Source organism: Prinia subflava, chromosome 11 (assembly GCF_021018805.1).
Source record: "Prinia subflava isolate CZ2003 ecotype Zambia chromosome 11, Cam_Psub_1.2, whole genome shotgun sequence".
NCBI classification, from domain to species: Eukaryota; Metazoa; Chordata; class Aves; order Passeriformes; family Cisticolidae; genus Prinia; species Prinia subflava.
This window is the reverse complement of record NC_086257.1, coordinates 6,882,423-7,165,919: the sequence shown is the minus strand read 5'-3', so window position 1 is coordinate 7,165,919 and position 283,497 is coordinate 6,882,423. Positions and strand designations below refer to the sequence as shown.

The window sequence follows — 283,497 nt, the reverse complement described above, 5'->3', positions numbered from 1 at the left end:
TCTGAGAAAAGCTGTGCCTGAGACACTTCAGCAGAATGAGCAGTTAAAATTGTACCTGTTTGAGAAATACCTCTATCAGGCACTTGCTTCCCCTTACTGCTGTCCATTTTTGGGACCTTTTCTGCTTTTTGCTGCTGTAAAGACCTTAATGTTATCTTCATCCTTTCCTGGCTGCTTGTTCAGATATGGAAACACCTGTTTCAGAATTGGTTGCTACTGGACAGCACATTCCAACATGAGGCTCCTTTTTCATTGTATGAAAAGGTTGAAATAAATATTCTGGGATATGCCTGAGAAATTATATTTATGTATTGAAGCTGTTTCTATGCAACCAATAAGGCAAGAACTACCAAACTCAAAGATACAAAACATAAATGCCTGATAAAATGATTACAAAACTGGAAAGAAAGCTTAAGAAAGAGCATCTCCTTACTAGAAAGAATGTGGTCTTAACCGGTGTTGAAGGGTTTATTTCTGACTCTCAGAGCTCAGAACTTCTTGGGTTTTTTGGAAAAAATCTTGCTCTATTCACAGACTCTTTCCCCCCCATTACATGTCTCTGCTCATTATTTAACATCAAGTTCCTACTAACCCTTTGTTTAGCTGCCCTGATCTGCTGCTGCTGGGAGAGTTAAGCTCTAAGGTAGGTTGAGAAATCCTGTTTTAAACTTTTGAATGGGGAAAACCAGTGCAGTGGTAGTGGAAAAGGGACAGGAGGTGACGAAACTGAGTGATGTTTACAACTCTCAAGTTTGGTTGTTTGCAATGTATGCCTGACAACTTAACTGGTCCAGTAAAAACAAACAAAAAAACTTCCAATCAGTGAATTCTGCAGCAGCCACACCAAACCAAGTATCCAAACAAACAAAAAAAATGACCAGCTGAAAACAAACCCACATTTCTTAGTGCTCCTTTGACCCAGAGCAGCTGCAGTGGTAGTGGAAAGCTGGGTACAGGCTCTGACTTGCACAAATGTCAGGCTGCACAGGGAGTAATGTTGGAGGAAACCTGTCCTCCCTCCCATCTCACCAATCCCTTGTTTAGCTTTACAGTTACTTATGTAGATATATATATATATATATATATATATATAAGTCAAATTTCATCCCAAAGTAAGAAATCTAGTTTCAGGTTGCACCATTGGGATTCCCAGGTAGAGCCACATCTGTAAGCTTTGATTTGTTTATTCTCATATCAAGTAAACCTTTAATTTATACTGATTAAGAAAATCTGGCCCCTCCTGCAATGCACATGTGTAAGGGTATTCTGAATTCTCTGTAATGGCTGAGCAGATTCACACCCACATGGCTCAGGTTCAGTTGTGTTGCTTAAATCCAGAATAGAAAAATCTTGCTAGCCAGCAAGAAAACAAATATTCAGAGGTCTTGGAGCTCTATAGAGAAGATTGACCATAACACACTGTAAATAAATTTTAAATCATGTAATATCAAAAGTATGGAAAGATAATGTATACACAAGTTATTACTCATCTCTAACCATATTTGACATTTTTCCCTTTTGGTGCTTGATTCTTATTCATTCTTATTTTGCAAAGATGTGAAGGTCTCACTAGTATAGAATTCATAGAAGTCCAGAATCCTAATCTGTCCCTGGGAAGAATAGAAGCAGTTCCTTCAAAGTCCTCTTGTTATCTGTGTTTACCTGAGCATGGCAGGTGCAGTGCCCTGTGCTCAGTTGTGGCTTTCAGGGCTGAGAACTGAGTGCCTTCAGCTCCCAGTTGTGAGGCTTCTCTCCATCCTTTTCTTTTGCACCCATTCTTTTTTCCCTTTCTTATGCTAAAAAGATTTACTTTTTAAAGCTTTTAACTTAAAAGAACATACTTCATAGAGAAATGGTAATTTGAAGGCCAGCTGAAAAGGCAGACAAAAGTCCTACGACTGCCACACGGCCTTGCCTTCCTTTGTACAGGGCTGCAATTTGGCCTGTAGGGAAGGACCAGCATTTGAAAAGCACCCGTGGGTCCTACCTGTGCCTGGGAGCCCTGAGTGATTCTGGGTGAGGGCTGCTTGTACCACACTCCTGTGCCCAGTGGGGAGATGGATGAGCAGTGTCTGTGCCTCTGAACATCCTCTGTGCTCACAGCAGCATCAGACACCTCGTGGGATCTGAACCCCACCTTCCACGTTCGTGTCACTGCTGGGAATGTAACTGCATAAAAGTGTAAAGGAAAAAAAATCTTGTGATGTTTGATTTGAGGATGGTTTGAAGAAAACTGATTAAAACACAGCCGATGCCGAGGTTTTGTTATAAACTTGTGTGAAGTGCTCATGATGTTATTTGGGAAATAGAAAGCAATGCTGGGTATGCCTGAAAAAAAAGCCCCACAAAAAGGAAATAAGCTATTAATCCTAGAAAACAAAGAGAAAAGGACACAAAAGAGATACTTTTCTTCCATGCCACTTCTTCAAAGTGATTCTTTATGCCATCTGATGTAATTTTGTCACTGGCCGAGGCGATGTTTCTAGCAAACCACTTCACTCTGTGTTTTGTTGTCCTCTTTTTCATCTCTGATTGACAGTCCCACCAAGAAATAACAATGAAAAGGACTTTCATGGGATTAGATGGAGGCAGTTAAATTTCCTGGGGCACAAGTGTGTTTTGAGGAAAGGGATAAAAGTGTATTATTCTCTGGGTAATCCTGGCTGAAATATAAAGGACTGCTTTGGTGTATAATTAGAGAAAATGTCCCAAAACTACCTTTAATTGGTATAACATAAAAACATTTATTAACAGAGATTAAAGATAATTTAGCTTTGGCTCCAGATAAGTGAATAAGCCGTTGTACTTTACTTGCATTGTGTTGTAACTTTTATTATTGGTTCACTTTAGTGACAATAGTGACTCAGTAATTCTGACTAAATCAGAAGAGTACAAAATTATTAAATGAGGATTAAGGTGAATCTTTATTTTATGGCATGATTTGTATTCTTGTATTTTCCTTCATTTTCTTCCTCCATAGGTAAGGGCATTTTGTTTTATTTGTTTTTTTAACTCTCACAAGAAAATATAAAAAGGATATGTATGAGTGACATTAATTTGTGATCTGAATTGCTAGGAGATAAGAAGCTCTTTGTTCCTATCTATTGGAGAGTGTGCAGAAGAATAGCTGCAGAATTAAGCTGTGCAGCATTCACCTCCCCCATGTAACAGTCTGCTGTGTGCTGGGAATCAGCCTCAGGGCTCGGACAGGAGGAGGTAAAGCCAGCTCAGGAAACCACACATTTTCTGTGCTGACCTGCTGGTGCTACAGAAGGACCTTCTGAGGATGGCTGAGGCAGAGGAAGTTCAGGTCTTGCAATGACCTGTAGCCAGAGAACAGCCAGTTCATGAGCTCTGGGAATAGCCAGTGTTTATCACGGTGTGTGGGGCAGCCAGAGTGTTTGCAGCCTCTCGGGGCTACTGGGAGAAGACCAGCACCAAATCAACTGTGCTGAGGGGGCTGGCCAGGGGCTTGAGTGCATCCACAGGACAAGGGCTGCATGCTGAGTCCTCACTGTATCTGTGGGGTTTTGCTTGGATTGTCATGTTGAGCTGAGTTTGGACAGGTGCTTTTGACCTTTGTGGAATGAGACCTGCCTTGGTCTTGCTGACTTTATCCTGTGTGCATCTGAAGCTGCCCGTTTCCTTTGTTTCTGTGGCTCATGGTAGCTGCACTGTAACCTTCTGTTGGGGAAAGAGGGAGAGAAATTACTGATTTCTGCCTGATCTTGAGGGAAGCAACCTGCTTTGGTGCTTGCCAGTTTGAATGGTGTCAGCCAGGTCATCAGCACATATCAGAACCATCATCCTTGGATAATTCATTACCATGATAGCTGCAAGCTTTCACACACTGCTCTGCCAAAAGGCAAAATGTAACATTTATAAAGTCAAGTCATATGGAAAATTGGTACTTATACGAAAAAATATCTGTATTTTTTTATGACAGTGTTTAAAGTATTTTGGGACAGTATAGATATTTTGTGACAAAGTGTTTACCTCAAGGTTACTTCTTTCTTTGTGTGATGTGTAGTCATGCGTTTACCTGTGTGCTGAAATAGGTTCTGTGTCATTAAAGTTTTACTTTTTATTAAAGAAAAATGTGCCCCTTTAAAAAAATATAAACATGCTCCCTTTGTCTGATATCTTGGCAATGCACATTCTCTGTCCACCTCATTCTCACTGAGAATTGTCCCTGCTCTTCAGTGTGACTATTTTGGTTCTGCTGAGACTGCCTTATACCAACGAATGATTTATAAAGACCACAGAACAAGTTAGAGAGGATTTCTTTGAGTTGGGAAAATTTGGGGATTGTATTGAAAGAAAAAGTTACAAAGTAACTTTCCTATTACAACTCATGGTACTTAGTTTCCATTTCTGCCCTGTTTAATTAGATCTACAGATAACGTACAAAATTAATCTATTTCTGATGAGATCATGGTTCCTTAGTGCTCTCAGAATACTTGGGCTGCCTGTTGCAGTTTTACCCAAACTCATTTTCAGCCTTCCAGCTTGTGCTTGTGCTGTTTTTCCAGGGAAGAACTGAATCCATTTGCCTCTCTGTAAGAGCAGAGGAAGCTGAGGGCATGAGCACGGTGCTGGTGTGAGCATTGCCTGAGCTATTTCACAGAAAGCCTCTGGAGAGGTGTTGGAAGGACTGAGGTCTGCGAGCTTCCACAGTTGGGTGGTCTGTGAAACAGCCCACCAAGAGGTGGGAAAGGAAAGAATGCAATTACAGCCTAATTAGAAATCCAGATTCTCTTCTGCAAAATGTGTAGTTTCCTTTTCTGCCACAAAAGTGACCTTTAAGGCACTCAAAAACAAATGCTCCAGCAAAGAAATTACATAGTTCAGAGTAGCCAGTAACCACTGGTTAGGTTTTTTGTTTGATTCATCTCTGCAATCTCCAAACTCTTGCCTAGTGGCTACTGTGATGGGAAAATAGAGCCCAGTCATTACAAATCTCTCCCATAAAACCTCTTTGACATGGGTATGTTCCAAGGAAAGAGTTCTTTTTTCCTATTCTTCCTGCAACCCTGAAATGAGCATATTCTGACTACAATTTTTTTTTTTTTAGAATATCCCTAACACTTCTAACTAGCAGCTGCTGAGTACTTCTTTTGTTGAGGAGTGAAGCAGTGTGCTCTAAGCAATGTGGGAACTGGCCCTTCTGGAGGAGAGGCAGTCACTCTGTGAACATGATTAATGACAAATCCATGCTGTGGTGCTGATTGGGTACTTGCTTTGGGTGCTGTCTAAGGAATTTATTAGTGGGTGAAAACAGTTTGCAGAAAGATCAGTTTACTAAATGGGTCTAGCAGAGATTTTTCCTCAAATTTACTACACATTTTAGGATTGCAGGAAAGCATCTCTCCTCAAATGTGTTGTTAGATTCCTAGAGGAAATACTTGTCAAATGTTCACAGTCAGATTTCACACCAGATTTAATCTCTGCATGACTGCTAACTAGACTTTATTGATTATCTATGTTAATTATATATTTTAAAATGTCAATTCCCTTACTGCAGAGTTCTCAGATCATTTGGAAGCTTTATTTTCCCCTTGACTGAGTCATGTCTCTTGAATATAACCAAGGAAAGCAGGAAGCAGCATGGAGCTGTGTTAATCGCTCACACCAAGCAATATTTGACCTTGGGGTATCTTTTCTTCCCTTGCAGTGACTATTTCACTGTCAAGGGATGAATTGTTCCTGAGTCCTGTTAGCACCAAGCTGTGGATAATGAATGTCCACAGCAGAGAATGACTCAATACTTCCCAATGGGTGATACAGGAAAGAGCAAAACAAATGAAGAAGATGTGCTGCAAGGTCCAGGCTCTCCAGTCTGAGTCAGCTGCACCTGCACTGGGCTTCTATTTCAGTATCCTTTTAAATCATCTGTTCCTCTGCTGAGATCCTTTACAGTAATGCAAACAGACTTTGTGAGCTGGGCCCTCTAAACTGACCTGAGATGAGGAAAAGTTGCTGCCTAAACTGGGACTAAACTGGGGTCCCACTTTTGTGATTGGAAGAGATAGTGTTGAAGGAATCCAGTTAAAATTTTTTTTAACATAAACATGAGTATTTTGTCACCATGTCGATAAGTGATATACTCCATATTGGTAACTGACTTTTATGGGGACAAAAAAAAAGGAACTTATTAAAATATTTCAAGGAAAGATAAACACATCATCTGAATGCCACTGGGGCAGGTTGGGAACAGAGATAGCAGCAATCCCAGGCAGTAGCAGAATCACAGAAACAGGAATCTACTGTATTTGTGAAGTCCTTTAGCCTACTTCCCTGCTCCAGGGCAGGATTAAGTTCATCTGGTGGAGTTTCAGACAAAGTGGTACATGAAAAGTTCATTTACACCACTAGGCAGAATTTCATTTTGCTTGGGTTACAGAATATAGTGAATCTAGTAACATAGCCTGGAGGGGGGGAACCTCTGCTCAGAGTACTAGTCTGGGGTTTGATACCAGTCAAGCTGTGATCCATCAAATCACTCTGGTCATTCTTTCTCCATTGTACTGTGTGCAGTGTACAAAAAAGGACTGAGCTGGCTGCAAACACCTCTCGGGGCACTCAGATCAATGGGGCCATACAAAGACACCAGTTTGTTCTTTGAAAACCAGCACAGCCCCGGGCAATGTACATGATTTACCAAGCCCTGCTGGTGGGACTGTGCTGCTTTGTTTTACCTGGCACTGGGAGCTCAGGTGTCATTTCACTGTTCTTTATTACACCATGCGGGTGTGCTCTGTGCAGTACCAGGAATCCCAGGAGAACAAGGTTTGTAAAGCAGCTCACATTGTGCTCTGTGCAGTACCAGAAATCTCGGGAGAACAAGGTTTGTAAAGCAGCTCACATCAGCTCACACATAGAGGCACCTACGTGCACACCCACAGCAGCACTTGTTCATCACAGGTGCCTACCTACGTTCTGCTTGTCTCTGCCTCCCTGAACGTGGGCAGTCACCAGAGCATTTGTCCCCGTGCTGCTGGTTTTCTACTATTCCAGGAGATGTCCCATCTTTCTCCTATGTCGCTGTGGTGATTGCAAGGTACATGGTGACAGGGAGTGTAAAATACCCACAGGAGACGGAGGTTCAGAAAATCTCTACCGGTGTAAGAAGTCTCTTGGGTCGTTTGTCCCTCTGCTTGTCTGAAGTTATTCCCGATTATTTCATCCTGATGGAACCATCGGGTCTGGGTTGGAAATAACAGACGAATGTAGCATGGCTAAAAGGAGTCTTGAAGCTCGAAGCTGTGCCCACAAACTCTCCCCCGGTTCAGTCCCAGGCACAGTGACCCCAGTCCCTCACAATGCCAGGGTCACTTCTGGTGTCGCCTCCTCTCATCCTGGCACTGGGTTTAGATTTTGTCAGGCTCACGGGCAGCTTGGAGGAGTGTTTGATCTCTGGTTTTCCAATGTGTGACACTTTTCCTAAGGCTATCACAAGGAGCACAGAAAGGCGTCTGCTCATCCGTAACACATCTGAGCTAGTGAGGACAGTGCTCATCTGCCTTTCTAAGGGTCAATGTGGGGAGCTGTGTTGGAGTTTGCATGGTTTGGGGTGTTTTGCTTGGAATTCTCTGCTTATACTAGCCCAGTTTAGCTTCTTTATGTTGCTTTTTCAGCAAAGAAAGTAAAACAATATTGACTAGGGTACTTAAACTACTAAGTAGCTTTGAATCTGTTTATTGAAGTCTGCTCAGTTTGACCTGAATCTGAGGCTCCTCTGTGCTAATTCAAGTTACTTTTAATTGGTGTATTTTATATCTTCTGTCCACATTTGTTTTAGCTTCTTGCTGTTACAGTGTGTTTATATATGTACTGTGTCGGACCCTATAAAAATCCCTTTTTTGAGAGCTTTAAAGATGACAGTACTGTATGAAACTGTAGTATACTTTAATCACATTTTTCTCTTTTCTTCTTAATCAGCCGTTATGGGTTCTGCCAGACAGTCAGATTACTGTCACCATTCATCAAGAAACCTGCCTGTGTTCTTTATCCTCTCTTCCTCAATCAGGGTACCCTCTTCTATTCCATATTTATGTAACACTCACCTTTCAGAGACCTTCCCTTTTCCAGCACTATTTTGTCTCTTAAAACCAAACAGAAACACACACCCACACACACAGCACCCCGTGTTGGTGGTGGCCCATTAAACACCACCAGTAAATTCAGCGTATGCCAGCAGTTTGCTGCAGTTATTCCTCAGTCTGACGAGAGCAGAGCTTGCCAGCCTGGCCCATGCATCACAGAAATTCCTCCTGTTACTCACTAGAGCTGCAGCCTTCCTCTCAGGCTGAATTTAGGTTCGGGTGTCTTCTTTCCTCTCAGCCTTTTTAATCAGACATCATAAAGTACATTAGTAAATGACTTGCTTTACCACTTCCACGACTAATGAGCCCAGGGCAGAGCAGTGAGTCCCCTAAAAGCTCACTGGTGAAGGGATTGATTTCAGTCCCCTTGGAAAGAGATGATTTTGTAACGGTGCCAAGTGAGGCACCCCATTCTGACAAATGCCTTTTAGCACAGGCAGTTCATGCAGGAGCCACATCCTCAGCTGACACTCTGGTACAGACTGGAAATGGCAGCAGTTTTGGGAGGTGCTTGCAAGGAGCTTAGACCCTGATCCTATCTACAACTCCCTGTGAGAGAACAAATTCGGCAGCGGACAGACAAGGATTATGTGTTGCATCAGGAATTAATGTGGTCCCTTGGGTTTTAAGAATGTATCCATGGACAATTGGTATTCTGCTCTATTTTTTTTTTTTACCAAAGCCATATGAACAACATATTTAGATATTTTTGATATGCCTCCAGTCTCAAAAAAACTTCCCAAACAAGAAAACACAAACTCCACCAAACCAACGCACAATAGCAACAAAACATCACCAGAAACCTTTAAGAGAAATAATAGAGTTTTGAGATAATTTGTAAGCCTACAAAAGATGGGAAAGCAGGATTGTGGTGAGGGATTTTGTTTGTATTTTTTTAATTTTTGGTTGTTTATTTACATTTATATAAAAACTAGGATGATTAATTTTCTTAAAAAAAATTTAACCATACACTAAAAGCAAATCTTGTAACTTGAAATCAAAGACAGAATTCCCCCACTTTTGCTAGTTGCCATTGTATTCTAGGCTAGTTGGAGCAAGGTAGGAAAACCTCTGGAGAGCATTGTGCAAATCCCAGTTCTCAATGTGTCTGAGTGAGATGTAAAATAATAAACCTGATTTTTTTGTGTCTTGTTGATAAGTAAGATTTCAAGACTACTTTATAATGGATAAAAATTTAGGGTTTTTTCTATGCTTATAATATCTTTATTTCCTATATGGGCACAATCTTGAGTTTCAGTTCTTTCTCCCTGACTCAGTGCAGACAATTCATGTCTCATATCTTCCCTTGCAAGCCTCAAGGATTTGCATACTTTAAAGGGAAACACAAACCAGCTCTAGGCTAATAAGTGTTTGTGGACCTTAACACTACTTAAAGAACAGATGATAAATATAATAATAGGCTCAGTTCAGCTGGGTTCAGCTGAAGGTGATGAAAGTTGAGGTACCTTGTAAAGCACCTCCTTAATGGCTGTTTTATATATATATGAAGTACATTCTTTCAATTATTTAAGAATTCCATTTGAAATGTTTCTTTAAAAAATTGAGAATTATATACTGTGGGACTGATTGTTTAATCTGGGATGTTATTGATTATACCCTGATGCTGACAGAACTGTTTTTCTTCCTTTTGTGGCTTGTTCACCTTCAGAACTTGCACAAGGTGACTCAGATTCAGTGATATGTAAAATTATTAAATTATAAATCTCCAGACAGAGTCTGAAGTTATAATTAAAAGGAAATGTAGTGGTTTTTTTCACCAAAGTTTGTAGATATTGTTAGGTAGTCAAACATGTAGACATTAAGTTCCCTGAGGTTTGCTAGCCAAGATCTGTCTGTGCTACAGTTCAGAGTGGGATCTCTTCTTTTATTACTACAATATAAATGAATATATTAAGAAAATATAGTCTCAATTGCACATGATTACTGTATACCATATTCACACAGAATTAGTACAGACTGCAAACTTCTTTTATTACTAAGACAAAAATATATTTTAAAAATATAGTCTCAATTGCACATTATTACTGTATGACATAAATATTCACACTGTTATTAGTACAGATTGCAAATACACCAGTGAAAATCCCTTATCTAGTTGTAATTTTGTGCTTGGGTAGAATTAATCTAAATTTAAAGTCAACAAGAAATGGAAGAAATAAATAAGAAAATGATCCAGACTGCCCCAGCCATGTGCTTGAAAAACTATATTTGAAATCTATGTAAGGGGTGTTATCACTATTTGGTTTTCAGGCCAAATGTCATTGTAACTCAGCAAATAAATTAGTAGTTGTGAATTAGTGAATTAATTGTGGATTTTTTATCTTTCTATTTCCCCATTGTCCTCAGGCAGACTGTGGACAAGTTCTTGTCTATTTTGGTTTGTTTGTAATTCACAGGTTATTTCACCAAATCACTGCTGGTTGCCAAATCATTTGAGTTCCTCACTGTGAAAATTTGCTCTTTGTTTTCTGATGGTTTGGGCTTCTGTTCCGCAGTGAGCTTCATATGTACAGGATCTTCTTTAGTCTGATGCTCTTAAATGAAATTTTAGAAAGAGTAATTTAGTGCAATGAGAGAAACCAAAAATTAGCATCTCAAACCTGTCAGAATTGACGTACATTTCAGTTAAGGTTACGGGCCCTTGTATACCTACATATAGTTCCTGAAAGAACTGTTGGTTCATGGAGCCTGCACAAAGTCAAAGAATTTGTCAGAGGAAAGGAAATTATGCAGTATATTTTCCTCTGTTCCCTTACATGCTCTGAACTACTCTGGAATCACAGGTAATTTTTAAACTGCAGAAACAAATTATACAAGTGAAAATGCAAAACTCCTGTTACACAGCTTTTCTCTGATCATTTTTTATTTAGAAATAGCAAGGGAAACTTCTCTATGGATCTTTCCCAGCACGTCTGTGGGAAGAAAATTGTGCGCTAATGTCTTTACAAGCAATTCGATGGGTGAAGGTACGGGGTTAAAACAGCCACGGGTCTGCACAAGGCTGAGCTTCTGAACTTGGGGGTAAAATGACAGGTTCAGGGGGAACATGTGGAAGGCGTTAGGGAAGGCTGTGCGTTCCTAGCAGCTCACTGATGGGGAAAGGAAGAGGGCAACCTGCAGCCGGGGGTTTAGGATAAAAGGAGGCTGCACCCTCGGAAATCTCCAGAGAGAAAAGCCCGCGGGTGTGTGGCCCGGTGGACTCTCTCCCTTTCTTCGAATAAAGTTGAAGGACTCCTCTGTCTCCTTTTTGGACATAAACCTCTGGCATTTGTGGATTTTCCTGACATCTGCCAAAGTGGGGCAGTTGGTATACAGGTGCTGTATCATACTGCTTCTTACGTCATAGTTAAACTGCTGCATACTTGGGGGTTTGGAGTGTGAAGAAAAGAGTTTCAAGGGGCCTTAATAAACATTACAGTGTTTATGTTTTGTACTGAGAAACAATAGATTACTCTTTTTACTGTAGCAGATGGGGCAGATGATCAATCTTTACCTCTTTCCGGAATCTGTGGTTATGTTTTGCATTCTGGTTGCATGGAGCAGAGGAATTTCTTTCCTTTGGTGTTTAGATAGAAAAATATTTATTATAATTTGAATATTGTATAGGCATTTTTTTCTTCTTTGCAAAAGGCGCTTTTAAGACACAGCTTCTTTGGGCTGCCCTTTCATCAGATGCCCTTTGCTTGATGTGTACTCTTGCACAGCTACTCTCACGTCTTAGCTGGGGTGTAGCTGGTGGCAGAGCTTACAGCAAACTAGGAGAAGGTTTACCCTCCTGAGGAGTGAAAGAGCTGCTAAGACTAAGTGTCAGAAAAAGAAACTCAATGCCTCTGCACAGAGTAGTAGCTTTCCAAACATTTGAGAAATGGTGATAGTCAGCACTCACCCAGCACAGATGTGAGAGAAGGGGGATGATTCACTGGCGGATCTGTCGGAGGCACAGCCCAACTCAGCTGCTCAGCCAGGATTTGTTCTGCCCTTTACACTCATCCTTTTGGATGGGGCAGCGACCAAATCCTTCAGCTCTGATAACCCATACTTGTTTACAACCATGAAATCTATTTCCTTATGATGAAGTATCATGGTAGTGTTTTAGAATATTATATTGTTGCATAGAGTCTTAGTGGTCAGTAGTTAAAAAGTAGTACTATGACTTATTGTATTTAGTCTTACTGTATGGACGGTGTGGGTCCAGAAGTAATATTTATTAAATTACTTTACACTGCAAGTAGCTTCTCTGGAGAGTAACAGTCACTGATTTTCCATTCCACATAGAAAGTAGCATCAGGTTATAAAAATACCTTTGGAGTAAAAGTAATCCCATTTTTGTATCTGCCTGATACTGTGGAAATTAGCTTCCTTGGGGCTTGCTTTGCATTAAAAAAATAATTTTAAAAATCGGTATGCCAGAAGTGTCCATTATTTGCATATATTATTGATTTAAAAATCTTGAGTAGAATAACATAGATAAATTCTCAAGGAAACACAAATACTTGCCTGTGACAACTTAACAAAATCATGGTGGTGAAGGTGAAACATTTGTCAATAATATGGGCAAATGCCTTCCCTCCCCTGCAGGTTGTCACTGTCACCATCACCCATTTGGGTGTGGCCAAATAAGGTGGCAGTGCCACTGTCCTCTCGCAGCCCTGTCAGCAGTGAGTGTGGCACCCCGTTCACTTCTCGAGTGCACCAGATTGCCTGGTGTAACCTACTTGTGACTTTTATTGGATATGTCAGGGGTACATGCTGCACTCTCAAAAACTCCTGTGTGATGATGTTCTCTTGAGCCCAGGGTTAGATGGAGATTAGGGGGAACATCAAAGCTGCAGTTAAAATGAAAAAAGATGAGATAAAGCCAAGTCATTAGAGATCACTTTGAAGTGTTTACAGATTAAGCCCTGTCTCTTTTAAGTGGAATACTTATCTGCCTTTCAATATTTAAATAACAAGACAGGACAGGCAGTGCTTTTCTGAAGGGTTATTGTATGGCTGTGCTGGGCTGAACGGCATTAGGCCAGAGGCAAGTGCCTTCAGTCATGGAACACCTGTAATAATCCTTTAAACATCTCTCTATACCCATGTTAAACAAACCTTTTGAAAGTGAGAAGACCACACAGTAACACACTTCTACATAAGTGTTCTAGATGAAGATGTGACACTGGCATTGGCCAGACGTGAGGATGGATTTGAATGTGATGCTTGTGTTTTAGACAGATAATAGATCTTCCTGTAGGATATTTTAATGACCTTTTAAGGTAACAAATTTATTACTCTTGATCAATTTGAAATGCCTCCTGTTCGTGCTACCTGTGCTAAACCCTTTTGGCCTGCCAATCTTATTACAATTGTTAAAACAAGCACAGGAGACCTGGTGGACTGTTGCCGTGCACATGTTAATGCAAATAAGGGCAAACTGAGTCTCAGAATGTTTTTCTGCACAGAAATGGACAGCTGGCTTTTCATATGTGGATATAGTGGATATATATTTTGAGAAAACTCATGACATTCCACAAATAATTCTAAATATTCATGGCCATACCCAGAATTACTACTTCTATGGTGTGAAATAAAAAATTGGGTTTTGGTTGGGTCTCTGTTCAAAGTGCTTTTCCCCTGGAGAACCTGCAGTACAAGGGTTAATGGAATCATAAAGTAATTTATTTTGGAAGAGATGTCTGCAGGTCGTCTGGTCTGGCTTCCTAAGATGAAATATAACAAGAGAGATAGATGGGAGGCAGGAAGAGAATAATCAATACAAGTATAAAATGTGTGCAATTCTCATCCACATCAAATCATGGCCACTGGATGCAGATTTCTGTGTTTTAACAAGTAGTGGTGAGTTGTGACAAGTCCTTTGAGGGACAGCTTGATGAGTAAGTGCACTGAGAAATGAGTAACGCTGAGCAGGAAGGGGAGAGAAAGGCAAGTCTGTTTCTGCTTTTCATTGTTAAAAAATACTCACCATTTTCTAACGTTCAATTTGTATTCCATGGAAGGGTTTCTGTGCTTGGATATAAAAGCAAGAAACTACCTATAGGTAGTGGAATGAAACTCACTGTCCTGCCAAGTAACAGCATTTACTGGGAAAAAATAATCATAATAATGGCTTTGGATAATTGCAACTACATTTCATGGAAACGTGGTGCCCTAAACAAATATCTTGTGTGCAGTTTTACTGCAGCCTGTGTATTTACCCCTTCCCTTGAGAGCTGTTTCCTGTAATTTCTGTCGGGGCACCTCCCAGGCTGCTGTAGGAGGGAGTGTGTTCCTGGCTGGTAGCAGCTGGTCTGCCAGTAGGAGACTGGAATTAGATTGGGTGTTACCTTAATCTGAGGTGGGGGAACACATTTCAAAGGCAGCTGTAAAGTAAAGCCTTCTGCGTTTGAATGAACCTTGAACACATACACATTCCTGTGTGGGCATGAATTCGTCCTGGCTGCTTGTCAGTGATTCCATGAGAATCAGCTTTGCTGAGGTTCAAACCCTCTTTTCTTGATGATATGGAGATGCAAGCCTGATAACTGAGATGCTGTAAGCAGCTGGAGTGTGCCTTTGGTTCCAGAAGTCTTTTTTCAAGAGGATGAATACTGCAAAACAATTACCTGCAGGTCTTCAGGACTCATTGTTCAGTCCCATGTTGATTAATGCCAGCTTCATATGCATCATGGAGTTTGTGGGTCACTTTCTATAAGAAACCTCTGCATTCCACACCCACATTTTCCTCTTTATTTTTTTTACTGCCATTTACAGTACAAAAAAGGAATTCTGTTTTTTCATGGAAGGAAAATATTTCTTTTTGACATGGTGCCTTTCAATTCATATTTGATGGCTTTTTAGTGTTTAAAATGTTACCATTAGAGTTACAGGTCATTCATCATTGTCATTGCTGGAGCTGAAAGTATCCAATTGTAGTGCTTTCAGTATGAGAAAGACTGACTACCCCCTTCCATGCTACATCACTGCCATTCTCTGCCAAGAGACCTGTGCAGTTTTTGTCAGGGCTTGCTGAAGCAGCTGATGAAGTGCTGAGAAGCTGAATATTTTTTGTGTTTGCCATCTGGTTCTGATATAAAGAAAAACTACAGAGCAAGCTGACCAGCAAATTTCATTGCATTTAATATGTATTTCTGATAATTTGAGGTTTCTAGGAAATAGTGATTTCCCAAACTTCACGGTCCAGTCAGAGCAACAGCCCCTGTGGCCCAAAGCAGCAGATGGAATGTGCAGGCAGTGCCCACTGCCCGGGCACAGGCTGGGCCAGTTGTGCTGCAGCTGAATGTGACAGCAGTGCCAGCCTGGGAACCTCTCCTCAGGGATGTGTCCTTGTCCCTGTGCTCCCTGGAAGCTGCTACATGTGCTGGAGCTCTGAGCCTGTGTGGCTGTAGCCATGGCAGTGTGGGTAGTTTTCCTTTCTGGGGGTGTTTCAATTTTGCTTAGCAGTAGTATTTTCGGTTTGGCAAATACTCTTTGCTGAAAGGTTCTAGTGAAATTCCAAACAAAATTGCTGTATCACAATGAAATCCCCTTGGGTTTGTCCTGGCATGACACTACCTGTGCAACTGGCAAGTGCTTCTTCCTCTCAGTGGAAGGGAATTTTTTGGTAATGTGCACATGGCACATAATTTTCACATTAATGCTGTTTTCTGCTTGCAGCAGCTAAAGGCACAACATTTGGCAGTATTCCAGCTAAAAAATATTCTTTAAAAGATTGCTTTTTCATTATTTTTTCCCTTAAATTCAAAAATTTATTTGGATTATAAATGAAACAAAATTATACCTTTATAAAGTACATTTGGAAACTATACCCAGACACAAACTTCCAGCTTCTCCCTGTCAAACACAGAGCGCCAGAAAAGACATCCTGTTAGGTGAGGGAAATAAATACAAGGAAATCACAGAATCCTTGCAGCTGGTTAAAGAGGTATTGAAAGGTCTCTGCTGTTTCAGAGCCTTATGGGTATCAGATGTATTGTATCCTGTGTGAAATGTTGTCCCTTAACATGGGGATAACCATCAGTATCACATAATAGGAAAGCTTATTAATCATTCATGAATCTTGTATCGACTATTGCTAAATGTACCTTAGTACATAATCCAGAAGACACAGGCAAAAGAATTCTGAAGAAAGCAGTAATTTATGGTGAGAATTCCTATTTTTGTCTGCTGCAGGTTTCCACATTGCTTGAGCTTTTCTTGCACAGTGCACAGCTGAAGGGCTCTCAAGCAGTTTCCTTACAAGCATCATTTTCATTTTCTATTCTTCTTGCCATTTTCTCCAAAATTTTCAATATGTTAATCTATTATGGTTTGTTTTGGGTTTTTTCCCCCAGTGGAAAACTGTGGAGTGTTTGTGTTTTTTGCTAGGTGAGGAGGATTGGTAGATGAGTTGCTTATTATGTGTCAGGTGAAAGAAAGCTCAGGCTGAGAAGAGCTGGAAATAATGGTTTGATGAGAGTAGCTGCCTGCATGGTGGGACATGACGGGCTTCAGGTTGTTCTGCCAGAGGTGTTTGGGTGGGAGCACTTTCTTGGAATGGTAATTAAAAGCTGCTGGATTGATCACAGAGTTTCTATTTTAACTTGCTGTTTTACTGTTCAGCTCTCTAACAGCATGTAAGTGAGGAATGCTGTCTATCTGTATTCCAGGTCCCAATCTGTTTGGGATTTAGCTGTTTGGGGAATGCATAATAGATGATGTTATTGAAACAGAAAGTTTTCCTCTCTGGGTGCCTTATGTTACTCTCATCGTTTAGGAACTAATGGAGGATGCCATTTACCCATCTGGAGCCTTCTCTTCCGATCAGATTTCTAAAAAGGAGTTTCACAAACACGTCAGTACACAGTAAAACTGTTCTCTCAAATTATAACTCATACTGCTAAAATACGTGACTCCCTCAGATACATTTCGTCTACCTGCCCTTTTTGTTTCACTTGGCAAATAGAAGGTGGCAAGAAAAGTCTTTAGGATAAACCTTTAGATTGGAGTTGTCAGAATGGCCTAAGGGAATTCATGTGTCAAAATCCCTGCCCCAGTCAGAGGCTTTAAAACAGAATTTTATTCCTGCCTATCAGCTCATCAGCAACGATGGGGCCAGATTAAGTCTTTCCATTCAGTCAGGATTTGTGGGCTAATGTTAACTAAGTGTTTTAGCTGAGCCACTGGCTTTTTTCTACAGCATCTGCTGATACACCCCAGGGGTTTCTCTCTCAATCCAAGGTCAGGCCCACCTTGGTTTCGCTGTGAGGTCAGGTACATCCAGCCCATTGTGATTGTGAAAAGCATCACTTGCCAAAAATCCTCTTTTTTGGGTGTAAGATTAATTTTTCCACTATTGGTTTTTATTGTAATAAGAAATTATAGTACTAAACAAAAACTGGTAGTGGTTATAATAAATTAATTTTCCTCTTGTTTATATCGTCAAGGATTGTGCCTATAAAAATTTTTATTGACTACAGCACTGTGCATGTCTCATTAAAAACATTCATCATTGTATGCTGGCATCTTTTATTATGTCATAAAACTGCAATGCTACATAGTGCCTGATTTTTTACCCCGCTCTGGTAAAAAGCTTAAATCCTGCTTTCCTTTTGAAAGGTAGATAGGAAGTTTCATACAGGCAAGATTAGAGCTAAATGTTACCAGCCTCAGACATATTCCTCAGGGAAAGATGAAACAAAATCCAGTGAGATAGTTTGGAGATGGATTTCTTCATTTTAGTCATACCCCTTACCATCGATAGGTAGTGTAAGACAGGAAGTCTGTTAACTGACTTAAAGAGAAGGAGCTGCCTGATTTAAATTTAAATTGTATTGTTCAACAATGTTGTGTAATTAGATGGAAAAGCAGCAAAGTCCTTTTATTAGAGATGTCTTTGTAGACAGTAGCCATGAAAGCAGTGGTTGATGCTAATTACCATATTTTGTTTAAACTTCCATCTAAATGAAAGGATCATTCAATTCCGAAGCTGCAGCCATACAAAAACCACAAGTGCAGTTGAATTGCTGCTGCCAAGCAGATGGGGCTTTGATCAAAGTTATTTGCAGCTTTATTGTCTGGCTGCCAGGGAGGGGCTTGTATTGAACCACCTCGCTCAGAAGAAGGGGAAGGGGAGAAATGAATCTTGCTGATCTAAGTTCATGGGAGAATGAATTTTCCCATTCTTAGATTATTTTTGCAGATGAAAATCCAGTGTTGAAAAGAACAGCAGTAAGGCACTCGATATTGGGCTGCTGTAACGTGTCAGATGGGTTTGGTAGGAAGGGATTGGAATGTTTATTTTAGAGGAATAGAGGGGGAACACAGAATGTTGGGCACAGCTACTGCGTATTTCTCCAAGGTCAATTCTGCCTAGAGCATACGAGCTAAAACTTGCACTACTCTGCTTTTTCATTATGTGTTTCACACTCTGTGGGATGGACAAAAACGGAGCAGTCTGACACGTCAGGGATGCTGCCTGCAAAGACAGTGGTAGAGATGGCCATTTACAAAGCCATCGAGAGAAGAGGACTGGGGTAAGTGAGAAGGAATGCAGGAGAAGGGGCTGAGAGTTTAGGGGGTTTGGGGGATTGGGGGGTTTTTCCAGTTATATAGTATTCCATGTGCAAGGGGATCTTTATTTACAGCAATTCACTGATACAGAAACTGATTTCCAACGAAGAGTGGAGAAGGAAGGAAACATTACCTGGCAGTGTGTGAATATGAGGTAGATCAGTCTAAAAGTAGAAATGACAACTGTAGAACAGGACTATCCTGGGAAATGCAGAGCAAACTTATTTTCTGTTTTTAAATTATATTGTTTATTGTCAATCCTGTCTCCCAGTGAAAGTCTAAAAGTGGGAATTAACAATTGCTTCTGTGATTTTGTTAGTCAAAAAGTCTGGCCATGAACATGGTCTTATTCTGACCTGTGCCATAACCATCTAGATTCAGGCATTCAAGCTCTCTCAAGCATAGAAATGCAAAGACAGAAAGGAGGGGAGTGCATGGTAGGGGAAAAGCCAAACCCAAACCTGGCAACTCTGAATTTCTTCAATGTTACACTTACAAATACTGTGGCAGAGCTGTATTATTCCCTGGCAATTACAGTTGGGGATGTTCTGAAGCCACTTTAGAATTTCATGTTTTTCCTTTTTTCTGAGATGCTGGTCCTGTTCATGTCCATGTTTGTACAAGCTGGTGCTCAGAGCTTGGGACTTGGCCATGCACATGGAGCTTGATAATGGTTTATCCCCCAAAAACAGTGTGTGTGTGTCCTCAGATCAGTTTAGATCTTGAGATCTGTGTGACTGGTGCAGTTGAAGTGGACTCAAGATAAAGCTGTAGACTTGCTGAGACTGCCCTCCTTTTTCATTTACTCAATACAAAACCAAGCCAAATCAAAACAAATAATTTAGATATATTTTACTTTATTTTTCCCCTTCAAGTTCATTCTTTTCTTTTTACAGTTGCATTTCTTGTCATCTCTCTGATAACATCTCCATGGTGCTTTACACATTAGAGGGGTTTCAAAAGAAAATATTAAAACAATATAGACCTTGTGTCAGACTATCTTTAAAGAAAAGCATGAAAGTTTAACTGAAAAGGTATTTCTTAGCACTTAGAAATTTTAATCAATTTATAAGTCCAGCTTTGTTTTAGAAGCACAGTAACGCAGATGTCTTTAAGGAAAGACAGAAGGTGTCAGTGGTGATAGAGAGAGAAGATATTGGTGGCAGGCAGAAACTTTGAGGTTTCCAGTTGATTTTTGGTTTCTTTTTTCATGATAATGGAGCAGTTCTGATTTCTATCAGCAGGTTTAATGAGAAGATAAAATGTTTTGATCACACACATCTCAAATTCAGTGTGTCTCCAGCCTAATGAAATTCTGCTGTCCTGCTGCTGAGAGTGGTGCAGTGCCCGGCTGAGCAGAGCTGGGGGTCAGGGGAACACTCACGCTCAGGGCTGGACAGTGGGACACAATGGAATTGCTCCCAGGCATTGGCCTGCTGCTTCTCTCTCTTACTGCCCCATGCCAGGGAACTACCTTGTGGAGACAGGGATGTGTGCAGACAATCGTGGCTGTTGGCTCTTGGGGATTCCACCACAACATTTCTTTGATCAGTAGAACCTTTTCCTCAGTGAAATGTTCAGATCAATCCTCAAGCTGAATTTTCAGGTGACATATCGTGGTATCACTGAAATACATTTTGCTATTATACTAGTCCTTGACACACAGTTAGATGCAGTTCCCAACTTTTCAAAACCGGGATTGAAAATCTTTCCACGTTGAACTTGCTGTGGTAAAGAATAACACATCTGCACACTCAGTATTTCTTAAAGACCTGTGCAGGTGGCCACTCCTTCCACTGATCCGGAGCACCAAGCCAAGGGCTTACATTGCAATTTGTTATCTTGACAGTACAATGGGTGTTGCAGTCTAATTTGCAGTTTTAAGAACTAATGGTGAAGTGATAAGAGGGGATAAAGATCATAATCTGTGTGAAGTAACAAGGAGTAGGACAGAGTTGTGTCATTTACTTTGATGCAAATAAGGCATTTGTTACACATTGCTCTGGTAGTTCAAACGAGGTGAAGCACATGCAGAAAATCTGAGAAAGTGTATTTGTGAATACTTACTGTTATAAATGTCAGGACAATTTATTACCAAATTCAATAATTTGGTTTATTAAAAATTCAAATCACAAAATTTGGAATCAAATTACAGAATTTTAAGCAATAAACCTCCCCCCCGCCCACAAACAGCGACACTTACTTGACAGAGTTTCTCCCAGGAAAAAGAGAGCCAAGGGTGACCCATAGACATAGACCCTGGCCGTCTGTGTCTCTAGCTGGGTACACGAATTTGCCATGTTCGAGGCTTGGTTTTTATGCTCTTTATTCTGCCTCTGGCAATATTTCCCCATACTTCCCTTTGTTTTTTGGTTAGCTATTCAAACCCAAATCCATCTCCGGTCGGATTGAAAAGAGCTCCCCTCCCAAGTCCATGTGTTAATATTCAGTTTTTATGGATCCTTATAGTTGATGAATGTCCGAGATATGGGTGATATTGCTTGATGGTCTGTGAAGGTGGCTCCCGAGGTGTGAGTTGCTGATACCGGCTCATCTCAACAGGTCCCCTCCCAATACTTGAGAAGGCTGCAAAGTCTTTTGTTCCCTTCTGAATGGAGAAACCTCCTAAAACATAGACTTTTACCTGATATAAATTTATACAGCTTTATAATTTTCCAATTTACCATAAGAACATGAATTAATCATCTCACGTTTTTCACACTTACCATACCTATTTATTTACTACCAAGCTTATTAGAGACAATATGTCTTTATTGGCTGGTTCATATCTTTATATTTGGACATCTTTACCAGGACAAAATAGAACTGGTTAGCTGAAAAGCACTGTACTCACGTAGCTTGTTTTCTTTTTGCTTTTTTTGTTGGAACTTCAAGGTATTTCATGAACCATTATCATAACAACCTCTCAATTCACAGATTTCTGATCTTCTTATTGTTTAATTTAAAAACACAAGGTGACAGCTCTGTGACTGCTGTAGTGACAGTTTGAAAATAAGACATGCAGTATTTTTTTTAAACAGGAATGAGGAAAAAGCAAACCAAATGCCTGATCATGTGTAACTAATCTAAAACTGGTAGCAATTCGGAGATCTTCCCAAATTGTTAAGGGTGGATTACAGCCATTTGGCATATTTACCTTGGCTGTGCCAATGCAGTAGCTAGATGATGTGACCATATTTTGGGGGGACTACATAAATTCTTAAAAGGTTTCATGTAGTGAGTTCAGTTATTTCAGCCTTTCAGGAAATAGTTCTATTTTTGATACTCAAAAGATACTTAAAGACCTGTGCAGATGGCCACTCCTTCCACTGATCTGGAAGGAAACTTTAGGAAGTTTCTATGAAAAGCACTAAGGATTACTAAAGCAAAAGGCTCTGTGGGTTATGGATTTGTGTTGCTCAGTTTCTACAAAGCAGGCGGTGCATATACAGCTGTTTCCTGATCTATGTGCGAAATGAGTGTTCCCCAGGCTGAGGGTGAAATCACACTGTATTCCCGCTGTTGTACAGAGCTTCTACCTTTAGACTCTCACCTGAGGCTCAGGATTCCCACACAGCTTAAAGGAACACACAGGTACCCCCAGCAGGTGATTCATAAGTGTTATAAACATAGATGGTTAATTCATGTTCTTATGATAAATTAGAAATTTATAAAGTTGTATAATGTGATATCAGGTAGAAGTTTATGTTTTAAAGAGACTTTGCAGCAGACGGCGGAACTGACAGCCCCGAGACCGCTGACACCTCCATTCATAAGAGAACAAAGGGGTTTTCCGGGAAAGCCCGCAGTTGTCCCAAGCACCAGGGAGGGGACCCCGGAGATAATCTGGCACCAGCAACTCACACCTTGGGTGCCACCTTCACAGACCATCAAGCCACATCCTCGATATCTCGACCACTCAATCAACTATAAGGACCTATTGAAATTGGACATTAACATTTGAACTGGGAAAAGGACTCTTTTCTGCTTGGTCGGGGAGCCTCCCGAATTTTGTTTAGTTAGTGGGGAAACAATGGTGAATCTGGGGAAATATTGCCACGGGCTAAATAAAGTGTATAAAATCCAAGCCCCAAACAGGGCGAATTTGTGAACCGTTGGGGGAGACAGCAGGCTGCCAGACCCTGTATCTCACGGTTCACCCTTGACATTTCCTGGGAAAACTCTGTCAAGTTTCTCTGCTGTTGGTGGGTTATCGAAATTCTGTGATTTGATTTGTTATTAATAAACCAAATTATTATTTAAAATTGGAATATCTGATTGGCATTTATAACAATAAGGCAATAATAATTGTCACATAAACTAATCTAGGAAAGCATGCCCAGATCCATGTAGAACCCCGGTGCTGCCCTCCCAGGTGAGTGCCCAGTGAGAGGACAGCAGCTCTGAACACCCAGACTCTGCGGGCTCTCAGCCACCTCCGCAGCTAGGCTTGGTCAGCCTTCCACAGCTTTGGATGACCTCATTTTATAAACATACCTGTTAACACCTCTGAATCACAGCAAGCTGAGAACCTGTTGATGTGGAAAGGTTGCTCCATGCAAGATTTTAATCTCCATGATGAGCTTTAATGTACATTTTGTCTACTCAGCGGCCATCGGTGTCTGCATGTGCAGGGAGTTACGATTGACTTCTGTTTTCTGCACAGTAGAATTTTCCTCACACTTTGCTCAAAGAGAAATATTTGTGCAAACAAATATTCTTCATACACATGGCCAATCTGCCACTCATTCCAAAGTGAGTCTACTTACACACCAGGTGTAATTAAGGAAATATTTAAAAAATACCTGTCCTGATAGTTTTGTAAACTTTTACTAGAACATGACAATTTCACAGGGAAAGCTTTAGTAGGGTATCAGCAGCATATTTAATCTAAATTTACGGTTCTGTGATAGATGCACAAAAATGCAAGTAAATCTAATTTCCTAAAAATAAGAAACAAAGCTTAAAATAACAGCTCCTAGTCTAAGAAGGCTTTCTTCCACCTTATTAAAACCAATCTCTTTCAGAGTAGGTTCACTAGAACACTGATTAGTTTCACTAAATTGATCCTTTTTGTTCTGCTCTAAGAAAATCTGCATGGTGAATTGCTTAAAGAATTGTTGTTAACTCATACATTGAGAATTACTTTTTTCCAGAAAGAATGTAATTGTTCATTTAACCAATTTCAGGATGGTGGTTTTTTATTTTTTTATTTAGAGAGAACTTTTGCAGAAGAGCCCTGGAGGGACAGACTGCAAAGGAAACAGGGAGAGTTTCCTCCAGGTTGTTTTGCTAAGGAGAATTTTTCCCTTACAAGCCTTTCCCCTCCCTGTTGGCTCAAGGTCAGCAGTGACTTTCCTGGCTTGCTTGAAGCACAGCAGTAATGCGAACACACTTCTGGAAATGTCTTTGTTGCCTGTTGCCCTTGGAACTTGTCCTTAAGGAGGGGGTTGTCCTTAAAAGCGTGGAGGAGAAACATTCAGCCTTAGCTCAATTCCTTTTCCTTAGATTCCCAGATTGTGGAATGGGAGGCTGCACATGTTCCTTGGGCGTTCTGCAGGTTTGTGCCTCTGTCCCCTCGCTGGCTGACCCTGCGGGGATGTGACAGGGAGGGGGACAGGGGACAGGGGACAGGGGACAGGGGACAGCCGAGCTGAGCTGCAGCAGCCCTCGTGCTGCTCCTCAGGGTTTGCCCGCCCCGACTCCTCCAGAGCTTGACGTTAATTAGGACTTTGGTACACTGCCTTGAAGATTAGTTAATCCTGTCATTGTTTTAGAGCTGACTGCTAATGCAATTAACAGATATTAATTCCTGTCCTCTTTAAGAAATGAACAATAATAGATTTCCATATCAGCTTGGTTTTTGCAAGCATCTTTCCTCTGCTATATGGCTGATGGTTCTTGCTGGAGCTATCTGCAGTTCTACTCGGTTTTAAATGTCCACCATTTAATTGGAAATGGCTTAAAACGCCTTAAAATTACATTTCAGTTGTAGTCACCTTCAGATACCTGTACCAAGTAGTGAGGGGTTTTTTTTTTAAATTTCCATATTCTCAAAGCAACATTACTTCAATTTACAAGGTCTGTTGTCAGCAGCATGAATTAATGTTATCAATCTATATTCCTCCATAACATAATTTTCAAAAGCCTGCATTTTGGCATGTTGCAGTGAAAATTTTAATTTTTTAAATTGTCTAGATTCACTTTATCAGGAAAAAAACCTGAGAATGTTCTCAAGAGTTCCTTATTCAAAGTCAAATATAACTATCTCCAAGCCCAGAGAGAGAAATACACTCACAGGGAACCATGTCTCAAAAGCAAGGTTTCAAACGTTTCAATGGCAAACAAGCAATTATTTAAATAATAAAACAAACACCTGCTCCTTAAAAGCCAAAGGCAAAGAGAATGCGACGCCCCCTGCAAGCCCCCAAGGCGAGCACACACTCCTGGGCAGACTGAGTCATGAAAAAAGGCTCCCCAGCTGAACAATATACCCAAGCTTACAGAATTCTCTTTAAATAGCTGGGCTTTGGCGAGTGTCTCTTTACTGAACGTGCTCTTTATTGGTTTGGGGTTTTCTGTAGCATCCTCCTCCTTTCATCTCTAAGATTTTGAAAACATTTTTGACAGTGTGATGCATTTAAAGAAAAAAGAAAAGAAAAATATTTCTGCATCCTGTGTAGGTTGTTTTTTTTTAAATCTAAGAAAATTGTAAAGGATCTTGTCAAGGTTGAGTTCTTTGTGTTGATCTAAAGAACTTGAGTTAAAAGCTTTTTGAAGTGTGTGGCAACTGCATCAGCAATTTATATGGATGGGAGATCAGCTATATAATAAATAACTCACTGCATATTTCTAACTTCTGAAAGCCTACTATCTTGTCCATTAAATAACTTTCTTTTAATTAAAAAGGCCTCTAATTAAGCATGTGGTAATGTTATGGTATGATTAAGGGAAGTTTCATTTGAGCTAGAATTAATTTATTTGCCAACATTTTGACAGTACAGAATTTAACTCTGTCTCTGACTCGAGCTTTCTGCATGGCAGTAACATTATTAGTTTAATGACAGAGCTGCTGAGTTACAATTCAGTGCATGTGCAATTACAGAGCCTCCTGAGCAGCCTGTCCTCCTCTCTGCTCCACTGACAGAGACTCCTGGAATGATGCCCCAGAGATGACTCACATTCCATGATTGTGGTCCACTTCAGCATCCCATGGTGAAACATTTTGGGGAAGAGAGGCCTGTGCTCTCAAATTATTTCTGGAGGGAAGGATTGACCACTCCCCCCTACTCCAGGATTAACAGGGAATGCTCAAGTCCTAAGACTAAGAGGCAACAGTGAAATCTGCCTCCAAACCCTCAGCCATCACCTCCTGTGACTGTGCCTCAAGCTTTGCTTTGCTTTCTTCCTGCAGAGTGAGGGAAAGGGTACACATGGAGGGTCATGCTCCATCCATCTCAGGACAGGTGGGGGGTGGATGCATTTTCGTGCTCCTCTGAGCTGCCTCAGGGGCTCCCTGGAGTGCCCAGCACCCAGTGAGGTCCCTGCAGGGGTGGCAGGGCTGCCTTTCCTCCCTGCTCCACTTTCCAGTCTGACTGTGCAGGGTCCTGCTGGAGGCACCCGCATGCTCCTGAGAGCTCACGGCCAGCCACTGCCAAAACCATAGAGGATGTGCTGCTCAGACGATCCTGCAAACTGTCTCTGCTATCTGGTGAATGTGATTGTTTCAAATCATGTTGAAACAAACCCTCATTTTGTGGTAAAGTATCTGTGTAGTAGAACTCTGTGCATCATCTCAAATTTAGAAGCAACAAAAATTCTCTTACCATGTGTTTTGGGATTGGACTGATTTCTGCAGGATATGAGAAGAAAAACAAATTAATTTGACCCTCCCTCCAGAGGGTTTAATGTGAAACTTTGGTTTTCTAGCCCATGATTGAAATAGTCGCCTTTAATGCTTCCTCGTGTGAAAACTCTGTGGCAAAAGCAGTTAAGCACAGGATCTCCAGTAATACATGAAACACATAATTTCGACTTGGTTTGTGCTGATGCTGTTCTGTCTGTTGTGTGAAAACAAGGAGAGGTGACAAGATGACAATATTTTTTCCCTTTTTCTGAACAAAGAGGACAGTTTCTCCATATGCATTTAAACTTAGAATTTTAGGTCTCATGTCTTTTCTCATCAAATGTTCAGTCCTCCTTTTTTGGTACACCTGAAATAGACTGCAGCTTTGGTTGGCAAGGAAGGCACCTGACTGTTCAGAAGGGGTAAAGAAATGTCTTTCTGACAAAAGTGTCATGGAAATTTGTTTAAAATCAGGAGAGTCCAGTTTTTATATGTATATATACATACATGTATATATATATATTTAAATGTTTTTATTTTTAGGTATCATCATTGATGTATATGTGTGCTTTGGCAAGTCTGCTGTTTTGTTTTGCAAGTGGTGGGCAGCTAATGCAAGAGATGAACACGGCCTTGCTGGCTGAGAGGATCTGCTGGTTTGGGCTGGGATAAAGTTAATTCTCTTCCCTGCACAAGGTCAAGGCCCTTTCTATGTCTCATCCCAGCAGTGAGGAGACTTGGGGGTGCACAAGGTTTGGGAGGAGACAGCCAGGACAGCAACCCCAGCTGACCCAAGTGGATTTCCATGGCATCATGCTCAGCATGTGAAGCTGGGGGAAGAAGGAAGGGGGAACCTTTGGAGTGAAGGCGTTGTCTTCCCAAGTGACTGCCACACGTGATGGAGCCCTGCTGTCCTCGGGGTGGCTGAACACCTGCCTGCCTATGGGAATGATGAATGAATTCTTTGTTCTGCTTTGCTTGAATGTGTAGGTTTTGCTTCACCTTTTAAACTCTCTTTATCTCAGCCCACACATTCACTTCTACTCTTCCGATTGTCTCTCTCATCTGACAGGAAAGTGAGAGAGGGGCTGTGTGAGGCTGAGTTGCTGCCAAGGGTTAAGCCACGACTGAGGGCATCTCAGATGATGGCAGGACAGGGCAGAACCACATAAGTCACATAAATCTTCTGTGGCACTGAACTGTATCCTGCTCTGCTTAGATAAAAACTCAGCAAATGCATTTTGGGAGTGTATTACCATTATTGGTACTGGAGCTTTTTAAATGGTATTTTGTAGGCTTATAAAAACAAAGGCAGTCTGTAAATAGTATCAGTTTTCCCCAAAGATCTTGCCGAGTGAGTGGGTTTGCCTTTCTGGAAGGCAATTCTGATGAGGTTTAGTATTTTACATGTATGCAAGATGGGGTTTATTGTTCTGGCACTACAGGCACATCTGACTGCGGGAACATGGTGTAAGTAGCAGTTAAACTCTGAACTTGGGCACTGAACAACACAAGATTGCTGTTACATGTCCTCTTTCTTGCTTGTCAAATAGCCCTTCTGTCATATAACAGGATTGGGAAGAATTTGCTTTTTGAACATATTTCCTTTTCTGGACAGAACAATCAGCAACTGCAGACATTAAACATTCCATTACATACTATGCATATAGAATCCTCAAAGTATTTCATATTATATTTTGGACTATATCCTGAGAGTATAGTTCATTATTAGAGCTAAACAATGGCTTTGTTTCCCTTAAGGACGTATTTTGATAAGTCTGATTAAAAGAAAGAAAATGAAAAGTTTTCTCTAAAAAAGTGAAAACAGTTGAAGTACTTAGAGTTCAGCATAGTAAAATCCATAGTACCATACAATTATTAATTTAGATATAAACCAGTCAATCTTTCAAAGGAAAGGAGCTCTTGGCATATCCTGTTTCATGTACTGACTGCACTTCCTGGTGTCACCAAGTGAGGTATGTGACAGTATTCCTTCCCAACAGGCTGTTCTGCTAAAATTCTTGGATCATGGCATGTAGGAAGATATTAATTACAAGTTAATAGCTTGTAGGTAGGAATGCTGTGTTGCAGTCTATGTGTTGATCCAAGTAACTGGAGGGAGGAAAAAAATTAGAGTTTATGAAATCCTTGTTTAACTTCTAGCACAGAAAATTCTTAATTTTTCCAGTCCTGCTCTCCACAGTTTCCATTAAATATCCTTTTCTCCCAGTGAATTCAAGGAAACTCAAGCTGTTAATTGGCTTGTAGGATGGTCTTTGTAGCATAGAGTTGGTCTCAAGCTAAATGCAGGCTAAAATTTGGAAAGCAGGCTCAACTTAGAGACAAAATATACAGCAGCATTAACTCCTAAGGAAACCAGGTTGTTATAGTGGAAATTCTGCCTGACTCAGCTACATTGATATGAACAGGACTATTTGATTGATGACAATGTATAACGCTAAAGGTGAAAAAACAAAGATATCTCCAGCTGCATACACACTTCATTTTCATCTTTTGAAGGTTGGAGCTCTGCTGTGATAGAAATACAAAAGAAATCCTGGCTCTCAAGGTTTAGGGGCCTTTACACCAAAACTGCAGATAACAGAGGGGACTCTGTATTCGTCCTGAATAGGTTTTTTCTTCTTTCTCTAAACAAATTAACATAGTCCTGTTTGATTTCTTTTTTTAACGTTGCGTTGTGTTTTCTCTGTGGTGATATGGTAGTGGCACATTTCTGTGGCAGTGGCACATAAATTAGCTCATCTTGATCCCATTCAAAATTCACAGGCTTCCTGAATAAAAGCTCTCCTCCACGTGTTCCTCATCCTTGTTCTTTCATGTCCTGCTGTCCTGGTGTCATAAGTGAGCCCCAGCTGGTGCCTGAGCCCCACACAGCCCTCACTCACCCCCTTGTCAGATGGGGGAGACAACGGGAAGAGTAAAAGTGGCAAAATTCATGAGCTGAGATCAAGACAGGTAAAGCAAGGCAGAACAAGGAATGCATTCATCCCCTGCCCTGGGTGAAGTGCTCAGCCATCCCCAGGACAGCAGGGCTCCAGCACTGTAAGGGTGACACCACCACCATCACTCCAGTGTTCCCTCCTTCCCTCTTCCCCCAGATTTCCCGGGATCAGCTGTCCCGGCTGTGCCTCCCCCAGTCCTTCTGCACCCCCACCCCACTCACTGCGGGGCTGAGGAGCAGAAAAGCCCTGACTGTAGTCACGAACACCCTGCATTCTCTGCACTGCTCCCAGCACAAATCCAAACTATAGCCCTGAGCAAGCTACTCTGAAGAAAATTAACTCTGTCCCAGCCAAAACCAGCACAACTTGTGGGAGCAGCTGTTACTACAATACCACCTTCTCCCCCAGCTGGCAGGCAGATGGGCTAATCCACAAAGAGCCACTATTTGTTCATGGATCAATTTTCAGAGTCTAAAGTGAACAACTGACAACCTTTCCAAAGATGCTGAACATGTCCATGCCTGGGCAATGTTTCACAAAACAAGAAAAGTCTTTCAAGGCTTTTAAATATTCCTCTTTCTTTCAGAATAGGAAGAAAGACAGACCACAGTAATTTCTTTTTTTTTTTTTAATTAGTAGGTTGTTTTGTGTACCAAAATATGCAAGCGCTCTACCTTTTTTAATTTCATTCTATTTTTCAAGAGAGAAAATATTGCAAAAGGAAAAAGGAAGGACTTTTCTTTCCTAGACAGCAGCAACTGCAGTAGTTTAAGTATTTTACAAATTTGGCAAGGATTGTGCCTGATCAGAAGACTGATATGTTTTCTTGTATTGAACTATAATCTCTTTGATTTTTTTGTTTTCTTGCTGACATTCCTGCTCTTTATTTAAATATTTGGGCTTTATTGCCTGTTTAGACACTACATCCTTGCTGTTTAAATAAGATATAAAACATTTTATCCTCTCTTTTTTTTTCTTTTTCAGTTTTTAGAGTAGCACAAGATGGGCTAGAAGTACCCTTGTTCTTTCAGAGTTTAGTTAGCAGTGGGATGTATCCCAGAGTATATCTGACACTGTGTCAACTGCACATAAACCACCATAAGAAAAAGCTCTATTGGAGGGCAGCTTGTAACTTCTCAATCCTATTTTTAAATTAATCATAAAAGACTGGAAGACAAGTGAATTATGGCTGAGTGTGTCAAATGATATAATTGTTTTCTTTCTCTGCTCAGACCTTGAGTTTCGCTTGCAGAAGCCAGCCAGTGAGCTGTGTCTCCCCTGACAAACAATAAGCCAGAGCAGTAACTGGCTGCAGCCCGTGTTGTTTTCCTTCACAGAGGTGGTGCCGCTCTGTGCACCGTCCCAGGCAGGGCTGGCAATACTTCAGAGACAACACTAACAGTGGCTTGCTGCTGTAGGGCCACACTTTTCACAGCCCACGATGTCACAGGAATTGTACCAGGACTGAAGGGAGAGGTGGAAGTGCTCTCCTGGCCCCCGCGCATTGTGTGCTTTTCACCTTTGTTCACCATCTGTCCTTGCTGGAGCTGATGTCTGCCATCTGAGGGCTCAGATGCTGTGATCAGACGCTTATGGCACCCTCAAAAAAGCCCCTCAGTAACCCAGAGACAAACGGGTGTCTTTGCAAGGCGCACACCTCCCCATGCCCGCGGCGCCTTTGTGCGCACACCCTTCCCAAGAGCCCTTTGTGTGCTCAGACCCCAGATGGCTGCCTGCAGCCACAGCCTTCAGCAGAAGAATCACATTCTAATTGTCTAATGGATAATAAAAAGCACTGACTTTGCTTCTGAAGTGAATTGGATGTCTTCAAGTTGAAGAAACAAGATCTCCTGGGGAAAATTGCTGAAGATGTGTCTCATTGTAAATCTCGAACTGGGGAGGGAGGGAAGCCGAATAAATTAAACCTCCTTATTGGGTTTGCTGAAGAAACAAGCACTGCAGAAGTTGAAGATTAAACCCCAGAAAATATCGTAGAATTAGTAGAGTGTCTCTTATATTCTGCTTTCTAGATCACTGCAGCTAAGCAACTAACACAGCCTTTTTACTATGTTCTGAATTCACATGGGCCATATTTGATACCTGGAATGTTTAGCAGTTTGTTTTTACTGAAACAAAATGCTTTTGAGAAGACTTTACAGTTGTCAGAGTATTCCCAGAAATTTCCAGTGGCAATTACTGAAAAACCTTTGAGGTTCTCTTCCCTCTCTTCTGCCCTTCAAATAAGGGAACAGCCAAAGGTGACACATTCTGAGAGTTTCAGATGGAGTTTCCTGGAGTTTCAGATGTTGGTAGTCAGTCTGAGCAAAAAAAAGAGTCCACACTGGTATTAGTCAGGCCTAAGTGTTAACTCTGAGTAATTATTTCAGGGCTGGAAAACAAAGTTGTAGGGGTTTTTTGTTTAGTTGTTGTTTAATGGGATAAAAAAAAGTGTTAAGATTTTTTAGCTCTCTAAAAAATGAGCTAGCATGTTGCTAAGACATGTTTTTCTAATATTTAAACAGATTAGATAAAAATCTCTAAAGAGATTTTTAATCTTTTTAGAAGTAGTAATTATCATCAGGCTTTTTAACATAGAAAGTGAGATTATGAAATAGTAAAAGACTTGGGTGTACTAATGGTTCCAGAATATTATATATACATATATATTAAAAAAAACCCTCTAAATCAAAGGTGAATGTCTGAAATGTGCTGAGTAACAGCAGAAGTGTATTTTTATAGGAAGGATTTGAATAAATCACCTTTGATACAGCTTCCATAAGTTTTGGGAAAAGCAGGATTTTTCTTTCAGATGCAAGGCAGAATGCAGGATAAACCATGACATTTAAAAAAAAAATTACCTACCTCTTCATTTGTCTGATAGTTATATGTTGAAATCTCATGGAAGTTACCCACTAAGCAGTTTAGGAAAGCAGTTTTGAAACAAAAGCAGTCTGTTTCAGTTAAAAAAATTCTAAACACTGTGTACAAGAAATAGATTATTATTACATACATTTCCAGAAATATATTGTGGGGAAATCTGAGTGACAGACCTACCCACATGAGCTCATGACAGGATTTCAAAGAACAGCTAATGTGCTATGGTTCTGCACGCCCAAATGGCCTGTAATCCAAAGTATGCACCTTGTGGATTTCCACAACTAATTATTCTGGGATGTTGTATTCATATTAAAAGAAAAAATGAGAGAAAGATCATTGCAAATGCTTCTTGCTAACTTTAGAGTCAAGACTTTCCTGTGAGAGGCCATAAAGACCTGTTCTCTCTCTGGCTCAATGGACAAGAACCAATATTATCAAAAGTATCAACAACATCTGAGTTTCCTTCACATGTGTAGTAGCTGAGGTAACAGAATGAATGCATAGGGAGCAAATGCAGCCAGGGAGGTTGGATCAGTCATGATTTAGTCTAAATCAAGGTGAGATGCTATTTTTGCATCAAAAAAGATTTAAGTGAGCTAAATGAGAATCCACTTGCACCCCAAACTTGTGTCACTATCCCGTCCTTTAGCAAAACAACCACATTATGTACAGTGTCAGCAATCTTTTATACTGCCTTAGGTTTGGGTGGTGTTGTTTTATCAGCCACTGTCCCAGAATCTATAGCCATCTCTTCTAACTGAAAAATCTGTGTTGAATTCTTCTCTTGACATCCACCTTCCTACAGCTGCATGTGATTCCTGCAATGTACTGAAGGCAGCATGATGTAGTAATACCACTTGAAATTAAAGCTAGTGCAAGAGATTATTACAGTTATTATTAGAGTTCAAAGCAGAGCCCACAGAATTTGGGATGTGAATTAACCACCAGTCAGGTTCTGATGGGCTTTGTGGCACTGTAAAGACTTCAAGGGTCTGATGTAGTTTCAAAGCAAGCTTTAAGCAAATGCTGGAGGAGCCAGCAGGAGGCACAGGCTCTCTGGGCTTCCCAAACAGGAACTGCCACTTCAGAGACCATTCCCAGACAGAGCTTTCTGGGTTTGGAATTTGCTCCTTAGGTTACGCAGAACCTAAAATAAGTAAGTAGAATGGGGTTTGGGTTGTTTTCAGTACTGTAATAACAATTTCCATTGTTTATCAATTGACTGTTGGATCCTCTGAGATGTCCCTCTCCTGTTTAATGCTAGCCCAGGCCAAGGAGTTGTTACAGTGTTTAAGGGAAAACCATTCCCTAAAAACCTTGTACTTTCTTATTTCTGTGTTGGTGGAAACTCATGGTTGTCGTTGTCCAATGAAATTTGGCCTGAGAGAAAAACTTGAATACCAGCTCCACAGAGAAATCAGCTCCTTCAGACAGTGCTTGAGACCATGAGCTCTGATGGAGATAACACAAGGAAAATGGAGGGGAAGTTGAGCTGCTTTCTTCTTACCTGGAAGTATTATGTATGTATAGTCTGATTTTTTTTGGCATTATCTTGTGTGTTTGGGAAAGGGACTTGACTGTGTTACAGGACTTGAAGTACACAATAAGCTTTGGAAGTATATCTAAGAGTGCAAGTAACTCTGCTTTTAAATAGATGGACTCTTGACATTTTAAAATACTCTACTTTAGAATTGTTAAGTATTTCTGAATGCCATCCTTATTTGTCAAATGTGGTGTCCAGGATCTTTATCCTGAGTTAAGACTCTTTGAACTAAGGAAACATTTATGCAAGTGCTGATTTCCTAATCTCTGTGGGGTTTTGTCATTTGCTTGCAAGGGGATGAACTCTAACAAAGTAAATTCTAACTTCTGCCCAATGACCTAGGAAAGCAGATCTCAGTTTCAGCAGCAATTTGTCAGTTCATTAAGAGATGCAGTCTCCTGGCTTCTTGGGTAATGGTTTTGCTAGGCTCCAAGGAGCAGTGGTAAAGTCTGATTTCATGGCTACCAGGATATGGCCAGGTCAGGATGGAAACACCCATGGGCAGAAGCTCTGTCCAGGGTTTTGAAGGTCTGGAGCAAGGCAGAGGCTTCTGTGCTTCTCTGGGGACTTTCATACAAATGTCCAGCATTCATGGAAGCAGAGCTTTAGGACTGGAATACTCTTCAAGTTTAAACATCTTGAGTGGGAATTTTGTGGACTTTAAAGTACTATAGTTATGTGGATATCTAAAACGTATGGAAATACACATTTTTATAATAATTTTCATTTTTGGCTCCTCTCTAGGAATGATGACTGTAGTACTGCTGTATTTAAGAGGGCTGTTAGAAATAATATGCAATACTTAAGCACCATAAATGGAAATTATACTGCAATGAAACACAGTTCTTTACAATCCATAAATCTCAGATGTGTATTTGTTTTGTCTAATGGATTTCCAGGTGGGCTTTGTCCACACTGTCCATCAACTTATAACCTTTTCTCTGTGGCCTCACTCAACTCTCCCCTCTGCCTTTTTCTGGAGCTCACCCAAAACTCCAGTTTGGAAGTAGGAAGAATTCCAGGGATGTAAATGCACAAGATGCAGCAGTGCCTAAATGTCCTTTTGTTGCAGTTCCCTCTGCCTGTGCTGGGACACAGCTCTGTGTGGCCAGCCAGGCAGCAGCAGGGCAGCCTGGAATGTCAGCAGAGCACTCAGCCCTCTACAAAACACCAGAGCAGATGGAGCCACTCCAAGTATAGGAGTGCCCAGAAACCAGGTGGGTAAATATCTGATGTGATGAGTTATTTAAATGGATCACAGAATCAGGACTCAGTACTTTTGTGAGTGTGGGTAAGAAATGTTTCCTAATTGCTTCCAAGTGGAGTTGAGGGTGTAGGAAGGTTCACCATGCAATAATGTGGAACTTACCTTGGAAGTGAGTGTGTAGGGAAAGAACAAATTTGGGCAGTTACATCTTTTTGGCCTGTTTGCTGTCAGATGCCAGGATACAACTTCAAATGATGAGTCTCATGTGAGACACAAGTAGACAGCAGATTACCATCTTCTTTAACTAAAGAAGATCTAAATTTTCATTTTCCTCACTTTTTCTTAACTGCACTTAGTGTTTCATGGGCAACAGTGAATGACTTTTACTCTCAGCTCTCTGCCCAACAATTCCAAGCAACTGGAGAGGCAGAAGATTTCTCACCTGGCCTTCACCATCTATCCATGGTGTTTCTCAGTCAAGCATAAAGTGTGTAATTCTCAAGATTTCCTCTCTGACTCTGATTCTTATTTTGTGAGGTAATTTCAAAGTAGTGGAAGACTTTGGGGAATGTGAGTAATGCACAGTGCTTATGACACAGCCTAGGTTCTGCTTTTTGTGATGCACAGCTCCAGGAACTATACCAAATGGTTGTTTTTGTTGACTTTATGTCACAGAGTTTATCTTGAAAGGTTTGTAATGTTACACAAACATGTGCCTCTTCCTCCCCTCCCCAGGTATTTTACAGGATCAGCTCAAAAGAATGGGCTGTATCTGTACCACGCTCAAGCGTATTTTAAAATCACGTTAATATTTTAACAGGTGATTGTTTCCTATTCTTTTATATTCTCATCTATATACAAATGGCATGTTGTAGCCCTCATTAATCAAAATGACACCTTCTACACCCTCAAGTGTTTTCACATTTGCACATGAAGTGTGTTCCCAAAACTCTGTGCTGCCTGATTGATCTCTGCATTGTGCACTTTTCAGATCTATGTGTCTAAAGCTGGCTGAAAAGATACAAAGCTTGACTTGTAATGTGATTTCTTTAATCTCCTTTTATAGAATTAGTATTACAAACTATGTAGAAAGTCTTTCCAAATTCGCTTTTTGCATCAAGCTGGGCACAGGCAGGAAGGACCACATCCCATCCTACACTGGAAAACACACTGCTGGATGCCAAAATAAGTGTTAGGAGACTCTGCTGTTTTGGGAAAAGCTTTAAGAGAAACAAGGCTGTTTAAAACTGAGGAAAGCAAAACATCCTCCAAGGCACAGACTTGCCCACTGATTGTTCAGACATGGCTCATTCTAAGGCTCCTCTTCCCAGTGAGTGCCACAGAACAGACATTAGCTGGTGGTCACATCCAAGGAGAGGATTTACATTCAGTAATGTAATGTCTTGTCTGCTGGTAAGAGCACAGATGACTACTCATGGCAAGACTTCCAAGCATGTACATATAAACCAGACAAAGACTGCCTGAGGGAATGGGAAGTGGCAGAAAGCCTTTCCTAGGCATAAAGAACTGTGGAGTAGATAGAAAACTCCCATTCATGCTGTGCTTTCTATCTACCGTACATCTCAAAGGCTGTGGGGACAGGTGTGCATGCAGGGTCTGGAGAGGCACTGGAGTTTAATACTCTTTAGAATATTTCATTTGGGTTCAGGAGTGTCTGACCCCTTGAGGCACCACTAGGTCCTCACAGAAGGGGTGCTGCCATTATCTGACACTTTTTTCTGCTCACATGGCATGTGTGAAACACAGCCAGTTTTACTGCAGTTCATATGGAGGATTTATTGACTGAAGACTCTCAAAGAATTTGCAGAATTTCCTTTCCATTTTTTAATGGTCTGAGCATGGATATTTCTCTTGTCTGGCTCAGTTCTTTGCTAAAAGCCTGTCTGAACATTTTAGTAAAACAAATAAAAATACTGTAGAAATAAGTATCAGCATGAAAGTGGAGGGGGGAAAAATTGTCGTCTCTCCATCACTAAAAGTACAATGCATAGGTAGAAAAGCAGAATTTGAGGAAAAATACTTACTAATCAGTAAGGTTTTCTTCACCTTTCTCAATTTTTATTTTCTTGTCCTACAAGAGACAGTTATTTTATGTCACCTTTCTGGTCTGGGGTCTCTAAGAGAAGATAGTTTTGGGGTGAGAAGTGCACAGCCTGAGCAGAAGCAGCGTGTAACATTTCTTGAGTGTGGACAAGCACTGCATGCATGAGCGAGAAGAAATGTGTGTCAACCTGTGCTGGTGTTCCTAGGGAGCAGAGGGGAGGGAGGGCGATTTAGGGCCGAGCTTATTAGGGTTAGAAACCACTGTTCTTCAGGTTGTTATTTACTGATATTAACGAGTTGTGATCGAAGCACTTACCTTTATGACTGTTTTGTAACTTGCACTGGTCTGACAGGGCTTGCCTTGCCCGTAGCCTTCTAGAAGACGCGAAGCTCGCCTAAGAGTGTGGGGTTGGTTTTGGCAGCCAAAAGTATAATTAGAGTTCCACCCGCATGTATCTGGCTCGCAGAGCCCGGACAATGCCAACCTCCCGTCGGGTCCCGGCAGCGCCGAGGACGCGGGTGCCGCGTTTGCACGGCACTGTCCGGTCCCGCCCGGCTCGGCTCTGCCCGCACACCGTGAGCCGCCCGCAGGGACCCGCCAGCGGGACTTCGGGCACCTCCCGGTCGCTCCCCGTTGTGAGCGGCACGCCGGAAGATGCCGCGGTGCTTTGCCGGAGGTGCGAAGCCGCCGCTGTGGCCCGCGGGGCGGTGGCGATGCGGGCGGCAGGCGGCGGCCAGCGCGCCGCTGGCAAAGTTTGCCGTGCCCGAGGCGAGTTCCGCCGTGAGCGGCGGGCCCGGCCGCGCTGCGCTCTGCGGGCGCCGAGCCGCGCCGCGCTCGCAGGGGCCGGGCCGGGCCGGGCCGGGGGGAAGGGGCGTTGCCATCTGCTGTTAATTCCGCGGTCATTGGATTAGTAACCAGCGGTGATGAGATCAGCGGGATCGACTTTCGCGAGGGGGCACGGCGCTCGCCGCGCTCCCCAGCTGTGCCGGCTCTCGCATGAGGCGGCGGCGGGCGGCCCAGGGGGAGGCAGCGCGCACAAAGCCCGGTAGCCGCCGCAGGCCGCCGCCCCCGGGCAGGGCTCCCGGGCGGCCCGGCCGCCCCGAGCCCGCAGCCGCCCGCGGTCCCCCGGGCGCGGCGCCCGCCTCGCTCCGAGCCGCGGCTCCCCCGGCCGCCCCCGGCCCCTGTCGCCTCCCCGGGGCAGCCGCAGGCAGCCGGCGGCGGGAGCAGCCTCTGCTGGGCGGGGAGCGCGGGCTCCGAGCGCGGCGAGCTCGGCCACGGCGGCTCCCGAGTTTGTTTACTTGTGCTCCGCGCCTCGTCCCCGGGGTCCGCTCTCTGCCGGCATAGCGGATCGGCGGCGGTGCCGTGCTGGGCGTTTATGGTAAGTTTGCGATGGGCGAATCCCTTAGTTCGTGGGAATTCGGTGTTTTGTTGCACAGTATGTAAAGACGCGTTTGTGGGGGGGGTGGTTCTTGTTTGATTTTTTTTTTTTTAGTAGTGCTGGGTTTCAAGCTGGTGTTGGAAGAAATACACTTGCGAGCCGTTTTCTGCTTTATAATGAAGTGGTTTACAGTAGAAATTAGTTTCCTGAGCTGAGTAAGAGAATTATTTCTAGATGTTGGATAACTAGAGATCTACGTTTCTTGTAAACTAAATGTATTTGGCTTTGCGCTGCCGGACGCAAACCCTCTTGCCTAATGATTGCCACAAGCTAATGTTTTACAGTGGTTACTTGGTGCTTTTTCAGGCTGTAAAAGCCAAACCTCAGTTCAGGTGTTTAGACAAATCTGAAATACTAAACTATCTTCTCCGTAAGCGGGAAGTTGAACCTCCGTCAAGACAAACCTGAATTTGTATGCGAGACTGGAGTTTCAACAAAGGAAGGTATTGACTGAATTTGCCCTCGCGTTGCTCGTAAGAGCCCGGAGCCGGGCCGTGGGTTTGCTGCCGCTGTAAAGGAGCTGTTCCTGCCGGGGACCGAGGGCAGGGGACCGAGCGCTGCCCTCGCAGCCCCGCTCGTTCCTGGAGGGGCTCCGGCGTTGATGTGGCAGCGTCCGTGCTGGCAGCGAGTTTATTTCTTTGTGCCTAGGACGCGAGTGGAGACTGCTACAGGGTGGAAAGTGTCCTATATAGAGAGAGATGGCCAGACACCACTTCAGCTGCGGGTTTGATGCTGGCTACAGCCCTTCGGTGCTTAAGTCATACCTGATATTTTCACAGTGCTCTGTTTGCCTTCCGGTGACAGAAGCAATCCCTGATAAGATATCTCCACGCTGCAAAAGAGCTTATCAGGAGAAAAAAAAAAACAGTGCCGGAGAGTTGATGCTTGTGGCTGAAAGTGGCCTGACTTGTGCAGTGTATCTCGAAGGATGCTACATTTTTAATGTTGTTTCTGTAACTAAAGCAGCCCGTCAGGGACATGAATATCGAATTGCTGGTAGATTATTTGGTGCTGCTGACAGAGAAATGCCAGATACTGTACATTCTCCTAACAACAAGCGGAAGTTTTATAACTGGCCTTAGTCATGTAAGTCTGGTTTCCTTGGTAGCTAATGTGCCTCGGTGTCTTGCTGCTGACTCCGGATGTCCTTGGATGACCGTCCTGTGCTTCTGCCAGGGCTGAAGGGAGACTCGGTACTTCCCTACAGCGCCAGGATGAGAGAACTTCCCAGCTCCGTGCCTTCCTGAGGCCCTCGTGTGGGTGTTGCTCTGGAAGTACACGCTGGTGCTGTTGGGCTCCCTGTGCTCACTCCCAGCCCTTCGGCCTGTTTGTCTTTGCAAATGTCACTGCAGCCGGCTCTGGAGCTCCGGGCTTCCTGCTCAACAGGCTCTGGGGCTCGCCACTGAGGACGCAGTGCCACCTTTTAGCAAGGAGCTTTTCTGAGTTGTGAGACTTCTGGGGTTTGGTTTTGTGTTTTGGGGGGTTGTTTGGGATTTTTGTTTGGTTGGTTGTTTTGGGGGGTGTTGTTCATGGTGGGCTTTTTGTTTGTTTGCTGTCGTTTGGGTTTTTGGGTTTTTTAAGAGAAGCATAAACCCCTCCCATGAGAAGTATTAATTGGATATCTTATTTCTTGAAAGAACCAAAACTTCTGATTTTTGGTTTGATCAAATGACAGTCATCTTTATGACTCGTGTTTGTGCAGCATAGGAATTTCTGAATGATGGGACATCTCTCCTGTGACTCCACAAGCAACAAGTCATTAACTTGTCAGGCTTCATTGTTGCTGTGCAAACTTTTGTAATGGATTTTCCATGTACCAAGAAAATTCAAGGCAGCTATTTTTGTCTCATTTTCCTTCATAATCACTGTTTTCCCCTCTTCTGTGTATAGGACATTGACCTCTTTTCATGGAGAAGGAAAGTTATTTTCACAGTGGTACTCAATACCATGTCACAGGACTCCATGTGATGTTTGCTTTGCGTTGGCTTCTTTTGAGACAGCTGGGGAGTTTTCCTATGAGGAGCTGTTTTGTTACGCATTTGAGACATAGTGACAGCATTGAGGAAGAAGGCATTACATGATTTTCTGAGATATCATTATTAAAAATCCTTGGCTGAAGTGATTAGCAAGATCATACTAGATACTCAGCTGTCCCATCCTGGTAATTCTTCATGGCCAAGAAGAGGAAGGTAGAAAGAGGGATGCCTTAAGTTCTGTAAGCCATGCTGTGTTTTAGCTGTCTGTTCTTCTCAGTCTGCCGGGCTGTTCACTACTGCACTGACATCCTCTGCTCCATTCCTTTTGTGCTGGGGCAATTTTACTTCAGTGTAAACTTGATTCTCTCGCAGTGGTAAATCCCAGGTTGAATAATGGTAATGCAGAGTGGCCTTGATACATCTATTTCCTGCATCAGTTAATGAGGATGAATGCTCTGTTCTTAATAGAATATCCATGTAAAGGAAATCTAGATGCATTTTCTTCTCAGCAGGTTTCCCAGGACAGAGGATGGATGTAAATGTTGCTGGGCTTCATAAATTGTCTCTGAAGGCTGAGGTGAGACTGATGGTAGAGAGCAGGGGAGGCTGGTCCTGCTGGGTGCCCACCTTGCTGGCGCCGTCCAGGAAGCAGAGCTGGGCTGGTGGCTCAGGGATGCAGGGCTCCGTGCTGGCAGAGCTCTGCATGGATGGATGGATGGATGGATGCAGTCCATCTGAGCTCTGTCAGTGCAGTATGCACCTTGAGGCTAGTGGAGATGCAAGCCATGTTTGTTGTCCTGGGAATTTTAAGTATTTATTAAGCCAGAATAGATCCATTTTCTGTGATGAAGGCGTTGGTTGAACCTGCCCACTGAACAGTTAACCAGTTTTTGAAATCAAAACTCTCTGTGAAGTTTCTACATATGGATAAATATTTGCTTATAATTCTGGAAGCTGGTGTTGTTGGACTGACTGAAAATCAACAAGTGCTGTGGATTGAAACTTGCCAGACCAGACAGCTACCTCACCCACTGTATTTTTAATGGGGTTGTGTATATGTTGGTGAATCTGTGTCACTCTGCAGCATGCGCAGCCTTCGGGGGTGGCTTGGGGCTGTCTTTGCAACATGCTCTGTTAGCTGACGTAGGTTGTGCTGTAGGGTAAGATATTAATGCATCATGTGCTTCCTGGAAGAGCAGTTCGTGTCTTCTGACTTCTTTAACTTAGTCAGCTCAGGCTCAGGTTGTTTGTGGGGGTTGGTTGGTTGCTTTTTGCCTTGAAAAGGCGTGTGTGCATCCCTACCACTGGTGCTAGACTGTGCTGCTGGTACACTGGAGAGTGCTGCTCCAGAAGGGCTGAATGCAACTTCACTGATAGCTAACTTTCCCAAAGAACAAGAGATGTCTGTTATTTTGTTACGTGTCCAAGCTGCTGTTGCCTGAAGCCAGCAGTGTTGTGTGCTTGACCTGTGCTCCCTCAAGAGTTAAAGTATCTGAAATGGTGGATGCTGTCTGAATCCTGCTTTCAGGTGATGTTCTGCAGTGATGTCAGGAAATGCCTTCTCCTCAGCTGCTTGTACAGCTCTACAGCCCACAAACCTTTAGACTGGATGGTGATAAAATTAAAAGTTCATTTTGGTGTGTTTTTTCGTGTTTGGGAAGTGTATGGGAATCAGTATACTCAGCAGCATTCACAGCCTGTCAGGGAAAAATCCTTGCCCAGAAGAGATTTAACAGTGTGCTCCAGTGGCCTTGGTGGTAAATGCATAAAGGAGAGCTAGAAAATGTGGGTTATGTTTTTTGGTAGCAGTGGTGGTTAAGGGATCAGTGCTCACAGGGTGCTGTGACTTTGGGCTAAGAGCTGCCATTTGACTGGCAGTAATTGATGAAAACTTGATGGCTCTGTTTTGGCTGCTTCTGCTCTGTTAAAGAGCTCCCCACTTTCCTTCCTTTGGCTCCTTTTCCACCAGGAATGGAGTAGTGTCAGGTACTACTAATTAAATGCACATATGTGCATGTTTATATTTTTTGGAGAGTGTCGTTTTTAAGTGGATGTCACTGTTGCCTCAGAGGCCAATGTGGTGCAGCATTTAATTTCTGTAGCAGTTGAAATGCAGAAATTTTACATAATTTGCTGTGATTTGGTCATAGCTAAGAAGCATGTGAGGAGAATTTATATCTATTTCCGTTCTTAGTAAGCGGTGAGGTGCCTGGACTTAAACATGGGTGCTTGTGTGACCTGAATCTGTTCATGCTGACGTCATTTGAACGTAGACCAATGCTGAGCAGTATTCTGTATAATTTTTTGCTTCCCTGTGCTTATTTTGCATATCTTTGGATTGAACGTTGTGGGGTAATCCTGCTCATGACAAGTGTCAGATGACAAGTTTTATTGTGTTGCATTGCAGAGTGTGGTGACTTAGCAACTTTATCTTTGACGATTTGTCAGCAGCTGAAGGGACAAGTGAGCTTTGGTGTGCAGCAGTGTAGGAAATCCATCTTGGAGCTGATTGCAAGCTAATTCTTTCAGAGCTGTGTACAGCAGATGAGTTTGCTTGCTTGATTTAAACATGAATTTCCAAAAGCTTGTTCCTGTACTGCCTTTCTCACCGTAACCTATTGTTGAGGTCTGGTGTGCACTTGTCTGCTGTTGTGCCTTTCTGCAGTAACAGCTCCTAAGGGAAATCTTGCCAAGAGATTTTGAGGAAGAGAAAAGATTGGTTGCATTTACAGTGTCTCATGAGAAGAATGAGGATTTGCTTCCTACAGAAATGGGTCCATACCCTGAGAATTAACCACGGTCCAGACTGCAGGAGCGCATCTCCTGAAGCCTCCCCTTGCTGGGATAGGGAGCTGCTGAGGGAATTCCCTGTGGAGAGGTTGGACAGCCTGGGACTCCTTTGTGCTGAGGCAGCAGAGGCACTGCTGACAGCTGGCTTTGCTGTTTTATTTCTTCTGTAGTTTTTCTGCTTGGCACCTGAGTATGGCCCAGCTCTTTGTGAGAGGGGCAGGCAAAGCCAGTACCAAGAGACCAAGGCCAGTGCCAAGAGACTGTTCAAGCTCCATCTACACCTCACAGCAGCAGCCTCATGTAGCCCTTGTTAAAAAGGGCGTTCCTTGAATGTTTAAAAATCAACATATTTAGAATTGCTTTTTTAAGGAGCGTTAATCACGCAAGAGCACTTGTATAGCTTTAGGCATGGAAAAAGGTGTGATTTTTCATATCTGATGAAAGGTTTAGGTACTTAATTATCATTTAATTTTAACTGCTTCTCCTCTATCTCTTCTTCAAATGAATGCAGAAACAAATTGCCTCCAGCAGAAGGATGCCTTTTCCCATTAGATATTGGAGGTCATAATTTTAAAAAAGAGCCACGCTGCACAAAGTATTTACATCAGTGCTACATTTCATACTGAGAGTGTGCTGTCCACAGAAATCCCTGAGGGATAGTGCATAGTCATGAGTTGTGTGTTAGTTCTTTGTTTTTCTATAAGAATATTCTAAGCAATAGTTTTGCTCTGGAAGGATGAAAATGGCTTGGAAGAAAGTTGGCTGTTGTCTTTAAACACTGGACTAATTCTCAAAAATATTGAGCTTATTTCCTAATTAAACTGTTTCATGATAGAAACCACACAAAATTAAGCAATAAATTAACAGTATTGTCAACAAGGATTGTACTACTTCACATGAGAAAATTCCATGACAGCCAAATCTATATGTATAGCCAAAGAAATAGTTGGTTTAAGTGGTAAATGGAATTTTGAGGTTTAACTACTTTTGAGTTAAATTATGGTGAAATTACAAACAGTTTCTTGTTTTGAGAATGACTTTAAGGTAGCTTGGCACACTCTGTAATCTGGAGGCCAGTACCATTACTTCTGAAATTTGTTTTCACAGTGTTTTAGACCCCGTTTCCAGAATAAGCTCTGCTGTCATTTGCTTTTGACAACAGAATTGTTGCAGTGGTGTGAAGTGAATGGTTGCTTTAAAATAAAGTTTACATGTTAATTTGTTTGTACTTTTATTCCTTGCTCAGTGATGTAATTGCATATAATTTTGTAGTGTGTCCTGTATTTTACTCCATTTATGTGAATTGTCGGCTCAAGATATAAATAATCTCAAAATTCAGTGTAGCTGACCTGGCGATTTAAGAGTTAAAACTGAAACCTGGTCCTTATGGTGCTGTTTGTGGTATTTTCTGGCTGAGACGCTTTCTTGAGTTTAAAAAAAAAAAAGCCCATTAAAGTTAAAATTTACTACTTCATTTGTTTGATTATCTTGAAAGTTAATCCTAATTTATCGTGTAAAAAGGTGTACTTGGAGATACTTCAAATTTGTGTAACATCTGCATGGGGAATTAAGTATCTGTTCCTCATGGCTTATCACTAGTCTGCTTGGATTTAATTTGAGAATCTGAGAGTGTGATAGGAGCACATGCTGAACTCTTTCAGAGACTTAGGGTAATTTGAGGCTCCAACTAGTTCACTTGGGCAGGGCCATTACTTTGTTCTTTGCCTAGGAAAGGAGCAGCAGCAGTGCACCTCTGGGCATGTGCTAAACCTGAGAATAATAAATTAAATTCTGACCTTTGATATTTTTATCCCATGCTTCAGTAAAGTCTGTGGAGCACATTTTGCGTGTCTGACCCTGCAAGGAGGTTCAGGTGCATTGTCATCCTGCTTTCAAAAATTATGATGCAGCATAAAGAAATCAAAATACTGTGTTCCTTGTTGTTGAGAAGTGTTGTCAAGCATGTCAGATGACAGAAGTTGTTTGAACTAAAGATGGTGGCACATCGAAGTCTATAAAAGACAGAAACATTGTCATCCCAACCTCATTTTATTGTGTTGCTGCATATTAGTGTTACATCTGGTTTGTTCCAGCACCTAACTATCCTTGCACTTCAGCATCATCAGCCTCTGATGCTGTTAACATCTGGGCAACATTTGCTGTGATATTCTCACTTCTAAGTGTGCTGGTCATTCACTAAATATTTATGGAGTCCTTTGGTTTTGATGTTGCAAGATAAAAAGGGTGGATTTTCTATCATCTTTTGTATTCAAAGGCAAATGATACATTGAAGCCGGTGATTATTTAACATATTATCACATCAAGAAGTTCCTTTGTACTTTGTCAGTGCTGACGTAACTGTTTCAGTAGTCTAGAAAACCTTGCACATAGTTCACTGCTGACTTGTTTAGACTAAGATGCAGTTGCGAGTGCAATGATCATCTACCAAAGATGTGAGAATGTGCTCAGGAAGGATTTGTTACAACACGTGCAGTATCTTATCCTTTGAGTTCAAATAAAACAAGATGTATTAAACAAGCATGAGCATGAGACCTGGAATATGTCCTCGTTGTTTTTAAATTTTTTAGCATTCCTGTTAGTGTTATTTGAAACGAAGTGTGTGGGTGGAGAGAAGGCAGAGAGGCTCACCTGTGAGATCTCTTGGTAGCAATGTGCTGAAGTGTGGACAGGGAAAGAGACGAGCATTCAACAGCAGTTTTTGAAGCTGATGGAGAAAAAAGTCATTAATTTGTCAAAGGGACTAAGGCTAAGTATTTGTCAGGATTTAAAAAATGAAACGGGGTTAAAGTAGACCTCACAGGCAGGGTGCATGAAGGGAACCATCAGGAACTGGTGCAAGGTCCTCCTCCTGTGGTGCTCAGCTCCTGTGAGGAGTCAGCAGTGATGTGGCAGCAGAACCTCCCTCACCTCCATAAGCTGCAGTGGGATGGGAGGGAGTGCATGAGGCTGCTGCCTTGAGTCCATGTCTAGGGATACAGTGGGCTTTCAGTTTATTATAATTGGGGCTTTTTAAGTGAGTCACCTTTAGCATTGATCATTGGCTTGCATTCCTTGCTCATAGACCCAGTAACAAGAATCAAATAGTTTTTCACTTGAATACACCTCTGTCTAGCAATGGTGAATAATAGTGCAAGGGAAGAAAAAATGCATATGTTTTAGTTCATGGCAGTTTAACTGCTGGAAAAAGACACCAAAGGGAAATTCAGAGTGAAATGTCTCAACACTCAGGGGACGTGAGAGTGACTGATGAGCTTGCTTTTACTGCTTTACTCCATCCACATCCTGCTAATAGAGGACATGGCAGCAGGAGGTCTTTGGGAATGCAGAATCCAACCTACCCCCTTTGCCCCCCTCCTTTGCTCCCCCCCCCTTTGCCCCCCTTTACTTTTAGATTTTGTTTTCCCTGTGGTAAAATCTTGGGAGCCTGGGTGGGCAGTGCCCAGGGTTAGACAGAAATGTGACTCAGTGCTGCCTGGTGTGCAGTCATTCAGGAGAAGAGCAGAAACTGTTTCTCTCACCCTGTAGCTAGAGGCTGGGGATGTAATTCCTGTGTGTGTAATTCTGACATCATGTTTTCTTCTGCACATGGGTGAAGATAATTAATTGATGCAGAACTGTTCTCCTTTTTGTTTTAACTATTGGAAGAAGTGGAAAAACCATTGGCTAAACCTGGCATCTAAATTTAGACGTCTGAATTAGCAATGCAGGAAGCAGTAGCGTAGCAAACAGCTCAGTTCCTCCGGAGCACTGCTGGCTGGCAGAATAGAAAATCTGGGCACTTAACAAATGCAGGCATCTCTTTACACCTCCTGGGAAAAATGTGTGTGGGATGCTTCCTCTGGATAATCCTTAAGCCAAGGCTAAACTGGCAGTTTAGCTTTTGTCAGAATTCCCAGTGAAGGGGTTTTCATGAGGGACTTTTTACTTTTAATTTTTTTTTTGGTTTGAACATTTGCTTACAGGGGGGTTTGCTTCCACAGCTGTTCTGCATTTGGTTTCCATAGTGGTCAGGAATGTGGTGTGCTGAAATCAAAGCTGAGCCTAATAGTCTATTGTAGAAATAGGATTGTAAGGAAAAATTCAAGCAGTTACTTTATCACAGCAACGATGTGTAGGTTGATGGTCTTGGTAGAATTCAGTTCAGTCTCATGGTACAAGAAGAAATTTCATTACATGTAATAATTAGCTTTTGAAATAAAGAGGATCATCTTTCATTTTAATCACCCTGCCTTAATAGCAGGGAAGAAAAACCATTGTTTTGTAAGAGTCCCAACTCTGTTCTCAGTGTTTGCTAAAATGACATTTTAATTGAATTTTATATTTATGGGACTGATACTTAAAACTTGTCATTCTTGTGGGTTCTTACCTGTTTCCCCTGTATATTAACCAGTTGTATTTTTAAAGGCTGTAAGCTTCTGTCCTGCTTGTTTTGCCAAAAAAAATTCCACAAACAATTCCTTGTGAGGAGAGTTATTACTTCTACTGGTCATTTTTAACGTGCAACTCTTTAATATTCAGCCACATTTCTCTTGTTAACACAAAGCCTGATATATATGTGCTTCATAACCCAGTATGTGCATAGCTTGTAAATAAATTACAAAAATAGGTTTGAATTCATTAGTACTTAGCCAAACTAATGGATGGTAATCAGTGTAATGGCTGATGATAGATTGTGCTGTGCCAGCAGGGGAACTGGCTCCCAGAATGGTAACACCAGCTCAGGAGTGACTCGGGACTGGCTGGTGAACGTGTTCTTCTCCAGATGCTTTTTTAATTCCTTCAATTAACTTGATTAAGCAGCTTAGCTTAAGTAAGCAGAATTTGTGACTTGGAAGTTCTCCCATGTAGTATTTTCCCACTGCCTTAGGAATTAATTCCTTTAATGTTGTGTCTGTGAAGCAGGCAGCCATGGTCTCTCCACAGACACGAGATGGGGTGTGCTTAGTATGAGGGGCACACACAGGGGTGGTGTTTTCCCTCTCTGCAGCTGGGGCTTGGCAGAAGTCATAAATCACACAGTGATTTCTGCACAGTGCAGCTGAATGGAGCCTGACTATCTTATTTTTTTATTGGTGTTGGAAGTTCCCTCCTGCTTGGATCACTCTGAATCCTCCATCAAGAGAGGAGCACACTGTCTTCTCTGTGCCCTGTGGTTCCCCTGTGGTTCCCAAGCAAGGGAATTGCATTTCCCAGTGGTACCACCGCTGTCCCTCCACCAGGACCTGGTGCATTCTCTTTCCTACCCAATGTTTTATCTTCACAGCATGTGTCACTAGGGGACAGGGAAAGGGATGTTAAATAGGGAGTCAGGTGGCAGCACGGAGTTTGTGTCCATCTGTCTGCTTTCCTTGAAGACATCCCTTCCCTTCCCAGCAAGGATGGGGGTTATGTTACAGTATCCTGTATTTTTCAGAGCACAGGAGAGTGGCCTCAGCTGGAACCAATTTCTTCAATCCTGCAGATCCTTGTGGTACTGGGGAGCCCACCCATCAGAAACCACTGCAGCACAAGCAGGATTGACTGCTGGGTATTGGGACAGCCTGGAGCTCTGCAAGGCTCAGCTCTTGTGTTTACAACTACTGGCTCAACAAATTGTTTTCCAACTTTTAAGTCATTCATTCTGGTCCTGGCCTGCAGTTTTTTGTATAGATATAAGTTATTTCTGCAGTATCAGAAGTTGCAGTGTCTTATACAGATTGGCATTAAAACCATGCAGTAATTTCAGAAATTTAGATCTGTGTTTACGGGTGGGTTTTTTCCCTTAGGAGAATTTCAGAGAGGAGCCTGACACTACATCTACTTTTTCTGCTCCCCTTGATTATCCCATGTTAATGAGATGATAATGTATTCTGATAATTGCTCATGAGTCTGCTACCTAATGAAAGGTGAGGGTTGAGTGTGCTTCCATATGCTTCTCTTTGTAGTAGTGCCAGGTGGGGAGGTAAATATCTTAAAAGGATGCTAAAAATGGGTAAAATCTTAAGCCAAATGGGGCTTCCCAGTATTCAGGAAACTGACAGTGGGATGTACAGGAAAAGAAGGGAAAGGGATGAAAAGGAAAGGGAAACTAGAAAGACGGATTGTAACAAAAAGCCATTTGCTCTAGATGTGATGAAGATGATATGTGGGGCAATTGAAAATACTTTTGTTTTCCATTCCTGCCTTCACTGTGGAGGAATACCTTTGTTCATGAGAGAGATTCTTCAGGTGGTTAGGGGTGTTAATGGGTTTTAATGCTCCATTAAAATTTCATACTGTATAAATTAACTTTCTTCAAACTTGCCTCTATTTTTGATCTCTTCACTGTGAATTGTGACAGAGTTCATGCTAAATGTGAAAATGCACTACTGCTCTTGATCCCATGATTCTTGCAGCAATTTCTGTGTCCAGAAAGCACTTCAGGGAACAGTTTATCTGTTCAAAGTATGGTTGGAATTTAAACCCCCTCAGATTTCCAGTATCCTTAGATTTTCTTTTTCCTTAACCTGTTGGCCAAAAGATTTGCTTTCCTCCTCTGAAACTATTTGTAGTGTTTGTGCAGTGTCCCACATGGTTTTACATTCAACAATGGTGTGGATTGTACATGTCTTACAAGTCTTTTGCAGCAGTAAATGATAGTTTATTTGAGAAATGCGAGTTTGCATTTAGGCTTGAGTGAACATCTTGGTTAGTTCAAATGGTTCTGGAAGGATCTTTGTATAAATCTACTTCATGTTATGCTACTTGTGTTGCTTTTGAGGATGTAGTAAACAAAAACAAGTTTAGCTCTGATGACGTTGAAGAAGGAGTAATTTTCCCAGTATTTGTTCAGGAGTGCAAGCCATACTGAGGTCAGTGTGTTGTAGTTTTTATAACTTGGTGGGAAGATGACTTGTTTTCCTGGAGGTAGTCCTTTACTTTTAAAGATATTTCTAAGTGTTACTTTTATTCTTTGTCATGCTGGAAATCAAGATGGTCTGTATATCCCAATACAATCTAGGGTTTTGTTTTTCCAGAACTAAAAACTCTGAGCACTGTGTTTTCAATATATTCCACCTGTTGCTGAAGCTTAACTTGTAATTACTGATGTGCTTTCTCTTTGTCTGAGGTACTGTTGATCCAAATTTAGACTGAACACATTTTTCTCCAGGGCAGAACAGCTCCCTGCCTGAGTTATTGGAGAATCAGAGTCTGGCAGATTTAGATCAGGTCCAGAAGGTTGTCTGCAATCATATCAAATATGGGAGGGTTGTGCAAAGATTAATTGGAATATGCTATTTTTTTAAATATAGCTTTTGCAAGGTTTCCAGAACATGTTACTCATTTCATTTCAGCAGCAGTACACCTAAAGATTAAGTGCTAGTATATTTTTATTCCTATCAAAACTTGCATCTTGGTACAGTTTTCTTCTAAATAACTTTCAATCTTTTTTTTGTCCCTTTTCATCCAATGCATTAAAGAAGGAAATAAAGTTAGTAATTAATTGTTACAAGTAAAATGCTGCTTAAAAGAAAATTCCCTGCAGAAGACTGCTTAGTAGGGGGAACTACAGTGTAAAGTTATTTTTAGAAATACAGGCCTTGTGTTTGAGCTTACAGATCACAGTTTGTATTGAGAGTTGTCCTGTAAGCAGGCACAAAGCTGATTTATTTTTATCCATAACTCTATTAGGAAGTCTGGTGTGGGTTTTTTAAAGTACTTTCCTGTGGTCAGAAATACCTGGAATTGTTGGCACTTGCAGCATGAATTTCTTTGCGGATGTATGTTGTTAGGTCAGTTACAGAGAGATCTAAATGCTACTCCAAGTAGCAACTTCTTTCACCGTGGCTTTTCCTAGTTGGAGGCCCTGTCTGATTTTAACACTGCCAAGTCTGTTACAGTTTTTCTCCACAGAACAGTATTGATTTGAAAAAGCAGCCTTTCTGCTTAATCTGGCTCTAAGATAATGAAAGAGCCAAAAAGAAAATTGCCTTGCACACAGCCAGCAGGGCTTCACTGATGCCAGACTGTACCTGGCAAATCTCATGGCCTTTTATGGGGAGATTATGACATTGGTGGGTCAGGGAAAAGCAACTGATATAATCTACCTGCATTTATGCAAAGTATCTAACACTGTCCCACAGGACATCTTTGTTTTTAAACTGGAGAGACATGGATTTGATGAAAGAATCACCCCATGGATAAGGAGTTGGCTAGAGCAGGCTGCCCAGGGACTGGTGGATGCCCTGTCCCTGGAAGTGTTCAAGGCCAGGTTGAACAACCCGGTCTAAGGACAGGTGTCCCTGACCATGGCATGGAGATTGGAACTAAATCTTAACACCACAAAATCTCCTCAGTTGGAAGGGACCCTACAGGATCGTTAAGCCCAACTCCTGGCCCTGCACAGGACACTCCAAGAGTCACACCACGTGTCTGAGAGCGTTGGCCAAACGCTTCTCGAGCAGGCTTGGTGCTGTGACCTTCCCTGGGGAGCCTGTTCCAGTGCCCAGCCACCCCCTGGGTGAAAACACTTTCCTGATATCTAACCTGAACCTCCCCTTACTCAGCTTCATGCTGTTAACCCAAGTCCTGATCATCTTTAAAGTCCCTTCCAAACCAAACCATTCTATGATTCACCACTGTGAGACCCATTCTGGGTTCTCACCAAGGTGTTCTTTTTGTCTTCAGGAGTCAGATTTTTGACATTTTTGACATTCACTGTCTGTGAATCTTTAACTCCTTGAAGCCCTTGCACAGCCTCCTGCATTACCAAGTGCTCTATTTCCTAAATTAATAAAAAACAGACACAGAAATACTACTTGGTTAAATGGGATAGCTTTTATAAGTGTGAGGAAAATCAGGTTTGTTGCTTAGAGCTTAGGCAGTTTGTTTTTATGATATTACTTTCTCCATCATCCGCACTTGTCTGTGCAATTGTTCTCTAGTGACAGATGGGCTTTAGCAGTGGCTGGTGTTTGAAACAGATGAAATTCATTGCTGTTGTTTAAGAAATGTGGGATTTTGCAAAAGCATTTATTTGTTTAACAGGAAGTTTTGTCATTTTGTCTTTTTGTCAGCACTCCAAAGAAATTCGATTTGTTAGCTCACCTGGGAAATACAGAATCAGCTGTGCAATCTGATTTTGTCATGATGTTTCCTTAACATATGTGAAGCGTGTTTACTTAATTTCTGTTGTTTAAAAGGGAACTGTGGGACTGATGAAGCATTGCTTCCTGGTTTTGTGTCTTGTGGCTGACTTGACATGAAATCTTCAGGACACTTTGCCTGCAGTTACAGTTGTGATGGGAGCCCGTTCTCATCAGGGTTTCTTGGCAAGATGTGGCCTCGCAGCCCAGCCTGATGTTCCATGTGCTCACTTCCAGGATGTGTGTCCTGTCCTGTAGGAACTTACTCTGGAGCCTGCTGCTGCTCTGTCAGATTTGGCTGAGGGTGGCTATTGACTGAAGTAGCTGAGGGGGAAGGATTAGGAGGGATACAGATGGTGTGATTGTGTAAGTCTATTTTCCTATTAAACAAAATACGCTTTTGTTCAGCATCAAACTCGTTCTCATGCATTCATCTCCTGCATGTTTGTGCAAGAACAATGGCTGGGTTCCCTCCAGCCTTGCCCTCCCCCTCTCACTGTGCAGCCCTGAGTGGGGGGACTTGGCCTGACCCCTGTGTGCGTTTTGTCCACATGTGGTTTGTCCAAGGCAGCCTTTGAGGCATCTCTTCTACATCAGTGTGTTCAGTTCACAGGGGGAAGAATATCTTCAGCTCTTGTCTGTTGTGTTTGGCCGGAGGCACGGTATCTTTGTGTCACTGGACTTTTGCAGCACTGCTGGAAGCATTAAAGTCATCCAGGTCACATCAGGAACAGCCTCTGATGGGCTGCCTCAGCTGAGCACATCTCACTGGTATTGTCTGTACACTGCTGCTTCAATCCAAATGGGAATTAAACAAAGTAAGACTTCGATGGAAAAGAAGATGACAAAAGTATCCTGGTCATTCCAGAAGCATTGCAAATGTTAAGCTGTTAGTGAATGCCTTTTTATAAATGATACTGAGGCAAGGCCCTAGGATCATCCACTGCAAAATGTACAGACAGGCCCAGGGAGAGTGGAGGCATCTCTTGTGGAGTGGGGCAAATCTCCAGCAGCCTGGGGATGTTGTAGATGCCCACAGAGGTGCCACTAGTGAGTGCTCCTCCTTATCCCCATCGTTACCATGAATTGCCCCTGGAGAACCAGTTGCAGACCGAGGCTCCCTCATGATCTACAAAGGCCTGCCAAGTTTGGGAAACACTGACACAATCAAAGAATGAAGCTTGAGCTGAGGGGCCAAATTTTCAGTCCCATGTGCTATTACAGTTTCTGCAGTTGCAGTAAAGTTCTGGTGAACAATTCTGTCAAGCCAGAGGAGCTCTCATCTCTCTGATTGCCCCTTTCTACCTTCTGCAGGCCTTCCCTCAGTCTGCTCAGGGATCATCTCTGGCACATTCCCTGGGATTTGCAACTGGCCAGACTGAGGAATGATGCTTTCCAGGAGTATTTCTCATTTATGGCTTTTTAACTTGTTTCATTTTAAAGGCCAACTGGCTCCAGTACACATTACAGCAAAAGGAACTGCAGTAAAAGGAAGGCAGTGGGAATGCATTCAGCAACATTTCGAAGCCATCACTTAATGGATGTTCTGATTTTGAAACTGAAGCTGTAGGGCTATTGATCCTCTCCAAAGCTGTAGAGGTAAAATGTAAAATGAATTGCCTAAAAAAAAAGGATTAGTAACGACTGGTGAGAAATTGCAATATCAAAAATTAATTATTCCTTGGGCTTTAAATCTCACATGTGTGACACCTATTGGTATTACTTACCTGGTGAAGCATGGTGAGTGGAAATGTAAAATGGCAGTGATCCTGTAAAATGCAAGTGGAGCTGAAAACATAATTTTCAATTTAGTGATAAGCCTTTTTTGTGTGTTAATTTGCCCTTTTAATATAACCCTGACACTTGAATATTAAAAATTGTCACATCAGCTGTTTGGGAAAAACAGGAAGGTATTCACTGTGACAGAAGGGTGGCTGAAGGGTGAAAGATGAATGATTTTGAAGAGAAAGGAAGATGTAAGTACAAGCTCATGCCTGTGCTGAATTCAGACATGAAGTTCAGCTGTGCCCCTTAGGGCAGCTTGAAGTGACTGTGGAAATTTGCTCCATGGTTTGGACTGCTGCCTAAATAGATGGCTCTGCCTCTGGGATTTTAATTTTTTTCCTCTCTTTCCTTTTGCCAGAGCAAGTATTAACATAACTGTCTGATATTCTAGGTCAGAGGGCTTTTTCATTTGAACACAACCTGACAAAATAAAACACTGGATTTTTACTCACTTTAGTTTTCTGAGGCAGACCTATTTCAAGGCCATTTGAATGCAGGTGGCTGAAGACAAAAGGGAAGAATGACTAGGAAAGGATGGTAGAAAGGATGTAGCAGCTTGAATATCTGTACCCTTATGGTAATTGCATGGGTATTCCTGTTTTATACCCTGGAAAGAAAAGTGCTGTTTCCTTTCAGGAGCTTTAGAACTGAAATATTGCTAGTTTTAAAAGCACTTGCATAGTAAAAAAAAGTAATGTTTGTTGTATTGTGTTACTATGTTTGTTTTTCGAATTGCATTGCTGTGTTCTGAGAAGTGATTACACAGAAAAACTGTTTACAGACTTTAAGTATTTTCAGTTCATGTTTCTTCAGAATAGAAATGTCTTCATCTAAAACCAACTTTCAGCATGAAAGGGGAGAATTACAGAAACACATGCAGAGAGAGGAAGGCATAAAACCAACCCAAAACCTCAAGTCAGCTCTGTTCCAAAACACGGTAGATGGAAGTATTTAAAAATATACATTCCTCTGTATTCATTACTACTCAGGATTCTTTCTGCATTCTTCATCATATGACTAAACTGCTTTTAAGTCAGATGGTACAGATGGTATGGTATTTCAGATTATTCTAATTCCAAGCAGCTAAATGCACAGTCTTTTTTAATAACAAGCTTATCCTGAATTTTGAAACAATTACATTTTTGTAACATTACAAAACAAGTTACTCTTTATGGAGGAATGCCCTTGGGATTTTCAGGATTTGCGTTCCTTTCAGGAATGGAAGAAGTCATGACTTACTGCTGCATTGTTCATCCCACATATTAAATGTCACTTGCTAAGTGTGCACGCAGTATCGACTTTTGTCTGTAGCTCAGGATAGCTTAGAATAGCCAAGCATTTTTGTCTGGTTGCGTTGTTATTGCATATTCCCAGTTTGACAAAGGAAGCCAACATTGTTGATTTATTGCCCATTTTGAACAATGTTGGATACCAAGATCTGTAGTTGAATCCCAGCTACCTAGTCTTTTTAAGTGCCAAAAATGTGCTTAATTCATTATCACCCTCAAAACAGTGTTGTCATGGTTATGTAGCTGTTTGCACACTGGGAACAAAGTCGACAGACACTGGGCCTTGTGCCTTCACATTGTCTGGGTGGGGTAAAAGTCCTTGTCCTTGAACATCTATAAACCCTTTTCATCGATTTGCCCAGCACAGCATATCATGTGTTTTTCTTCTTCCTATTCCTTCTGTAGGGACTTTGGGACTGGAGTTACATTCCGAGTGTTCAGACACTGTATCTGCTCTGTTCAGGCATCCCGGGAAGGAGCAGTTTTGGTGCCCACGGAGGAGTGGCCGTGGCTCAGAGCCTCCTGCTGCCTCTCTTGGCATTCAGGAGTCCCTGCTGGCTGGTGACAAAGCCCACGTTGGCAGGGGAGGTGGCACTGAGGTCTGGCTGCAGGAAGAAAAAAAGAATGAGGGCCAATAGCAGAAAGAGTGAAAACTGCTCTGTAGACATTGGCAATGCTGTTGGATAGAGGAATCTCCTTCCCTGCTGCTTTTTCTGATAGCCACTTTCACTGGTCACTGTCATTAGCTGGGACTCACCTTCTGCTTCTCACTCTTTGGGTAAGCGTTATTTCAGGAGGATTAACCTGAGCCTTAGCATGTTCCTAATGTAGTTTTGAACTGGGTTTGTGTTGTCGTTTCTTATGCATGTTTGTCAAGCTTCCTGCGTGTCTAGTTTGTGATCCAGAGGGAAATACAGCCTGAATGCTGAAAGCTGACTTTGCCGAAAGCGTGTTTCTTTTATCAGTTATGTTCTACTGATGGCAACATACCAAACTTAAGACATGCACTCTATTTAATTACAGCAAAGTGATGTCCCAGCAAGCCTTTCTGTAGTAATTGTAATTTGTGGTTTTATTGTGAATAATTTCCCTAAATATTTTAACAGTCTGAATGAAGATGCTGCTAAGTGACATTGACACACTTTTCCTGTTTGGAGTTGTGTTGTTCCTGTACAGTACATTTACTCTAATCATTGTAGCTTGACAAAGCTCAGCATGAATGGGAAACTGTGAGACAGAAATTATTTAGGCTGCAAAAACTAACAGTCTTCTCACACAGGGATAAGTGGTGAAATTTAGTGTTGGTCACTAAACCAGTGTAATGGAGAGGTCCTATACTAAGCCAGTTTGAAATATTTTATTGTCTTTTAACTCCTGTAGTGGTTTGAAATTACTGGAAGAGCAAAGTTTTGGGAAAACCTTTAAAGCAAAGCTATACAGTGAAAATTAATGTTCTTTCTATTTCTGAATATTTATGTATCTGGTGAGAAGATTTTGGCAAGGAAATCTAAGTTTCTTTATGAGGTGTAAGATTGCAAAAAAGCAATCGAATGACACTGTGCTTTGACAAGTTTTTATTAAGTCAGGAGATGGTAGGAAGGTTTTACAACCAAATATTTCTGTAAATGGGTTGAACACTAACGAGTTTGACAGGGACAGTCTTTGGTCCCCAACCCAAGGTTTTGGTAATGCTGTGCAGTGCGTTCGCCCAGTGCTGCAGACAGGAGGCCGGTCTGGGGTCCCTGTGCCAGATGAATTGTTTGTCACTCCCCTTCACAGGAACGTGCATGACTTTCCCATGGCTGCTGGTGTGAGAAGCTGCCTGCAGATCCCGTAGTAGAAGTGGGACAAGGAGGACTTTGCTGAGGCTTCTGTCTGCGCGTGTGTGAGCTGTGGCAGTAGGGAGGGTTTTGTTGGTGGAGACAGGCTGGGCCCTGGTGAGCTGTGTCCCTCCAAGAGCAGCTCCTGGTAGCCTGGAGGGCAGAGTGGTGCTTCCCTGCTGTTCTGTGCCTCTGCTGGGTCTCTGCCATTGCTTGGTGTGAAAGGGCAGGACACAGGCAAGGCAATAGATGGTCTGGCCTTTGAGACATGTTGCTCCTGCAGGCACCAAGGGGGCTGTTGTGACTGCCAGCAGGATTTCATGGATGAGTTGCTCGTCATGGAGCTCACAGTGCTGCTGCCTGGGTTGGGAGGCAAGGCTGCTCCTCATGTAAATTCTTCATGTCACCTGCTACTCAGCTCCAGCAATCAGAGCTGCCTAACTGTAAGATTTTTCCACTGTTGTTCCATGCTATGTCCATACAAGGCTATTTGGTAAAATATTCCAGTATATAATGAATTGATGTGGTAGTGTTCATCTGTGATGAAAGACTTAATATTGTAAGATACAGCCTCAAATCCTAGCACTTACTGAGGGAATCCCAGCTTGATATACACTCAACTGCAGGCACAGTTGTGTGTATGTCAAGGTACTCATAATGGTGCATTTTACTCCTCTGAATTACTGATCTATCTATTAGCAGCCTATTTATGTTACAGTTTGGGGCACATGAGGAAGAATGTCTGTGGCTTGCCAAGTGAGTCAATTCGGTGTTTATAATTTCTTGGTGATTTGCCAGGCAAACATCTGTGCCAAGTTGAGTTTCTCATGTGATCAGGAAGTGATACAGCAGGATGCACTGAGGACTTCCCCAGCTGTCTCCCCTCAGCACGCTGACAGGAATGTGGCAATTGTCTTGTGCTTTAAAGCAGAAAATTTCAAAGGCATATAGAGCTAAATCTCAAACAGAAATCACTGAAGTTCCCTTTGAAAGTCTGATGTTTTTCCTTTTCATTTCCTTTCAAGCTCAGATAATCACTTTTTAAAAGGAACTACGCAATCCCTGAGCATGTGTCCTCCAATGAAAGTTTGCTTACAACATTTACTCCTGTTGTTTCCCTGTGTGTGTATTAGTGTTACTATTTAATTTCTCCTGGGGTTACAGGTATGGAATAAAGTACCGAACTTGCTTTGCTGGGTCAGACTGGTGTCATAGCTTTGAAACAACCCATGAGCGCTTCTGCACTACTGGAAATGGGAAGCATCAACTTAAATGTAATTGCTGTTTAAAGTTTTGGATTCCTCTTACATGGTTTGGAAATGAGTAAGGGGAATATTCAAGTTGACCTCACATGGAGAGCTCCTGTGAATTGTGAGTCTTCCTGCAAATGTGATATGAGGGGGTTGGATACTTAGGTATATTGTTTTATTTTCAAACATTAAAAGCAGTTGGAATGAGTTGGTTCTTTTTGCACTGATATATTTACATATGTCCTTGTGGGAACCAGCCACCAGAAAATATTTTCCTGTAGTAACTTAACTTCACGTGGTTTTGAAAAATCACCTTTGTACTTATTTCTTCTTTTTTTTTTTAAGGAAGACTTTCATATAACATAGATGTGGTTTCATTTTCTGTTTTTAATACATGCAGAAAATACTTTACCGTTATTTGCCATTGGAAGTAATAAGAGGACTTCATTCACTTCTCAAACTTGGTTGGATGGTAAATTTCACAGGGTTTTTTCCTAAACTTTTTGTTCCTTTTTACTGTGCATACATATTTTGTGCATACATGTTTCTTCTCCTCTCCCAGAAATTGTCTTTGGAATGGGACTGTGTGTTTGGAATAGAAGTTCTTTAAAAGGAAGAACATGGGCTTGACTTACCAAGTGAAATCTTGCAGGATATTTTTTGCAAGAACGTTTCTGCCCATCTGCTGTTTAGCATTTTATGTCAACCAACTGTCACCTGGGCTCTTCAGCCTCTTGGGAGTGTTGAGATTTTTTGTTTCTTGAAGCACGTCATCACTCTGTCAATAAATCAACAGTGTGGGTCTACTCTGCTATATATGAGCATTCCTGGATTTGGCACTGATTTTGCTAGAGGACAGAAGGATGTCTGCTGCTGCAGATACTGTTTGATCCCATGCCAATCACCTATTTGAGTTTATAGGACTTTGTCTTCATTTTTATGCCTTTAGTAGTTTTAGAAGTTCTTGATTTATCTCTACACTCTACCTGAGTTCTGAAATGTGAACAAAAATCTAACTTATCCAGGCTTCAGAGAAGTTTTCCTGGTGCTTTTTTGCCCTGTTTGTCTGTGGAAGGAGAGAAATAATACATCTGAAAATTATGTATTCCCCATAATGTGTCTCACTGTGTTCCAGGTCAGCTGAATACTGAAATACAGGAACTATGGATTAGCCTGCTGTCCATTAGCATCAGGAACATCCCCAGTTGCAGTAGCTGCCCATTAGAAATGTCTGCCAAAGAACTGAAACTGCCATTCTTCATTTGTCCTTCTATGGCTCCTTCTCCTGATTACTTCCTTTCTTTCTTCTTTTTTTTTTTTTTTTAAGCTCCTTTTTTTAAAAAACCTCACTATCTTGATAAAATTTTGATATTTTTCTCCTTTAATTTAATGCCAGGGTAAGTTAAAAAGAAACACTTAAATTTTGCTGCCATTTGCTGTTGGCTGCATTTGTTTTAATGAGGGCAGAGAAGCTGAAGTCTCTGTCAGCAGGGTCCAAGACAAAGCATGTCTGGAAACAAAAGATTCTGACCGTGTGTGTGTCTGAGAGTGAACTAAAAGCACAAGTGAAAGTGAAGCTACCGCTACACATAAAATTTATCACTGTTGTGGGGAACAGCATCTGCCTGCTTTGGCCCGCTGTGGACTTGGCCAGACAAAATAGGTGGAAGGGCAGAAGGTGGGGAGTGTCTGCATCCTATCATGAATTGGAGGAAATGACTGTCTGCGCCCCGTGCACTGGTGGGCTCCGCATCCTGCTGGCAGCCTGGACAGCGCTGCAGGACACTGCGCAGGGAGGAGTGAGCTCGGCTCTGTGTTTAAAATAGCTCCCAGGGATGAGAAGAAGCGCTTCAAAAACACGCTGTGGGTTTTCTGTTGGCTTTCTTAAACTAACTGGAAACTTTCTGCTTTCTTTCAGGAGCCTTTTTTACTCTGAAAACATTGCTGCTAAAAAACTCCAAAGGGGAGGAGTAAATCCAGTCAGCTTGTCAGGCCACTGGCTCAGTGTAACGGTGCTTTCATGAGGTGACGTCGGGCCAAAGTCAACTTCTCTTTCTCCTTTGTAAACCTGCAGCCAAGCAATGGGCCAGAAAATCTCAGGGAGCATAAAGTCTGTGGATGTGAGGGAGCCCCCTTATAGACCCGTGAAACGAGAGCTGAGAGGCCCGGATTTCTGCAAGCCTGCACGCCTGGACATGCTGTTGGACATGCCCCCCGCCAAGCTGGAGGTGCAGTACAAACACGCCTGGAATAACGAAGATCGCTCGTTAAATATATTTGTAAAGGAGGATGACAAACTGACTTTCCACAGGCACCCGGTGGCCCAAAGCACAGATTGCATCCGGGGCAAGGTGGGCTACACGCGGGGCCTGCACGTGTGGCAGATCCACTGGCCCACGAGGCAGCGGGGGACTCACGCCGTGGTGGGCGTCTCCACGGCCGACGCGCCGCTGCACTCGGTGGGCTACACATCCTTGGTTGGTAGCAATAGTGAATCCTGGGGCTGGGATCTGGGGCGCAACAAACTCTACCACAACTGTAAAAACCAGCCTGGGGTCACGTACCCCGTGTTTTTGGAACCAGATGAGTCTTTTGTACTCCCGGACTCCTTACTGGTGGTTTTGGACATGGATGAAGGGACGCTTAGCTTCATGGTCGACGGACAGTATCTTGGAGTGGCCTTCAGGGGACTGAAAGGGAAAAAACTTTACCCCATAGTCAGTGCAGTTTGGGGGCACTGTGAAATTACAATGAGATACATCAATGGACTTGACCGTAAGTGTTACTGCATTTCTTTATTACCCTCTCGGTTTTTCTCATGTAGGGTTTTTTCTTTCTGCTCTTGCTGTGGACAGTGTGCTGACGGGAGCAGATGGTTCATCTGTGAGGAGACTGCACCCCATAGTTACTGGCACAATGAATATATCCCTGTGTCTTGTGATGATGGTATGGATTGTATCGAAATACCTTCCTTTTTGACAGGCAGGGTGGCAAGAATGCTGCATCCAAAGAAACCGAACAGGCTGAGAAAAAGATATTGAGAAACTTCCTGGGTATATTTAACAGTAAAACTTTTGTTTACTGGAGGATATGTTTTAAATCTGTGGTTTCCAAATAGGATTTGTGGATCCTGTAAAAATTTCCTGTAGTAGTGGAAACTCTTACATGGTGTGCATAAACATACTTGAACACTGGCCAGACAACTCTCTTTCTGTAGTTGTCGTCTGAGGACCCTTAGAAGCAGCTGTGGATCCCCAAGAATCTGGAAACTCAAGTCAAATACTGCTTTCAGCAGTTTCTCTGAAAGAGAACTCTGTTCTGTAGTTCATTTCAGGAGGTACTCTCTCAGGGTATTGTCCAGAAACTCAGGTTTTTAGGTAAGCATGAGCTTTTTCAGATCTGACTGGGTAATATCTAATGAAATTGTTGCATAACAAGAAGCGTGCTGCTGCTGTGACCTCCAGGCAGTGGCCCAGCAGAAGGTGAGCTGCAGCAGTGGGTCCTGCCCAGTTCTCCATGCCCAGGAACGTGTGGGCTCTGCCAGCTCTGCCCAGTTCACAGACAGGAGCATGTACTGGCTCATAACTCCCTGAACTGAGCCAGTTTGCAGGAAGAGCAACCAGGCTACTGGCACACAAAAACAGCAGCCAAAATTTTCTGTTTCAATGATCTTTAGTCTATTTATTCCCTCATGGTAGGTAAATTCAGAGATTATACTTTGAACAATACTTCTGTGTTCTTTGGGGATGTCAATAGAGATGTTAAAAGCAGGGGATCTGTTGCATGGCACTGCTCAGTAACTGCTGACAGAGCCCAGGGACCCTCACTGGTGAGGGCCAGATCCTGTTAGAAGGGCTTCTATTTGCTGAATGGACAAGGTAGCAAGTGGAACTTGGGTCTTCTTTAAAATTGTATTATCTGAGGTGTAGTGGGAGCTACAAATATACATATATAGAAAAAATATAGATGACTGGGCAACATCTTCATCTTACTTTGGGCTCTTTGAATGGAACATGGTCTTTTAAGAGGCAGTAAGAGCAAGTGTTGAACACCTGCCTTTCAGTTAGTAATTTCTAAGAGTTTACTATTCTTTTTCATTAGGATGGAGCGGTCTAATTTTTTTTTCTGTCAAAAATTAATTCTCTGCTCATTAACCTTATATCTGACATAGCAAGTAGAAACAAAATTAAATAATTGGACCGTGCTTAAGGTTACCTTTTCCAAACATCTGTATGATGTTTGATCTGATGTTCCCCCAAGCCCTGGGGGAAAGACTCTCTGTCCACAGAAGCCCTGCAGGTTTTACAGTAAATGCTAAAAAGCAGCCTCCCAAGTGCTTTCATACAGGGGAATATCCAAGGATCTTAAATATTTTGCAATTACTCAGTCACTGCAGAATGATGTGCTGACAGTCTTTTTCTTGGATTGTGGGGGAAAGAGACTTTGCAAACCGAGTATTTGTTTGTGAAAGCAGTTTTTACAATACTGTGAATATCTTCCAAATGAAGCAAAGTGCAGCTCAGATTAGTCCATCATGTCCACACGAGGAATTGTTCTGCATTCCTTTTGTAACTTTCACAGGGTTGCTCAAAGGAGCTCTAGAAAGATGAAAACACAGGAGGAGGATGTGAATGAGTTTGGTAGAAATTACAAAATAAAGGGACTAAGTGGAGAAGGATAGCTGTGGTCTGTGAGATGGAAGAGAGAAAAATTCCCATCTGGTTTCTCGTGGGATAATTTTGCTGGAAGAGGCAGGATAGCTTCCTAAAGTATCCCTGAGAAAGTCAAAGTCTCTATTTTTTTAAACACATGAACTTGTGGATAAAAGAACTTGTGAACTAAACTTTTATGTAGGCCTGAGTGTTAATCAGATCATGTGAAGAGGAAGTTTAAAGCCACTTTGCCGTGGGGCAGTTTGACATCCTGGAATCACATCATTTGTTATCACATATTCACTGATCCATTACTGTCCTGCAACAAAAACAGCATTCAAGAAACCAAATGAGCTTATTTGGCTGATGCTCCAAAGCAAACACTGTCTCTAAAGGTGTTTTTATCCAGCCAGCCCTTGTGCAACATTGAAAGTTTGGCTGTGGCAGTCTTCATGTTTGCTCTTACTGCACTTTTGATTGCAGGCTTTTATAATTGCTTGTTCTTGAGAAAATCAGAGCAGGTATTGAAGAACAGCTGTGTTCACAAATTTAAATTCATTTGAATATATATGTACATGGGGTGTTGTTACTCTGATTCCTCTCTAACCTTACCAATTAGACCTTTTTTATTCCCCTAATCTTTTTCCCCCTCCTATTCCCTGGAAGTATCTGCTGCTCCTGAGTGCAGCTTTTAGTAGGTCTGGCCATAGTAACTTAGCTGGGTTTGAAGCTGCTGTCAAGCAGTGCCTCGTAACTTGCTATTCAGTGATGGATTGTTGCTGCTCAGAATGCAAACCACAGCTTGTGATGGTTGTTTGTGTGGTGTCCTACAGAGCAAGTGGAGACCTCCACGGCAGGGATTTCCAGTGTTTTCAGTTCTTGCTGCTTAAATTGAAGACCTCTGAATACTTTAAAGGCCTGTGTCTTTCAGTTGCTTGGCAAACAGTGAAAGGCTTGCAGGAATGGAAGAGTGAAAGGCTCAGATGATGGGCTTTCGTGCAGCTGCAATGAACTTAAACACACGTCACAGATGATGCAGACTTCCAAGTGTGTTAATTACTGCAGGGATGGCAGATTCACAGGAGGATAAGGCTGCAGGTCAAAGATCAGGGACCTGTGTGCCCTCTGGACTCTGGATATTGCTCCTAGAATAATGCTGTAATTAAAATCAGTTGAACTTCTTCCAGCTGCATCTGATACCCACAGTATTCTGCTTCAGAAACTACTTTGAGCATCACATGATGATGATCTGTGACTTTTCACAAGACTTTTTTTGAGAGAGACTTGGAGTTGCAAATGTTTTCAGGGTTTGGGAGGAAAGGCAGAGGGACAGGACGGAGAGTGCTCAATAAGTACATTGAGTTCTTCCCAGCACAAACTCCTTTGATCAAATGCTATCAGTACTTACCACACTGGTGTTTGCCCAGTTCCTAAGCTGGACAGAAGACAGAATTTTACATCAGCCTTCTGACTTACTGCCTATTGCAATAATTAGAAACCTCAAATAACATAAAAGCAGTAAATGTTACTTTTCAGATCAGGGTATGTGCTTGTTTACAGAAAGCTGGTCTATTTATATCTGGTGTCTGATGAGGAGTTCTGGAGGTTATTTATAGATTGGAACAGCGAAATAGCAAAATACTTCTGTGTAAATGTACATTGCAGATCATGACTGAGCCATTAGTGTTTAAACAAAGCATTGGGAGGACAATCAATATAACAGTGCTGTGATGGAAAACTTGGTCATTAAGAAGGTAAACTGAACTCATTGCATTTCTTGCACTAAACCTCCCAGAGTTCTTACTCAATTCTGAAATTAATTGTTGAGCTCAGGAAGCTGGAAACATTTGTCTCAGGAGAGAAGATTTTACTTACGAGTATAATTTATGAAAAAGATTTGTCTGTACCTATTTGTATTTTATTGTTCTTGCAGGATCTGGCCCTCACCAGTGAGGGTCCCTGGGCTCTGTCAGCAGTTACTGAGCAGTGCCATGCAACAGATCCCCTGCTTTTAACATCTCTATTGGCATCCCCAAAGAATACAGAAGTATTGTTCAAAGTATATTCTCTGAATTTACCTACCATGAGGGAATAAGTAGACTAAAGATCATTGAAACAGAAATTTTGGCTGCTGTTTTTGTGTGCCAGTAGCCTGGTTGCTCTGCCTGCAAGTTGGCTCAGTTCAGGGAGTTATGAGCCAGTACATGCTCCTGTGTGGAGGCCCAGGAACAGTAAATCATGTTCCTGGATCCTGGGTTGCCTGGGGAAAGGGTGATGATCCCTGTGGCTCCTGCCTCTCTTGGCTGCTGGGGCACTTGCAGCCCACCAGGGCTGTTCTGTATCGGGGTGAAGGGAGGGGGGTCAGTGCCCATCCTCCCTGCTGCCTGATCCAGCTGCAGAAGTTCTGGAGTGTGGGGTCTGTTCACAACTTCTGCTCTCAGCTGTGCAAAGATCACAGTGTAACCCCTGAAACTCTTTCAGACCTGAGGCTGTGTGTGTTTAGCATTTTGAATTAAGGGTGATGCTTCTAAGCTAAAAGACCAATTTTGGAGCTATGCACAACTTCTTTCCTCTTTCCTACTATTCTCAGTTTATTTTAATTCACATTGGTCTGTGTCTACGTACCTCAATTGCTAGTTATAAACATATACTCTTCCCCTTGGAGGCCTTTTTGCCATAAAGAAATCTAAGTCAAAATTACAACATTATTAACTGCCAGGAGAAATCCATAATCTCTCATCAGACTCTGGGTTTTTCCCCCTAATGGGTTTCAATTAAATTTTTTTATGTATTTGAGTTTTTGTTTATCTAGACTTGTTTTGTGCTATTTATAAAATACATGACTCTGGAGGCTGCAATGGAAATAACATACTCTGAAAATCCAGTATTGCTAAACCTTAGAAAGGATTTTCCCTACAGCCATGCAGTCAGAGGATGAAGCAGCAGCAATTAAGCAGCCAGTGCTGTGAAGAAACAATCTTTAACTTTTGAGATAATTTAACAGGAAACAGCATTTTCAGTGCCTGCTTCAGGAATCAGATAGCTTTTGTTAGGGGGTTTTTGTCTTCTAAATGCATTGCCCTTCCCTGGATTAAGTGGACTTTTTTGTCCTTTAATCCTAATTTGTTGACACTTTCAAATTCTCACCCTTTTCCCAGCAGGTTGAAACCACTGTATTGTCATTAGAATATGCCACTCTGCTAAGTGTCTTTTCACCCCAGCCACCCCTGCCCCTTCTTGGTGGTCTCTGCATTACATCTCTCTCCCACATACTTTTCATTTATTCAGTCCCTTGTTCTTTCCTTTCCCAGCTGAATTTCTCTTCTTTTCTGTTACCACACAAAGCAATAATAAATTCTTAACTACTTATTTGGTTTTTTTCTTGTCCCCAACTTCAGGTAGTGCATTTTTGTTACTGATAACTGTAGAAGATAAGGTGCAGTGTTGCTCTTCCAGAGAAGGACATTTCAGATTTAAATGTGTGACTTTAGCTGTAATGATGAAGGGTTTGTTTTACATAACTTTTTCACTGACCTCCAGTGACAGAGCCTCCTCTGACAGTCTAAGGTGCAGATCAGCTTTACAGATAGCAAGTTTTATTTTTTATTTGGGATTTTTTTGTGAGTTTGGTCTCTTTTTTCCTTACAGTCTTGTCTAATTTGTTTATTAGCAAGGAATCCAGTTACCACTGGCCTAGCACATAAGAAGGTGCTGGGGTACTTTCTTAGAAGCTCAGTAGTTCCCAAGACCAAGAACAACTTCAGTAGTCCAGAGCTGGGGTGTGGAGTCTTTGCAGCCTGACACACCTCATGTTTTCCCTTCCCTCTCTGGTTCATAGAGGTGCCATGGCAACTGCCAAATCCACAGTTTCAAGGAAAAAATGCTTGATAATGTGTTCTGATCATGTTTCCACTGATTTCCCATGTATCCTGTTTTTAAGAAATAAGAACCTTGAAGAGCAGTGACTACAAGTCTGTTCTCAAGACTGAAGTGAACAAGTTACACTGTGAATATTGTACTTACCACACTAGAATAGCAACTTGATAGCTTTGCTTAATTCTTTTATGAATTTGCTCAAGCTATGATGATGGAATTGCTCAGCAATGTAAATTAATTCTCACAGGTTTGTATTAGAAGTGGAAATTTATAAAGGACTATTATTTTTGGATTTGTTCTATCTATATTGCTTTTAGGAATTGTAGACTGCAAATCCACGTTTCAGGGCAAACAGGGGTGCTTCTGCCATTGAGTGAAATATTTCTTTTGTTGCCAAAAATGCATTTGCTTTTTTAATTTTGACTGTTTTCATACATGTTTCCTAATAAGTTGTATTTCTCCTTAAGATGCTCCTTTGTTTATTTCTCTAGCCATGGAAGTTTCTACCCTTCTGTAATTACAAGTTCTTTTCACAGATGGCCTCTTTCTCCTAAATCCAATGTAGCTTCTCTACTAGAGAAGCAGTTAAACAACCTGATTTCTAGTTTGAGCTCAGAGAAAATTCCACTCTGCAAAAGAGTATGTTGTGGTGACTGCCAATTCCTACACCAGTCTTCATATTATGGCAAAATTCATATTTTTATGGTAACTTGACAGGCAGTGGGCCTGGAAAGGAGCATGTCCAGAGATGCAGCTGTGTTCTGCAGGTGGTTCTGCTGGAAGTAGTGCTGGTGCTCCCTGTGTCCAGGAGAATAAAGCTGCCAATGCAGTAACTCTGTGTGAAAATAATGCTGAGGCTGTGAAGTCAAGTACTTGGAAGCTGGCAAACAGCAGAAGGGGATTTGGGTTTTTTTGCTGCTGTAATTCTGAGCTGTGCAGCCTTATCCCACTTTCTGGAGATAGTGTTTCACACTGCTAAAAGGTGGTAGGTTCAGCTGCAAGTCATCTTTTGTATTCACTTGTTCCTTGACTCTTTTCTCTGCAGTCCTGTGTGTCCATGAGTTGGTGCATTCTTTAGTTTTCCCCAGACAGCCAGTGTGGAAACCCCCAGAGCATGACAGTCCCTGTGTTCTCAGGTTCAGGGTTGTGTTGCCCTTTGAAGATAAGAGCAGAAAAGCCCTGCTAGCAGGACAGCACCGGATCAAAGCTCCCCCTCATCTGCTTTGATTTGGCAATATACCTTCAGTCTTTCACTTTAAACTGTTGTGGATTGGCACTGATGATCAAATCTGTCTTCTGGTCTGTTACCAAACCTGATTTTTGCTGAAAACCCTCCAATACTACAAGTGTGAGATGGGGCATTTCAGTCTTCAGTGCTGGAACTCATTCTGAGGGCTGAGGCAGAGGAGATTCTAGAAGTTATTGACAGAATGGAACTTCATGCACAAGTACTGAGAGGCTGTTTTCAGCTGATTAAATGTTAGTTGGCGGTGAAATACAGAAGATAAAATGATGACACTACAGAGAGAACTTCTGTTGGTAATTTCCAGTGGAACCTCAGATCAGTTAGTCAAACCTATATCTGTATTTTCCATGGTGATGCTTGAGACAACACAAATTTCATTTTCATACATGTGTCAAAATTGTATCATGAATAGCAATATAAGAGTATATCCCTGCCTTCTGTGAACATTTCTTTCTGAAAGTAATGAGCTTCCAGACATGGGATGTCTTTGGGCTGGATTGGCTTCCCCTTTCCCTTCCCCTCCCTAACCCCAGTTTGTTTGGGTTTTTTTTAAGAGACTGTTCATATTAGCTCTGTGTCTTCCAATTTCTTATCATTGGTTGGCCAAAAAAAAAAGCATTTTTCCAGAGAAGGGATTTTTATGAAACCAAAATGTATTATGAGCATATTAGGTAACATTCAAAAAGGATAACTTTTGTTTGAGAGTTCTATTTCTCACATCAGACACTTGAATTTTTACAGCATGCTGTCCCCCCATTGGAAATGGGAATTCCATTTTTGCATGTGTTGGTTCAGACATGACATTTAAAGTCATGGTACTTCTGCTTTTTAGTAAAAAGTAACTAGAAAAGTTAATAATATTCCTGTGTGTGCCACATCTCTGCATGTCTATTTGCTGTGTAACTGAATGGACCACAAAGCTTTGAGACAGCATCTTGAAGCTAAAAAATCTGCTTCCTCCTCCCTCTGGTTTCAGCAAGCTTGACAGCTACAGTTTATCTGAGCAAGACAAAGTGATTAATTTCTTTTAGATCCTGGTGCATTCCTTTATTTCTTGTAGTGTTTACCTTTCGTATTTTTCCATTCTCTTAAGCATAGGGCTGGTAATTGCTCTCAAAAATACATTCCTCCGTCCATCAAAACAAAACAGAATGTGGGGTTATACTAATGCCCTGTTCACATGTTCAAAACTGAAATGCTTTTGAAAACACCTAATTTTCAAGTGAGTTGTATCATATAAAATATAATATTTTGAAGAGGCTTTAAAAAAGATCTTTAGGAATGAAAAGTAATTTTTAAAGGCCTAGGAATTTGGTTTGTTTAGAACCTGGTTCTCAAACAAGCAGGCAGTGTGGGCTTTGTGTACTGTCAATGACTGCTTCTCTTCCAGATTTGCTTTTTGAGCTTTTCTATTCTTTGCAGTATTAACTGCCACCTTGATGAATTAGCTCATGCCCTTAGAATTTTGTAATATTTTGACACTGGTGATGTCAAAGGCTCCCACTTCTCATGAAACAAGTGATGTGGGGTGAGTGACTTGGGTAAGGTTGGCGTGGAATGTGTGCTTTGGCTCCAGGAGAAATACCAGTTAATTTCTTGGTTCATACTGAGTTTCACTGCTCTGAAAGGCCTCCTCATCACGTGTGTGGACTCACTCTGTCTTTGTTGTTTTAATTACAGCAGTTGCTTTAATGTGCTGTGTTGTAGCCATGACTCCAGCCCTGCTGCATGCATGCTTGCCATATGTGTAAACAATTTGCTGATTTTAGTGGTATGACCTGCTGGCCTCTGCCTGTATAAACAAATGAAGGCCAAAGTTCAGAGAGATCAGAGGGGAAACTTTAAACATCCTGCAAAATCTGCAGTCCATTAAGTGTACGTTAGTATTTGGTTACAGCCAATCCTTTTGTACTTCTGAGTAATTTGTTCATGGCATGTTTGGGAAAGGAGGGATGGCTTCACCTGGGGCTTGGGCTTACTCTGAGAAATTCAGTGATATTTTCTTGGCTTGGGAAGAGAATGCTCCAGGTGCTTCACTTTTCATTTAGATTGAGATTTGAAAGTTAAAGTTGTGAGGACGTTGGCCAAAGGGCTGTAGTGTGCGAAGAATGAATGATGTGAGAGACTTAACACACACAGGGGACAGAATGAAATGTGTGGCAAAGAAGGGGGGAAAGCAAGAAGTAAAGCAAGAAGTTTACTAGCTAGATCTAGAAAGATACACTTGAAAGAGCAAATGTGAAGAAGGCACTAGTGCTTAGAAGGAAGAGAGAAGGCAGACAAGTCTGGAAAGAGGGTTAAGAAAAACCAATGCTGAGATTTTGACAGGAAATTAGCCTTGATGTAGTAAGCCAAGTAGCACATGGAAAAGAAAGGCCAGGACTATGAAGCTCCTGAATGGCCAAACATCCCTCCTGTCCTTTCTTTACTTTCATCAGCAGTTTTTCTGGTGGGAGCTCTGATTCCAGCCCCCAGCTGTGTGGTATTAAGCACAGCCATGCTGAGCTTTCCTGGCCACTGCTTGTAACTGCTTGTTTTTGTAAAGCAGGCTAAGAGCCTGTAAAAGTCAAAGAAACTGGCAGATGTTCCCTGTGTTTTTAGTGTGAACTTTGCAGGAATCATTGTGATGCTATTGGCATCTCCCAGGATTTTTTGTCATTCATGACTTTACGACTGGAATTTTCAATTTGAGTAGAAATGAGTGAACTGTTAATATTTCTGGATCCAAGAGGCTAAATTAACCCTGCATATTTTTGAGTGACATATTCTTAATTTCTGGTGGACTTTGATAAGTTTTTAAATTTTTTTAAAATCAGTTTTCTGAACTTAATGTAAACTTAAATCTGTTACTTCTAAGTAATAGATCTTGTGTCCTGTAAAATAATTTGCTAAACTTCCAGGTATAGCTGATCATCAGGAAGATGTTCAAGGTATTTTCTAATTCCATTTCAAGAATAAAGCAGAATCTAAATAATCTGTGATGCAAATGTTTTCAGAATCCTGCCTGTAACTTGATGTACTTGAAATACTGGAGTTCCAGCCTTTCAGCATCATCCCCAGCAGCATTTCTGATATGAAGCTCTGGTAACATTTCTGAAATGCAGCTCTGTTAACTGGGCAGCATCTGTATGCAAGCAGCAGCTTTCTGAGAAAGCAATTTTTTACCTAAATCACTTATGCAGAGGAAGTTCCAGACTTCCTCTAGCCCATTTTTTCCAAACACCTTTAATACATAATGCATGCATAGGCTGGAATCTTAAAATGTTCATGAAAATAAGTTTTTCTTTAAAACAGAACAGGGCAGGAGCAAACCGGGATGGTTTGGGCTTGGTACCAAAGGGGGGGTGATGCTTCCAGCAGCTTCCCTGGGCACAGAGCAGCAGTTCTGCTCTTCTGCTTGTTCCCCACGTGCTGCTGTGGCTCTCGGTGTCTCAGCTCCTGGCTGGGGCATGAGAGGTGCTGCCCCCATGAGCAATTAGTGGTGACAGCTCTGCAGAGAAGGAGCTGCAGGAGGGATTGGCCAGGAATTGAGTACTTCCAGAAAAAGGAGTTTGGAGAGGGGTGTGTGGCAGTGTTTTCTGCTGTCATTAGAGGTTCTCTGTTAGAGGGGGAAGCAGACCCTCCTTCCGTGCTGCTCTTGGAGCAAGAGGAGCCATCACACTCCTGTGGTGGATGGGTTTGTCAGCAGCCCACAGAAGAGTCCTGGTCAACAAATCCCACAGCTCCAAGGAACTTCTCATCAATTTTGTCAGCTGGAACCACCATCTGCTTGCTGTTCCTCAGATTACTGGGCTGATAGAAACTTCCTTAAAATGGCAACACCAAGAAACATTTTGCATATAAAATGTGAACATAAAATCCAAGGGTCACTTTTACCATGGTGCACTAAACCAGTTACTCCCCATCGGGAATTACTGCAATTTTAACAGAAATTCACCCTAAAGTTACTTGTTTGCTTTACAAGACAACTAATTGTTGCAGTAGGCTTCTTATGTGAAATAGGAAGAACATTTTCTTCCCTAGGTAGAAAATAACTAAATATTTTATGGAATTATTTGTGTTCCCATTGCTGACAATTCCTTGCAATAACAAATGGCATTGTTTGCTATTTTCCACTATTGAATATTTAGCTACCCCTATAAGCAGGATAAGCTGTAGACCCAAAACCCTATCAATTTTAGCATCTTCTCATTTTGTTCTCAGTACACAATTGCCTTTGCAGTGGTGATTTTTTAAAAAGAGATTAGGCTTTTAGACTAGAGCTTTTGGCTGACTCTGCAGTATCAGTTTATGAAGTAATGCATTAAAGATGTTTGGTAGGTGCTGCTCTTGGAGCAGGTGAAAATGAAAACCCAGTGTTCTCTCTGCTTGGGAAGTTGCTCAGTACTAAGAAAAGGAGAAAACTACATTTATATAATCAATATAAGAACACACACTAAGTGTAAAAAAACTTTGTTTTTCAGGCTTTTAGGATTAAGATTTTGAGCCCAAAAGGCAGATGGTAAATCCATTTCCCAATGCTAATCTGACAGTAATGTTCTGATCCTCTGTGGAGCTCAGTAATGCTGTGTGCTTCTCTGAAATCCACTGACTGCTGGGAAATGATATCTCCTTGTGCAAGAAAGTCTTCTCTGCTTAGGCTGGAGATGGAGGAGTGTCTCCTCTTAGTGAGCAGGTGGGCAATACTGTGTCTCTAGTTTCTCTGCAGGAAGTATGATAAAATGTTTTTTCAGGAGCTGGGGAAGAAGAGTGCTTTGGTGTCCTTCTCTTGAATGTACAGCTGTAAGCTGTCTTTTACTCATCCTCTCCTTTCTTTAATCTGCAAATGATACTGTCTCTATTCGCACAGATTTGAAAAATGAGCTCTGTTCAGCTGATTCTGCCAGTTGTTTTGCAAAACCAGTATTTTAAAATAGTCTTTTGAGATAAAATGTGAGAAATGACCTTTGAAGAAATTGGCATAAACCAAGTGAGTTATACAAATGCAGTTGTGCAAAGCTGTCTAGGTGTGTCTTGAACACAACCAGATTTTACTTGATCCCCTGAATAAACTCTAAAATTTTTGTGGTTTTAAAAAAGAGCTAATTTTTTGACTGTCAAGAAGTCACTAGTTTTGTTTAATGTGGAAAATCATGCTAAAGCTGATTCAATTGTAGAGCACTCCTTTAGCCTTGCAGAATGAGAAGCAGCCAGAGGAGGATTTTCAGGTGGTAGATGGGGGAGGTACTGACTAAAGGCCCTTCTGGATCTTCTTGCTGCCAATGCTTAGAAAGACATTTTACTTCTGTTTCTCTATCCAAGCTAGTGGCAGTCACAGGAGTTTTTAGGGGCTCTCTGGCTTCATTTGACAGCTTTTACTCGGTTCTACCTAGACTGCAGTAAATAGGTAAGCAAAGGGAGCCTTTTCACAGAAGGGCTGATGTTCTGTATTACACAACACAACACATCCAAAGAATGAAGTGTTCTGGATTAAGCATGATTATATCTGTAATTTTTCAGATCTTTATCTGGATTTTTTTAGGTAATAACTTCCACGTTTGACCACATTAAAATTTTACAAGTGAGCTTCTGCAGACAGAGCCAAACTATCCATGTCCCAAATGGGCCATCCAAGATGAATGATACATATATTTCAGAGATATATAGATAGAGACGTGTATGTGTGTGCACGTATATAACTCTTATCCATTTTAGGACCTTTCTTCAAATTCTCACAGAACACATTCAGCTATTTTTGGAAAAGTGAAACCAAATCCTTTATTAAACACGTAATTGTGCAGTGCAGACAGCAGTCTCCGAAGATGTTACTGCTCTTTTTGCCAGGTAATTGTAGCAGGGAATTCAGAGCCCCCTGGGACACTCCTGCCAGCAGTCTCCAGTCGTTTCCCGCCTCAAAGGGAAAACAACGAGCAGTAAATGATTTCTGGTTTTAATTAGGCTGACAACGATTCGTGCCCTGAAGTATGTTTGAGGAGACAATCATTAAGTGCAGTGTCCCTGGAGGCATTTCCTGCCGGGTACTGGGATTTGCTGGTGTTCACATCTCTTCTGGCTTGGTTTTGTGTGACTGCAGCCTTATCTGGCCTTCTGTGTTCAGGCTACAGCAATTCCCACATCTCTCCTGTTGACACCTCAGACCTACTTGGGCAGTGCTCTTTTATTTATCTTAGATGTTCCAGTCGAGAAAACACGTATATTTTCAATTATCTAGTCAACACTATGTACAATAGAGTCCATTACAGAGGGCACAGCATCCAGTTTGTGCTTCCCATTGATCCAGGCTGGAGATCTAGTGTACAGATAAAGATTAAGTTAGGAACCTAACAAGAATTTGGGCTTTTGATATTAGAAACTGTAACAAAGGATAGGGTGATTAGGCAGGTGAATATATATCATGATTATTTCCTGGAAGGGAGTATAATGCTTTTTAGTTGTCTGAAGGGAGGAATGTGTGGGAGTGAGAGCACTCCAATAGGTTTTGAAATTTCAGATACTTCAGAGAACCTGATGAAAGAATCTCTTCTGAAAAACTTGTATGTTGGTGAAGTTGAGCAGTTCTTTTGGGAACGTTTTTTAAAAACAGGCAAGAAAAGATGGAAGCAAATGGTCAAGTTCTAAGTTGGGAGGAGAATATTAGTATTAGAGTCTGCTCAGTATGGTAACAGTGAACTGGAAAATAAAGTGAATTTAGACACAATCTTTCAAGGCAGTTAAATCTAAATAGGACTCTGAGCAGAGTCTTGTAATTAACTCAGCCGTAAAAAAGTAGTTTAAAAGAAGTTTGGTGATGTTATGTGCCCAGTAATGTTACAGAATGGGGAGAGGGGAGCAAATCCACTTCTGTGTGATGTGTGAGAAGTTCTGTGCAGGATGAGCTGTTGCCACCTGGAAGGAGATCCTGGAGACATTGTGTGTCATATGATGAAGATGTCACTAATGAGTGACCCACAGGGTGAGTGTGATGATGTGGATTGGGGCAGAGCAGGGAACTGATGATGGTATTGTGGCCAGCTTGTGTCTTGATTGCTGTGTGCTCTTGTTATCCATACCTGCCCTCTCCTACCCCTTCTCCCCAGATGTTAAAACATGTAAATAAATACTAAACTAAATAATACTAAAAATTAATAGGCTGAATAGGAAGAAAAGTATGGCTTCTGCACAAGGAAAGAATAAATGAACCTGGATCTGACCAATAGTCCACCTCCATCTGTATCCAGTCCTCAACATCAACAATTACTAGCTGGCCAAGGGGCGGTGTGGAAACTGGGTAAGCTTAGAGACAGAGTGAGCCCTTTATTTCCCTGATTCCTCTGAAGCTTTATTTCATCTGGGTGATCCCTTAGCCTCAAATCATCTGGATTTCATACTTCACCAGATGGATATGTGTTTAGTAACCCTTAATAGTTGCTTTCCTAAACGCTCTGGTCTTCTTCTGTGGAGCTATGTAAGCTTTTTGCATCCAGAGCACGTTATGGCAGCTTACATATGTGTTATGTGACAAAACACCTCTCCTGATTTGTTTTGGCTTAATTCCTCAGCCTGAAAAAGAAATAACTGCAGAGAATATTAAAAAAATGTCTGTGCATTCATAAATGGCACAAAAAACGTTGACTGTGGAAGGTCCTATGTCAAAATCTGATGACGGAGGTGTTTCAGTGAAATACCAGGTGCCTTTTTTAAAGAAAAACTAAAATTATACCCTGAAAAAATTAGTCCTATAAATTATTAGAGTGAGATTGTGAAAATCAAAAGTATAAATAGGCTTGAAAAGGAATGAAATATATTCTTAAAGAATCTACTGATATTTGTTGGATATGCAGTCCAGTTACATCCTTCAGCACAGGAAATGTAATAAAGTGAAAAACAAAAGAGCACCAGGCAAGCTCATAAAATTATCTGCTCATAAAAAAAAAGTTGAAATTTTATATGGTGCTTCCTCATATGTTAAAATAAGTACAGGATTTAGCCATGTTTTTTGAAACACCAAAAGGTAACAGAAGTGAATCTGTGATATGCACATTCTGTGGTCTCTGACAGGAGAGACAGGATAATGTGATATTTAGTAAAATGTCAAGTATTTCTGAAGAGCTCTAAAGCTGCTACAGGAGTTGCAGAGGGGATTACAGGTTTCTCTGGTCATGTAAGGTGAATTTAATTTCCATTTCTACCTCTAGGAATAAGGTGAAAATAAAATATGGAAATACTACTGCTAGAATTATTTTATATTTGTCACATGTGTTTTCCATTACCAAGTAAATGCTTAAAATAGTTCCAGGAGTCTGAAAACAAGTTTTTGTCAGACACAGTTTATAAAATAGTTTCAACCACTTAAAATGGAAACAGCTTAAAATGGATTATTACAGGTAAGGCTAAAAACTGCCCTCAGTAAAGATTAGACCATGGCAGAATTCCTGCTGTTGCTTGGTAGTGAAGTTAATTCTTTTTTCTTGAGCTGAATATGGCAATCTGTTCATATTTAGGTAACTTTTAGACCTAAAAGGAGCTGTGTATGTTGCTTGCAGGTATCCTTATGGCTGCTCAGCAGCTCTTCATTCAGAACTGGCCATCACAAACCCACTGTAAATGTAAAACCTCCCCTGGTGAAGAATGGACACAGGTCCCTTGCCTTCTCTCTCACTGCAGAAGGCAGATGCAGCCTAACCTGTGAAGAGGGAAAATGTTCTGTTTAGAATGAAATGCCTTATTAAGCCTGAGCTAAAAATCAGCTGCTAATTCCATCCCAGCACCAGTGCTTCAGCAGAGCAAGGGAAGGGAATGCTGCTTCCTGACTGATTTTAGGCTGACTTCATTACACACCACTTTATAAGAGTTATGTTGGCACTGATCAACTAACTGGTACAGTATCTGAAATAGGAGTTGTATTCAAAAATACGGAAAAACAGCTATTGCTAAAATTGCTGCTATGTATCCTTGAAATGGCTCGCTCACATTTTCTCTGACTTGGGGCAGACTTTCTCTGACTTTCTGCTCTGCTTACACTGTGTGTATGTGGATTGATTCCTTTTAAAGATGATGTATTTATATCCAAAATGTTTGGTGGCTGACACCAGTCTGCCCTGCCTTGTTTCTGCATGCAGTTGGAGACCAATGTTCCATGCTGCATCCTTGAAGCATCATTTAGCATGGGACAAAAGCTGCCTTTTCCTCATGTCCTTGCAATGCTGTCAGTCCAAGCCTTGGTGTGAGCTGGCTTTTAGTGAGCTGGTTGTGGAACATAATTGCTGCTGAATCTGAGGGCAAGCAGTGAAGCATCAGGACACCCTTCTGGCAGTCAGTGAGGGTAGTGTGACTCTTTGTTGGAAGTCCTCACCTCCACCAAAGCAGTGCTAAAAATACATCACTGAAATAGTGTCCCAGTGGAGGTGTCTATTAGCCACACTTTGTTATCTAAAAAAGATGGATTATAAAAAAAAAGGCAACCAACAACATTAATTTTTAACTTCTCTCTTTTTTAACCTGAGAAATTTTTAGGAAAAGATATTGAGTTTTCAGGAAAATTAGTTACGGATACCTTGGATCCCTGAACCAGCTGGGAGCAGTTCATTTGCAGATTGATTTATCTGCCAGCAGCCTTAATCTATTTGACATCCATTGATCCAGTCTATTAAAGAAGGTCACTGTCTTGTTATTGCCTGAATTTGGAGCTTAAGATTCCAAACTGCCCAACTTTGGCAAGGTCTTTCATGAGGTAACAAAGTCTTCTCCCAGCTCAGAATGACACCACCAACCCCTGCCTTGTTTCTTCCAGGTTGTATCCTTCAGTAGCACCAGATGTTTCACAAGCTTATGTTTTCAGCAAACCTCCTGGGCCTGTTTATTGTCAGACTGTTGCACTGCAGTGTCAGGGAGGTCAGCAGTTGACCTATTAAAAAAAAAAGTAGTTGATTTCAGAGGAAAATAAAATGCCTGAGGTGACATGTGAAAGCAGTGTGCATTTTTGATGTTTAATTCTGCATGAGAGAGTGAGTCAATGAGGGGATGTTTTGTTGTTGGCACCTAGTGATAAGGTCGTGAAATTAAAAAAAAAAAATCAAACTGTGAGATTTAATTAATTTAGCAGGAGAAATTGCAGCAGCTTCTACACGACAGTTTGAAACCATGCCATTTGGGGTTTTAAAATTTGTTTGGTTGCTTTAAATTCAGTGCTGTTTCAATTCACTTTCCCTGAGGAGGTTGTGTGTTCCTGAGGTCAGCCCTCAGCTGGGGTTGTGCTGCTGCAGCCTGAGCACTGGGCCAGCCTGTGTTAGATAAGAAGTGGAGCAGCTCCTCTGGCCTCCTGGCCACCTTCCCTTCCTGCTGAGGTTTGCAGGGTGTCACACTGGCCACTGTGGCAAGGCAAATCCACCTTGGTACTGGTCCACCCTTCTGGCTTCTTCATTCTTTGCTTAAGCCCATAATTTCAGCATTAAGATCTCTTTCAGAGTTGAGTGTGTGTCCTTCTAAAGGAGTTCCTTGAGCTCTGTATCTTTTCTACTTTATTTTTTTGTGTGTGTGTCTCTAAAATGCTCTTTTTTCCCAGGTGTTGTTTATTCTGCCCTGTGACTTCACAGTGTGGTCTGTGCCATTCTCCTCTACACTCCCTGCTGCTGTTTTATTGAGTGGAAATGACCTCTTCAGAGACAATAATGTAACAGTGCTGTGATGATGTCAGGGCTTTGAAACACTTCATGTTCTTTCTTGATGTTCAGGTCCTAATAAAGTGCCAAAAATACCCAGGAAGGGAACTGATAATTGTGCACATTGCACAAAGGCCTTGACTGTGAAAAACATTGCTTTCCTTTTAATGTTGATATTTTGGGTTTATTGTCTGGGTGCAATTGAAAAAATCACCATCTACCCCCCTTTTTAAAAAAATCCCTTCCCCCCCTCACCCCCTCCCCAGCACAGTACTTGGGATCACTTTTGATGTTCTGTTCACAGTTTGATTTTTCATCCTTTGCATTGAAATTGCTTTCTCTTGGGAAAGTGAAAATACTGGAAGTAAGCAAACTTGGACTGCAGTCTCAAGATAAGAGGGGACTTTGAGGGTCAGTGTTGTCCAATGACATTTAATACTTGACTAGATTGCTCCCAGAGCATAGGAGCTAAGTTTAGATACTGGGGCTGTGTTGAACATACTGAGTTTAGCTTCAAGGGGGAAGAAAAGTGTATGAAATCACACAGGATAACTCTGTGTCATTTATAAGGCTTATGTTCTCAAGTATCTGAGAGAGTAACATATAATTTTAATGAAACTGTAATAAATCCTGGACTGAGAAGAAAGGAAGGTAACTTTGTTACAAGTAGTTACTACCTGTAATAAATAGTATGGTCACTTTAGGCCTATAGGGTGATTTTGAAGATAGATTTATTAAATATGTTTGCATTAAGGAAATTATTTGAGATTCCTATTGGGATTGACTCCCATTTAAATAAACATCAGCATACTTAAAAAATAAGAAACATGAAAAATGGACAGAAGAGGCTTTTGTATAAGAAACAGTTTTATCAGATACATTTTCTTGTTACCCTCTATTTTTGAAGCTTTTTTTTTTTGCTGCATTAGCTCTCTGTGCAAATTTTTATTTGCTGTTGAATTCTATTGCAAAGCCCTTTTGACTGGAGTACTACTGTATAGAAACACAGACTCTTATTATTAAGACACGTCCTGCTTGACATTGCTTTATTACAAAGGGACTTTTTGTGGAGAAAATGGTTGTCTGTCTTGCTTTAGGTAGCTGAGATTGCTGCAGCGTTAACGTGGCTGTGTGCTCCTAGAACGTTCATAAGGCAAGGAAAAAAGCTTGGCACTTCTTGAGCTAAAGAGCTTGTGTTGGGATGAGGCCAAGCTAAACACCTCCACATTTATGATTTGCATCTCTCCTCAGCTCTTGGGGTTCCCTGGCATTTCTGCCATTCTCAGGGGCTGCCTGCAGGCCTGTGGATCCCATAGAACAAATATACGGAGAGCATCTGGGGAGAAATAAAATTCCAGTTCTTTGAGCTTTTTAAGAAAAAACTTCACTACATCTGCCTTGACAAACAGACAGTTTCCATGAGAGGAAGTGTTGAGAAATGTGCGGGTGAATCCACGCATTTTTCCATTGCTGTTTAAATGTGTACTTCAATGTCAGATTTTTAAATATGTGCAAACCAACCAGCAAACCATAAATACTTATTAAAACTTACAGAAACTGTTGAAAAGTGTTTTCTTTTGAAATCGCACTCAGGCCTTGTTTGTTTCTTTGGGTTTTGATTTAAAATGTTCAGAAAAGTTTGTTTTTCAGAAAACTGTACATCAAGTCCTATATATTATATAAGATTTTTCTCTCCTTCTCCATACACCTACATATTTTTATAGGTATAAATAATAACCATGTGGTTCTTGAGCTTGAATAATCCCCTTCTGTCTTAGTCCATCAGAGGCGAGGTTGCCCTCTGTACTCAGCTGTCAGCTGCCTTGCTCTGCTCCCTGCATGGTTCAGTGCTCCTCGCTGAATGCTCCTCCAGCCAGAACCCACACCATGCTCTAGGAGTTGGTATTCAAGGAAAAAATGATGAGAAAGAGCCCTTTGAAGTTTGTGTGTGCAGGGCCCAGCAGGATCTGCTGGTTAGAAGGAAAATATGAACTAAAAGTTGTATGTTTTAATAGTTAGGGTAATTTATTATCCTTTGGTAGGCATTATCGGGATATGCAGTAAATTGCCCAGTTGTGTGGCTTTTTTAATTTAAGTTCAGCTACCTTGATGCAGCTGCTGATTCTGCTTACTGGGTCAGATCAGGGAGCTGCAGGGTGATTTTGTGGCTGTTGCTGTGCAAGGTTAAAGCTGGGTGATTTTGGATGTCCTGGATGAAGAGGAGCTGCTGAGATTCGGTCACAGGAGAGGCAAATTCTGCCTTGGCTTTGTTCTGCCACAGCCAGGGCAGCTCCACTCCTGATTTTTCCATGGGCACACAACTGAGCACGTCTGGAAATGTCCCCCCGTTGCCACTGGAGTTGTTTGCAGCTATGGCAGCGAAGGTGACTCTCCTGTTGCTGCTCAGAACACGTTTCTGAGGCACATAACGTGGCCATTGTGTTCTCCATTCAGAAATGGAAAACCAGCCCGGGCTGGGCACCTGCTCAGTTCCTGGGCACAGCGAGGCAGCCTCTCCTCTCCTCTCCCTCTGTATCAGATCTGGAAGCTGGAGGTTTTCAGGTACACATGCTGTGAAGTAACCCTTAGTACTGGGTCATTGCCATGGCCAGCTGGATAAAGCACAAAGCCTGGGACAGATTTTTGGTGTGCAAAGCTGTGATGCCCTTGGGTAATGCCTGGCTGGCAGCTGCTTCCATGGATCCCTGGGCAGGATGAGGGGCTGGTTTGAGAGATCTGTGCCATGGGGTTCTTGCCTCTTCATCATTAAATATCATGTACTTACTAACATTTCTTTCAGACAGCAGCTAATGGAGTTAGGGATATTTTATATCATCTCTACATCAATAATGCAATATGGGCCACATCAAGAATTGATTTTTTTGGTGTGTATTTGGGGAAGGAAGCAGAAAGAGAATTTAACTCTTGACAGTGAGAGATTTCTTTCTGTAACTTCAGTTTGATGTAGATTCTTGTTGTGACCTTGGAGTCACATCTAGAAGCAACGAGGCTCATTAGTAGAATTCCGTAATTACTTTGGTTGACCCCCTCAATTACAGCCATGCAATAAAATCAATACCCCTGGAGCAAAGCAAGTTGTACTGCAGACAGGTTAGTGTGTAGGATCATTCAGGGTGTACTGCTGTGCTGCATAGGATGTAATATTATCAATATTTTATTGTGTTTGCGAACTGGGTTTTGGTTGGTTGAGTTTGTTTGGTTTTGTTGGGGTTTTTTTTTTTCCTCTGGTTTTTTTTTTTCTTCTGTGGGAAGAATTGTTAATTCTTCCATGTGCTATTTCCAGGCCTGTTCTCCTTCAGTCAGAGAAAATCAGCACTTCTGTTTGCTCGTGCCAGGTTTGCTGTGTCCTTTCAGAGGATCAGTGGCATCCTCTAAGCTGCCTCCAAAAAGGAGCAATAATTTGAGCTTGCCTGTGCCTTTGCAGATGGTGAGGGAATGCCATGACTTAGCAGAAATAATCCAAGGCAGGGGCATATCCAAAAGGAGATGGCAATTCCATGGGGCCGTAGAGAACATTATTGGCCACTTCTAGATAAGCAAGGAATGGACTTTCATAAGCTGCAGGTTCGCTTGACAAAATCTCCCCTGAAGGCTGACAGGAAGCTTTTAATTCAGCATGGAACATTGCAGAAGTCTGGAGTTTGTATGCATGAGCTGACATACACCTGCTTGAGTTTGTTTACCCTGCATATTAAGTATTGAAAAATCAATATTTATGTGCTTATTTCTACAATTTGATTTTTTTGTTGTTTGTTTTGCACATTGTAAATATATATTCAAACATTTGTAGCAAACATGTATTTGGAACAAGATGTGCAAGAACTGGTATTTTTAGCATACAATTGTTTGTTTGTTTTTGAAAGCGAAAAAATATTTCAGTTGAAGCTTTTGCTTATCTCTGTGGTACTGAAAACTTTCTGTCTGAGATGCAGAATTTCTGTGTAGTAAATACTTCAAAAGTCTTAGGGCCATTACTGTTAACTTACAGTTCTAATGGAGATTATTTATATGTTGATGGAAGGGTACAATTTCCAGATTAATGTCTTGCTTTTTTCTTTGTTTTATAGGGTGACAAAGATAAGTGGGATTTCTCTTTCATGGTGTTTTCTAGTGGTTTTGAGTAATTCCTTGAATTTGCAAATGGAGTGCTGAAATATGAGGACAGGCATTTTGGTTCTGAAAATCCCCCCACATATATCTTTCATTTCAAGAGAAAACTTTCTGGTAGCTCGTGTCTTGACAGAGAAGCTCCAAAGGTCCATTTTGATTTCAGACAAGTGCTTCAACTTGCAGCTGAAGAGACATGTGATTAATATGAACATGTTGGATGCCTGTTGCATAGCACAGAATATTGTCTTTTATGAAATATTAAAGATTCTAACTCCATGCTGTGCTACAAAGAGCTCCAGGGTTTCCTGGTATTTCTCCAGAAGTTCATACAGGAACTGGTTTTGTGCTAGGCCACTCAATGTTTCTGGGCACTGGTGTAGTACAGAAGTCGAACTTCAGTGTCTCCAGGTTCAGTTTAACAAAGGCATTTTGGCTTTTCCCATTATCCAAAGTGCTAAAGCCATGGCCGTGTACTGAGTGCCATTCCCAGCTCACAGCATTGTCTCTATTTGCCAAATTCTTCCAGTGTATGCTTTGGTGAAGTCAGGAGGAACATCAATAAGATTTTTACACTGGACTGCAGGAGGGCAGACTTGGGCCTGTTTAGGAGACTTAATCAGAGAGTTCCTTGAGAAGAAGCCCTTAAAAACAAAGGAGTTCAGGAAAGATGGGCATGCTTCAAAATGGAGATCTTGAGGGCACAGGAACAGACTGGCCCTGTGTGCCAAAAGACGAGTCAGCAAGGCAAACATCCAGCCTGGATGGGCAAAGAGGTTTCGGAGGAACTTGGGATTAAAAAGAGAATGTACCATCTTTGAAAGGAGTGTCAGGTCTGTCAGGGACTATTTAAGGGGGTTGCTAGGGCATGTAGGAAAAAAAATTAGAGGCCAAAGCTGTTAGAACTTAATTTGGCAGCTTTTGTAAAGGATAATAAAAATGTTTTTACAGATATAATAATGGCACAAGGAAGGGTAAGACCAACCTTTGTTCCTTATTGGAGGAGGGAGGGAACTTGGTAACTGCAGATGAGGAGAAGGTGGAAGTCCTTAACACCCTCTTTGCCTCAGTCTTTAGTGGGAAGATGCTTTGTCTTCAAGACAATTGTTCTCCTGGGTTGGTAGATGACAGGGAGCAGAATGGTCCCCCTGTTATCCAGGAGGAGGCAGTCACAGAAGTGTTGAGCTGCTTGAATATCCATAAATCTCTGGGCCCAGATGGGATCCACCCCAGGGTGATGAGGGAGCTGGCAGATGAGCTTGCCAAGCCTCTCTCCATCGTTTACCAACATCCTGGCTCACTGGTGAGGTTCCAGAGGACTGGAAGCTGGCCAAAGTGACATCCATTCACAAAAAGGGTGGGAAGGAGGATCCTGGTAATTATAGGCCAGTCAGCCTGACCTCAGTACTTGGTAAGATAATGGAGCAGTTTATATTGAGTGTCATCATGCAGCACTTACAGAATGGCCAGGGTATGAGCCCCAGCTAGCGTGGGTTTAGGAGGGGCAGGTCCTGTTTGACCAACCTGCTCTCCTTTAATGACCAGGTGACCCACCTGGTGGATGCAGGAAAGGCTGTGGGTGTTCTCTGTTTGGACTTCAGCAAGGCCTTGGACACTGTCTCCCTCAGCACACTCCTGGAAAAGCTGGCAGCTCACAGCTTGGACAGGAGCACTCTGTGCTGGGCTAGGAACTGCCTGCATGGCCAGGCCCAGAGAGTGGTGCTGAAGGTTCTGCATCCAGCTGGGGGCCAGGCACCAGTGGTGTCCCTCAGGGGTCTGTGCTGGGGCCAGTTCTGTTCAATATTTTTATTGATGACACGGATGAGGGGATTGAGTCTTTCATTAGTAAATCTGCAGATGACACTGAGCTGGGAGCGTGTGTCAATCTGTTGGAAGGGAGGAGGGCTCTGCAGGGAGACCTGGAACAGTTGGATGGATGGGCAGAGTCCAGTGGTATGAAGTTTAATGAGTCCAAGTGCCCAGTCCTGCATTTTGGCCACAGTAACCCCCTGCAGTGCTACAGGCTGGGGATGGTGTGGCTGGACAGTGCCCAGGCAGAAAGGGACCTGGAGGTGCTGGTGACAGCAGCTGGACATGAGCCAGCAGTGTGCCCTGGTGGGCAGGGAGGCCAAGGGCACCTGGCCTGGATCAGGAATGGTGTGGCCAGAAGGAGCAGGGGGGTCATTCTTTATTCTCCTGTCCTGGGCACTGGTGAGGCCACACCTCGAGTGCTGTGTCCAGCTGTGTCCCCTCAGTTTAGGAAGGACATTGAGTGCTGTGTCCAGCTGTGTCCCCTCAGTTTAGGAAGGACATTGAGTGCTGTGTCCAGCTGTGTCCCTCAGTTTAGGAAGGACATTGAGTGCTGTGTCCAGCTGTGTCCCTCAGTTTAGGAAGGACATTGAGTGCTGTGTCCAGCTGTGTCCCTCAGTTTAGGAAGGACATTGAGACGCTTGAGTGTATCCAGAGGGTGCAGTGAGGCTGGTGAGGGGCTTGGAACAGAAACCCTGTGAGGAAGGGCTGAGGGAGGTGGGGTTGTTTAGCCTGGAGAAAAGGAGACTCAGGGCTGACCTTATCACTCTCCACAACTTCTGAAAGGTGATTGTATCAGGTGGAGTCGGTCTCTTTCTCCAGGCAGCAACCGACAGAATGAGAGGACACAGTCTTAAGTTGTGCCAACATAGGTTGAATATTAGGAGAAAGTTTTTTACAGAAAGAGTGATAAAGTACTGGAATCATCTGCCCAGGGGAGGTGATAGAGTCACCATTCCTGGATGTGTTTAAAGAAGGATTGGATGTGGCACTTGGTGCCATGGTTTAGTTGAGGTGTTGGAGCATGGGTTGGACTCGATGTTCTTGAAAGTCTCTTCCAACCCAGTGATTCTTGTAAATTCATTGAAATTCAACAACATGTAGGCACATGCTTGACTGTCCTTGAGGACCTCCTGGTGCCTGGTCAAAATCTGTAGAAAGAGCCCAACCCACTGTGGCAGGAGCTGGTGCTGAGCACATCCTGCTGAGCCAGCTGATCCATCATTACCAGTGGAGCTTAGGGATCCTGCCTCTCCTCTTGTACACCCTGCATTAAGGTAATAGGCTGTGATTACAGACTGACTTAGCCAGTGTAAAAAAACCAAACAAACCACAGGCTCTTTCTAGCCTTTTATCAAGTATTCTTTTGCTGATGCTGTCAGAATTGAGAGCAGGCAGGCTGTGAATACACTTAACCCTCTTTTAAATTTGTCTGTGGCGATGCAGACTCACATCCTTGCCCGTTGACACTTGGAGCAGACATGCTCCTTGCCTGCAGCCTTGCTGAGTTGACTGTTCTGTCACCAGTCTGTGCTAGCAGCCCATCATCTGGTCATATTTTAATTCTGCTGGCAAATCTGCCCCATCGAGATCATTGATGGAAAACATCGGGGTTTTGTTTCTTCTGATGCTTCATCTTCCTGTGATGTATTACATTTATGATAATTGATTTTTAATTTATTGCATGCTGTTTAATGTACACGGCAAGGAGACATGCACTCAGCACTGGGATATCAGACTTTGCAAGCACACAGGTTCTGGAACTCTGCAGTAAGTGCTTTTTTATAGGTGGGTTTACAAGTACCAAAATATTAAAAATTATATATATACTAGGATTATTTTTGTCATTGCATACACAAGTAAAAACATATCCTAATGTGTTTTAAACACAGAGCAAGATCTTTGCAATTCACCTCTCCCTGCTTCCCAAGGGCTGTCATTCTGTCTCTGTCTTCCTTTGTGTGATTTCAGCTGAAAGGGGAAGAAGGATGAATCATCCATCAGCTTATTGTAAGACAGTGTAGACAGCTGTAAATATATCCTGTCTGGAGATTGGATTTCAGTAATCAGCACAAAATAACCATTGACATCACACAGGGTAACTCTGAGCTCGTCTCGCTCAAAGAAAGGGGGTGGGGAAAGGAATTAATGGTGCCAAAATAGCAAAGGGCAGTGTTCTTGTGTACATCGTGTGTGTCCCTGTGGTGTTTGTGGCCTCCACAAACTGCATGGGAACAATTATCTTGCACATTGTCGCCGTGGCCTAGTACCTTAATATGGCTTTCTTTTAAAAAATACTACTAATAAAAATCTGGACATGAAGACACAGCAGTTTCTGTGCCTAGGGCTAAACTCGTGGCATGGGGAACAGGTACGTCATGGTACCTTCCCTAATTGTAGGCAGCTTGAGTTGAAATCTTAACTTTTGCTTGCAGAAATATTTGAGGAAGATATGTCTAAAATGGGATGTGTATTTATTTTTATGAGCATGGCTTTTGTATGCCTGTGGTTCAAGGCTTACGGCTTGCATGTCTCCACTTGAAGTCTGAAAGAAGTGGAAGTGAGTGAAGTGAACCAGTTTCCCCTGCACATTTTGTGTTTGTTTATTTGGAGTGCTCAAAGCTACCAAGGCATTAAGGCAAACTAACTGCTTCCAAAGGCAAATGAGAAACATGGCCAAGAGCTAGGAATAAAATGAGGTTTGACATTATTTTCTGTTTGGCTGAGCAACAGCCAGAGAGACACAAATATCCAGGAGAGACTGAGGAAGAGATTGCACTCTAACATCACTATAGCCAGCTGCTGTTTCCTTCAGCAATAGCATTTTAGCAGCATGGGTCTTTATTAAAGCCCCTCTTTCTTTCTGGAGTTACTAGAGTGGTTAGGATCACTCCATAATAACCCTGTCCAAACCAGCAGTTACAGCTGATATGTTTTATTTTACCCAAGATTATGAGTTTCATAATATGTTGAATATGTGCACAGTGCAAATTAGGGATTTTGCATTCATTTGAAAAAGGCTAATTTGTAGTGCCTCATGCAAATCAACCCTTTATCAAAAAGCTCCAGGGAGCGTGTGTGTATTTTGTTTTCATGCCCTTCTCAGATGGATCTGTAGGTTGGAAGCTTCCACGGTACAGACCAGAAGAAGCAGGTCTCCACCTGGCATGTGGAAATGAGATTTAAGAAATGATTCAACCAGTGATGCCTAGATTTGCTGTTCTGATGGAAATTCATTGCAAAATAAAAATGTTGCTTTAATATAGGTTTGGATAGCCTTGCTAGTGCTGCTACAGGAGGCAGGAATGAAGTGAAAGTTTATTTTAATAACGAAACCACCAAATCCTCTATTTTCCTTTCACTGTAGCTGTATGTAGTCCGTGTTCAAAGAGTTGTTGCTTCTGTTGGAAACTTCTCAGATTAACATAAAGTCTGTAATTCTGTTAAACCAATGTTTGAAATGTTCACATCAAATGTAGGTGCAGTAGGGTCTACATACATAGGTCTGGAAGCAGGTCTGGAAGCCTGAAAATCCAGCTGGGCTGGTGGCTCCCCAGGATCCTTCAGGAGGCCCCAAATTTGGTGTACAAGTGCTGGCAGCCCTGGGCCCCACACACCGTGTGTGGCTCAAACCCAGCAGGAAATGGAGGTCCTAGACTGGGATTTAAGATGCTTAGTCCTGGAAATAGTGTCTCTGTGGAAACATGTATGAGTTAATCACTATTAACTATTACATTGTTTGGGTTTTGTTTTTCCTCTCCTTGTTTTCCTCCAAGTTTTTAGAACCTAATATTATTAATAGTCATTTTAGTTCTTTTGGTGAGAGTCTCCTCCTTGAGGCAACAGCAGGTCTGCTGTCCCTGCTGGTGCTGGGCACAGAGGACAGGTGACAATGCTGCTAATGAAGGGCAAGACTCAAACCAGCCAGAGCAGCAGCCCTCTCTCATTCATAGAGTACAAATAATGAAAAGATTCCTCTTCTGATTCAGAACTACTTTTCATGCATTAAAAATTTCAAAAGAAGGGGAAGATGGTGACTGTGTGTGGTCCGAGGAAAGAGATTCACCCGTTTAATCCTGAAAGATGTGCCTTAAATGCTGAATCATCCTCTTGGGGATCCTTTGAACTTTAATGTGGCTGGAAATAACTGAACATACTGTTTCTGTGCAGTATAGCATAAACGTGGTGTCTTCCTCCAAGGACTTAGTATTTAATATGAAATTCGTTATTTGCATTTAAAAATATATTCAGAAGTTTGGAAATAAGCACCTCGGGTTAATTGTTGGAATTAGCATGTGCAAAATACGTGGTCTTTCCCAGAGGGAATTCTGGATGAGCACTTTGAAGTTTATTCCTTGTGCAGCTACCTCCTCTTTTTCGCATGACTTGAAAGGCTGCCAGCATCTCTGCTGATTCAGAACAAGCTGATAGTGTTCTCTGCAGAGCTGGCTGTGTCTTCAGGGGCTGACCTGAATGAATTAACACAACGTTTACGGGGGACAGTCTGGGAAACCAGGGCAGAATCAGTTTTAGAGAGCCTCTCTTTTCATGTAAAATCAAGCAAACCAAAATAGCAGCATATTTCATAAATGTGTAATTAGGAAATTTCAGTGAGGTGTCTGGTGAACACTATGCTAAGGAAGGTCCTAACTCAGTGAGATCAGGACCCTGTATTTCTCTTTGTTTTCTAGGAATTCGTACAGCAGCTCAAGCTGCTGGCACAAATGGTGTGGTGATATGTGCTTTTTATGGGTATTGGAATTGGTATTACAGGAATTGGTGTTCCTCTATCAGTGTCTCATTTTAATTTGGAAAAAATCTTGACTTAAATGCTACATATTATTGAAGATAATGGAGAATATGCAGAAAGTTGTCATATACAGTTGTATACAATGGAACATGAAATTCTCTTTTATTCTTTATTCTTTTCCTTTTCTGTGATGAAGTGATTGTTTTACTGTATTGTGGTCTGCTTTCTGTTTTAAAAACCTGGGAATGAGTTGCTGCCAACAGCACAGGAAATTTTTTGTGGCTTTGCTTGCTAGTGGTGTAATGCAGGAGGAAACCCTGCACTCCCTGCTGTCAGTAGGGTTTGCAGTAAGTGCTATGGACTTGCTTAAAGTTCCTTCCCACAGTAACTTCACCAGCTCTGGGCCTGACATCTCCTCTTCCTTGAGGTGGTCTTGCCCTTTTTCTTACTGTTTCCAACCCCTCAGCCTTTTGGTTTCAGCTGATGTGCTGTAGTTCTGTGTATTTGGAATTGTGTTCATATTCTGGCTCTTCAGGTGTGTTGCTATAATCGAGGGCAATTTTTATCCTTTTGTTAACCAAGAAAACAAGATCAGAAATAGTAACTGTATCACACTGCAATTTATAAAAGAGAAATTACCAGATTAGGACTTACAGGATGGTTTTTTGAAACATATTTCCTCCCACTTTCTTTCTCCTGTATTAGAAATCTGAAAATTATACTTTTATAGGAACTTTAAGCATAGAAATAAAGTCAGTGAGATGCAGGAGCTGATGAAGCAGGAGCAGCCTGTGTGGAGAAGCTGTGCTGGCTCCCAGGTGTTCCTGGTTCTACCCTGGCTAGTTGTGATCCAAGGTGATGGGAGCCCATTGGCATACTGCTGTAGGCTGTAGGATTTTTTTCTTAAAATCTTTGAATAAGAGTATGAGGAGAAGAAATCCAATCCAAGCCACATGTGTATCTGTGGATAATGATCCTCAGCAAGACAGTCTCGGGGAATAAATCTGTTTTTTATGAACAAGCACCTGTTGCTCTTCATGGAAGTGATAATCCTGGAGCAGCTGCTGGTCAGGACCAGTGGTATCAGCTCTTGGCCCTGCTTTAGCACAGTGTGTTTCAGCCCCATGTGTGCACCCCCTGATCTGCTTTATGGTAAACACAGGCAGCCCTTGGATCATGAGGACTGACAAATGGAAAGTCACAGAAGGCTCCTTGTTGCAGCCCCACATAAGTTCCTTTGCCCACTCGAAGAGGCGTCACTGCAGGGCTCAGCCACCCACCACACTGCCCTGGGCACTGCCTGCTCCTGTCCCTCCAGCCTCCCAGGGCACAGAAACCCCCACAGCATTTTAAAGTGAATAATGTTTCTGTTTCCTGAACCTCATTTTTGAATGCTACAGCATAGAAAATTGCTGAACTGTGGTTGTGCTGCTTCTCTTGTGTGCTGCACTGGCACTGATGGAGACAGGACTCCAGGAGGTTCTGATTTAACAGGAGCTCAGAAGCCTGGTGGCACTGATGAGCCCTTTAAAACCTATTTTTAGGCTGGGAATACTGAAGACTGACAATGTAGCCTTTGGGGATCAGTCTTTTCCCATCTTTCTCTGTAATGCCAGCTCAATGGCTGTTTTGTGTGCAGAATGTTTGCATAAAATGAGGGGAAAAAACCCAAACTCACAACATTTTAAGCTCTTACAAAATTTAATGCAAGCACAGAGATTTCTGTGTAATTACAGGGGCTGGCTTCTGAAACAAATCATGTTTTTTCCTGTATCTTTCTTTTTTTTTCTTCCTCTTAAAGTGCCTGCAGATGACTTTGTGAAGATGCAATTGCCCTTACAAGGGCTGTGCATCTTCTTGGTGATGTCATTTATGTAGAGCCAGGTGGCTGCTGTATTTCAGTGATTTCATTTGAAAGACTTGGACTGATAAGCTTAAGGTCAGATCCACCATTCCTATACCTGTGCAGAGTACCTGAAATTGTATGGCTTATGTAAGCAGACATGGGTATTTATAAGCAGAAAATCAGAGGATGCTGCTTCATTGACCACTGCTTCTTATAATTTGCCTTTTGTAGAAAGCACCATGTACACATGTATGTGTGCACATGCTCAGAGAGTATATGTACCTGTGGATGCACATGCACACCCTCTCAGCACGGGTATCATAAAACTTGAGTTGCAGCACCAGGCAAGCAGAGTTATCCTGAGCACTCCCAGAAGAAACTCTTGGTTCCCAAAAAAGTCTTTCCAGCCCCTGGGCAGCTCACATGGAAGCAGTGCTTATTAGTAAGAGCTGTGGCTTTCTCAGTTATCTAAAAGTCATAAAGCACGTCATAATTATCTGAAAGAAGAGATTAAAAATTCCTTTCCCGTTTTCCTTCTCTCCCTACTATCTCAACTTCTCTTTTTCATCTGTTTTGGGGTGTGTCTATGTGTTTAAAATTTTTGAGGGGCAGGGAAATTTGTGGGGGGTTGCTTTCATCAAACAGCATACTCCTTAAATGCATTAGAAATCACCATTTTTATCTGCATTTATTGCAGTGTTTTCTGGAAGCTGGGAGGAGGAAAAGGCAAGTGGAACAGCAGTTGCCTCTTAGCTGCATTAGATGGCTGCAGCCTAGAGCACACCACTAGCTCTTGAGATGACCAGACATTTATTCATGCTTCTGTTTAAAATACAGAAGACAAAAAAAGAGATATTTTTGTTCTGGCTTTTGCTGTTGCTCAAGTATAATTTGTCAGGTTCAAGCAAGCGTGGTAAATCCATTGGCAGAGGCTTATCTGGGCCCGCAGTGCAGCACCAGCAGCACACTGAGCCTGAGCCCAGGCCAGGTGAGCTGATAAATGCTGATAACCCAGTGGACAGTGGGACAACTTTCCACATTTGTCAAGGTATTAAATAAGTTTATGGCAAAAAATGTACTTACAGTATTTTTAGGTGTGCAGTACATGCTACCAGCTGTATTATTTTTCTTTCCTCATCACCGCAGGTTTTCCATTATTGCTCCTTTCACAAGTCCTGGTGAACTTCAGTGTTTCCATGACTCGGGATATAACATTTGTTGATTTTTCAAAACATTTCTCATACAATCATGAGCCCCAGTGATTAAGACAGTACACTTTGGAATGTTCACAGACAGATAATTGTAAGCAATGCTCAGTTTATATCAGCAGAAAATACAATCAGATTCCAAGCTGAGGCAATGGAGAACCCCTTACACAGAGCACAGCCTCTCAGGAGCCATCTGTGTGTCCTGTGCTGCCCAGCCTGGGAACACCTGGCCTTGGCAGGGAGGGCATCTCCTGCTGGACACAGCAAGACAAATCGGTGGATGCATTTCCTGAGCCTGAGAAGTGATGGGAAGATGAGGCCATATTTCACAGAGCTTTTTTTGGGTAATTGTGGCTGTTTTCCTGCAGAGGATAAGCCTTTGTCAGTCAGCACTGGTGCCATGAAGCACAGTGACATTCTTCTGCTGACTCCAACGGCAGCAGATCAAGCCCTGTCATGTTTGTAACAGCTGAAGCTCCTTTTTCCACCTCACTTCCCACTCTGGCAGCATCTGGTGAGCATCTGCACGCTCTGTGTTGAAGCCACAACAATGAGACTTCTGTTACATGCAGTATTTTGGGAGAGGAGGAGGCTGTGTGAAAATTATCCTGGGGGGTAGCAGCTCATCCCAGAGTGTTCCCCATCACCCCTGGGTTGGTGCTGCTGGTGCAGTGGTCTGTTGCCTGGTAAGGAAACTTGAGCAACTTTATTACACCAGAAGTTAAACCTTGTAGAGGAAATGATTCTCTAGAGCTGTTTGTGGCCTCCTTAAGAAGTGGGAGCTGGGATTTGGGCAAACTACAGAAGTAGGGTTGATGATGTGGAATTTTTGCTGCCTTTCATCTCTCATAGCTTCTGATTCAACAATGGCTTTTGCATTCAGTTATTTCATTTGGTCTCCTGCTGCAGCCAGCTTTGGAGACACATGCTGATTAAATTATTTAGTAGTAATAGATCTGAAGCACTCACATATAAATTTACAGGAATATTAAAGAAGCCAAGTGCTATTCCAGGTGGGAAATAATATTTGAGTAGATGATTCATAATAACATGAGTTCCTAAAACTTTCTCAGAATTGAGGGAGGGAAGGCAGTTTGTAAAAACAAACTCTAAAAATCAAGTTTATTGCTTTTGTTGTTAAAATTTATATATTATTGATAGTAATGTATGCCATAACAGTGCTATGCAACCAAGTTACTTTTTTCCAGTTAAGCAAAAGAGTTTATAGTGTCTGATCAAAAGGCAGACCCCAAAGGAAACCATTACAGGTCTGTGTTAATGTTTGCTCTCATCTTCCTCCTTAATAACAGAAGTGGCTCAAAGCTGTTTAGGTGAGCAAATTGGGAGTGGTTTTTTTGTTGTTGGTTTTCCCCAGATCTTTCAGCAGAAATGCTTTAAGATTGATAGTGAGGACTCCTGTCCCTGGACTGCCAGAGGGCCTTTCTGCTGGTCACACTGCTGTCCCCCACCCTCTCAGTGTCCTCATACTCAACACAGGAGTGGGCACAGCCTGTGCCCACCCAACCTCTTCCTAGTCCAGTGCTTAAGTTACAGATTTCTTTTTTCATACACATCAAAACTTTCTCTAATTCAGCTTTTAAGCAGTCAGTAAGATTTCTGCAGATGGATGTTTATAACAAACTCAGAACCAGAACAGAAAAATACTGGTTTTACAGTGAAGGCTGAGCAATCCTACCAAAAGTTAAGAAGGTATGACTGGTGATAAACCTGCTTAATGCCTTCATTCCCCATTTACTGACTGTTAGTAGATGTTGTGTTTTTAAAAGGGGAGGGAGTGGGCAGCTTGGACGAGGACTGATGTGTTTGATCCTGGGGTTACACCCTGCTGGCATGTGGGACCCAGCAGAGAAAGGAGTGAGGGTTCCTTCCTCGAAAGCAGCCCTGTCCATGCAGCCAAGGGCTGGGAACAGCCAGACACAGGCCCAGAGGTGACCTGGAGCTCAGCAGGGCTCGAGGGGCTGCCAGAAGGAGCAGGAAGCTGATGCATGGCCAAGGTCTGTGTCTCTGAGGCAATGGAAGAAACAGCTTCTCTGTGGATGTGCTGGAGGAGTTCATTGCAGCCTGGAAGACAGCCGAGTGGATTAGCAAAAGGCAAGCCAGACAACAGGACCTCACTGCCAAACCATGGCAGGTTTCTTTACAAGCCTTCTAAAGTTGTACTACCTATGTGAGACAAATTATTAATTCCTGTTCTAGTTTGTTCTGATGAATTGAGGCTTTGAAAATAAGTGTTTCTGGAGTGCTAACTTTAGGTTAAAGTTTCCAGATGATCTTTCCCAAAATATTTGCAGACTTGCACATCCTTTTCTATTGCTCTCCAAATATTAAGGAGCGAGTAAATTTTTTAAACTCTTATTTCTGTGAATAAAATAACAGGCTGGAGAGAATGTATTTGCTGTAAATACTTGAGCTATGCAGAACTGGTGTGTGTATGTGATGAAGCAGTTGGATTCAGCTGGTTGTGGTGAATATTACACAAGGTGCAGCAAGGAAGGTGTTTGACTGAGGTAACACTTGCTAATGAGTTTATAGCTGAGCTTTGTCATGGGATTTAATGTCTGTATGCTCTGGAGAGGAGGGTGGGATTTGAGAAAGGAAAGTAGGCTGCACGGAGCAATGGAAAGGTCTGTGGTGGTGCTGTAATGAAGTAATAATTCCTCACTCTGGTGACTTGCAAAGAGAGGGTGTGAGGGGAAAACTCTTGGCTGAAATGATGTTTGACAGATAAGTAAGTGCTTTCACCATTTCTACAGAATAATATAAAAAATTTACTTGAAAACCTCCTTACTTTTATAGTCTTAGTTAAATTTGGATTATGGGAGATCTGTCTGGAGCAGTCAAGCACATTGCTCTTCTCAGTCCACATCTCTGGGCTGTGTGAGGCTGGGGGTATGCTCTCCTCATCTGCCCTGCCTGCAGAGAAGCTGACAACAGTAAAGAGAAGGATTCAGTGGGAGAAAGTACAGCTAAATCTCTTGTAAACAGTGAAACTACCAATGCCTGCCTGTCACAAGGTCCTGGAGTTTGGAGACGGGTGGGGCAGCAGGAGCTGGTGCTGGTGGCTGCCTGTGCTGGGGTGGCTGTTTTGGGGTGGCTGTTCTGGCAGGGACAGTGTGGTGGCTGTGCTGGCAGGGAGTGGAGCTGGGGGCAGCTCATAGCACGCAGGCAACCTTTGGAGCAGGGGAGGAAGGCAGCTGTTAGGAATAGAAAGATAAACAAGCAAAGAGATTTGAAGCATTAAATATTTCCCTTGCAGTAAGGCATTGAGCTCATAATTTTCGCTTGTAAAGGAGTTCAAAACACCCACTTGGAGTTTATTTGCAGAGCACAGTAAGCACCCTAATTGACTTACAGAACAATGAAAAACTGAAGCCTCTTCAGTGGCACTTTGCCACTTCAGTGGCAGTGGCATCCCAGCACGGTGGTTCTCATGGCTGTGGGATCAGGCCATGGGGAGGGCAGGAGGTGGCAGGTTTTGTCCTACACTGTCCTTCATGTGTAGCTGGAAAGGGACAGGGTGTGGAGTGAGAGCCAGCTCCTTTCCAGTGCCCTTCATTGCTAGAGACAGCTCAACGTGCAATTGTATTTCTGTATTTCTAACTCAAGATCTTTGCTCTCACACTCCCACCACAGGCCAGACCAGCAGTGCCTCAGACACAGACAGAACGGGCAAGGATGAGCCTAGGGCTGCACAGAAAAGGAGATTTAGACAGTGGAGGAGGGGCATGCGTAGCCAAAGCAGAAAATGGAGAAAGGAGGAAAGAATCAATAGTTCATTAGATTTATAGAGTGGAAGAAGGAGAAGAGGGATCGATAGTTCATCTGCTCTGGAGACTCTGCTTGTGAAATGTGGGTGGTGAAGGACATTATGCAACAGCTCATATCATCATACGGGAAAGAATGAAGGAGTAGAAATTAAGGGTAGCCAAATTGTAAAGCCTGGTTTAAGGGAGGGGACCCCTTCTAAAGAGCTTGTTGACAAATATGAAATAATTATTTGACGTTCTTCAGCCTTCCTTCATCAACACTGTCTGTGGCATGAATATCATTGCTCAAAATTCTGCAGTTTTCAATTAGGATTTCAGTGAATGTGAGTTTTGTCTGCAGATTTTGGCGTTGTGGTTTTAATAGCTTACAGTCCAAGTGAAAAGTAAATACTGTATTGTAACAGATTTCAGACATGGGTGTGAAATTTTCTACAAAATTAGCTCACTTATTTAACACATATGGACTAGAAGTAATGCAGTCGTGCAGTTTCCATGATTATACTGTAGAGAAATAATAGCTCCTGTACTATGAGGGTGTATTTTTAGAAAGAAGGTTTCAAACATGCAATGTTAGTTTGGACTGGCACTTCATAGTGGGTGTAAATAACTTAACTGTAAAGGGCTGCTTTTAGTACAAAGTAGCTATTTTCTTCGGGGTTATTAATTTAAAGGATTGTTATTGGCCAGCTTTAAGTGCTGATGGTCTCATTAGGGCCCACAAAAGCACCTGTATAACAGCCACATCTGCTATTAGCACTGACATCTTCTAGTAACCCAAGAATTCTTTCTTGCCCTTAGGAATATCAGTTGGCTTAAATATTCCTTCATGTTTCCTTGCTGTGCCTGAGGGAGAACAGTCAAGTTCTCCTGTGAGCTGCACATCAGAAGTTCCTGCAGTGTTTTAGAGAACCAGAAGCAATCCCTCTGTCTCCATGTGGCTCTGTAGGGGATGCAGCAGTTAACAATCATTTCCTTTCAGATAAAGTAATGCAGCTCGTCCTTTTAATGGCTACAAATCATGGGAGCTTCAGAGTTCCCTGTAGCCCTCTTAGCTGAGTGTACTCCTGTCCATGCATGAATAATGCAGGACCTCGCTGGCTTTAGTAAGATACAGTTAATTCTCTTGGCCTTTATGTTTTTTTCCTCCCCCTGTTATTACTTAGCTGCCATCCTCTTGGAAGGGAATGAATTAACCACGAGACTACAAATGCTGGTGAATGTAGGAAACAATAACATTGTATGGATAAAGCAGCTCCAGAGTTCAAATTCTTCAGTAGTTTTGTCTCTCTAGACTTACTGAACATCTCTCTTGTGCTGTGGACACAGTTGGTTTACCGATATTCAGATAGTTTTGTGTGTAAAGCTTTATTAGGTGCAGTGAAAGCCCCCGAGGCGTTGCCATGGGGTGAGGTGGGCAGGGCAGAGCAGGGAGCTGCACACATCAGGCAGGATCTGCAGCTGGCCCCACCTGTTCTCCTGGCCCTGTCAGTGAGCGTGGCACTGAGGTGCTGGCAGGGTGCCCTTTGCAGTCCTTTTTCTACGTTTGATACCGTATCTGATGGTCAGACAGCTGCAGAACACAGATGCACCCTTCCTAGGATGGCTAGGGAACAGAAACCTGCCTTTCTGTATTATCCAGATAGAATATCCTTTTGAAAGTCTTAGTTGAAGCTTAAATCATTTTCTCCTGTTTACCCAGCACAGCTGTGGGGAGAATTTTGGCGTGGTCAGTTCATTTTAGTGACATGTTCTCTCCATGTTGAGTAGGTAAGGCTAAACTTGAAAAGGCAGGGAATGACAAAGCACCTGCTAAAACAGACTGCTCTTTATAATCTGTAATTCAAATGTTTACTTTAAAAGGAAATACTTTGGTTGGCAGGGGGTAACAGAAGGTAGAACCACGTTGTGCATTTTCTCAAGGCACAGTTTTTCATCTGGTTAACTTGATGTGCTGACCCCTGTAAAGAATAACTGAACCCTAACAAAATGATTTTTGATTCATGGCAAGCTGTAGCTGGACTGGCAAATCAGGAACATTTGAAGTCTTTTCTGGTATCTAGTGACATTTATATACAGTCCTAAATAGTTGAAAAGAGGTGAGATTTATTGGCATAACATACTAACAGCTCAATGCTGTGTCTTAGTTCTTATTCATTCTAAAATGAGAAATGGACGCCTCTTACATAATTTCACAGTACATGAGAAACATTTTAAAAAACAATAGGTGATGGTAAAAATAACAGGCTGAGAACACTGTGTTATTTTCTTTGCTTAAGAGTTATTTTCTTAAAGAAGAAAAGTTTTTTTAGAAAAGTATGTCTTATAAAAGAAAAGAAACATTGTAAGATAAGGTTCTTAAATCCACAGGTGCTGCAAGTTATATGCAGTATTTATCTAGTTTAAATTTTTGCAAGTTCTAACAATTGTTTAATTGGTGCATAAATTACTTGCATGTCTAGTTCTCCCTGACAATGTTTTACTGAATTTTATAAAGACTAATTACTGTCATCCCCAGCAGAGTTGTTCTTTTACATCAGCAATCATTCACAACTTACTAGGTGCCTGGAGCTACAAATCAGTCATTTAAGCAACTCTGGGAAATGTTTCACATTATCCAGCTCATCTGGTAATGGAAGAAGCTAATAGTTCTAACCAAATTATCAATTTGAAATGCAGCCATTTCAGAAGCATTGTAATTAGCAGTTCCCTCAGCCAGTGACATGACCCTGAGTGTGCACACTGCCACTGTGTGCAGAGAGTACAGGGGCTTTTCCCTCTTTTTTGTCTGCCTAAAAGGCTTCCAGGAGGACAGAAGGGGTAGCTGGAGCTCTGATATGAAGACAGATACTATGTACAAAATTTAAACTAAAGGCCACAGCTTTGTCCAACCAACCAGCCAATTTCCGAGGAAAAGCAGTTTGTACCTTGAGACCCACCTTACCTGAACTCTCCCTCTGTCTGGAACAGCGCAGTGGCAAGCTTTAATTTGGGAAGTAGTCACTCGTCCATCAGCTTAAGAGTTAGTGGGGCTGAGCTGCAGGAGCAGGAGCAGATGTGGCCAGCAAGAAGAGCCCCCTGTGAGCCCTGTGTCACCCCTGTGCCACCTGTGCCACCCCTGTGCCCAGCCCTGCCCCTGCCGCAGTGCCAGAGCTCTGCCAACCAACACAGACACCACGTGGAGCCTGCTTGAGAGGCACTTTTGCATTGGTCCATGGTAATAGCGGGTAAATTTTGCAGCAGGAGTCAATTAAAAAAAAAAAAAAATTAATGAAAAAGGTGTGTTTTATTGGATTCCTCAGCCGTCTATTCAAAACCAGTTTCTTTTAAATAGCCTGTGAATGGAAGGCAACTAGAAGTTTATTGCAAAAATGCAAAGTAACTTTCCTGTAGGTCCTGCAGGAAACAATATTTCTCTTTAGATTATAGCTGTATATTTGATGTTTCATTTTGCCTGTTGGAGTAATAAGAGGATAGAAAATGAAAATTTTTACTTCCAATTTACCCCGTCTATTTCTAGGTGTTGGGACTGACCTTTTGTTACCCTAATACTTGTTACAAGGGAAAGAAACTCAGCCTGCTCTAAGATGAGGCTCAATCAGGTAATGAAAGTGTATACTGCATTATTAACAGTAGCAACATAGTAAACTCAGTGACCCTTTCATTTTGTTTTTTTCAAGGCTTTTGTTTATCTGCCTGAAGAATTTGTTTTTCTGGGCTGAACAATTAGCATCTTTCCTTCCCCACACCTCCATTCCTATTCTACAAGTACCAAATTATAAATTCCCATAGTCTGGCTCAGGAAGTTATTCCACAGCTCATTTCTGGTATTCATTTTGGACCTCTTTTGTTTCCAAAACTGTCGGATTTCCTGAGCAGTTGTTCTTCATGCTGAGAGCTGCCACATTTGATTTTTGTCCTGTCCCATCATCTCCTCATTACTGCATTTATTTTAACAAGTTCTGTGGTGTGAGTTCTTTTAATCTCCCCTCCTGAGCTAAATTTAGTCCATCTTAGATCAGACTTAAATGTTGTATTATTGCATACAAATGTTGGAACATTAGAACTGCACTAATGTAATGCAGTCATATACCATACACAATTTAATGGTTCTGCACCAGGAAATTGGATTAGGGAGGTTGAAGGCATGGTTTTTTCTTCTATGAACTGGAAGGAGCTGGAGATATGGCTGGGCTTTGCCTTGGAGTCACGCTCCATAATTCACCACTGAGACACTTTGTGTGTCCATCCCCTTGGCATGTTTTACTGCCCAGTTTCAGAGCAAACCATCTGTCATGCTCTCAGTATATTTCACAGTCACTTTTATTCAAATATGCTGAAAGCTGCTTAAGGAAGAGATTTTTTTTCAGACTCATAAGTCTGACAGTGTGGAATGAGTGATGTCTAGCTTTGCTCTTCAGGACTGAAGGGTTTAATAATGGAATTAGGCCAAGCACATCCAAACCCGGAGTGCTTCGATGACATTCGTGCCTGCTTGAACAGCCACTGTGATTCTTTCCAGCTTGTCATGATAAACCAGAGTAAGATGACAGTATTCATCTTCTGAAAAATGAATTTGACAGCCACTTTTGCTGCTAAATTAGCACTGGGAGTTTTGTCAGCAGTACCCAGGCTGGCTCTTGGTGCTGGCAAGTGAGTAAGCTCACCTCTTGGTTTATTTGCAGGAACTGCTGGCACTCAGGTGAGCCATTTTCTTCTCATCTACTTTAGAAGAATGCTCCAAAGGCAGTCCAGTTGGGTTTTTTTTAAGCTTGGTTTGGTAATTGTGCTTCAAAGGCAAGGATGCTGACAGAGTGATGAAACTGTTGGTAAATAATTTAGGCAGTGGTTGCCACTGGTTGTGGAACCGTATTTTACCCTTCATGAGCAGTGACTGAGTTGAAGTGAAGGTGAAACTTTAGAGTAGAAAAAGCTGCAGTGAGTGAAGCTGTGGAGGCTCAAGGTTGCTGTTCCTGGCTTTCCTCCCCTGCCCTGGGAGGGACCCTGTGGCACAGCAGAGGAAAAACTCTCCCTGAGCAATCAGAAGATGATCTCAGGTGATGAACTGACCAAAACCCCCAAGCCCTACCTGTCTACCTGTACTGTCAGCGGGAAAGAGGGAGAGGCTGGAGGGAAAAAAGGTGTTTTAAAGGCTTATTTTACTTCTCATTATCCTCCTCTGACTCTGTTAATAATAAATTTACCTTTAAATTTGAAACTGTTTTGCCCTTAGAATGTTTTCTCCCAGTCCTTATGTCAACTCATGGACATAATTCATAATGGTTCATTAATTTTTCCCCCCTCCTCTGCCCAACTATAACAAGAGAGGGTGAGTGAACAGCTCTCATGGGTGCCTAGCGTTTGGCCAGTGTCAAACCAAGACAAGTAACTTCTCAGGGCTGTTTCATTATATATCTAAACCCAAAGTTATATACCTCAAAGTCTGCTGATGTGCAACTAAAGTATCACTGGACCTGAGTGAATGTGGCCCACTCTCTCCCTTGCCTTTCATGTTGTTTTCCTGATTTCTGTCACTGCTTACAGGAATAAAAATGTGCATGGGATGATTAAATCATCCTTCAGCGGTAAAAAGGAACAGTTGATGCCAGGTGAAAGCATTTACCTTCCATTTGTTGGAGTGTCTGCTGGTTTAAGAACTCTGCTCCCAGGATGATGTCTTGTCAAAATGCTCAGCTTCAACAAAAGCTTCCATTAATAATGCACAGTCTCGGTTGTACTTTAGTTTTTCCTTCCTTTCCACAACATATTTCTTGAAACACTTTGAGAGCATTTTAATGCCTTATTTTTAGCCTACAGTGGCCTTGCTGGAATAAAAGATTTGATGAGGAGATTGGCCTGTGAGTGTGCATTCCTTTATTAACAAAACTGGGGGGGATGTGTGTAGGAGAAGCTCTTGTAGAGAAAAAGGTACCTGCTCATGTTGCAGAGCTGCAGCACTTTGAAAGGTGCTGTGTTGCCTGACCACAGGTCAGATGCTCTTACTCGAATTTAAAAAAAATACTTTGCAGTTATTTAACAAACTACTTTGGAGCTCATAAAAGTGAACTATTCTTTGCAGAGTGTTTTGGTGCCTTCCCCAAAGCTTTCTTGGGCCCTTGCAATATTTGTTCTGTTTCAGATGTAGCAGGATTCTATAATAAGGGCTAGTTTAACTTTGTCTGTGGCTGTTAGTCTGTGCAACATATAATTACTGTAAAAAAAGCAAAATATTATTTGTTTATGCAGATGGACCACACTATTTTAAAGAGTCTAAGTAAAACTTGATGGTTTACCACTCTAGAAACATTCTTAAATGTTCAGAGTCCATGGTATTTCCCCAGAGTGATTTGTAATACAGCAAGAAATGGAAAGCTTAAGAAAAAGGAGGAGGGTTTGGATGGGAACACTTAAAATTTCTTGGCAGAAGTTTACTGCTAGAGAAGCTCGGGTTTTCATTCTTTTTCCTCCCAGGAGTGAGAGATTTCAAGGAGGAAATGGCAGATTTGTGTTCCTGAGAGTGTTTTCTGAAGGCAAACTCAGGGAGCAGCCTCATTTATGTCACAGACCACATCCCTGGGAAAATGTAACCAGGGCTCCTCACCTGGAGCCCAGCTGCCTGCCCAGGGTGGCTGCACTGCTCCAAGCTGGGGCTCCCTGCACTGCCCACAGTTCACAGAGCAGCAGTGAGAAACAGCCTTTTTCTCCTTGGAGAAAATGGAGTCATTTAGATTTAGAAAAAAAAGAGATTTAGAAATTTAAATTACTGTTCCTGCAGCCCAGGGGTGAAGATTTAAACTGTTCTGGCGTTGCATGAGCAGTGCTATTTTGCTCTTATCAGATACACTTCGGGGCTGTGAACTGATGTTTGAAATTCACACAAATGGTAGATGCAGAGGGTCATGCTATTTATTACATTTAAAAAAACCCAACAAACAAATGAATTTACAGCACTGTGCATTGTTTATGACACTTGGGGAAATAATCATTGTTTAAATTTCAGATGGCAGTTCTTACTTTTACATTCTCTGAGCTTCCTAAAACCATGGCTGACTGCTTCCAGTAGGCAATTTTACTGAGGCTCTGCAGGTTAAAAACCATACCTCATGTTAGATCTGCAGAGCACAGCTTGCACAGAGGAATCCTCAAAAGAGTTAGAGGCTCCAGAGAGCTGCTGGTTTGCTTACTTTTTGCTTTCTTTGTCATTCTTTCAACTCTCCTGCTTTGTGGGCTCTGGATTACTTTATGCATGCAAATATAATTAGTTTAAATGTCAATACTAAGATTTTAGTAATGGGTTGGAAATTCATAATGGATGTGTTCCATGTGTATGGCAATGGGTGTAGCTGTATATTGGCAGTGTATTTGTTGCAATGCTTGTATGTCTGATGGGCCATGCTGCCCAAGAGGCGTTTTGGGAAACAGGAAAGCCAAAGCACGGCAGGTGTTGTCATGGCTACCTGTCAGCCAAAAATAATTTTGGCATTGACCTGTCTGTGTGGTGATATTTGCCTTCATTTTCTCTGAACTGCAGCTCTGGCCTGGATAGGCAATAGCAAAGAAAGGCCAAACCCCAGGACTGTGACTCTGCAATGGCAAAGAAAGGCCAAACCCCAGGACTGTGACTCTGCAATGGCAAAGAAAGGCCAAACCCCAGGACTGTGACTCTGCAATAGCAAAGAAAGGCCAAACCCCAGGACTGTGACTCTGCAATAGCAAAGAAAGGCCAAACCCCAGGACTGTGACTCTGCAATAGCAAAAAAAGGCCAAACCCCAGGACTGTGACTCTGCACTGGGTTTCCAGGAGGGAAGCAGGCAGTAGCTGTTGAGAACAGCTCTGAAATGCAGTGTCTGTAGGGAGCCATCAGCACCTGAGGGTCACCAGGCTTTGGGACCTTAGGGAAGACACAAATTTCTGTAGGCTTGCTCTGAAGTACTTTTTCTCTAGATACTTTGTTACTGGTGATAAATCCCACCCCCCCATTCCTCTTCTTTCCCCCTCTGGTGCACTCCTCCTAAGAGGAACCACAAGTCCTGGGCATGGTTGGAATTCTGGTGGGGAGTGGCACAGTTTAACTCTGGTAGCTCAGGGAGGAGCTGCATCCCTGCTGCCAAGAGCTTGGCAACAGCCTGAATCTCTCATCAAAACTGGGTAAAGCCCATAAGGAAAAATGTACATAAAATTAATTGAGCTCTGCATACTTGGGGAATAATCATTGGAAGCAAGGATTCAGTCCTGCTGTGAGTACTGAGCAATGGAAGAGGAACAAATGGGTTTGGAACCCACAAAATTTTGAGACCTTTCCTGTCAGTGGTAATTGCTAAATCCATATGGATCATCCTAGGCATGAATTTGATGAAATTACAAGTGTTATGCACAACTGGCTTCTAAAATACTATAGGATGCTACTAAGAGAGAAGTGTATGAAATGTTCTTTTATTGGGAATGTGTTCACATGGCGCTGGAAGGTTACAAACACAATGTGCCCATTCCTGGGCCACACTGGAAATCTGCTCAGGGCTGTGGCCTCCCACTGCTGCAGGGTGAGCGTTGCTTTTCTGTGAGACCCCCAAGCACTGATACCAGTTGCTCTCTATGAAGTTTGCTTGTGTCCAGGCATAGAAGTTCTTATTCAGAGCTGAATGCCCCTTTGGTTTTACCCCTGTCTCCCAGCTCTGAAGGAAAGCATCTTCCTTGATGTTAATTCTTCTTATTGAAGAATTTTTTTCTGATTTTTGAAAGGACAAGGAGATGCAAACCAAGTCTTGGCACTTTGGGAGGTGGGATAGATCCTGATTCTTCCCCTTACTGCTGGGCTACAGTCTGCTTTGGGGTTGTGGGTTCAATTCTCTGTAGGGTTGAATAAGATGTAAAACAAGCACAAGGTCTCGATGTCTCTTCCTGGAGCAAAAGCATATCCAAAGTAAACACCAAACTAATGCCATGAGTTTAGAGGATGGGTTTGGAATGCTCCCCAGGAAGGCTGCTCTGGTTGGCTGTTCCCACCCCTAAGAAGGATGGTTTTGGAAAGCTTTGTGTAGCTTTTTGCTCAGTCATTGTCTACATGATTAACTTAATTAGTTAAGAAATATCCAAGACATCAGAATGGCCTGGGCATGTTTCTATGCCCGAGGAGCCAGTGTTTATCTCAAAACTCTGATACTTGGGGGAAAAAATCCAATTAATCTTACAGGCAGATTGACCTGGCAATCAGAAATGACTTGGCAACAGAGATAACGTGAAATATATATGGATGGGGGACCCCATTTAGCAGTATTTACCCTGGCAAAAATCCCTTTGGCTTTGCTGACAGTGCTGGTGGAGTCAAAAAGGCTGAGTCACCAGGGAACAGAAGGAATTTGGTGGGAAGCCTTCTTTTGGGCTCTGTGTAATTCTGAATGTGCTTTTCTTAATATTTTGAGGGGGTTGTACTTTGGGTTAGTTACCACTTTTGGAATTTAGGCTTATAATTTAGCATTTCATCTGTTGCACCAATGTCACCTGGATTTTTAGATAAAACAAGTAAAATACTCTGTGCCAGATGTTTCCAGACTCACAGGTAGAAGGGCTTTTTCTTTTTAAATCCCAGTTCACTGAGTGACACTGTCTGAAAGCAGGAGATTAGAAGACAGCAAAGGAGCCAGCTGATAAGACAGAAAATAAGAAAATAGTCTTATAGGTCAGAAGATTTCACTGAAAAGAGTCAGAATGGAGTTATATGTATAAACTATAAGAAATATATATGTTTATATCTGCCACACAAGCTTAAAATGGGATTAATATTAGTCTCTCCCCTTTTTGGTTTTGTAATCTCATTAATAAAACCCTAATTGATGTTCAAAATTGATGTTCAAAATATGAGGCTGATAGTTAAGGAGTCTGTCCAGAATCTATCAAAACATGGAAATTTAGCATTGAATTGATACTCCAGTATCTGAAAAAAAACCTAAAACAGAAGTCCCCACTATTATTTCCTTTGAAGAATTTACTGTGTAAGTTCAAAATTGATATTCCAAACTGTAAATAAAATGTCAAAAACCCCAAAAATTACCAAAAAAGCCATTCCTGTTGTGGGAGCTGGAAATAGCCTCATTGTGTTCAGTAAGCTGTGCTGTCTGCTTGGCACTGTAATGAACTAAGTCATTTATTGTGGCACCTCAGTATGGGTTTGCATAAACTCACTTACTGCAGAAAACTGTATATTTACCAATGCCCAGATCAGAAAATAGACCCTAATGGAGAAAAAAAACATGTTGAAAACACTTTTTATTTTGTAGTAAGAAATTTTTGTACTTGTGCTTAGGTTGTAGAATTCTAGAAATGGGGGGGGTTTTTTATGATATTAATCACACACACATGTAATATGAGCTGAGTGCCTCAAGCTCCTGCCTGAATGTCTTCAGCAATCTGAAAACACAAACATGTAGAAACTGCGATAAGGTTTTTCATACATATTCAGTTTCTTTCATTTTAGTTTTTTACTTGCTATCAGCAGTATTAGTGGGTTGTGAGAAATGACTGCTCACTTTAAAATTCCAAAGGTTTATTAAACCTCAACCAACACAACAAAGGACTGAATAAGGAAAAAGGGCAGTGCTGGGAGCGTGGCCGACTGCCAGAGGCTCATCCTCAAAATGGCAGCTCCACTTTTACCCCCCTGGTGTTGCATCAGCCAGCCCTGGTCCCTCCCAGACTGTGCCAGTTCTTCACCATCCACAGCTGGAGACCTTCTTGCCTTGCTGGGAGGAGAGGGTGTCACAGCATACCAGCCCAGGACAAGCTTTCCTCATTCCTGCTGCCCCATGCAGGGGCTCAGGTACAGCCCTCCCTCCCTCTGACAGCCCTGACAACCCAGGCTATGGCAACGATACTGAGGGGAGAAGGGGACTGTGGGGAGAACAGAGGGTGTCCAACCTATAAACTACAATAACATAGCCATACAGCAATAAAACTTCTCCTAACATACACACAATATTCATCCCTGAATTGTGAGAACAAATCATCATCAGTATCACCAAACTATCGTCATATAACATGAGTGGATGATATTCCCTTTCCTAAAGAAATCAGGCATGCAAGTACATGAAAGAGGTGGGTGAATTTGCTTAGCTTTGCTTTGTAGTTCCCAGATGCCTTTTTTAATTGCCAGCCTCACAGATTGACTCTGGGACCTGAAATTCTAGATAAATCTTTGTTCATAATAGCTTTCCTGCAGGCCAAATGATGCTTTCATTTACACCTATGCACCCACTGCCAGCTGGCAGCTGGGGCAGAGCGAGCTGGAACAGGCTGTTTATGGGCAGGGCGTGTTTGGTAATGAATCAGTGAGAAGCAATAAACCCAGAGCAGAGGCACCACTCAGGGATTCAGCTGTTCCTGGCTTTCTCCTCTTCTCCTCCTGGTCTTACACCAGTGAAGTCCTGTGCAGATGGTGCTCATAAAACCACACATGGGGACAGAAGGACCAAGCATGAAGCTGGGAGATTTGTGAGGAGGAGAGGACTGGGGTTAACATCCCCCAGGCACTCCTTGCTGCCCTGCTCTTTGTGCCTGAATTCATTGGAACAAGTGAGCACCCCTGGCGGAGAGTCACTGTGTGGAGTTGGAGAAATCCAAAGGAAATGTGTTGGCTGGATTTGGAGGGCTGCAGAGGCAGGGAGAAGCTGTGAGTGGTATTACCCTGCATGCCTAGTTCTCAAAATACATTAAGCAGTGTTGTCAGGAGTGGGCTGATGGATGGTTGGAGAACGGCAGCAGGTCCATCCCAGCTGCCACCCCGCCTTTGAGGCTGCCCTAGAGGTGAAGAAATTCAGTGTGAGCAAAAGTCAAGTTAGCTATCAGATTCTAGGAATCCTGTGTGAAATTCCAGGGGGTGTTTTTGTGAGTTTTGATGTTTGTCCTCATGTTATATCCCCCTACCCCACGTGCCTAGGAACAAGAAAAGTCACTTCAGTGGGCAAACCACTCAGTAGCCCACCTAAATCACTCTGTAGCCCACCTACCCTCTCATCTCTCCCATGCCATTTCTGGGTTTCTGCTGGTGCTTCAGAGGCTTGGGGGATGATAACACACCTCATACAGTGGCTGTAGAATGCATAACATGGAAATCCTCTTTCCACACTCGTATTGCTCAGAAAATGGGTTTGTAAGGTGACATGGCAGGAGTGCTGATTGTAGGTGGGGCAAAGGGGTGTGACATTTCAGACACAGCTTTGCCAGCGTTGAAAGATGGTAACGAGTTTGTGACTGAGAAGAGCTGTGCCATGGTGAGTGGAGGCAGCCCTGTGTGCTCTGTCTGTGCTATGAGTGCATTTGTGTTCAAACTGAATGCTTTAGAAACGTGTTCAGAGGGCATCAGCTGTGTTTGCATGCCAGGAACAATGGTGAATCCTAAATTCAGTATGAAAATAATTCAGATCATCACCAGTACCCATTTTCTGCTGGTGAAGATTACGGTACTTAAGAAAAAAATCACTTTCAACAAGTCCAAAATATAAATGGTACTAAACTAATGGGATCAAATTCATTGTATTGAGCTTAATTGCAACTTCATGGCTCCAGATTTATTCCAATGTAATTCTGTTAAATACCAAAACTAGAATAATAAAGTGATGAGTCAGGTCTATTGTTTGTAAATCTCCACTAGAGATCATTAGCTTGTATACAACTGCATTAAAATTTAAATGACATGCTGCTGTATTTTTTTCACTTGGTTTGAGAAAATCTGCATATGTTGGAGCCTCTGGGTAATTTAAATTGAAGTAGTTGAGAAAATGTCGTGTAACAATGATATGAGGCATGTAGTCAAATATTAATTGTCTTAAACAGCTCAGCACAATTTGTAGTCATGTAAGTAGGTGAATCATCAGTTCTGTTACCCTGTCAATATGGTGAAACTTTAAAGAAAGCTGTAGCATGGTGCAAAAATGCTTTGAACCAATTTAATTGCTGACTAGGGTAAAAAACTTTGGTGTAATACTAAACAGCATACAGAAAACTGTTGTGAGAGGTTCCAGCTGAGAATGGGAATTGTCAGCAGTGGAAATGTTGAGTGAGGGTGTGTTATTTCAGAATGGTAGGAGAGATGGGGTGAGGCTTCAGCACGCTGCACATGTACAAGGAAAGATGACAGGGAGAAATTCACTGTCCTACACAATGAATATGTCACACAAAATGCAACAGGTAAAAAAGGGGCCAATGGGAGAAGGGCAGAGGGGGCAACCAGGGACCCTCTGGGTTCAGCATATAGTGTCAACATTTTGGTTCTTTGCATGCTTCTCATTCGTTCTCTTCCCTTTTCCCTCTCCTCTTCCCATCCTTGATTAGCTAACCCCACAAAAAAAAAAAAGTGTTTAAGAACAGCTGTGAAAGCATACAAGTTTGAATTTTAAGATATTTTAATCAGTATGATTAGGTTTCCCACCAAGAAATCTCGTCATCTGCTGTCATGCTATTAAGGCAGAAATGTGTAAATTAATTAAAGGAATTGGAAGAGATTCGCCAAAAATATCTTTGACTTCCTGCCCCCCTTTCCTGAGCAATAAGGACTTGTTCACAGCCACAGTGGCTGTTAGAGCTGTGCATGCTATTTTATATGCCCATTTATGAAGCACATCTCATGAAGAGATAAAATGCAAGGAATTGTTTTGGCATGTTTCAGGCAGGATGTTGCTCACAGTGAGCAGGTGCCTGTTGCAGTAGTTGTCTGCAGTGCTTTGTCCTTGAATCCTGAACTTTCCTTCAACTTTTTCTGTTATTACTTTGTCTAAAAATCTGTCCATAACCCCTGAACAACATTGTCTTTGAACTCAGTGCATCTACTCAGTGAAATTCTCAACCAAGCTTTAATCTTCTCTCACCTTGATATATTTTAACTCCCCTCTTTATGGGCTGGCACACAAACTGCTTTTAATGGTGATAGATGTGTCTCTGATATTAAAAGCTATAAAGTATACATTACAGATTAATCTGAGCCAAATCTTCATTCTCAACATGGTAAATTTGGGGAAGTTTGATCAGGGAGGAGCCAAGGTGCCTATGGTTGTAGCTTAGGCTCATCTATGATGTCAAGCACATGGGTTTGTTGGTTGGTTTTAAAGAGTGTCTATTAACTTTTGGGGGTCTTTGCTACTACAGAACATTTAAATCATCACTGAAGCTAGTGTCTCAATTTACATTCACACCATGTTCAAGAGCAAAGCTTGAGATGGAGGTATTATAGGGGAGGAGAAGGGCAAACAAATCAAGGCCACAAAGGAAATCTTTCCAGCCCATGCTCCTGATTTGCATTTTCCTGATGCACATAGGGAATGAATTCATGTCTCCTTTCTCTTTCAGAAGAGAAGTGTTTGTGCTTATGCTCTTTGTCACCATGCAAATTTTTCAAGACATGGCAAAACAAGTTTATTACACAGCTTTGCTGCATTCTTTAAAAAGCCACTTGTTTGATAATAAAATTCCTTATTATCTGACTGTTTTGCAGTTTCTGAATCAGATAAAGCAGTACAATTTAGTATTGTAAATTGTAGAAATAGCATAAAATCTTTTCAAATATGAGTCACACTCTTGGTTTTGGTGGTGGAAATTGGATTATTATGATGCATATGTACATTTAAATTAGCAGTTGTAATTCAGAAAAAGAAGATTTTCAGGTGAGTTTCCACAGTAAGGTGTGGTTGTAATTTCACCTGGGCCAGACTTTGTACTGTTGCTGTTCTTCATATGAAATGTTGTGGATCAGGGCCCTTTTTTGGGTGGAACACAAACCTACCTAGAGGGTAAGAACTATTAGAGACCACGAGGAGCTTCTCAGAGGGGTTGCTGTAGGTATAGATGTGTATGACTATAAACACAAATGTACACAGACAAATTACTCTTCTAAGAACACTCCTATAACCAGTATGATTAAAAAAAATGTTTAGGCCTATGCTTAAGCCTACTAAATTGAAATATTTTGGAGTGAATTTTAAGCCTGTGTTGAATTAATTGAATTTAGACTCCGGTGTTCATGGGTCAGGATCAGTTGTCTGAATGTTGTGTGTGTACGTCCCAGGAGATTGCAAACTCTGAATTGAAGAAAAGACATTGCATGGAGCTGAGTATTTGTGCTTAAAGGACAAATTCTTTATTCCACCCATACCAAGAGGCCACTGGCTTTGGGGCTTGGTTTTGGTTTGTTTTCATTCTGTTCTGCTTCTCAACCATTTTCCTCTCAAGAAAGCACAGCTGGAGAGCATTAACTGAAAACAAATGATGTTGCAGAATATCTGCTTGTTCACTGCTGCTTTTTCAGCCTAATTCTGCTAAATGCTGCTTGATTGAAGTTTTGAACTGCCCCTAACTGCATTTAACACTTAAAAGACAAACCTGTAAATCAATTCTCCCTTCCCAACCCCAGGCATGCAGAGGAGGATGGGGGGAGGGTTACCTTTGAGTCCTTCCCTCTGTTCAAGCTTTCTTGCCTTCCTTTCTCCCTTTAACATATTAAATTTCCAGTGCCGAATTTTTGTGGGATGCGGGTGAGCTCAAATACAGGGCGGTGTTTGTGTTGTTTTTGTATTTCACCTTCCCCAGCGGGCCCGCTAAAAGCAAGGGGCGGCTGTGGACAGCACAAAGCTTTATTTGTGCTGGCAGACAGCTGCTGGAGACCGTGTCTCCTTATCAGCCGTGCCTGATAACACAGGATCTCCCCATCTGCCACCCGGGAGCTCTGGAAGAGGCCAGGGCTGGAGCTCCCAGCTGCTGGGATGGGGCTGCCAGCGGGAGGCGGGGGCGGCTGCATAAACCTGTGGCTTAGGGAAAAATCACAATGCTCTCCTGAAAATCACACTGTGCCCCTTGGAGTTGCAGAATTCTTGAGGGAGGTAATTGCTCTGGATGACCTGGACCGTGATTTAAATGTGATTTCTAGGGTGCTTCACTGGTTTAGGCTGCAGCGCTTAAAGACATCTGTGGGGAAAATAGATAAGTGTTATCCTTTGTCCGAGTTTTCATTGCTGTTAGGAGATTTATTAGCATTTTTTATGGCTGGTCATAGCCTGTGTTCTCTAATATATTATTTGCAATTTCCTTTCTCTAGATTGTGCCATTTGAGGAACACAACTCAAATTTTCCATCAGTTGCATCAGGGAAGCCATAAATATGTCACAAGGGGTGTATTTATGTACCCTATTATGCGCTGGAAAGAATTTGGTCTGCACTGTGTAAAATTAAAACAATAATTAGGCTTTGACACAAAGGTTGGAAGGAAAACTCCTGGCTTACATATATTTGTGTGCTTATTGTGTGTGATAATTAAATGGTAGTTAGAAATTTCTGCGTACTTTAAATCACCCTAATGGAAACACTTAGGCCACGTTACCTCTTAGCAGGTGTCTTAATAACTGGAGGAGGGATGAAAATTGAGGAAAAAGGATTTAACAAAAGCGTGCTGCAGGCTGTAGTACAGTGGGCACTCAGTGGGTGCTCAGGTGCCCTGGTGGGGGACAGAGGATTGTCCCTCAGAGCAGGGAGGAATCAGCTGAGGGCTGACAAGCCATGGAGAAGCTTTCCCTTCCCTCTTCTGGATGTGGAAGTCCTGTCAGGCCCAGTGTAAGACTATTGCCTTGTGTCCATATTCCATGGCAAGGGACTGGTCTTGGGGGACATCATCCCTCGGAAGATCATGATGCTCACTGATCTTGTCAAAGTATGAGGTAAAAATGGAGCAATGAAAGGCAGTGCTGGCTAGAACTGGAGCGCTGCTGATTTAAAGAGGTAAAGACTAGAGGGCAGAAAGGAGCTCAGAGCAATAGCCAGAAAAAACAGAAAATACAGATAACGTTGTGCCCAGGTTGTTGATTTGGCACAGCCTGGTTTTTGGTAGCCAGGGAGGGCCACACAAGTGCCTTCTGTGAGAAACTGCCAGAACCTTCCACCGTGTCTGACAGAGCCAATCCCTGATGGCTCTGAAGATGGATGTGCTGCAGGCCCATTAGAGAGGTTGGTAACACCTCTGAGATGACACATTTAAGAAGAAAATCAAAACAGCACACACAGAGCTTTTCCCAGGGGTGCCCATCCCAGCACAGCCCGCAGCGATGGGCCATGGCCACACCACCTCAGCGTGGCCCACGGCCAGCCCTGCCTGCCCGGCCGCCCCTGCCCAGCCGTGCCAGGGCAGAAGGGCAGGGTGGCAGCGGAGGCTTCTCCTTCCCAGTGCCCTGCAGGAAGAGAGGCCTTGAACAGCACCAGCGCCGTGGCAGCCACCCCTGCCTGCACGGAGGGCACCTGGCCAGCAGCAAAGACACCGTGAGCAGCTCTCCCACACGGACCTGGGACAGGATCGACCTCTCCACGCTGTGAGAGCCTGCAAGGATCTTGGAACTGGTGGAACTTGCTGGCAGTGGTACCTACGGGCAGTGGGTTTTCTTCTAGTCAGAGAAGAGGAGGAAGTGAAGAAATATTAGGGAAAACAACATGGCAACACCAAGGTCAGTGTGAAAAAGAGGGAGAGGAGGTGCTCCAAGAGTCAGAGCCAGAATTCCTCTGCAGGCTGTGCTGAGGACCATAATGAAGCAGGCTGTCCCCCTGCAGCCCATGAAGTCCACGGGGGATGCAGAGATCCACTCACAGCCCATGGGAAAAGTGCTCATGCCAGAGCAGGTGGATTCCAGAGAGCTGCAATCCAGTGGGAGACCTGAGTGGAGAGAGAGGGCCCCTCCTTCCAAACTAGAGCAGCCTGTCCTTAGAGGAGTGCACCCCATGGATGGGTGACTCACCCCACAGCAGTTTTGGGAAGACTGTTTACCTGTGGCGGGGAGCCCATGGTGAGGCCTTTTCCTGATCTTAAAAAATTGAGAGCCAGTCATGGTTAGGGGATAAGGGTTTTTTACCTCAGTATTTTAATAAGGAGCCTTACGGTGCTCCGTTTCAGCAAGGTGGGATGTGTCGCAATGCACCCACACAGTAGATGGCATATACAATTTATAGACCTTACAAATTAGTGTATCTAACGAGGATGTGCCAGTGGGAGGCCTGGATGAATGGTGTGATATTCCCTCATCTGAGGAATCCCCCCTGGATGGGCAGAATGTTGGTTTACAGGATATGTTCCAGAGAGGAGCTCGGTTTCCCAAGACAGCGTAGGGTTTTCTGGCCTCCTGCTACGAGGCCTTTAGGATGTTTGGTGTCCTGCTCTAACAAAACCCTGAGACTGTGCTAAATTAACAGACTTAAGGAATTGCAAGTATGCATGGTAAGAATACTGAGGACACATAGAAGTTATATAAAAAGTATATAAAAGAAAAGCCAAAAATCATCTTGGCATCAGCAGTGTAGCAGAAGAAGGACTCCTCTCCCTGAGTGAGCAGATCTTGATGAACTGACCAAAACCCCCATGCCCTGGCCCCCTGTGCTATCAGTGGAAAAGGGGCTGGGGCGGGGCGGAAGGTGTTTTAAAGGCTTATTTTACTTCTTACTATCCTCCTCTGTCTCTGTTGATAATACATTTACCTTATACCTTTAAAGTTGAACCTGTTTTGCCCTTAGAGTTTTTTTCTCCTAATTCTTAACTCATGAGTCCTTCATTTTTTTTTTCCCCTCCCCTCTGCTCATCTATAGCAGAAGAGGTAAGCAAGTTACTTGTGTAGGTGCCTGGCATTTGGCCAGTGTCAAACCGTGACACCAGGTAGGACACAAACAGTGGCAGCAGGCTATGAACAGTGGCATCCTGATTTTTCCTCCTTTCCAGACTCCTCTCTGAGCACCAGGCATGCAGCACTTCTGCAAGACTTTCCATTTCCCTTTCCTGAGGTATTGTGGCTTCAGCTCCTTAATGAGCTGGCTCATCCCTTGTGAAAAAAGCAAAGTTAGGACTGGAGAGATCTCCTTCACTTATTTAATGGTGTGCACTCAATCTCTGTCTCCTAACACTGGTTTTTTTTTGGTGGGAGGGTGTGTGTGTGTTTGGGTTTTTTTAAAATCTGACTTTAAAACTGCCTCTCAGCAGTTGAAAACATTAACATGGCTTGCTAAATATAAGTGCTTTTTACTAAGTTTAAGGGCAAAACTATCGAAATACAAGGTAGCTCAGTGTCTTAGGTATGGATATAAAATAACTAAAAAAAATTTCTTAAGTTCGGATGACATCAGTTCTTATGAAAACTTCCTTTGTCTTTCACCCAGCTTTAATTTTGCTGATTGTGGTTCCCTCTCCCAGTCATCTCTGCTTTTATAGCATAAGATAAAAATATGTTCTTCATAGATTAGCAAAAGCCTTGAACATGAGGTGCTGTTAAAGCTTTACAAATTTATTTTTAAAAATAGTATTGTCATTTGGCAAATAAGTGTTGTCTGCTAAGAGCTGCTCTTTTGTGTGAGCCATATATAACATTGCAGTTAATAACATTTAGTGTTATCAGCTGCTGGATGACTTTATCTCAACTACAAAAGCCTGTTTGCAGAGAGGAGGCAGCCTTGCTGGAGTGCCAGATTGTTAAAGAACTAGAGGTTGCCAAAACTAAATGAACTTTTCAGCTGGTAATGATGTGCAAATTGCTCTCAAAAATGTCTGTGCACTGGAGGAATGCTCACAAGCACAGGGTTGTATCTGGTTACAAACATTTCTTTGCCTTTGTCCTTAACCCAGCAGTGACACCATTAGAATGAATATTTCTGTATGTATAATAACACAGTTATTTTGTGTTATTAATAGCTGAATACTTACTCAATAGCTATTTCAGTTAATGTAATTAACCAAATATATAATTAAGCAATTTTTACGTTATTAGCTATTGTGTTAAATAGCCATTTAAGCTATATTGTGGCACTCTTGGTGAAATGCAGCTCTGGGTAAGAGGGGCTATGGATCTACTGCCAAAATGTCCCCCTGAGTGTGACTGCAGTGTATGGAAAGGAAGGTTTGCAAATGGCCTTTTTTGAAACCACTGTACCAAAAGAGGAGACAGAGGAATTAAACTCTGATGCGTGAATTAAGTGGTATTTTTAAAATTCGTTGTATTATTTTCTTGAAAAATAATTTTCTGTAACGTGGCAGATATGAGGAGCTACCTTTGGGTGAAGAGGGTAAACTTCAACTGAGAAGGTGATTAAAGTGTGCTGAGGAAGGTGGCAGGGGTGGCCCAGGCTGGAGCTGTGTTACCCAGGAGCTGCAGTTTCTCTCGGAGCTGCTGCAGCCCAGAGGAAGTGCTGGGTTTCCTGTGCAAAGCTTGCTCCCCTGCCCTGGAGTGTCTCACCTTGGATTTCTTAGCCTGGTTGGGAATTTAGTACAAAGAGCCATTCTTGTGAATCATGTTTTCTTAGCAGTTTTGCATTCCAACTCAACAATTCATTCCTCCTTTTTTCTAATGGCAAGGACTTTACTGGAGTTCACATAACTTTGAAAAAAGGGTTAGTTCAGGTTCTTCTGGGGGTCTTGAATGTTCCAATCCGTTGGGGATTGTTTTAAAAATACAGCTCTTGGTATACCTAATATGCATTAGAATTAGTGGAATGTTCTGACAAACAGTTAATATCCCTGTATTTAAAAGTTTTTCAAAGGTAAATACTTAAAGCTGTGAAAGAAAAGCTTTTTCTGTAGCCAAGTTAAAGCTAACGATGTATCTTCAGAGTATTCATCTTCCCATCTCTTGCATTATTGGACTCAGCAGTATTTATATGATCTCAAATGAAAACAGCATTTTGGAAATACGATTTGAATGTTTGAATGTGCTGTGGAGTGTTTTGGGTGCATGGAGTCTGAGTGTGTGTTTTAGAGGCATGGCAACACCCTCAGGCTGAACCAGTCCTTTCCCCTCTGGAAGGACTGAGTTACTCGTGGTGCTTTTATTCCTGCTTTGTAAAATATGTAGTAAAAATGTGAGATGTGGTGAAAGGGGAGTGCCAGCATAAAGGTACACACCAAGTGGTTAATAATGGTTCTGTCGAGTTAGGCTGCCTGAAATTTGTCAGTCTTTAATTTTAAAGTTCTACCTTTGTCCAATAAACTATTTCTGATTTTTTTTTTTTTATTTAGGACTATGCACAGCTACGCACATTTTTAACTTAAAATGGTTAATTACAATTTTTTCTCAAGTTGTTACAGCCAGTACTCCAGAAAACATAATTTTATTTAGTATTGTAGGACTAACCTGTTCTGAATTTGTTGTAGGTTTGAACTGCTGTCAGGTAGAATAAAAAGAATATAGTTCAATTTTCAAGTTGCAAAAACACATTTAGTATGTGCAATTTAGCAGCTGTTGCAAATACTTGAGGGCATTTTCTTCAGCATTTGAAAATTCCCTGTAGAAATGAGACAGGAGACATTCATTTACCATTTCAAGCTTGAAAAATAATTTAACCTTTCCTTAAATTGTGTTTTGAAGTTTGGGATTAACACTCTGCCTGGCTGCACAGATGGTTACATTTTACATATTCCTTTGTCTAGGGAAAAAAAAAGAGACCACATGGTCAGTTAATGGCTTTAAACACTCCTAGTCCTCATTTTGTATCTTCCTAATGGGACCTCAGAGATTGTGGGAAGATACTCAGAACATTGTTGTTTATGGTGTAAGACTCGTAAGATGTGTTGTATCGTGTCCCAGGACTCATGAGCTATTTTTGTTCCTGCTTATTAATCCTGGTTAATGAATTTTACAGCTTCATCCCTTAAGATTTAACATCCATAATTCTGCTGCGGAAAAAAATGAAAGCGCTAAGATCACTGATGTAGAGAAAATGTTGCTTTGTTAATGGAATGTGAGGGCTCTTATTTTGTAATTTTTAATAGGTAAAATTATCAATGAGGTGTATTGTCAAGAAGTAGACTCCATCTCAAGTCACTGAAGTGGTTATAAGCTAAAAAAAGCTTTTTAGTCTTTCGGGATGCTTTCTAAGCTTTTTTTGCAGCCACTTTGGGGAAATATCATAGTGAACCATGGATGACACAAATCAAATGTGATGCTGGATAAATGATGGAAAATCCATTAAGTCAGTGGTGTGTCACCAGAGCAGACAATTCTAACATATAGAATCAGTCCTTAACTGGGTATTCTGTGCTTTGTAATGTGCTTTTTTTTCCCAAGTAATTTTAAAAGTATCAGCTAACAGACTGATAGATTAACACAGAATTATAGAATAAAGTCATGGAATGGTTTGGGTTAAAAGGGACCTTAAAGGTCATCTGGTTCCAGCCCCCTGCCATGAGGGGACACCTTCCACTAGGCAGTGTGTGTAAATCTGCACGTGGCACACAAAACAGATCTTGATAAAACCACTGAGTGCTGTACAATGTTGAGCACTTGTGAGAAATCTGTCAAGTTTATAAAATGTTATCACTACAATATAGGCACAGTACTGTTTTTCCCCTCCATTTGAAAGTGCTAGTAAGGTTTTTAAGGCTACTACTCTTCTGTCATGTAAAGAAGAAAAGTTTTGTTTAATCTTTTAAGTTCTTACCCTTTTAAGCCTGCATGTGCAACAAAATCCATCTGGTTGGAATTCTTAAAGATAGCGGTAACTGGTACAAGACTTCACAGCTTTTTTCCAGCTCCTGTGGCAAAAGGATTTCCACTGCCAACACAGAGTTACAGAGGTGATTCTTGCTACTATTAGGTGGAAATTTTATGATGTTCCTGCAATTCTGTGTGAGCTTTGCAGGCCAGGATGGGATATAGGGGTGAGATTGTTTGAGGTGCTGGGGATCAGTGTTTGGGTCTCCAGTCTTAGCTGCTATCTGCAAGGCATTTCTGGCAGATACTTAATTCACTTTGATTAAATTAACCTTAAGACATCTGAAGATGTTGTTTATATATTTTGGGGGTGTTTGTATGCATACATATGGGAACACACACTCTGCCTTCCAGTCAGCCAAATCCTCCTCCGCTAATTTATTCACAGAGGAAAAGATTATGTTTCCTCTAGATTTTCGAGGGTGTTTTGTTTAGTTTTTTCTTCCAAGGGACTTCCTAGAAAGAAAGGCTAAGAGAGTGTTGCGGGAAAAGCGCTGTTGGCTGACAAGTTTGGTTACCCCTAAGTGCCATTTCCAGTTCCTAAGACGCAGAAGGAGCTGGGATGTAAAGGTCAGAAGTTGCCAGTGCAGTTCATGTTAACACAACATGATGAATGTTGTGTTATAAACACAGCAGAAACTCCCTGTCCTGTTTGAGATCTGGAAACGTAGTCACTTCTCATGCTTGGTAGAGTGGCCTGAAGAGTGGTTTGGCATTATGGTTTTAAACCTCGCAGATAAAGAAGCTCAGTGTGAAACTTTGCAGCCCCTTGCCATGGGTGAAATGTAGAAAATTCTGCCTTGGCTTCTATTGATTACCTTAATTGCCTCCAGATACAAAGGTTTTCCCAGTACCATTACAATCTTTATGACTGGTCAATAGAATACAGAATCTCTTTTAATAAACAAAGCATTGTCTGTAAATGGAGATGCTGAAAAATTAACTCCTTCTTTCCTTTCTCCTGTTTTTCCAGCGGAACCCCTGCCTTTAATGGACTTGTGCCGAAGATCAATTCGTTTTGCTCTTGGCAGAGACCGCCTGCATGACATAGAAATTCTACCTTTGCCTCTGTCTCTGAAAAATTATTTACAGTACCAATAAGACATCTAGAACCCTTTGGCCTCACATGGGACTTCATCAATGCAAATGGCAGAAAATTGTTTACAGCAAAATATAAATCTTTGTGATGGACACTTAAGCGTTATTTAATTTTTAATGTATATTTTTTTTTCTGAACCAGTGAAAGCAGATCACTGTGGGGGACTACTAAAGAATGTGAAAACATTAATTTGATTGAGGTTCATGTGTTACCTGTTGCCTGTTGTGTTTACAGTCCTGAAGGCTATAATTCTCATCTCCCATACATCGATTGGTTTATCTTTGTTGCCTCTGGTAAATGCCAATAGAAAATCTGACCTGCATGATTCACTGTCATGCAGACAGAGCATTTTTCAATATTATTATTTTCATTTTTCTTTCTCTCTCCTACACTTTACTCCAATAAATAAAAATAAATTATCAAGGGAAAAGCCTTGACAATAACGTTTGAAAAATATTTAAGCCTTGGTATGCCGAGTTGTTGAGAGTGCTGCATGTTCAGTGCTCAACATAATTAGGCCTATAATATCTAAAAGCTCTAATGATCACAAAAAGCAGATTATTGCCTAGAAGAAAAGAATGTGGTTTAAAAACATGAGAGAAAACAACTGGTTTATGTGTCAGATCAGTTTCTGGACTTGGTAACAGTAAGGTGCAGTTCATTGTTTTCAAGACCAAATCTAGTCCCTCCAAAGTTCTGCAGTTTATGACAAAGTGCTCATTGTCCCAAGAATTTAGGATATTCATATTTTAGGAAGCTTGTCACTTTCTCTTTTTTTTTTTTTTTTTAACAAATTTATAATTTTTATGTGGTATGAACTCTAAGTACTTTGTTTTCTTTTTAATGTATGTGTGGTTATAATGTTTATTTATCTGTTTAGCGTCTGGAGTCCTCATTTAACTGTGTCCCATCTTGGGGTGACTGATTCTGTTCTTTTCCCCAGCTCCATCTGAAATGTATCAGTTTTTCAGGCTCATCCCTTTTTTAAGATGCTGCTTTCTGTTTGCGTTTCTTTCATGTTTCAAGTTATCTGCCTGAATCAGTTATCTAGTTTCTAAACTGGAAGTTGTTGTTACGGCAGAATGTCAAATGTTTAGACTGAGCTGCCTTCAGCATATTTTAATGTGAATTTACTGATGAATGAGGAGAAAATTTCTAATAAAGTCTACTGTCCAAAGTAAAACTCCCATCTCCTTTGATGAAGTGTTAAACCTGCTCATAGCCCAGAGCTGAAGTTCAGTAGTTCAGTTCCTTGTGCAGCTTTGCAAATGTTTGTGTTTGGTTCTTCTGTGGGATTGCTGCTCTGGGCTCCTGTGTGAGACACAGCAGGCAGTGGCCTGTCCCATTCTTGATTTATCCCATTCACCCCGAGTATGGCCATGCCCTTCTTTCAACACCCTTGTGGTCAGATTCCTCTGAACAAAACCTCACTTCTGTGCCACGCTGCGCTTTGGGGCTTGGTGCTTTTGAGGCAGGTTGCAGATTGCTGTGCACTGAGGATCCGGGCAAAAGCACCGACCCACAGGAGGCTGCCCTGCTCTCATCGCCCCCGGGAACAGAATTACAGGTCCAGCTGGAACAGAGACATGTGAGGTACAACAACACAAGCAAGAGTGGAAGCAACAAGGGCAAGGTAACACAGGGATGTCAGAAGTTAAATAACTAATATTTGATTGTCTGGGCTTGACTGTAAGCTTCAGCATGGAATTATTTTGGACTTGCTTTCACTTAAGGTGAGAGGTACATACTGCATTCCTTCCCTAATCCATTTCCTACCTTTCCCACTTTATTTTATGTAAACCTTTTGTCTCAGTAGGTACATTGGAAGAAGGAGCTATAAAAGTACAATAGCTCACACAAAAGGCAGAGCAAAGGTGTGTCAAGTGATCTGTCATCAGCAAGGTAAGCAGCTGTTCAGGAATGGCAGTTCTTGTAGACCTTATTTTTCCACCACTGAAGTCCATCTAAGTATTCCCTAAAATTAGTGTTCCACTGTGTGTAACTACAGACTCCATGTTCCTTTGAATAACTGCAGTGACACAACTGTTCCTTCACTTGACCCAGACCAGCAGCTTTTTAGTGTTATGGTAAAGTGGGAACTGATATCATAAGACAAATTAATGGCACCTCTGTATTTTAATTAACCTAATTGCTTTACAGTTGCATTGGAATTTTAGTTGGTGCCTCTTCTGTGATTATTTCTCTAAACCAAACATCCTCATTTTAGCTTTCAAATATTTTCTCTAACACTTAAGTGCCTTCCAAGGAATTGTAGTTCTACAGGAATGATTATTTTATTATTTTACTGTTTCCTAATTACATGTGATTCTGTGGATGGTAAATACACTCCTTCATATGGTATTAGGCAGTGGTTTTGGGGATCAAAGTCTGTTGGATACATTTTTCTTGACCTACAGAAGCCTTGTAATGAGACTGCACAGTGGAGAATATTAATGATACTTCAGTGTTCTTCTTAACTATCCTGTGCAAATGGATTCTCTTCCAAGAGGGATTATAGGAAACAGAGTGCATGTAAGCATGAATCAAGCATTGAGGATAAACAAGTGGTCAGAGAATCTCCTTAGAGTTCCAGGAAGAGTCTCCTCTCCAGCCTGGGTGCTGTGTCCCTCACATTGATTCTGTAGGCTCCCTTTACTGGAATGCAAACATTGTTTACTGTCTGCCTCACGAGGGAATTGAGCAATAATTTATAAAGTGGCCATGCACTGGCTTTTGCCCAAATCAGAAGTCAAACACTAAGTTTTTACTTTGCTTTAACCAAAGCAGTTGAACCTTACGAGAATCTCTATCCTGGCCACCTAAAATGCAGGAAGATCCCTACCCAGAGGCCCACTCTGTGGAATATCTGACAGTGAGGGTGATTACTTACTACAAAGATGCATTACTTTGAGATTTGGAATGAGATCTTCCTTGCCTTCCTAATTTCAATTTCCAGCCACTTCTGCCTTTCATCACATGAAAAAACCAGACAATCCATGTGGTGGTTTTCAGCTTTTATTGTGTCCCTGTGCCTGAGCAAAAGGAGTGCAGTTTCTGTAGACATGATGTGGAAGTGAATTTCTGAATCACAGAATATTCTGTGTTGGAAGGACCCCCAAGGATCATTGAGTGACTTCCAAGTGAATGGCCCATATGTGGATTTTTTATTAGCACCCTGCTCTGGCCAGCTGAGCTGATGTCACACCCAGTGTTCCCATAGCTGATAAACTGAGGGGAGCAGAAGCTCTGTCATGCAAAACACAGGAGTTTAGTGGTAGTATTTGAAGGAAAAGGGTGCATGCCTGGGAGCTGCAACCAAATTGCAACCTCTGTGACGGGTGCATGCAAAAGGAAATATTTCACCTACTCTGCATTTGGTTCTCTTATACGGCCCCTTCTTAGGAATTACTGGTGGTTCAGAATCCCTTCTGCTGTAACTGTGGTTAAGATTTGTGGGAATGTGTATCACAGCTTGTCTTGTTTGCTTTCTCAGTATTGCCGTTCTTCAGCCTTCTGCAACTCACGGGAGGTTGGGGAATTGATTTATCCCCCCGGAGGTGCTGCTTTGGTGATCATGAGTCACAGATGCTGTAACCTGAGTGACACACTCAGCTTTTACACTTACTGAAACTGTAATTTTGTAACACCCACCTTTGGAGTCAAATTTGAGGAGCCACTGTCCTTTGATGTAGCAGCTGTCACAGGTATCCCGCTACTAGGCTGACAGAGTCTGTTCTACAAAGGCTTCATTTCTGTCCCAGACTGGGGATGCCTGCATGCTCATCCAGAGACAATGTAGTACAATCTGTAGGGAAACCATGAAGTTTTATTTTAGTCTTTACATGTAGCCTTTCTGGTGTTCATGTTTTTATATCAACAGATAAACTCTTGCTGTTGAGGTAGGACCTAACTTATAAGCAGTTTCTCAGTGTTGACTTTGAGCTGGGAAAAGCTGTTACAGAGCAGACATGTACAAATCATTTAAGTGTTTGTGATAGTTATAAAAGAGCAGCAAGCCAGGAATGCTATAAAATGTCCTTCTCGTCTCCATTCCAATTGGTAATGTTAAAGTGTAACCATATGTTCTCCTGTCAGTGGCAGCAAGCTCTGCATCAGCTCCAGCAGAGCTCGTTCAGGTGCAATTCCCACCGACATCAGCGGGAGATCTGCCTGAGTCAGCACTGCAGCTTTGGTTCCCATGTAGAGATCCCCAAACATTTCCAATACATTGTGTTGAGCCATACTTCATGATATGTAAGCAATGTCAAGCAGATGGTTTCTGCAGCAGTTTTTCTAATTTGGCAAAACATGCTGGCAAGTGTAGTTAGGTGAATGTTGTGAGAAAGTTGAATGAAAAAATGTGTCTTGCTGAGGCTGAGAGCAGCATTCAAAGGGGAAGCCAGACTTCTTGGTTCCTCAGTGATGGTTTTCCATTTATAAACCTTTAGAATCTTTGTGGGTTTTATTCTCTATGTTTAAAGGAATGTAGGATCTTCATCTGCTCCTGTTTATCTCAAAAGAATCTCTAGTGATCGTGAAGTGGAAATCCCTTTGTTTGCTTGATTCAAAAAGACACCAAAACACCTCCTTCCTCCTTGGGAAATGTTCTCTGTAGACACAGAGCTGTGGGAAATACATAACACACACCAACCTGGATGCCCCACCACAACCTGTTTTTTTCCTTTTTCTCAAGGTAGGAACTATTGCTTCAGATAAGACCTCAGTGTGTTCTGCATGCACTGTTAAAATAGAAATATTTTGAAACATCTGCAGCAAAGCTGAACCCTGCTGAAGGTATGTTAAAGCAAATTTGGGTGGGGACAGAGGACAAAGGATCAGAGCTTAGGAGAATAATGTTTGTCTTGTTTTCTTTTTCTAGTCTCACTATGGAGTATAAGTAAATTCAGAAGGGAAAGGAATAAAGCAAAGTTGTTCATGCTTCCATTACCATCAGGTGTTTAGTGTTGATGTTTAAAGCTTAAGCATCTTCCCCACTAAACCTTTGTTGCACAGCTTTAACATCCCAAGCTTTAACTGACTGCTTCAGGAGCCTCTGAATGTCCCTGGGCTCTGCAGTTTCATGTAACTGCACCCATTTCCACATCCTGTGCTGTTAGACCTTGATTCATTAACTCCTGGGCAGAAAGCACAGCTACTCTGCCATCACTGGCACTGCTGCAGGAGCATGGGGTACCCAAACCAGCTGCCATCCTCAGCAGGGAGAGCCCAGGCCTTGGCAAGCAGGGCTCAGTGCGGGGCAGTTCCTTTGCTGGGCAGCAGCAGGACAGCAGCAGGACAGCAGCAGCCAGGGAGGGATGGCTGAGCTCTCATGGAGCTGCATTTCAGCTGGGTGGCAGCTTTGCAAATCCTAAAACAGGTGTCAGCATCAGGTACTTGCAGTTTCATTGGTGTAGCTGTGGAAATTTGTAAGGTGTCTGTAGGCTCTGATCTCTGCAGGTGACAGCAGATGTAAAAGCAGAGCTCATGTTTTTGATAACTTTAACATACATAGGGTGCTTACAGTGGAGACAGGTACGCTGGATTTTCATGTACTGTTTCTCTGCCTTTTGAAAGCTGCACCACGAAAGGCAGATGTCTTCAGACTTCTAAGGAAAAGCAAACAAAACACATAAATGAGCTGATATTTTATTTGTACTAGTCTCCATGTATGACAAACACTACTGCCAGTTTCAAATAGCAGTCACAAGCCAGCATCACAGAGGCACTTAGCTGAGATCAGAATCTTCTCAGTGGTGCCTGCATGGGTTTCCTCCATATTTACCTATTCTTTTAAGAAGAAAAAGGTATTTTACAAAGTTACTCAAATTGCAAGCTTAACTTGAAAATGGACTATCCTAATGAATAAAATGCTTATAGCACACTTAAGACTTTATTAGCAGAGACACAAGAAACTGCTGAACGCATACCTGGGAAACTAATGAATGTTTTTAATGGGAAATGGTTCCCAAAATGGCCTTTTCTCATTTTACTGAGAAAATGAGGCAAGTGCACTGCTTCTTCTGGAGCAAAATGTGAACAGCTGTAAGGCTTGGGGCCAGAATTTCAGTGTATGCATTTGGAAGTGACTTCTCAAGCATACCTGTGACATTATTTTGGGGACTGAAGTTTTACTTTACTTGGAGATAACTTTGAACTTTTGGGAATTAGTAAGATTTGAATCTTTCTAAGCTATTCTATCAGGGCTTGTCTAGAGATGAACCAAACCAAAACCGAACTCCCCCACATAAATTAAGCTACCTGAGTAAACTTGGGCTGGCATGAAGTGCTGCTGGTATTAAAATGTTTCCCAAGTCCATCTAATTCCCCCATTGGAAAAAGCCATCTAGAAAAGAAAAGGATGTTTTGAGAATTAAACTGGCCTCCAGAAGTTCTGAGATGAATTCCAAGTTGTTGCAGAAACTTTTATGTTCTTGATTATTTGCTGATTGTCCCTCTACCCCTGCCTCTACCATTTCCTGTGTACATCAAAGACAGCAGTCCAATTTTTTCCATTTTTCATGGACTCTAAGTTTTCATGATACAAATAAAACCACCCAGTTTATTTATTCATCATTTCTAATCTAATCTTCTACCTCACTGGTGTTTGAGACTCAGGCTGTGCTCCCCAAGCTGAGCTTCATGAAAATCCGTAATTTCATTCTCCTTCTTACCATCCACTGGGGAAAGCATCTTCACTGTTCATGAAGTGAAGCATCTTCACTGTTCATGACTCCAGGAGCCCACTCAGAGGATGTTGGGACATGTCACATTGGTGGCTTGCTGTTGAACTGACCTGATTAGTTTTTAATTTAATAACTGTCCAGTTATTAAGGTCAGTGCCCCCAAATGGCCTCATTCTGCATAAAGACACAAGTGACCATTCCTAATTTGAAGCTTATACACCTTTTGTCTTGTGTGTTTGCCTTTTAAATGCAATTTTCCTTGACTCTTCTACTGGGGCCACACTCTGGGAAACAGTGGGTGCTTCAGCTGTCTGTGAGGCCAGTTTAATTTGCCTTTTCAGAAGGATCAGCAGTATTTAAAGTAAGAATTTGTTTTAGATCAAAGTCCTTTGAGCTGTCACAAGAGCATTGCACAAGATTAGCATAAATATGAATTTTAATAATAGAGCTGCCTAATGTTGAGGTTTAAAGTTCCATACTTCAGTTGCTCTCACATCATTAACTCTTCCCCACTAAGGAAAGTTATATACAACTTTACTAGCAGTGATTACTTTCACATAAAAATAAGATAAATAAATCTGTAGTTGTAATACAAAAACTTCCTCCTCTCTGAGATCTGTAACTTCAGCTTCCTGCTGAATCCAAGCTGAAAACAAGAGATCTGGAGGGGCTGGTTCCTTGCATTGCTTGGTATTCCCATCCCCCTCAGAAGTGAGAACAAATGTTTTTAATTGTCAAATAACCAATGACAAATGGACTGCTGGGATAGGAACCTATCCCAGGATGTTGTGTCTTATGCACTAAAAGGTGAAATAAATGGGGTTTTTTCCCCAGAAATTTATCTCTCTAGAATGATTTAAACATTTATCTTCTGAACATGTGCATCCCACTGGGCATGAGGAAATGCTTCTAATCCTTTTGAAATACCAGCCTTTTGGATCAGGCAACTTGGTGTCTTTGGAAAAGGAAGGACACTTTATATCATGGCCACTTTTTATTTACTTTGTCTTTAGTTAAGGCTTTAAGTTTTGTTTGATTTCTGGTTTTAGAATTTATTTGTAGAAATATTAGTCTTTTTTTCTTTTGTGAGTTTCCTTACTGAATCAAAAAGTTTTTATAGTCTTGCTATAATTACAGAAATTGGAGGGTCAAATGTTGTCTTATGAGACCAGCTGAATGAAACTGGAGACACTTTCAGACACAGAAATGTTTCACTGAAATACAAACATCAGTTTTCAAAATTAAATTCAGATTGAGAACTGTTTAAACTTGAAGAGTTTTAAAGCTGCACAGAAATTTGACAGTTGATAAATGTACTGCTTCTGTGCTCTGTTCTAATTTTTCCCATTCCCGAACCAGCAGCAGCTCCTGTGTATTCTGCTGAACCCACCTTTCCTCTCTCTAATGACTTCCTGAATCTTCTCTCTCTGTGTTGCAAGCACAAACCTCTTTGATGATATAATTGATTAACTTGTGCAAGTTAAACTTGTATCACGAGTTTGAAGCTGTATTTTCCCTTGAGGATCAAAGCTTCAGCCTGCATTTCCTCAAAGCTGGTCTGGCTTTTAGAGTACAGCATTAGTCACGTTAAAGATATTATCTTTGTAAATTCAATCCTGTATATATCCTGCAGTAATGGTGTGATGTTCACACCATTCCTTCTTACAGAGAAGCTAACTAAAAAGAGCAGATGTCATGTATTCAATCAAGATTTTCCCTTTTGTGGTTTTCCTGTTCAAAGAACACAAAGATGAATGAGTTCTGAGAGTTTAAGTCCTCTGCTGTTTGCACAGAGCTCCTTTTTGAATGGTTTTGTAGGCATACACCTACTCTGCTGTGCTGCAGAAACATTGTGAGGATGCTGATGATGTCACAGGTTCCTGGGATTCACAGGTATGTGTTCAGACCAAGGATTGTTTTGGATGGAAGAAGCTGCACAAATCTCCCAGGAATGTCAGTCTGGGTTTTTCTTTACTCCTAATTCTCCTTGGGCAGCCCTGTGCTGTATATCCCTTAAAATACTTTTTTGGGGTGTAAAAGTTCCTTTCCTGTTCTGCAATATTTATTGATAACTCGATTAAAGAGAATAATACCATATCCATGTAGTTTTAATTGGTTCATTTGAATTGGTTAATTAAAGCAAATCACTGGTAAGAGGTTTGAGCATTCCCTTGGCTGGAGCTGGCAGCTCTTATTGTTTCTTCATTCTTTTCATTCCTTTTCATTATTTCTTCAGTGATTACTGCAATTAGGATATGCAAGGAGGAGAACAGGCTGGATTGGGAAATCCAAATCCATTCTCCAAATTGCATGGAGAGACTGAGACAGGGGAAGGAGACCTGAGCCTCAAACTGGGTTTTGGCAGCAGGAATCCATTGAGAAGCAGTTAAAGCCAAAGTTGCTGGGTTTGGGTCCTGCCACCCAGAAGAATTATCCTGGGTAAAGAGAACTTGAGGAAGCAGTGGAATGTGCTGGTGGGCCTGGTCTGGGACCCCCAAACCCTGGCCAGGGATGCTGGGCAGTGCCAGATCCACAGGAACACTATGGAGGGACTGTGCTAGGATTCCCCAAATTCCAGCCTGGAATGCTGGGCAGTGCCAGACCTTTGGGACACTATGGAGATGTTCCACGGCCTGACCCAGAGATTTTTCCCATTATTTTCTGCCATGATCACCACTTGGCAGCTTATTATAGCCCCACAGGTTGAAAATCCTATTGGAGCAGTTGGAATCACAGCAGATCACAGAAAAGCCAGTCCAGAAGAGGAAACGAGCTGTTCCACAGATTTATTTTTCCCAGTGTGTTCTTAATTTGACACAGAAACCCTCTCCTTCCCTCAGACTCCATCCTTTAGCTTTGGGTTTTCTCAAAAACAATTCCCTGCCTACACCAGTAAAGGAGTCCAAATTAGGGTACTCTGGGACTCTGTGACCTGGGAAGGAATTTGTCATCTCTTGTGACCACTGACAAGCTCAACCCGAACATAAAGGAAGAAATCATAAAAAACCAAAACCAACCCCAGTTCCGGCCGGGGCCATGGGGCGGGGCCGTGCCCGGCAGGGGGCGGGGCCGTGCCCGGCAGGGGCGGGGGCTGTGCCCGGCAGGGGGCGGGGCCGTGGGCGGGGCTGTGCCCGGCAGGGGGCGGGGCTGTGCCTGGCAGGGGCGGGGCCGTGCCCGGCAGGGGGCGGGGCCGTGCCCGGCAGGGACGGGGCTGTGCCCGGCAGGGGGCGGGGCCGTGCCCGGCAGGGGGCGGGGCCGTGCCCGGCAGGGGGCGGGGCTGTGCCCGGCAGGGGGCGGGGCCGTGCCCGGCAGGGGGCGGGGCTGTGCCCGGCAGGGGGCGGGGCTGTGCCCGGCAGGGGGCGGGGCTGTGTCCGGCAGGGGGCGGGGCTGTGCCCGGCAGGGGGCGGGGCGGGGCCCGGCAGGGGCGGGGCCGTGCCCGGCAGGGGGCGGGGCTGTGCCCGGCAGGGGCGGGGCACTCCCGGCCGCGCCGTGCCCGCCAGCGGGCGCCCTTTGTGCCCAGCGGGGTTTGGGGTCCCCCGCGGGCAGGGCCCGCTCGCAGCCGCGGTGCAGTGACTGCCTGAGGGAACCGCCACCACAGCCCATGTCCCGTGCCCACCCACTGGGCAGAGCCCCGGGTCCCCGTGGTGGGAGCGGCAGCACCGTGCTCCAGCCCAGCACCCGTCCCGGAGTGGCTCCTCCCGCCCGCAGCGATCCCGATCCTTTCTCGGTCCCCTGGGCCCGGGCCCGCACCCGCCCCCCAGGAGAGAGGCGGCACTGCCCAAGACCCGCAGCGGACACCGGCGGGAGCCGGAGCAGAGCCCCGGTCCCAGTCTGGGACCAGCGCCGCGGGCTGAGGCAGAGCCGGGAGCAGGCTCCGGGCGGGCTCGGGTGTGAGGGCAGCGCCGGCCCGAGCGGTCACCCCAGCGCATCCCTGGACCAGCGTTCCCGCAGGGCGGGGCAGGCGCGGCTTCGGCGCCGGGCCGGGGCTGGTTCAGGTGCGCGGCCCCCGGGGGGGGCGGGACGGGGCCATTTAAACCTCGGAAAGCGCCCTTGCTGCCATTCGCTCACTCAGAGCACGCTGCCCGGGCTCCCTCAGCGGGACTAAGTGAGGTACGCGGCTTTCGGCCCTGTACCCCAGTTTGTCCTGCCTTCCTCGCCCGTACCACCCTCTTTCCTCATCCTTTGCCCCTCTTCCCCTCATACCCCTTCTTCCTTCACCAAGGACCCACCCCCCTCCTTCCTCTGGATTCCCTATCCTGCCACCCAACCCGCCCCGTCTCTCTTCTCTTTCTATCCTTCCTCCGCCCACTCTCCCTCTATCCCCCACCTGGCCTTTCCCTTCCCCTCCCTGCTCCCCTACGAACCCTGATCCCCTCATGCATCCCCCCCTCCCTCCCTGCAGCCACCGTCCTTGCTGTGGCAAAAGTGTTTGGGAGAGCACCGAGGGCTGGTCCTGCCTGCAGTGGGGCGTTTCCTACAAGTGAGAATTTACAGCCCAAAATCACGGGGAATGCTGAGGCCAGGGCCGGTTTTGTGGGCCCAGAGCTGGGCAGAGCCCTCAGCAGGTCCCACTCACTGCCAGGAATGTTCCTTTGGAGTTTGCTCCACATGTCCCAGCTGGCCAGGGAATGTGAGGAGGCCAGGAGCCACAGAATGCGAACCAGCATCTCACATGCTTCGTATTTGCAGGGGATGAGCTGCACCCTGCAGTGTCCTGCCCGTGGTATGCAGGGTGCAAAACACACATGCCAGGGCTGAGAACCCAGCCACGGGCACTGGGATGCCCGAGCAGCGCTTGGATGGACATGGATAAAGGTCTGCCTATGGCTCTTATGTGGTGAGCTGCTCTGAACACGCACCTGGAGATGCTTCACCCCAGGCAGACCCCACTGACACGGCAAAAATACCCCAAGAAACCAGCTGGCACTTGGGAATGCTGGCACAGTGTTTTTCTGGAGAGGCTCAGACAGCAATTCCTAGTGCTAACCTGCCAGAGCTTGCACACATCTCCCCTATGTCCTACCCACCCCAAATCCCTTCCCTTCCAGCCTGAGGACATCACCCATCAGCAACATTAAAACCAAGGGAATCTTCCCTCACAGAAATTAAATCCCAAGCCATAGCCCTAAGAAGTGCCTTGAAATAAAAGTTTGTAGTTGAATAAAGTTTTGTTTGGATTAAGTTTGAAGTTGTCCAGGGACGCAGCCAGAACTGCAGAACTGATGGAAAACTTTAATATGTGGGTCAGACCTGAGGTACCCTGAAGGCAGGTATGTGCATCCCTTTCCTCAGGGAAAAGAGCTTCCAGAGGCCATTCCTGAGGCTCTGAAATGAAATCAGCTTTCTGCAGGGAATGCAGTCCTCACCTGGGCACAGGTGCTGCCTCATCAAGGGGCTAGGAGAGCATCTGGCCACCTCCTTCTGCTTTAAAATATCGGGTGGAGCCCAACCTCAGGGTGGCTGAAATCAGCTGAATTCCAGGAAACTTAGTCAAGTGTCCCACAGGGGACATCAGGGGGGCTGAGGGACAAGGATTATAAATAGAAAATTCTGTGGAATATAAACCTGTCCTTTGTGTGATTCCACTGATCTTCCTTGGAACCTCTGCCCTTCCTGACAAACCTAGTGTTGAATAGGCAGCTCTGCACTGTCTATGCTCCATGAGGCACTGTGAGACTATTCCAGCAGGAATTCCGCATGGACTTCAGGGCTGTAAGTATAATTCATCTAAACTAACAAAGCTGAATCCCAAATCTAGGCACCACACAGAGAACAATCTTTGTGCTGCTGTGCCAGCCAAAGCCCCTGGGCTGGGAAGTTTCAGCAGCCAAATGTATGGAATTATATAAATCACAACAAGCAGCATCACCTAAAGGAACAATCCAAGTCCAGGGTGTAAGTGCTCGTGTCCTTTCACCCTGCTTGTGGTACCAATTCTCCTCTGCACACTTGGCACTGGCTGGGTGGGAACTGAGAGCAGGAGAGGTGAGAGAGCAGATCGATTTCCCAGGGAGTGACTGGGAGATGAGGCTACTGGAATCTGATTTGAATCAATTGAAAACATTTTTTTCGTTGGCAGAAGACAGGAGTTAAAGCAGATCATTCCTGGCCAGGCTTGTGAGCATCATCTGGATCCACTCTGGGGGAAAACACCCTGTGCCTGCCAGAAGCTCTGACTCTGCTTTTCCTACCAGCTTCTGAGCAGTGTCAGGGCCACCATGAGGGAGTTAAAATCCAAATAAACCCCAAATTCCACAGAATGAATAATCCAAAGAAAAAAAAAGTATTGTCATAAAAAGCTTAAAAATCTGTTAAAAATTCTATGACAACAGTATAATGGGATTCCCAGGAATCTCATTTATGCTCTTGGTTCCATTTTTATGTGGTTTTGTCCCTCAGACTGGCAGCTTGTTCTACTTATGATGGGATTTAGAGGTCAGGCAGGGTTGGCTTTGGATTGACCTTCATCTCTTGCTCCAATTTGTGCAAACAAACATGGACCAATGTAGTTAAACTGTGTTTGTGCACATTCATGGGAGAGAGCCTGGTATGGGGAAGCGCTGACTGCCCGGAGCTGTGCCATCCAGAATGTGCTGAGCTGACCACAGGAAAAAAGCTGCATTCTGTGTGACCCCCTCTGCCAGCCCCGTGCTCTCCAGGCAGGAATTCTTCCCCACACTGCAGCCATTCCAGCTGTTCTGTTACCATCACAGGGAGCAAATTTACAAACTCTCACAGATTCTTGGCATTCCCCATCACCTCTGCCCCCAGTGTGGCACAGATCTGGGGGCTCTTAGTCCCCTCCCTGCAGGTCACCAGGCACTGCCAGAACTCAGGACAGCTCAGGACAGGCGGTGTCACAGCACTGGCACAGATGTCCCAGCCAGCCCCAGGCTGGCTTTCAGGACAGGCTGGTGCTCACCTGGGACTGCAGTCTGACTTTCCACGGCACCCAGTTGCGTGTCTGTTGTCTCTCACCCTGCTCCAGGAGCTGGCATGGACAGAGCAGTTGATGCTGTTCTGTACAACTTTTTCTAATGCATCATAAGAATATTTAAATATACAATATAAGGATATAATTAAGTAAAGAATAATTAAAAGTACAATGTAGAGATTCCTTAGTATTTTTCTCAAACCAGTCCTCAGCCTCAGCTGAGTTGGAGTTCAAGGATCAGCACTGAAAATATTGGGAGCTGCTGTTTCACCACACGGTGTCAGCAAAGGAGAGAAAATAAGGATTAAATGATTCATCTTGCTTTTAGTGGGACCAGAGCTAATTCTGCCCTGGAATGCCAAAGAACTCCTCCCTCAGACCCCCAGACACCCCTTGAAAAGCCAGACTGCAGCAGATAAGGAAGGAAAGGCACCTCTGCCTGACTTGGTGGAGGCAGCACACATCCTGCTGCTCCTGGGGCCTGGGAAGGAGGCAGGAGGCTTTATCACCTTCCCCAGGCCAGAGGAGAGGGAGAGGTAGGCCACAATGAGAGTCCTACAAGGAGAGGAAAAGCAAGGCTGGACCTGGACAATGAGTAGGGAAGTCAAGGTGGGGGATGTGTGAGCAAGTCAGTGCAAGGCAGTGGACAAAAGGCAGGGTGAAGGAAAGTTACAGAGGGGGCAGCAAGGCAATGCAAGGTGTGGAGAAACAAGGCAAAGCAAAGGAATGGTGAGGAATGACAAGGAAATGCAAGGTTTGGTAGCAAATGCAAGGCAAGGGAGGGGTGAGCAACATAAGGGTCTCCTAAGAGGAACAGTCCATGCATGGCAAGGCCAAGAGGAAAGCAGTAGAGAAGTCAAGGTGGGGAATAGGTGAGTTCAGCCAAGAAAGAAAGAAAGTGCATAGCTCCAGTGTGTGTGTGTGTGTGTGTGTGTCTGTGTCTGTGTGTCTGTGTGGAATTTGCAGGATATAAAGGGAAGAAAGCTGTCATTTGATTGCAGAGTGAATGGAGATTTTCAAACATAAGAGGCAAAGTCTGAGCAAACTTTTCCTCCTGGCACATGTCTGCATGCAAGATGTAGCCAGAAACTTTCAGTTTAGATCCAGGCTGCAGGCGGGACACAGAATGTGAGGGTGCAAATCCTGAGGAGGAGAGCACTCACCATCAGCATGTTTCAACAGAAGCTGTTTTTCTGTGCAAGAAGGGGATGGACATGTGGGGCTCTGGCAATATGACAACACACTCAGCTGAGAAGCAAAGAGCATCGCTTCAGTGCATGCTCTGAAGAGGAAGGGCTGCAAGGAAAAGGCAAGGGGGCAGCTCAGGGAAAGCTTTCTGTTGTGGCACAGTGAGCTGTTTGAAGTGGAACCACTGCTCAGTGTCGCTACACGACTCTGTGAGAATTGAAGGATGTGTCTTTCCATGTAGCTGAGAAGGAAAGTGAGAATAACCTCTAAGTCTGGCAGATTTCATAGGCTGCAAGGGGGAGGTAAAGGCAAGGCCTGGCTTTTGGCTGTGGGACTTGTTGCAAGGAAGCAACTGCTGGATGTTTTAAGCTTTAGAGGATGTGTGAGAGTGAAAGACTACACTGGTACCTAATTAAACTAATGATTGTTGATCAACAGATGGAATCATGTAACCCTAACCCTAATCCAAACCTAACAATAACTCTAAACCTCACCCTGACCCTGAAGCCTGATCCTGACTGGGCCACACAGGCTGGTAGGGGCCAAATGGCCAAGCCTGTGGTGAAGAGGGGACCCTGTGCCAGCACAGCACAAGGGGGTTCCTGAGGCTGCAGAGGCAACACTGACCACTGCAGTTGCAAGAGTGAATGCCAATGGCTGCAGGCCAGTGGAGCATCCAAACGTGGCAAGGGACATAGGGGCTGGTGGGGGTGGTGCCAAGGGGCTGAGGAACCCAGTTGGATTGGGTTGGAGCAAAGGAAAAGGTTGGGGGTCCAACTGCTCAGCTATAGGGATTGCAGCGATTTTGGGGGAAGATGAAGAAACAGCACCAGTGGCACGTGCGGGACACTTCAGGCAGGCAATGCTCAAAGGGGTCTGGAAGGGCATGAGGGAGGCATAGGGATTGGCATGGAAGAGGGCAGGATCTGCTTCCTTGCAGAGCAGGTGGAAGATGAGGGAGGAGGAGAACAAAGGACCACGAGTCTCCAGCATTGCTGCACAAAGGCTTTAATGAGAAGGAGCAAAAGCAGCGGCACAGAGCAGAGGCCAAGGGAGCCCTGTGTGCAGGGCTGAGGGAGGGAAAGAGATGGGCCCCTTAGGCAAGGCCAAAGGGGATGATGCGGCGGCTTCAGCAGATCTGACCGCAGCGGGAGAAAGGCAGACACAGGCCTGAGGCACCCAGGCCAAGGGAGCCCCCAGAAGAGATGGGAACCCCCGAGGAGCTGAGGGAGCTGCCCACAGCAGCTGACAGAGAGGATCCCACGGCGGTGCTCTGAGGGAAAGAGGTGAGGATGGGGCCCGGCAGGGTCACCACCACGGGCGAAGGCTCGATGTACACCGTGGAGTCAGCGCAGCGGGCCAGGCAGGGCTCACTGCAGCTGCTTGCAAGGGGCGTTGGGCCACAGGGGCCGCAGGGCCGTGGGGGACAGGGTCTGCAGCAAGACATCTCTCGGAGCAGGAGGCAGAGCTGCAACACAGAGCAGGGAGCGCCACCAGCCTCAGCAGCGCTCTGTCTCTCTGTCCCTCGGCTCTCCCCAGGGACACATTTGCTCTTCCAAACACACTCTGTGCCCACAGCTCCCACCCCCCTCCTGGTGCCCTGCGAGTGCCACGGCACGGCAAGGCCGCCCCACTGCAGGAACAGGGCCCAGCAGAGGGGCTTTAAGGGCCCTGTGCAAAGACTGCTCCCAGCCCATCTGCACAACCCCCACGGCTCTGTCAGAGGTGTCTGGGCATGCGCTGGGACATTTTGTTCCACCCCGACAGGTGCCAGCTCTGCTGGCCACATCCCCCTGAGGCTGAGCCCCATGCATCCCCTTCTGCTGGAACAAAGCCCCCTCTTCCCAGCTGTCCCCTGCCACCAGCATGGACAGGCTGACGGCCCTTCAACACTTCTGTGGCAGGGCCAAGCTGAGGCAGACCAAGGATGCAGCTGGGCAGCCTCCAGGACAGCAGTTCAGCCCACAGGGAGGGATGGAGCACACTCAGGCTTACCTCGTTCCTCGAGGAAAGGGAGCCCAGAGACCAGGATGCAGAGCCTGGAGCAGCGCAGCCTTTTATGCTGTGTCCCAGAGCCCTGTGGGGCCACAAACATTCCTTGTTTGTGAAACATCCAAACCCCTGGGAGTGGCCACTTGCAAGGCCTCAATGATCATGAGGCCCCTGCCTCTTTCATCCCAAATCATCATTTCATACAACCCAGAATCATGCAATGACTCTTGGAATCACTTGGGGATGGAATGGACTTGAAAATCATCCAGTTAAACCCCCCAGAAATGGCTTCTACAACTTCTCTGGTCTGCCTCTTCCAGTGTGTCACCTGTCTCAGACCAAAAGATTCCTTCACAATACCTAATCAAAATATAGCTGCTTTCATTTTTCAACCAGTGGCCCTTGTCCCATCACTACACACCCTAACTAATCATTCTTGCCTTGCCTTGCCTTGCCTTGCCCAGCACAACCCTCTCTGCCTGTCCTTGAAAACTCAACAAGGCCTTCATGTGTTTTACAGCCACGGCTCTGGCCTCAGCTTGGGAAGCTGGGATCCTCTAGAAAACAAGGAAATCAACACGTAGCAAGGTGATCACAGGCATGCTTCTGTCTCTCCTGAAAGACAAATTGACCCATTTTCTCACACACAAATTGACCCACTTTGCTCCGTGTGTCCAGCCCCATGGCCGGCATCTGGATGGTGTCTTTGGGGAAGAGGCTGAGGGCAGGCAGCACAAAGCTCAAGGCTCCTTCTCCTGGGGCAGGCATCACTTTGCCCATTCAATTCATTTCACAGTTCAAAGGGATATTGGATCTGTGTTCCAGAGCAGGTGGGAATCACAGTGATGTGGAAGAGTTGGGAAAATCCAGGAGCTTCAGGCAAACCTGAATCATCCTGCTGTGGAAATGAGTGCACATGGTGCCCTGGACTCGGGCATTCCAGGGATACAGAGCACACAGCCTCTTGCCTCCAAAATGTTCAGCCTTTCTCAGGGGCATTTCCAGGCCTTTTAGGACCAGTCCCAAACCTCCTTGTACATCCATGTAATCCTGTGCTGCTGCTGCTGCAGCTTTCCAAAAGGCATTGCCTTCTGCTGGCTGCACAGGGGCCCATGGCACACAGGGCATCCCAGGATAATGGGGGCTGGGAGAGAGCACTGGAAGTCCTGAGCTCCTGCTCGGAGAAGAACAAACTTCCCAGTTGCCTGCAGAAGCTGTGGGTCTCATCCCATTGTGCTCTGAACACTGCCAGTGTCAGACAGGTCCCTGTCTCCTGGGCAGCACCTGCAGGGATGCCCTGCACCCCTGGGAGCCTACCAGGAGATGGAAAGGGCTCCTGCAGCTGAGCCTCCCAGGTCCTTGATGGGGAGGACCACCAGGAGATGACACTGAGGCTGCTGCAGCCTCAGGATGGTGAGACCATGCCATGGCAGCCTGCAGAGCACAGGGCTGGCTGTGTGCAGGGAATGCCACCTGCTCTGCATTGCACTCTCAGGCCAGTGACAAGGAACCCCTTTGGGGCAGAAGGGCTGCAAAGCAGAGAGAAAGTCTGGCCCTTGAGAGCTTTCGGCCCTAATGCTGAGACTTCCTTGCTGTCCATGTGCAGATGTCACCCCATAAGCCTGAGATCTGATCACCTCATGCATGGTGCCCTTTCCTTGGCACTGCAGACACCACATCTGGGTTGGTGTCCCCATTTGGTGTCCCGGGAACAAGGGAGGTGGTGGTGATCTCTTATGGAGAGAGGCACTGCCAGAGAACCAGGCAGAACAGAAGAACTGCAGCACCTGACACATGGCGGGAGGCCGAGGGCACTGCCCTTGTGCAACCTGGTGGAGATGAGTTTCGTGGTTGGGGGGGGAGGTGAATTCCTCTAGGGGGATGTGGGCAGTCCAATCAGTGATCAGCTTTTCTGCTGGCACCTGGGTTAGTCACTCGGAGGTTTGGACACGCCTCTGAGGACACAAAGAGTTAAAAGCAGGAGTCTGAGGGGCTCGGCCTCCTTTCGGATCCCGGTTTCAGCACAGAGACGTCTCCAGCCTCCTTCCCCCGCGTGGCCACGAGGCTGGGTGGGGGAGGGGAAACACGTGGTCGGCTCAGGTAAGCCGGAGCCCCCCCCGGGGGGGGGGAAGAAGAGAAGGGACAGGACTGGAACTGAGCTGCCCCGTCCAGGATGGAAGGGTGGAAAACTGTGGAAGTGCCTTCTGTGTGTGCTCACCCCCCTCCTCCCCCCAAACTCGGGAGAAGGTGCTCAGCCACGTGGGGGGTTGCCCAGCCTGAGAATGCCTCCGCCTGCACCCTGCTGAGAAGAAACTGTTAACCCTTGCTTGGCAGAAAGAAACTTTTCTTAGACATTGATTCTCATGACTAGTAGTTTTCGGAGAGAGGGAAGCGGCCTGGGACTGAGATAATAAAGCATGATTAGAAAGAACTCGATGGAAGAATGAGAGGAGTAGCCTTGGAGCTGGACTTTTCTTACATAATGTCAGCCATGGATTAAACTTGAGTCTCTTTTAAACATAAACTGCATTTTTGGGTAGATGCAGCTGCCCCTTGCTTTTGCTACAGTGACTTGCACTTGAAGAGTTGGAGCGAGTAGAGAAAAGAGGGGGAGGGTGAGGTGGTGCCCTCTGCCCTCAGGGCAGACCTGCTCCTGGAACCCCGGCCCCTGGGTGAAAAGGGGAGAGCTTGGCATGCAGCATCCTTAAAAAACCCTGTATGTAGTTTTAGCCTATGAGACAGCGGTGAGAGCGCTAGACATAGGAAAAAGAGAGTGTCACCTTAGCAGACTTCTCCAGGCGGTGCTATGGGTGACATGGAAACACATAAGGGGTGGACCCGTGTTTTCTGAAGAACAGTCTGTGGTGCGAGAGAGACTCCTCTCTCCCTTGCTGAATTGAAGATTAGTTAGTTTTTGAGTAGTGATTGTTTGATCTAAAACCCAGGGGTTGGTCTGTGAAGAGTGATAGGTGAAGAGGTAGAAACTGGGAGAAGAAATGTTCTAAAAAGTTTTTATTTCTGTCTCTGTGTGTGTTTAAGAGTATTTCTGCCCCTGTTCTTATGTAATTAATAAAGTTTTGGTGAGGTTTTTTTTTGTTTTCAAGATTTAAGCCTGCTCTGCTCTGTTCCTGATCACATCCCACAGGAGTTGTTAGAGAAAAAACATATATTCATAAGTGCACTAACATCTGGCCAGTGCTAACCCATGACAATGAGCCAGGCGTGGAGGGGGCCTGGAGCTGCTGTCTGCACCACCTCCTGGTGCTTCTGGGGAGAATGAAGCCAGACTCTCCTGAGACGTGAAATGTCAAAGGGTAAGAGGCAGCAATCACAATTTGGAAAAAAGGAAATCCCCCCTCCCTGGGGGAAGACAAGGGACAGGGCTGGGAGAGCTGCACAAGGGAGAGTGACCTCTTTCTTGACCTGTGGCAGTGCTTAGAAGTCAGCAGGACAAGGCCCACAGCCTGCTTAGGAACTGGGGCTGCTTGATCTGCCCAGAGCAGTTGACAGGAGCACAGGTCCTCCAGAGCTCCATCCAGACCTTCTGGGCTTGATCTGGGGTTCTCTGAGTCACTACAGCCCATGAGCAGCCACCAAAAGACCCTGCCTTGGGAGACAGCAAAGCAGGAGATTGCAGAGGAGCACCAGGTGATCCACAAATGGAGAGAGAAGGTGGGGAAATGCCCTTCATGGCAGCAGAACATTGAGGATATGAGCCCTGTTATCCCTTGGGTGCCTGAGTCTGCAGCACCCAGTCCACTGAAGTCCACACTGGGTGACTCAGGTTTGCCTGGAGCTCAGGGATTTTCCCAGCTCTTGCACATCACAATGACAGCCACGTGCTCAGGGAGACTGATCCAGTGTCCCTTTGAAATGTAAAGTGCATGCAATGGGAAACCCCATCCCTGACCCAGAAAGAAGAGCCATGGGCTTTGGGCTCCCTGCCCTCAGCCTTTTCCCCACAGCCACCACCCAGGTCTCTGGCCTCTGGGATGAGCACGCTGAGCCAAACAGGTCACTGAGGCTGTGGGCCCCTTCAGGGAAGGACACGGCATCTCTTTGATCACAAAACCAGGCCATGGTACAGCCTGAGGACTGTAAGCAAGTTGCCCATGGCTGTCCCCTGCAGGGGACATCCTTGCAGGTGAGCATGGGCTTTCCTTGCCACTGAGCTTTGGCAGCTCCCTGCAGAGTTGGGTCTCTTCCCCACTAGGGGTTGTGCAGTGTTGGCTTTCTGCCTCAACTGACCCACAGTGTTCTGGATGTCTGTGATGAGGCATGGAAGAAATGGCTCTCAGGATTAGCCTGAGTGCCTGCACTGAAAGCTCCTGAGAGCTGTCCTGAGGTGTCCCTTCATGGCTGCATTTAACTGTAACTGGAGCCAAACTAACCATCAGGAAGAACAAGTGACAGAAGCAGTAGACACTACAAAAATTCATTTCAACTCAGCTTCTACACCGGCCAGGGGACCGCCAATCCAAGTGGTCCTAGGAAGCTGGGACACACATGAGTCATTTCCACGATGGGTGGTGTGAAAATGGTGAAAAATGCCTGAGATGAAAGAGGCAGGGGCCTCAGCAGCAGTGAGGCCTTGCAAGTGGCCACTCCCAGGGGTTTGGATGCTTCACAAACAAGGAATGTTTGTGGCCCCACAGGGCTCTGGGACACAGCATAAAAGGCTGCGCTGCTCCAGGCTCTGCATCCTGGTCTCTGGGCTCCCTTTCCTCGAGGAACGAGGTAAGCCTGAGTGTGCTCCATCTCTCCCTGTGGGCTGAACTGCTGTCCTGGAGGCTGCCCAGCTGCATCCTTGGGCTGCCTCAGCTTGGCCCGGACACAGAAGTGTGGAAGGGCCGTCAGCCTGTCCATGCTGGTGGCAGGGGACAGCTGGGAAGAGGGGGCTTTGTTCCAGCAGAAGGGGATGCATGGGGCTCAGCCTCAGGGGGATGTGGCCAGCAGAGCTGGCACCTGTCGGGGTGGAACAAAATGTCCCAGCGCATGCCCAGACACCTCTGACAGAGCCGTGGGGGTTGTGCAGATGGGCTGGGAGCAGTCTTTGCACAGGGCCCTTAAAGCCCCTCTGCTGGGCCCTGTTCCTGCAGTGGGGCGGCCTTGCCGTGCCGTGGCACTCGCAGGGCACCAGGAGGGGGTGGGAGCTGTGGGCACAGAGTGTGTTTGGAAGAGCAAATGTGTCCCTGGGGAGAGCCGAGGGGCAGAGAGACAGAGCGCTGCTGAGGCTGGTGGCGCTCCCTGCTCTGTGTTGCAGCTCTGCCTCCTGCTCCGAGAGATGTCTTGCTGCAGACCCTGTCCCCCACGGCCCTGCGGCCCCTGTGGCCCAACGCCCCTTGCAAGCAGCTGCAGTGAGCCCTGCCTGGCCCGCTGCGCTGACTCCACGGTGTACATCGAGCCTTCGCCCGTGGTGGTGACCCTGCCGGGCCCCATCCTCACCTCTTTCCCTCAGAGCACCGCCGTGGGATCCTCTCTGTCAGCTGCTGTGGGCAGCTCCCTCAGCTCCTCGGGGGTTCCCATCTCTTCTGGGGGCTCCCTTGGCCTGGGTGGCTCAGGCCTGTGTCTGCCTTTCTCCCGCTGCGGTCAGATCTGCTGAAGCCGCCGCATCATCGCCTTTGGCCTTGCCTAAGGGGCCCATCTCTTTCCCTCCCTCAGCCCTGCACACAGGGCTCCCTTGGCCTCTGCTCTGTGCCGCTGCTTTTGCTCCTTCTCATTAAAGCCTTTGTGCAGCAATGCTGGAGACTCGTGGTCCTTTGTTCTCCTCCTCCCTCACCTTCCACCTGCTCTGCCAGGGTGAGCACTGGCTGCTGTCCTGAGCTCACCAGCAGCTCCACAAAGAACTCCCAGAAATTACACCAGAGCAACAAAGCCTCAGTCACTGAATGTGAGACTGGAACCTGGAGAACACGGCCCTGTAGGACCCTGCACCCATTTACTCCTTGTGAGAGTTAATACTGATCTTTTGAGTAACTTTTCTGTCCTGTGAAGGCCTCTTCACCAACGCATAGTAAAATCAATCTTCACTCTCCTATGGGTGATGTTGGGATGTGTCCGTGGCATGAGTACAGCATTGTGGGATGGAAAGGAGAAAAGCATTTCTTTTCATGGCTGGACATGGGCAGTGTGGCTTCAACAAAGTTTGACAGCAAAGTTCACCCTGCTACTCACTAAACCAATGAAGCACACACAGAATATGGAATTGAAATCAATGTTTTATAGGGAGACTGTGCATTCAGAATTGCCCATTATGCAAAGGATATGGATACAAAATTCAAAGGGTGCAAAAGGGTTTAGCAGTGGTAGATCCACAGTCACAGCAAGGAGTTAATAACAAATTCACATCGTAATATTCATACCTTAATCAATTCATTCTCTCTCTCTCACAGACACAGACACAGACACACAGACACACACACACACACACTGTATTTGCCCCTAGACTCAATGAAATACAACAAATCCCTTTACATTTTCAACCAAGCATGGGCTGCACTAGGAGGATCGTGTGGGGAACTGCGTATGGGTAGATAAGGAGGTTAGACCTTTATGTGCTTGCCCTCACTGTCTTTTGTCACACACAGACACAGACACACACAGACACACAGACACAGACACACTCCCCTAGATAGGTCTTGGTTAATTTCTCTTTTGATTGGTTGGGTTTTGTTTGGTGTTGTTGCTTGTTTTCCCTTTGTTGTACCTTTAGTGTCCTGTCAGTAGGAGAGTGAATGTGGGCAAGGAAGTTGTTTGTGCATTCCTTTACTCTCAAAGTGCCTTTGGTGACGGCGTTGTCGGTGATGTTTGAAGCAATGTGGAAGAGCGGTTTGTAAGAGGAGCCTTGGGCTGCAGCGCGTGGGCGCGGGCGTGGCGGCGCAGGGTGTGTGCTGGGCAGGGCAGGCAGGGCTGCAGCAGGTAGTTGTGGCCGAGTGGTGAAGGCGATGGACTAGAAATCCATTGGGGTTTCCCCGCACAGGTTCGAATCCTGCCAACTACGGGCCAGGCGCCCCTTTTGGGCTGTGGCTGCAAGGGAGCAGCTGCTGCCAGCCTTGCCCGGCCCTTCTGCAGGGCCTGCGCAGGGCAAGCAAAGCCCCAGGCCCCGGGGAAGGGCAGGGGACAAGAGCCCCTTGCTGCTGCTGGCTCCGTGCCCTGCAGCCCAGGCACTCGGGCTGGGCCACGCCCTGCAGGGGAAAAGCAGCCCGGAGCCCTGGGCAGCATCCGTGAAGAGGGGAAGGGGAAATGCAGCCGCCCCTGCAGCTCAGCACTTCATCCCTCGCACCGGCACCAGGTGGGAAAGGCAAGCACCTGCAGCTGCACAGCCTGCTCGGCACAAGGTGCCCAGAGCACAGAGCTTTTACTGCAGAGTAACCTGCAGCAGCCTTGAGCTGAGAGAGCACAATCTGCACAGCTCCACGGGGAGAATCCTTTCCCTTGGCAATGCAAGCAAAGGCAACGCGTGTCCCTCTTTTGCCAGCAAAGAACTGAAGTGTCAGGCAGCTGCAGTGGTGCAGTGTGCTGGGAGCAGAGCTGTATTTGTGGGCAGGGCTGCAGGTGTGAGGATGTGTGTGGATTTGAGGTGGGCTGAGGTGCAGGAAGGCCCTTGGGTGCAGGCTGGCTGCAGGGGAGCGTTGAGAGGTGCAGCGTGAGCGTGGGTGGTGAAAGGAGAAGTGTGTGTGCAGGGCTGTGTGCGGGAGGTGTGGGAGAAGGGCAAGGCGAGGCCCTGGAGGTGTGGAGCGGGCGGGCAAGGGAGCTGAATGAGTGCAGGAGTGTATTTTGTGGGGAGGGGGAGGCAGAGCAGAGAGGGAGTGAGGGCAGCAGCGTGTGGCAGCATGAGGCTGCAGTGGGGGCCACAGCAGGGAGGGCCGAGCAGGAGCAGAGTGGCGCAGCGGGAGCGTGCTGGGCCCATAACCCAGAGGTCGATGGATCGAAACCATCCTCTGCTAAGGCACTTTTTGCAGCCAAGCTGCCTGGCCCAACAACTTTTACCCTGCTGGGCTCCAGGTCTGTGGGCAACCCTGCCCATTGGCCTGCTCTTCCCTCTGCCTCTCCTCTTGCTGCTGCCACCACAACTCTAGAACATCTGCGAAGCTTGTGGCACCCCAGCACCGTTACTGGAGCAGGCACACACTGAATATTCTGGATGGCACTCCATTCTGCAGAGCAGCCATGGCACTGAAGGGGTGTCCTGAAAGGCCTGGGGCCAAGGACGATGCTCTGGTGAAACAGGACTTGCGTTCTAGGACTGGAGTGGCTCCATGATGATCCTGCAGTGACTCCCAGAGAGTGGTGAGCCACTGGAGCCAGGTGTGCAGACAACTTGGTGATTCTCCACACCTGGGCATCATGCTGGGCTTGCAGTGGGACTCAGGCACTGAGTGGCCTGCTCCTTGCTTTGTCTCTAGCCCTGCTTGGAGCAGGCATTTGGACTTGTGTCCTGCAGTCAAGTTCCTTCCAAGAAGGAAGAGTTCCCAGAGAGGGCTCTGCCCTCCTTGCTCTCCACCACAGGCAGTGAGTGAAGCTCTTCCTCACAGGAGCTGGAGCTCAGCCATTGCTCAGCCCTTCGTGTGCCACCTGTCCTTTCTCCTTGCCTCTGCAGCTCCTTTCCTGCATTCCCCAGAGGATCTTTCTTCACCTTTTGTAGAGATGGTTCAAGATTTCCCTCTCCTTAGTCCTTAAGGAGCTGGACTGGCTTGGGCTGGAGAAGAGAAGGCAAGGGGGCTCCTGCTGTGTGCAGGTGACTTTCCAAGGCCTGGCATGAGTCAGAAAGAGCTTGTTGCCATTTGGGAATGACAAGATTGTTTGAGGGTTTGAGGGTGGTGCTTGTAAGAGAGGCCATGGCAGGCTTGCAGAAGGAGCTGTGCTGGTGCCCTGAAGGATGGCGTGGTGAGAGTGCGTGGAGGCGGTGCAGGAGGGCTGCACTTGGTGATGGATGTCCAAGGCGATGGAGAGACAGGCAGCCCCAGCTGGGGCATGAGGCCGAGTGAGAGCTGGCCCAGGGGCCAGGGGTGAGGTGTGCAGAAGGTCCCATGGTGTAATGGTGAGCACTCTGGACTCTGAATCCAGTGATCTGAGTTCAAATCTCAGTGGGACCTCAGCCTTTTTGTTCCCCCAGCCTTCCCCTCAGCACGCTCACACCCTCACAGCCCAACTCTGCTGCTGGGTCACTTGTGGAGTGTTCTCTGATGAATCACACAGGGCTGAGGTGGAGACCACCCACTCAAAATGGGTCAGGCACAGGAGGCTGCTCGGGGACTGTTGGCTCCTCTGTGGAATGAATGCAAAAACGGAGACTGGGTGCACACTCTGGGCAGCTCTGTGCAGGTTGGAGCCTTCCCACAGTGACAGCAGGTGACTCTGGGTGGCATTGCTTGTATGCCAACCCCTGTCCACTGCTCCTTTCCTGCTCCTTTCCTCTGCAGCTTCTTTTCCTCTTTTCCCAGCCAAGTTTTTCTATTGCTCTGCAGTAAGTCCAAGGCTACCAACTTTGAGCAGTTCCTCATCATCAGGGTTACATTTGCTTCCATGGGAGAGGAAAGGATATTCCTGGCAGAGCAGGTGGAAGGTGAGGGAGGAGGAGAACAAAGGACCACGACTCTCCAGCATTGCTGCACAAAGGCTTTAATGAGAAGGAGCAAAAGCAGCGGCACAGAGCAGAGGCCAAGGGAGCCCTGTGTGCAGGGCTGAGGGAGGGAAAGAGATGGGCCCCTTAGGCAAGGCCAAAGGGGATGATGCGGCGGCTTCAGCAGATCTGACCGCAGCGGGAGAAAGGCAGACACAGGCCTGAGGCGCCCAGGCCAAGGGAGCCCCCAGAAGAGATGGGAACCCCCGAGGAGCTGAGGGAGCTGCCCACAGCAGCTGACAGAGAGGATCCCACGGCGGTGCTCTGAGGGAAAGAGGTGAGGATGGGGCCCGGCAGGGTCACCACCACGGGCGAAGGCTCGATGTACACCGTGGAGTCAGCGCAGCGGGCCAGGCAGGGCTCACTGCAGCTGCTTGCAAGGGGCGTTGGGCCACAGGGGCCGCAGGGCCGTGGGGGACAGGGTCTGCAGCAAGACATCTCTCAGAGCAGGAGGCAGAGCTGCAACACAGAGCAGGGAGCGCCACCAGCCTCAGCAGCGCTCTGTCTCTCTGTCCCTCGGCTCTCCCCAGGGACACATTTGCTCTTCCAAACACACTCTGTGCCCACAGCTCCCACCCCCTCCTGGTGCCCTGCGAGTGCCACGGCACGGCAAGGCCGCCCCACTGCAGGAACAGGGCCCAGCAGAGGGGCTTTAAGGGCCCTGTGCAAAGACTGCTCCCAGCCCATCTGCACAACCCCCACGGCTCTGTCAGAGGTGTCTGGGCATGCGCTGGGACATTTTGTTCCACCCCGACAGGTGCCAGCTCTGCTGGCCACATCCCCCTGAGGCTGAGCCCCATGCATCCCCTTCTGCTGGAACAAAGCCCCCTCTTCCCAGCTGTCCCCTGCCACCAGCATGGACAGGCTGACGGCCCTTCCACACTTCTGTGTCCAGGCCAAGCTGAGGCAGCCCAAGGGTGCAGCTGGGCAGCCTCCAGGACAGCAGTTCAGCCCACAGGGAGGGATGGAGCGCACTCAGGCTTACCTCGTTCCTCGAGGAAAGGGAGCCCAGAGACCAGGATGCAGAGCCTGGAGCAGTGCAGCCTTTTATGCTGTGTCCCAGAGCCCTGTGGGGTCACAAACATTCCTTGTTTGTGAAACATCCAAACTCCTGGGAGTGGCCACTTGCAAGGCCTCACTGCTGATGAGGCTCCTTCCTCTTTCACCTCAGGCATTTTTCACCTTTTCGCACCACCCATCGTGGAAATGATTCATGTGTGTCCCAGCTTCCTAGGACCACTTGGATTGGCGGTCCCCTGGCCGGTGTAGAAGCTGAGTTGAAATGAATTTTTGTAGTGTCTACTGCTTCTGTCACTTGTTCTTCCTGATGGTTAGTTTGGCTCCAGTTACAGTTAAATGCAGCCATGAAGGGACACCTCAGGACAGCTCTCAGGAGCTTTCAGTGCAGGCACTCAGGCTAATCCTGAGAGCCATTTCTTCCATGCCTCATCACAGACATCCAGAACACTGTGGGTCAGTTGAGGCAGAAAGCCAACACTGCACAACCCCTGGTGGGGAAGAGACCCAACTCTGCAGGGAGCTGCCAAAGCTCAGTGGCAAGGAAAGCCCATGCTCACCTGCAAGGATGTCCCCTGCAGGGGACAGCCATGGGCAACTTGCTTACAGTCCTCAGGCTGTACCACGGCCTGGTTTTGTGATCAAAGAGATGCCGCGTCCTTCCCTGAAGGGGCCCACAGCCTCAGTGACCTGTTTGGCTCAGCGTGCTCATCCCAGAGGCCAGAGACCTGGGTGGTGGCTGTGGGGAAAAGGCTGAGGGCAGGGAGCCCAAAGCCCATGGCTCTTCTTTCTGGGTCAGGGATGGGGTTTCCCATTCCATGCACTTTACATTTCAAAGGGACACTGGATCAGTCTCCCTGAGCAAGTGGCTGTCACTGTGATGTGCAAGAGCTGGGAAAATCCCTGAGCTCCAGGCAAACCTGAGTCACCCAGTGTGGACTTCAGTGGACTGGGTGCTGCAGACTCAGGCACCCAAGGGATAACAGGGCTCATATCCTCAATGTTCTGCTGCCATGAAGGGCATTTCCCCACCTTCTCTCTCCATTTGTGGATCACCTGGTGCTCCTCTGCAATCTCCTGCTTTGCTGTCTCCCAAGGCAGGGTCTTTTGGTGGCTGCTCATGGGCTGTAGTGACTCAGAGAATCCCAGATACACCCCAGAAGGTCTGGATGGAGCTCTGGAGGACCTGTGCTCCTGTCAACTGCTCTGGGCAGATCAAGCAGCCCCAGTTCCTAAGCAGGCTGTGGGCCTTGTCCTGCTGACTTCTAAGCACTGCCACAGGTCAAGAAAGAGGTCACTCTCCCTTGTGCAGCTCTCCCAGCGCTGTCCCTTGTCTTCCCCCAAGGAGGGGGGATTTCCTTTCTTGCAACTTGTGATTGCTGCCTCTTACCCTTTGACATTTCACGTCTCAGGAGAGTCTGGCTTCATTCTCCCCAGAAGCACCAGGAGGTGGTGCAGACAGCAGCTCCAGGCCCCCTCCACGCCTGGCTCATCTCCACCAGGTTGCACAAGGCCAGTGCCCTCGGCCTCCCCCCATGTGTCAGGTGCTGCAGCCCTTCTGTCCTGCCTGGTTCTCTGGCAGTGCCTCTCTCCATAAGAGATCACCACCACCTCCCTTGTCCCCGGGACACCAAATGGGGACACCAACCCAGATGTGGTGTCTGCAGTGCCAGGGAAAGGGCACCATGCATGAGGTGATCAGATCTCAGGCTTATGGGGTGACATCTGCACATGGCCAGCAAGGAAGTCTCAGCATTAGGGCCGAAAGCTCTCAAGGGCCAGACTTTCTCTCTGCTTTGCAGCCCTTCTGCCCCAAAGGGGTTCCTTGTCACTGGCCTGAGAGTGCAATGCAGAGCAGGTGGCATTCCCTGCACACAGCCAGCCCTGTGCTCTGCAGGCTGCCATGGCATGGTCTCACCATCCTGAGGCTGCAGCAGCCTCAGTGTCATCTCCTGGTGGTTGTCCCCGTCAAGGACCTGGGAGGCTCAGCTGTAGGAGCCCTTTCCATCTCCTGGTAGGCTCCCAGGGGTGCAGGGCATCCCTGCAGGTGCTGCCCAGGAGACAGGGACCTGTCTGACACTGGCAGTGTTCAGAGCACAATGGGATGAGACCCACAGCTTCTGCAGGCAACTGGGAAGTTTGTTCTTCTCCGAGCAGGAGCTCAGGACTTCCAGTGCTCTCTCCCAGCCTCCATTATCCTGGGATGCCCTGTGTGCCATGGCCCCTGTGCAGCCAGCAGAAGGCAATGCCTTTTGGAAAGCTGCAGCAGCAGCACAGGATTACATGGATGTACAAGGAGGTTTGGGACTGGTCCTAACAGGTCTGGAAATGCCCCTGACAAAGGCTGAACATTTTGGAGGCAAGAGGCTGTGTGCTCTGTATCCCTGGAATGCCTGAGTCCAGGGCACCATGTGCACTCATTTCCACAGCAGGATGATTCAGGTTTGCCTGAAGCTCCTGGATTTTCCCAACTCTTCCACATCACTGTGATTCCCATCTGCTCTGGGACACTGATCCAATATCCCTTTGAACTGTGAAATGAATTGAATGGGCAAAGTGATGCCTGCCCCAGGAGAAGGAGCCTTGAGCTTTGTGCTCCCTGCCCTCAGCCTCTTCCCCAAAGACGCCATCCAGATGCCGGCCATGGGGCTGGACACACGGAGCAAAGTGGGTCAATTTGTGTCTGAGAAAATGGGTCAATTTGTCTTTCAGAAGAGAAAGAGGCATGCCTTTGATCACCTTGCTACGGGTTGATTTCCTTGTTTTCTAGAGGATCCCAGCTTCCCAAGCTGAGGCCAGAGCTCTGGCTGTAAAACACATGAAGGCCTTGTTTAGTTTTCAAGGACACGCGGCTGTGGAGATTCCCTTAGAGAAGTCCCTTGAGAGACACTTTAGTGAGTCCTTGGGTTTCTCCTCTTGGTTGGGTATCTGCCTCTGTTCTCCAGGCTCATGGGCAGAAAGAAGCAGGCTGTGGCAGAGAATGAGAGGATAAAACAGAAAGCAAGGCCCTTGTGGTCCTCACTCCTCTTAATGAGGAGCTTCCCTCCAGCCCACAGTGATGCTGCTTTGCCCCTGAGTTTTGCCTCTACCCTGGAGAGTGCATCTCTTCTTCTCTACAGGACTGTGCAGCCTTGACCTTGTGCCTGACTTTACCCACTGCCTGCTCTTGGTCAAAGTGTCCCCTGGGGAGAACTGTCTCTCAGGGCTGGCTGGTGTGCCTGCACCAAAAGCACTGCAGGGCTCACTCCAGGTGTCCCTCATAGCCAAATTGCACCGTGATGGGCGCGTGCAGTCCCCATGAATGTGACAATGTGACCAAGGCCATCCGTGTGACACAATCCCACCTCCAATCTTCCTCCACTCCAGCCTCAGACCTCTGAGCCAATTGGCCTCACACTTCTGGGACACAGATGAACTGTTTTGACATCAGGACATCGCCCACTGACCTGGGCCTGGTCCTGACAGGACCTGAGACCACTCAGCCATCTCCTGGCAAAGCAGCACAGGGAAGGGCCAGCAGTCCTGGGGACTGCTAGAACGTGTTGAGGACAACTGCCTAGTACAGGGGGTGGAGAGCGTGACCAGGGGAGAGGCACTGCTGGACCTGCTCTTTGCATCCTTCTCTCCAAATAGGAGTGACATGGATTTTATGGGGGCTGGCCACTCAGTGTGTGTGGAATTGGATGGATGGTGGCACTTGAGGACTTGTGGTGGAGAGCTCGATGTCCAACTGGAGGGGTGTCCAAGCAGGGATGAGTGTGGTTTCTCAGGGTTTGGGAATGGGAGCAGGAACATTTAACTCCTTGTTGGGAGACAGGGGGGGAGGGATTGAGTGCACCCCAGCACGTTTGTGGATGGCACTGAGTGATGGCGTTGATACTCTGGAGGAAGGGATGCCATCCCCAGGGACCTGGGCAGGCTGGAGAGGTGGCTCCATGCTAACCTCATGAAGTTCAACAAGGTCAGGTGCCAAGGTCAGGACAATCCCAAACATGGACACAGGCTAGGCCAGGAGTGGACTGAGGGCAGCCCTGAGGAGAGAGACTTGCAGGTTCTGGTGACTGAAATACTGAACATGAACCTGCACTGGCTGCGAGCAGCCCCATGCAAAAATGCAATTGTATTCTGGGCTGCATTCAGAGCCGTGTGGCCAGCAGGTTGAGGGAGGGGATTGTCCTGCTCTGCTCTGCTCTCCTGACACCATAACTGAGGAACTGCATCCAGCTCTAGGACCCAGAGCCTGAGAAACACACGGACATGGTGCAGTGGGTCCAGAGGAGGCAGAAAGACTCTGAGACAAATCAGCCCTTGCGCTGTAAGGACAGGCAGAGAGGCTTGGGGAAGGGGAAGGTTAAGGGGAAGGGGAAGGTTAAGGTTAAGGTTAAGGTTAAGGGGAAGGGGAAGGGGAAGGGGAAGGGGAAGGGGAAGGGGAAGGGGAAGGGGAAGGGGAAGGGGAAGGGGAAGGGGAAGGGGAAGGGGAAGGGGAAGGGGAAGGGGAAGGGGAAGGGGAAGGGGAAGGGGAAGGGGAAGGGAAGGCTTCCAGGTGACATTCAGTTAAGAAAGGAAGGATAATTGTTTGGGGAGTGTAGAGATGGAAACATGGGCTAGTGGTTCAAAAATGAATGAAGGTATATTTTGATTAGATATTGGGAAGGAACCTTTTCCTCTTAGATCAGGGAGACACTGGAACAGATTGTCCAGAGAATTGTTGATGCCATTTCTGGGGGCTTGAGAGAGATAATTTTAAGGTCCATTCAATCCCCAGGTGATTCTAAGAGTCATTGCATGATTCTGGGTTGTAGGAATTCGGAGAAGAACAATTCAGATGAAAGAGGCAGGGGCCTCATCAGCAGTGAGGCCTCACAACTGGCCACTCCCAGGGCTTTGGATGTTTCACAAACAAGGAATGTTTGTGGCCCCACAGGGCTCTGGGACACAGCATAAAAGGCTGCGCTGCTCCAGGCTCTGCATCCTGGTCTCTGGGCTCCCTTTCCTCGAGGAACGAGGTAAGCCTGGGTGCGCTCCATCCCTCCCTGTGGGCTGCACTGCTGTCCTGGAGGCTGCCCAGCTGCATCCTTGGGCTGCCTCAGCTTGGCCTTGCCACAGAAGTGTGGAAGGGCCGTCAGCCTGTCCATGCTGGTGGCAGGGGACAGCTGGGAAGAGGGGGCTTTGTTCCAGCAGAAGGGGATGCATGGGGCTCAGCCTCAGGGGGATGTGGCCAGCAGAGCTGGCACCTGTCGGGGTGGAACAAAATGTCCCAGCGCATGCCCAGACACCTCTGACAGAGCCGTGGGGGTTGTGCAGATGGGCTGGGAGCAGTCTTTGCACAGGGCCCTTAAAGCCCCTCTGCTGGGCCCTGTTCCTGCAGTGGGGCGGCCTTGCCGTGCCGTGGCACTCGCAGGGCACCAGGAGGGGGTGGGAGCTGTGGGCACAGAGTGTGTTTGGAAGAGCAAATGTGTCCCTGGGGAGAGCCGAGGGACAGAGAGACAGAGCGCTGCTGAGGCTGGTGGCGCTCCCTGCTCTGTGTTGCAGCTCTGCCTCCTGCTCCGAGAGATGTCTTGCTGCAGACCCTGTCCCCCACGGCCCTGCGGCCCCTGTGGCCCAACGCCCCTTGCAAGCAGCTGCAGTGAGCCCTGCCTGGCCCGCTGCGCTGACTCCACGGTGTACATCGAGCCTTCGCCCGTGGTGGTGACCCTGCCGGGCCCCATCCTCACCTCTTTCCCTCAGAGCACCGCCGTGGGATCCTCTCTGTCAGCTGCTGTGGGCAGCTCCCTCAGCTCCTCGGGGGTTCCCATCTCTTCTGGGGGCTCCCTTGGCCTGGGCGCCTCAGGCCTGTGTCTGCCTTTCTCCCGCTGCGGTCAGATCTGCTGAAGCCGCCGCATCATCCCCTTTGGCCTTCCCTAAGGGGCCCATCTCTTTCCCTCCCTCAGCCCTGCACACAGGGCTCCCTTGGCCTCTGCTCTGTGCTGCTGCTTTTGCTCCTTCTCATTAAAGCCTTTGTGCAGCAATGCTGGAGACTCGTGGTCCTTTGTTCTCCTCCTCCCTCACCTTCCACCTGCTCTGCCAGGAAGATCCTTCCCTCTCCCACAAAAGCAAATGTAACCATGATGATGAGGAACTGCTCAAAGTTGGTAGAGCTGCTTGAACTGATGCAGAGCAATAGAAAACTCGGCAGGGAAAAACGAAAAGAAGCTGCAGAGGAAAGGAGCAGGAAAGGGGCAGAGGACAGGGGTTGGCATACAAGCAATGCCACACAGAGTCACCTGCTGTCACTGTGGGAAGGCTCCAACCTGCACAGAGCTGCCCAGAGTGTGCACCCAGTCTCCGTTTTTGCATTCATTCCACAGAGGAGCCAACAGTCCCCGAGCAGCCTCCTGTGCCTGACCCATTTTGAGTGGGTGGTCTCCACCTCAGCCCTGTGTGATTCATCAGAGAACACTCTACAAGTGACCCAGCAGCAGAGTAGAGCTGTGAGGGTGTGAGCGTGCTGAGGGGAAGGCTGGGGGAACAAAAAGGCTGAGGTCCCACTGAGATTTGAACTCAGATCACTGGATTCAGAGTCCAGAGTGCTCACCATTACACCATGGGACCTTCTGCACACCTCACCCCTGGCCCCTGGGCCAGCTCTCACTCGGCCTCATGCCCCAGCTGGGGCTGCCTGTCTCTCCATCGCCTTGGACATCCATCACCAAGTGCAGCCCTCCTGCACCGCCTCCACGCACTCTCACCACGCCATCCTTCAGGGCACCAGCACAGCTCCTTCTGCAAGCCTGCCATGGCCTCTCTTACAAGCACCACCCTCAAACCCTCAAACAATCTTGTCTTTCCCAAATGGCAACAAGCTCTTTCTGACTCAGGCCAGGCCTTGGGAAATCACCTTCACACAGCAGGAGCCCCCTTGCCTTCTCTTCTCCAGCCCAAGCCAGTCCAACTCCTTAAGGACTAAGGAGAGGGAAACCTTGCCCCATCTCTACAAAAGGTGAAGAAAGATCCTCTGGGGAAAGCAGGAAAGGAGCTGCAGAGGCCAGGAGAAAGAGCAGGTGACACACCAAGGCCTCAGCAATGGCTGAGCTCCAGCTCAAGGAGGTGGTGCAAGGAGGGCAGAGCCCCCTCTGGGAACTCTTTCTTCTTGAAAGCAACTTGACTGTATGGCGACCCAGCAGGACACAAGTCCAAATGCCCGCTCCAAGCAGGGCTGGAGACAAAGCAAGGAGCAGGCCACTCAGTGCCTGAGTCCCACTGCAAGGCCAGCCTGATGTCCAGGTGTGGAGAATCACCAAGTTCTCTGCACACCTGGCTCCAGTGGCTCACCACTCTCTGGGAGTCACTGCAGGATCATCATGGAGCCACTCCAGTCCTAGAACGCAAGTCCTGTTTCACCAGAGCATCGTCCTTGGCCCCAGGCCTTTCAGGACACCCCTTCAGTGCCATGGCTGCTCTGCAGAATGGAGTGCCATCCAGAATATTCAGTGTGTGCCTGCTCCAGAAACGATGCTGGGGTGCCACAAGCTTCGCAGATGTTCCAGAGTTGTGGTGGCAGCAGCAAGAGCAGAGGCAGAGGGAAGAGCAGGCCAATGGGCAGGGTTGCCCACAGACCTGGAGCCAGCAGGGTAAAAGTTGTTGTGCCAGGCAGCATGGCTGCAAAAAGTACCTTAGCAGAGGATGGTTTCGATCCATCGACCTCTGGGTTATGGGCCCAGCACGCTCCCGCTGCGCCACTCTGCTCCTGCTCAGCCCTCCCTGCCATGGCCCCCACTGCAGCCTCATGCTGCCACACGCTGCTGCCCTCACTCCCTCTCTGCTCTGCCTCCCCCTCCCCACAAAATACACTCCTGCACTCATTCAGCTCCACTGCCCGCCCGCTCCACACCTCCAGGGCCTCGCCTTGCCCTTCTCCCACACCTCTTCCGCACACAGCCCTGCACACACACTTCTCCTTTCACCACCCACGCTCACGCTGCACCTCTCAACGCTCCCCTGCAGCCAGCCTGCACCCAAGGGCCTTCCTAAACATCAGCCCACCTCAAATCCACACACATCCTCACACCTGCAGCTCTGCCCACAAATACAGCTCTGCTCCCAGCACACTGCACCACTGCAGCTGCCTGACACTTCAGTTCTTTGCTGGCAAAAGAGGGACACGCGTTGCCTTTGCTTGCCTTGCCAAGGGAAAGGATTCTCCCCGTGGAGCTGTGCAGACTGTGCTCTCTCAGCTCAAGGCTGCTGCAGGTTACTCTGCAGTAAAAGCTCTGCGCTCTGGGCACCTTGTGCCGAGCAGGCTGTGCAGCTGCAGGTGCTTGCCTTTCCCACCTGGTGCCGGTGCGAGGGATGAAGTGCTGAGCTGCAGGGGCGGCTGCATTTCCCCTTCCCCTCTTCACAGATGCTGCCCAGGGCTCCGGGCTGCTTTTCCACTGCAGGGCGTGGCCCAGCCCGAGTGCCTGGGCTGCAGGGCACGGAGCCGGCAGCAGCAAGGGGCTCTTGTCCCCTGCCCTTCCCCGGGGCCTGGGGCTTTGCTTGCCCTGCGCAGGCCCGGGCAAGGCTGGCAGCAGCTGCTCCCTTGCAGCCACAGCCCAAAAGGGGCGCCTGGCCCGTAGTTGGCAGGATTCGAACCTGCGCGGGGAAACCCCAATGGATTTCTAGTCCATCGCCTTCACCACTCGGCCACAACTACCTGCTGCAGCCCTGCCTGCCCTGCCCAGCACACACCCTGCGCCGCCACGCCCGCGCCCACGCGCTGCAGCCCAAGGCTCCTCTTACAAACCGCTCTTCCACATTGCTTCAAACATCACCGACAACACCGGCACCAAAGGTACTTTGAGAGCAAAGGAATGCACAAACAACTTCCTTGCCCACATTCACTCTCCTACTGAAAGGACACGTAAGGTACAACAAAGGGAAAACAAGCAACAACACCAAACAAAACCCAACCAATCAAACCAGAAATTAACCAAGAGCTATCTAGGGGACTCTGTGTTTGTCTCTGTGTGTCTGTGTGTGTCTGTGTCTGTGTGTATGACAAAAGACAGTGAGGACAAGCACATAAAGGTCTAACCTCCTTATCTACCCATACGCAGTTCCCCACACGATCCTCCTAGTGGAGCCCATACTTGGTTGAAAAACCAAAAGGGATTTGATGTATTTCATTGAGTCTAGGGGCAAATACAGTGTGTGTGTGTGTGTGTCTGTGTGTCTGTGTCTGTGAGAGAGAGAGAATGAATTGATTAAGGTATGAATATTACGATGTGAATTTGTTATTAACTCCTTGCTGTGACTGTGGATCTACCACTGATAAACCCTTTTGCACCCTTTGAATTTTGTGTCCATATCCTTTGCATAATGGGCAATTCTGAATGCACAGTTTCCCTATAAAACATTGATTTCAATTCCATATTCTGTGTGTGCTTCATTGGTTTAGTGAGTAGCAGGGTGAACTTTGCTGTCAAACTTTGTTGAAGCCACACTGCCCATGTCCAGCCATGAAAGGAAATGCTTTTACTCCTTTCCATCCCACAATGCTGTACTCATGCCACAGACACATCACAACATCACCCATAGAGGAGAGAAGACTGATGTTACTGTGCTTTTGTGAAGAGGCCTTGACAGGACAGAAAAGTTACTCAAATGATCAGTATTAACTCTCACAAGGTGCAAATTGGTACAGGGTCCTGCAGGGCCGTGTTCTCCAGGTTCCAGACCCACATTCAGTGACTGAGGCTTTGTTGCTCTGATGTAATTTCTGGGAGTTCTTTGTGGAGCTGCTGGTGAGCTCAGGACAGCAGCCAGTGCTCACCCTGGCAGAGCAGGTGGAAGGTGAGGGAAGAGGAGAACAAAGGACCACGAGTCTCCAGCATTGCTGCACAAAGGCTTTAATGAGAAGGAGCAAAAGCAGCGGCACAGAGCAGAGGCCAAGGGAGCCCTGTGTGCAGGGCTGAGGGAGGGAAAGAGATGGGCCCCTTAGGCAAGGCCAAAGGGGATGATGCGGCGGCTTCAGCAGATCTGACCGCAGCGGGAGAAAGGCAGACACAGGCCTGAGGCGCCCAGGCCAAGGGAGCCCCCAGAAGAGATGGGAACCCCCGAGGAGCTGAGGGAGCTGCCCACAGCAGCTGACAGAGAGGATCCCACGGCGGTGCTCTGAGGGAAAGAGGTGAGGATGGGGCCCGGCAGGGTCACCACCACGGGCGAAGGCTCGATGTACACCGTGGAGTCAGCGCAGCGGGCCAGGCAGGGCTCACTGCAGCTGCTTGCAAGGGGCGTTGGGCCACAGGGGCCGCAGGGCCGTGGGGGACAGGGTCTGCAGCAAGACATCTCTCGGAGCAGGAGGCAGAGCTGCAACACAGAGCAGGGAGCGCCACCAGCCTCAGCAGCGCTCTGTCTCTCTGTCCCTCAGCTCTCCCCAGGGACACATTTGCTCTTCCAAACACACTCTGTGCCCACAGCTCCCACCCCCTCCTGGTGCCCTGCGAGTGCCACGGCACGGCAAGGCCGCCCCACTGCAGGAACAGGGCCCAGCAGAGGGGCTTTAAGGGCCCTGTGCAAAGACTGCTCCCAGCCCATCTGCACAACCCCCACGGCTCTGTCAGAGGTGTCTGGGCATGCGCTGGGACATTTTGTTCCACCCCGACAGGTGCCAGCTCTGCTGGCCACATCCCCCTGAGGCTGAGCCCCATGCATCCCCTTCTGCTGGAACAAAGCCCCCTCTTCCCAGCTGTCCCCTGCCACCAGCATGGACAGGCTGACGGCCCTTCCACACTTCTGTGGCAGGGCCAAGCTAAGGCAGCCCAAGGGTGCAGCTGGGCAGCCTCCAGGACAGCAGTTCAGCCCACAGGGAGGGATGGAGCGCACTCAGGCTTACCTCGTTCCTCGAGGAAAGGGAGCCCAGAGACCAGGATGCAGAGCCTGGAGCAGCGCAGCCTTTTATACCGTGTCCCAGAGCCCTGTGGGGTCACAAACATTCCTTGTTTGTGAAACATCCAAACCCCTGGGAGTGGCGTCTTTTGAGGCGTCGATGCTGCTGAGGCCCCTGCCTCTTTCATCTCAGGCATTTTTCACCATTTTCACACCACCCATCGTGGAAATGATTCATGTGTGTCCCAGCTTCCTAGGACCACTTGGATGGGAGGTCCCCTGGCCGGTGTAGAAGCTGAGGTGAATGAATTTTTGTAGTGTCTACTGCTTCTGTCACTTGTTCTTCCTGATGGTTAGTTTGGCTCCAGTTACAGTTAAATGCAGCCATGAAGGGACACCTCAGGACAGCTCTCAGGAGCTTTCAGTGCAGGCACTCAGGCTAATCCTGAGAGCCATTTCTTCCATGCCTCATCACAGACATCCAGAACACTGTGGGTCAGTTGAGGCAGAAAGCCAACACTGCACAACCCCTAGTGGGGAAGAGACCCAACTCTGCACGGAGCTGGCAAAGCTCAGTGGCAAGAAAAGCCCATGCTCACCTGCAAGGATGTCCCCTGCAGGAGACAGCCATGGGCAACTTGCTTACAGTCCTCAGGCTGTACCACGGCCTGGTTTTGTGATCAAAGAGATGCCGTGTCCTCCCCTGAAGGGGCCCACAGCCTCAGTGACCTGTTTGGCTCAGCGTGCTCATCCCAGAGGCCAGAGACCTGGGTGGTGGCTGTGGGGAAAAGGCTGAGGGCAGGGAGCCCAAAGCCCATGGCTCTTCTTTCTGGGTCAGGGATGGGGTTTCCCATTCCATGCACTTTACATTTCAAAGGGATACTGGATCAGTCTCCCTGAGCACGTGGCTGTCATTGTGATGTGCAAGAGCTGGGAAAATCCCTGAGCTCCAGGCAAATCTGAGTCACCCAGTGTGGACTTCAGTGGACTGGGTGCTGCAGACTCAGGCACCCAAGGGATAACAGGGCTAATAGGCTCAATGTTCTGCTGCCATGAAGGGCATTTCCCCACCTTCTCTCTCCATTTGTGGATCACCTGGTGCTCCTCTGCAATCTCCTGCATTTGCTGTCTCCCAAGGCAGGGTCTTTTGGTGGCTGCTCATGGGCTGTAGTGACTCAGAGAACCCCAGATCAAGCCCAGAAGGTCTGGATGGAGCTCTGGAGGACCTGTGCTCCTGTCAACTGCTCTGGGCAGATCAAGCAGCCCCAGTTCCTAAGCAGGCTGTGGGCCTTGTCCTGCTGACTTCTAAGCACTGCCACAGGTCAAGAAAGAGGTCACTCTCCCTTGTTCAGCTCTCCCAGCCCTGTCCCTTGTCTTCCCCCAGGGAGGGGGGTTTTCTTTTCTTGACACTTGTGATTGCTGCCTCTTACCCTTTGACATTTCATCTCTCAGGAGAGTCTGGCTTCATTCACCCCAGAAGCACCAGGAGGTGGTGCAGACAGCAGCTCCAGGCCCCCTCCACACCTGGCTCATCTCCACCAGGTTGCACAAGGGCAGTGCCCTCGGCCTCCCCCCATGTGTCAGGTGCTGCAGCCCTTCTGCTTTGCCTGGTTCTCTGGCAGTGCCTCTCTCCATAAGAGATCACCACCACCTCCCTTGTCCCCGGGACACCAAATGGGGACACCAACCCAGATGTGGTGTCTGCAGTGCCAGGGAAAGGGCACCATGCATGAGGTGATCAGATCTCAGGCTTATGGGGTGACATCTGCACATGGACAGCAAGGAAGTCTCAGCATTAGGGCCGAAAGCTCTCAAGGGACAGACTTTCTCTCTGCTTTGCAGCCCTTCTGCCCCAAAGGGGTTCCTTGTCACTGGCCTGAGAGTGCAATGCAGAGCAGGTGGCATTCCCTGCACACAGCCAGCCCTGTGCTCTGCAGGCTGCCATGTCATGGTCTCACCATCCTGAGGCTGCAGCAGCCTCAGTGTCATCTCCTGGTGGTCGTCCCCGTCAAGGACCTGGGAGGCTCAGCTGTAGGAGCCCTTTCCATCTCCTGGTAGGCTCCCAGGGGTGCAGGGCACCCCTGCAGGTGCTGCCCAGGAGACAGGGACCTGTCTGACACTGGCAGTATTCAGAGCACAATGGGATGAGACCCACAGCTTGTGCAGGCAACTGGGAAGTTTGTTCTTCTCCGAGCAGGAGCTCAGGACTTCCAGTGCTCTCTCCCAGCCTCCATTATCCTGGGATGCCCTGTGTGCCATGGCCCCTGTGCAGCCAGCAGAAGGCAATGCCTTTTGGAAAGCTGCAGCAGCAGCAGCACAGGATTACATGGATGTACAAGGAGGTTTGGGACTGGTCCTAACAGGTCTGGAAATGCCCCTGACAAAGGCAGAACATTTTGGAGCAAGAGGCTGTGTGCTCTGGTATCCGTGCAATGCCTGAGTCCAGGGCACCATGTGCACTCATTTCCACAGCAGGATGATTCAGGTTTGCCTGAAGCTCCTGGATTTTCCCAACACTTCCACATCACTGTGATTCCCACCTGCTCTGGAACACTGATCCAATATCCCTTTGAACTGTGAAATGAATTGAATGGGCAAAGTGATGCCTGCCCCAGGAGAAGGAGCCTTGAGCTTTGTGCTCCCTGCCCTCAGCCTCTTCCCCAAAGACACCATCCAGATGCCGGCCATGGGGCTGGACACACGGAGCAAAGTGGGTCAATTTGTGTGTGAGAAAATGGGTCAGTTTGTCTTTCAGGAGAGACAGAGGCATGCCTGTGATCACCTTGCTACGTGTTGATTTCCTTGTTTTCTAGAGGATCCCAGCTTCCAAAGCTGAGGCCAGAGCTCTGGTTGTAAAACACATGAGGGCCTTGTTTAGTTTTCAAGGACAGGCAGAGAGGGTTGGACTGGGCAAGGCAAGGCAAGGCAAGGCAAGGCAAGGCAAGGCAAGGCAAGGCAAGAATTATTAGTTAGGGTGTGTAGTGATGGGACAAGGGCCACTGGTTGAAAAATGAAAGCAGCTATATTTCGATTTAATATTGCGAAGGAATCTTTTTGTCTGAGACAGGTGACACACTGGAAGAGGCAGAACAGAGAAGTGGTTGAAGCCATTTCTGGGGGGTTTAATTAGATGATTTTCAAGTCCATTCCATCACCAAGTGATTCCAAGAGTCATTGCATGATTCTGGATTGTATGAAATGATGATTTGAGATGAAAGAGGCTGGGACCTCATCAGCAGTGAGGCCTCACAACTGGCCACTCCCAGGAGTTTGGATGTTTCACAAACAAGGAATGTTTGTGGCCCCACAGGGCTCTGGGACACAGCATAAAAGGCTGCGCTGCTCCAGGCTCTGCATCCTGGTCTCTGGGCTCCCTTTCCTCGAGGAACGAGGTAAGCCTGAGTGCGCTCCATCCCTCCCTGTGGGCTGAACTGCTGTCCTGGAGGCTGCCCAGCTGCACCCTTGGGCTGCCTCAGCTTGGCCCGGACACAGAAGTGTGGAAGGGCCGTCAGCCTGTCCATGCTGGTGGCAGGGGACAGCTGGGAAGAGGGGGCTTTGTTCCAGCAGAAGGGGATGCATGGGGCTCAGCCTCAGGGGGATGTGGCCAGCAGAGCTGGCACCTGTCGGGGTGGAACAAAATGTCCCAGCGCATGCCCAGACACCTCTGACAGAGCCGTGGGGGTTGTGCAGATGGGCTGGGAGCAGTCTTTGCACAGGGCCCTTAAAGCCCCTCTGCTGGGCCCTGTTCCTGCAGTGGGGCGGCCTTGCCGTGCCGTGGCGCTCGCAGGGCACCAGGAGGGGGGTGGGAGCTGTGGGCACAGAGTGTGTTTGGAAGAGCAAATGTGTCCCTGGGGAGAGCCGAGGGACAGAGAGACAGAGCGCTGCTGAGGCTGGTGGCGCTCCCTGCTCTGTGTTGCAGCTCTGCCTCCTGCTCCGAGAGATGTCTTGCTGCAGACCCTGTCCCCCACGGCCCTGCGGCCCCTGTGGCCCAACGCCCCTTGCAAGCAGCTGCAGTGAGCCCTGCCTGGCCCGCTGCGCTGACTCCACGGTGTACATCGAGCCTTCGCCCGTGGTGGTGACCCTGCCGGGCCCCATCCTCACCTCTTTCCCTCAGAGCACCGCCGTGGGATCCTCTCTGTCAGCTGCTGTGGGCAGCTCCCTCAGCTCCTCGGGGGTTCCCATCTCTTCTGGGGGCTCCCTTGGCCTGGGTGGCTCAGGCCTGTGTCTGCCTTTCTCCCGCTGCGGTCAGATCTGCTGAAGCCGCCGCATCATCCCCTTTGGCCTTCCCTAAGGGGCCCATCTCTTTCCCTCCCTCAGCCCTGCACACAGGGCTCCCTTGGCCTCTGCTCTGTGCCGCTGCTTTTGCTCCTTCTCATTAAAGCCTTTGTGCAGCAATGCTGGAGACTCGTGGTCCTTTGTTCTCCTCCTCCCTCACCTTCCACCTGCTCTGCCAGGAAGATCCTTCCCTCTCCCAGGGCAACAAATGTAACCCTGATGATGAGGAACTGCTCAAATTTGGTAGCCTTGGACTTACTGCAGAGCAATAGAAAAACTTGGCTGGGAAAGGAGGAAAAGAAGCTGTAGAGCAAAGGAACAAGAAAGGAGCAGTGGACAGGGGTGGGCATACAAGCAATGCCACACAGAGTCACCTGCTGTCACTGTGGGAAGGCTCCAACCTGCACAGAGTGTGCACCCGGTCTCCGTTTTTGCATTCATTCCACAGAGGAGCCAACAGTCCCCGAGCAGCCTCCTGTGCCTGACCCATTTTGAGTGGGTGGTCTCCACCTCAGCCCTCTGTGATTCATCAGAGAACGCTCCAGAAGTGACCCAGCAGCAGAGTAGAGCTGTGAGGGTGTGAGCGTGCTGAGGGGAAGGCTGGGGGAACAAAAAGGCTGAGGTCCCACTGAGATTTGAACTCAGATCACTGGATTCAGAGTCCAGAGTGCTCACCATTACACCATGGGACCTTCTGCACACCTCAGCCCTGGCCCCTGGGCCAGCTCTCACTCGGCCTCATGCCCCAGCTGGGGCTGCCTGTCTCTCCATCGCCTTGGACATCCATCACCAAGTGCAGCCCTCCTGCACCGCCTCCACGCACTCTCACCACGCCATCCTTCAGGGCACCAACACAGCTCCTTCTGCAAGCCTGCCATGGCCTCCCTTACAAGCACCACCCTCAAACCCTCAAACAATCTTGTCTTTCCCAAATGGCAACAAGCTCATTCTGACTCAGGCCAGGCCTTGGGAAATCACCTTCACACAGCAGGAGCCCCCTTGTCTTCTCTTCTCCAGCCCAAGCCAGTCCAGCTCCTTAAGGACTAAGGAGAGGGAAACCTTGAACCATCTCTACAAAAGGTGAAGAAAGATCCTCTGGGGAATGCAGGAAAGGGGCTGCAGAGGCAAGGAGAAAGGACAGGTGGCACACGAAGGGCTGAGCAATGGCTGAGCTCCAGCTCCTGTGAGGAAGAGCTTCACTCACTGCCTGTGGTGGAGAGCAAGGAGGGCAGAGCCCTCTCTGGGAACTCTTCCTTCTTGGAAGGAACTTGACTGCAGGACACAAGTCCAAATGCCTGCTCCAAGCAGGGCTAGAGACAAAGCAAGGAGCAGGCCACACAGTGCCTGAGTCCCATTGCAAGCCCAGCATGATGTCCAGGTGTGGAGAATCACCAAGTTGTCTGCACACCTGGCTCCAGTGGCTCACCACTCTCTGGGAGTCACTGCAGGATCATCATGGAGCCACTCCAGTCCTAGAACGCAAGTCCTGTTTCACCAGAGCATCGTCCTTGGCCCCAGGCCTTTCAGGACACCCCTTCAGTGCCATGGCTGCTCTGCAGAATGGAGTGCCATCCAGAATATTCAGTGTGTGCCTGCTCCAGAAACGGTGCTGGGCTGCCACAAGCTTCGCAGATGTTCCAGAGTTGTGGTGGCAGCAGCAAGAGCAGAGGCAGAGGGAAGAGCAGGCCAATGGGCAGGGTTGCCCACAGACCTGGAGCCCAGCAGGGTAAAAGTTGTTGGGCCAGGCAGCTTGGCTGCAAAAAGTGCCTTAGCAGAGGATGGTTTCGATCCATCGACCTCTGGGTTATGGGCCCAGCACGCTCCCGCTGCGCCACTCTGCTCCTGCTCGGCCCTCCCTGCTGTGGCCCCCACTGCAGCCTCATGCTGCCACACGCTGCTGCCCTCACTCCCTCTCTGCTCTGCCTCCCCCTCCCCACAAAATACACTCCTGCACTCATTCAGCTCCACTGCCCGCCCGCTCCACACCTCCAGGGCCTCGCCTTGCCCTTCTCCCACACCCCCAAACACAGCCCTGCACACACACTTCTCCTTTCACCACCCACACTCACGCTGCACCTCTCAACGCTCCCCTGCAGCCAGCCTGCACCCAAGGGCCTTCCTGCACCTCAGCCCACCTCAAATCCACACACATCCTCACACTCGCAGCCCTGCCCACAAATACAGCTCTGCTCCCAGCACGCTGCACCACTGCAGCTGCCTGACACTTCAGTTCTTTGCTGGCAAAAGGGGGACATGCATTACCTTCGCTTGCATTGCCAAGGGAAAGGATTCTCCCCGTGGAGCTGTGCAGATTGTGCTCTCTCAGCTCAAGGCTGCTGCAGGTTACTCTGCAGTAAAAGCTCTGTGCTCTGGGCACCTTGTGCCGAGCAGGCTGTGCAGCTGCAGGTGCTTGCCTTTCCCACCTGGTGCCGGTGCGAGGGATGAAGTGCTGAGCTGCAGGGGCGGCTGCATTTCCCCTTCCCCTCTTCACAGATGCTGCCCAGGGCTCCGGGCTGCTTTTCCCCTGCAGGGCGTGGCCCAGCCCGAGTGCCTGGGCTGCAGGGCACGGAGCCGGCAGCAGCAAGGGGCTCTTGTCCCCTGCCCTTCCCCGGGCCCTGGGGCTTTGCTTGCCCTGCGCAGGCCCTGCAGAAGGGCCGGGCAAGGCTGGCAGCAGCTGCTCCCTTGCAGCCACAGCCCAAAAGGGGCGCCTGGCCCGTAGTTGGCAGGATTCGAACCTGCGCGGGGAAACCCCAATGGATTTCTAGTCCATCGCCTTCACCACTCGGCCACAACTACCTGCTGCAGCCCTGCCTGCCCTGCCCAGCACACACCCTGCGCCGCCACGCCCGCGCCCACGCGCTGCAGCCCAAGGCTCCTCTTACAAACCGCTCTTCCACATTGCTTCAAACATCACCGACAACACCGGCACCAAAGGCACTTTGAGAGTAAAGGAATGCACAAACAACTTCCTTGCCCACATTCACTCTCCTGCTGACAGGACACTTAAGGTACAACAAAGGGAAAACAAGCAACAACACCAAACAAAACCCAACCAATCAAACCAGAAATTCACCAAGACCTATCTAGGGGAGTGTGTGTGTGTCTCTGTGTGTCTGTGTGTGTCTGTGTCTGTGTGTGACAAAAGACAGTGAGGACAAGCACATAAAGGTCTAACCTCCTTATCTACCCATACGCAGTTCCCCACACGCTCCTCCTAGTGGAGCCCATACTTAGTTGAAAAACCAAAAGGGATTTGATGTATTTCATTGAGTCTAGGGGCAAATACAGTGTGTGTGTGTGTGTCTGTGTCTGTGAGAGAGAGAGAATGAATTGATTAAGGTATGAATATTACGATGTGAATTTGTTATTAACTCCTTGCTGTGACTGTGGATCTACCACTGCTAAACCCTTTTGCACCCTTTGAATTTTGTATCCATATCCTTTGCATAATGGGCAATTCTGAATGCACAGTCTCCCTATAAAACATTGATTTCAATTCCATATTCTGTGTGTGCTTCATTGGTTTAGTGAGTAGCAGGGTGAACTTTGCTGTCAAACTTTGTTGAAGCCACACTGCCCATGTCCAGCCATGAAAGGAAATGCTTTTACTCCTTTCCATCCCACAATGCTGTACTCATGCCACAGACACATCACAATATCACCCATAGAGGAGAGAAGATTGATGTTACTGTGCTTTTGTGAAGAGGCCTTGACAGGACAGAAAAGTTACTCAAATGATCAGTATTAACTCTCACAAGGTGCAAATTGGTACAGGGTCCTGCAGGGCCGTGTTCTCCAGGTTCCAGACCCACATTCAGTGACTGAGGCTTTGTTGCTCTGATGTAATTTCTGGGAGTTCTTTGTGGAGCTGCTAGTGAGCTCAGGACAGCAGCCAGTGCTCACCCTGGCAGAGCAGGTGGAAGGTGAGGGAAGAGGAGAACAAAGGACCACGAGTCTCCAGCATTGCTGCACAAAGGCTTTAATGAGAAGGAGCAAAAGCAGCGGCACAGAGCAGAGGCCAAGGGAGCCCTGTGTGCAGGGCTGAGGGAGGGAAAGAGATGGGCCCCTTAGGCAAGGCCAAAGGGGATGATGCGGCGGCTTCAGCAGATCTGACCGCAGCGGGAGAAAGGCAGACACAGGCCTGAGGCGCCCAGGCCAAGGGAGCCCCCAGAAGAGATGGGAACCCCCGAGGAGCTGAGGGAGCTGCCCACAGCAGCTGACAGAGAGGATCCCACGGCGGTGCTCTGAGGGAAAGAGGTGAGGATGGGGCCCGGCAGGGTCACCACCACGGGCGAAGGCTCGATGTACACCGTGGAGTCAGCGCAGCGGGCCAGGCAGGGCTCACTGCAGCTGCTTGCAAGGGGCGTTGGGCCACAGGGGCCGCAGGGCCGTGGGGGACAGGGTCTGCAGCAAGACATCTCTCGGAGCAGGAGGCAGAGCTGCAACACAGAGCAGGGAGCGCCACCAGCCTCAGCAGCGCTCTGTCTCTCTGTCCCTCAGCTCTCCCCAGGGACACATTTGCTCTTCCAAACACACTCTGTGCCCACAGCTCCCACCCCCTCCTGGTGCCCTGCGAGTGCCACGGCACGGCAAGGCCGCCCCACTGCAGGAACAGGGCCCAGCAGAGGGGCTTTAAGGGCCCTGTGCAAAGACTGCTCCCAGCCCATCTGCACAACCCCCACGGCTCTGTCAGAGGTGTCTGGGCATGCGCTGGGACATTTTGTTCCACCCCGACAGGTGCCAGCTCTGCTGGCCACATCCCCCTGAGGCTGAGCCCCATGCATCCCCTTCTGCTGGAACAAAGCCCCCTCTTCCCAGCTGTCCCCTGCCACCAGCATGGACAGGCTGACGGCCCTTCCACACTTCTGTGGCAGGGCCAAGCTGAGGCAGCCCAAGGATGCAGCTGGGCAGCCTCCAGGACAGCAGTGCAGCCCACAGGGAGGGATGGAGCGCACCCAGGCTTACCTCGTTCCTCGAGGAAAGGGAGCCCAGAGACCAGGATGCAGAGCCTGGAGCAGCGCAGCCTTTTATGCTGTGTCCCAGAGCCCTGTGGGGTCACAAACATTCCTTGTTTGTGAAACATCCAAACCCCTGGGAGTGGCGTCTTTTGAGGCGTCGATGCTGCTGAGGCCCCTGCCTCTTTCATCTCAGGCATTTTTCACCATTTTCACACCACCCATCGTGGAAATGACTCATGTGTGTCCCAGCTTCCTAGGACCACTTGGATTGGCGGTCCCCTGGCCGGTGTAGAAGCTGAGGTGAAATGAATTTTTGTAGTGTCTACTGCTTCTGTCACTTGTTCTTCCTGATGGTTAGTTTGGCTCCAGTTACAGTTAAATGCAGCCATGAAGGGACACCTCAGGACAGCTCTCAGGAGCTTTCAGTGCAGGCACTCAGGCTAATCCTGAGAGCCATTTCTTCCATGCCTCATCACAGACATCCAGAACACTGTGGGTCAGTTGAGGCAGAAAGCCAACACTGCACAACCCCTAGTGGGGAAGAGACCCAACTCTGCAGGGAGCTGCCAAAGCTCAGTGGCAAGGAAAGCCCATGCTCACCTGCAAGGATGTCCCCTGCAGGGGACAGCCATGTGCAACTTGCTTACAGTTCTCAGGCTGTACCACGGCCTGGTTTTGTGATCAAAGAGATGCCGTGTCCTTCCCTGAAGGGGCCCACAGCCTCAGTGACCTGTTTGTCTCAGCGTGCTCATCCCAGAGGCCAGAGACCTGGGTGGTGGCTGTGGGGAAAAGGCTGAGGGCAGGGAGCCCAAAGCCCATGGCTCTTCTTTCTGGGTCAGGGATGGGGTTTCCCATTCCATGCACTTTACATTTCAAAGGGACACTGGATCAGTCTCCCAGAGCACATGGCTGTCATTGTGATGTGCAAGAGCTGGGAAAATCCCTGAGCTCCAGGCAAATCTGAGTCACCCAGTGTGGACTTCAGTGGACTGGGTGCTGCAGACTCAGGCACCCAAGGGATAACAGGGCTCATAGGCTCAATGTTCTGCTGCCATGAAGGGCATTTCCCCACCTTCTCTCTCCATTTGTGGATCACCTGGTGCTCCTCTGCAATCTCCTGCTTTGCTGTCTCCCAAGGCAGGGTCTTTTGGTGGCTGCTCATGGGCTGTAGTGACTCAGAGAACCCCAGATCAAGCCCAGAAGGTCTGGATGGAGCTCTGGAGGACCTGTGCTCCTGTCAACTGCTCTGGGCAGATGATGCTGCTCTGGTTCCTGAGCAGGCTGTGGGCCTTGTCCTGCTGACTTCTAAGCACTGCCACAGGTCAAGAAAGAGGTCACTCTCCCTTGTGCAGCTCTCCCAAGCCTGTCCCTTATCTTTCCCCAGGGAGGGGGGATTTCCTTTCTTGCAACTTGTGATTGCTGCCTCTTACCCTTTGACATTTCATCTCTCAGGAGAGTCTGGCTTCATTCTCTCCAGAAGCACCAGGAGGTGGTGCAGACAGCAGCTCCAGGCCCCCTCCACACCTGGCTCATCTCCACCAGGTTGCACAAGGGCAGTGCCCTCGGCCTCCCCCCATGTGTCAGGTGCTGCAGCCCTTCTGCTTTGCCTGGTTCTCTGGCAGTGCCTCTCTCCATAAGAGATCACCACCACCTCCCTTGTCCCCGGGACACCAAATGGGGACACCAACCCAGATGTGGTGTCTGCAGTGCCAAGGAAAGGGCACCATGCATGAGGTGATCAGATCTCAGGCTTGTGGGGTGACATCTGCACATGGACAGCAAGGAAGTCTCAGCATTAGGGCCAAAAGCTCTCAAGGGACAGACTTTCTCTCTGCTTTGCAGCCCTTCTGCCCCAAAGGGGTTCCTTGTCACTGGCCTGAGAGTGCAATGCAGAGCAGGTGGCATTCCCTGCACACAGCCAGCCCTGTGCTCTGCAGGCTGCCATGGCATGGTCTCACCATCCTGAGGCTGCAGCAGCCTCAGTGTCATCTCCTGGTGGTCCTCCCCATCAAGGACCTGGGAGGCTCAGCTGTAGGAGCCCTTTCCATCTCCTGGTAGGCTCCCAGGGGTGCAGGGCATCCCTGCAGGTGCTGCCCAGGAGACAGGGACCTGTCTGACACTGGCAGTGTTCAGAGCACAATGGGATGAGACCCACAGCTTGTGCAGGCAACTGGGAAGTTTGTTCTTCTCCGAGCAGGAGCTCAGGACTTCCAGTGCTCTCTCCCAGCCTCCATTATCCTGGCATGCCCTGTGTGCCATGGGCCCCTGTGCAGTCAGCAGAAGGCAATGCCTTTTGGAAAGCTGCAGCAGCAGCATAGGATTACATGGACATACAAGAAGGTTTGGGACTGGTCCTAAAAGGTCTGGAAATGCCCCTGAGAAAGGCTGAACATTTTGGAGGCAAGAGGCTGTGTGCTCTGGTATCCCTGGAATGCCTGAGTCCAGGGCACCATGTGCACTCATTTCCACAGCAGGATGATTCAGGTTTGCCTGAAGCTCCTGGATTTTCCCAACTCCTCCACATCACTGTGATTCCCACCTGCTCTGGAACACAGATCCAATATCCCTTTGAACTGTGAAATGAATTGAATGGGCAAAGTGATGCCTGCCCCAGGAGAAGGAGCCTTGAGCTTTGTGCTGCCTGCCCTCAGCCTCTTCCCCAAAGACACCATCCAGATGCCGGCCTTGGGGCTGGACACACGGAGCAAAGTGGGTCAATTTGTGTGTGAGAAAATGGGTCAGTTTGTCTTTCAGGAGAGACAGAGGCATGCCTGTGATCACCTTGCTACGTGTTGATTTCCTTGTTTTCTAGAGGATCCCAGCTTCCCAAGCTGAGGCCAGAGCTCTGGTTGTAAAACACATGAGGGCCTTGTTTACTTTTCAAGGACAGGCAGAGAGGGTTGGACTGGGCAAGGCAAGGCAAGGCAAGGCAAGGCAAGGCAAGGCAAGGCAAGGCAAGGCAAGGCAAGGCAAGGCAAGAATGATTAGATAGGGTGTGTAGTGATGGGACAAGGGCCACTGGTTGAAAAATGAAAGCAGCTATATTTCGATTAGATATTGCGAAGGAATCTTTTTGTCTGAGACAGGTGACACACTGGAAGAGGCAGACCAGAGAAGTTGTAGAAGCCATTTCTGGGGGGTTTAATTAGATGATTTTCAAGTCCATTCCATCACCAAGTGATTCCAAGAGTCATTGCATGATTCTGGGTTGTATGAAATGATGATTTGAGATGAAAGAGGCTGGGACCTCATCAGCAGTGAGGCCTCACAACTGGCCACTCCCAGGGGTTTGGATGTTTCACAAACAAGGAATGTTTGTGGCCCCACAGGGCACTGGGACACAGCATAAAAGGCTGTGCTGCTCCAGGCTCTGCATCCTGGTCTCTGGCCTCCCTTTCCTCAAGGAACGAGGTAAGCCTGAGTGTGCTCCATCCCTCCCTGTGGGCTGAACTGCTGTCCTGGAGGCTGCCCAGCTGCACCCTTGGGCTGCCTCAGCTTGGCCCTGCCACAGAAGTGTGGAAGGGCCGTCAGCCTGTCCATGCTGGTGGCAGGGGACAGCTGGGAAGAGGGGGCTTTGTTCCAGCAGAAGGGGATGCATGGGGCTCAGCCTCAGGGGGATGTGGCCAGCAGAGCTGGCACCTGTCGGGGTGGAACAAAATGTCCCAGCGCATGCCCAGACACCTCTGACAGAGCCGTGGGGGTTGTGCAGATGGGCTGGGAGCAGTCTTTGCACAGGGCCCTTAAAGCCCCTCTGCTGGGCCCTGTTCCTGCAGTGGGGCGGCCTTGCCGTGCCGTGGCACTCGCAGGGCACCAGGAGGGGGGTGGGAGCTGTGGGCACAGAGTGTGTTTGGAAGAGCAAATGTGTCCCTGGGGAGAGCCGAGGGACAGAGAGACAGAGCGCTGCTGAGGCTGGTGGCGCTCCCTGCTCTGTGTTGCAGCTCTGCCTCCTGCTCCGAGAGATGTCTTGCTGCAGACCCTGTCCCCCACGGCCCTGCGGCCCCTGTGGCCCAACGCCCCTTGCAAGCAGCTGCAGTGAGCCCTGCCTGGCCCGCTGCGCTGACTCCACGGTGTACATCGAGCCTTCGCCCGTGGTGGTGACCCTGCCGGGCCCCATCCTCACCTCTTTCCCTCAGAGCACCGCCGTGGGATCCTCTCTGTCAGCTGCTGTGGGCAGCTCCCTCAGCTCCTCGGGGGTTCCCATCTCTTCTGGGGGCTCCCTTGGCCTGGGCGCCTCAGGCCTGTGTCTGCCTTTCTCCCGCTGCGGTCAGATCTGCTGAAGCCACCGCATCATCCCCTTTGGCCTTCCCTAAGGGGCCCATCTCTTTCCCTCCCTCAGCCCTGCACACAGGGCTCCCTTGGCCTCTGCTCTGTGCAGCTGCTTTTGCTCCTTCTCATTAAAGCTTTTGTGCAGCAATGCTGGAGACTCGTGGTCCTTTGTTCTCCTCCTCCCTCACCTTCCACCTGCTCTGCCAGGAAGATCCTTCCCTCTCCATGGAAGCAAATGTAACCCTGATGAGGAGGAACTGCTCAAAGTTGGTAGAGCTGCTTGAACTGATGCAAAGCAATAGAAAAACTTGGCTGGGAAAAGAGGAAAAGAAGCTGTAGAGCAAAGGAACAAGAAAGGAGCAGTGGACAGGGGTTGGCATACAAGCAATGCCACACAGAGTCACCTGCTGTCACTGTGGGAAGGCTCCAACCTGCACAGAGTGTGCACCCAGTCTCCGTTTTTGCATTCATTCCACAGAGGAGCCAACAGTCCCCGAGCAGCCTCCTGTGCCTGACCCATTTTGAGTGGGTGGTCTCCACCTCAGCCCTGTGTGATTCATCAGAGAACACTCCACAAGTGACCCAGCAGCAGAGTAGGGCTGTGAGGGTGTGAGCATGCTGAGGGGAAGGCTGGGGGAACAAAAAGGCTGAGGTCCCACTGAGATTTGAACTCAGATCACTGGATTCAGAGTCCAGAGTGCTCACCATTACACCATGGGACCTTCTGCACACCTCAGCCCTGGCCCCTGGGCCAGCTCTCACTCGGCCTCATGCCCCAGCTGGGGCTGCCTGTCTCTCCATCGCCTTGGACATCCATCACCAAGTGCAGCCCTCCTGCACCGCCTCCACGCACTCTCACCACGCCATCCTTCAGGGCACCAGCACAGCTCCTTCTGCAAGCCTGCCATGGCCTCCCTTACAAGCACCACCCTCAAACCCTCAAACAATCTTGTCATTCCCAAATGGCAACAAGCTCTTTCTGACTCAGGTCAGGCCTTGGGAAGTCACCTTCACACAGCAGGAGCCCCCTTCTCTTCTCCAGCCCAAGCCAGTCCAGCTCTTTAAGGACTAAGGAGAGGGAAACCTTGCACCATCTCTACAAGAGGTGAAGAAAGATCCTCTGGGGAATGCAGGAAAGGAGATGCAGAGGCAAGGAGAAAGGACAAATGACACACGAAGGGCTGAGCAATGGCTGAGATCGAGCTCCTGTGAGGAAGAGCTTCACTCACTGCCTGTGGTGGAGAGCAAGGAGGGCAGAGCCCTCTCTGGGAACTCTTCCTTCTTGGAAGGAACCTGACTGCAGGACACAAGTCCAAATGCCTGCAAGACAAAGCAAGGAGCAGGCGACTCAGTGCCTGAGTCCCATTGCAAGCCCAGCATGATGCCCAGGTGTGGAGAATCACCAAGTTCTCTGCACACCTGGCTCCAGTGGCTCACCACTCTCTGAGAGTCACTGCAGGATCATCATGGAGCCACTCCAGTCCTAGAACGCAAGTCCTGTTTCACCAGAGCATCGCCCATGGCCCCAGGCCTTTCAGGACACCCCTTCAGTGCCATGGCTGCTCTGCAGGATGGAGTGCCATCCAGAATATTCAGTGTGTGCCTGCTCCAGTAACGGTGCTGGGCTGCCACAAGCTTCGCAGATGTTCCAGAGTTGTGGTGGTGGCAGCAAGAGGAGAGGCAGAGGGAAGAGCAGGCCAATGGGCACGGTTGCCCACAGACCCGGAGCCCAGTAGGGTAAAAGTTGTTGGGCCAGGCAGCTTGGCTGCAAAAAGTGCCTTAGCAGAGGATGGTTTCGATCCATCGACCTCTGGGTTATGGGCCCAGCACGCTCCCTCTGCGCCACTCTGCTCCTGCTCAGCCCTCCCTGCCATGGCCCCCACTGCAGCCTCATGCTGCCACACGCTGCTGCCCTCACTCCCTCTCTGCTCTGCCTCCCCCTCCCCACAAAATACACTCCTGCACTCATTCAGCTCCACTGCCCGCCCGCTCCACACCTCCAGGGCCTCGCCTTGCCCTTCTCCCACACCTCCCGCACACAGCCCTGCACACACACTTCTCCTTTCACCACCCACGCTCACGCTGCACCTCTCAACGCTCCCCTGCAGCCAGCCTGCACCCAAGGGCCTTCCTGCACCTCAGCCCACCTCAAATCCACACACATCCTCACACCCGCAGCCCTGCCCACAAATACAGCTCTGCTCCCAGCATGCTGCACCACTGCAGCTGCCTGACACTTCAGTTCTTTGCTGGCAAAAGAGGGACACGCGTTGCCTTTGCTTGCCTTGCCAAGGGAAAGGATTCTCCCCGTGGAGCTGTGCAGACTGTGCTCTCTCAGCTCAAGGCTGCTGCAGGTTACTCTGCAGTAAAAGCTCTGCGCTCTGGGCACCTTGTGCCGAGCAGGCTGTGCAGCTGCAGGTGCTTGCCTTTCCCACCTGGTGCCGGTGTGAGGGATGAAGTGCTGAGCTGCAGGGGCGGCTGCATTTCCCCTTCCCCTCTTCACAGATGCTGCCCAGGGCTCCGGGCTGCTTTTCCCCTGCAGGGCGTGGCCCAGCCCGAGTGCCTGGGCTGCAGGGCACGGAGCCGGCAGCAGCAAGGGGCTCTTGTCCCCTGCCCTTCCCCGGGCCCTGGGGCTTTGCTTGCCCTGGGCATGGCCTGCAGAAGGGCCGGGCAAGGCTGGCAGCAGCTGCTCCCTTGCAGCCACAGCCCAAAAGGGGCGCCTGGCCCGTAGTTCAGGATTCGAACCTGTGCGGGGAAACCCCAATGGATTTCTAGTCCATCGCCTTCACCACTCGGCCACAACTACCTGCTGCAGCCCTGCCTGCCCTGCCCAGCACACACCCTGCGCCGCCACGCCCGCGCCCACGCGCTGCAGCCCAAGGCTCCTCTTACAAACCGCTCTTCCACATTGCTTCAAACATCACCGACAACACCGGCACCAAAAGGTACTTTGAGAGTAAAGGAATGCACAAACAACTTCCTTGCCCACATTCACTCTCCTGCTGACAGGACACTTAAGGTACAACAAAGGGAAAACAAGCAACAACACCAAACAAAACCCAACCAATCAAACCAGAAATTAACCAAGACCTATCTAGGGGACTGTGTGTGTGTGTCTCTGTGTGTCTGTGTGAAAAAAGACAGTGAGGGCCAAAATATAAAGGTCTAACCTTCTTATCTACCCATGCAGAGTTCCCCCCACAGTCCTCCTAGTAGAGACCATGCTTGGTTGAAAAACCAAAAGGGATTTGATGTATTTCATTGAATCTAGGGGCAAATACAGAGTGTGTGTGTCTGTGTGTCTGTATGTCATTATGAGAAAGAGAGAACGAATTGATTATGGTATGGATGTTTGTTGTGAATTTGTAATTAACTCCTTGCTGTGACTGTGGATCTACCACTGCTAAACCCTTTTGCACCCTTTGAATTTTGTATCCATATCCTTTGCATAATGTGCAATTCTGAATGCACAGTCTCCCTATAAAACATTGATTTCAATTCCATATTCTGTGTGTGCTTCATTGGTTTAGTGAGTAGCAGGGTGAACTTTGCTGTCAAACTTTGTTGAAGCCACACTGCCCATGTCCAGCCATGAAAAGAAATGCTTTTCTCCTTTCCATCCCACAATGCTGTACTCATGCCACAGACACATCACAAAATCACCAATAGAGGTGAGAAGATTGATGTTACTGTGCTTTTGTGAAGAGGCCTTGACAGGACAGAAAAGTTACTCAAAAGATCAGTATTAACTCTCACAAAGAGCAAATTGGTACAGGGTCCTGCAGGGCCGTGTTCTCCAGGTTCCAGACCCACATTCAGTGACTGAGGCTTTGTTGCTCTGGTGTAATTTCTGGGAGGTCTTTGTGGAGCTGCTGGTGAGCTCAGGACAGCAGCCAGTGCTCACCCTGGCAGAGCAGGTGGAAGGTGAGGGAGGAGGAGAACAAAGGACCACGAGTCTCCAGCATTGCTGCACAAAGGCTTTAATGAGAAGGAGCAAAAGCAGCGGCACAGAGCAGAGGCCAAGGGAGCCCTGTGTGCAGGGCTGAGGGAGGGAAAGAGATGGGCCCCTTAGGGAAGGCCAAAGGGGATGATGCGGCGGCTTCAGCAGATCTGACCGCAGCGGGAGAAAGGCAGACACAGGCCTGAGCCACCCAGGCCAAGGGAGCCCCCAGAAGAGATGGGAACCCCCGAGGAGCTGAGGGAGCTGCCCACAGCAGCTGACAGAGAGGATCCCACGGCGGTGCTCTGAGGGAAAGAGGTGAGGATGGGGCCCGGCAGGGTCACCACCACGGGCGAAGGCTCGATGTACACCGTGGAGTCAGCGCAGCGGGCCAGGCAGGGCTCACTGCAGCTGCTTGCAAGGGGCGTTGGGCCACAGGGGCCGCAGGGCCGTGGGGGACAGGGTCTGCAGCAAGACATCTCTCGGAGCAGGAGGCAGAGCTGCAACACAGAGCAGGGAGCGCCACCAGCCTCAGCAGCGCTCTGTCTCTCTGCCCCTCGGCTCTCCCCAGGGACACATTTGCTCTTCCAAACACACTCTGTGCCCACAGCTCCCACCCCCCTCCTGGTGCCCTGCGAGTGCCACGGCACGGCAAGGCCGCCCCACTGCAGGAACAGGGCCCAGCAGAGGGGCTTTAAGGGCCCTGTGCAAAGACTGCTCCCAGCCCATCTGCACAACCCCCACGGCTCTGTCAGAGGTGTCTGGGCATGTGCTGGGACATTTTGTTCCACCCCGACAGGTGCCAGCTCTGCTGGCCACATCCCCCTGAGGCTGAGCCCCATGCATCCCCTTCTGCTGGAACAAAGCCCCCTCTTCCCAGCTGTCCCCTGCCACCAGCATGGACAGGCTGACGGCCCTTCCACACTTCTGTGTCCGGGCCAAGCTGAGGCAGCCCAAGGATGCAGCTGGGCAGCCTCCAGGACAGCAGTTCAGCCCACAGGGAGGGATGGAGCACACTCAGGCTTACCTCGTGCCTTGAGGAAAGGGAGCCCAGAGACCAGGATGCAGAGCCTGGAGCAGCGCAGCCTTTTATGCTGTGTCCCAGAGCCCTGTGGGGTCACAAACATTCCTTGTTTGTGAAACATCCAAACTCCTGGGAGTGGCCACTTGCAAGGCCTCAATGATCATGATGCCCCTGCCTCTTTCATCCCAAATCATCATTTCATACAACCCAGAATCATGCAAAGACTCTTAGAATCACTTGGGGATGGAATGGACTTGAAAATCATCCAGTTAAACCCCCCAGAAATGGCTTCTACAACTTCTCTGGTCTGCCTCTTCCAGTGTGTCACCTGTCTCAGACAAAAAGATTCCTTCACAATATCTAATCGAAATATAGCTGCTTTCATTTTTCAACCAGTGGCCCTTGTCCCATCACTACACACCCTAACTAATCATTCTTGCCTTGCCTTGCCTTGCCTTGCCTTGCCTTGCCTTGCCTTGCCCAGTCCAACCCTCTCTGCCTGTCCTTGAAAAGTAAACAAGGCCCTCATGTGTTTTACAACCAGAGCTCTGGCCTCAGCTTGGGAAGCTGGGATCCTCTAGAAAACAAGGAAATCAACACGTAGCAAGGTGATCACAGGCATGCCTCTGTCTCTCCTGAAAGACAAACTGACCCATTTTCTCACACACAAATTGACCCACTTTGCTCCGTGTGTCCAGCCCCAAGGCCGGCATCTGGATGGTGTCTTTGGGGAAGAGGCTGAGGGCAGGGAGCACAAAGCTCAAGGCTCCTTCTCCTGGGGCAGGCATCACCTTACCCACTCAATTAATTTCACAGTTCAAAGGGATATTGAATCAGAGTCCCAGAGCAGGTGGGAATCACAGTGATGTGGAAGAGTTGGGAAAATCCAGGAGCTTCAGGCAAACCTGAATCATCCTGGTGTGGAAATGAGTGCACATGGTGCCCTGGACTCGGGCATTCCAGGGATACAGAGCACACAGCCTCTTGCTCCAAAATGTTCAGCCTTTCTCAGGGGCATTTCCAGGCCTTTTAGGACCAGTCCCAAACCTCCTTGTACGTCCATGTAATCCTGTGCTGCTGCTGCAGCTTTCCAAAAGACATTGCCTTCTGCTGACTGCACAGGGGCCATGGCACACAGGGCATCCCAGGATAATGGAGGCTGGGAGAGAGCACTGGAAGTCCTGAGCTCCTGCTCGGAGAAGAACAAACTTCCCAGTTGCCTGCACAAGCTGTGGGTCTCATCCCATTGTGCTTTGAACACTGCCAGTGTCAGACAGGTCCCTGTCTCATGGCAGCACCTGCAGGGATGCCCTGCACCCCTGGGAGCCTACCAGGAGATGGAAAGGGCTCCTACAGCTGAGCCTCCCAGGTCCTTGACGGGGACAACCACCAGGAGATGACACTGAGGCTGCTGCAGCCTCAGGATGGTGAGACCATGCCATGGCAGCCTGCAGAGCACAGGGCTGGCTGTGTGCAGGGAATGCCACCTGCTCTGCATTGCACTCTCAGGCCAGTGACAAGGAACCCCTTTGGGGCAGAAGGGCTGCAAAGCAGAGAGAAAGTCTGGCCCTTGAGAGCTTTCGGCCCTAATGCTGAGACTTCCTTGCTGTCCATGTGCAGATGTCACCCCACAAGCCTGAGATCTGATCACCTCATGCATGGTGCCCTTTCCTTGGCACTGCAGACACCACATCTGGGTTGGTGTCCCCATTTGGTGTCCCGGGGACAAGGGAGGTGGTGGTGATCTCTTATGGAGAGAGGCACTGCCAGAGAACCAGGCAGGACAGAAGGGCTGCAGCACCTGACACATGGGGGGAGGCCGAGGGCACTGCCCTTGTGCAACCTGGTGGAGATGAGCCAGGCGTGGAGGGGGCCTGGAGCTGCTGTCTGCACCACCTCCTGGTGCTTCTGGGGAGAATGAAGCCAGACTCTCCTGAGAGATGAAATGTCAAAGGGCAAGAGGCAAGAATGAAAATCCCAGTCTTCCTTGGGGGAAGACAAGGGACAGCGCTGGGAGAGCTGCACAGGGGAGAGAGTGACCTCTTTCTTGACCTGTGGCAGTGCTTAGAAGTCAGCAGGACAAGGCCCACAGCCTGCTCAGGAACCAGAGCAGCATCATCTGCCCAGAGCAGTTGACAGGAGCACAGGTCCTCCAGAGCTCCATCCAGACCTTCTGGGGTTGATCTGGAGTTCTCTGAGTCACTAGAGCCCGTGAGCAGCCACCAAAAGACCCTGCCTTGGCAGACAGCAAATGCAGGAGGTTGCAGAGGAGCACCAGGTGATCCACAAATGGAGAGAGAAGGTGGGGAAATGCCCTTCATGGCAGCAGAACATTGAGGCTATGAGCCCTGTTATCCCTTGGGTGCCTGAGTCTGCAGCACCCAGTCCGCTGAAGTCCACACTGGGTGACTCAGATTTGCCTGGAGCTCAGGGATTTTCCCAGCTCTTGCACATCACAGTGACAGCCACGTGCTCAGGGAGACTGATCCAGTGTCCCTTTGAAATGTAAAGTGCATGGAATGGGAAACCCCATCCCTGACCCAGAAAGAAGAGCCATGGGCTTTGGGCTCCCTGCCCTCAGCCTTTTCCCCACAGCCACCATCCAGGTCTCTGGCCTCTGGGATGAGCACGCTGAGCCAAACAGGTCACTGAGGCTGTGGGCCCCTTCAGGGAAGGACACGGCATCTCTTTGATCACAAAACCAGGCCGTGGTACAGCCTGAGGACTGTAAGCAAGTTGCCCATGGCTGTCTCCTGCAGGGGACATCCTTGCAGGTGAGCATGGGCTTTTCTTGCCACTGAGCTTTGCCAGCTCCGTGCAGAGTTGGGTCTCTTCCCCACTAGGGGTTGTGCAGTGTTGGCTTTCTGCCTCAACTGACCCACAGTGTTCTGGATGTCTGTGATGAGGCATGGAAGAAATGGCTCTCAGGATTAGCCTGAGTGCCTGCACTGAAAGCTCCTGAGAGCTGTCCTGAGGTGTCCCTTCATGGCTGCATTTAACTGTAACTGGAGCCAAACTAACCATCAGGAAGAACAAGTGACAGAAGCAGTAGACACTACAAAAATTCATTTCAACTCAGCTTCTACACTGGTCTAGGACCTCCCATCCAAGTGGTCCTAAGAAGCTGGGACACACATGAGTCATTTCCATGATGGGTGGTGTGAAAATGGTAAAAATGCCTGAGATGAAAGAGGAAGGGGCCTCATCAGCAGTGAGGCCTTGCAAGTGGCCACTCCCAGGGCTTTGGATGTTTCACAAACAAGGAATGTTTGTGGCCCCACAGGGCTCTGGGACACAGCATAAAAGGCTGCGCTGCTCCAGGCTCTGCATCCTGGTCTCTGGCCTCCCTTTCCTCAAGGAACGAGGTAAGCCTGAGTGCGCTCCATCCCTCCCTGTGGGCTGAACTGCTGTCCTGGAGGCTGCCCAGCTGCACCCTTGGGCTGCCTCAGCTTGGCCCGGACACAGAAGTGTGGAAGGGCCGTCAGCCTGTCCATGCTGGTGGCAGGGGACAGCTGGGAAGAGGGGGCTTTGTTCCAGCAGAAGGGGATGCATGGGGCTCAGCCTCAGGGGGATGTGGCCAGCAGAGCTGGCACCTGTCGGGGTGGAACAAAATGTCCCAGCGCATGCCCAGACACCTGTGACAGAGCCGTGGGGGTTGTGCAGATGGGCTGGGAGCAGTCTTTGCACAGGGCCCTTAAAGCCCCTCTGCTGGGCCCTGTTCCTGCAGTGGGGCGGCCTTGCCGTGCCGTGGCACTCGCAGGGCACCAGGAGGGGGGTGGGAGCTGTGGGCACAGAGTGTGTTTGGAAGAGCAAATGTGTCCCTGGGGAGAGCTGAGGGACAGAGAGACAGAGCGCTGCTGAGGCTGGTGGCGCTCCCTGCTCTGTGTTGCAGCTCTGCCTCCTGCTCCGAGAGATGTCTTGCTGCAGACCCTGTCCCCCACGGCCCTGCGGCCCCTGTGGCCCAACGCCCCTTGCAAGCAGCTGCAGTGAGCCCTGCCTGGCCCGCTGCGCTGACTCCACGGTGTACATCGAGCCTTCGCCCGTGGTGGTGACCCTGCCGGGCCCCATCCTCACCTCTTTCCCTCAGAGCACCGCCGTGGGATCCTCTCTGTCAGCTGCTGTGGGCAGCTCCCTCAGCTCCTCGGGGGTTCCCATCTCTTCTGGGGGCTCCCTTGGCCTGGGCGCCTCAGGCCTGTGTCTGCCTTTCTCCCGCTGCGGTCAGATCTGCTGAAGCCGCCGCATCATCCCCTTTGGCCTTGCCTAAGGGGCCCATCTCTTTCCCTCCCTCAGCCCTGCACACAGGGCTCCCTTGGCCTCTGCTCTGTGCCGCTGCTTTTGCTCCTTCTCATTAAAGCCTTTGTGCAGCAATGCTGGAGAGTCGTGGTCCTTTGTTCTCCTCCTCCCTCACCTTCCACCTGCTCTGCCAGGGTGAGCACTGGCTGCTGTCCTGAGCTCACCAGCAGCTCCACAAAGAACTCCCAGAAATTACACCAGAGAACCAAAGCCTCAGTCACTGAATGTGAGACTGGAACCTGGAGAACACGGCCCTGCAGGACCCTGTACCAATTTACTCCTTGTGAGAGTTAATACTGATCTTTTGAGTAACTTTTCTGTCCTGTCAAGGACTCTTCACAAAAGCACAGTAACATCAATCTTCTCTCTCCTATGGGTGATGTTGGGATGTGTCCGTGGCATGAGTACAGCATTGTGGGATGGAAAGGAGAAAAGCATTTCTTTTCATGGCTGGACATGGGCAGTGTGGCTTCAACAAAGTTTGACAGCAAAGTTCACCCTGCTACTCACTAAACCAATGAAGCACACATAGAATATGGAATTGAAATCAATGTTTTAAAGGGAGACTGTGCATTCAGAATTGCACATTATGCAAAGGATATGGATACAAAATTCAAAGGGTGCAAAAGGGTTTATCAGGAGTAGATCCACAGTCACAGCAAGGAGTTAATTACAAATTCACATCGAAATATTCATACCTTAATCAATTCATTCTCTCTCTCACACAGACACACAGACACACAGACATACACACTCTGTATTTGCCCCTAATCTCAGTGAAATGCTCACATCAAATCCCTTTTGGTTTTTCAACCAAGCATGGGCTCTACTAGGAGGATCGTGTGGGGAACTGCGTATGGGTAGATAAGGAGATTAGACCTTTATGTGCTTGTCCTCACTGTCTTTTGTCATACACACAGACACACACAGACACACACAGACACAGACACACTCCCCTAGATAGGTCTTGGTTAATTTCTGGTTTGATTGGTTGGGTTTTGTTTGGTGTTGTTGCTTGTTTTCCCTTTGTTGTACCTTAAGTGTCCTGTCAGCAGGAGAGTGAATGTGGGCAAGGAAGTTGTTTGTGCATTCCTTTACTCTCAAAGTACCTTTTGATGCCGGTGTTGTCGGTGATGTTTGAAGCAATGTGGAAGAGCGGTTTGTAAGAGGAGCCTTGGGCTGCAGCGCGTGGGCGCGGGCGTGGCGGCGCAGGGTGTGTGCTGGGCAGGGCAGGCAGGGCTGCAGCAGGTAGTTGTGGCCGAGTGGTGAAGGCGATGGACTAGAAATCCATTGGGGTTTCCCCGCGCAGGTTCGAATCCTGCCAACTACGGGCCAGGCGCCCCTTTTGGGCTGTGGCTGCAAGGGAGCAGCTGCTGCCAGCCTTGCCCGGCCCTTCTGCAGGCCCTGCCCAGGGCAAGCAAAGCCCCAGGGCCCGGGGAAGGGCAGGGGACAAGAGCCCCTTGCTGCTGCCGGCTCCGTGCCCTGCAGCCCAGGCACTCGGGCTGGGCCACGCCCTGCAGGGGAAAAGCAGCCCGGAGCCCTGGGCAGCATCCATGAAGAGGGGAAGGGGAAATGCAGCCGCCCCTGCAGCTCAGCACTTCATCCCTCACACCGGCACCAGGTGGGAAAGGCAAGCACCTGCAGCTGCACAGCCTGCTCGGCACAAGGTGCCCAGAGCGCAGAGCTTTTACTGCAGAGTAACCTGCAGCAGCCTTGAGCTGAGAGAGCACAGTCTGCACAGCTCCACGGGGAGAATCCTTTCCCTTGGCAAGGCAAGCAAAGGCAACGCGTGTCCCTCTTTTGCCAGCAAAGAACTGAAGTGTCAGGCAGCTGCAGTGGTGCAGCGTGCTGGGAGCAGAGCTGTATTTGTGGGCAGGGCTGCAGGTGTGAGGATGTGTGTGGATTTGAGGTGGGCTGATGTTTAGCAAGGCCCTTGGGTGCAGGCTGGCTGCAGGGGAGCGTTGAGAGGTGCAGCGTGAGCGTGGGTGGTGAAAGGAGAAGTGTGTGTGCAGGGCTGTGTGCGGGAGGTGTGGGAGAAGGGCAAGGCGAGGCCCTGGAGGTGTGGAGCGGGCGGGCAGTGGAGCTGAATGAGTGCAGGAGTGTATTTTGTGGGGAGGGGCAGGCAGAGCAGAGAGGGAGGGAGGGCAGCAGTGTGTGGCAGCATGAGGCTGTAGTGGGGGCCATGGCAGGGAGGGCTGAGCAGGAGCAGAGTGGCGCAGCGGGAGCGTGCTGGGCCCATAACCCAGAGGTCGATGGATCGAAACCATCCTCTGCTAAGGCACTTTTTGCAGCCAAGCTGCCTGGCCCAACAACTTTTACCCTGCTGGGCTCCAGGTCTGTGGGCAACCCTGCCCATTGGCCTGCTCTTCCCTCTGCCTCTCTTGCTGCTGCCACCACAAATCTGGAACATCTGCGAAGCTTGTGGCACCCCAGCACCGTTGCTGGAGCAGGCACACACTGAATATTCTGGATGGCACTCCATTCTGCAGAGCAGCCATGGCACTGAAGGGGTGTCCTGAGAGGCCTGGGGCCATGGGCGATGCTCTGGTGAAACAGGACTTGCGTTCTAGGACTGGAGTGGCTCCATGATGATCCTGCAGTGACTCCCAGAGAGTGGTGAGCCACTGGAGCCAGGTGTGCAGAGAACTTGGTGATTCTCCACACCTGGGCATCAGGCTGGGCTTGCAGTGGGGCTCAGGCACTGTGTGGCCTGCTCCTTGCTTTGTCTGCAGCCCTGCTTGGAGCAGGCATTTGGACTTGTGTCCTGCAGTCAAGTTGCTTCCAAGAAGGAAGAGTTCCCAGAGAGGGCTCTGCCCTCCTTGCACCACAGGCAGTGAGTGAAGCTCTTCCTCACAGGAGCTAGAGCTCAGCCATTGCTGAGGCCTTGGTGTGTCACCTGTTCTTTCTCCTGGCCTCTGCAGCCCCTTTCCTGCTTTCCCCAGAGGATCTTTCTTCACCTCTTGTAGAGATGGGTCAAGGTTTCCCTCTCCTTAGTCCTTAAAGAGCTGGACTGGCTTGGGCTGGAGAAGAGAAGACAAGGGGGCTCCTGCTGTGGGAAGGTGACTTTCCAAGGCCTGGCCTGAGTCAGAAAGAGCTTGTTGCCATTTGGGAATGACAAGATTGTTTGAGGGTTTGAGGGTGGTGCTTGTAAGAGAGGCCATGGCAGGCTTGCAGAAGGAGCTGTGCTGGTGCCCTGAAGGATGGCGTGGTGAGAGTGCGTGGAGGCGGTGCAGGAGGGCTGCACTTGGTGATGGATGTCCAAGGCGATGGAAAGACAGGCAGCCCCAGCTGGGGGCATGAGGCTGAGTGAGAGCTGGCCCAGGGGCCAGGGGTGAGGTGTGCAGAAGGTCCCATGGTGTAATGGTGAGCACTCTGGACTCTGAATCCAGTGATCTGAGTTCAAATCTCAGTGGGACCTCAGCCTTTTTGTTCCCCCAGCCTTCCCCTCAGCACGCTCACACCCTCACAGCCCAACTCTGCTGCTGGGTCACTTGTGGAGTGTTCTCTGATGAATCACACGGGGCTGAGGTGGAGACCACCCACTCAAAATGGGTCAGGCACAGGAGGCTGCTCGGGGACTGTTGGCTCCTCTGTGGAATGAATGCAAAAACGGAGACTGGTGCACACTCTGGGCAGCTCTGTGCAGGTTGGAGCCTTCCCACAGTGACAGCAGGTGACTCTGTGTGGCATTGCTTGTATGCCAACCCCTGTCCACTGCTCCTTTCCTGCTCCTTTGCTCTGCAGCTTCTTTTCCTCTTTTCCCTGCCGAGTTTTTCTATTGCTCTGCATCAGTTCAAGGCTACCAACTTTGAGCAGTTCCTCATCATCAGGGTTACATTTGCTTCCATGGGAGAGGAAAGGATATTCCTTGCAGAGCAGGTGGAAGGTGAGGGAGGAGGAGAACAAAGGACCACGAGTCTCCAGCATTGCTGCACAAAGGCTTTAATGAGAAGGAGCAAAAGCAGCGGCACAGAGCAGAGGCCAAGGGAGCCCTGTGTGCAGGGCTGAGGGAGGGAAAGAGATGGGCCCCTTAGGCAAGGCCAAAGGGGATGATGCGGCGGCTTCAGCAGATCTGACCGCAGCGGGAGAAAGGCAGACACAGGCCTGAGCCACCCAGGCCAAGGGAGCCCCCAGAAGAGATGGGAACCCCCGAGGAGCTGAGGGAGCTGCCCACAGCAGCTGACAGAGAGGATCCCACGGCGGTGCTCTGAGGGAAAGAGGTGAGGATGGGGCCCGGCAGGGTCACCACCACGGGCGAAGGCTCGATGTACACCGTGGAGTCAGCGCAGCGGGCCAGGCAGGGCTCACTGCAGCTGCTTGCAAGGGGCGTTGGGCCACAGGGGCCGCAGGGCCGTGGGGGACAGGGTCTGCAGCAAGACATCTCTCGGAGCAGGAGGCAGAGCTGCAACACAGAGCAGGGAGCGCCACCAGCCTCAGCAGCGCTCTGTCTCTCTGTCCCTCGGCTCTCCCCAGGGACACATTTGCTCTTCCAAACACACTCTGTGCCCACAGCTCCCACCCCCCTCCTGGTGCCCTGCGAGCGCCACGGCACGGCAAGGCCGCCCCACTGCAGGAACAGGGCCCAGCAGAGGGGCTTTAAGGGCCCTGTGCAAAGACTGCTCCCAGCCCATCTGCACAACCCCCACGGCTCTGTCAGAGGTGTCTGGGCATGCGCTGGGACATTTTGTTCCACCCCGACAGGTGCCAGCTCTGCTGGCCACATCCCCCTGAGGCTGAGCCCCATGCATCCCCTTCTGCTGGAACAAAGCCCCCTCTTCCCAGCTGTCCCCTGCCACCAGCATGGACAGGCTGACGGCCCTTCCACACTTCTGTGGCAGGGCCAAGCTGAGGCAGCCCAAGGATGCAGCTGGGCAGCCTCCAGGACAGCAGTTCAGCCCACAGGGAGGGATGGAGCGCACTCAGGCTTACCTCGTTCCTCGAGGAAAGGGAGGCCAGAGACCAGGATGCAGAGCCTGGAGCAGCGCAGCCTTTTATGCTGTGTCCCAGAGCCCTGTGGGGTCACAAACATTCCTTGTTTGTGAAACATCCAAACTCCTGGGAGTGGCCACTTGTGAGGCCTCACTGCTGACGGGGCCCCTGCCTCTTTCATCCCAAATCATCATTTCATACAACCCAGAATCATGCAATGACTCTTAGAATCACTTGGTGATGGAATGGACTTGAAAATCATCTAGCTGAAGCCCCCAGAAATGGCTTCTACAACTTCTCTGGTCTGCCTCTTCCAGTGTGTCACCTGTCTCAGACAAAAAGATTCCTTCGCAATATCTAATCAAAATATAGCTGCTTTCATTTTTCAACCAGTGGCCCTTGTCCCATCACTACACACCCTAACTAATCATTCTTGCCTTGCCTTGCCTTGCCTTGCCTTGCCTTGCCTTGCCTTGCCTTGCCTTGCCTTGCCTTGCCTTGCCTTGCCTTGCCTTGCCTTGCCTTGCCCAGCCCAACCCTCTCTGCCTGTCCTTGAAAACTAAACAAGGCCCTCATGTGTTTTACAGCCAGGGCTCTGGCCTCAGCTTGGGAAGCTGGGATCCCCTAGAAAACAAGGAAATCAACACGTAGCAAGGTGATCACAGGCATGCCTCTGTCTCTCCTGAAAGACAAACTGACCCATTTTCTCACACACAAATTGACCCACTTTGCTCCGTGTGTCCAGCCCCATGGCCGGCATCTGGATGGTGTCTTTGGGGAAGAGGCTGAGGGCAGGGAGCACAAAGCTCAAGGCTCCTTCTCCTGGGGCAGGCATCACTTTGCCCATTCAATTCATTTCACAGTTCAAAGGGATATTGGATCTGTGTCCCAGAGCAGGTGGGAATCACAGTGATGTGGAAGAGTTGGGAAAATCCAGGAGCTTCAGGCAAACCTGAATCATCCTGCTGTGGAAATGAGTGCACATGGTGCCCTGGACTCAGGCATTCCAGGGATACAGAGCACACAGCCTCTTGCCTCCAAAATGTTCAGCCTTTCTCAGGGGCATTTCCAGACCTTTTAGGACCGGTCCCAAACCTCCTTGTACATCCATGTAATCCTGTGCTGCTGCTGCAGCTTTCCAAAAGGCATTGCCTTCTGCTGGCTGCACAGGGGCCCATGGCACACAGGGCATCCCAGGATAATGGAGGCTGGGAGAGAGCACTGGAAGTCCTGAGCTCCTGCTTGGAGAAGAACAAACTTCCCAGTTGCCTGCACAAGCTGTGGGTCTCATCCCATTGTGCTCTGAACACTGCCAGTGTCAGACAGGTCCCTGTCTCCTGGGCAGCACCTGCAGGGATGCCCTGCACCCCTGGGAGCCTACCAGGAGATGGAAAGGGCTCCTACAGCTGAGCCTCCCAGGTCTTTGACGGGGACGACCACCAGGAGATGACACTGAGGCTGCTGCAGCCTCAGGATGGTGAGACCATGCCATGGCAGCCTGCAGAGCACAGGGCTGGCTGTGTGCAGGGAATGCCACCTGCTCTGCATTGCACTCTCAGGCCAGTGACAAGGAACCCCTTTGGGGCAGAAGGGCTGCAAAGCAGAGAGAAAGTCTGTCCCTTGAGAGCTTTTGGCCCTAATGCTGAGACTTCCTTGCTGTCCATGTGCAGATGTCACCCCACAAGCCTGAGATCTGATCACCTCATGCATGGTGCCCTTTCCTTGGCACTGCAGACACCACATCTGGGTTGGTGTCCCCATTTGGTGTCCCGGGGACAAGGGAGGTGGTGGTGATCTCTTATGGAGAGAGGCACTGCCAGAGAACCAGGCAGGACAGAAGGGCTGCAGCACCTGACACATGGGGGGAGGCCGAGGGCACTGCCCTTGTGCAACCTGGTGGAGATGAGCCAGGTGTGGAGGGGGCCTGGAGCTGCTGTCTGCACCACCTCCTGGTGCTTCTGGGGAGAATGAAGCCAGACTCTCCTGAGAGGTGAAATTTCAAAGGGCAAGAGGCTGCAATCACAAGTTGCAAGAAAGGAAATCTCCCCCCCCGGGGAAAGACAAAGGACAGGGCTGGGAGAGCTGCACAAGGGAGAGTGACCTCTTCCTTGACCTGTGGCAGTGCTTAGAAGTCAGCAGGACAAGGCCCAGAGCCTGCTCAGTAACCAGGAGGGCTTCATCTGCCCAGAGCAGTTGACAGGAGCACAGGTCCTCCAGAGCTCCATCCAGACCTTCTGGGGTGTATCTGGGATTCTCTGAGTCACTACAGCCCATGAGCAGCCACCAAAAGACCCTGCCTTGGGAGACAGCAAATGCAGGAGATTGCAGAGGAGCACCAGGTGATCCACAAATGGAGAGAGAAGGTGGGGAAATGCCCTTCATGGCAGCAGAACATTGAGCCTATGAGCCCTGTTATCCCTTGGGTGCCTGAGTCTGCAGCACCCAGTCCGCTGAAGTCCACACTGGGTGACTCAGATTTGCCTGGAGCTCAGGGATTTTCCCAGCTCTTGCACATCACAGTGACAGCCACGTGCTCTGGGAGACTGATCCAGTGTCCCTTTGAAATGTAAAGTGCATGGAATGGGAAACCCCATCCCTGACCCAGAAAGAAGAGCCATGGGCTTTGGGCTCCCTGCCCTCAGCCTTTTCCCCACAGCCACCACCCAGGTCTCTGGCCTCTGGGATGAGCACGCTGAGCCAAACAGGTCACTGAGGCTGTGGGCCCCTTCAGGGAAGGACACGGCATCACTTTGATCACAAAACCAGGCCGTGGTACAGCCTGAGGACTGTAAGCAAGTTGCCCATGGCTGTCCCCTGCAGGGGACATCCTTGCAGGTGAGCATGGGCTTTTCTTGCCACTGAGCTTTGCCAGCTCCGTGCAGAGTTGGGTCTCTTCCCCACTAGGGGTTGTGCAGTGTTGGCTTTCTGCCTCAACTGACCCACAGTGTTCTGGATGTCTGTGATGAGGCATGGAAGAAATGGCTCTCAGGATTAGCCTGAGTGCCTGCACTGAAAGCTCCTGAGAGCTGTCCTGAGGTGTCCCTTCACGGCTGCATTTAACTGTAACTGGAGCCAAACTAACCATCAGGAAGAACAAGTGACAGAAGCAGTAGACACTACAAAAATTCATTTCAACTCAGCTTCTACACTGGTCTAGGACCTCCCATCCAAGTGGTCCTAGGAAGCTGGGACACACATGAGTCATTTCCATGATGGGTGGTGTGAAAATGGTGAAAATGCCTGAGATGAAAGAGGCAGGGGCCTCATCAGCAGTGAGGCCTTGCAAGTGGCCACTCCCAGGAGTTTGGATGTTTCACAAACAAGGAATGTTTGTGGCCCCACAGGGCTCTGGGACACAGCATAAAAGGCTGCGCTGCTCCAGGCTCTGCATCCTGGTCTCTGGCCTCCCTTTCCTCAAGGAACGAGGTAAGCCTGAGTGTGCTCCATCCCTCCCTGTGGGCTGAACTGCTGTCCTGGAGGCTGCCCAGCTGCACCCTTGGGCTGCCTCAGCTTGGCCCGGACACAGAAGTGTGGAAGGGCCGTCAGCCTGTCCATGCTGGTGGCAGGGGACAGCTGGGAAGAGGGGGCTTTGTTCCAGCAGAAGGGGATGCATGGGGCTCAGCCTCAGGGGGATGTGGCCAGCAGAGCTGGCACCTGTCGGGGTGGAACAAAATGTCCCAGCGCATGCCCAGACACCTCTGACAGAGCCGTGGGGGTTGTGCAGATGGGCTGGGAGCAGTCTTTGCACAGGGCCCTTAAAGCCCCTCTGCTGGGCCCTGTTCCTGCAGTGGGGCGGCCTTGCCGTGCCGTGGCACTCGCAGGGCACCAGGAGGGGGGTGGGAGCTGTGGGCACAGAGTGTGTTTGGAAGAGCAAATGTGTCCCTGGGGAGAGCCGAGGGACAGAGAGACAGAGCGCTGCTGAGGCTGGTGGCGCTCCCTGCTCTGTGTTGCAGCTCTGCCTCCTGCTCCGAGAGATGTCTTGCTGCAGACCCTGTCCCCCACGGCCCTGCGGCCCCTGTGGCCCAACGCCCCTTGCAAGCAGCTGCAGTGAGCCCTGCCTGGCCCGCTGCGCTGACTCCACGGTGTACATCGAGCCTTCGCCCGTGGTGGTGACCCTGCCGGGCCCCATCCTCACCTCTTTCCCTCAGAGCACCGCCGTGGGATCCTCTCTGTCAGCTGCTGTGGGCAGCTCCCTCAGCTCCTCGGGGGTTCCCATCTCTTCTGGGGGCTCCCTTGGCCTGGGTGCCTCAGGCCTGTGTCTGCCTTTCTCCCGCTGCGGTCAGATCTGCTGAAGCCGCCGCATCATCCCCTTTGGCCTTGCCTAAGGGGCCCATCTCTTTCCCTCCCTCAGCCCTGCACACAGGGCTCTCTTGGCCTCTGCTCTGTGCCGCTGCTTTTGCTCCTTCTCATTAAAGCCTTTGTGCAGCAATGCTGGAGACTCATGGTCCTTTGTTCTCCTCCTCCCTCACCTTCCACCTGCTCTGCCAGGAAGATCCTTCCCTCTCCATGGAAGCAAATGTAACCCTGATGAGGAGGAACTGCTCAAAGTTGGTAGCCTTGGACTGACTGCAGAGCAATAGAAAAACTTGGCAGGGAAAAGAGGAAAAGAAGCTGCAGAGGAAAGGAGCAGGAAAGGAGCAGTGGACAGGGGTTGGCATACAAGCAATGCCACACAGAGTCACCTGCTGTCACTGTGGGAAGGCTCCAACCTGCACAGAGCTGCCCAGAGTGTGCACCCAGTCTCCGTTTTTGCATTCATTCCACAGAGGAGCCAACAGTCCCCGAGCAGCCTCCTGTGCCTGACCCATTTTGAGTGGGTGGTCTCCACCTCAGCCCTGTGTGATTCATCAGAGAACGCTCCAGAAGTGACCCAGCAGCAGAGTAGGGCTGTGAGGGTGTGAGCGTGCTGAGGGGAAGGCTGGGGGAACAAAAAGGCTGAGGTCCCACTGAGATTTGAACTCAGATCACTGGATTCAGAGTCCAGAGTGCTCACCATTACACCATGGGACCTTCTGCACACCTCACTCCTGGCCCCTGGGCCAGCTCTCACTCGGCCTCATGCCCCAGCTGGGGCTGCCTGTCTCTCCATCGCCTTGGACATCCATCACCAAGTGCAGCCCTCCTGCACCGCCTCCACGCACTCTCACCACGCCATCCTTCAGGGCACCAACACAGCTCCTTCTGCAAGCCTGCCATGGCCTCTCTTACAAGCACCACCCTCAAACCCTCAAACAATCTTGTCTTTCCCTAATGGCAACAAACTCTTTCTGACTCAGGCCAGGCCTTGGGAAGTCACCTGCACACAGCAGGAGCCCCCTTGCCTTCTCTTCTCAAGCCCAAGCCAGTCCAGCTCCTTAAGGACTAAGGAGAGGGAAACCTTGACCCATCTCTACAAAAGGTGAAGAAAGATCCTCTGGGGAATGCAGGAAAGGAGCTGCAGAGGCCAGGAGAAAGGACAGGTGACACACCAAGGGCTGAGCAATGGCTGAGCTCCAGCTCCTGTGAGGAAGAGCTTCACTCACTGCCTGTGGTGGAGAGCAAGGAGGGCAGAGCCCTCTCTGGGAACTCTTCCTTCTTGGAAGCAACTTGACTGCAGGACACAAGTCCAAATGCCTGCTCCAAGCAGGGCTGCAGACAAAGCAAGGAGCAGGCCACTCAGTGCCTGAGTCCCATTGCAAGCCCAGCATGATGTCCAGGTGTGGAGAATCACCAAGTTGTCTGCACACCTGGCTCCAGTGGCTCACCACTCTCTGGGAGTCACTGCAGGATCATCATGGAGCCACTCCAGTCCTAGAACGCAAGTCCTGTTTCACCAGAGCATCGCCCATGGCCCCAGGCCTCTCAGGACACCCCTTCAGTGCCATGGCTGCTCTGCAGAATGGAGTGCCATCCAGAATATTCAGTGTGTGCCTGCTCCAGTAACGGTGCTGGGCTGCCACAAGCTTCGCAGATGTTCTAGAGTTGTGGTGGCAGCAGCAAGAGCAGAGGCAGAGGGAAGAGGAGGTGGGCAATGGGCAGGGTTGCCCACAGACCTGGAGCCCAGCAGGGTAAAAGTTGTTGGGCCAGGCAGCTTGGCTGCAAAAAGTGCCTTAGCAGAGGATGGTTTCGATCCATCGACCTCTGGGTTATGGGCCCAGCACGCTCCCGCTGCGCCACTCTGCTCCTGCTCAGCCCTCCCTGCCATGGCCCCCACTGCAGCCTCATGCTGCCACACACTGCTGCCCTCACTCCCTCTCTGCTCTGCCTGCCCCTCCCCACAAAATACACTCCTGCACTCATTCAGCTCCACTGCCCGCCCGCTCCACACCTCCAGGGCCTCGCCTTGCCCTTCTCCCACACCTCCCGCACACAGCCCTGCACACACACTTCTCCTTTCACCACCCACACTCACGCTGCACCTCTCAACGCTCCCCTGCAGCCAGCCTGCACCCAAGGGCCTTCCTGCACCTCAGCCCACCTCAAATCCACACACATCCTCACACCTGCAGCCCTGCCCACAAATACAGCTCTGCTCCCAGCACACTGCACCACTGCAGCTGCCTGACACTTCAGTTCTTTGCTGGCAAAAGAGGGACACGCGTTGCCTTTGCTTGCCTTGCCAAGGGAAAGGATTCTCCCCGTGGAGCTGTGCAGATTGTGCTCTCTCAGCTCAAGGCTGCTGCAGGTTACTCTGCAGTAAAAGCTCTGCGCTCTGGGCACCTTGTGCCGAGCAGGCTGTGCAGCTGCAGGTGCTTGCCTTTCCCACCTGGTGCCGGTGCGAGGGATGAAGTGCTGAGCTGCAGGGGCGGCTGCATTTCCCCTTCCCCTCTTCATGGATGCTGCCCAGGGCTCCGGGCTGCTTTTCCCCTGCAGGGCATGGCCCAGCCCGAGTGCCTGGGCTGCAGGGCACGGAGCCGGCAGCAGCAAGGGGCTCTTGTCCCCTGCCCTTCCCCGGGCCCTGGGGCTTTGCTTGCCCTGCGCAGGCCCTGCAGAAGGGCCGGGCAAGGCTGGCAGCAGCTGCTCCCTTGCAGCCACAGCCCAAAAGGGGCGCCTGGCCCGTAGTTGGCAGGATTCGAACCTGCGCGGGGAAACCCCAATGGATTTCTAGTCCATCGCCTTCACCACTCGGCCACAACTACCTGCTGCAGCCCTGCCTGCCCTGCCCAGCACACACCCTGCGCCGCCACGCCCGCACCCACGCGCTGCAGCCCAAGGCTCCTCTTACAAACCGCTCTTCCACATTGCTTCAAACATCACCGACAACACCGGCACCAAAGGCACTTTGAGAGTAAAGGAATGCACAAACAACTTCCTTGCCCACATTCACTCTCCTACTGAAAGGACACGTAAGGTACACCAAAGGGAAAACAAGCAACAACACCAAACAAAACCCAACCAATCAAACCAGAAATTAACCAAGACCTATCTAGGGGACTGTGTGTGTGTGTGTGTGTCTGTGTGTGTCTGTGTCTGTGTCTGTGTGTGTGACAAAAGACAGTGAGGACAAGCACATAAAGGTCTAACCTCCTTATCTACCCATACGCAGTTCCCCACACGATCCTCCTAGTGGAGCCCATGCTTGGTTGAAAAACCGAAAGGGATTTGATGTATTTCATTGAGTCTAGGGGCAAATACAGTGTGTGTGTCTGTGCCTGTGTGTCTGTGTCTGTGAGAGAGAGAGAATGAATTGATTAAGGTATGAATATTTCGATGTGAATTTGTTAGTAACTCCTTGCTGTGACTGTGGATCTACCACTGCTAAACCCTTTTGCACCCTTTGAATTTTGTATCCATATCCTTTGCATAATGGGCAATTCTGAATGCACAGTCTCCGATAAAACAATGATTTCAATTCCATATTCTGTGTGTGCTTCATTGGTTTAGTGAGTAGCAGGGTGAACTTTCCTGTCAAACTTTGTTGAAGCCACACTGCCCATGTCCAGCCATGAAAAGAAATGCTTTACTCCTTTCCATCCCACAATGCTGTACTCATGCCACAGACACATCCCAACATCACCCATAGGAGAGAGAAGATTGATTTTTCTGTGCTTTGGTGAAGAGGCTTTCACAGGACAGAAAAGTTACCCAAAAGATCAGTATTAACTCTCACAAGGAGTAAATTGGTACAGGGTCCCGCAGGGCCGTGCTCTCCAGGTTCCAGACTCATGTTCAGTGACTGAGGCTTTGTTGCTCTGGTGTAATTTCTGGGAGTTCTTTGTGGACCTGCTGGTGAGCTCAGGACAGCAGCCAGTGCTCACCCTGGCAGAGCAGGTGGAAGGTGAGGGAGGAGGAGAACAAAGGACCACGACTCTCCAGCATTGCTGCACAAAGGCTTTAATGAGAAGGAGCAAAAGCAGCGGCACAGAGCAGAGGCCAAGGGAGCCCTGTGTGCAGGGCTGAGGGAGGGAAAGAGATGGGCCCCTTAGGCAAGGCCAAAGGCGATGATGCGGCGGCTTCAGCAGATCTGACCGCAGCGGGAGAAAGGCAGACACAGGCCTGAGGCGCCCAGGCCAAGGGAGCCCCCAGAAGAGATGGGAACCCCCGAGGAGCTGAGGGAGCTGCCCACAGCAGCTGACAGAGAGGATCCCACGGCGGTGCTCTGAGGGAAAGAGGTGAGGATGGGGCCCGGCAGGGTCACCACCACGGGCGAAGGCTCGATGTACACCGTGGAGTCAGCGCAGCGGGCCAGGCAGGGCTCACTGCAGCTGCTTGCAAGGGGCGTTGGGCCACAGGGGCCGCAGGGCCATGGGGGACAGGGTCTGCAGCAAGACATCTCTCGGAGCAGGAGGCAGAGCTGCAACACAGAGCAGGGAGCGCCACCAGCCTCAGCAGCGCTCTGTCTCTCTGTCCCTCGGCTCTCCCCAGGGACACATTTGCTCTTCCAAACACACTCTGTGCCCACAGCTCCCACCCCCCTCCTGGTGCCCTGCGAGTGCCACGGCACGGCAAGGCCGCCCCACTGCAGGAACAGGGCCCAGCAGAGGGGCTTTAAGGGCCCTGTGCAAAGACTGCTCCCAGCCCATCTGCACAACCCCCACGGCTCTGTCAGAGGTGTCTGGGCATGCGCTGGGACATTTTGTTCCACCCCGACAGGTGCCAGCTCTGCTGGCCACATCCCCCTGAGGCTGAGCCCCATGCATCCCCTTCTGCTGGAACAAAGCCCCCTCTTCCCAGCTGTCCCCTGCCACCAGCATGGACAGGCTGACGGCCCTTCCACACTTCTGTGTCCGGGCCAAGCTGAGGCAGCCCAAGGGTGCAGCTGGGCAGCCTCCAGGACAGCAGTTCAGCCCACAGGGAGGGATGGAGCACACTCAGGCTTACCTCGTTCCTCGAGGAAAGGGAGCCCAGAGACCAGGATGCAGAGCCTGGAGCAGCGCAGCCTTTTATGCTGTGTCCCAGAGCCCTGTGAGGCCACAAACATTCCTTGTTTGTGAAACATCCAAACTCCTGGGAGTGGCCACTTTTGAGGCCTCGATGCTGCTGAGGCCCCTGCCTCTTTCATCTCAGGCATTTTTCACCATTTTCACAGCACCCATCGTGGAAATGATTCATGTGTGTCCCAGCTTCCTAGGACCACTTGGATTGGCGGTCCCCTGGCCGGTGTAGAAGCTGAGGTGAAATGAATTTTTGGAGTGTCTATTGCTTCTGTCATTTGTTCTTCCTGATGGTTAGTTTGTCTCCAGTTACAGTTAAATGCAGCCATGAAGGGACACCTCAGGACAGCTCTCAGGAGCTTTCAGTGCAGGCACTCAGGCTAATCCTGAGAGCCATTTCTTCCATGCCTCATCACAGACATCCAGAACACTGTGGGTCCGTTGAGGCAGAAAGCCAACACTGCACAACCCCTAGTGGGGAAGAGACCCAACTCTGCAGGGAGCTGGCAAAGCTCAGTGGCAAGGAAAGCCCATGCTCACCTGCAAGGATGTCCCCTGCAGGAGACAGCCATGGGCAACTTGCTTACAGTCCTCAGGCTGTACCACGGCCTGGTTTTGTGATCAAAGAGATGCCGTGTCCTTCCCTGAAGGGGCCCACAGCCTCAGTGACCTGTTTGGCTCAGCGTGCTCATCCCAGAGGCCAGAGACCTGGATGGTGGCTGTGGGGAAAAGGCTGAGGGCAGGGAGCCCAAAGCCCATGGCTCTTCTTTCTGGGTCAGGGATGGGGTTTCCCATTCCATGCACTTTACATTTCAAAGGGACACAGGACCAGTCTCCCACAGCACGTGGCTGTCATTGTGATGTGCAAGAGCTGGGAAAATCCCTGATCTCCAGGCAAACCTGAGTCACCCAGTGTGGACTTCAGTGGACTGGGTGCTGCAGACTCAGGCACCCAAGGGATAACAGGGCTCATATCCTCAATGTTCTGCTGCCATGAAGGGCATTTCCCCACCTTCTCTCTCCATTCATGGATCACCTGGTGCTCCTCTGCAATCTCCTGCATTTGCTGTCTCCCAAGGCAGGGTCTTTTGGTGGCTGCTCATGGGCTGTAGTGACTCAGAGAATCCCAGATACACCCCAGAAGGTCTGGATGGAGCTCTGGAGGACCTGTGCTCCTGTCAACTGCTCTGGGCAGATGAAGCCCTCCTGGTTACTGAGCAGGCTCTGGGCCTTGTCCTGCTGACTTCTAAGCACTGCCACAGGTCAAGGAAGAGGTCACTCTCCCTTGTGCAGCTCTCCCAGCCCTGTCCTTTGTCTTTCCCCGGGGGGGGAGATTTCCTTTCTTGCAACTTGTGATTGCAGCCTCTTGCCCTTTGAAATTTCACCTCTCAGGAGAGTCTGGCTTCATTCTCCCCAGAAGCACCAGGAGGTGGTGCAGACAGCAGCTCCAGGCCCCCTCCACACCTGGCTCATCTCCACCAGGTTGCACAAGGGCAGTGCCCTCGGCCTCCCCCCATGTGTCAGGTGCTGCAGCCCTTCTGTCCTGCCTGGTTCTCTGGCAGTGCCTCTCTCCATAAGAGATCACCACCACCTCCCTTGTCCCCGGGACACCAAATGGGGACACCAACCCAGATGTGGTGTCTGCAGTGCCAAGGAAAGGGCACCATGCATGAGGTGATCAGATCTCAGGCTTGTGGGGTGACATCTGCACATGGACAGCAAGGAAGTCTCAGCATTAGGGCCAAAAGCTCTCAAGGGACAGACTTTCTCTCTGCTTTGCAGCCCTTCTGCCCCAAAGGGGTTCCTTGTCACTGGCCTGAGAGTGCAATGCAGAGCAGGTGGCATTCCCTGCACACAGCCAGCCCTGTGCTCTGCAGGCTGCCATGGCATGGTCTCACCATCCTGAGGCTGCAGCAGCCTCAGTGTCATCTCCTGGTGGTCGTCCCCGTCAAAGACCTGGGAGGCTCAGCTGTAGGAGCCCTTTCCATCTCCTGGTAGGCTCCCAGGGGTGCAGGGCATCCCTGCAGGTGCTGCCCAGGAGACAGGGACCTGTCTGACACTGGCAGTGTTCAGAGCACAATGGGATGAGACCCACAGCTTGTGCAGGCAACTGGGAAGTTTGTTCTTCTCCAAGCAGGAGCTCAGGACTTCCAGTGCTCTCTCCCAGCCTCCATTATCCTGGGATGCCCTGTGTGCCATGGGCCCCTGTGCAGCCAGCAGAAGGCAATGCCTTTTGGAAAGCTGCAGCAGCAGCACAGGATTACATGGATGTACAAGGAGGTTTGGGACCGGTCCTAAAAGGTCTGGAAATGCCCCTGAGAAAGGCTGAACATTTTGGAGGCAAGAGGCTGTGTGCTCTGTATCCCTGGAATGCCTGAGTCCAGGGCACCATGTGCACTCATTTCCACAGCAGGATGATTCAGGTTTGCCTGAAGCTCCTGGATTTTCCCAACTCTTCCACATCACTGTGATTCCCACCTGCTCTGGGACACAGATCCAATATCCCTTTGAACTGTGAAATGAATTGAATGGGCAAAGTGATGCCTGCCCCAGGAGAAGGAGCCTTGAGCTTTGTGCTCCCTGCCCTCAGCCTCTTCCCCAAAGACACCATCCAGATGCCGGCCATGGGGCTGGACACACGGAGCAAAGTGGGTCAATTTGTGTGTGAGAAAATGGGTCAGTTTGTCTTTCAGGAGAGACAGAGGCATGCCTGTGATCACCTTGCTACGTGTTGATTTCCTTGTTTTCTAGGGGATCCCAGCTTCCCAAGCTGAGGCCAGAGCCCTGGCTGTAAAACACATGAGGGCCTTGTTTAGTTTTCAAGGACAGGCAGAGAGGGTTGGGCTGGGCAAGGCAAGCCAAGGCAAGGCAAGGCAAGGCAAGGCAAGGCAAGGCAAGGCAAGGCAAGGCAAGGCAAGGCAAGGCAAGGCAAGGCAAGAATGATTAGTTAGGGTGTGTAGTGATGGGACAAGGGCCACTGGTTGAAAAATGAAAGCAGCTATATTTTGATTAGATATTGCGAAGGAATCTTTTTGTCTGAGACAGGTGACACACTGGAAGAGGCAGACCAGAGAAGTTGTAGAAGCCATTTCTGGGGGCTTCAGCTAGATGATTTTCAAGTCCATTCCATCACCAAGTGATTCCAAGAGTCATTGCATGATTCTGGGTTGTATGAAATGATGATTTGAGATGAAAGAGGCTGGGACCTCATCAGCAGTGAAGCCTTGCAAGTGGCCACTCCCAGGGCTTTGGATGTTTCACAAACAAGGAATGTTTGTGGCCCCACAGGGCTCTGGGACACAGCATAAAAGGCTGCGCTGCTCCAGGCTCTGCATCCTGGTCTCTGGCCTCCCTTTCCTCGAGGAACGAGGTAAGCCTGAGTGCGCTCCATCCCTCCCTGTGGGCTGAACTGCTGTCCTGGAGGCTGCCCAGCTGCATCCTTGGGCTGCCTCAGCTTGGCCCTGCCACAGAAGTGTGGAAGGGCCGTCAGCCTGTCCATGCTGGTGGCAGGGGACAGCTGGGAAGAGGGGGCTTTGTTCCAGCAGAAGGGGATGCATGGGGCTCAGCCTCAGGGGGATGTGGCCAGCAGAGCTGGCACCTGTCGGGGTGGAACAAAATGTCCCAGCGCATGCCCAGACACCTCTGACAGAGCCGTGGGGGTTGTGCAGATGGGCTGGGAGCAGTCTTTGCACAGGGCCCTTAAAGCCCCTCTGCTGGGCCCTGTTCCTGCAGTGGGGCGGCCTTGCCGTGCCGTGGCACTCGCAGGGCACCAGGAGGGGGGTGGGAGCTGTGGGCACAGAGTGTGTTTGGAAGAGCAAATGTGTCCCTGGGGAGAGCTGAGGGACAGAGAGACAGAGCGCTGCTGAGGCTGGTGGCGCTCCCTGCTCTGTGTTGCAGCTCTGCCTCCTGCTCTGAGAGATGTCTTGCTGCAGACCCTGTCCCCCACGGCCCTGCGGCCCCTGTGGCCCAACGCCCCTTGCAAGCAGCTGCAGTGAGCCCTGCCTGGCCCGCTGCGCTGACTCCACGGTGTACATCGAGCCTTCGCCCGTGGTGGTGACCCTGCCGGGCCCCATCCTCACCTCTTTCCCTCAGAGCACCGCCGTGGGATCCTCTCTGTCAGCTGCTGTGGGCAGCTCCCTCAGCTCCTCGGGGGTTCCCATCTCTTCTGGGGGCTCCCTTGGCCTGGGCGCCTCAGGCCTGTGTCTGCCTTTCTCCCGCTGCGGTCAGATCTGCTGAAGCCGCCGCATCATCCCCTTTGGCCTTGCCTAAGGGGCCCATCTCTTTCCCTCCCTCAGCCCTGCACACAGGGCTCCCTTGGCCTCTGCTCTGTGCCGCTGCTTTTGCTCCTTCTCATTAAAGCCTTTGTGCAGCAATGCTGGAGAGTCGTGGTCCTTTGTTCTCCTCCTCCCTCACCTTCCACCTGCTCTGCCAGGAAGATCCTTCCCTCTCCATGGAAGCAAATGTAACCCTGATGAGGAGGAACTGCTCAAAGTTGGTAGAGCTGCTTGAACTGATGCAGAGCAATAGAAAAACTTGGCAGGGAAAAGAGGAAAAGAAGCTGCAGAGGAAAGGAGCAGGAAAGGAGCAGTGGACAGGGGTTGGCATACAAGCAATGCCACACAGAGTCACCTGCTGTCACTGTGGGAAGGCTCCAACCTGCACAGAGCTGCCCAGAGTGTGCACCCAGTCTCCGTTTTTGCATTCATTCCACAGAGGAGCCAACAGTCCCCGAGCAGCCTCCTGTGCCTGACCCATTTTGAGTGGGTGGTCTCCACCTCAGCCCTGTGTGATTCATCAGAGAACGCTCCAGAAGTGACCCAGCAGCAGAGTAGGGCTGTGAGGGTGTGAGCGTGCTGAGGGGAAGGCTGGGGGAACAAAAAGGCTGAGGTCCCACTGAGATTTGAACTCAGATCACTGGATTCAGAGTCCAGAGTGCTCACCATTACACCATGGGACCTTCTGCACACCTCACTCCTGGCCCCTGGGCCAGCTCTCACTCGGCCTCATGCCCCCAGCTGGGGCTGCCTGTCTCTCCATCGCCTTGGACATCCATCACCAAGTGCAGCCCTCCTGCACCGCCTCCACGCACTCTCACCACGCCATCCTTCAGGGCACCAGCACAGCTCCTTCTGCAAGCCTGCCATGGCCTCTCTTACAAGCACCACCCTCAAACCCTCAAACAATCTTGTCTTTCCCAAATGGCAACAAGCTCTTTCTGACTCAGGCCAGGCCTTGGGAAATCACCTTCACACAGCAGGAGCCCCCTTGCCTTCTCTTCTCCAGCCCAAGCCAGTCCAGCTCCTTAAGGACTAAGGAGAGGGGAAACCTTGCCCCATCTCTACAAAAGGTGAAGAAAGATCCTCTGGGGAATCCAGGAAAGGGGCTGCAGAGGCAAGAAGAAAGGACAAGCAGCACAACACCTTTTTTTTTTTTTTGCCAGACTCTTCCTCAGTAGAGGAATTAGAGTTCCAAATATTTCCATCCCTTTTTTTCCACTCACCATGGTGTCACCATGTTTTTTTCCCTCACATTTCTTCCTCCTCTTCTCTGACTAGATGAAAAACTGCTTTGTAGGTACCACTGTCAACAAGTCCTACTAACTGAAAGATACTTGCAAGGCCTCACATCACCAAGAAGTAATTTTTTTCTAGGTTCTGCGTTGGTGAATCATTTGTCTTGGTTCTGCTGTTGGCCCTGTGACCCCACCGCCATCGCAAAGGCCACGGCAGCCGTGGCAGCACTGGTGCTATTTAGCACCTCTCTTCATGAGGGGCGCCGGGAAGGGGACACTGTCCCCACCACCCCTGCCCTTCCACCTGCCGCATGGTGAGGGGAGGCCAGACAGGCAAGGCTCGCTGTGGGCTGCACGGAGACGGTGGTGGCTACACCAGAGTATCGCCATGGACCGTACCAGCATGGCGGCACTTGTTGTGGTGGCAGCACCTCCCTCCCCCAGGGGAAAAACTGCATGTGCAGTGTTTTGATTTTCTTCTTAAATATGTCATCAAAGGCATGTAACCAGCCTCTCTAATTGGGTCAGCAGGATGTCCATCTTCAGAGCCATCACAGATTGGCTCTGTTGGACATGGTGGAAGCTTCTAGCAGCTTCTCACAGAAGCCATGCCTGCGGCCCTCACCCTGTTCCAAAAATCAAGCTGTGTCAAATAAAGACTGTGTTTGGTTTTAATCGTGTTGTTTGGGTATATGTCGAACATTTCTGGGTTTGATCGATTTTATTCACAGAGACATAGTTTTCTTTGCTCTTCTGTGTTTAGACCGATTCATAACAGGCATATTTGTTTGAAGAGGGAACAGGAAAAGCTGTCAAACAACGGGTCTCTGGGGAGAGGAGAGACAATTACGTCCTGCTTCTGCTATGCCTCGTCAAATGACTGAGAGCTCAGCAGTAACGAGTGGTAACAGCTCTTGATAGCTGGAAAGAAGATTGAGTCACTTCAAAATGTAGATCAGTAAGAAAAAGATGGTATTGAGATTGACACAATTTACAGGAGCACCCCTGGATGTACAAGTCAGGAGGAATGGCCATAGTGACGGGCCAGTGGCTGGAGATTGCTCAAGGCTGAGCGTTGCCCGGCACTGTGCTCTTCCCAGCACCCTTGGAAACACCCTTGCATCTCACTTGCACATCCAGTCCTAGCAATCCAATCTGCTTCTCTCTAAAGGAGAACTGCAAGGGTAGAGACATGCTGTGATGGCACTCAGGAATCATTACAAGAGGGACTAGGGATGCAGAGAACAATTAAGAGCTTGTTTATTACTGTGCACTCAGCCAAACCTGTTGAATTGTTGCTTATTAATAATATCTATTACCCTTTCCTCAACTGAACATTAAACCACAATAAAACCATCTGGCTCAATTCTTCACCCTGGTTTAAGTAAGAAATAAAAGAATCAGATGCCAATTTAACTTTTAAATTTTAAATGTTTACTGTAGGGCTGAAAAATGAGATTGTTTGGACACCAGAAAGCATTGAGAGCAGAGAGAGTTTCTATCATCACTCTCAAGATGCAACAACACATGTAACAATGGTTATTCACAGCAGATCAGGCTATCTCACAAGATAAAAAATAAAGTCTGAAATTGCTTTTGGTTAGAAGCCTACAACGACATTTGGTGGTTCACTTTACATCACAAAACGCTTGATCATGGGCCAGAAGGGATGACATGTTATCAAAAACGTCACACTTGGAGGGTCCCTCCTTGAGGAGTGCGGTCCCTCATCCTTCAGCATCACTGGTTGCCATGACCACTTTCAAGAAGCCTTCCAGCCCTGTCTTGTGCACCCGCAGGGTAAAAGGCCGGAAAGCCACTTCCCCTGGCCCCGAGGTGTGCGCAGGATGAGCAGCTCGCAGAACAGGCGGGAGGCGCGCCTGCTTTGATCTCAGGAACACACTCACGTCAGTGCGGTGTACGGGACTGCGCACCGGCGCCTCGGCCAGCGCTCAGCTTCACCCCACACTCACAGTGCCTGCCATGTGTTTGCTACCACAGGGCAAGGGCGGGGGCAAGCGCCGTGCCTGTGCCTGTGCCGTGCCGTGCCTGTGCCTGTGCCGTGCCGTGCCGTGCCCGTGCCGTGCCGTGCCCGTGCCGTGCCGTGCCCGTGCCGTGCCGTGCCGTGCCCGTGCCGTGCCCGTGCTGCCGCCCCCTCCGCCTCCTCTCCCCCGCTTCCGCTCCGCCGCCTCGCTATTCCGTATTTCTTTCCCTTTATAGGAAAAGTATGCGCAGGTCCGGGGGGGCTGCCCTGAGTCACCGAGGCCTGCGGTGCCCGCCCACGCCCAAGGGGCCGGGGCCGCCGCCGGGGCGGGGTCAGCGCTGCCCGCCGGGGCCGCAGCGGCGGGACCGAGCCGCGCGTCCCGCCCGCAACCCCTGGGCCGCTCCGCGGGGTCGCCGCCATGACGGGCAGGTGAGGCCGGGCACTCGGGAGCCGGGCGGGGGTCTGGGCAGTGCCAGCGGTCTGGGCAGTGCCAGCGGTCTGGGCAGTGCCAGCGGTCTGGGCAGTGCCAGCCTTCACCGCCCTGGGCCGGCCGTGATGGTCGGGAGTAGCACGGGGGGCCTGGTGGGAAGGGTCGGAGGAGAACGCTTCGCTGCTGTGAGGCGGGCGTGCGAGAGCAGCGCTGCTCCGCGGTGCTGGAGCCCTGCACGGCACACAGCAGAGCGCAGAGCAGGGCAGGGCTGGCCGGGAGCGGCCGTGGATGTGAGCTGTGCTTGCGCAGCAGCCGCGGTCTCTGTGGGCGATGGCGTGACCCGGGCTGGCAGCCTGTGCCCCGCACCGCTGCCTCGGCGGGGCCCCTCTCGCTGATCTACACGCAGCCCTCTGCCCGCAGATTGACTCTGCTCTTCCTCCGGCTGGCCTCGGAGTTAACGTGTTCCAGGAGCTGTTTAAATCCGGAGCTTGCTTCTCCTCTCATGCTGACAGCGCAGAACGCTGTGGAGCAACTCAATTGACAGCTGCAAATGAGGAGAGGAGCGGGGAAGGCATTTCCTGGCATTTTGCGAGAGTTTGCACAAGTGCCTTAATGTCACTTTTTTCTCCCATCTGTAAAATAAAACCCAGACGTTATAAAGAGTTCGTGAAAATAAGCTTGCTTTTGTGAAACATCTTGGGCATGAGAAGCACGAAGAAGTAATACTACAATTAGTAAGATGCCCTTTTTAGGATACTCATCCTCATGAGTCCTACTATCTTACTGTAGTTCTCAGGCACTGTTCTTCATGATTAGGAGTACGGAGATGGATTCAGAGCACTTTGTGTATAAGTATGCACTTTCCTTTTGTGTCAAGTCTTGATGTTTGTATTATGCCGCTTTTCCAGATTATTTAAAGTGGATCCTGATTAGTGGGTTGTTGGGTGTGAGAACCTGCTGAATAATTGTGTATGCTCATCTATGATTTTGGAACGTAGTATTTTTGGTCTCTGTGATGACAAATTGATGCTCTTGGGTGAATATATATGGTCAAAATTTTTTTGGGTTTTGCCTCATGTCTTTAATGGTCCCTTTTTTATTTTTCTAACGTGTGAAACAGGTGTGTATTTACAAGTTTACATTCATTTTCTTACAGCTAAAGAAAGACTCAGGAGCCTTAAATGTTCGTGTGTACCCATCCAGCTCTAAAACGGAGAAAGGATGGAGAGGACTTGGAAAGAACTGTGGCTTTATGAACACAGCTGATTTTATTTTTTCAGAGCTGTGGCATGGTACTGTTTAGAATGACGGGGTTACCTCGGGTGAAGTCACCCAGGAGGACAGTGGGAAGTGCCAGGGAACAGCCATCCTTGTCTTCTCTCCATGCTTCCTCTGAAACTTGCCTGTTAAGGTGCAACACTATTCATTTGGAGGCTCTGGTGTGAAGTGTGAGCCTGGGTGGACAATTCCAAGGTAGCAGAGACACTGCAAAGTGTGCAGTTCAAAGTGATGCAGGACTTCTGTTCCCTTTTCCTCGTGTTTACTTCAGAGGGTTGTTAAAATGAGTGGGCCTTGGCTTTAGCTTGTGAAAAGCAAATACGGGTGTTATTTAATGTTTTCAGAAATGTTTGTCCTGGGACATTTGTCAGCTATGAACATTTCTCAAGTTTTGTCCACTGTTGTTCCCAGGACAGGACAATTAACTGTTCTGTCCAAGTTGTTTGTTACAGCTGTAACTCAGCTGGCTGTTCCCTTTTTACGAGTATCATCCATTTAGGGCAGCAGCTTCCCAGCAAAGCTTTGCAGTGTTTAACGTTGCACTGCTCAGCACCTTGCCTGGCCAATGCCATTGACAAGCACCCTGTTCAGGGTTGTTTTTCAGGCTGAGACAGACTCCTATGGCGTTGGGAAGAATTCAGCATTGAGAATGTTCTTCCTTAGATCCAGCTACAGGTCTCTCTGCTGAGTGGTACCCAGGTGTTGTTCCATGTTTGTTATCTGGTGGTTCTTCAAGTCTGCTGACATAACGTAGTCAGATGTTCTCCAGCTTTTGGGACATGGGATCTTCAGGGTTCTGGGAGGAGATGAGCTGCTTCACAGCTGGAGCATCTCCACAATATCCATCAGTGGGAACCTTCCTGGGCCAGGAACAGGACACAAATGTGCTTTTGATCTTGAAACTGTTGACACAGGGAATGATTGTGTTATTTTACAGTGTTCTGAAGTGAAGAAGACTGGAAAACATGAGGTGCTGAAAAAGTATTCTTTTTCACTTCACCTTTCTTATAAAGCAGAAATATGAAATTACTGTCGTCTAGGTCCTCTGATTACAGATGCATTATTAGTATTAAAATACATGAAAAATAACTCCATTTTCATCATGTTCTGTGTCATTTGCCTGCAGAGGGCATCTTCTGAATTTAAAAAAACTGTGATGATTTGATTTATTGATTTTTAGCATTAGAGAAAAATATAAGTCCAGGAAAAAGAAGTGCGCATCTTTCTTTTTGTGTACTCATAGTAAAAAGTTACTGAAATTGGTAATTAGGTGACTATCTGGCAAATGAAATGCAGATCTTAAACATATCACCAGTTACATTTTTACAGTGTGAGGATTGTGTTTTTCTAGAGAAAACTGATAACTAAATAATTGGATTTTAGAAATAGTATTTGTGACTGCCAGGTCTGGGCTGGGCTATTGGGGAAACAGGGGAGCAGAACCACCTCCCTAGCCTGCTGGCCACACTCTTTAGTTTTGTGAGGTTACATGTTGTTTTAACTGCATTTAAAAATAAATTTTGTATAAGACATAGTGTGTTAGATGTAAAACCAGTATGTTTCTAAGCAATCTTTCTGTTATTTTCAGTGTTGACAAATGCAGTTGGTGTGGTTTTTGGAGCATTTAGAAGTTAACTATGGTACTTCCTACCAACAAATAAGGGAAGACTGCTTCTAGACTTGTATTTGATGCATTTAGTCCATCTGTTAATTCTGACTTTTGCCTTTTTGAGAATTGTTGGATTTTGGGGTGGAGTTGATTATTTTTGTTTGGTTAGCTGGATTTTGTTGGATTTGTTGGGAGGTTTTTTGTCTTTGTGATGAACTTATTCCTAAGAAAGAGAATCTGTGAATGACCAGTGAGCAAAACATTGTCAAATGCCCAAAGCAGAAACTAAACAGAAATGGAAGAGAGTTTCCTTTAAGACTTTGCTGTGGTGTTGATTAGAAAACCCAAACGTAAAAAATGCCTGGGCTGTTTTGTGTTGTCTTTAGAAATTTATCTGATACAAAGCCCAAGAAAAAATATTTCCCAAGGGCATGTTTCAGAGCATAATTATCTTCATAAGAAATTTCTGTTACCACTATACTTGGTCGAATTGGGATCTGGATACGCCTATGTACTTCCTGTAGTCAACAAAGGAAGAGCAGCTGCATTTACAGATATGCTTATTGATTGCTCCTAATCCAGTGAAGGTAAGAAATAACAGTTTATTTTCAATTAGGCTAGCTCGTTATATGCTTTTTTAATTCAGCAGAGAGCTGCTGATGCTGTACATGAAGCAGTTACAAGTAAAAGGGTTTGAAAGAGGAGGGTGTATAAAGGACAATATTATGAAAGGTTCTTGGTGCTGAGTAGACAGTACCTGCATTAAATAGGAGCTATCTCTCTGAGTTAGAAGCATCCATTTCTGCTCTTCTGTGTTGAAAATGTGGTCTTAATCTTAATCTTTTGATCAAAATTTGCTCTCTGTTGCTCTCTGGATAGGATTTGCTCTCTTTAGTCTGTTTTGGAACCATAGTGTTGCTTCTCTAAGGAAGGACCTGAAAATGCCTGAAAGAAGTCTGGCTGCTTTCTTCTCTGCTTTGGCCCAGGAAGTAACCACCTGTAAGAGTTTAGCATCAACCCTGTCTCTTCAAAGGAGTCTGTCAAGAGGGAGAGAAAAAACAAACATCTACATTTGCACTCTTTATGTGTAAGGTGGCAAGAGAGTGAGCTTGTGTTGAGGGATGGGAACAGGTTTGCTGTTGTGATTTTGGTTTTTTTTTCTTTAATCGCTTCATCTTCCGTTTTGAAGAAGACAGTCATAATTTTCATGGAAGAGTGATTATTTGAAAACCAATAGAATCATGTCATATGAGTCAGGTAAAAGCTTAAGTGTTTGAGAGAAAAGGAGGGGGTTTGTCAGATTGCTTAAGGATAAGGGAGATTAATGTTGTGGTGATTTAATATTTTCCTTTCTACTAGAAGTAAAAAGGTGATTTAATATTACATTTTTAAAATGGTTTATTAAAATTTCAAAGGTCAGCAAAGACAGCCAGTATAGAGGACATTTTTCTTTATCCCATTTATATTCTAAAACAGAAATGAATAAACTACACTTACAGTCTGAAGGAAGTGGTACTGGCAGATTGCTGTCAGGTCTGGAGCTGAAACTTTTAAGGAAATGAGGGTTCCATTGTAGATTTCAAGGTGGCTGAGTTGTGATTTTAAAAGTACCTTGTTCTTTATTCATGCCTGTTCTACTGGGCCCCAGTAAACCCTTCTGTTTTTCTCTAAGTGTTGGAAAGGATTCTTGCGTGTTAATATTCGTTTAGAACTCATGAAGTCATCAGTTCTCTCATTCTTTTTTCCTCTGTAGCTTGCCAAGCTGTATTTCATGCTCATGCGACAAAAATCCTTCCCTTCCCTTCCCTTCCCTTCCCTTCCCTTCCCTTCCCTTCCCTTCCCTTCCCTTCCCTTCCCTTCCCTTCCCTTCCCTTCCCTTCCCTTCCCTTCCCTTCCCTTCCCTTCCCTTCCCTTCCCTTCCCTTCCCTTCCCTTCCCTTCCCTTCCCTTCCCTTCCCTTCCCTTCCCTTCCCTTCCCTTCCCTTCCCTTCCCTTCCCTTCCCTTCCCTTCCCTTCCCTTCCCTTCCCTTCCCTTCCCTTCCCTTCCCTTCCCTTCCCTTCCCTTCCCTTCCCTTCCCTTCCCTTCCCTTCCCTTCCCTTCCCTTCCCTTCCCTTCCCTTCCCTTCCCTTCCCTTCCCTTCCCTTCCCTTCCCTTCCCTTCCCTTCCCTTCCCTTCCCTTCCCTTCCCTTCCCTCCCCTCCCCTCCCCTCCCCTCCCCTCCCCTCCCCTCCCCTCCCCTCCCCTCCCCTCCCCTCCCCTCCCCTCCCCTCCCCTCCCCTCCCCTCCCCTCCCCTCCCCTCCCCTCCCCTCCCCTCCCTTTTTATTTACAATTTACTGAAAAGTAATTTGTTAGTAATGACTGTTAGGATATTTTTCATGGTACTGCTTGAAGGCCAGGGAGCTCTGGAGACTGGAATGCCAAGTATGTTCTTCCTCCCTGCTTCCTGACCCTCTGCTGTGTGTGACTGCTACCGACAGCAGTAAGTCCATAGAGCAGAAGTCTTTGCAAACTTGTTTCTTGGAATATGCTTTGTTCAAATGGAAGGAACAACTCTGTTGTTTACAGTGTCCTTAGGACATGGTGTGGTACAGCAGCCTGCAGGAAAGCGCATGGAGATGCCAGGATCAGATACTGATATGCATTAAATTATAGTGTTTGCTATTAAGAGCTCTAGTAATCTGCTTTGCCTTTCTGTATATCTCTGTGCTTTGATCAGAAAGTTTTCTTGATTTAAGTGGCTTAATTAAGTAAAGACAGGATTTTTTTTTTAATGTCACTTGTGACATTTATGCAGATGCATTTTGCAAGGCTAGGACATGGTGAGCTGCTGATGTAGCCCCTAGTGTGCTGAATTAAGTAGATAATTCCTAGTGGAATACAGGAAAGAGGTTGTCAGATCTTTAAGAATGTGGCAAAATGGCAGACGGGTTGTAAGAAACAGTGCTTGATGCGGTGTCCATGCATCCTGCTTTAGCTCTTCCAAAATGTAAACGCAACTCCCCAAAGGAAGGTGACTCACTGAGTGCCGGCGCTGCTCGGGTTGTGTCCCTCGTTCCCTCAGAGGGGCCGTGGGTGCCATGGCCGGCCTGAGGCTCCGGGGACTGGCGGCCTCCAGGCTGTACCAGCGCCGGCAGGACCGGCTGAGTGCGCCGGGGTCACTGCTGAGCACCGCGACGGGCACGGCAGCCGGCATTCCTGGGTATGTCTGCGACAGGGGGGGAATGGCGCTGGTAAAGCATTTGCCAGGGTTTGATAGAGTCTCGCTTCTGGTGGTGGGGCTGTTTTATTTTTAAAGTGAGAGTTGTTTGCACGGAGCCAGAGGGGATGAGGTCTGTTTTCATTTCGAAGTAGATTAAGAAGGAAAGGACTTTCCTGATGAGAAAGCTTTCAGTTTTTAACAATAACAGGAAAACAACACTGGAGAGCCTTTCCCATTTCAAGCTCTATGTTAGACTGTTCAGAACCAGCATTAGTGCTTGTGTTGGTTTTGCATGGCCTGGTTTTTGGTAGCAGGAGGGCACAGAGGTGGCTTCTGTGAGAGGCTGGTAGAAGCTCCTACCATGTCTGACAGAACCAATCCCTGATAACTCTGAAGATGGACATGGCCAAGGCTGAGCCAGTTAGAGCTATTGGTAATGCCTCTGTGATAGCATATTTAATAAGAAAATCAAAACAAAGTGTGGCATAGTTTTTTCTAGCCAGAGAGGAGGAGGTGAGAATATGTGAGGGAAACAACATGGATACCAAGGCCAGTGTAGAAGGAGGGGGAGAAAGGCTCCAGGCACTGAGATTCCTCTGCAGGCTGTGGTGAGACCATGGTGAGGCAGCTGTGCCCCTGCAGCCCCTGGGGATCCACGGGGGATGCAGAGATCCACCCACAGCCCCTGGGGATCCACGGGGGATGCAGAGATCCACCCACAGCCCCTGGGGATCCATGGGGATGCAGAGATCCACCCACAGCCCCTGGGGATCCACGGGGGATGCAGAGATCCACCCACAGCCCCTGGGGATCCACGGGGGATGCAGAGATCCACCCACAGCCCCTGGGGATCCACAGGGGATGCAGAGATCCACCCACAGCCCCTGGGGATCCACAGGGGATGCAGAGATCCACCCACAGCCCGTGGGGGAGGTGCCCATGCTGGAGGGGGTGGATGCCTGGAAGAAGGTGTGATTCATGGGGAGACCTGGTGGAGAGAGGGGCCCCTGCTTCCAGGCTGGAGGAGGACTGCACCCCATGGAAGAGTGACCCACACTGCAACAGTTTTGGGAGGACTGCTGCTTGTGAGATTGGAGCCACTTTGGAGAAGTTCATGGAGTACTGTCTCCTCTCCCTGAGCAGTGAGAGAAGCTACAGGTGATGAACTGACCAAAATCCCCATGCCCTGTCTCCCTGCACTCTCAGTGGGAAGGAGGGAGGGGTTGGGAGAAAAAGGTGTTTTCAGGGCTTATTTTACTTCTCATTATCCTCCTCTGTCTTTTTTAGTAAGAAATTCACTTTGTACCTCTAAGTTGAGGCTCTTTTGGCCTTGGAGTGTTTTCTCCCAGTCCTTAACTCATGAACCCTTTGTTTAAGTTTAGCTTTCCTCTCCTCTGCCCAGCTGTAGCAGGGGAGGGCGAGTGAGCAACGTTTGGGTGCTTTTGGCCAGTGTCAAACCATGACAGTGCTAATGGTGTTAATGGTGAAGCATTTGGGCACTGGGGGGTAAAAAGTGGTGAAATGCAGTAATTTTTCAAAATGTTGATAAAATACTGTGATTCCTTGGGGTTTAGGGTTCAGTAGTCAATTCTTTACCTATCCTGTTAATAGCAAGCTCGTTGATTTTCGTTTTTGTAAATAACTCCAATCCAGCTTCAGAAGCCGAAGCTTTCAAGTGTAGTTGCTTCGTGAGAACATGTAAACCAGAGCTTCTTAAATCTGTCCAGACAATTCCATTGCTTGATATGATCATTACTTTTTCCATGCTTCACATTCAAATTTTACTTCTGAATTTTTATTAGTTAATTTTGTGCAGGAGGTAAATTAACAGGAGTTAAATAAAACTTAGTTTCTTTGGGATAACTGTGAGCTGCAGCAATATGAGATCTGAAGTCTGTGTCACTGGAGGGAGCAGTGAGCATCCAGGAGAAGTGATTTTCTAGCAATCAGGAGTTCTGAATTTGGGACTTTTCTCAGCAGCAGGTAGGCCTGATGCTTACCTGGAAATGAGGAATTAGTTTGGCCTCTCAATATGAACTGTGCATCCCTCACTAAAACCCTCCTTTTCCTGCTCTTTTCCTTTTAGCCAATAGCTCTTAATTAGTTGGTAAATTTTTTATTTTTCCTACACAAAGCTGTGGGTGTGAATGTATGAGAATTTAATGAGATGGGGGGCTAACAAAGCAGTGAAGGAAATGGTGATGCCATCGAGTGGAGACAATACTGTTCAGGAAAAGTGAGGAGCATGGAAGAGACCTGTGAGAGGAAAGAAAAGCACTGAAAAAGCAGATGTACAAGTAAATTGACTACATTTTTCACATCATAGTTCTTGAAGCAAAGTAAGCATAGAGCCAGTATATTCTGGTTTTATTGAGCAGGTGACAGTGCTGAAAATTTTGATCCCTTTGAGATGTTTCTCTCCTGAATTACTGTATTTTGTCCATGGGTTTTGAGCCAGTGATAATTTTTGCTTCTCCTTCCTGATAGGCCCTGATAGTTTATGTCATTTCTTCAGGCAAAAGAGAATAATCCAACAGTAGTGCTGCTGCTAGTTGATGATAATTGGTGAATACCTGGGGAATGATTTGTGTTGTCAGTGCTGGTAAACAAACATCACATTTAAGCTCCTTTGAGATAATAAAAATGAGGTAGAGAAAGATTTAATGTGTCTAAGGAGTTATTTATCACATAGACATCCTGAATGAAGTGGTATATGCTTGGTAGTAAGAGTGGTTTTCCTGTGTAAGAGGAATAATTTATTTAAAACCTGTACATTTCTTTATGTTGTTGATACTTGTCTGGGCTGAGTGAACACTGCTGACTGTGTGTCTTTTTAAATAATTGGTCGTGATTTACTGGCAATAAGTTTGTATTGGTGTTGAGGGGGACTCCCAAGTTTCCATGGCTTAGGATTTTTTTCTGTGTGAACACCAAGAGGATTTTGTTGTTGCTCATCTCGGAGCTCTGCCTGATTGCAGCTTCCTGGAGGTCAACCATACGGGCATTGTACTCTGGCCTCAGCTGCAATATGTGCAATTCTTTTTTTTTCTTTCTTTTAACCCCTCCAGTTTCTACTGATCGCAAATTGCCGTTGCTCATATGCCCAAGGAGAGATTTTTTATTTCCATATTGTGACTGTAAGTTGCATTTGTAGGTTTTTCTTAATTTTGGTTATTCCTGTGTTCTAAATAAGAAAGAAGAATGTTTATGTCACTGAGAGTTTAGGGGCTACGATCAAGGGACTATGATCAAGGAAGATATACTGAGAGAAACACTATTCATTTTTTATTTAGCCAGTGAAAAAATAGTTAGCATGAGCTGAAAATTCAATGCAAGCAGAAGGAGTAATGCTGAAAATGTTAAACTATACACATAGTTTAACAAATGCACAGCAAATCATGCATTAAACAAATGGGAATTAGTTTTTTACAACATTTTATGGCAAGTTTAATAATAACCCTAAAGAAGTTAATTCAGTTTAGAAGATTGTCCAGATAAGCCAATTGCAGCAAAGAGATTTTGGAATGATAAGGGTAGTTGAGGGCTGTTTTTCAGCACTGGTTCATGACCTGACACCCTTCCTCTTTCTTTTGTCTTTGCATTAGTCATTATCTGTGAAATTAATCATAAAGTCTGGTATTGTCCCAGCAGATTTCATTTGTATCTTTGTCAGCATTCAGGACTTGAAGTCCCTAATTCTCAGCCATGCTGTGGGGGTGGGAACCACCCCCTCTCCTGGAGTGTTCTCATTTTTATCTTTGCTACTGACATCTGTGACACACACGAGTGGTGATAGCTCTTCCAGTTTTGGCATTTCACTATCGTATCTGTCTCTGCATACACACTAGAAATGTAATCATACTGTGATATTCTCTGTATACACTTGCTCCTACTGGTAGACCAGAATGAGCAGAAAATACATTTTTAGGGTTCCCTAGCATAAGTTTTGCTCTCGCTGAAGTTTGGATGATGCCCTGGGTTCTTGTGTCTCGAAGTATTGTCTTACTTTCTTTCATAATAAGATAATTTTTCAAAGATACACAGATAATGTTGCAAGATTAGGATTAAGATTAGGATGACGAAAGATTAGGGGAAAAGCATTGTTTAAATGCTGGTGTTTTTTGGGTTTGTGCAGGGCAGGATAACTTCAGGATGCTGATCTCATCGTGTTTTAACAGACTTTCCTGTCTTTGTGTCACCAGTTTATTGTTAAAACAGAGGAAGATTTTTTATTTTACTGAATAGCAAAAAAATCAATGAGCAAACAGAAGAGAAGAAGCACTCTATGTTGGGAACTGTCCTTTGTGGGAAAGATTTAGGTGTAAATATCTAATGAGTGGCACAGCAAGTCAAACTTCTGTGGTTACTCCTGGTACTGCTATCAAAAGGGTGATTGTGATGTTACCTTTCCTCTCCCCATGCTGCCAGCAGAAGTGCTTTCACAGCAATGTAGTAAACTAAATCATAAAATTGCTCTGAATTAGCACAGTGCTCCCTCTTCCTTCCAGCTTTGGTTAATTTTAACCTTGACCTTGTTGCAAAAATGTTTGGTTTTGTATAAGCAAGAGGGTACACAGGGGTGTGTACTGGGGGAAATTAAGAAATTGGCAAATGTTAAAGTAAAACCTTTCAATAAATGCAAAGTCATATCTTCAAGGCAATGCTGAAGTGGCAAATTGTAGTTTGAGTGCAAAACAATAAAATGTCTTACGTGAAAACGGATGCAGAGTTATAAATGGAAAAAGAGCAAGGATGCAAAACTCTGGTTGTGGATTGTCAGTCACAGCTGCTGGTTTGCATTACAGGAGATACCTTGGTCAGGAGCTGATGTGGTTGACTCATGGTAGTCTGGCTCTTCCCAAAAGTTTCAGCTGAGTTTTAGCTGAGGAGAGAACTGAGTTATTTTTTGTACTGGTTCTTTCATTTACATTTTCCTGGACTAACAGTTTCTCTCATCTGCATAATGAGTCACACTCATTAGCTTATTTGCATGGACAGCTCAGACTGTATCATGATCATCTTTCTTAGGCCTTTGAGGAAATCTTGTCAGCAGCAGCATCACAGGGCCTGTGTCATCATTCTCTCTCTTGCCAAGACAGCCGTGGGACTTGTGTGGGAATCTCTCCTGGAGTGTCTGGTGTGAAGTGTCACAGCTGCACTGCATTTCATGCAGGAACGTGGCTGTGCAGGTGGCAGGCTTGAGTTGTTGTGAAATGCCATTGTGGAGGTGGCTGCTCTGGTCTAGCAGAGTTCACCCTGCATGTTGAACCTCAAAGGTGGGTCCCTTTGGAGAAAGAAAAAAGAAAGAAAATTAGGATTTTTTTAAATGTTGATTTCATGTTTATAAAGAAAAAAAACCTAACAAACACAAGGTTGTGCCTTGCTGTTAGTGTCTAGCATGTAATACTTGTCTGGTTTTTCACTGTGATGACATCAATCTTTATTAATTTTGGCTGTTGGCTAGCTCAAGTCTTGGAAATTAGGAATTTTTCAATAGGGAAAAAGTACTTGAAGGGAAAGATTATATTTTGAGGTCCTGGTACAGATTTGTGTGGTGTAGCTGGAAGAATGGTGACTGAAAACCAAGCCGATTAGGTGTTGGCTTTGCTGCAAACACTGATGTTTTTGTGCTGACCTATTCCCTTGGTACTGTGTCAGGATAAAAAATATTTCTTTAACCTATGATCTCTAGTTTATGAAATTACAGGATTTCCTTTTAACAAATTTTTGCTAAATTGGTTCTCCATTCTTGAGACTATTCTTGGTTTTTGCCTCCCTTGGAATTGCAGTGGTAAAAGGAAGGTCTGTTTTTACTGAGGGGTCGCTCTAGGTCACAGCCTGGGATTTTAGTGCAGGCTGCAGAGGGGAGACACTGGGCTCGGCTCAGCCAGTGGAATGCAGGGCTGGCTGTGTTAGCTCAGGAGGCTGCAGCTGCTCCCTGCTCAGTGCACTCGTGCTGAGCACAGCGCCCTGGAGTACAGACAGTGCCTCTTTTTGAGGGGGATGTCTCTGAGCAGAGGAAAGAGAATCTTCTGCTCCTGGGAAAGCTGCCTGAGTTACTGTTCTCCATGAAGAGGTGGGGAAGGTAGCATGTTGGGTTGTTGAGTAACTAACAATGGAAAATCAGTTCAGAGTAACTTCGAGTCTAACAAGAAGGAAAAAAGCCTTGTAAAGCAAGCTTTCATTTTATGCATTCATTACCTACCTCACAAAAGTACTATACAAGCAGTTTGGAGATTTTTTAACATGGTGGTTTTTTTAACATGGTAGTTTTTATACTTTCACCTATAAAACTGCAATCTTTCCAACCATAGAATTCAAAAGATGTCCAGAAGGCATAAAACAGTTTTTCTATATCCAAAAGTGTAATACTATTGAGGTTTTATACTATTGGATAGTCTGGTGGTTAAAAGAAGATCACACTGCCACAAGAAATTGAGATGTGCCTGATAATTTTTCCCTCCTGGTTGCACATGTGATACACATGTAAAAACTGCATTAACTTAGATTAGGATGATGGCAGGCATGAAAATTTTGTGAAAGAGGTTAGGATGATTCCTTATTTTAGGGTAGATTGAGGAAAATGTTCTTTACGTGATTTGTAGGTGTGGCTTGGGGGGATTTTAGCCTCATGTTCTGAGGAAATTAGGCCGAGGCATTGGCCAAGCCAGCTAGAGGGACTTCTCCCTGCCCATAGCTTTGTAACATTTGAGAGTTTGAACTAATTTGTCAGGAGGACAGGGGCTTGTAGAGGGAGAAATGCTTTGTTACCGCTGAGAGTGAAGGGCAGAGTGCAGTGGGGATATCAGTGTTTATTACACATCAGAAAATCCACATCCTGGGGATCCACATCCGGAGACCAGAAGGCCCAAGAAGTCAGGATCATTGGGTTTGCTGCTCTCCAAACTGCTGGTTTGTGAAAAATTGTGGATATTTGCTATGAGCCATTAGCAGGATGATGGAATGGGGTGAAATATTGGTGAAGTAGCCAAAAGCATGCAATAGGTACATCTGCTATGTGACCTCATCTGCCATGTATGAGTTGTCAGAACCTTATTTCTAACCGCTGTCAGCGATTCATTGACTTTGTTTTTTTGGAATGTTGTGTTTATGAACATTCTTCCTCTTGTCTTTCTCGCAGTAACATGTCTGATGCTCTGGCGAACGCGGTGTGCGAGCGCTGCCAGGCGCGGTTCGATCCCGCCGAGAGGATCGTGAACAGCAATGGGGAGCTCTACCACGAGAACTGCTTTGTGTGTGCCCAGTGCTTCCGGCAGTTCCCAGAGGGACTCTTCTATGAGGTGGGTTCTCAGACTGGTTGGAAGAGAGGAGAAAGAGCTGTGGTAAAATGCAAGGAATTCTCATCTTTCTTGCATGTTTAATTTATTAGCCCTAAACATTTGTTGCCAGTTTTTTGAGGAGCTTCCAACTTAATTTCCCGTTTTTTCTTCTCACATATTCCTTCAGGAACAGCTAAGGCTGCTCTTTGGGTAAGACACATTTCAGAAAGAAAATAAGTGTTTTGGTAATCATCACAGAATCACAAAATGGTTTGGGTTGGAAGGGACCTTACAAACCATCACATTCCAAACCCTGCCATGGGCAGGGCTACTTTCCACTGGACCAGGTTGCTCAAAGCACTGTCCAACCTGGCCTTAACATTTCATTAGACATAAGTGAATTTTTGTCTATATTTTTAGACATATTGTACCAAACTGCTCCAGTTGGGCAACTGAAATCAATGAACCCATTTAAAAGCCAGGTTGAATTTTTTTTACAGAATATGCACAGCACATATTTTGAATAACACATTATTTAAAACTTGCTGTATTTTATTTTGACGTGAGTTTTAGCCTCGTGTAGGAGGAGTAGTAATTCTAACTAAACTAAAGCAAAAATGAAATTAAAGGCAACTATATGAAAAGGATTGGGGTATTCTTCTGGATTTTTACTGTCTTTTAGCAGCATTGCTGTTAATTTAGCTGTGCAAATTCACCACAAGGCTGAAGCCATGTGTGGATATTTCTTCAAGGAGAACCTTCAGGTGTTGAAAAACAGGTGTGTAGGGGGCTAGACATGGAAAACTTGACTGACCTTGACTAAATGGTCATGTTAATGCAAAATCATGTTGAACTGTCAAGATGTAAAAATAGTTCAGTTATTCATGAGGGCTCTTTCTCTCTTGTTTTGTTTGCAGTTTGAAGGTAGGAAGTACTGTGAGCATGACTTCCAGATGCTGTTTGCTCCTTGCTGCGGGGAATGTGGTAAGAAGTGGCAAATAACAACACCAGGGCTTAACAAATTTAGGGCTGTGCAAACCCTGCAGCATTGCTGTGGCATCCAGCCTTGGGCTGGGATTGCTGGGGTTGCTTTAAGGAGTCAGGGGCTCTGGGTAGGAGCAAAGCGTGACTCTGGCAGTGATTTTGGGTTCTCCTGGTTGTGGGAATAATTGGGGTTTTTTTCAGAGTTAGACTGTAATAGTAATGATGAAATTAAAGTGGAAGGACTATGAGGGACAGTAGATTTTGGTAAGACTGTTTTCTGCATGCACCTCATACTTTTCTTTTGCAGGTGAGTTCATTATTGGGCGTGTTATCAAGGCAATGAACAACAACTGGCACCCAGAATGTTTCCGCTGTGAGCTCTGCGATGTAACCCTTGCTGACCTGGGTTTTGTGAAGAATGCTGGCAGGTAAGAGGGAGCAGGAGCTCAGAAAGTTTTATCAGTGTGTTCTTGATACAGCTGTGAGATGCTGAGGGTGGTCAGTTAGTTTTACCCTGAGAAGGAAAGCTTGAAAAGGTACAGAAGGAACTTTAGGAATAGTCTGTTACTGGGAAAGTTCTTCATCCAATGAAATGTGTAGAAATGTGTAGAAACTCAAATTTTAGTGGCTAGTGAATGGGTTCTGGAAAAGAAAGGGATTTCAGGCAGAAGACAGAAATATCAGGGATTTCAGGCAGAAGGCTGCATAATAAGTGAGAAAAAGGGGTTACATGATCTCAGGCAGGCTGTTTATCAAGTGAGCTGCTGAGCAGAAAATCAAGATGTAGCAAAAAGCCAAAATAATAACACCGTGATTACAGCGAAGTCTTTTCAGCCTGTGATTCCACTGGTCTTCAGAAATCATTCATTTTAAATGCAGAAATATAAAAATGAATCCTAGAGACCAATTAATGCATTTAATTCAGAAATAAGAAATAAAAACACAAAAGGGAGCTTATACAAAAGCATACCATTATAAGAAAATCAAACAATCCAGCAGTTAGCAGGCAGTGTTGCGGAGTTCAGAGTTAATTTTAGGCTTTCATATTTTATGAGCAAAGCCTTGTAGTTTCCTAGAGTTTATATTTTCACTAACTAAGTGGTGAGGAAAGGAAGAAAAGGTCGTATACTTGTACCTGTCCAGCAGGGAGTCCTCTCAACTCCCTCTTCTTTTTCATACTGCATGCAATCTCTGTGCACTAGTTTTTTGAGCTGGGCATCATTGATTTTCTTGTGGCACCTCATCGTGCTAGAATGGGCTGTTGGAATAGCACGTAGGGTGTTTTGGGGAAGCAATCAGGATAAAAAGTAGTTCAAGCAGGATAAAGTATGTTTGATTTTGTAATTTGTGGACCAAATCTAAAATGGTAAGGATCTCATTCCCAGAAGCATAGCAGAGATATAGGTATGTGTATCTACATAATAGTGTATTTCACCTGTCACATGATTTCTTATAATATTTATCTCCATAGCATTGAAGCAGTCTTCTAGTAAACATTATTGGAAACTCTTGCATTCTTTTTATCCCTTTTCATTGCACACTAGTCTACTTGTCACTTCCAGACATATTCTGCTGGATGCAATTTGTATCAGTGAGAATAAAAATAATCCCTATTCTATCCATTATGAAGGAATAGTCTTGCTAGATAAGTCACAAAAAAGAACTGTAAACCATCCTAAAACTAGCAATCTTTTCTGTCATATTTCCTGTCCAGGCTGGGTTCATTACTTCATTCCAGTCTTCTTTATTTCTTGTCACCATTTAGTACCAATTTTCTCTCTATTACATGTAAATACTTTGAATTCAGAGACTGTAACAAGAAGCACAAATGTGTTGGTTTTTTCATCAGGCAGGTCTGTCTCAGGAGTGGATCTCTACTGCTGGCACAATGTGAAATTTTAGATAAGGCTGTATGCATTGTGCAGTGAAAGCACTCAGTGCTTTGGGAATTAAGTTCTTTGAAGAAAAAATAAATTCATAGGTCCATTTCCTTCATTGTCCCCTTCCCTATTCCTAAGTGCTGAACCCTCAGTTTCATTTGTTGGAAGTCAGTAGAACTGTCCTTCTGTTTGCAGTTTCAGCAGTACAAACGTGTTCTCTGTCGTCAGAGGGGTTCTTATTAATGGGAGCCCCATAAAAACAGAGCTCCCTTCTCAGGATGAGTTTGACTCTGGGTGGGCTGTCTTGCTGCATATTTGTGCTCTCAGCTTTGTTTTGGTGGGAGGGAGTGCTCTTAAGACGAAGCACTGACACTAACAAAAGTCCTGTTCACAGTTCAGATTTAGCACTTAGTGAGCTTTCATTTGTCTTACCCTCATATGTTTGAGGCAACATTATGGTCTTTTTAATACAAAACAGATTGCACAAAGCCTCACGGAATTTCTCAGCTACAAAAAAATACATGACGGGGTCTAAGGCGCCGTTGAGGCTGGTGAGGCAGGAGGTGATGCGGTTGCTGAGGGCCAGGAGTCGCTGTGTTTCACAGGAGGCTTTGGTCCTGTTGTAATGCAGAATATAAATGTAGCGATTGACGTGATAAGGTACAAAGCAAATTAGAAAGATCATCACGACCATGATGATCATTTTGACAGCTTTGTCCTTCAGGTGTTTCTCCACTCTGTTCCCACTCCTCAGGCTCTGGATGATGAGTAAGTAGCAAGTCACAGTAGTAACGAAGGGGAAGGTGAATGCCACTGCTAAGGACACGAGGGCGTGGCGTGAGGCCTTTTCTCTGTAGAGCTGCAGGCAGACCGTTGTGTTTTTGGTGTGGACCGTCTGCACACTGAGCAGCAGCGGTGCCATGGCCACCCCCACGATGACCCACAGGAGGCCGCAGGCCGCGTGGGCGTAGCGCGCCCTGCGGAGCTGCAGGGACCTCACGGGGTGCACGATGGCCAGGAAGCGATCCACGCTGATGCACATCAGGAAGTAGATGCTGGCATACATGTTGAGGTAGAAAAGAAACCCGGTGAGTCTGCAGGGGATCTCACCGAACGGCCAGTGGTTACCAGAGAAATGGTACACCAGCCGCGTGGGAAGCACCAGCACGAAGGACAGGTCAGCCACAGCAAGGTGCATCAGGAAGACGTTGGCGGGTGTGCCTGACTTTTGGTCCCGGATGAAAAGCCAAAGAGCCAGGGAATTGCCAGCAAAAGCCAGGATGAAGTCCAGAAAGTAGAAAGTGGCAAAAATCATGTTCTCAAGGTGTGTCTCTTTGCCACATTGCTCTGATGTTTCCAAGGCAAAATTTGATTGATTTGAGCAATTGAAGAGCAGGCTTGAAGCTGCTGGCCCATTCATTTTTTCCCCACAGTTCTGAAGAAAAAAATGCCCTAAAAATGAAATAATTAAGACAGTATATTAAAAAAGAGCCTGGGTTTGTGGAAAACAAAAAAAACCCAAACCAACAAAAGATCCAAAACCCCCCACATGAAAGTCAGCAATGTCTCCTGTTTGCTAGTGTTTAGTATGGCAGGTCAGTCTGAATTTAAACCTTATATTAGAATTCTGAATACCCTCTGCTCAGCTGAGTTTACCAGAGCAGTAATTCCTGTAGCAGGAATCCCAGTGAAGAGCTGGCTAGCTGGTGATGAGCTTGTCTCCAGCCTGTGCTGAGGTCAGTTGTATAACCAGGTAGTGAGATGCTTGTGTGTCTGGTTAAGAGGAGTAGGAGTGAGTTCTGTATATCTAACTAGAAATATTTGCCATGTTTCAGTTTGAAAGCCTGATTCAGGACTGAAGAGCTCATGAGGAGCTCAGCTTTTCTGAGCACAAGTATCTGTTGTAAGGTGATCTAGCTTAAAATACCTGTCTTGTTCTTAAAAGAGATAAAAGACAGGTCAAATATTGCTGTTATTAAAAAAATCCACAGGGTTCCTGAAAACCTTTGAGCATTATTTTAGTCTAGTGTCCTGTGTTTAAGGCAAATGCACCTATTTCTAATATAGGAGGAAACTTTTCAGATGACTAGCAACATCTGTTCTGACACCAAATTGACTTGAGGAAGATTTTAAATAATTCCCATGCTGTCAGTCACCTGTCAAAGTGTCCTCCTTCCCTGCAGCTTTTATATTCCACCATAGCTCTCTCTTTTCCTCCCTCAAAAGCCTGAGCTCCACTGTAGCTTATCCAGGCCCTTTTCCAAGTAGAAGCTTAGTAAGACTGATCTTAGCTTTGCCAGTCTCTGTTTGCATATCCTGAGCAGCATCAACACAAAGTGTGATGGGATTTTCTGAGTGCCTGCACATGGCTTTTTATACATTGCTTGTCTGTGGGTATAGGTGGGAGGGAAATGCAGATGGTTTGAAATTCCAGCCTTGTCTCTGTTACTTGGATTCCTCAGAAGTGTTACAGTATGTGCAGCAGTACCTGCATTTTGCTCACCATTGCATTCTGTACTGACTGACCATATCTCCATAATATTCAATACATCTTTAAATACATCCATTATGCACTGCCTCCAGCTCCCCAACAGAACTCATTGTTCAGATGTCTAAAAATATTGGGATCATGGAGTGAAGTGGGACTAAGGACAAACAAATATATTGGGAATTGTTAGAAATATCCAAGGTGATTAATATCTTCAGTTTGGCAGCTGTTACTTTCATGTGAACAGAAAACTGGAATACCTGGAGATTAACATGCTGGATCACTTCTGTTTGGCTCACAGTTGAAGAGACAGTCAACAGCAGGGAGACTGGATAAAATTCAGAAATTGGAAGTTCTTCCTGTGACCACAGAGGGCCCTTCTTACTTCACACATTGCCTGGATACCCTTCTGGATTTGAGCATTTATAGCAAGTTGCTATCTTGCAATAAATGTAGCAAGCAACTTGCTACCTTGCTTACTTGCAATTGCATGTGCAAGGAAGACTGTACAGCCCTTTTGTCATTATCTATAAAAATACTTGTGAAATTGTGCTTTCACATACAAAAGGAAAGTGCCCTGCTGTGGGGATTTTTGTGTGAAGGTGACAAGTTTACAGAGGCCACAGTTTTTTGTTTATATTATTCATGTGTCCCTTACAAAGTAAAACCTGCAAGTATTCTTGAACCCGAGAGTTTAAAGTTTGTATGGGATAGTAACATTGACTCACATACTTGTCCTCCCTGGATGGAATTAGTTTAAATATGTATTTTTCTGTTGCATACCAAAAGAGAAATGCATGAGACCATGCATTTTTACTGGCTATTAATTTATGATGGTGCTTATCACCTCATGTTCTAGCTTTAAGCCTTTTTTTTGTGTCAGACCCTTCATTTAATTATGCTTTTCAGCTGCAAAAAGTGTAAATCAGGTGATCTTTATGTAGACACCTGTCAGGGATAGGGTGGTCTTATGGCTAAACCTTGCTCTATTCATGGCTGTGACACCTGAGCAAGCAGTAAATGCTGGCTGGGAGCAGCTGAAAAAGCAGAAACCGGGGTTGTCTGAAGGAACAGACTGCAATGGCTCTTATTGATGGTGTTATTGATAATGCTTTAAATCAGCTATCAGTTTCCAAAAGGAGTAAGCAGACTTTTCCCTGTTTACAAGCTAATTATTAGGGGTTTAACCACATGATACACTGAACCAGTTCTATTTGAGTTGACTTCCTAAGGCAGATCTTGGAAATTCAGGTTCAGCTGCGTGTCAGTGCCAGTCTTAGAACAGGCAAGACTCCAAAGCTGAGAGTTTTATCCTCACTGATGACAGCCTTGAGTCTGCTGTGGATTTCTATACAGACGTGCTTTTGGTGCAGAATGCTGTGTGTTGGAGTAGAAAGGAGAATGTCAGAGCTGTCTGGAAGCCCAGGATGTCAGTGTCAGGAATAGAGAGGCTCAGAACTAATGATAAAATTGAAATAGATTCAGTCTTTGCAAATGATGGCCTTCACAGGAGAGCTGCTGTTACATAATTTATTTTTTAGAGTAAAGTGAAGGGAGATGTTTTTCATTGTCTGGTAAGAAGTTACAGAAGAGGGAAGTGCTCTTCTTTTTAATTTTGCTTATGTTTTAAATTAAAAGGAAAATTTAATTACAGCTTTCATGTGTTGGGTTTTTTATCTTATTCTAGTTATTGGGTGAAAATAGTGGTGTAGCACTTCAGTAGATTCAGAAAAAAGCTGTCATGTCACTAGAATTAATTGTTGGGCTTACTTTTAGACTTTACATGTTTTCAACAAAATTCTACAGCTTTAGAAAAGTAATAATTCTCTGACAGTGTGTTCTCTCTAATGTGTTGAAAGCCCGCTACAGTTATTTGCAATTCCACTCCTGTTGTCCTTGGGTTTATCCTATAAATTTTAAATAAATGTGTTTAGGTTTTTTATGCTTACAGACAAAGCACTGGAATTCCTGTAGTCTGTATAAATGCTAAGAGCAAACTAGAAACCTTCACAGATGACCTAGAATGTGTAGTCTGTGTTAAGCAGTATGGTACAAGAGGCTTTCATTCCACAGACAGAAAACTCCTTTAGGAGTCTGGCTCATTATCCAATAGTTTCTGCTTGGACTACACTCCTGTTGTTGTGTGAATATTTAGTGATTTATGTATTGCTAAACAGAGCACTGTTGTGGTATGAGCCATTATCCCAGGGCTGGCGGGGGTGTCACTGCTCATTTGGAATACATGCCGTGCACACTGACCATATTTCATGCCCTGTTTCTCTTCTGCTCAGAAACATGCAAGAGAACAATCCACAAGGTTGTCAGTATGGACACAAGGCAATGCCTCTTTCAGCAGATGCTCTGTCTGTCATTAATGGAAGAGCTAGCAGGAGAAATCTTTAGCTCATTGTACACAGTTACCTGGCTAGTTTGGAGCTTTTGTTTGCCCAGTGCAGATAAACTGACCTCTATGTTAGGGTTTGTGGTAGGTGTCAGCAATTCTTGTTCTTGCTCTCAGCTGGAGCAGTTTCTGGTATGATTATACTGGTTTGTGCATTTTTATGATTATGAGTTTAGTGTCTTGTCAAATTCAGTGTCTCTTATTTTTCACTCAAAGTACTCTTCATAAGAAATAGTTTCTGACTGAAGTTATTCTCCTGTAAATCACTCTCTGCTGAATCCATATTTCAGCACAAATACTTGGTTTTTGTGGGCATCAAAGCAGTCAGAGAGCACTAGACATACCACACAACTGGCACAAATGGATATATATTAGGTACAAAAGTTTGAAAACCTTTTTTGTTTTGAAGGAGTGACGTAAAGAAAGCTGAGAAAATTATTCTTTGAAGCTTAGAAAATGCTGCCTATTCTTAGATTCAGACATTTCCATTCTATTCATCCACCTCAGTATGTGTTCTGCTCCTCATTGGCACCCGCTAAAACTAATGCCATTAGGAAAGCTCCTAAAAAAATACTCCTTAAGCCCCTACTAACAAAAGTTGGTCTCTTACCTCTTTACAATGCAGTCCTATGGATGGAGTGTAGGATCCTTTTGGGAAATATCTCAACGAACTCCTGATGGCAGCAAAGTAGGTAGAAGCAGAGCAGAGCAAACAAGATGATTCCAGGAGAGTGCAGAGTTGCTGAGAGCAGAGAAGGGAGCCCCTCTATATAGTGTCCTCCTTGCTCTGATAGCACATTATCAGCTCAGCCACACAAGAGAGCAGGGGAGAGGACACCCCAGCACTGAGGAGCAGTCTTCATCCCAGCTGAGTTCTTGGCACTGGGGCTGCTGCTGGTACAGATATGAGTATCCTGCATGAATATTCCAGTCTATTCATGGTGCTTACAGGCTGCTGCTGAACCCCCAGCCCTAAACACAGAATCCTTGGAATCCCCTGATTATTTTAGGAGGGTGGAGAGTTGCATTGTTTGGGGGAAATCTAGTATTAACAGACACAACAGGACATTTCAGAATGGGATAATTCCATAATGGTGTGGAGGGGGAGAGGGTGAGGGAAAGGGGAGGCTGCTATGGAAACAGCTTAGCCTGTCCAACACTCCCCTCTGCTTCCAATAGAGAGGGTCTGTGGGAGGGCAGAGGGTTGGTGAGTGGGGAGGGGGTTGATAATGGTTCATCAGTGCAAATGGCTGAAGGCCTCTCATTCAGCTGAAGGAGAGGGGTCTCTTTCAGGACTTTTGCTTCGGGGTCCCCATGTCCAGCCCTGTATAATTACTCTGCATTTGACAGTGCTGAGTAAAATTGATGCCTTTATGCTGAGATGAGCACAGCTGCATGTTTCCTTATAATGGGGTGCTGTCTGCTTTCTCTGGACTCCGTCTGGGCGGACAGTACTTCCAGCCCTGGACAGAGACACTTGCTGACAGAAGGGCTCAGATTTGGAGAGAATAATGATGATACTTAGCACTTAGACAGGCACCTGCCAGCTGAGAGTCATAAATGTTTGAGGCCTCACAACAACATGTGTTGTATTCTTATCCCCATTTCACAGACCTCCAGGTAAGTAATTTATCAGGGCAGAATTTTGGAAGGGGCCCTGTGAAGAACTCACTAATTAGTCCATAAATATGCCCTTTCCATTTGAACTTTTTTTTTTGCCTGATGTGTTTTGAGAACGACGTGTAAAATCTCAGTGAGTGTTTGACATAGTGATGCAGTGAAAGCAATTAAGGAGACTTGTTGGTTTTGGGACAAAGCAACCCACAGAAGTCATTCTCTGTCATTTTTCTTTAATTACAAATTCTTCCCAGCCCACAGTGTTGCAGCTAGAGGGATAGGGAATAGGCAAGTGAACTGAACAGCTTCTCCTCAGAGCTCCTAAATATTGGGATTAAACCAGTGGCTTCCATCAGCCTTCACAAGTGTTTTGATGCCTTTGCCTGAGCTTTTCTACCAGAAATTTGGGTTATCTGCCTGTTTAGAAGTGTACTTGTAATGTGTTCAAGAACATGTGCTAGAAGAGCAGCTGCTTTTACTACATAAAATTGCATAGTTCTTGATTTTATTTAACTTAGGAGTAAAAGGAAATTGCAGGCAGGAAGAGATCTCTTGTTTGTCTTAGATATTGAAGACTAAGGAATCCAGCCATGGTAAAAGGCATTGAAGCAATGCACTTTGGTCTGATCCATTGTGTTCTCTCTCCTTGGCTCTCTCCCAGTGCTGTAATGCCTCTGTTACGGGTGGGTCCATTCCTTACAGACAGAGGGTGTTGCCACCTTTCCTTGCTGAGCTATAAGAGGAGATCTAAAGGGTTGGAAAGGCTCCCTGGAAGAATGAGTGGGTGATACCCCTGATGGTATATAAACCAGTGAATGCTGGAAATCAGTGTTCTAAGGAAATACAACTGTGGGACTGCTCTATACTCATATTCTTCTCTGTGCCGCTGGTGGGTAACACTGGATACCAAACTGAATTACATTTAGTCTGACCTCAGAAGACAGTTCTGTTACATAAGTACTTCTTACTGTATGTAGTATATGTTGTTTGAAGAGAAAGAGTTTTTTAATGTTTCCTTTTCTTTGTTCACCCAGGCACCTGTGCAGGCCATGCCACAACCGTGAAAAAGCTAAGGGACTGGGCAAGTACATCTGTCAGAAGTGCCACTTGATAATTGATGAGCAGCCTCTGATGTTTAGGAATGATTCCTACCATCCAGATCACTTCAACTGCACCCACTGTGGGTATGTTGTCATACTATAAACTCTGACAAAAAAGGAGAGAGACAGCCAGTTGAATCAGCAGTGCAGTTCTTCCCAAGGTCTAAACTCTGCTGCCTTCACATTGTTGAGCAAATAGAAATTGTGTGAGGAAAAACTGAAATAAGTTTGGAAAAACTACAGGAATTTTAGTTCTATTTTGCCACTTAGTATTCTCTTATTCTAACATTGGATAATTCTAGTTTATAATGAAAGTGAAAATAATTCCTTGGCATGAATTTGTCTGAAAGGCTGTGTGCAGATGACCATAGCAGAGTTTTCCAAAGATAGGAATTACCAGGCTGTCCGAAATAGTTTCAGTTTGAATTCCTGGGTAGTAAAAAAGCCAGATGGCTAGATGAGCTGTGTCAGTCTTGTGGCACTGTCCATTGCCATGCTGATACCTGTCTGACCTGAATCATGTGCCATGAAGGCATTTTAACTGGGCACAGTACTGCCCGGGATGGGTAACAGTGCAAGGGAGCACTGCTGGGATGGTTCTGGACCTGAGCTCTCCCGTGCAGAGATACCTGGAGGTTTAGCATGACACTGTGAGTGTCCATGTAAGTGCACCTCGTATGTCTGTGAGAGTATCCAGCTGCACACATGATGTTCCACATGTGCTCTTGTCTGGCAAACTGAGAAAGCAGTTTTTTATAAAGGTGAGTTGGCAGTAACTGTGTTTCACTAGCTCAGCTTACCGACTGCACTTGCAGTGTGACTTTGCCTAAGTTGACTTCCGAGTTTCCCCTTCCCAGACGTCCTCCCGGGCACTGAGGCGTTCCCGGTGTCCTCCGTTCCCTGTGTGTGTTGGCAGGAAGGAGCTGAGTGCCGAGGCGCGGGAGCTGAAGGGGGAGCTGTACTGCCTGCCCTGCCACGACAAGATGGGCATCCCCATCTGCGGCGCCTGCCGCCGCCCCATCGAGGGCCGCGTGGTCAACGCGCTGGGCAAGCAGTGGCACGTCGAGGTGAGTCTGGAATCCCCTCAGGACCTGCTTTGGGAGGGGACCAGGGCTGTTGGCAAGCTGTGGACGTGCAAGGGGTCTGTGATACAGGAATTAAGACAAAACCCAGTTGCTTGTGTTTCCAATTGTCTTCACCTTCTGTGAGTGAATGAGTTACAGCAGGGCCATCAGGGTTCCTAAGAAAGCTGTGTTCATGTCTGTAATAACCTTAAGTTTAAAATTTTTCAAGATCCTTGCAGAATAGGGTTCACTGAAAAGCATTTACTTACTAATAAATTTACGTATTTTGTATGATGTACTTAGATATATCCTCTCCAATTCAAGTTACCAGGCACATAACAGTGTTGGAATTCTTACTGAAAGCTGAGCAGTTCAGGCTTTTTAAGGCTTTTCAGCTCATTGCTTCTATAACTTTCAGCTGAGTCATCACAACTTGCCCTGAAGATTTTTAGTGATCTTTGTTTCAGTCATTTATGCCTTATAGGGCTTGACCTGAGAGAGATTCTGCTGCTCACTTAAGGTGTATTCATACCAACTGTGTTTATGTTCCTGCTTCTCTTCCCTGAAACAAGCAATATAATAGTCCACAAGTCTCTCAGGATAGACACAAGATCATTGCCCTTCCAGCAGGTCTTCCACCTGTCTTTAATACAACTTCTCATTACTATAAATAGACTAAATAGCTCCTCTTTTTTTTTGCTTCCAATAAGACCTTTCCTCTCTGTGCTTCATTAAAGTATGAAGAAGTAACAGCTTTAAAGGGAAAGAGGCAGATTTAGATTAGATATTGGGAAGGAATTCTTCCTTGTGAGGAGGGTGGTGAGGCCCTGGCACAGGCTGTCCAGAGAAGCTGTGGCTGCCCCATCCCTGGAAGTGTCCAAAGTTGGAGTGAGAGGAGCCTTAAGCTCCCTTCCAACCCAAACTGTTCTGAGATCAAGTGTCTTGTATTGAGCTACGATTTATTGCCATGTTTTTCCTGGTGACAGGAAACTTGTTTTGCCTGCCATGGAAATTTGTTTTTTTTCTTTCACAGCATTTTGTTTGTGCCAAATGTGAGAAGCCATTCTTGGGGCACCGACACTATGAAAAAAAAGGGCTGGCCTATTGTGAGACTCATTATAATCAGGTAAATTCAGCCATCTCTGCTGTAGGTACTTTCTGTGTCTGGCAAATGCTTTTTCATGTTTTATATATGCAAAGCTATGCAGATTTTGCATAATCTGAATTTGTAGAGGCAATGAAATATTAAGAAAGTAGTCAGATTTCACAGAAAAATAATAGTTTTTCTTGGCAGAAAAGTGATGCTGAAAACAGAATAGAAATGTCTTGGGGACACGGATGTTAATTTGCGGTATTGACAGAAAACCACTGACCCTGGGTTGAGATGAAAATCCCTGTAATTTTACTTCTAATGTATTTGTGTGGAGTTCTTTGATAATTACATGTTTCTGTGGGCCTGAGGCAACTGTTTTGTTGTCTAAAACATAGAAAAATGGATCAGTTAAAATAAAAAAGCCAATCATACCCTGTTTTTTCGGTGTGATTCGACTGAACAACTCTTTGGTTTGGTATTTTCTTCTGTCAGATAACTGACTCTCATAAGAGGTATGTGTTGCTGTTCTGATAGTGGCTGTATTTTAGCAGTAGTTCTATTTTGGTGTTTGTAGTTGAGCATCAGGAGATGTTTGTCTACACTAAGCATAATATTCTACCCATCCTTCTTCTCCAATTGCCACATATACAGGACTTTAAGATCCCATAACAGTACTAGAGTGTGAGGCATCAACAAAAAAGGTTTTGTAGTATTTACTGGTATGAGATCCAAAGGAACATAGACTATTTGGCAAGTGTATGAGAAGTTATTCAGAAGATTTAAATTGGTATATTTGGGGGCCACTGCTGTATCTGGGAATTCTTTGATTATTAGTATTTAATGTTCACACCAGCTGTGTGATTTGGGGACCATGAGTAGCCAGCAGCATGAGTTCCTATTCTTATTTCTTTTTCTGTGCAGCTCTTTGGAGATGTCTGCTACAACTGCAGCCACGTGATAGAGGGAGATGGTAAGATTTGTTCTCTCTTTTTGGGTTGCTGTCCTTGGTTCATTTGTTAGTGCAGCTGTTGCAATCCCACAGTTGCAAGACAACAGTGTTTGTTTTCACATCTGGCCTCATTTGAATTTGGGTATAAATCTGAATTCAAATAATCCATCAGTTTCCTCTTACTTGGTGCCTTTGCTTTTGCAGTGGTGTCAGCTCTTAACAAGGCCTGGTGTGTGAATTGCTTCTCCTGCTCCACCTGCAACGTCAAGCTCACACTGAAGTAAGTCAGTGTTTATATTTTAGACCATGTGGGACATTTGCCCCTAAGGCAGAGTGTCAGCCTGGAGGAGCCACGAGCCACTGCCTTCCTGAAGGCAAATAAACCTTTGGAGCAGGGGCTTATAATTCCACTGAATTATACATGTCAGCACTGAAAGGGAGCTGGCACTCAGCATCCTCACTGCTTTATTTTCCTTCATTAACCTGTTCTGTAAGGAGGTTGGGTAAGAGGAGGACTCATTCAGCAGTGCAAATGGAAGGCTTTAAACTTTGAGGAACTGCTTGCCCTGAGCAACCTGCAGCCTCCATGTCTCCTTAACTGTGGTTGCTCCCCTCAGTGACAATATTTGCTATTGCATAGATTATTTTGAAATAAAATACCCTGCTGTTTACCTCAAATATCTAGAAGAGGGACGGAAAAAAAGGCAGTCCTACATTTTTCCTTTCTCAGGTTCAAACCCTTATCCTGCTCTGCTGGGTTGGCTCTACTGGCCATATGAAGGAGCTCTAATTCATCCCAGAGGGGACCTCTCAAGTGACACTTGCATTCTACAGTAACAAAATTATTATTCTAGACTGTTACATGCAAATGTATAGTAAAATCTTGCTCCTTATTTACCTGGGGATACTAAAGACCTCAGTTCACTGTTAATACCCAGTCTCTGTACTTGCATCACCAAGATGAGGAAATGAGTTGTTTTATAAATGAACTAGAATGCTTGCAACAACAACACTGATGTGGATGCGTGGAGATTTGAATTAGTGAAGCATATAGTTTGCCAATACCATTTTAATAACTGTTCTTTGTGTTGAAGGAATAAATTTGTGGAGTTTGACATGAAGCCTGTGTGCAAGAAGTGCTATGAGAAATTCCCTCTAGAGCTGAAGAAACGTCTGAAGAAGTTGTCAGAGCTGGCATCCAAGAAGATCCATCCTAAAGCTTTAGATTTAAACTCTGCTTAAACAGGTCTGTCAGTCTCCTGACTGCACTCTTAACATAAGCTGCTGCTCACTGCAGCAGTTGATTACAGAAGCAATTGCTAAAAAGTGGAACCAAAGATGAGCAGTACCTTCCCCTGCTTCTGGTGATGTCTCTTGCATCTAGACTGTCTCTTTTCTCAAGCAATTGTCTGTTAGCAATGGCAGGAAGAGGCATATGATTTCTGCTTGAGCAGCACGCAGGCTGGTTATTAATTTGCTACTAACATTGCATTTCACCTTTGTGGAGTTATACACATTCTTTTAGTCCTCAATTGTACTACTCTTTCCACTCCTCTAGTCTAAGTAATTTGGAAAGAGTGGTTAAATGTAGGGCTGGAAGAAATGTCAGATTTGCTCTTTTTCAATCAGAGTATCAGAATTTTTCTTCTTACTCTGGGTGAAGCAATTTTTAGGTTTTTTATAGGCAAGTAGTCTGAAAATTATCATTGTTTACTGCGTGTAAGAAGTTCTGGTTTTTCTCCAGATTCCTACAGAGAATATATGGGTGCCCCATGCCATATCCCAGTCCTTCTGGTTTGTAGGTTAACTGGACCAGCCCTGGAACCCATAGCTATGGTATCTGCACTGCCCACGTAGGCTCAGTGTTAAGGCAGCTTAAGAAGTTGCCTTTGCTTCTGTGCTCAGTACTAAGGAGATTTCAGCTGTCAAGGCCATGTGAGCCTCTTCAGAATAGTTGGGCTCTGCTTAAGGAGAAGGTGGCTATGGGAAATGAAACATTTTATTAGAACTGACACTAATTTTCTCTGTTCTCTATTACTACATGGCTGGTAGAGCTTCTACTGCTCAACATGAAACATGTCTTGTCCCTTGGCATAGCTGATATTTATTGAGGCAGTGTGGCTGGAGCATTGGTTACTCTTCTGGTTAAGGAAATTGAATAAATAATATGGTGCCAATTTAAGCATTTCAGTTTTCCCATTCTCACTTTCTTTGCCAGCCAAGGATATGCTTGTTGGTCACACTCCAGAAAGCCCAGTTACATGAAGGAGTTTCTAATGTTTACAGTTTTTAGCAAACGGTGGTGTTATGCAGAAAACCCCCATTTTTCTTAAATTTTTTACCCAAATAAGAGTCCCATTCATCTTTTTGAGACTAGAGTGTACTTAAGGAGAGGATGCCAGACATGATGGTAACATCTCAAGCATGTAGTCCTCCTCTGTAATTTTGCCTGTCACCAGTGAGGTTTCACTGGTTCTACTGTCTCTGCTACCACAACCAAGGTGCTGAGAAATTTACTGTTTCTGTGTAATCTCAATACTTCTTTAGAGGTGAGCCATCAGCAGTGCTGTTCCTGATGTGTGATCCCAGTGAGCTTCTGAGTCCCCCAGAGGTGACCCCTGTACTTCCCTGTGCTGAACCAAGCTGAGCAGCCTGAAAATCCCTTTCCATGAACAGTTGTGAGACTGTACCCGCCCTTTTGCAAGGCTGACAAGCCCTGGGGGACTGCTGTCCTTTGCATGATTTAAACCTTCCAAAAAGTGGCTGGTTTAGTTGGTCAAATGAACGCAGCAGTTGGGTCTGGACAACACCCTGCAGCTACAGGAGAATTAGGTAGCAAGAAGTGAAAGCTGCCCCACTTCCTGTATGTGTGAGCAGCAATTATATTTGGGCAGTATATACCTTAGAATTGTGTTTTACCATGCTTGCTGGATGAATACTCATGGCACTGCACCAGTGGTACCAAAGCAGTGGTGGGAAATCCTGGACTGATCAGAATCCCACATGTGAGACCATCTCTTAGACCTTCACTGCCTTTGCTAACTCTGTTTCCCTCAGCTGCTTTGCTTTTTCTTGCTGTACGTTACCATAATCTTTTAACTGGGTTATAGAGCAACCACTCTAACAGTGATGAGGGGATAGGCCCAATTTTAGCAGTAAACTTTCATTTTCTCCTGACCAGTTTTCACTGTAGATTCCAGTAATAGTAGCTGCTTGTGTCACTGCTTTAGGAGAACATGTGGCTATTCATTGTTCTCTCACCAGCCTTAAAATGATCTTTTAGTTAAGGGCACAGAGAACAGCATGTCTTTTGGTGCAGTAGTGTGGCCCTGCAGAGACCCCCATTTACAGTCAGCCCTGCTGTTTGGCATTTTGTCACAGCATAAAACACTTGAAGTTCTGACCTGTGTGCAGCTCAGTGTTATGCAGATTCTTCTCAGCATAAACCATTCTGGTCTGTTCCTGTGATCTCAGTCGCAGCCATGGCTGATGCTGGGTCTGAGGAGCTGTGTATCCCCAGGCTCCTGAGGGGTGGAGGAACACACAGCCACACGTTCCTGGTAAATAAGGAAGGACTAGGTAACCAGCAGCCAACAGGTAATATTCTTTCAGCAGCTACTCACATCCAGCAATGGAAAATGCATGTATGTGAAGGTGAATGGCATTAGTTCTGTGCTGCCAGTAAAGATTTAGTGGTGCTTTCACTTTGTCTCATGTTAGAAATTTGGCAGACCTAGAAAGCTTCAAAGGAGAGTTGATAATTCTCTTTGATAAGCTGTTCAGTTCTCTGGGATTTGGAATATGTCCTTATCTTCAGGACATTTCACAAAATTAATTGGTGGAAAAAAATTGTAATCCCTGATTTCTCTCTATATATGGCTTAAAAATGTATTTTCCCCTACTTCTGTCAGATTACTTTTTAAAAAACAAGTAGAATATAGTGCAAACTCACAAATTCTCCTTTGTGCCTTGGTAGGCTGACAGGTTGGGTTTTGTTTTCTTTTTAATAAATATGGTCAAGGTGTCTGTAAGAAATAAGCTGCATGTTTTTTTCCATTGCTGTAAATAGACCTGCTGGCCAAATTCTTCCTAAGCATTACATCACTGGAGAGTAGAGATTTTTATGAAGGTTGAACTTGGCTCAGAAATCTACACTTAATAAAAGATGTTATCTCATACTATACATTTATAGTTTACAGTCATATTTATACCTAATTAAAATCACTAACACTCACTGAAGACACTTGAAAATGGTTTTGCTTTTAGAAAGCGTGGTTGAAGCTTGTTTGTATTCAAAGAGTATGCTATAATCACCTGCAGTCTTTGTTTATGGCACTAATCCATTCTCTAGGGTTTGCATCTTGCTGTTCTTGCAGCAGCCTGTGCAATGCTGGCAAACACTGCTCAGCCTTTTGTACAGAGAACTCCTGATGTGGCATGGTTGGTATTGGATGATATGACTGACACTCTTTCAGAAGTGATTGGATGGGGAAGGAATAGATTGCAGGCAAGCATGTAATAAATGTGGTTATACTGGCCTGTAAAGCACTGTTAAGTGCTGAGGGTATTAGACTGAGAAAAGAATTAGCAGCTTGGTTTCAGGCCTTGATGGGTTCTGCACTGTGTAGAGCTCTCAGTTTGTTTGAGCTGTCTAACCAAAACACGATTGTAGATTGAAATGCTGTAATACTGCCTTTGTATGTACCTGTATTAAAGTTAACTGTAATACATTTTAAATCTTTACACAAAAAAAATTTAAAAATTTGTTTGGTGTACAGTTAATACAAATTTTTGGTGCTTAGCCAGAGACTATCACCCACTCCAAGGAACTCTGGGATTGCTGGAACCTGAGGCACTGTTGTGGTGAATTCATGTTTTGGACCTGTGCTGTTTTTTGCTGTGTTTTTGATGAGGATGTGCAGGAAGGGGTATCATCCTTTTAGTGGCTGTGTTGTACAAACTGTGTTGTGTATGTAATGAGCAGATGGGATGCTATGACCATTACAGGATATAGTGGATATTGCTAGATTTAGGTTACATGGATCTGGAGCAAACATTCCCTTTTCTTGGTTAGAAAAAGATGCTGTGGTTGATTTTCTGCAGTCTTTATTTAAAAACCAGAAACAATACAGTTTGGCTGCAAAATTTCTTTTTGTACAGGTGAAGTGTTGAACATTTCTCACTTGCAGCTAATTAGTTAGATTAGACAGGGGTGACAAAACCACTCAGGGTAAGTAGACTCCAGCATTTCCATTGCCAGCAATGGACATCACAGCAGGAGCAGCTAACTGCTTGCAAGAACATCAGCTCTTCTAACAGGTGTGGCACTTGTTTAGATGCACAGAGTGGGGCTCTTCCCTGCCACCCATATACAGAACTCCCACCAGCGTTTGAATTTCACACACACACGTCAGAGGGAAAGGAGAACCATCGTGCATCCATTGGCAAAGGTGAGAGATCAGGCAGAGCTGCTTTTCCAGCACTGCCAGATCGTGTCTCAAGGAACTTGGTGTAAATGCTTTAAGACATGTTCTTGTTTCACTGGGAGTGAGGGAGGAGAACATGTTCTGAGGGGAAGCAGCTAAGCTTACTCCCACCATAGTCTAGATCTGCTTTACACACTTAGAGCACAATCTGGTTCCTGTGGCACCAAAGCTATGTTTCTACAAAGCTCTTAGAGATGAACAAGTGCTGAATCAAATTTTACCACTCAAACTGTCTGCTGAACAGGAAGCAGAAAAGATATGGGCAAATTACAGCTATTATTGTCTGATGAAGGAATGTCTGCATAACTCCAAACAGAACATTTTTGTAGAGCAGAAAAGTCTCTTCAACAGACCTCTGTTAGACTGAGTTCTTCAGTTCTGATTTGCACTGAATAGCTCATCTATATCTTGAAATAGGAGCAACAAGTGATAGACCCAAACTTCAGACTCATTTCAGAGCTACTAGAAACTGTGCTGTAGAAAGCAGTTGTTAGTTTCCAAGAGCATTATAAGATGTGGAAGAAAAAAGACTATTTAATTTAAGCAAGGCCATGGTAAGTTCAGGGGACAGCCTGCAAGTTTAGCAGCAGGCAGGAAGGACAATAACATTCTGACTGTACTTGGCTGTAAGTCTACTGTAATGTGCAGCAGGTAACCTAGAGACCAGAGGATGAAAGCCAGCATCTTACCTTTCAAAGTGTCCAGTTATCTACTAAAGGGCATCTCTCCACTCTTAGAATCGCCAGTAGGAGGGAAAAAATTACATTACCTTTGTTTCCAAAGACTCTTGGAGTTTGTACATTTGGTAAGAGATATACAATAAGGGGCATTTTTTTTCCAGAAGGAAGACAGCACTTAATGTGTGTGTCCTTGAATGGAGGAGATTCAGGCTATTAGAAGGGGTCTTCACAGGGTTTCCCCACTCCCATAAAACATTAAAGTCCATCTAAACTTTCTCTAAATCCAATATCTAAATGGAATTCTCATACTAGATCTAAAAAAAAAGTGTTACGGATATTTGAAAGCACACGCTCATTTGAGCTTCTCTTGTAGTACTATTTCAGCAACTCAGTTCATTCAGTGTGTGATCAGAAGATGGATCATCAAGAATAATAGTTTTTAAATGGCATTTCTTCTGGGGTATGAAATTACAGGTAGTTTGGCACAAGTACAGGTCGTGGACTCTATTTGCACTCTCAGGCTGGGAGGTTCTTTTGCTTGTTTACAGCATTCATGAGCAGGCGTACGTAGGATGTTAACAGGTCATCCATTTTGTAACCCTGTCAGGAAAGAAAAAAGTCTTAAATTTCTCAGGGAGCTCCAGAAGCAAAAATAACTCATTTCCTCCCTCATTTATCATCTTCTTGGGTTCCTCCTTACATGAACTTCTTTTCTTTCAATATCTGTCACCGTTTTAGTTATAATTTATCCATTCCTCCCTCTGCTTTTCATAGATTTCCAAAACTTTACAGAGCATAGCTCTGCTGTCTCCTTGGTATTAACTCTGTAGCTTGACTTGTATTTAAGATTCTTGTATTTAAGAATCCAAGTTTTTCTGTCAGAGTAGTTAGCCTTTAAATGTTTTTGTTATCTTCACAAACCTATTTTTAAATATTAATACAGTGATGCTTCTCTGAGGGTGTGAATAGGCTGAAAACAATTGTTAAGAAGGTGGTACCACTCCCTGGAAAATATGAAGTCTTACAAAGCTGGCATTACTACATAACTGGAGGCAGACATGCAAGACAAAAAGCTTCTTATATAGCTTTGCAGTCTTGTCAGATGGATAGAATTTTGATGTATGGGAGGAATTTGGGAAATCACTGGCTGTCCTTGTGTTCTGTGTCATGCATCTTTGCATCAGATAGCATTATATATGAACTGAACCAGTTCTAAACGGCAATTTTATTGACACAGCAGTGAATGCTTTTTGTATCTGCACTGGTATTTATCTGTTTTCGCACCATCTTTTGTAGCAATTCTGGCTGGAAAGGAAAAAATAGGATTTTGTTGTGTCTAAGCTGGCAAAACTCTTCTTACCAGAGATGTCTCACATAAGAGCCGGTTTCCTCGTACCAGGTTCCCTATTGTCATGTGGAAATATGTGCTCCCACTGCTCCAGTTGGAGATTTTATTGAAGGGGTAGACTACTAAAATATCCTGTAAGGGGAAACAAACTGATCTGTAGAATATTTCTCATATGAAAACAGGCTGTTACATCAGAAAACCTGTAGAACCAAAGAATTGTTGTTCTTTCCCACTTCATTTATAAAAATAGTGGATTAAGGTAATTCTTGCATCCAGATCAGTGGTATATGGTATTTTCACTTCAAACAGATCATTCTTAATCACAATAATGAGACTTCCTTTCATTACATATTTATATTTGCCTTGGTCATTAGATTTACAATTATCTGAAGCTAGCTTATAATTCATTTCATTATTGAAAGCAAATAGTGATACTCCTTTTCCTGAGAACTTGATAAGACCAGACTGTTGGGGTTAGCTAAACATGGCCATTCAGCCTGATCTTTAGACAGCTGGGGCTTCCTGCAAAGCATTTTTCTGCAGCAGGTTCCTGGTGCCCTGATCCATCTCCCTGATCTTACCCCCTTGCCAGGTCTATCATGATTCCCATATCTTTTTTCAGAGATGCTCTAGCTTATTCCTTTCCAGTGTAGAAACTGCAAAGAAGTGATTGGAAGCAATAACGTTTTCTTCAGTTTCACACAGAAAATGATTAGAGAGCCTCCATCCTCTCCTGCCATTCCTGGGCAAGGTGCTGTCACTGTCCCTAAATTAGCAGTGTCCATTCAATCCTTCCTCAGATGGACTTGTGGGAAGCAGCTGTTACCTTTGTCTTCTGATGTATCAGGGAGACTCCTTGCTTGTTGATTGCAATCAGTACAATCTCTGGGAAGTTGGGCTCCGAGGCTTGCTGTAAATGAGTAACACACCAAGATAAGCAGAAAATTGAGAAATTATCTGTATCAGGGGCCTAGGGACCTGTAACAGTGTCCAGTGCTGCTTGTTCTCTGTCCCAAACAAACACTGAAACATTCTGGCCATATACTGATGACTTGAGCAAATGCTACATGACAGCAGAATCAGCTCCAGTATTTACTGTGCTGTCTGATAACAGGCTTAATGATTGATGGCAAACCGTTTAAGAACCTAGTGAGGAGAAATTAAAGGAAACACGCGGGAAATTGTTCTTGGGTGGTATCCACTCCAGAATGAGAGGATTAGTACAGTTCTGTTCTGAGGGAAGAGTCACCAAAGAGATAAGATTTGGCAGCATTTTCTTGTGGAGAGCAATGACAGGACAATTTAGCCCCCTACAGCTACTACACAATTGTAGTAGAGGTATTACAAAAAGAGGAACAACACTGCCAGTAAACAACAAGCATAGTTCAGAAAGGATAAAGAATCCATCTCCCAGCTTGAGAAGAACTAGGTTTTCCTCAAGAGATTACAGGAATTCAGCTTTATAATGTATTTTTACTTTCAGATACGGAATTACAGTCAAGTCTGTAGCCCTTGGTACTGATCTACTACCAAATCCACTCTCACAAGCCTTCCAACCTACCTTCACCTCAAAAAAGGCTGATCCAAATGTTGGCCACCGGTGTATCATCTTCAAGAACGCAATCTTGGCCTCATCCACAGTTTTTCCTTCGTGTTTACTGTATGCTGCAATAATGCTCTGTTCAGGAAAAGAGGATGCAAAGCCACTTGAGTTGGAGACAGGCAGGTTTCCAGTGCCTACCTTAGCACTAAAGGTAGAATCAGCTCACCATGATCAGGCTTTTTGCCCCAGCAGCAGAAAACTGAAAATGAAAAGAGGTGCTACACCAGGGGGGAGGGTGAAGCCAAAACCCTCCAGTGATCCCTTTTGCTCTGCTGGGTGAAGGAAGCCCAGCACCCAAGGAAATGGACTTCAAGGCAGGGGGCAAAGTGAGATAAAACTCTGCCAGTGTTCAACACCCTCAGAAATGTTTTACATCTTTGGCTGAAATATGGAGGGTGAATTTTCCCTTTGTCTTTGAAAGAATGTCCTGTATTTTCCTCAGCAGACTAAGTAGTAAGTACCTGCTGAAACTTCCTTGCCCTTTTTGTGGATAAAAGAGCCTTTTGCTGTAAGTAGCATGGACACAGTGCAAGGAGATTGATTTGCTGCCAAGAAATGCTTCTGAGACACTTTAATTTTCTATTTCTGTCCAATATCCTCAACTTCTGAGTCCTTTCACTGACTCTCCTATCTTTAATTCTTTTTCTGAGCACTGGAAATAGATTAGCATCTCCAAGAAAGATGCACACTTTAGATGAGCCATCCAGGCCTGCAGATATCTTTCAGAATTTTGGTAGAGTGTGTAAAAACTGGATTGTAAGAGGCAAATCCTCTTGCTATCCTGCTGGCAAATCCAGCAACATCCACCACCATTGCTCCACAAAGAGGAGTACTTTCAAGACCATCAGATCAGAAATGTAGTGTGGCTCAGTGTGTTGTCTCTCTAAAGCTCTGTGCATGTAATATGACCAAGGAAAGCTGATGTTCTCACCTTCTTCCACTCGTCTGGGGACACTGCTCGGAGCAGATTGTCTGGCACCAGCTCCTTCAGGATTTTGGGGATGGCTGCGAGCTGTGTGCGGTCGTTGTTGAAGTGTGCTTTATAAATCAGCCCTGCCAGCTGCACAGCTTCATCCTTGGAACACTTGTGGTAGCCTCTGAGGTACTTTGGCAGCTCCTGGAAGAGACCAGCACTGAACCCAGGCAGAATGGGATAGAGCAGACATTGACTTATTCGTTCTGAATTTGTGAGGTCAGGACGCGAGTCTTGCCAAACACAATCCAAGAATATTCCAAGAGCTTTTAGCTCCTTCTGAAGGTTCTCTGGATGATCTTTAAAGATCCTTTCCAGCCCAGACTTTCTGTGATTCTCTGGTTTATGTAGCAAGACAAGCATTTCCACAGTACAGTGAGGTAAAGGAGCTGTACTCCTAACATGTTCAGTATAGCTAAGGGATGAACATTGTGAGAAATAAATCTGTTCTGAGGCTGAGCTGTGTCCCCCTCTGGAGGAGACATTCCTCTGGAGGCTCTACAGTGCAGGCTTTCGAGAGGGAGACAGTAATACTCCTACAGACTTAATTTCTCAGGGGTATTTCTTGGATCACAAGATACCTCTGCTTTGGGAGCTGCTTACCTGGTGGTAATGGAAAATGGTGTCAGCTTTCAGATCCTTGCCAGGAGTGACATTGAGCCACAGCTTTCTCATGAAGTACACCTCATATGCCACAGACAGAGCAGCCCCTGAGGAGATCAGATCTTCTTAGTGTTCTCTGTGTCACTGACAGTTCTACAGTTTTTAAATGGCTTGGGAATTTCTTCAGGAAAGTAATTATGGCTTTACTAGTAAACAAAATTACTAACAAAACAACACAAAGCCGTTTTAGATGACAAAAATTATTAGTTTTCAGTTCTTGGATGCTGCTCCTGCAATGATCAGATAGAGGAGAGGTTGAGGGACTACTATTGAGTGTTTGTTATTGGTGCTCATGTGCAACACCCAAATTCTCTTACACCCATGTGAATATATCCTCTGATGGCTGTGCATCTACAAATGAGTTGTGATTTTGTACACCCACATCTTTATACTGTGATTTTCAGAGCTGCTAGAAGCTACATCAGCTGAGAGAAGCTGGAAAGCCTTAGATACATTTACAGAGCTTCAGGGAATTGAACCTCAGCTGTCCTGAAATACACAAAGGTCAGGACAAATTGATGAGAAGTTTGAGTGGAGTTTGAGTTTGATGTAGATTTCAAAATGTAAATTATCCATGGGGGAGATGGGATGGTAAGTGGAAGGAATTGCTGTTACTAGTATTACATTGTTCTATTCTAACAAATGGTTCCTTGACAACATAACTTGTGTTTGGGGATCACCAGGTAATAACCTGGTTAGAAATTTTCTAGCAACCCAAGAAATGTGAGTGACACTCTGTAAAGAACCTATTTGCATGTGTTGGCTGGTTCTTAGTATTTGAGGATCAACCTATCTAACTTGCATGCATCCAGCTGAGTGTTTTGGATACAACAGGTCAAAAAAATCTTTTTTACCAATTAAAAATTTCTGGAGAGATTCCCCCCCAGAAATGTTCTGGTGTTTGTGACAGCCAGTGCTTGGCTGCATCAGGTCACTGGATCTTGCTGCTGGTGCAGGCAGTAACCATGTATGTACAAACAAAAATTATACAAGACTCTACTAAATACTTCCCAAGATGGAATGAATCCTACTGGATGGATCAGCTGCTTTCCAGTTCAACACAGCCTCTCATGCAGCTTCTTGGCATGCTGGCATTCTCCTTACCATCTTTTCCTGGTTTATTTCTTCTGTTCCAGTCTGTCACCTGCCTCAGTGAGTCAAAGAAGTAGTCTGCTTCATTCTGACTGATCACCTGCAGAGGCCAAGGAATAAAGGAGAGAAAGGAGGGGTTAGCACATCATATAAAATACTGCCTGTGCCACACACCTAGGTATCAGGCTGAATTTTCTTTCCCTGTCTACAGTGAGGGGTCAGAATTACAGCAGGAAAGAAGTAGAAAAATAGGAGGAGGAAGAACGATAGAAACTCTCCATCTAGCCTCTTCAAGAGACTGAAAATAATTGTCAGGTCCCAAAGGTTCACGTTTAGGTTGTATCCCCACTGTCAGTAAGACAGAAGCAGTAATTACCTGCTCTGGTCCTTGGCTTCATATGATTGTTCAGGTGGTCTGGTAAATAAATAATTGAGGAGGGGATGTCTGGCTGCCCTGCCAGAGTCAAGAAGGAGTTACCTTGTCTGCAATCTTCACAAAGAGGCTGAAACCTTCCCAGGACTGCAGCTGCAGTTTGGAAGCGATGTTCTGACACAGAGTCTGGATTTTGGTGTTTGTTCCCACGTCAAATGTCTATGAGATAACAAGGAGGAAGAAATAATAATATTAAATGTCTTCACACATGCTCCTGGATGAGCATGTCATGGCTGGAAATATGGTCAAGGCTGGGAAAACAAGTAGGTACTCACCTGTTCTGTTTCATTGGGGAAGCAAATCTTGTGTGAGATCTTAGTGTTGTTCTGTAAGATGGCCTCAACCTCCACAGGATGAGGTGCCCACTTCCTGCAGCCACTCCTGGAAAATGCCACCACCATCAAGAGAGAAGAGCTTAATCATTGAGGAAATGAACAACAGTACTCCAGCCAAACAGCAGACACCCTCCAAAACGGCAGTACTGTGCAATGGGGCAGGCTCCAAAGGACCTCCACCCCAGTGCAAATTCAGTGTATTAACAGCAAGAAACTAAGGGTTTATTAGCATGTAAAGTAAAAGTCTGTTCTGCTCTGCAAGGAGGCTGCATGAATATGGCATCCTCCTAGCCAGCACCATTGCCTCTTCTACTGATTTAGCAGCATTTTTCCATACTGAAGTGTGAGCATAACGGCTACAAGGAGAAATAAGTTTTACTTAATTCCTGCATCAGCAAAAAGATATGTATTCAGATACAAAATGACTTGGAACCCAAGTACCAAAAAGGTCTGGAGAGCTGCTGAAAGCATTACATTTTATGGAAGAGCTGGAGTGCAATCACTGACCTAGGAGCTGCTTAAGCTGTACAAACCCAGTTCTTTGAAATTATACCTCAGAGCAGAGCTGCCTTTTAAAGCAAATGAACTGGCCCTGAAGTCTCAGTCATGTCAAAACCTTGATGTAGTTAAAGTGAGAACAAATCTAGCAAATTACCTCCTGGGTAAGTTCCTGTCCTTGCTGGCACAGAGCAGGCTGTTCAGGTATTTTGAACACCATACCTTATGGGCTGCTCACATTGGGTCGGTCTTGCAGGAGGAGGTTAGTCTGAATCCAAGCTTTAATTGTGTGGATTTGAAAGTTAATTTTTTTCCATTCAATAAAGGAGTATTGCCATTTGGAGAAGGAAAACTTGACTGTAACCAAGCTGAACAGCCTGTGCTTTGTACTGTGCAGGCACTGGACAAAGTGTGGACCTGCCCTACTCAGTTACCTGTTCCTGACTGGCATCAGAGGAAGCCCTGGGAGCTCTAGAAATTGCAGCAGTTTGGCTGCAGAGGCAGAGGGCTACCACCTCTCCTGGCAGCCTGAGCTAGGAATTCACTGCCAAGGTGAGATCTGTAACACCCACCAGGGGCGTTCCCTGGCCAGATTCTGGGGATGAAACTGTAAAGTGGTTTATGGAGGAAAAGGTGTGAACCCAAGGGCTCAGCTGGCTTCCCCTGTATGTATTGTAGGTCAGTCCTTTGAGCTGCCTGTTCTACCCTTTCCAAAGAGACCAGATTACTTACAGGGAGAGGTTGGACTAGATGGTTGTTGAAGATCCCTTCCAACTGAAATATTCTATTCTATTCTATGCAGATGCAAGTTTAATCTTAGGAAAAGAACCACTCTTAGAAGACAAGATTTATCTTTGTTCCACTTCCCATCCCCCAGGCTCCAGATCTGAGGCAGTTTAGCAGATAAAATTCTCCTTCCAAACAGCCCATTCTGCTTTCCCCTCCCTATTTGCTCTCTCTAAAGAAGCTCTGTACAGCTCAACAGGGCTTAAAGCACGAATAGCACATGATATAGGGAGGCAGGAATTTTTCAGTCTTCTCCATAGAAATAAACAATGAATAGCATTCCTTGCCATGCATTTTTCAGACACTTCAAAAGCGAGTTCAATGTGTGATGGCATTTCCCCAGCAGTGCCAAACCCCATTCACTGCAAGGGGGGTATCCAATGTGTTAGTGTTCCCTTAGAGCCTGACCCGTGGGGCCCACAGAACAAACGTGTGGCCCAGCCTGAGAAAAAGGGGAAGATGGAGGAGCTGGAAGGAGAAATCATTGGGCAGATCCTTTACTTGTGAGGTCTGTGGCAGGCAAGTAGCAAATCACAGCACCAAAAAGGGAGGAGGCTGAAGTCAACCTTGATGCCAAAGTTTTCTTCTCAGAGGAGCAAGCTGGGTTATTCCAGCACTTGGAGGAATCTAGGGAAAACTTTCCCCTACAGTTCAGTTGATTCTTCCTGAAATCCTGTTAGCCCTTCTCCTCTCTCTGGTTGTGTCATGTCCCTTAGAGCGACAGCTCACTCAGAAGCTCAGGGAGCACTGTGGTTTGGGGGACTTGTTGCTTCAGCCTGGGTTATGCCAGGTGGAAGGAGAAGTCCCTTGCTGTGAGCAGCCAGGTAAGAGCCAGGGCTTTGTTCATTTGATTTTTTTCCAAAGAATAGGAATTGATTGTAGTGATCCTTTCAACAAGGATGCCTCACCAGAGAAAAGTAAGGTCAGAATATCATCAGTGACATCATTCCAAGCTGCATTCCCTTTAGGATGTTTGAAATACCCAGCTCTGGGAGTCAAGTGATTATGTGTGGTGGTGAACTTTTTAAAATGCTGCTAACTCTGTGAAAGGAAAAAGTGAAACTATGATACAGGCTTCTCTTTATGGTTCAAAGGCCATAAAGAAAGTTAAAAATAATGATCACTTAAAAAAACCCAAGATGTAAAGAGGAAAAGGAAAGTGAGAGTCACATTTTAGCTCGTGTATTTTTTGGGGCCTGATTATTGACATTTGAACACTTTGAGCTGGTTATAAGCCAGATTATTTACCTCATTACTGTCTGAATCCTCCGACGGCACGCCGGGGCCAGTGTTTCTTTCTGACGTGTCTCTATGAACTTCTGGGCGTGTTTGAGCAGTGACTTGCTGGGTGGGAAGAGGCCAGTGCAGAGCCAGAGCAGCTGCCAGCCCTTGGTCTCGCTGTACCTGTGAACAGGAAGCCAACAGTTCTGCTACAGCCACATAAAATTCTGTGTTTGACCACACACCAGCTACAAGGAAGAGAAACACACTCCCATCATGGTCCCATTCTGCAGAGAGCTGCAAATCAACAGAGCCTTCACCCAGGCTTTGGCATTCATTTGCTGTGCAACAACCACAGCCTGCATGTGAAGACAGTACCAAGTCCTGCATGGGAAATACTCATGACAGATGCAAACCTCATGAATAAATATAAATTCCAGTTTAGCAGACATCTTAACAGCAATGACCCTGGTGCCATCCTTTTGGAAAGCCATGTATTCACATCGTGGTTTCTCAGTGGATGTATTCACCTGCCCTCTGCACTGGCCAGATTTGCTCAGGGCATGAGCACTTTGCATTCACTGGCTTCCCCTTCCATGTATTCCTGTTCTGTTCTGAAAAATGAACATGTTGATAGCATTATGTAGTGAGGCAGATGCAGTTCTTAAATGCTCCAGATCAAGCTGGTACTATTTTTCAGGCAGAAATCCACTTCTTCCTCTGCATCTGTGAAATCTGCCAGTTGAAGCTCTTCTGGCACCTTGCCCTCTCATTAAGAAGGGCACTGCAGCCCTGAGGTGGTCAGTCATTCTGTCTCAGAGCAGGAGCAGAACACACTTCAGGGGCGTCCAAGGATTGCTCTGAAATGCTCACTGGTGTGGTTTTGGTTGGGAAAGTCAGCATGTCTGGCTCTGAAAGGCCATCAGACGTCACTGAATAAAGAGATTGTGGCTTCTTTATTCCCACTCCCTGTTCTAATTTTGCAGATGAAGACAGACTATTTTAATCCCATTTATACTCGATAGTGGTGTTTGTGTCTGTGTGAGAGCAGGACGTGGTCCGCTACACAGCAGCCTGGGAAGGATGAAAGATTTGTTGCTCTGGCTGTTCCAGTGAAAGAATATGGAAATAGCCACCTTTCAAGCATCGTTTTTTCCACATCAGTGATCCCGCTCACAACAGCTCCTAAATTGGTGGAATACATCAGGCGTGGCACTGGCACCATGGTTACAGACTATGCATGAAACAGCCTGTAAGATTCACTGCTTGCAAGGGAATTTACCATTCAACACTGACACACATGAGGAAAGTTCCACTACATGTAATACTTGTGGAACAGTAAAACAGAAAACAATAAGTAAATAAACACAATGCATCCAGAAACAGACAGATAATTTTGTTAATAATTAATATTATTTTAAGCTGCTTTTTGCAATTCAGTTTCCTTGGAAGTAGATAAAATTATCATTTTGTGAGTGGAGAAGAAACACCAGCCTGTTTCAGAGACTTTTATGTGGGCAGGTGCCTCTAACCAATCTCTTCTGCAAGGTAGTTATGTAACCTAATTAATATAACTACTCAAAAGTATTTATTCACTGGTTGTAAAAATCTAGCATGAGCTATGTTGGGATGCTGCCGTTGGGAAATTTAAATGGAGAGCAGTCAAGGCAGTCACTGAAGGGATGCAAGGAATGCAGTGCCTGTTTCCCCTATAGACTGCGGAGGAGCAGAGAGCCTCAGTGACTCCTTGCCTGCCCAGCACCACAAGGAGGTGAGCACAGAACACTGAGGGGAGCAAAGCAGCAGCTCAGGGGGGGATGATTGATAGTGCTCCATGGCCTCTCCTGCCAGGGACTGGTCCTGAGCTCTCCACAAAGGTGAGCCCCACTGCACTGCCCAGCAGAAGAGGGAAGGGAAGCTGTTACTCCAGCATTTGTTTATCCTGCCCCCACTGCATCACAAGTGCAGCATGGGTCCCTGATGCCCCCTGCACTTGAGGCCTGCTCTGCAGGAGCAGGATGTTTGCATACCTGTTTCTGTTCTCAGTCAGTTGCTTCATAATCTGACAGTAAATCTCATCCCGCAGCACCTCCTCCTGGATCGCTGGCACGAATATCTGGTCAGTGACTTCCACAGAGGAATGTGCCTGTTTTGAGGGGTAGTCTCCCATGAATTTCATGATGGGTGAATGTGCTGTTAAGGAGAAGAGCAGGCCAATTTTGGAAGGCAAATGGGAAGTTTCAGCTGGATCCTAACATGTTAGTGACTTTGTTGATGTCTAAGTGGCAAATACTGGGAGGAGGGTCTCTGTCTGTCCCTTACTCCCTTTTCCTATGCAGCAGTTGCTGCTTGGCTGTGATTTGTACTGTGCTAGTAGCTGCTTTATCTGGGCATATGCAATAAATCTCTCTCACTCCTAAAGCCACATTATTACTTAAGTGAGCCATCAGTAGCTGTGGAGTTCTGGGAGGAAATAGGAACATTTCCTCTGTAGACAAGGGAAACAGATTTGATCTGCTCCATATTTATGCAGATGTATCCCCTGTGGGGTAGCTCAGGTATCTCAATAGAGGCAGCTTAGTGGACCTAGCTAACTCTTCCTTAGTGTCCTCATATCCCAAAGAAAGGAGAGAAAGGATATCAATGAAGGCCTGACAGGCCAAATCCCGAAGATCAGGGTCTGTGCATGCTCTCTTCAGCAGTGGCTGTTTCAGAGGCTCCTTAGAATGTGCCCACAGCTGACTGTGCCCACGGGATTTCTGGAGAACAGTTTTGCTGATGGATTCCTTCTCAGGAGTCCTGAATGAAGACAAGTGCAAGCAATACAAAATTACTGGATCAGTATTGCTATGAACAAAGGGGTTCATTATCACAAAGTCATATCTCTAGACCTGTTCTTTCACAAGACAGTGATCTCAGATCTCCTTTGATTCTGTAGGTCAACAAGAGCAGGGAAATGTAGTTTCCTGTACATCCAGAAGGTAGGAGGCTTGCAAAAAGAAGAGGGGTATTTAGAAAATTAATTTTCCCCTTACTTTCTGAAGCCTGAGATGATGTATATCCTCACTAGCTGGTAAGTGCTGGAGAAGGGGTGAGAAGTAAGAATAGGGCCTGCTGAAAGAAGTCAGTCCAGCTGGGGTTCTTCTACCCTCTCCTTTGCATTTTTGCAGATTTAAGATACAACAGGCCATGTGCCAGAATCTCTGCATATCCAAAATTATAATTACAGGGAACAAAAAGAAGAAAATCAGAAGTGCAAGATGCCACTACATAATAGGCTTTAAGGATTACTGATAAACAAGAACTTTCCTAGGTCGTACTCTACACAGAGAACTTCACCTGAAGTGTTCGTAGGAGAACTCCTCCAGGGTGTAAGGCTTCACCTTGATATCCTCTTCATCAGGTTCCTCCGTGAAGGAGTTCTGTGAAGCTGTCCTCCTCTGGTCTGGAGACATCATCAGCAAACTCTGGAACAACACAGCCACACAGAGGTGTCACGTGGGGACAGGTCTCTGCATGCACTGTCAGGCATTACTCAGCATTTGTGTGCAGGCAGTCCTCTGTGCTGCCTGAGACCTTCTGTCTCAAAAGCAGCATCTCCAGAGGCTCCAGAAAGACCTGGGAACAGTCGACTCAAAAGCAATTCACACAGACATAACAGCAGTGGACATTAAAATGTATGTGATTATCAAAAGCACAACACATGTTTTAAATGCACCTGCTTCTCTCCAGTGTGTTTTGCCACCAGTTTTTCTGCTTTTTACCTGTTAGTACAGGTAAAAATATACTGAATCCTGAAAACTGAAGACAAAATTATTAGCAGAGTTATTAAAGACAAACCTTGGCTCCCTCAAAGATCAAATTCTCTTTAAGTAACCTGCTGCATCAGGGTTTTTCCTGAAACATAATGTGATCACCACTCAAGCCCAGAGTGAATGCAGAAAAATTCAACTGCACGCCCATACCCATTAATTGCTATCAGTTCCAGGCACTGAAATCTCCCACAGTGAATAGATTTGGGGTGTTTTTTTTAAGTCATTGCTTTTGTGGAGCTCCAGTCTTCTCCTTAGAGTCTGGGCTAGGTTTAGTTTTGTTTTCAGACAGGACAGAATTAAATGCTTTGTTTCAATGGGAGGTATCGAACTTGTCTGACTTTGGAGGGACAATTATCTTCCTGTTAAAATTCAACCATATTAACATTTTTATCTTCTTCCAGTCTTTTCACAGGGAGTGCTTAGCTTTCCTTACCAGCACTTGACTAGAGGGTTTTGTGAGGGAAGGAATGATGTAGATGTCTTCCAAAAATACATTCCCTGTTTTGCCTGTCCTTTCATTCTGGGCACAGATCCAGCCAGAGTCTGCATCCAGCCTTTTGTCTTCAGTGAAGATTAGCAAGTCTCCCTTCTTGAAGGACAGGATTCCAGGATCTTCTGGAAAAGAGAATAAGGGGATACTGTTCAGGCTTGACAGTCTGAGAAAATGCAAAGGGATTGCAATGTGAAAGACAAGGGAATTGTATTTTGAAGGCCTGAATTCAGTTAGCAGTAGAAAGTGATTTGTGTAAATATGGTTGATTTTCCAGTAACACTTCAGAGAAATCCCTTCTGTTTCCTCTGACACCCTGACTTTGATCCACTGAGGGCAATAGCAGAACTCAGTTTCCTTCTCATGAATGCTGACTTTGTGTCTAGACTGGCAGCAAAGCATGGAAAGGAACTCTGCAGTTGTAAGTAGCTGAAGTTAATGTTTACATTTTAAACATGTATGTCTGTTTGAGCCACCTGTATTCCACAGAAAATTCCAGTTTTTGCAGAATTTCTGTGAAATTCTTCTGCAAAGTATTTCCAAAGAGCCCAGATTCAACTTCCTACTGTAAACAGACTGAGTTCCTGGACACTATACTATCTAAATAAAATATATAAAGAAGGAGAAGGAGGAAGGAAAGGTCATTTGTGTGCAAAGGTACTGAATCCCATTGCCTTATGCTTGGTGTTGCTGTGCTGATGCATCCTCCTGGCAGCAAAACGACTCTTGGTGAAGTTCTCCCTCTCCTCTTTGAACACCTTCAAACAAGTGCTGTGGATTCACTCATGATTTCTTGCCCACCCTGTAGAAAAGTTATGAGACTTACCCTGGGATTTTTTCTCATGCATTGCCACAGCAAACTGTGATCTTTTCTTCAGTCCTTCCAGGAACATCACCACCAGTTCAGCAATGACAACACTGTTTACAGATGTCAGAACAAATTCCTCGGCACGAAGCGTGATGAGAGTGCAACTCTGTCCAAATGATTTCACTGCCCTGTGTATTATTGAGCAATTTGTTACCAGAGCATCTGAAAAACTTACAAACCCATCTGCAAACACAGCCAAGGCACCCACACCTCCTTGCAGAGAACTCCCTTACAGTGATTATTGGTAGTTCTTAATTTGCCTTCCCATGACCTGGTAAGTGTGAAGGACTAAAGTGGTTCAGCTTTACTGGACTTCACTGTGTTTTGTACAAAAGGGCTTCCATGTAGACAAAAGAACACCCTTCTTTTGGAGTAATTTGACAATTAAATCTCTGGCAATCCTCACTGGGTTGGGTTTTTTTTGTGTATGCAAGACCCTTTTCTCTGAGTGACCTGATGCAAGGACGTGTGCCATGAGCAAGCAGTGGTTAACTGCTTTTGTCAGTGACCCTGTTCTGGTCTGTGACACCCCAGAAGTATGTGAACTCCCAGCAGGCACAACAGACAACAGCTTAACTGTGTCACTTGGGTCATTCTTGTCTCAATGCCTGTCTGAGCTTCCTCACACCTTCCTGACTGAACAGGATCACTTTACACCAGCTAGAAGGATTTAGTCCTTTCAGTATTTCCTTTACAGGCTGCTCAGAAGTTTTCCCTTTCTGTTTCCCAGACCTAGGCTAAACCACCTTTCCAGGAACAGATCAAATCACCTAAGGAGGTGGCAGAGAAGGTACACCCTTTCTGAATATGGGGGAGATTCCATCTTCAGATTTTTTCTTTCTGGGGCCCTCACCTGTTGGTGTGGATGCCAGTTACCTCTGGGAAGGTCAGCTCAAGGAGTCGCTTTTCTGACTCATCCAAGAAGCAGATCCCTTTCCAATTTATAGCAATGATGAAGTGGTTCTTAGGCAAGCTGGGTCCTGAAAATACAGAAAACATTCCTGTCAGTGCTATACAAGTCTTCTCCTATTGATAGTATATCCATCCTCTACGCCCAGGCTCCAGGTATTACCTGAAAATTTAGTGACTTCAAAGAATCTGGAAAAAAGCAAAGGCCACTGAAAGCGAGCAAAATCTACAAGTTGCTCCTTCACAGTCTGAGAGGAGAGATGGTCCTGTGTGTATGGGGCCTGCAGGAAAAAAAACACACCCAAGGTTTTCTCAGTAAAATCTGGTTTGCATGATCTGCAGATAATAAAGAACAAGCCCGTTCCCAGAGATCCCAACAATCCTCTGCTGTTACTGGTGTCAAGGAAACTTGGAGAAAGTAAGTCAAGAATGGTGTCCAGGGACCCACATGCAGCTAAGAGTGCCCACAGGCATCTGGATTCCAAATTTCCCTCAAATCCTCACTGACCTGTTCATAGTCTAGCATACCTTGGATGCCATGGAAATAATGCAGCTAATCCATTTCCAGATCAAAACCAATACTCCATTCCATGCCCATCCTGACTTGGTTGTCAGATGGAAAATAGAGCCTTAAAAGCTACTCTATTTAGAGATTTAAATACACTTTTTCATTCTCCTCCCTCGCTCTTCATATGGAAGTGTGGGTGGAAAGGTTTTCTCCTCCCCCAGATGTAATGGGCTGTTTGGGATCTACAAACTGAGCTGGTTTTCCTTCTTCCCCTGCAGACTATTCATAAATGAAAATGGTGAAAGAAGCAGAAGCTGGTGCTCAAGAGTGGTTACCCAGCAGTGCCTGACAAACCTCTTACCTTAGCATGTGCATAGGTTATAAGGCTCACCCACTTTTCCAGGGGCTTGGACTTCAGCTGTTTTACTGGGATACAGTCATGGAGCACCTTCTGCACAAGTTCATTGTGGATGGTATCTCCAAATTGGATATAACAATATTTTGCACCTATCTCCACCAAATCTTCCTCCTGAAACAATCCATTAAAAGAGGCCTAGAAGGATGTCACAAAAGCTAGATAGCCACTTTCAAGTTTTGAACCATTTAGGAATGGGGTTTTCTCAGTTTTTGTCTGGATAACTCTTAACAGTCACCCAGCATAAGGAGGGATGAACTTCAGACAATCATAACATCAGAGAGATTATTAGCAAAGATATTTTAAAGTATGACCCAGTTTGCCCCTTTGGACATGCCTCCAAGCTCTCACATGAACTGAAAGTTGCAGAAAAGGAAAAAATATTAGAACTGCCAGTGTGACAGCTGGCACAACCACCTCAACAGGGATTGTTCATTAAGAAGGGAAGGGTTGTTGACATCCACCACAAACTCAACCCATATTCCTGCTTTCCAATGTGGGAAGCATTGCTGTAGTTTTGTCTCTTCGGGAGGATGAATCAGAGACTCACCTTCTCACAGCGGTACTCCCCGAAGCGGATGCCGCGGATGAGCTGGTGGTAGATGAGGTCGGTGCTGACAGGGTCCTCCCGGGCGCTGTGCCAGGGCGTGAAGATCTCCTTGCGGAAGTAGAGGCGCCAGGGCGCGTGGCGCTCGTGCGTGCCGCGCTCCCTCACCAGCTGCTCGCACTGCGAGATGGCGTCCAGCACGTGGTCCCGGCCCCCGCCCAGCGACCACACCTGCCACAGGGACACCGCGCTTACCGACAGGCCTGCTCTGGGAACGCCTGAGGGACAGCGAGCACACAGCGCTCCTGGTCTGACAGCAAGGAAAACTCCAGAAAGGTAAGCGGATGCATGTGCAAGTTGTATGTGGTGAGTGGATGCGTTTTTACTAGTCAGCTATGGAGCAAAGGAAACCTTACAGGGCTGCAGCACGAATTGCTGAGTGATGAGCCAACAGAAAGGCAGAATAGGATTATCAGGTCTTGAGATCCAGCTGGGATTCAGAACTGATTTGGTTTTAGTGCAGGACTTTAGTGCAGAATGTTCCAGAATTTAAGAGTCCTCAGTGAGGCTGGGTAGGCAGCAGCAACTCCATAGAAAGAGAAGGGAGCTTTCATTCTATTTTTCTACACTTTACCTTATCAAACACAGCAATGTAGAGTGAAAACCCAAAGACATCCTTCAGTTTGATTTTATCAGCTATGAACTGACAGATCTCTTTGGCAGTGGAAGCAGAGTCTGCAGGGATAGTGATGCTTTGGCCATTCATGAGGGTGACATTAAACATAATGGGTTTCTTCTGCTTTGTTGCCTGTAAATCAGAGTTAAATGAGAGAAAAAAATTATGGGCAAACCTTACTTTCTTCAGAAGAATGAAGAAGGCATTTAGATTTAAGAGCTCCACACCCTGTACAACCTGGTCAACAATCTTTAAGTGAATCTCCAACACCCACACAGTTTCTTCAAAGCTTGGTGAGTCGTAAATATAACATAAATCCCTGGAGCAGCACTGGACTCAAGCTTTCTCCTCCTCACAGCTCAGGAGAGCTGATAATCACATACCAGTGCTGACAGATAGACTTTCCATGAGCCACATTTGTCTTGATGACTTTTGGGAACAGCCTTATGTGCATCAGTGGAGAGAGGGCCTGCAGCAAGTACACTGCCCAGGAAGATGTGTGTTAAGCAGTAGGGCCCCTGACATTTAGGAACGAATTGAACTGAGGGCTTTACTTGAAGGGGGGGGATGTGATTTTTAATTACTAGGGTAACATTTAATTACTAGGGTGACATTTAAAGGAAGTGGAGGACAATATAACACCATTGTACTTCCTTCTTTCTTTTATTTTAAAAGCATAAGCTTTACTCATTTCTTTCCAAAAGTGATAGTAAGAGCTTTCCTCAGGAGGTTGTTTCTGGCCTCTGGTTCCTGAGTGGATGGAGGTATCTCCCTGTAAATTATCTGCTGCTGCTTACATACTCTTCTGCATTTAGGGTAACTGAATAGCCAGAAGAGGTGTATCCAAGAAACTGCCCAGACCGAGGTGGCTGGTCTTCAGTCCCCTTGTGCAATTGATTTCAAATTAATTATTTGAATTAACAACATCTGCTATTGCAGGTTAGTGAATGTAGTATAGCTACTAAGTAGTACATTTACAAAAACCAGTATGAAATCTCCCAGCTCAATATAATTAAGCCAAAAGGGAGCTGCTACCTGAAGTTCCAGCCAGCTGGGAGGTTCAGTCCGGGCCCCGTTGCTGTAGGTGCGCCTCAGACGCTCAGCACAGTAGGGAGCGTAGCCCGTGGGCCCGTGGTGGATGAAATTCAACAGGTACTGCATGCACAGAGCAGGAGGAGGAGTTAGGAAACATTAATCCACAGAAAACATTAAAACCTTCTGCAGCTGATACACTAGATTAGAATAATCCATTAGCATTCAGTTCACCAGAAAATAATAAAGATTAGGGCTGGAATAATATCTTCAAAAAGGAGCCTTGAGACACTTAGTTTTCACTCATTCTTCAGAACTTTCAGTCAAAAGGGAAAGAAGACTTTTGTCAGTCTATCCACCATGTTTAACTACATGAGTCATGGAGACTTTATTCTTAGGTTAGAGCAAGAGGTAGTGTTTTCAACCCAAGAGCCTGAAGTCTTGGGACATGCTATACGAGTGGAACAGCTGGGAAGAGGGCTAATGGCAGATTAGGTCTAATCATAATCAGTACTGTTAGTTTTATCAAGTTCTCTGGCAATATCAATTGAAGTCCATGATTAAAACTGGACATTTGAAGAGATGAATGGGGTGAACTGAGCTTTTGGAGTCTGTATGGCTCTTGGATGTCACAGACACGCATTTACATGCCTGTATTTAGTACAAGCATGGGTCATTCACCTGGTTATTTTAATGATTAAGAATATTCCTAGAGGTAGGGTATGGTCCTGTCTTTCATTAATTCTGCATGGTCTGTGTCTTGGGATGAAGACTGGTGTCAATATGGCTATGGCCTGTGACTGGTTTGTTCCAAGCGGTGCCCATTTAGCAGCATTCATGATTAGATTGATCATTTGAACAGGGGTGTTAGTAAAGCAAGGATCAATTTTCAGGCACATCCACGGATCCTGTTTGCTTCTCAGATCTAGGAGGAAGCCTGATGTCAAGTTGGAGCCACAGGCTGAGGTTTTATCATGTGGTGAAGTGGATTTATCATCCATTTAAACTTGGAAATTAATAAATAAGTTAAAAGTATATATCAATTGGATGTTATAGGATTTAGAGGTATAGGGTAAGGACTGATAAAACTTGGGGGTGTGATTTCATACTGGCCTCCTGAATATATTTAATCACTAGGGTTGTAACTGGAGACACCTTTTGGTTTGTCTTTGGCTTGTAGACAGAACTGGAGAGGTTAAAATTTGCCAGATCCCTTGCAGATTATAGATCTAAAATGAGAGCTGTGGTGAACAACAGAATCCAGACTGTATGATGTGTAATGAAAAAAATTAAATGTGAATGCAGCAGTAATTTCTTTATATTCTCAGATAAGCATATGAGATGAGAACATTTCTCCTGAAACCACAGCACCAGCTGCTCTGGAAGCCAAACATTTTATGTGGCTGTCAGCATCAAAACATCAAAATACACAAGACACCAGCTCAGCTGAGGCATGTGAGCTGCTGTAGGAAGGGTTAACAGTGTACCTTCACAAACGTGTCTGAAGGAGGAAAGCAGCCAAGGCAGAGTGACAGAAGGATCCAGCCACGAGCATAGCTGCTCCTGTTGCTGTTTTCAGTGAGTTGTTTGCAAATCTGGCAATAAATCTCATCTCTGTAACGAAACATGCGAGAGCAACAGAAAATTCACTGTCTGGACTGTCTTTGGCTACATTTCAACTGCAAGCTTGGCAGGATTGCAGCATGATGAAGTAGATCTGAGCTAGGTTCAACCACAACAGCTAGGACAGCACAGTTAAGGCACCACAGGAAACAGCTTTGTTATGGAAAAGGCTCCAGGTGTGCTTAGGGCCTTTTGCCACCCCTTCTTCCTCAGCTCATGTTCAATTCCCATGCTGAATTAACTTCTGGGAGAAGCAAGGGGCTGTGCAGGAAAAACAACTGCTGAGTCATCCAGCTGTGAAATGGCATGGCTGTCCAAGAGTCCAGATGTGTAACTTGCTCTGAGCTCTCTATAGCATGTGGGTTGTACCTCATGCCTCTTGTATGTCCACTTGTAGGTGGATTTGGGGATAAGGATGAGGGACACTCTGCTGAATTTTTAATCTATATATGTATATATTTATGTATTTTATTTATATTTATATACAAACTTAGAATGAATCTTGTACAGAAATGGATAAAGGAGCACTTCAGAGTAAGCTTCTGAAAATCAAGTTACCTGCAGCAAGGACCTAAGGGAAACAGATGCAAAAATCTGCATACAAATAAAACTGTTATTAGAAAATCATCTTAATTTTTTCTAGACGCTTGGAACATATATTTGTCAAATCTGATGTGAGAGGACCTAAGCTGGAGTTTTTTGTTCCCTGATAAGATATTTGATGAAATACAAACTGAATGTATAGGTATTTAGCCTGTGGCTATTATGATATATGGATTGAATGCAGTTTTTGCCAGCTGAGAATCTGCTTTAGGAGTGTCTTGACTGAAACAAAGTCACTGTGGAGAGAGGAATGCAACCCATGACTGAGGTCAAGGCATGGCCTGTGTCTGTGGGCTTGGTTACAGAAAAGTGCTTAAGATAAAACAAAGGAGAGGATTCATGGGGTCTGGTCAGAATCAGTGAACTTCTGCCTTATCCTCACACCATGCTTGCCTAAGGTCCAGCCTCACAATGGCTTGTGGTCAGGATTTCTCTTTAGTGTGCTAAGGATACACTCAGAAATCCAGACCTTCAACCATCTCCGATGTGGGAACATTGCTCGAGTGCTCAAAAAGAGGCTATTGGGAAACCTTTCATCCACCTCGTATACATTAACTCCATATTTCTTACTCCTATGAGTGACTCTTCTCCCTCATTCTAGGCCAGTGCTCCACCTTCAAGTGTTATTGAGCAACAGCCCTGAGCTCTGCCCCTTTCCATATCTGTGGGATATTCAGAACGCCAAACATGAGGCAGCTGGCCTAAACTGCAACATGGAAATACCAGAAAAGGCAGTAAGGGAGTCATTCTCCAGGACTGTGGAGAAAGGATGCTGGATTTCCTGGATGTAATGGGCACCTGGCCCCAGGAAGGAGATACAGATGTCATACCTGATGGCAGGACGCAGAATTGCATTGCCAATAATGAAGTGTACTTTTTCTAGGTTGGACATAGGTCTCTGAGAGATTGAGACATCTTCCTGGAAAGCCTCTTCTCCACTTCGTAGCTGATCTGTCACCTGAAAGAAACAGAGTAGAACCCCAGAGTGCTCTAGAAATCTCCCCTCTTAGCAGGCAGCTCTCCCATGAATGAGAGACATTCCTTGTCCATCTTTCTGGCTAAAACTCTCCCTGCTCAGTGCAAGAGAACCAGGCCATATTGCCCCCTTCCCTCTCAAGGTAACTCATTAAGTGTGCTGTTACAGCACTCTATCTGTCCAGGAGAACTTCCTTGTCCTGTCCAGCCCTAAGCACATGGTTCTCAGTCTGCTCAGGCCTCTGAGCCAGCTGTTCCGTAATGCCAACAGTTCTCAGCAACAAATCTCTCCCTGTGTTCTCTGCCAGAGAACAGGTGACATCAGTGCACATGGGGATCGTTTCCAAAGAACACTGCACCAGGTATCCCACAAAGGGCTGCCCTGGCTTGGCAGGGGAACAAGTTCTCAGCTGGGAGGTTGCCCACATAACATCTGCCAGAAGGTGAAGACAGGGTTTCAGGCAACAAGAAAGGGAAGCAATTTATTTCCACCTCTTACCTTTCCTGTCAGCTTGGATGACCGTTTCAGTTTCAGGGATGAAATCCCCTTAGAAATCTTGTTATCCCTTCTGCCTTCTCTCTGCAATACACATTACCATTATAGGAAATCAGTTTAATGCTCAGCAAGAGTGATCCATTAAGGACAGAAAGATGCTCAAATGAAGATGTTTGTTTTTTCCTCTCTTGCCAGAAGGAACTGAGTGTCCTGCCAGGACTGACTGGTGCCCTTTTGCACTTCCAGCATTTCAAGTACAGTAGCATGAAAGAGTTCCTTTGCTGTTCTCCCTCTTGGTAGAACAGCAGAGAAACCAAGGAAAGCAAATGAAAACATAAACATAGCCTGCGTGTCTCACCATATTTGGGCTGTCATTCCTCAACTGGACCTGGTTTTTCCTGCCAAGTGTGTCATATATCTGTGTCATCACAGAGCTGCTCCTGGTGGTGGCACTCTTGGCAAACATTGGTGGCTCTGGCAGGTCCCCCATGAACCTCAGGATGATCACCCACACAGCTAGAGAAGCCTACAGTAGCAGAAATCACAGTCAGACAGTGCTAACAGGACCAATGGCTCCATGCCATTTCTGCCTGTTTAGATTAAAAGCATTTTCTTCCTTTACCCAGTCCAAATTGTTAAAATTCCCATTTTCTCTGACTACCTACACAAAGAGTTTAGTTTCATACCAAACAACAAGACAGCAACACACAACACTTTGCTGCTAAAGGAAGAGGGTGCAGCTCTGGTGGGAAGGTCAGATTTCCTCTGTGGTTGCTGAGCCCTCACCATTCTCTTTACTGGCACCTTGGAATTGTGCTGTGGCTGGAGGGAGGTGGAGAAGCCTTGCCTGAACTGCACTCTGCATTTGCTGACCTGGACAGATAAGCAGTGCATGGGGTTTGCCAGGACCCTTCATGCCCAGAACTAGAAAGCCAAGTAATAGCAAAGCTCTTGATGGGGTCCTCCGTGCTTCCAGGCTGCTTAGAATCAAGGAAAACACCCTCCTTAATCCCCCTCTGGTTCACCGGGATATTACAGGCCTGGCACTCCCCCTTCTGTCCTGTCTCACAGACCAGCAACCCTAACAAGAGCAGAGGTGGATAAGCTCTCATGCTGCTTCTCTCCAGTCCATTTTTGTCCCCAAAGGGTGTCTGGAGAAGTCAAAACACACCTCCGAGTTCCCTCTTTGGACAAGAACAAAGGTGAGCAGAGATCCTGCATTGGGCAGATGTTGTGTGAAGTACCTGCCAGCAAAATGCCAAAAAATGCTGATGGGAACTGCTGCTTTCAATACAAGGGCTCAGGAATATCTCCTTGGCTCTGGAGTCTCTGGTTCTCAGGGCTGTGCCAGAACCAGGACCCAGGAATGAGGGGACCTATAAAGCCAGGGCTGTGGAGAGAGCAGGTTCAACATGAACAACAAGGAGCAAGATACCAGGATGTTGTCCTTGTCCTCATGGTAGAGTAGTGGGTGCCGCAGCTGTCTCCGGATGTGTGTGTGTGTAGAAGACCCCTGGAAATAAGTAGCTGCAAACTTGGGGAAGGTGTACTCTTCCAAACCATGTGCTTCCTCTTCTAGCTCCAAACTCATGGGAACCATGTCCAGGTCCACTTCCTCCAGCTTGTTAGGCTTTGTTTCCAAGTCCTGTGCAGAACATGAGGAAAAAGAGTATTTTTTGTTGTTGTTGAACTCTAATGTTCTTATGTTTAGTTTTGCTTTTTTCCCCCCTTGGCCATAGGTCTTCCAGAATTTGCCTTTCCAACTAACCCCAAAGCCATTTACAGCTGCTACCAACAGATCATTTGGACTCAGAGCTTGTCCTTCTGAGATGCATCCATTCCATATGGTCGTCCTGTCTTGGTCCTCAGCAAAAATATTGCTGATGGAAAACCCAAGTGTTACTGTTCACATCCTGTACTTATCCATACCATTCTATTTTGCCCACCTCTTCCTACAAAATTCCAACCTCCACAGCTATCAGGACAAGTATATCCCAAATTTTGTTTTCAAGAATATGGTATAACTTGGGTCATGAACTTTCAGCTTGTTTCAGGCTGAAAATCACCGAGAGCACGGTCAGCAGAGCATGAGGTTGGTGCCAAAATGCAGAGGGTGGCACTGTTTGTCTGGGCCAAAGAAACAAATGCACAGTTTGAAGCTATATAGTCCCTAAATTGCATGTGACCAAAAACTCACCTCTGCAAGAGATGCCTTAGTGACTGGATGACTAATTTGGGGGATTCTTTCACTGTACAGAAGTTCATTAAACAGAACTGACCACTGATGGAATTCCAAAACAATGGGCTTTCACAAGGGATAAGTATAACCCATTACCAGTCTGCAGCTCTGTACCTCAAAACCCAGAGGAGCCTGTCCTTCTTGGCCTCCAATCACAGAAGGTAAAAACCCAAAAATTTTGTCCACCATTTCTTGGTCGCTGATAACATCATGATTTGTTGGTTTATTGGCAAGCACGTTCCTTGCTTCTGCCTCCTCTCTCTCCTGAGTTGGCAGGTGTTCCTTTAAACACAGAAACAGGCATGACTTGAACATGAACATTCTGAATGGACATCATTCTGCTGGAGTGAAGGGGTATGAAGATGAAAGACTTTTACAAAAATGTGTGACTGTGAGGTCCAGCTCTAGCAGTGCAGTGTTGAAACAGGTAGTCAAATGTTGCTTGTGTTGAGCAGTGACAAAGACCTGGCACATCAGCAGCAGCAGGGTCTGCTCCTACAGCTGTCTTTATGGACTGTTAGCTTATTGATAATGATGTGCAGTTATTCAAGAATTTAATCAGCAAGAGATAATACAGGAAAAGCACAGCATTTCTAACAGCAGAAACCCCCACAATACTTAAAATTTTTAAATGCTTTGTGTCAAGAGAATTGTAATAGCACTGGGCATATCTGGCTAAAGTGCCAGCTTACACTGCAATCAGAAATGTGTATGTGTTTGCCTTGTTATATTTTCAAAGCATCATTACAAATAGGGTTACAACTACATCTTCTCTTTGTTTCAATATAGCAGTGCTCAGAGGTTTGAGCAAGTCCACAGGTGTGAGCTGGGTAATGCTGGCCAGTGTTCCTCCACCAGCATACCTACCTTTTGTAATCTCACAGCTTCTTCCTTTGTTTTCAGTGGTCCCAAGACTTGGATGAGATGTTTCTCTTCTTTCAAGTGGATATTCCTGGCTTCCAGCTTATTCTGTGGACAACAGGACTATTCTGTGACTGTTTGTACAACTGCTGAGCCAGCTCTTTCTGCCTTTAACAAACTGTCCACACCAGGACTTTATCCCAACACAGGCTTAGTTCAAGATTTGGCATTTTAGGGAACAGGCCACAGGCAGAAATCCGTAAACTGGCTTTGTCCTGTTTGTACAGCATCAGTAGAAAGGAAACCAGGGAGAGGCCTCTCATGTGCTCTGGACTGCCAAGGGCTGGTAGCACCTACCAAGACACACTGCGTTGGGATTCCCTTCTGAATGGATCCCTGAGTGCCATTATCAAACCCTGCTGCAGAAATTGATCTCCCCTAGCAGGAGTGGCTGATACACACAGATCTTTTCTCCCTTCTGTCAAAGCCACTGCAGTTCTGTCAGTGAAGTTTTGATCCATGATAACGATCACATAAAGCAAATGTAAACAAGATCAGTCTGCTGAACACTCTGTTTTTGTACTTGGCAAGTGTTCAAAATAAAATACCCCAAAATGAATATCCACACCCAATGCTATGTTAAGGCAACACTTGCTGGGGATAAAATCTCTATCGGAATTTCAAAGAAACAATGTGTTCACAAGGTATCTGTGAGCATTACCTCCCGCTTTATCCTCCGGTAGGTTTGACGAGCCAGCATGCCCCGTGCATACGCCTGGATGACACAGGCAGCTCTCCTCTGCTGTGCCACCTTGTGGCGCACCAGGTACCCGCGGCACACGGCCTGCAGCCTGATGATCCCCGCCCGGGTGGCCTCGTAGCGCTGAGCCAGCTGCCGGCCGCGGTACAGCGCCTGCAGGCGCCCGAAGCCCAGCAGCACCTGCGCAGGGGCAGAAACAACAACTCATTACCGTTCCAAACCACCCAGACGGGTTGGGATGTAGGCTGGGATGAGTAGAACACATTTGGTAACTGGATAAAGACACTGGAAATTACTAAAGTAATATTACCCTTTATGCTTTGTTTTCTACCAGTAATAGGCCTTTAAAACTAGTATATAGAGTTATTTGGGGGATCTGTTCTGGGGAGCGGCTCCAGAAAGTGACTATGGTAACCTGGGATTATGGCAAGAGAAGGAACAGAGCAGAAATGAAGCCAAGTGAATGGAAACAAATGAACAAACAATCAGACAGGAATTGCATCACTGATGCAGAATAAAGAATGTTTCTGACTTAAACTGGCAGTTTCTCCTGCTGCCCGTCTCAAATGGGTTGTATGGGATATAATAATAATCATAATAATCCCTGCCACATGAATACACAATCTGTGAGTGCCCCCAGTTCTCCTCACCCAGATAATGTGTCATTTATAGATCAGCCAATATTTATCACACAGAATCTCACTGAATCATCAAGGTTGGAAGGGACCTTCAAAATTATCTAGTCCAACTGTCAACCCAGCACCATCATAACTACCCCTAAACCATAGCCACAGGTGTCACATTCAAATGGCTCTTCAACACATCCCAAGAGGGTGACTCCACCACCACCCTGGGCAACTTATTCCAGTACCTGACCACTCTTGCAATGAAAATTTTTTCCTAATATCTAATCTGTATCTGAAGTTCCCCTGGCAAGATTTTAATAATGTCAGATTAATGTAATGACTTTTCTGGTAATTTTTTACAAATTCTCAGTTCTCCTACAGCAGTTGTGGAAGACACTTCGTTCATAGTATGGTGATAATGCACAAAGGCTAGGCTTGTGCTTCTGACTCTGAGAAGTGTGGTACCATTTATATGTCAGGTCTCTGGAGTCAGGCCTGCTGAAGGTGAATTGGGTTCCTATTTCACCAAAAAGCAGAAATGTCACAGGTTCAGCAAGACCTGAGAGGTCCCAGAGCCCTTCTTGTACATTCTGTCATTTTGTCTATTCAGTTCAGAGTATCTTAATTCCTAATACTCCACTCAGTCTGGCAGGGCACAATATATAAACACACACACAAATATGTATTCATTGATACACCTTCATCTTACCGTTCTGAATTCTTTCCGGCAGCAGTAGCCTCTCCAGGCTGACTGAATGGCTACAGCAGACTTCCTCTGTTTCAGGAACTGCTTCCTAAGCAGACAGACATGTGAGGTGACAAACAATAGGTTATCTCCATTGCTTCTCATGATAGCAGTGAGAATAAGGTGGCTTTTTTCCCCTTTTATGGGATGTCCACAATTGGATGTCAGCCTCTTTTGCTGCAAAAATACTCATAGCAGCTACAGACCAAATTAATTGATGTGGTCAGAGTGCTCTGTAAGAGCTGAAAACCCCTCACATCAACACTGGACAAGTTAACTTCCCCATCTAGTAACCTCTTTGTCCCCAGTGTTTTGCTGCCAGGACAAGGAGCCCATCTGAGCAAGATGAACCTCCCATGGCACAAACTGTCACACTGCAGCTGAAAAAGCAGCACATAGCTCTGATGGGTTAAAAGTAAAAGCAAGGTGAGGTTTTTGGTTTGGATACTCTGTTGGATAGCAGGCAGAATCTGAAATAAAAGGGGAAAGTTTTGGAGCATTTGTGTCATATTTTTTAGTTCTTCCTTCACTATGGTCAAGAGTACTTCTAAACCAAACCAAGACTCCATCCAATATCGTGGTTCTGATTGAGGGGATACAAGATCCATGAGTACAAATCATGATGTAAAGCATGTAATGAGGACAAACATTTATTTGATAGTGACTAAATTTCACTTCTGAAGACCTTCCAAATTAAACCAGACACAATGCAAGAATTAGGCATCTGGCAAAGAGAAGGACTAGTTAGTTTCTATCAGATTCTTATCAATGTCTTGCATCAAAGAAGCATCCTAAATAAGAGAGATCTTGTAGCTCTGAGAAGGGCACAAATTCCATAGGGATTCCCTGCTTTTCAGATGTCTGCTGTTTCCTAAAAGTATTAAGATCAAGTCCTCCTTTCAAACCTTCCTTTTCATACATGCCATAGCCCTGCATTTTGAAAAACGTCATGAAAATAACAAAACTGATCCAAAACAAATCTTTGTCCAACATCTGCACAGATACACTTTGCATTGTTACTTGATGAGCATGAAATTTAGGGCTGGTGGAAGGTATAGACTGATACATTTCATACTCAGAAATGTTGCACAAATTGTGTTAAGCCGTACCATAAAATTTAACTACTTCAAAATAAAGCAAATTCCCTTCTGTAAGATCACTGACCTGTCCTTCAATCCTCTCATCACCTTCTGGATAAGAAGAACCTTATCTGTGAGTACATTTTGGCGTTGCAGCTCCAATACAGTGTCATGATGTTCCTATTAAAAGAAAGTGTGGATATGCCAGCTTAACAGAGACACCTACAACCTCTGGAAATGGGACACATGATCTGAAAGAGACCCAAAATCAGCATGATGTTGCATAATGTGACTAAAATGCATTTGTGGGACTGCAGTAGGAAGAGTGCACACCACCTGAGCAGACTTGGTCTAGCTATAGCCATAACAGAGCAAGAATCTGCCTGTAGCAAGACTGTTTTCAGCTGGGGGCATGCTACAGTCAAGGGGGTCCTCTGCAACCATGCACTGGTATCCTGGTATTTTTTATGCTCCAATATATTGCTCTGTGCTGTTTCAGCTGCAACACTGTAGCACAGAAATAGGATCAGCCTCTCCTACACCAAACCCTCTCCATTGAATTATTTGGCTTTCAAGAACAAAGATCCACCCTCAGATTCAAGAGAGAGTTTGAAAGACAACCCAGTCCTCCTTGGTCAGCACTCTTGCACAAGCAGGCCAAGCTGTACTGTGAAGCATCCAGTTTTTCATGAGAAAAGACAATAAACTGTCCTTTTTACTTACTTTCAGGAAAATCTTGGTCCTTCCAACTTGCCAGCTTTCCCCCTTGCCCAACACTGCTTCAGAGATGCTGATGCAGCTCTGTCGAACATCATTCTTCAGCTGATGTGCAAAAGCATCATGATGTTAGGACTTGGCTGTGAAACACAGCAGCTGTACTATGCAAGGATCTACTGCCCTGCATGCCAAAGGGTGAAGAACACAAACAGATGAGGTCTTGCAGACCTCAGGCTGACAGTGCAATGAATGAAAGTGGTGCAGCTCAAATGGTCAGGAAGAGGAGGAACATGATTGCATGACCAAACATTCCAGAGTCGGGGTGTGAGGAGGACATGAGGAATGTGTGACCACAGATAAAAACCACCTGAGGGGAATGGGGATGTTACCCTGCCTGGGATGCCTGTGTGGAGCAGGGCAAGGACAGTCAGACCTCAAAGGAACTCTGCATTTTCAGCTAAGGTTGAAGGGAGTATTTAACTATTTAGCTATAATTAGTTGAATAGCTAATTAGCTGTTAGCTAATTCGTGTAATTAGCTATAACTGTGATAACAGTTCCTGTGATGATGTCTCTTGTGCAGACAGCTCTCTCAACTCTGCCAGCAGTAATTCCAGAACTTTCTACTGTGGGAAAGACTAAAGCTCCTACGGAAAAGTTAGATTAGCCTTAAACCATGTTTTTGCTTACATACCTGTTGTCGAAGAGACCATGGCAGAAGAACTCTGTATCTTTCAAAGAACTCCTCAAAGGTGTAGCGAATTGGGTACCCAGCTTTCCTGATCTGAATGGTCTCCATCATCCCTGAATATCGCAGCTGTTTGATACATAGTTCCCGATCAAACAGCTGAAAGGGAAAGCAGACGAGGAGGAGACTCAGGTACTGAAAAAGGTACATGTGCAGTATCCCTCAGAGCATGTCTATTAACCTCCAGCCTCACAGGGTCTGTAAAATGGCCTCCTGTGCTTTTTTAAATTGTATTTTTCTTCAGTGCACTACATAAATTCATTACAAGCATAAACAAGTCACCACAAACGGTCTTCAATTTTGTGTACATCAGTAGAAACAGTCTGTTAACTTCAGTCTGGTTACCATTTTTCATTCTAGAACTGCAACTTCAGATGAACAGTGAATTGATCATACAGTTTTGCAAGTGCGAATAGCTGCATTAGCAACTTAGGCCTTTGGGCATACCATGCAAAACACAGCAGGCATGCTGCTCTTATTATTATTGTTTAATCTTATCTGAGATGAAAAACTGGCTTACTAAGCCACATGCAGTGCTTCAAAAATGTTTAAATCACTTGACCAACACCATACAAGGTTTTAGAATAGAAGCGGGTTGCAATCCCCTGAGTTCCAGCTACGAATCCTAATGACAAAGTGACTCTTCCTGGTATGTCACATTACGCCAAATCACCCCTTTCACAAATTCCAACAGCTCTCCTATTCTCTCTCAGGCTATTTCATACTATGATCATTGTTGATCCTAATGTTTTTTGTTTTTTCCTGTGTTGAAGGGCTACAGACTTTTCAGTATTGTCTTTATCTTTACTGAAAATGCATCTGTAACTCAGGAATACATCTCTGTGTGTTTTTACTATCCATTACTCTATGGTGCTTTTTTGAGATGCTTTTGTAAATTAACAATGCTATATCCTCCCAGTATGTTTATTGCAGGAACACCCTGTACTCCAGCTCTTCTTGGATGCAGCCAAGTACAGCTATAATATGTTACACAGCAGCTGAGAGCCTTTTGTCATTACAAACTTTACCAAAGGCAAGACTTGGTATTGTTAGAACATTACCAGTGGTTTCTTGTAGTCGTTTGGCTTGATGCAGCGGATGAAGTATGGCTGGCACTGCTCAAGGATTTTCATTAGTTTTTCCAGGGATTGCTTGAACTGTCCTCCCAGTGTTGAGAGCCTCTTGGTGGTATCCATGCCCTGGGAAGAGAAAGTACATGCTGACTGCAACATCATTCACTGTCAAAGGCCAATTAATAAACCTCTGTGTTTTTGTACAATGTAACAGTATCACACAACCATCAGAAAAAAAATTATTTACCTACATGGGAGCTACACTGGCCATCTGCACCTTATTAATTTGGGTTTATTCTTGTAAAGAAACCCCCCACTAAATCCTTTCACCTACTTGGTCACTAAGTTCTAGCAGTAGGGGTGGCTATGGCAGAAGTAATTCCACCCACAGGAGACCACATGCACCAGTCTCTTCCAACCAAGGCTGTGTTTAGTGCTGGGCCTGGGTGCCAAGCTGTGATTCCTGGGAGTGTGCCTGAAAGCTTGGTGAGAAACAGCCACTCCCAAAGCAGGCAGAAACTCCAGGACAGGTATTCTGCTGCCATCATAGCTAGGAATGCTAAAGATCCAGAACAGCCCATTCCTTAGGGATTGGGACAACCTTGCTCACTAATACTACAGTAAGCAGTGAAAAGGCAAACTTTTACAGGAATATAAGGTATGAGGTACTCCAGACTTCCCCAGCCTCTCTGACAGTACAGTTCCACCTGTCTTTTTCACACAAATCATCTCATTAGGCCTAAGTTTCTCCATCTCAGTATGGGCACGTTAAATTACAGTGACAACAGTACAGATCCCAAGCAACAAAAGGACTCCACTGACCTTTTACATGCAGGCAATGAGCTGATCATTGCAGCACAACACAGCTGGTTTGTTTGTTAGTTTGTTTAGGTGGTTTGGTCCATTGGGGGGTTGATGGAATTTTTTTAAAGTAAATAATTGAAAGTCCAGTGGCTCTCCTCACTTCCATGATCTTCAGGGTACCTCATCCTGCTGTCCTAAAATGCCCTTTTGAATAATCAGATTTCTACCCTCTGCTTTAGCTACAGGGCAAGGCTGCCCTCCAGTGATCAATCATTCATGTCTTTGGAAAACAGCTCCTGGGAATGTCTCATTGCAGCTCTGATGCATCTTAGGGCTACCAAGCACCCAAAGTGGGTATAATACCAACTTATACATATTTTAGCTGTAAGTGGTTTTCACTCTTGTACCTTGGAGGCCCTTCTGCTGTACCATCAGTGGGATGGCCACACCAGGCCAAAGTCCACGCCCTCATAATCTCACACATGCAACATTGTTAAAGCTGAATTTGTTGTTTAGTTAATGGTGACTCTCCTGTTGTGGTGTGTCAGGAAAGGAACTCTAGACGTCAGGACAAAAAAATTATTTCTGGCACATCATTCATTATTCTTTCCTGTAGCCTGCTTCTTAGGCTTCCCAATGGTGATTCCATTTATTTGAACATCAACAGCTAATTTCTGTGCATTTTGACATGGGTTAGCCCACATTTGGTATTTCCTTTCTTAACAAGCTGCTGTAATTTTTTTTTTCAAAACCACAGCCTTGTTTATAGGGACAAGACCCATTAGAGCATTAAGGCAATGTAAATATATCTGATATTTAATCTGGAAGTAATAATAGCATTTAAGAGATGCTAAGTCAGTTATCTGTTGCTGTTTATACCACTTCTGACATTCTTTGCCCCAGGATGTTTACCTGTCCTTGGCCAGGTGTTCTGGACAGCAGAAAGCCACACTGGGATAAAGACAGAGGAAGAAAGGACAAGATCAGAAAACAATGCCAGGAGAATAGACAGATAACAGGTAAGATAGCAAGTTGATTATTCTGTATCCTGACAGGAAAACTCAAAGATGTAAACATCAAAAGCAAAAGTACCTTCACATACTGGTGACACTACATAGCTAAATGATCAGAAGTCAAGGTATGTGGAAGTTGGAGCAAGACAGAGAACCTGAACTGTGCCCCACACTGTTTTCTACTCCACTGCACTTCACACCCTTATTTTTCCTGGGCACAGACACAACAGGCACAGCAGAGTCTGTGATAATGACCCATTGTGAACTCTGTCACATAGTGAGAGTCCAGTTGATGACAAGTGGGGAGGCATCAGGACTCGTGGTTCTGAAACTGCCGGCAGGCATGGCTACACTGATGTCCAGGGATGCAGACCTGCGAGTCAGGGTTGACACTGCACTTGTTTACAGCATGAACACCAAACCCTGACTTTTCCTGCAGCCCCCGTGGCAGAAACAATTTGAATGAAAGAGATAGGGACTTGCAGAGACAGTGCAAAAGAAAGAGGAGCTCAAGAACAGCCAGAGCCTTATGGAAGGCAGAAGAAATGAGTTGTTTCTGCAAGACAGTGCCAGTAAACCAACCTTGTAGACCTGGTCAGATCCAAGATGCCGAATGGTCCCACGTCCCAGACTAGGTGGGGTTGTTTCCACCTGGAAAATCTCTCTCAGGAATCTGTTTTTGGAGGAATGGACCACTTGCATTACATTAGCACTCAGTGTGTCACGATTTTTCTCCAGGAAATCTATAGGATGGAAACAAAATTAGCCTGTCACCTCTGCAGCCTGCTGGCTCTAGCACCACTCTGTCTACCTAAAATCCACTTAATTTACAGTAACTTGCAGATTGGTTTAGTGTAATCCTTCTTACCTCCTGATCAACTTCAGATCAACACTGCCCTGGAGAGCCACATATCCAGGGCAGGTCATGTCCTTCCCTTCACCCTCTGTATCCAGCAGAGATAGGCTCACCTTTTGATTCGTAAAAGACAACCCCAGCAAAGTGGTTGATGCCAAACTTGGTGTCATGAACATTCTTAGGTGGGATGTAGATTTTACTTTTACCATGGAGGGAATTGATTTTGATAAGCATGGTAGCATCTGTGCCCTAGAAATAAATATAGGTAAAAAAGCATGGTTAAGCAGATTGTCCCCAGCACTGGTCTGTGCTCAGTAAACAAACAGAAATGGTGCTTAAAGATAACAAAAGCTCAAATTCTGCCCTTTTGTGTGCAGTAGATCTGGAGAAAGGTAGTACCAAAAGTATCTTCCCTTTTACACAGACCCTTGTCTCAAGCATCATGAAAGAACACAGCATCAGGAACAGGGCCTGCTGTTCTAGGGCTGTACACAAGCCCCCATAACATTACTAACATCCCCAGGCTGAGAATTTACCAGATCTTTGGACCTCACAAGCAAAGACCCCACCAACCTTCTCATGCCCTCCTACCCAGGAAGCTGTAAGGGATGCCTCCTCCTTCTCCTGGGCAGGCACAGCTCTTCTTGCACTCCCCAGTCACCATGCCCAGACCATGCATTCCAAGGCTAGGCAGCCAGCTGGGTGCTTCTCTTCAAGGGGTGCCATCGTGATGCTACCCCCTCGTGGGCCATGTCAGCTCTGGGCACTGGCCTGCACCCAGGGCAGTGGGGGCTGTGCTCTCAGAAGTCACGTGCTCTGGGAATCATGGAAAAGGTGTTTTCTTGATCTGTGGGACTACCCTCTTCTTAGGGAAGAAAGGGGAAAGCTGTCTGAATGTACACGATCCTTGTTACATGAAACAGTTACCTGAAGGATTACAAATGAGCTGAGGCAGGGGCTTGCTTTTCTGGACACCCTCCATGGTCATCTAATTCCTGCACCAACACTCCAGTGTAGCCTCACCATGCCTTGCAGACTATGAAAATGCTCTACAGGGATGTCTGAGATCAGATGCTACTTTCATCTCTGCTCTTCTGTTTGGGATGACTGGCCTTTGCAGAATAACATTTCACAGAATCCCAAAATCATGGCAGACAACAGCCACAGGCTTTCCCTCATGCACTAAGCAGGTCACCTTGTCATGGAAGGAGATTGGGTTAGTCAAGCAGGGCCCTTGCTGACTGGGCCTGATCAATTTGTTGTTCTGTACCTGCTCTGTGCTGGTGCTCAAAATTATCTATTTATGACCTTCCCTGGCACCAAGGTTAGCTGCCAGGCCTGTAGGTCACATTCAGTTCCTCACAATGGTGACAGCTCTCAGTTAAGTCTGTCAGCAAGACAGAAAGAGCAAGCTGAAGCCCAGACCAACAGCAGAACAATACTCAAGCAATAAATGATTTCAAAGATTTCCTAAGAAGCCCTTGTAAAATTATCCAGAATCCTTCCTTCACTGTCTGGAACAGCTGTAAGAGTTTCCACAGCAAGGCACCAGGAAGAGCACATTCCAGGAGAAAGTGAAGCAGTTGTGTAGTGAGCTAGTTTGAAAGAAACATTTATGGGGAGAAGATATTGCCTCTCCTAAAGTAAAAGCCATTTCTGAAAGCCATTTCTGCACTTTTGTGTGTCTAAACCCAAGTGTTACCTGTGAGCTGTGTGCAAAGCCAGGCATTATAAGTAAAACTAGAAATTTACCTTTGGGAACCTGCTCTCTTCATCAATGAGGGAGATGATATTCATGGGCTTGAGTGCAATGACTTCCAGAGCCTGGTGGTTATCAGTGAAGTCAATGTTGTTCCAGGCAATGTGCTCTGCAAAGTATTCCTCTTGCTCCAGCTTGAAGACATGGTGCACGAAGAACTGCTGAAGGTGCTCATTTGCAATGTTAATGCACAGCTGCTCAAAGCTGGGGAGGAGCAAGACAAAAGCCCATGGTCATCTTTGGCCAGTGCTGCACTGCTGTCTGCTATTTGTTTAGCCTCTGCATTAAATACAAATCCAGACACACCACTGCCATATTCCACAGTGCTGGGGACCACCATCACTGCACGTTGCCAATTTTGGCAATACAAGGGAGGTGTTTTCTGCCGTGGCAAAGACCAGCAGCAGTGAGCCAGCTGATGACTGGATGTTGCTGAGTAGGCAAGAAAAGATCTTTTATGTGTTTCAAGAGACTCCAGAGATAAAGGGGAACATGTAACTCTGAAAATCACTTGACTTACGAGCATGTGACCTGTTTCTGCTTGCACTGGCACTACCACTTCTTTTGTTATTGACTCCTTTTTGCTGCACCTGAGTATCATTCCCTCATACTTGCTGTGGCACACTGTGGGTGCCTCTGCAGTGCTCACCACAGTGAGGACCCATGGGGACTGCACATCTTGGGAACAGCACAAAATAGCAGGAGAGAACACAAAAGATAGAAGACAGACTGTGGAGATCCTAGATTCTGTTCCAAAAGCCACTGAGGAATATTATCTGGCTGAAGGCAAGAGGCATCACTTGAAATGAATTGCAAAAGATTGCAGAGTATGTGCTGATGGTTTGTGGAGAACTGATGGTACCTGACCCCCTGAGAGAAAGGCAAACAGGAATGCTGCTTTGGGAATGGAAACACCAGTGGAAGAGACAGCAGTGACACAATGGTGTGCTGACCAGGGACTTTGCTGACCTGCCCTTAGAAGTAGAGAAATTAAGCAGTCAAAACAAACAAAACAAACAAACCCACCCCGACCCAAAAACAAAGAAATAAAAGCAAACAAACAACAAACAAACAAAAATGATGGGAGAACACTGAGAAATATGTAAGCATGAGCTGAAATGGGAAACACAGCACAGTCCCTTTGTACTACATGCCAAATGTATCACAAAAGATATTGTAAAATGCTGTGGAACAGGAAAGTTTGGTACGGAGACACAGGGATATACTACATCCTCACATAGCACTGCCTGCCATAGTAGCTCCATAACCATCTCCCCATAGAAAATTCCTCATGTTTTGGAATAGACATGTGCAATGGCTGCACTAAAATGAAGGCTGGGGAAGGAGGCAGAAATATGATCAAGATTGAAGAAAAATGGAATCTGCATGACTGTAATTGGAAAAATCCAGTAAGGGAATTTTCACAGTTTCTCTGAGAATCAGGATGATGATGAAAGAGCCTGTGTCTCTTTGTTTTTTCATTCTTTCCCTTTACATCAGTTGCTTTTCAGCTTCCTATTGCATTGCATCTGGAGTTTCCTACCTGTTGTTGCTGAAGTTTTCAAACCCAAAAATGTCCAGCAGTCCAATGGATTGATGTCTGTCTTTAGGCTTCTGAGAAGACGGGTTGAAAATGGCTGAGTTGATTTTGTTCACGATCCACAAGAAAATCCGCCCATATATACCCTGAGAAAAAAATTAAAAGAGGAATTAGAGCCCATGGTTAGAGAATTTGGATGTAACTTATTGCTTGCTATTGTCTGTCAAAGCTGTGCCTCAGAACTGCAAGGGCCTGGAGCCCTCTGGGTCCATGTTTACCACATAAGGCTCCTCAGCCAGGAAGAAAGACAGCTCTGAAAGCATCCCCAGTCTTTAAACAGGGAATCTGTAAGCACCAGTACCTTCACAAAGGCATCCCTCCCATTGGCAGCTTGAACGATATTCAGAGGCCTGGACACACTTTCTCCCCGGACAATGATGGAGAGGTTTGTGAGGCTGTTCTGGAGTTCAGTAGAGTCCACCTGGAGAAACAGCCATGGCAACCTGGTCATTCCAGGTGAATAAAGGAGATCCAGCAAAATTTGTATCAGGAGGAGGACTATGACAAACTGCTTGACTAGCAGCATCCACTAGCAACCATTTAAAGATCTTCCAGCTTGGAGAGACATCTGCAACAGCATGACTGGTGTATCAGCAGGACAGAGGGCCATGCCTGTTGAATGATCATTCCTACATAAACTCCAGAGACTCCACCAGTGTGCTCATGGAACAAGGGAGAAGGAATAACCAGCAGGAGAAGATGAGAGTCCATTACCTCGAGCAATTTGGTGGCAATGGAGAAGTGTGGTGAGTCTATCACATCAGAGCAGTCCAGGTTGTCGTACACGGCCGCTGCAAGGAAGAAACAGCCAGTCTCAGGGGGAACCACCACTGTTAATGTAGCTCTATTTCTGTGACCCTATGGTACTGGGAATGTGGCAAGGTACTCAGTTATCATTTGGTGATTTTGGTGATTTTACCAAGGAGAGTCCTGATTTCACCTGGACACTGGGATCTACAGGGCTCTTTCATGTCTAGAACATCAGGCTCAAAACAGCAGCCAAACTGACAAGGTTATTCATTTAAATAGTAACTGTTGGGGATCTGGGGAAGTGATATCTGACTCCAGAAAATGTGTTTCTGGAAATATTTTTCCTGTATATCTGGCTTGTGGGAAATTTAGACAACAAAGAGGAATAAAAGAAATCCCTAATTTTAGTAGCCAGCACTAATCCAAAGAATACAGCTGGCATCTCTGTATCATGCCTGCTGTATCACAAAAAGAGGAATTCTTTCCTAACATGTGAAAGCTTCTGGCTGGTGGGTCACACTGTCACTCTGTGGCTGTCCATACCAGAAGTGCACCTGTGCAGGTGAGTGTTCAGCAGACTTAAGCAGGAGAATGACTGCTATTATCTCCAAGCCAAAGATCACTCCTGTGTCCTCTGGCCCGTGGAGAACAACAATCAGCAAATGTAGCATGGTATACTCTGTTGTTTCAGTTTGTGTGATAAGGGCCTATTTACAACCATGGACACCTGACAGTGTGACAAAATAATAATGAGACGCTGTTTTTCAAAACACATGGCAGTGGAGTCACAAATCAGAATTTCATAGTGCTTATCTGCCTGCCCTTCCAACTCTGTTCATCTGATAACACAGGTCAGAGCAGCACAACCTCATCTGTGCAGGTGGAAGCAGGAAGCACCCAAGGGAAGTACCTTTACCCTGGAGTCTGAGGAAAGGTAAGCACAGGCAATGCTGGATTTACCTTGGAACTCTACATTCCCGAGGTGCAGGATGGCAGCCAGCAGCTTGCTGATGTCCCAGTGCTCGGAGTCCGAGAACATGAGGATCTTCATGGCCGAGCGGATGTGGGCATAATCCTTGGCGTCGTTCCGGCTGTCGCAGGACATGCAGTTACCCTGCAAGCACCACACCAACAGGTAAGGAAAATCCTCCTGCTACCCAGACAAGGAAGAAAGCACGTGCAGACAAGCTTTGGTACACAGGGTGGCTATCCTCTGAGTCCACAAGGATGCAAGGTAAAAACCTATTTAAGCATTCTATGTCCTCTTCTCGTGATTGTATTTTCCTTCATCTTTTCTCTCAAAAAGAACTCATTAATGGAGGGCTCAGTAATGCATTTCTCCAGGGCTAGACTGAATACTGGGGAAGCCAAAAGGAAAAGCTGATGGGAAGGCTGCTCTCGAGCATAGAAAGACAGGAAGCTTTGACAAGGTTACCTACATTTACAAGGTCATGTCTGTTTCTTTGGTTTTCTCTTCTGCCTTGCCAATGGAAAATTAAGAGTCCTCATCCCAAACCAAAGCAAGTCAGGTTGGATAAGTACTAGAAGGCAGATCTCAAAATAAAAATATTAGGTCCACTAAAATATTAGTGGAAAGCAAATGGAACCATCCAAGGCAGCATCAGAAGAATCTTCATCAAAGCCTGCACAGCAGGTCCTAGGATGCTGCTCCTGATAGAAACTATTTTCAGCCATAATGGAGATGGGGAAATGCCTTTTTTACCCTTGCCATTTCTGACAATATAATGTGATGATTACAAAAATGAAATATTCCTAGACATTTCAGTTTACAGCATGTAAACATGCCAGCTTGTACCTACAGCTGACCTTTACAAAACCATGGATACGCTCTCCTTTAATCCAATCCTACTATTTCAGAATTACACTGCCCTACTGCTGACCCAGGGGCCTTTTTATGGAACGACCAATGGGTTAATTGCACTAATTGCACTCATCAGCTGCAAGATCACTGCTATTTTGAAAACACTTCATTTGAAAAAATCTCCACAACTTTAATGGGTTTGCTTTTAAGACTCCAGAAACAGAGTTGGTTTCATTTCCTAGAAATTAGATGCCCAGCTCCAGCTAATTTCAGTGGAGGCAGGAATTAAACACATTCTTTCCACAGCTGTAGAACAGCCCAAATGTAACCCTAACCGGCTGGCATATTTAATACAAGGTATGTACACAGGCTAAAGGACAGGATTTTCATAATGGTTTCCATGTCCTAAACCACTCAATTAGCTATTTTCAAAAACCTCACCTATGAAGATCCCACTTCTGCCACAGTGGCATCATAACCCAGGCATGGTCATTAGCATTAATCATGGGAGGTTACACTGTATGCCAGCTACCTGCGTGATGTATGTAAGATTAATTAGCTGTAAGGACTAGTATTCTTACTAATTTTCCTCTAAGGTACACATATGTGATTACTGTTCTTCCTGGCATCAGATCCCTTGCATTCCTTTAAAATCTGGGTGTCTGGGAAAGTAGGGGATGTTGTCCACATTCTGTTTTAAGATGTCCTCCTTTATGTTTCTTAAGTCTGACTTTGACTTTGACCTGCCACAAGCTGCTTCTCACTGGTTGACAATACAGTAAGTGTCTGAAACCGATGTTTATAGCACTTTTGGTGTTACTGCTTCTGGCACTCTAAGAGAAGGACTCTTCATATTTGGTAACTATCATCTGCAGCTCCTAGTGATTATAATTGCTCACTAAAAGAGGCAAATGGCAGAGGGATAATGGAGAATAAAGCAGAGATTATTACCATAGTGAGATAGGTGTACTCTGAAGCAGTGCTCAGATTCAGCATCTTTTTCTGTTCTGTATTCATCCCCATCAGCATGCAGTAGAAGATGTGATAGTTCCTCTCCTCTGGAGCCTAAAAATAAAAGAAATAGGCCAAGGGACAGCCTTGTCAGGATAAGCTTCTAACACAGGAACAGGCAGAATGTTCACCTGCCAGTGCCCTCACCTGCCGGCAAACCCGGGACTTCTCCAGGAGGAACTGTTCTATCCGGGCTCCTTCTATCACACCATTTTGGTTGAAGTGAATATCAATGTACTTCCCAAAGCGGCTCGAATTGTCATTTCGAATTGTCTTGGCATTTCCAAAAGCTGTTGGGCAAGGGACAGAGACAGTATCTGTATTATTGCAGTTCATGAACATCAAGCCTATTTTTCCCCCTTCTACTTTGCTGCTAGTATTTTACACATTGTGTCCCAAATGCCAGCGCTGAGAAGCACTGGAGAATGTCTTGTCTCAGTCTGCCTCCTGAAGAGGGGGCAGGCATACTGTGCACCCAGATAATTGGGTCCCATATTCAAATGATCCAGATGCGGTCTGTATCTGGGCAGCCAAGAGATCTGAAGAGCTCCAGAAGGATTTACTGGGAACATGTTGATCCCTGTACAGAGAAAGATGGGTGTCTCAGGGAGCTCCCCTACAGATAAATCTATGTTTAGCCAGTCACTCTGTCACTGTCTAGGGCAAATGTCAAACCAGGGGGCTTTGCCCTGGGCTCTGCAGTCCCAAGGACTCTTGTGCCCCTGGCATTTCCAGGGTATACACTACAGTGGCACCTCCTCCTACAGTGTGACAGCAAAGCTGCTGTGGACTGCAAGGGAACATGGCAGAAAAGTACAGAGAACATCTACAGTGCATCACCAGTGTTTCAGGGGGGTTACAAGTTAAGCAGATACAGTGGTTCAAGGATCTGTTTCTGATTTTTTTTAATGCTGAGATAAATGTGGTGAATCAGCCATGTTTGCTAAGTAACCCACCTTCCAGAATGGGGTTGGCCTCTAGGATTTGCTGCTCTATCCAGGAATGCTGGCCACTGACAGCTGCCAAAAACTGTAGTATTAGCTTTGTACTTTCCGTTTTACCAGCTCCAGATTCTCCACTGCAGTAACAAAAAAAGATCATTAAAGGCTTCCTTTCTTTTTTTGGCAACATGGCAAGCCAAGTTAAAAAAAAACAACCCCACCTAAGTTTACCCTGTGAACAGCAGATCAGACTGTCCTTCATATAGGGCTGGAAAATTCAAGTCTTTCATCATCTTATCTGCTCAAATTTAAGTTGTTTTTCAGACTTAGGCTGAGAACTAAATTCTCCCACTAATTAAAAACAAGCAAATCCATGGAGGACATTCTGTACCTGTGCAAATTAAATGACCACTTGCTTTTCTTCTTTATTGCATTACCAGATTCACAATGATAGTGTTAGCACATCAACTGAGTTGACTCAGCTATCATCACATACTATTGCAATGAGAACTATCTGGTTCTTCCCATTGATGACAAACAGAAACAGATTCTTTATAGGACAAAGAAAGCTTCCATCCATCTTTAGGATAGCAGAGGTTATTTCTCTTGAGGAAATGTCTAGTTTCAGAAACTACATGTAACATACATATCTTGTCTCCAAGGTGAAAGATAGCTCTACATCACACACTCTCAAGTGTTATGTTTCTGTATGCAGTGACCACGTGCAGAATGTACAACCACATTCAAAGATTCTGGGGGAAAACAATGGACTTCAGAAATCCTTTGCTTATGTTTTACATTTTGCAGCCCTAACTGAAAATAAAGGAGCAGGGAAGAAATTATTTCCTTCCTGTTGTCTCTAGTTTTGTCTGTGCCCTTCCATTTGGAAGGTCACCTGTGTCCACAAGGTGCCCCAAACCATGCCAGACTTGGCTTCTGCTATTTGTCCTCTCCGAGTCATTCACCTGATCACACAGCACTGGTCTCTCTTATTCCTCTTCATGTTGAAGTAACAGTTGTCTGCAATGGCAAAGACATGAGGTGGAAGCTCTCCAATCCTCTTGTTACAGTACAGCCTGATCTGATCCACCGTGTAGAGAGGCAGCAGCTGGTATGGATTCACTGCTACAAGGATTGATCCTGTGTAAGTCTGGAAAACAGTTGTGAGCATTATCACTACAGCAAACCTGCAAACAACAATACAACCAAAGCCTCTTCCAGTATAAATCTAAACAGAGACAGGAGGGAAGTTTGGGAGATCCTAACAGCACTGGGGTGAGGCTGAGAGCCCAGTTCCTCACCATCAGCTGCTGTTAAACATCCCAGGATAAGGAGGGTTTTGCCCAAGGAAGAATGCTAGGTGTAATCTCCTTGCTAAATGACAGCTCAGTTCTCTGTCTCAGCTGAAGTAAACCGAATCCAATTTGACCTGGCACTTTGGTGTTATTGTAAGGTGTTCTGCAGTGTTTTGTTAAGCTGCTTTTGTATTCTAGTGCAGATGTAGCTGAACTTTGCTAATGGGCCAAGTTATAGTTGTGCTATTCTTAGAGTGATTTAGAAACATTTGTATATAGCACAACCAGTGAAAAAAAGGAGGCTGTTGAAGGCTGTAGAGATGCAAGGCAATAATATTGTTTGAAAACTACATGAAACAACTGCAGGCTGGTAGAGTTTAATGTTTAATATAACAGGTCTATACACACATCTTGGTAATTATAACTGTAGGATCTATAAAATTAGTCCTCTTTTACACTAAAAGCATCACACCTATGTTGCAAGAGGCAGCTTCTCTCCAGTACTGTATATAATATGGGAGGCAACACATGGAAAAACCTGAATAGTAATTATAATATTAGAAACTGGAAACTAAGGAAAAAAGAAAATTAAAATTACAGTTTTCTCAGTTACAGAGAAAACCTGTAATGGACAAAATATCAGATTAATCCATTAGCCATTTCACTACATCAAAATCAAGTAAATGTTGGCTTGGACTGAGGGACAATTGAAATCATGTCACTGGATACTAGTTAGGCTGATCCTCCAGGTAATAGCAGCACTAAGCTGTTACACGGGCTGGATTTAGTTCACTGTCAGTGGCTGGTGGCAATGATCACTCTGGGAGAAAGTAAGTGGGGTCACCACCTGTGCCAGCACTGTGACTGAGGGGCTGCTGCTAGCTCTCCTCTTCACGGACAAAGTACTCCAGCAAAAGAAAAGAAAAACTGTGTTGTGTCTCCTTGGCACCCTCAGTCATTAAAGAAGTCAGAGAGCCCCACATGTGAAAGGCTCAAGTCACTTGCTAAATGTAGAAGCCATTCCTGGAAGTGACCTGGAAGTGACCTGGCTGTTCCTGGAAGTGACTGTGGCACTCACATAGATTTTGTGCTCCTGATGTCGGATGAGGAGGTTGTGCACCATGCCAGCTTCATGGAGATCCCCGAGGCGGATCATGTCCTCCACCCCCTGCACAGAGGAAGGGTGCATCAGGCTCACCATGTGCATGTTCCGAGCCGTGATCCAATGCTCCTGTCAAAGGCAAAGCACAGATTTTAACATGTGATGCTGTGGCTCAGGGGCAAACAAACGAGAGCTGGGTTAGACTAGAGTGAGTTTCAGCATGTTCTAACACACAGGTGACTGGTCTGCAGGACTGAACTGGTTTGCTGCTCCTCAGGAAAAGATGGTTTAAAACACTGAATGAAGCCATTCAGGTGGGTTCTGAACAGCACCAATTTTAACTGTTCAGAGTGCAACCCTGTCATCACAGGCAGAAGATTGTATGAGATAGGAGTGAACTGATTTCAGTGGGATTATGTTGCCACCTAAAACTGCACCAAATTTAGGGATTGGAGCCCATCCATTTCCTTTTCCTAACCACGTAGATATAACCTCTATCTTATGAAGCTCTGAATATTCCTAGTGCTTGGACCTGGAGATGCCAGGTGACCATCCTATATTTGCCTTGTTTCTATAGTCTTGCTTTCAGTATATCCTGCCTATGTCAACCTGGATAGATGGAGGCTTGGTCTGACCCAATAGGGGCTTCTTTTGTACTTTGTACTTTTACATTTTATGTCCATCTTTTACCGACGGTTATAGTATATCCCACCTTGCCTTCATCATCTTCCAGCAAGATCCGTCCTGAGTCAGATTCCTTCACAACTGCCCCAATAGGAACATTAAATTCACTGTTTGGTTGAGTGTCCAGCCACACATGGTCACCCTAGGGAGAAAAAAGCTACTGTCAAGCACAGTGACATACTTGATGCCATGTAGCTCACAGGCAAATACCTCCTGATCTTCATTTTTTAGTGATTTGATTTCTTTAACAGTGTTTAACTGAGTAAGTTCTTACTGCTTGCAGACAGTACATTTACAGACCTCTGAATTCTACTCCCAGCTGCACAGCTGATCTGAAACATGACTTTGGACAAGTCATCAAACCCAGCTGTCTCACAAGAGGAAATGAGACAACACTTTTTCCAAGGACAGCAATAATGCAGCTCCACTACCTCTCAGAGGCTGGCTGGGAGCACACTGATTGCTGAGGAACTGGCTTGGCAGCCTCACATGAGCTATGATATTCTCTCAGAAGAGATTCTTGAGGACATGGACTTTACCAGGAAAGAGAAAAACAAACAAACATATGTACATACTGGATGCCTGGAAATGTAGAGGCCTCTGTTGTGAGAAATTTTAGATATATATTTTTCCTGTTATAGCTGAAATATGAGTGCATCCATGATCTCTCTTCAGAAAAAAACCCACCAACATTCTTTATCCAGCCCAGTTCCTCTCATCACATTTGCAGAGGCTTGCCAACATCTGGCACCTCTGCAGAGCAAGCAAGAACCTGTTCTGCTGTCCCTTGAGGAGCCACAGCTGCCCTTTCCTAAGAATGAGCAACATCTTGGTGTTGCCTGCACCTGTGTCCTGGTTATACTTCCCTACTCCAGGCCTTCAGGAACACCTTCTCTTGCTCCAGTCCCTAATACAGATTCAAACAGAAAGATGGAATAAAAACTGAACAGAGTTGTAGATCAGTGGACTTCCTAGCTGTGTCTTGTCATATACAACTTTTGGTTTTGTTACACACCACAGCATTGAAAAATCATTTCAAACATTTCAAACATTGAATTGAAATTCAAACATCGAACTGAATTTCAAACATAGAATTGAAACAGTTTCAATGTTTTTACTGAAAAAAAATTCTTTTTCCTCTCAAAATACTTTGTGTCTTACATTTAAAACCAAACAACCAATGTCAAGCATCCATAAACACTGCACATGATTATAAATAATGTTACAGACTAACAGCTCTTATTTGTGTTGAATAAAACTCACTCCAAAGGTGACTTGTGTAGTTTCACTGCCACACCTTGTCACAGAGGTCACCTGCTCAACAAGAGCATGGCCTGGGAAGGGAAGACACCTCTGCTTCCCTAGCCTATGCTGAAATTATTTTATACCTTGTTGATACTGGGTTATTGCTGCTTCCTTTTGATTGAACCATGATGGTAAGGTAATCTTCTCCTCTTTGGGCCTCAGGTTAATCATTCAATCAGCACAAAGAGTAGGACTTACCTTTCTGAAAACCACCATTATGTTTCAGATCACTGTATGCAACCTGCATGCCAAGAACAAAATGTTAGGTCAGAAAAGGGCTTTGATGAGAACAGACGGCTGGGTTTCCTTGCAAAAAAAACCATAAAAATGCCTTCAAATAATTTTGTTAAAGCAGAAGAGATCATAGAAGATACACCCAATGTAGAAACAATGACACCATCTACACAAAGCAAAGAACCTGCAACACTGGGGTGGTGCTCTGAGTTCTATCACATAACCCTGGAGATGCTCTCGGCCCTAAAGATTTCACTGTGCACATTTTCATACCAAGCAGTTCTCTCAGTCAAGTGAGGCACAATTACTGTGAAGTCTGAACTTCAAGGTTGGCTCACTAACAAAAAGACCCTCCAGTGCAATGTGATTTGATGCACAATAGAGTTAACTTTAGCTGGTCTATTGACCCAGCAGTTCACTGGCTATCCCAGAGACACAGGTTTAATTCATCCTTTCTGAGATGAGTTCCCTCAGACCCTCCAGCTTGAACCCACCACCAAACAGAAACAGAGGCCTAGAGTTCACCTTCCTTGGCTGGAATGGGAGGGATTCCAATCAAGGCATGAACAGCAAAATAAGGGACTAGAGGGAACCACAATAAAATTAGGAACTCACTATCAAGAACATAACAGCCAAAATATCAGTGGCCAGAATCTACAGCAGTGCTTTAATTAAGGGCTGATGACAGTTTAGGCTGTCCTAAACTGAAGTCTTCAAAGCAACTTTCTGTCCCACAGAGCTGGGTTTTGGGAGTGATTCCATGACTAGGATGATTTGCCAGCTGGTCTTTCATATTCTGTTATTCTTATGGCAAAGTCCTCGTGTTCTTATTCAGGACTCAGAGGTGGGACCTACGTATCAACTTCCACACTGAGATGGCCCATTGCTGTGAGTGGTGCAGGGTGCCACAGAAGCACAGTCCTTGGCAAACATAGGCTAAAGATGGACCATGGTCAGTGAATCACAACTGACAAGCACTTTTTCACCTGCACCAGAAACCAGAATATGGCAAAAGAGCAGAAATGTTGACCCCAAACAAG

At 46.1% G+C, this 283,497-nt stretch overlaps 5 protein-coding genes and 19 non-coding genes across 25 annotated transcripts; 9 read left to right on the top strand and 15 right to left on the bottom strand.

The window, feature by feature from the left end:
• Nucleotides 1-38,051: 38,051 nt before the first annotated feature.
• SPSB4 (splA/ryanodine receptor domain and SOCS box containing 4) lies at nt 38,052-122,043 on the top strand. Of its 2 annotated transcripts, none has more exons than XM_063408405.1 (3): nt 38,052-38,556; nt 60,570-61,426; nt 120,047-122,043. In XM_063408405.1, exons 2-3 carry the CDS (start codon nt 60,733-60,735, stop codon nt 120,172-120,174), a joined length of 822 nt encoding a protein of 273 aa, XP_063264475.1. In that variant the 5' UTR covers nt 38,052-38,556; nt 60,570-60,732; the 3' UTR covers nt 120,175-122,043. The 2 variants fall into 2 exon arrangements, with proteins under 2 accessions (XP_063264475.1, XP_063264476.1); XM_063408406.1 differs by lacking the exon at nt 38,052-38,556 and adding an exon at nt 56,335-56,359.
• Nucleotides 122,044-143,457: 21,414 nt separating this feature from the next.
• On the top strand, nt 143,458-153,479 carry LOC134556314 (uncharacterized). The gene is made up of 4 exons (XM_063408711.1): nt 143,458-143,492; nt 144,003-144,260; nt 152,533-152,614; nt 153,141-153,479. Exons 1-4 carry the CDS (start codon nt 143,458-143,460, stop codon nt 153,477-153,479), a joined length of 714 nt encoding a protein of 237 aa, XP_063264781.1.
• Nucleotides 143,888-143,969, top strand: TRNAS-AGA (transfer RNA serine (anticodon AGA)). The gene has a single exon. It is a non-coding gene; the product is annotated as a tRNA-Ser (tRNA).
• On the top strand, nt 144,844-144,915 carry TRNAM-CAU (transfer RNA methionine (anticodon CAU)). The gene has a single exon. It is a non-coding gene; the product is annotated as a tRNA-Met (tRNA).
• On the top strand, nt 145,993-146,064 carry TRNAQ-CUG (transfer RNA glutamine (anticodon CUG)). Its single transcript has one exon. It is a non-coding gene; the product is annotated as a tRNA-Gln (tRNA).
• Nucleotides 153,480-154,127: 648 nt separating the features above from the next.
• TRNAQ-CUG (transfer RNA glutamine (anticodon CUG)) lies at nt 154,128-154,199 on the bottom strand. The gene has a single exon. It is a non-coding gene; the product is annotated as a tRNA-Gln (tRNA).
• A 1,062-nt stretch (nt 154,200-155,261) lies between these two features.
• Nucleotides 155,262-155,333, bottom strand: TRNAM-CAU (transfer RNA methionine (anticodon CAU)). The gene has a single exon. It is a non-coding gene; the product is annotated as a tRNA-Met (tRNA).
• An 864-nt stretch (nt 155,334-156,197) lies between these two features.
• On the bottom strand, nt 156,198-156,279 carry TRNAS-AGA (transfer RNA serine (anticodon AGA)). The gene has a single exon. It is a non-coding gene; the product is annotated as a tRNA-Ser (tRNA).
• Nucleotides 156,280-163,348: 7,069 nt separating this feature from the next.
• Nucleotides 163,349-163,420, bottom strand: TRNAQ-CUG (transfer RNA glutamine (anticodon CUG)). The gene has a single exon. It is a non-coding gene; the product is annotated as a tRNA-Gln (tRNA).
• A 1,077-nt stretch (nt 163,421-164,497) lies between these two features.
• On the bottom strand, nt 164,498-164,569 carry TRNAM-CAU (transfer RNA methionine (anticodon CAU)). Its single transcript has one exon. It is a non-coding gene; the product is annotated as a tRNA-Met (tRNA).
• An 873-nt stretch (nt 164,570-165,442) lies between these two features.
• Nucleotides 165,443-165,524, bottom strand: TRNAS-AGA (transfer RNA serine (anticodon AGA)). Its single transcript has one exon. It is a non-coding gene; the product is annotated as a tRNA-Ser (tRNA).
• Nucleotides 165,525-172,602: 7,078 nt separating this feature from the next.
• On the bottom strand, nt 172,603-172,674 carry TRNAQ-CUG (transfer RNA glutamine (anticodon CUG)). The gene has a single exon. It is a non-coding gene; the product is annotated as a tRNA-Gln (tRNA).
• A 1,058-nt stretch (nt 172,675-173,732) lies between these two features.
• Nucleotides 173,733-173,804, bottom strand: TRNAM-CAU (transfer RNA methionine (anticodon CAU)). The gene has a single exon. It is a non-coding gene; the product is annotated as a tRNA-Met (tRNA).
• Nucleotides 173,805-174,678: 874 nt separating this feature from the next.
• Nucleotides 174,679-174,758, bottom strand: TRNAS-AGA (transfer RNA serine (anticodon AGA)). The gene has a single exon. It is a non-coding gene; the product is annotated as a tRNA-Ser (tRNA).
• Nucleotides 174,759-182,457: 7,699 nt separating this feature from the next.
• TRNAS-AGA (transfer RNA serine (anticodon AGA)) lies at nt 182,458-182,539 on the top strand. The gene has a single exon. It is a non-coding gene; the product is annotated as a tRNA-Ser (tRNA).
• Nucleotides 182,540-183,413: 874 nt separating this feature from the next.
• Nucleotides 183,414-183,485, top strand: TRNAM-CAU (transfer RNA methionine (anticodon CAU)). The gene has a single exon. It is a non-coding gene; the product is annotated as a tRNA-Met (tRNA).
• A 1,070-nt stretch (nt 183,486-184,555) lies between these two features.
• On the top strand, nt 184,556-184,627 carry TRNAQ-CUG (transfer RNA glutamine (anticodon CUG)). Its single transcript has one exon. It is a non-coding gene; the product is annotated as a tRNA-Gln (tRNA).
• Nucleotides 184,628-191,076: 6,449 nt separating this feature from the next.
• TRNAQ-CUG (transfer RNA glutamine (anticodon CUG)) lies at nt 191,077-191,148 on the bottom strand. The gene has a single exon. It is a non-coding gene; the product is annotated as a tRNA-Gln (tRNA).
• Nucleotides 191,149-192,228: 1,080 nt separating this feature from the next.
• Nucleotides 192,229-192,300, bottom strand: TRNAM-CAU (transfer RNA methionine (anticodon CAU)). The gene has a single exon. It is a non-coding gene; the product is annotated as a tRNA-Met (tRNA).
• An 874-nt stretch (nt 192,301-193,174) lies between these two features.
• Nucleotides 193,175-193,256, bottom strand: TRNAS-AGA (transfer RNA serine (anticodon AGA)). Its single transcript has one exon. It is a non-coding gene; the product is annotated as a tRNA-Ser (tRNA).
• Nucleotides 193,257-200,376: 7,120 nt separating this feature from the next.
• Nucleotides 200,377-200,448, bottom strand: TRNAQ-CUG (transfer RNA glutamine (anticodon CUG)). The gene has a single exon. It is a non-coding gene; the product is annotated as a tRNA-Gln (tRNA).
• A 2,810-nt stretch (nt 200,449-203,258) lies between these two features.
• On the top strand, nt 203,259-235,123 carry LIMS2 (LIM zinc finger domain containing 2). The gene is made up of 10 exons (XM_063407797.1): nt 203,259-203,416; nt 216,645-216,804; nt 217,701-217,767; nt 218,075-218,195; nt 227,188-227,337; nt 228,170-228,320; nt 229,351-229,443; nt 230,332-230,380; nt 230,564-230,639; nt 231,454-235,123. The coding sequence occupies exons 1-10, from the start codon at nt 203,406-203,408 to the stop codon at nt 231,599-231,601; spliced, it is 1,026 nt and encodes a 341-aa protein (XP_063263867.1). The 5' UTR covers nt 203,259-203,405; the 3' UTR covers nt 231,602-235,123.
• Nucleotides 219,544-221,181, bottom strand: GPR17 (G protein-coupled receptor 17). The gene has a single exon (XM_063408746.1). The coding sequence runs from the start codon at nt 221,065-221,067 to the stop codon at nt 220,036-220,038; it is 1,032 nt and encodes a 343-aa protein (XP_063264816.1). The 5' UTR covers nt 221,068-221,181; the 3' UTR covers nt 219,544-220,035.
• MYO7B (myosin VIIB) lies at nt 234,349-282,439 on the bottom strand. The gene is made up of 47 exons (XM_063407795.1): nt 282,422-282,439; nt 280,947-281,060; nt 280,211-280,363; nt 278,803-278,987; nt 277,853-277,974; nt 277,044-277,186; nt 276,837-276,950; nt 275,024-275,177; nt 274,028-274,104; nt 273,615-273,734; nt 273,257-273,399; nt 271,707-271,917; nt 270,068-270,203; nt 269,681-269,841; nt 267,270-267,407; nt 266,155-266,307; nt 265,468-265,566; nt 264,830-264,924; nt 263,630-263,714; nt 262,236-262,474; nt 260,788-260,932; nt 259,870-260,079; nt 258,793-258,960; nt 258,438-258,518; nt 257,794-257,921; nt 256,225-256,351; nt 254,741-254,860; nt 253,664-253,837; nt 253,033-253,260; nt 252,429-252,596; nt 251,723-251,840; nt 251,504-251,630; nt 250,609-250,778; nt 249,726-249,907; nt 248,817-248,944; nt 248,119-248,276; nt 247,508-247,661; nt 245,505-245,660; nt 242,913-243,018; nt 242,683-242,796; nt 242,217-242,304; nt 241,053-241,159; nt 240,408-240,593; nt 239,435-239,551; nt 238,700-238,783; nt 237,886-238,005; nt 234,349-237,125 (listed from the first exon to the last, which is right to left on the bottom strand). Exons 1-47 carry the CDS (start codon nt 282,437-282,439, stop codon nt 237,042-237,044), a joined length of 6,408 nt encoding a protein of 2,135 aa, XP_063263865.1. The 3' UTR covers nt 234,349-237,041.
• Nucleotides 282,440-283,497: the final 1,058 nt, after the last annotated feature.

What these genes read in the sequence shown, in the direction of transcription:
- SPSB4 (XM_063408405.1), top strand. Translation starts at nt 60,733, where the DNA reads ATGGGCCAGAAAATCTCAGGGAGCATAAAGTCTGTGGATGTGAGGGAG. An exon ending in ATACATCAATGGACTTGACC is followed by an intron (nt 61,427 to 120,046) that starts GTAAGTGTTACT and finishes CTGTTTTTCCAG; the next exon opens with CGGAACCCCTGCCTTTAATG.
- LOC134556314 (XM_063408711.1), top strand. Translation starts at nt 143,458, where the DNA reads ATGGGCTGCACTAGGAGGATCGTGTGGGGAACTGC. An exon ending in ATCCCTCGCACCGGCACCAG is followed by an intron (nt 144,261 to 152,532) that starts GTGGGAAAGGCA and finishes GTGGCCCCACAG; the next exon opens with GGCTCTGGGACACAGCATAA. An exon ending in CCCTTTCCTCGAGGAACGAG is followed by an intron (nt 152,615 to 153,140) that starts GTAAGCCTGGGT and finishes TCTGTGTTGCAG; the next exon opens with CTCTGCCTCCTGCTCCGAGA.
- LIMS2 (XM_063407797.1), top strand. An exon ending in GCAAGCAGTGGCACGTCGAG is followed by an intron (nt 228,321 to 229,350) that starts GTGAGTCTGGAA and finishes TTTCTTTCACAG; the next exon opens with CATTTTGTTTGTGCCAAATG. An exon ending in CCACGTGATAGAGGGAGATG is followed by an intron (nt 230,381 to 230,563) that starts GTAAGATTTGTT and finishes TTGCTTTTGCAG; the next exon opens with TGGTGTCAGCTCTTAACAAG.
- GPR17 (XM_063408746.1), bottom strand. Translation starts at nt 221,067, where the DNA reads ATGAATGGGCCAGCAGCTTCAAGCCTGCTCTTCAATTGCTCAAATCAA.
- MYO7B (XM_063407795.1), bottom strand. An exon ending in AGGCTCCTCTGGGTTTTGAG is followed by an intron (nt 260,080 to 260,787) that starts GTACAGAGCTGC and finishes TGTTCTGCACAG; the next exon opens with GACTTGGAAACAAAGCCTAA. An exon ending in CATCCAAGCTGACAGGAAAG is followed by an intron (nt 257,922 to 258,437) that starts GTAAGAGGTGGA and finishes TGTTTCTTTCAG; the next exon opens with GTGACAGATCAGCTACGAAG.